This window comes from Cryptomeria japonica, chromosome 3, assembly GCF_030272615.1.
Source record: "Cryptomeria japonica chromosome 3, Sugi_1.0, whole genome shotgun sequence".
Classification (NCBI taxonomy): domain Eukaryota; kingdom Viridiplantae; phylum Streptophyta; class Pinopsida; order Cupressales; family Cupressaceae; genus Cryptomeria; species Cryptomeria japonica.
Genome location: NC_081407.1, coordinates 245036769 through 245325126, shown reverse-complemented (window position 1 = coordinate 245325126; position 288358 = coordinate 245036769). Strand labels below are relative to the sequence as shown.

At 37.3% G+C, this 288358-nt stretch overlaps 1 protein-coding gene across 3 annotated transcripts; it reads left to right on the top strand.

Annotated features, from left to right (window-relative positions):
• The first annotated feature begins 50811 nt into the window (after positions 1-50811).
• On the top strand, positions 50812-184632 carry LOC131074369 (uncharacterized). Of its 3 annotated transcripts, none has more exons than XM_058010972.2 (11): positions 50812-51045; positions 51230-51905; positions 54859-54965; positions 55083-55202; positions 68204-68291; positions 81605-81696; positions 81793-81897; positions 133952-134061; positions 183853-183940; positions 184032-184067; positions 184192-184632. In XM_058010972.2, the coding sequence occupies exons 2-11, from the start codon at positions 51338-51340 to the stop codon at positions 184273-184275; spliced, it is 1398 nt and encodes a 465-aa protein (XP_057866955.2). In that variant the 5' UTR covers positions 50812-51045; positions 51230-51337; the 3' UTR covers positions 184276-184632. The 3 variants fall into 3 exon arrangements, with proteins under 3 accessions (XP_057866955.2, XP_057866956.2, XP_057866957.2); XM_058010973.2 differs by having other exon boundaries at positions 51214-51905; XM_058010974.2 differs by having other exon boundaries at positions 50813-51045; positions 54862-54965.
• Positions 184633-288358: the final 103726 nt, after the last annotated feature.

Genomic DNA, 288358 nt, shown 5'->3' with positions numbered 1-288358 from the left:
AGCATGAAAAAGATGAAAATATTTACAAAAAGGTCCTCCTTATATAGGAAAAGAAGTTGAGAAAAAGGTGGGCATAGTTGACTTATTCAACCGCACAGTCCCATTTTACTACAACTACTACATAAGGAAAACGTGCAGCTACATAAAAATTTACAACATCTATTGGTGCAACTGCATGAAGGAAGAGTGCCAAAAGGGGGAACTTCATTCTTGATTCTCTTCTTCGTTGGATTTCTGAAAACCTTCGAACTTGGCAAGGATAGCTTTGACCTCTGCTTCATTTGGCATCAAGGTAGAACTTGTGATGATTTGAACGCGAGACATCACATCCTGGATCTTCACTTGCTTCTTCTTAACATCCTTTAGCATGGATGCGAGTACTTCAAAGCTGACTTGAATTTCTAACAATTTATCAAATGTATCAAGGGAGAAGTCTTGTCCCGTGCACTGGTCCATCAAGGAAAGAAATTCTTGGGTGACGACCTCAGCAGTGACGAGATTTTGATCACCATCATACAAATAGCAAGGGAGATCACCTACTTTAGCAAAAATAAGGTCAACCTCATCATCACCTTCTTTCTTTTTGCGATCCAGTTCTGCAATCATTAATTTCATTGTCTCTTGTTTATGAGACAATAATGACAAGATCTGAATATACTTCTCTCTTGTGGGAATTACCTTGTTCTCAACCAGGACATCTATCCTGAAATTCTCCATTTTGCTCCAAAGGGTAGTGCTTTTCACAACTTCCTCAATTTCCTGTGATAAAGAGGTTTTGAGTCCTTGCATCCGACTCTAGATCACTTCATAATCAGACAATAACTTCGCCGTTGAACTCAGGAGATGAGAGCCTTCTAACCTTAGCCGCGAGATCCATTTGTCCATTACTCGACCCTTAGCTCCTACTTGCTCAATCTTCTTGATAGCTTTAGTGTCTATTGATGATCCTATAGGTTCAACCTCTTGAGAAGATTGTGTTACCTTTAGGAGGACGTTGGTCAACTGCTCACACTTCTGCTTCAGAATATTTTTCTCATCCCTCTCCTAATCTAGTCTTCTTAACAAAGAATTAATGGTTGTCTGAGAATCTAATTTCACACTTTCATGTGTCTCCACTCTGAGCTCCACAACCTGCATGGTATAATCTTCTAATCGTATGCTGCCTTTGTCCTTATCTGACGATGGCACCATAACTTCAGCGTATTTTCTTTTGGAAGCTGGGTCTACTACCACCCGAGATACTATCTTTGGCTTCTTTGTTCCCTTAGGCTTTGGAGGAACCAAAAGTTCAAAGTCAAATTCATTAGGAGATATTACCTGTTTCTTCCTTTTAGGGGCCACTACTTCCATCCAAGGGGGTAGTTCTGGATTGGATGATGGAGTAGCGGCTCCTTGCTGACTTGGGGTCAAAGATTCTGGAGTAGGTTGACTGGAACTTGGAGCAGTTGCAAGTGTAACTGATGGTGTTGATATTGAAGCATCTAATGGAACATTTGTTGCTGGTACCTCTTCAATTATTGGTGGAAGAGTTGAGGGTGTCATCGGTGTAACTTCAGTGATTACCAATGAAGGGATGGTTGTGAAGGTGGTAGTAATGACTGGTAAATCTACCGAAACTTGTTCTGCAAGTGCATCTTGCAAAGTTTCATTAAAGTCCATCATGGTAGATTCAAAAGTAGATGAAGGGATATCATCTAAAGTAGAGAAGTTGGTTATTGTAAAAAATTGACCAGCAGTCTCTAATTGCGGCATGCCCATACTTAGATCTCCATCTTCATGAATATCTTCATCTTCTTGATCAGAATCAGAGTCAGAATCAATAGAGTGAATGACTACTTGTGAAGTAGTTCTTGTATCTACCTCAACTGAATGTGGTATTTCTTCTACCTGAACTTCCTCTTGTTGAGGAAATTCGCCTTCTTCGACCTCTTTACCCTTTCCAGCTTCACTGATAGGTGGTTTTTCTAGCTCTTTTGTTGCTGCCTCCTATAACACTGATGATGATTCGCCTTGTTTTGACCCTTTAACTATAAATTTGATTTTAGGCCCTTTACCTTTTAATTGTACCACTGGAGCTGAAGATAGTGCTTGTGAGTCTGCCCTGTTCTTGGTTCTAGTTTCAGCTGTCGCTATCTTGCCCAATGGACCATCACTGTTGTCATCATCTCCCGAACTAGTGGGAAACTGTTTCATCCTGAGATTCTTCTTTAGCAACCAAGAATTGGTGTTTTCTATGATAGGAGAGATCCTTTGAGTAATGGACTTGCTTTCCTTCCTCGACCATTGCACAAGTGGGAGTGGGGAGTCAACAATCTTCTTCTCATAGCAAACAAGATCCACTATGTCATTTGTGTCTTCCATAGTCATTGGGATCTTAGCTAGATCCAGATTCTCAATTTTTGTTCCAGAGTAAGGCGGCTGAAGTCCATCCTCCTTATATCCTCCTCATCCTGACAGTCCACCCAAACATCTTCAAACCTATAGACATGAGTGTATGTCCTTTTGAGCTTGCTCTTTATACCCCGAAAATTAAAATCAGTTGGGGCCTTGAATCTTCTCATGGTATTCCACTGCATCTCCTCCTCCATATTTTTGGCTTTGGGATTAGTTAGCATGGAATACCTGCCAATTGACTCTGGGAATTTCAGCCCCAGTCTTGTGTGCTTGTGATTGTTTCTCATGCACACTAATCAATTGTCTGCATAGCTCCATAAGGACAATTTTATCTGAAGGAAACTTTGGAAAGGGCTCACCTGAGAAGCATCCAATCCAGATATAGGTGAATGTGGGGAATTGAAGGAAGACACACCCAAAGTGGGACACCCTGCTATAAGCGGCCTCTGATATTCTTCTCTTATACAGGCCTTTATCAAAAATGCACTTCCAAACAACAAAGAAAGCATCATTAACCCTCCTGTAATGATTACCTTGATTTTTTATAGTGAGTTGATCATAGTACTCCCAAACAGGCACTATTCTTCTGTCACCCTTAGTTGACAAGCCTGGATATTGCCTCATAGAGGCAGCTGCGTAAACCAGGTATGAGGTCGTATAAAACTTCAGTGTTACCTTGACCTCTTTCAGTTGGGCACAAAGCGCATCATCGATTTGTTCTCCCCAATCAATTCTTGTAGCTCCCTTTCTGATTATATTCATATAGTAAATCATCCAGCTTTGGAAATAATGATAGTCTTTTAATCCTCTCACTCTAGATAACATGGTGACCATGTCATTATATTCTTCATTAAAATCACTCCTATGGAAAGACTTAGGCCATCGGGAGGTGAGGGAGGATATAGCAATTGAGAGATAAACAGTATTGATCACCTTTTTACATTTATCCTCGTGTTTCTCATAGTACTCTTGAGCACTCTCTTGAGAAATATCAGCCACTTCTTCTGCCAATGAGCCTTTGAAAATACTATTGAAGAATACGTTGTCTAGAGTCATTATGACCTTCTGATCATCATCCTTTACCTGTCTTGTGCTTGGATCAAAGTGATCAGCCACTGCTAGTACAAATTCAGGATCATGAGCCGCAACTGGGAAAGATGCATACTTATGCAGCTCAGATTTGATTAAACTGGTCAGGTGTGCAGGAGCCTTCTGAACCTGGTCAAGGAACTCTTGCATGTCAACGTGGCCAATTTTGGTGTCCTTGATCTCCTTAATGTTAGAATCCACTGAACTTTCAGGGTACATATTCAAGTACCTATCGTACTTGTATTTCATCTTTTTTTATGATGCCTTACTCGGAGAAGGTTGTCCTGAGGAAGACTCGGGCTTGTTGTGGGAGAGATTTGACATTCGTGCATAATGACTGCATTCAACACTGATGATTAGCCATTCATCATTATCAAAAATCATTTTTTTCTCAAACGGATCGAAAAACGGGACTCAAAACAGGCTAAGGAGTAAAAACTCCTAAAACAGCAGGTCGGAGAAAAAAGTCCGACCTGCTTCTTTACCAACAAAAATTTGCACATCGGACTTTAAAGTCTGAAGTGTTAATCTAGGGAAAGACATTATTTAGAGGCACATCGGACTTTAAAGTTTGATGTGCTTCTTAGGGGAAGGATAGTTGGTTGGCATGTTGGGTTTTGAAACCCGACATGCCACCCTATACCTCTACGCATATCGGACTTTAAAGTCCGATATGCGAAGGTTAATAGGTTGCATATCAGACTTTAAAGTCCGATATGCGGAGGATACGAATTTTCAGCTATATACCGAAGTTTAAACTTCGATATGGAGCCTAAGATAGGGGAGGTTTTGGAGGACGATCGGGTTTTGAAGTCTGATTGTTTCTCCAAAGCAAAGGAGGCAATCGGAATTCAAAACCCAATTGTCCTCCAAAAGGGAAAACCGAAAACAAGAAAATCAAACAAAAAAGGAAAAAAGAAAGTGAAAACACTTAATCAATAAAAACTCAAAAACAAGAAACCTACCTATTCCACTGTGGTGTTTGCAAAATCTGGATATTGAGCGATTCGATCGAGCAACGAAGAGGAGAGATCTGGGTTGCAACGAAGGAAAACGGAGGTGGAGGCGCGCGATAAAAACCAGGGATGAAGATTAAAATGCAAAGATTAACCTTTTAAAAAAAACTTTTAAGAAAAACCCTAATTAGCAATAAATGCTAATTAATATAACTCGCAGTTGCATGTCGGGTTTTAAAGTCCAACATGCAACCTAGGGGTACTTGCATGTCGAACTTTAAAACCCGACATGCAACTGACACAAAAACCATATGCAGTTCGGACTTTAAAGTCCGAACTGCAATCCAAAACAAATAGCAGTTCGGACTTTAAAGTCCAAACTGCAATCTTAAGCAAACAGCAATTCGGACTTTAAAGTCCAAACTGTAGTCAAAACCAAATGCAGTTCGGACTTTAAAGTCCGAACTGCAGTCAAAACCAAATGCAGTTCGGACTTTAAAGTCCAAACTGTAGACTACAACAAAACTCAAATACACTTTGGACTTTAAAGTCCGAAGTGTAATTCATTAACAAAGACCCCTGCAGTTCGGACTTTGCAATCTTAAGAAGCAAAGAAAATAATAAAAACGAAAAGCGAAGAACGAAACGAACTAACCGACCAAGTCGATTAAGCTCTCCCGGAGACCATAAGGTACGAAATGGACTAGTTTCATAGGGTTGCCTCATGATTTTGGCCAAACTAAAATTGAGGACAACAAAACCCCAACTACTAGACTAGTCGTCTAGGGTTAACCAAAATAGGCACTGAGTTGGCAACACCACGCCCTAAACCCTAACACAACATAACAAATCTAAAACTTATAGGCTTAGGGTTCCATATAGCATTAGGTCCTTCATCTATTACCTCTCATTCTTGATGATACTTTCCCTCCCTTCTCAAAGGGTGACAAATTCCTTGCATCCACTAGGTCAAAACCATGTATCTAGTCCAGAAACTCATCTTAACTCTAACATATTGAAACATGATAAAAATAGCTCATATAACATAATGATTTAAAATAAAATCAATTGCATGTGCATTGTGAATTACTATTCAATGATATGAAACAACATGTATCGATGCATTTATACATTATCAAAATATTAGGGCACAAGAGGGATGTAACATATCATTTCCCTTGTGAATCCTCATCCCTGATGATTTTAAGTATCATGAAAAAATATTAAATTCAACATTGTTTTTCCAAACATAATGTAATAGGTTCAACTTTTGTAAATATTAAACAAATGAGGAAATGTCTGGTGGATTTAATTTTAATCCTCCCAGGTGGTGCTATCATCAAAGTATTGGTCCTACTAAACCTTGCACTAATTAACTTCTCTATTATGTAAGCGAATTTGCTGTACCTCAAGTACCTTGATTGGCTTGATCATGACCACTCTTGGGTCTTATACCTACAAAGAGTTCCAATCGATCATATGTGCAAAATTAGATATGTACTTTTTAAGATATGAAACATGAAACACGTCATGCAACTGAGCAAGAGCTGGTGGTAGAGAAATTCTATATGCAACCAAGTTGATGATTTATAGAACCTCAAATTGTCCTATATATCGAGCTGCAAGTTGGGATGATTTCCCATATTTTATTGCACTTGTGTGGGGTTTAACTCGTAGAAACTTTTTCTCTCCCACTTCAAATTGTCTAGGAGTTCATTTTGCATTTGCATAGCTTTTCCATTGATCATTAGTTTTTACTAACCTTTTTTTGGTTAGCTTTACCTGCTCTTCAATTTCTGAGATTATTTTAAGACCAAGGGCTATCTTATCTTCCATCTTATCCCAACCGATAGGAGTTCTACACCTCCTTCCATACAATTCCTCAAATGGTGTCATCTTTATAGATGAATGGTAGGACTTGTTATAAGAAAACACAACTAAGGGGAGGTAGTCTTACCATGTGTATTGCTGGTCCATGCAATATATCCTCGGAAGATCTTCAAGTACTTGACTGAGCCTTTTTGTCTGGCCATCTATTTCTAGATGATAAGTAGAACTAATGTTCAATTGAGTACCTAGGGATACAAACAAGGTTTGATAGAATCTGGATGTCATTCTAGCGTCCCTATTTGATATTATATTTTCTTCTACTCCACATAATCTAAATATTTCGTGTACAAATTTATAGGCTATAGTGGGCACCCCATTTGTTGGGTTTCCTGGTATGAAATGGGATACCTTGGTAAGCCTATCAACCACTACCAATATGGCATTATGTTTACTTTTGGACATGGGCAATACTTAGACGAAGTCCATAATGACTATTTGCCATTTCCATTCTAGAACGACATTGGGCTGCAACAAACTTGCAGGATGTTGATGCTCTGCTTTAACCCTTAGGCATTCTAAACAACTAGCCACAAATCTTGTGGCATCCTTTATCATACCCTTCCAAAAGTATAGAGGTTTAATGTTGGCTAGGAGTTTAGTAATTCCTGGATGTCCGAAATATAGTGTTGAATGCACCTCTTTCGATACTAGATTTCTTAGTTCAAGGGATTTAGGCACATACATTATGCCTTGATACCCCAATAATCCATCAGTTTCAATTTGAAAACCCTCATATCTTTGATCTTGAGAATTAAATTGTAGGGATTCTCCTAGTTTTTGGATATATATGTCACCTTCTAATTGTTGAAGTACTCAGTTCTTGAAATCTAGGTATGCACTGCAATTACAACATTTATATGCCACATGATTTTCTTTTCCTTTGATATAACTTTAATATCAATGTCATAGTGAAAAATTAATTCCAACCATCTCCTCTATCGTTCATTGAGATTTGGTTGGGTGAAAATGTATTTCAGCCCTTGATGATTAGATTGAAGTTTGAAAGGTTTTCCTAATAGATAGTTGATGCAGTCAAGGTAGGGAGATCCAATGAAGGACATCCCATCTTTGCAACCTAACACAAAAACCATGCAAGATATATCGATAACCGGTAACACAACATCAGATAAAGCAGAAAGAACAACCGGTAACAACACAAAATACATAATCGGTAAATAGTATGAACAAATCTTATAACAACTTGAATAATTATATATGCCACATGCTGGATCACAGTCCAGGATACAAACAATGCTTACAACTCACATATAAGATCCGCAAATCATCTACACTTGAAATCAGCCTCTAGAAACAGTTTGTCGATTCAACCCTAATCCAGACCTCAGCCCTTCCGGCTTCAGTCCACTGGACTAGAATCTCGTCGGTTCTACATCTTAGCTCGATCTCGAAACTTTGTCTTCTATCTTCTATTTTTTGTCTTCTATCTTTTGTCTCTCAAATGATTTGTAAAACTTCTATTTATACCATCTGTAAATAATAACAACTCGATCAAGTCAGTCCAAAGACCAACCGGTTCATGAAACGTGTAAACAACAACATGTCGGCTCAAATCATTAAGAACAATTTCCAATGCACAAAACATCAGACAAGACATAAGAAACATAACTCAATTATTCTCTAGTCATGAAAATCAACCACAACCCGATTCAGCTTCACTCAACACACTGCAAGACTAACCAATAAGAACATATCAACTGAGCCAATACTGGAATCCATATCTCATCGGGATTAAATGCAAATGCCATGAAACTCGAACATGATAAAGACCATGAAATCAAGGGGATAAATCCAAATCCACAATGATAAACTCTCAAACATGAAGAAATGCCATGATCTCCAAGCAATTTTATAGCTAGCTGCTCCAACCAATAAGAACTACACCGATGCTCCTGCATCAGTAGTGGTGCCACATCTATAAAGCATGCATTATTGCCTCAAGCTCCAAATGATGTGGTGCACAATTGTGTTCATAATATTTGAGTTTCTGGGACTCATAAGCTATCACTTGCTTGTTGTGCATTAGGACTCCACATAGTCCTTCCGAAGATGGATCGGTTACCACCATAAAATGTCCCTTTGGATCTGGCACTTTTAATATAGGTTTCGTGGTCACTCTTTCTTTGAGGAGTTCAAACACTCTCTAGCACCTTTCAGTCCATTCATTTTTTTTTCCTTTTCTTTGAAGTGAGGCTATTGGATAAGCTATGTGTGATAAGTTCATTACAAACTTGCTATAGTAACCTACTAAACCCATAAAGCTTCTTACTTCTTGCATGTTTCTAGGGGTTAGCCTTTCTGAAACAACATTTATCTTAGCTGGATCTATAACTATATCCTTAGCTGAAATGATATGCCCTATATATTGCATGTTTTTTGAAAAAAGTGAATTTGGATAAATTTTCATATGATTTATTTTCACGTGGGTGTTGAATGATAGTTTTCAAATGTTGTCGACGCTCTTCCTCATTCTTAGAGTATATCAAAATATCATCTAAGAATACCAATAAAAACTTGTCAAGACAATCTTGTAATGCACTATTCATTAGGTTCATGAATGCAGTTGGGGCATTGGTAACCCCAAATGGTTGTTTTGTGGATATCTTCATCCTTAATCCTTAACTGATGATACCCTAAATGCAAATCTATTTTGATAAATATTGCGCCTCCACGTATTTGATCGAACTAATCATTAATGTGTGGCAAGGGGTACTTGTTTATAATGGTTAATTTGTTCAACATATTGTAATCGATGCAAAGAAGAAGAGTACCATCCTTCTTCTTGAAAAATATTACTAGCACCCCCCATGGTGATACACTAGGTATAATCAATCCCTTATTTAATAATTCTTGTAACTGTGCTTTCAACTCCATGAGTTTGACAATTGTCATATGGTATGGAGCTTTTGATACTGGCACTGCTCCTCATGCTAATTCAATTGAGAAATCAAATATTATCTTGGGTTGTAACCTAGGTAGTTCTTCAAGAAATGCATCTTGATAATTATGAAGATAAGGGTATCTATATTCAAATGATTTTTTGGGTCTTCCGCTCTCCCTAGAGATTTCTCCATGATAATAGTTGGCTTCATAAATCATCATATCAACATGGAATCTAATCTCATCGGATTCATTAATTTCTTCCATTTTAACTGCAAATATTTGGCAACACTTCTTTTTGTTTCCCTTTAATTAGATAGTGGAGAGTTTCTGCAGTTTGACCTTATGTTCGGTGCCTTGCAAGAACACCTTGTTTTGTAGGTCATCTAAGCACTCTATTGTCTTATCATAGCAATTAACCCTAGCTTTATGCTTTCCCAAACAATTCATACCTAGGATGATATCATAAGTGCCTAAGGGTCCTATGCATAAGTAAACTTCTATGTTGAAGCCAGGAAGTTCAACCTTAGCCTCAAATAGACACTTCTCTACTCAAGCTCTTGACTAATTAGTAGATTCTACAGTCCAAGACTTAGCCATGAAACCATCTCTTTTAGGAAATTTACTCAGTATTTTAGGAGAAATACATTTTTTGTTGGTTCTTGTATGTATAAGTATTAATATGGGGTTTCCATAAATAATACCTGGAGTGTCAACTAGAGTGAACTGATATTCAGCCTATTGATTATCTATTGTTGCATGTATCCTCTCCTAAAATGATTCTTGTTGTGGTGACATAGGTTCTTTGTGGTTTCCCTCCTTGTGTTTTTGTTTGGCACTGATTGGCATAATGTTCTCATCCACAAGTACCCCCAAGGGGCCCTCTCTTCTCCGTCCATATGTTATTCACCTCACCGTCCTTTCTGGAATTACTAAACCCTTTTTGATCTCCTCTGGATTCTTGTCGACCTCCCTTGAACCCTTTTCCACTTTTGTTGTTAGACCCATACCTATCTCCCTTCTTTTTAAAATTTTGGGAGGACTGTGACCAATTATTCTTTTTCTTGTTTCTACCCCTAATAGAGTCATCTTTTTTGAGATTTTTCTCTTATTTGATGATCTTCTCATAGGCTTCATCCATTGTTTTAGGGATTATGGTATTTACTGATCCTCTTATACAATTGTTGAGACCCATGATGAATTTTATAATTCAGTACTTTTCATCAGTCTAGAATTGGGGTACATATTTGAGTAATTGGGTAAACTTCTCCCAATATGCATTCATAGAGAGTTCCCCTTGTCTCAATTCTTGTAAATCTATCAATTCCTGCTCAAAAAAGAGTTGTGGCAGCCATCTTTTCCTACAGACCTCCACAAACCTATCCTAGGGTACATTAGTTGACCTTAGACCTAATTTCGTCTTCTTGTTTTCCCACCAACTAGCAACCTTCCATTGTCAATTGGTAGGCTCCCCAAACTGCTTTCATATTTTCAGTATAATCATGGATCTCAAAACATTTTTCCATTTCAATCAACCATGATTCAACGACATCACCGACCACTAACCCATCATATTTAGGCAGTTTGACCTTTTCATGTCATTTGAAATGACACTAGTTACATGTTTTTCCTTTCTATGTTGAGTATGGGATTGTTCTCCCCTATGTTCACTCTAATGAGTGTGTTCTTGTTTACAAAAATGTCTCTATATTGAGACTCGTGTTCCTCATTTATGTTTTCAATTTGATCATTTTCCCTCTACTCCATATTTTGGAGCCTGGTCTAGGTATCTTGCATCATGAGAAAAAGTCTATCTAACTTGGCCACTAGATTCTCCTCCGCTCTCTTACATTTTGGCCATCCTATTATTACTTTAGGTTCATGTTTATTAAACATTTGTTCAATCTCAAAATTCTATTTATATTTTATCTAATTGTTGATAATCAATACAAGAGATACAACACACCAAAATTGATATTACATAATTGTTGATAATCAATTGTAGGTTGCCCTAACTGCTTCTCTTCATGAAGTTGTCTAAGGTTATCTTTCTCTTTTAAGTCTCTTGAGCGCATCCACTAGAGTTTCTGTGTTGGAGGGTAGGGAGCAACATGAGTAGTCATGTTTCAGATTTTTTGCTCTTGAAAGATGAGTAAATTGGATCTTGAGCTCTCGTGTTTGCTGGTATGAATCCACATCCTGGCAAAACCAAAATGCTACATTTTAGTTTTTTCTATCCTAAATTTTTGTTGTTGTGGCTATTCCTAGGTGCGACGTCAAACCCGGTTGCTCTGATACCATATGTAACATGCTAAATTTAAGCAACTGATATAAAAAAAATTAATTTAAAAAAAAACTTTAAGAATTTAGCCTCAACTTTTTTTTTGAAACAAAAGGAAATGATTCTATCTAGAAAGTAATATCAACAATTATTCAAGAATGACTGCATAAGCTTAAACAACATAAGAAACTAATTGTTAACATCTACAAAATAAATTACTCAAGAGAAGTTTAGGGTTTATAGATTTTTGGTTTCCATTTTGAACCTCTAAGGAATCATTGCATTCAGATAAGAGAGAAAGTATCACCGGGGAAATTTTTCACCCAACCATAGACTTATTAGTCCATCGTGCCACTTGCAACTGAAAAGGCTCAACCCTTTGCAGGCAATAAATAAATGTTAGATCTAATGTCATATGAGACCAGTGTTTGACCCTACACATCCCTAGTCGATCACACAACATAGGTAGCTCTTAACTAGTATGACCTTTGTTTGGGTTGCATATCTAGACCAAATGAGCTAATTGACACATACTCAATCTAAAGTCACTTTGGCCAAAGGTTTTTGTAAGTTTGCAACATTTTAATGCGTGTAGTCACTATTCATCACCCTACTCGGATCGACCAAAACAAGTGATAGATTTCCATGCCATCAAGACTGCCTCCTATACTCACTGCATACTGACTCTATTTGAGGCTTACTAGGCTTACACATATGTTTTTGATTTAGAAGATTTTTTTTGTATAAGCACCACTTTCTATTAATCATTCTTTGTGAAATACTTTTCATTTATATTTATTTTCTTTGTCGATGATACCTACCAGTTCCATACTTGTGCTCATGAGCTATCTAACCTGCTCTCTCTTGTTTACAAGTATTGGAACTCAATTTACCATTTAGCTATATTTATCTTTTCAATTGTTAATTGTTCCAAGAATCTCACCAAGTCTTGAAGTTTGCTAATTTGCATAGTTCACATACCTTCTATGCCTATTCGTTCACGAAATTTCATATCAAAATTCTGATTTTTAATTTTTGGTTTAATGTTTCAATTCTTCTATCCAAAATTTAAGTGTGTTGTTGATTCAAACCATGGCTAAGTTAACAAGGTTATTCTTCCTTTGCCCTGCTCTAGCTCCCAAATGAGTCATAGCTTTCTAGTTTAGAGTTGTAAATGCATCAAATGATTCCTTCCTCAATGATTTCCAGGTTTATATTTGTATATGATAGTAGTTCTTAGTAAAGATAACATTCTTGGGAAAATTAACAATAACTAATTTTCAGGTAACTTATTGAAGTTATATCTGTGTACATTTGTCATGTTGCATGGTCTAGTTATCATTTTAAATATGCATGTATCTAGCTTCTCTTCAATAGTAAGCAACATTCATTGAGAAAGAGTACAAAAATATTATCAGCTAATAAATGAAGATTTTCTTAAAATTTCACTCAGTAAAAAAGATTAGTCTTTTCAAGGAAAACAAGCAAGCACTATGAAAGACACGTAACCTGACAATAGTTTGTTTTGCAAGAAAAATTGTGAGGACTCTGTATTCAATGTGGAAGCTTAGCTTCCTTCCCTTCTCTTCTATCAGCTGTGGTTTTCCACTTAAGTTGTAGTTCTTACTTTTCAAGATGAATTTTGAGTTTTATGATATTGTGAAAATGCCAAAAGCCGTGTCTACCAAATGATATGTTTTCCCGTATATATTCTACGGACTTAAAAATCACTCTATATTGATTGATAGAAAATGGTTATCAACGTTTCATTACATTTAGAGCCATATTCATTTCATTAAAATTAAATTCTAATTCTTACCTTGGATCCTTATTCCATGGATTATGCGATTAATTTTTTTCCCCTATCATTTGGAAGGCTGTGATTATCAAATTCAGTTTACGAGAATGTAGTTTATATCCAAACAAATTGGCTACTAGCCGATAGTTCTTTGTTATGTTTTCTCAAAACTTTATACAAAGTCTATGATGTTTAAAATCATTCAAAACTCATATATGTAAAGCAAGGTCCACTCAAGTCGTGGAACATGTTCAATTCTTAATACTTATATGACTATGTATATATAGAGTTGGAACTCTTATATGTGTGTACGCGTGCTAACTATCATGTATGTGTGTGTAAGTTTTAGATTTTTCATATTGAGTTAGGGTTTAGGGTGTGGTGTCACCAACTTAGTGTCTATTCTAGTTAACCCTAGATGGTGAATCTAGTAGTTAGGATTTGTTTCATCCGTGTCATAGACTATGGCATTCTTTAAGGCAAAACTCTAAAATTGAAATTACTCGATTAAGTAATTATGAATCCTTTTTTACTCTTAATGATTCATATGATAAAATAAGAAATATATATATGATTAGCAAATAAATCAAATTAGATTAGCTCCAAACCTCAACTACTATGTAGTGCTTTGAATGAGCTTTTTGTTGAGTATTGGAATTCCAAAATCCAACTTCATTTACTCAAGTTATGACCTCTCAAAGCCATAAAGGTACCTCTCTCTTCCAGCAAGTATTTCATTGTCCAAAGAACAAATTATGGAAAATTTGATCACACCATTGCATAGTTCTCTAAGTCACCTTTCCAATGACTATAAGAGATCAAAAATATGACACCATGCATCCAAGTTATGCTATGTGGGAAATTTTAGCCTATTAGGCTACATTTGCATATATGGACCCCAAAAATACCCAATATGCCATAAAAATCATTTTCAATTTATTTAAATATAAAATATAATAATTTGAGTCATTACCAAATACGTGCATAATATTAAATATGGCACATATATTAAAAAGATGAAATAATTTTCAAAGTTTTTTTAAAAAAAAGCTCTATAAAAGAAAACATTTAATATTTTTTATGTTGGCAGAAACAAAAAAATTTATATTTTGATTTAATATTTCAAGGGGGTCGGAGGGCTAAAAACTCGCTCAGGTTTTCCCCATGAGATGAGGGGCCCATGCCACCAACACAGTGGTCAGTGTCATTGGTCGACAATGGGTACTGACAGTAATACCACCACTGTCGGTGACACTGATGGCACAAGGGTTGTGGGCCATGGGGGTTCACAAACCCCTAACTCACTTGTCATATTTTTTTTTTTTTTCAATTCAGCCCCATATATATTGCAATTTTTTTTTTCACTGTGTATAATGTTGGGGCTAAAATGTTTTTTGCATTTTTTTTTTACTTCAGGAAAATAGGGCAAATTTTATATGAAAATTTGTCTCCCAACCAACCCGAATCCAACTTTGAGGTCCTTTTTATCTTATAAGATCATTTATAACACCACCTCACAAAACCCTCATGTGATTGCAAAACCAAGAAACCCACTTGACCCATCATTTTTATAACCATAAATCTGCAAACAACAAACCTAAAACACTCAAATCTGCAATAAAAAACTTGCAAAACCCTCATATGTTTCCATTTCTTTCATTCTTTCATGCAATCCATATATTTAACTCCTAGGGTTATAACACCATAACCATGGCTTTGATACCAAATGAAATAAAACTTGCAGCCATACAAACGATAATTTTCACATAATCCAATTGAGAAATGAAGAAAATAAGAACTTAGAAGCCATATGCAAGGAATAAATAACATACACATCAAAGATAACATAAAATATACCTGTTGTCACAAAATTTTGCACCCTTATTGACCAAACTTGATCACTAACCTTGTGAAACATGGAAGCAACCTCCCAAGTGTGGGACTTGTAAAAGTGAGGTTGAGTCTCTGGAGAAAGTCGACTTCCTATTCAATCTTGGTGCAGGTGTTGGACTAATCCAACATTGGTAAAAATAATCTATGCTTTGACAGGGAAAAGTTAGAGAGAAAGAGAAGGGTTGCATGAAAGAAGGGAAAAAAAGGTTTGCACCTAGAATGAAAGTTGATCTACCCCGACTTGTAACTGCACAAAACATAAATAAAGCTGCCCAAAAGATTCAATAATTCCTATCTAAGTCTTAACAATGGCAAAGGAAAAACAATGTTCTCAAATGCCACTCTAAGAGGAGTCAACACTATCACAGATGTTGAGAAAACAACAAAAAGATGCATTCACAGAAATGGGAAAGAGAAATACACAAATTTGCATAAACTGAAACATGGTAAGGCAAGCAAATTCTATTAATGCAGAGGCAAGGTATTTTTTACAGTTGCAACAGTCATAGGCTATTGTAAGAGAAAAAGAGGAGAAGATCCTTTGGAAAAAATATAAAATTTGCCTTTATAGTTGAGTCATAACTCATAACTAAACTATTGACTAAAATCCTAACCCCTCTAGGGTTAGGTTACAAAATATCTATAGAAGAGGAGGAGATCAAATCTGAGATCTGATGGCATGTTGGATCCTTCTACAAGATGTCCTCTACCTTGGAAAGAGCAAAACGACTTGTCGATGAAGCTATCCCTATCAACAAGAATAGTCGAGCACACTTGCAGGGACAAAAAGTCTCTGGTCTGTATTGAAGAGGGCATGGTGGCATCCCAAAGTAGTTGCAAAGGTCGCATCTGGAGTAAAGAAGGTGATCCTTGGTGGTTGGATAAGAATCTGATCAAGAATGAGGCACCGACTGAGATGGAAGAATGTCTCGACCATCGAACGACAACAAGTCTCTAGTAGAAGTTTAAATGCTAATGACTTAGAGGAAGTTCAAATGCTAGCTGTCTATTTGGAGATCTCGCACGCAGATGGACGCATAAGATCTCACCAAGAGAGCACTAGGGGGGGCAACAAAAGAATAAGTCATGGTCATTGGATTGGGCTTCAAGTGATCATCGACAGTCATGACTGCGCCACGAGCCAACTTCCCCCAGTCCAAAATTTTGGAGTAAGATAGCTTTTCAACCAAACAAAATTGTCCTTTTTTGCCAAGAGAAGTCTTGGCGAAAAGGCCCTTTATATGAAATTGGGCCCACCGGGCCCATAAAGTCATTTGTCATCATTGACGTGGTCGATGAGTCATCAGGCCCATCATCCACCCTTCAAACCTCTTATCCTGCATGGCCATCTTGGACCTCCACTTTTCCCTATGGGATAATAGGGAAAGTCCTGCCCACTGTCTTTTCTTATCCCACATTGACCATATCTTGTGCTTGTCTTTGGTGTAGGGTAAAGAGGGGGAGCATTATCTTTTCTTGCTCTCTTGTCTCCCACAACCCTTTTGATCTCTTCTTTTTCTCTGTAGGATAACAAAAGGACTTACCACCAATCGAATAACATGTTGCAGTAAATATCTTGATGTAGACAATAACACACGACGGTCAATAACACGCGATGTTGATACAAGACGGTGAATAACATGACGTGTTATTTGCATTTGATGTTGGTGTTACTGCAAGGCACGGGTCGATAACATATCATGTTATTGACACCCACATAACCTTCGTGTTATGTGCTCTGAAAAATATAATAAAGCAGCTAACTCTGCTAAGTGCGATAACACGACATGTTAGTTGCATCGACTAACATAACGTGTTTTATGACACTGAACTTTTTGAACTAATATTTGCAAAGGTTGGCACAAAAATTATCAACAATACCCTTGGAAAACCCTCATGACGGAAAAACCTAGCCTCCAAAAGCATCCATCCACCATATATTAATTAGCAATGCAATGTTACAATACATCCATGAAAGCCTTTGAACCCCAACCATCAACAAGTACTCCTTGTGAACAAGCATGCAACCACACATTACACATCCAATGCCATGCTTCCAACCTCCACAAATGGTAACCTTAAACAACTACCTTGTGGTTTCTTTTATCGAGTCAAGCTCCCACAAAACCACCAAGTAGTATTATATCAAAATCATGTGGTAAAACCATGGGCTACCTACCCATTGACCCCACAATTAATATTGGGTACTAATTTTTCTATTTTTAAATATCTTTCCCCAATAATAAATAGTTACAATATTACAATAAAACATCAAGTGGATTTAAGAATGTTCCAAAGAAATCTCTACACATTACACATCCATGTGCAACTTACATAATAAATAAAATATTACAATTATAAACATTACTATGAAAGTTGTACATCACCTATTTTCTCAACAACAATAAGTAACATAAAAAGAATCCACTTCTACTAAAGAGCAAAAGAAAAAGGAAGAAAAAGAAACTGAGAACATTAAGAATGAAAAAGTAACACAAAAGCAAATGAAGAACCATTCAAACAAGCAATTTTTTTATTTATTTTGAAGCAAGTCTAGAGATTACTAAGGTTCCCATCAATAAAATTTATATTAGTTGAGCACTATACACATAAATCCATATGCAAGCTACTTGTTGTATTAACAAAGTGGTTTGACTGGAAAACTCAAAGATTTATTCTTTTGAAAGGCAAATTTTGTATTTGCCAAGATGAGTTTATTTGTAAAGCTCTTACATATTAAGAATCAATGATAATCAACATGTATAATACAATCTTTTCAATTGTATAGAACTGAAAAGGAAACTAGATACTATCTTACACAAGTAAATGCCAAGTTACATGTATAAGTATAATTAATATCCAAAATTATATAATACATATTGAAGTAATTAGTTTGTTAAGAGTGTCGTAGGAAACTTGTGTGGAGGAGGAAAATCGAATTGCTACAAAAGATGATTAGACCATTTGAGGACTTGAGTTCTAACTCTCCACTCGCAACAAACCTTTGGGGTACTGCGACCTCTGAGTTTGTTCACTATGAAAGCAAAAGTATGACCTTTGAGTTCAAACTAAATGATAAAAATGTTTAGTTTACTAAAGGAGAAAGTGCACATCATGGAGACTCTCGAGACAACTTCGTTAGCTCTCTACCTAGGACATGCATGTGGGTTGAGGATGATAACGTGACACACAAATGTCTTGTATAGATAGAGTACAAAGGGGCCATAACAAGAAGTGCAAAATGATATGCATGGTGTTTTGTGCAATGAAAATAACAAAGTGCAAAACATAGAACATAAATGAAACTAAATAAATACTAGGAGGAAGCAAAAGAATAGTTATAGTGATCCACAAAATGAAGCTCCAGTTCAACGAACCTCCTTCATTGGAACCTACACATAGAATACCAATGACTAAATGTTAGGGCAGATGTGTTTGGAGTTTTGCCTTAGTCAAACCTCCAATTTGGTGTTTCCACCAACATAGACAACATATAGACACAATCATAGACAAATAGATAAGTAAAGTAGATACAAAGGAAATGAGATTAATATGCTATGACTCAAGAAGATGTAAGTGAAAAAAAATAAAGCAATGCCCTCCTTTGAAACTAGAAGTTGCAAATGTTGTTGGAGTGAAGAATAGCAACAAAATATGAGGTTGTGAAGCTTCAACAATGACGAGAGGCGAGGTGGTAGAGTGTTGTGTACAAAATCAAGCAATAACAGAGTGCTCGTATGTTGTGAATGCTCAAGATGTCTGAAGAATGAAAGAGAAAGCCAAAGAGATCAAATTATGTCAAAATAAGGTGAAATAAGAAAGTATAAGGGACTTTCAATTGTTCTTGAGGTTGGTGTGGTTGAACAAGAGTGTTACACTACTGAATTTAAGAAGTGTAACGTTCCAATGATGAACTTAGTCACAAATGTTCATGGACGAATGTGTGGTGCATGGATATCTCCGCAATTATGCACACATCCAAAACTAATCCAAACTTAACAATCAAGCTCAGTTAGACATGGAAGGTGGGAAAGATGGTCGGTGGGTTAGGATAAAAGTCTAGGGTTTGCAATTGTCTTGATTTATGACTAAAGGGAATACCTATGTAATGTGAATTGCATAGGATGCAATTCACGATATTACAACTTGATAAGGATGGATCGTGATAGTTATATATTTATAGCTCATTAGCATTAAAGAAGAAGGAATATTTGGCATCCAACTTCACAAATTGGCAAAATGTGTTTTGAACCAAAATTTGATAGATGTATCAAATGTATGACATTATTTTTATTTATTCTTTTGAGAATATATTCTTTAGTTTCTATAAGTTTATCCTATTCTCTCAAGTTTTGATGTATTTAGTGTTTAGAGGACATAACGCATAATTGTGTCAAGAGAAGTTTGACACCAATATTTAATAATTCATACACATGACACAAATAGTACCTAGCTATAAATAAAGAGTACATGACTATTTAAGTATCCATATGTATGATAAGAGACAATACTATATAAATGTGTTTAGGGATATGATGTATTATAGTATACATGCATCTGATAGCTTATTATTAATGATTCCACACTATCAATGAAGTTATGCACAATTCTATACGTAGGTTAAGTGACACTACGATGTATAAGCCTACATATACCCCATTTATAATCATACAAGAAGATAATTGATATAATTTATGCACATCAAATTCATATAGAGACTAATATAGAGGTGTTGTTTATTTTGGGAAAGTTTTGTATGGACCAGCTTCGAACTAACATGTAGATTGTGGTATGTACGTAAAAACAAAGGGTAAAGAACTTAGTGTGATTTGGGTGAGATAAAGAGATATGCTAGTGTGTACATAAGCTTAAGTGTTGAGTCATTGGTCATCAGATGCAAGTAGAAAATGACTAAAAAGGAGGGAAATATGACCATTCAAAGAATTATAAGAGGTAACTTTAAGACCAAAGAGTTAGAACTCCTATATACCAAATGGATTATTTATGAATAAGTCATGATGTTTATTGACCAAATGTGTAGGGCTATTAAATTTTGTAACTAAGCAAGTTCAAGAGTGAAATTATGTTGATTCAATTGTTCATCATGATTAATATCCCTCCCTCATGCTCATGTTCAATAGTTGTAGGGATGACAATAGTACCTATATTAACACCATTCTCACCAGACAGGGTCATTTGAGGATTTATATAAAGGTTTACCTTAATAGAAAGTGAAGATGTGGAGGATACATTGGCAAGTAAATAACTCAAACGATGTTAAATGGAAAATGATATATAAACGATATAAGATCTATTAAAAAATTAGCGATTAATTAGATCTATAAATAGACCAACCAATAAAATCTTCTAAAGGCCAAAATAAGGGTGGATATGATGGGTTGAAAACAAGATCCCATAATCAAAAGCAAAAAACCCTAGGCATAAGCAACAAGCAAGGGTTAATCTAAAATCTATTAGATTGAATTTCAAAATATGCAAGGGTAAAGTTGAGATCTCTGTCTTACTTTATAAAGGAAATGACCAACACAAATACAAATTTTAATTGAGATTGCCTAAAAGTGACGTTATATGCTAAATATTAAAAATGATAAAAAAAACTAATTAAATGCATAGCCCTTAATGTAATTTATGTTTATAATTTTTTAAATTTTATAAAAATTAGTTGGATATTTTTTTATTTTTTTAAATTTAATAAAATTAGTTTAATTGATAAAAAAATTAAGTTATAGAAAAAAAATTTATTTTTATTTAATTTTTTCCCACTTAGATAAGTTGAAAACCTAGTGCAGGGAGAAAAAAATATTTTTTAGTAAATATTTATTTATTTAATATTTTTAATGTCAAACTTGCTCAATATGTCATGGTTTTCATAGGATATCAACTTTTGTCTAAGGTTTTTTATAGTTGAATACTATCTTGGAGATGATTATTCACTCTGGTGCATTATATATTTTTAAATTTTAAAAAAAATATTTAATATTTAAAAAAAATCCAAGTAACCTCATGTGTGATTATAATATTCTACTTGCAAACAATAAAAATAATAGAAATGTCATTTTTTTAAGATTCTAAACTTTGAGCTCCTTAAAAGAGTATTTTCAATTTTTTTATGAAAGTAATTCTAGTTGGAGAAATTTAGAGTTGAAGTTCATTTTTTGTTATTTTTTTTATCAAAAGAGGGTTTAGGTTGCCTATAGGATGCCACATAAAAAAAATTGAGCAATAGCATTTTGACCTTAACACTTTAATCTAAAAACATTTTATTCAAAACATTGCATACAAATTCAACCTAGTTTGAGCTTTGAAATTAAATTATATCAATTTAATATTTTTAGGTGAAAAGGTTTTGCTTGATACTATATGTGCCATGTAGTGAAATTGTTTAGCCTGAAACTACTTTGTTGGTTGAAAGCGTGGCACAATTTTGAAGTTTTACGTGTAATTAGATAAGCATATCTAAAACCCTAATGAAGATGCAATAACTCTAAGACCAAAACCTTAGGTTGTATAAAAATATCTTATTCACCATAAATTATAAAAAAAGTTAAAATATTTTTTAGTAAATTAATTAAATCATAATGATAATGCCAAAAATTTTAGAGTTAGGCTTGAAACAATAAATATAAAATTAAATTCATAAAATTTAGATCCACAATTGTGGGAGTGAACCTAGTGCTTGAAAATGAATGTAACATATGAAATTAAACTAACAAAAAAAAGACTCTTGTAGATGTGCTTAGATTGTTGTACATGTGTCTAAAATAGAGTGGTGTCAGAATACATAGTTGATGAGTTTGTTAGGAAAGAAGTAATTCTCTTTTGATTGAACCTTTAGTTGAATTGATTTAATGATGATGAACAAATATTGAAGGAAGAATGCAAGCATGTAGTATGCCTAGGGATATGTAAGCTAATAATGCAATTAGGATTCTCAATATTTCCTTGATGATGCTTATGTGAATTTCCTCTCATTCATCCTATCTACTTTTGAATGGTTAAGGAATCTTCTTACATATGACAACACAACACATAAATTCACAAAAATGGGTGTTAGATTAATTCATAATAGCTTGTACTATAAAAGCAACAAGGTTCAAGTTTAAATATTGATTTTAAAAGTTTAAGGTTCAAATCCATGTGCATAGAAATGACTTTAGTCAATTCTACATCTATGAATTTGAATTAGAATGACAAATGAAATATTTAACAGTTATAACTAGCTCCTAAAGATACATGACAAATTAAGGTAAAATAATATGTTGAATTTAATGTAAATATATGTCACTTATAAACTTATTATTATATTAAAACTAGTTTAATTAAAATAAATAAATAAATCTAAAACAATGTATGAATATGAAATCTTCACCATTATAATTTCTAAAATTTATCTTTAACCTAAGAATTAAATAAAAAATTCTACTTAGCGTTTCGTTATTTTCAAAAGCCTCTAATCTTAGAGGAAACCTTTTCTTCTACACTTAGTAATTACAACTTGGTCAAGGGTCATGACACTTTAGTGAAGACCTATTTAGGGTTTTAGATATCAAGTCATCCCTTTTTGTCAACTGCACCTACTCTATAATAAAATCCAGTTTACACAATTTATTCAACATAATAGTTCACATTCCCTTTATACACATAGAGGTGAGCTTGGAGTGGATATAGTGGAGCGAATTGAAGAAACTTTCTAGACCCTTCTTTTTCTAATAAGACATCATCCATCTTCACCCACTCAAGATGCTCAATTTGACCTAAATACATAAGAAGAAAGTAATGTTGAAAACATTCGTTCGCATGCTCCCATTAATGTCATCGAGCCCTCCATTGAGTTCTAATTAGTTTTTTGTCTATCAAATTTTTCTAGTTTTTTAGTGGGGTTGTTTATTTTTACTATGATATTGATGTTTTTGGGCATGCTTTGCCCTTAAGTTGTTATTTGGTTTCCCTAAGCATGAAAAAATATTTTTTGGGTATTGTTGATATGTTTTTAATGACAACGCCTAACACAAAATAAAGTTGCTCAATGATCACTTTACTTTCTCTTGATCAAAGTACGATTGTATGCTAAGATTGTAGTAAGTTCAGACAATCAACTCCAAGGTTCCTATATGCAACAGACATGACTCGGTTGACTAATGTGAAATGCTGGTAATCCAAGGGGACTTACGTTTGAATCATTCTTTCACTTCTTTGCTATGGCTAGAACTTCATCATCAGATATAGAAATTTTGTGATGCTTCTGCATCGAATGAATTGAATTAGAATGGACTGAAATTAAAGGGGAAAGGGTTAGAAGGATCTCAATCTACTCTTAAGGGTGGTGATATCAACAGATAGTGCTCTAATGGATTAATTCCAAATAAACCAAATTCTGCATCGCCAAGATTAACTACAACTTCGCAAGAATCAATGCAATACATTGAGAAAGTACATTTGAATACCCAACACAACGCAATCCAAACGACTATTCACAATCAAACTTAGCAAAAATTTAGTGGCTCGGGATAAGTTTAAATTGCAACTTATAATCAACAAGATGCAAAAAGTATGAACCATGGAAATTCATTAAACACCATTACATTCTTCATTGAAATCAAAGCACTACTCTACTTCTACTCCGAGGAAGGTGAAACCATGCAAGTTTTGAAAAATAACTTAAGTGGACACCATCAAAGAACAATGTTTCACTGTTATTTTCTCAAAATCTTATCATAACAATTTCATACAAATCTCCACCTGCTTTAGAAATGAAGGGGTCACACCCTTTATATAGGCCTCAAGCCATGATTACATGCAAAACCCTAATTAGGGTTTTCCCTAAAAGATTCCACACATATGATGCAACAAGGTGGGAATATTCAATAAATTCCCATTATACCGACTAACAATTAATTCCTACATGCCCAAAATGTCATCCACTTGTGCATTACATGCACCACTTTCCATCAAATCTACACAATATGCACTAAATATTCCTCAATGCAAAAAATTGCCCCATTATGTCATAAATGCACCATCATCTCCATATGTGACAACAACATGCAAAAGAATCGGTCATGATGCCATAAATATGGTGGCTACATGCAAAAAGATGCTCCATTAATTCAACATGCATTGACCTGGCTGCCACTTGGCGAGAAACCCTTGGGGAGAAAATTCTTGGAGAGAAAATTTAATCCAAAAAGAATTTTTGCAATTTTTTGAATTTGCCTTGTCTTTGAGGAGATTTTTCATCAATTTTCAACATCTCCTATTTTTAAGGGATTTTTTCAAATTTGAGTTCCGGGGACCAGGAGAGAGAAAATTCTCTCACTTAACCAATTCTGATTTTTTTTTGAAATTCGAATGAATTTTCATGCTTGAAAGAGGATTTTTTTATTTTTTTCATGGGGGAAAATTTTCTTTTTCAATCTATCCTTGAATTCCATTTTCCTTGCCTTGGAATTTACTCTTCAAACCTAGGCGTGAAATTCATCATGAGGAAGGGTTTGACTGGTGGAGGGAAATTCCTTCTACTCCTTGGTTTGGCACTTCCTTCCAAGCATGGGCACTAATTCACCCTCATGGAGAAATCCTTCCTTTGTTAACCTTTTCCTTGCTACTTTTTTTTTGGCTACTAAGGACTTGATTGGGTGGAATGTGTTATTTGTGAGGAACTGATTATTACTGAGAGGGGGGGTGAATCAGTAATAACAATAAACTTTAAAATTTTAACAACCACCAAAAACTTCTATCAAAACAACTCATAAACAGTATTGGTAATAACTGAAATCATACTGCTAATCTGATTCATCAAATTGTTCATCAACATGCATGCAATATAAAGATATCAACTCAACACATGAACACGAGGATTTTCACGTGGAAACCCAAATGGGAAAAACCACGGTGGGAATTGGTACCCACAGGATTTTTGCACTCTTTCAGAATGCACCCTGTTAGGAGCCTAGCTCGGCCAAGAGCTTACAAATATGCCTGGTTAGGAGCAGAACCTAATAGTAGTCCCCTGGTTAAGGGATTTACCTCAGCCCTGTTAGGAGCTTTACTGTGTTAGGAGTAACCTTGCGAAAGGATTTAGAACCCAAGCTAATGAGTCACCCGGTGAAGGGATTTATACAATTAGGCCTGTCAGGACCTACCCAGTTAAGGGATTTTGAGTCTGTTGCAACTATTAGGGAACAACATATGTATGATTTGAAAATAGCACTCTCTACTTGCTTGTATAGATCGTTTTCTATTCCAATTTGCTTCTCTCTTGCAGACACACACATTGGTTCAGCCACACACTCTTCTTTTGATCACCGACACAGTAAATCATCACAAACTTACCCTAAATAGACTTTACAACTTAGTCGGTTACAAAACCCTAAGATTTACATCATAGATTGTCACAGATCTTTACAATTCATTACAGATCATCATATGAATCATTACAATCAATTACAAATCAATTATAGTCATTGAATGATCACCGCACATCGATCACATACACTTTCAAACCCTTAGCTCATTCTACTAAGCATTTCACTCATTCCCAATAAATTCGCTCTTTGAACGCGCCAAAACATCATTTAAACACTTCATACAGATTCAGCCATGTCATCACCATCTTACCAACATAATGTAATACATCGTCGAACTCAAAAACATTACCGATTATAAGATTTGAATACTGGTTCTTAAACCCTACTAAAACCCTACAAAAAATATATCAGTCAATCTCAAACATGACTTCCGGTAGCTAAAACATGATGCGGTTTCGATCATAACCTCATTACAATGTTACAAACACATATTCCAAACCACAACACCAAATCCTTCATCAATCTCAAGATCCAATTACTTAAGCATAACACAGTTTCACATTTACCGGTTAAAGTCATATTTGTCAGTTAACTATCAAATCCATTCCATAGCTTTCTGGTCAATCATAGATGACTTAGATAACACGATAAAACAATGTAACCATAGTTGCCATCAATGACAACACAAACTGATCATCAAGTCATTAAACAACATCTCAACTATATCATGACCAACAGTCCTTATACCGGTTCATCAGTGTCATCAAAAGTTATGCCAATATGCCAATAAAATGGAGGAATTTTTAAATCCTTCTCTTTTCCTTGACATCCTCCATTTGGCACCCCACAACCATCTTGGGCACTAGAAAACTACAGTGGAGGAATTCTTCTTTCTCTAACTTTTTCCATGATCCCCTCCACCTAGTGCTCCATATTTTCCTTGGGTGCTAAAACACCATAATGGAGGATGTAGTACCCCTCCCTTGATTAGACTTTTTCGATACTCTTTTTGACCATGGTTGACTTTTCAATGGTTTTGTGGATACACTATGTGGTGATGTTTTTATTCAAATATTATACTATTATGGACTATGCTTTGATGTGTGATTCAATGTATGTAGAATATGCATTAGTTCCTTATGGATGATTAGATGTTAACTTTATTTATGTGTTATTGACCATGGACTAACACATTTACCTTATGTATGAGTTGCATTATGTACCTATCTTCATGTATGTGTAGAGTCTGTATGGGGTGAGAGGAGATGGTTTTCCGTCACTCACTTCGGAGAGACACAAAACATCATGATTCTCCTTCACTGATGTTTCTACCGTGTTTGAATGTGTGTGTGTGTGTGTGTGGTTCGGTGATGTAATGCCCCGCCAAGAAACCCTGAAGGGATAAGCCAAAATACAAGATTAGAGAGCAATAATTTTTTTTTTAAAAGTTACACCACATTAAGATACAACAAGATATCAAAGATTCAGATTACATAGCAGAAGACATCAACTAACACCTAAAGAGTTTCCCGATGAGATTACTTAAATATCACAATTCACTTAACTCACACAATTAATCCAATAAGCTAATTATCTAATAACAAGATAATTCTTAATCAAGATGATCTCTTTCAGAAGATGGAAATATAAATCACAAGCAAAGATTCATCCATTAAGATCTATTCATAATCTTCATTCAAGCTTTTCATTAAAATACAAGCCATACATCTAAAAATCTAACACACTAGAATTTCATCAAAAACATATGAGATCTGTTCAAGCATACTTAATTTCCTTAACAACAACTGAATATGTTCCATTGCTCTAAGTTACATTATTTCATATTCCAATTTATTGCATTTTAAAAGGCGATTGCATACATGCATCTACGATAAATCTCATCTAAACCACTTATGCATTTGATCAAAATGGCATTCAAGAAAGGACTAAATATAAGCATTAAAAGTTAATTCCATTTATCCACTTATCCATTCTAACGTAAGCTAATCATACATGATAAAGCTGATTAAAAGGAAACATAAGAGAATAACATCACATAACACCATAATGATCTCGGAGTTCACCCCTAAAGGGCTACATCTCTAGGTCTGCTCAACTGCAAGACCCCTCTGATAAATAATAAAGTTAAGAATACATGAGGTTACACCTTTACAATCTGGCCATCAAGGCGAAATATAAACAATATACAAACGACCACATCGGTCAATTAATACATAAACTATCCCGGAAAAGAAAAGGATCCAGCTGAACATAATCGAAGCTAATACAAAGGTCCAGGAGAGCATCCACAAAACTGAGTCATCACCACCCAAGGTCTAACATGAAACCATGAACTCACAAGGGCAAAGACAATAGGACGACTGACAAAAGTACTCCTAACAGGACAAAACGACAACACACTAGCGAATGTAGGGACAAGTGTCATCACACAACCTGGTATGGTTACCATGGCAAGTCTTCATAGGTCCCGGCCCCATACACTGGTTACCCTGGCAACCTAATCCGAGCTTCCGGCCCATCCAAGCCTCATGTGGACCCACACATCCTCTCGTGAAGACAAGGATGATGGTTTGCCATTTCAGGCCTTCTCACAGCATGTCGGGTCTGTGTTAGCACTCGTCCCATGTGTGAGGCACATTATCTTATTTAGAGATTACATTCTAATCTACTGATAGGTTATCACTTATTAGACTCACTTTCGACGGGTTACCCAGTAGCCACTTTGGGCGCGGCCCCCAATCGAAAGCCACTTTCCCATACGACACTAGACTAAACTCAGACAATCTCAGAAACCAAGGAATAGACATGGTCAGACGAACGGAGTTCAAGATGGAGAAATCCACCATTTGGTCAAACATGACTTCATACGAGGTGCACTGACAGACGATACTCAAACTAGAGACCTGACCGACTAAGGTCAACCACGAATCAACATTCGACACCCACATAGAGGATATGACCAAATACGACACCACCACAAAACAACAGTCAACTCGGGACCGAGGACTGAAACAGGTACCCCAAGTCAATCCATACGACAGGGACCTATCAAACAAAGCACGACTTGCCATTACATAAGCAAAAGCGAATACAGAAATTAAACTCGCATAGGTAATATTCAACAGATACAATCTTTTCGAATTGGTCTAAACATTAAAAGTTGATCAAGTTTTCTACAAGATCTACATCAGATTACAGTTATCTACCTCATCTAGGAAATAGGTTGTTCTTGGTTTTCTAACTCTCTAAGGTTCAAAGCATCGAACAGACATATTAAGCCATAATGAGTTCTTAAACCAAGTTCATATTAATAAAACTCAGACAACCATTAATCAATTAAATAAGATATTTAATTTCCAATAAAAACATCATTGATACCCTCTTGAAATAAAGTCACTCAATCTCACTCCTTCGAATAAGTATATAGTTTTAAAAAAATGAAATATATCCTTAGAAGGGAACTAAAACAAAATAAGAGAACATTTTCCGAATTAACTTAATATTTTACTCCCACAAAAACCTATTAACATAGGGGTTAATTTCAAAGAATTAACAACCAATAAACATCTGGTTTTATCCTTCCTTTCAATCTGCAAATGCCTACATGAATCCTTGCAATTACATCAAAATGCAATTTAATCAATTAACATATATATTAATTACTCATTAATTTAATTATATACATTAATTAATAATTTAATGAATAACATTTAACATTAAAACATTATCATTAAATTAAATTAAATTGTCTTATTCATTAATATTAAAATATTATAATATATGCATTTTTTTTCAATAACAAAAAAAATACATAAAAAAAAAAACCACATTTTAAATACTAACCAAAAAAACATATTTTATGAGGCGGGGGCGGCGAAGGCTGGGCGCCTAAACCCTAGCCGCAGGAGATACCCGCGTGGCGGCGCCACTGTGGTGCCCACAGGTCCCGCAGCGCTTTGCGGCCACCGCGGCCCCTGCGGCCACCACAGTGAGCCCACGACCACTGTGAGTAGGGTAAGCGAAGGGGAGGGAAGGAGGAGGCGGGTGGAGCTCCGCTCCCCGCCCTCCAAACCCCAAACCCCCGAATTTAATTTGCTAAAAAAAATGATTTACATAAAAATTTCGAAATAAACAATTAACATTGCCCCACATTTTTTTTTTAAAAACCAAAACTTGATTTACCCAAAAACTCGATTTTCCAAAAGAAAACAAAATAGAGAAAGGGGTTTTTATAAATTTCATTCCAAACAGCAAAACCTCCATTTGAACAGTCTCAGAATGAGACTTAAAATATTATTTCCAGAATGATAAGGTTTTCTTTTTTTTTCTTTTTTTTAAACACAATGAATCAACTATTTTGCAAGAACACCAGGCATGCATAGTTTTTAAACCCACAAATCCAAAATTAAATCTCAAATCAATTTAAGAAGATTGGATTTTTAGCAACAAGCATTTTCATTCAACAACAGACTATTTCCATGGCAACAAGGAAGAATAGTTAAGGTAATTCCTACCTTCATACGCATTCCTGGAAGAGCTGAAGGAGAGCCCACCTGCCAAATCCAGAAGAAGAACTCCTTCCTCCCAAAACCCCCAAATTTCATCCAAAAAAACTTTCTCCAACAAAATATTTTCCAAAAATATCCCTCCTTCCAAATTTCCCAAAATTTAGGTTATAAGGAAGAGTTGACCAAAATTCCATTTTTGGAATTAAAATTTTTATTTAAAAATAATTCTCAAAATTATTTCTTTTCTAACTATATCAACAATTAAATTGTTTTTCAATTCCAAATCGATTTTCTCATTTAATTCAATTTAACCTTTCTAATTTAAAAGGCCAACAGAATACAATTAAATCTATTGCAATTAAATGCAAAACTTCTTTTTCAACAGCATATACAAAATGCATTTATTATTCAAAATCACCCATTTAATTGAACTTACTCCCAATTTAAAACGAGCAATCCAATATCAACGAAAATCGCATAAAGAAATCCCGATTAATCTAGTCCATTAATCTTCAATGCACAAACACATATATGATCAAAATAATTACTAAGGACTAATTAATCAATTTAACCACACACCAAGCACGCAAATCGAGAAGGTCAACCAAACAGACGACTCGCAAACCCAAACAAAAAGGGATTACCGACGACGATTGACGATGCTCACCTGAGCACAACTAGGGTCAACTAGGGTCTTACGACCACCTAATCCAACTCTAAGGATTAAAGAGGTACACTCAAACCTACAAATCCAGGTGAAGACGAACCTCGCACTCATGCGGCGTTGTACCTGAAATCTCCTGCAACCAAGAGTCATACATGCATACATATATAAACTTAATGAAAGCGTTAGCCCGATATTAATACCACGAAATAGGAACACTAAACAACTTGCATACAACTAGTGTGGGAACCACATCAACAGCTATGTGTTAAATCAAACATCTGACTATAACATTATATTAAGATAAACTAACCAAGATTAAAAATTGATTAGGGCAGGGGTACTACAGGTGATGCAGGAATTGTAGGTACAAGGTACTGACTCCACCTGGCTCCATAGGTCTGAGCATACCTAATTAACTCGATGGAAGTAAAGGAGATAGTCTTAAGGCCCTAAATATCATCCGTAGCCTTGCTCGATAGTGAGCATTGCCAGTCTTTTGTCAACCTTTCCTATGTTGGTATGCGAGTCAAGCCTTTATTTTATTAAGATGAGTTTGTGTGTTATACGTTTTGTGACTTTATTAAATTTCTTCTAGTGTTATTTTATGTGAAATTAATTATTAATACCTTATAGTTATTAATAATTAATGTGTAATGCCATTATAAATTAAATTAAGGATATATTAATATGGGCACCTTTTAAGGTTAAATAAATAAATCAAGCATACTAGGTTGATTAATTAAATTAATTGTTTAGTATATATGTTATAGTGGATTTATTATTGTGCCTCGTGTATTTGTAAAAAAAGTCATTTTAACTTTTAAAATAAAATATCTAAATGGCCTTTTGCGTGTGACGAAATGTAATTTTAAATTAAAATACAAGTGTTATTGTTTTGGGAGGAAAGAAATTCAAATATTAATTTTAAGGAAAATAATTTTTGCCCTAAAATATATTTAGGTAAAAATCCTTTATATGGGGGGTTTCTCACTGTTTTTTTATTTTTTTAAATGCCTGGTAAACTTTTTAACATGATCGATGACGTTGCTATGACACGCCCTCTGGCTCCACGTGAAAAGCTTTTGACCTGGAGCTATGAACCGCTGAGGCCACAATCGGGGGACCTCATCCCCACACTTCACTTGTTCAAACCCGCAAGAATAATGGCCCAGCGAAGGCACAAGGTCTGTGAGCACAATGGCCCAACAGGGGTTTGAACCTTGGTGGTCGCTTCACCAACAAAGTGTTTTAACCACGACACTACATGTCTGGAGATAAAATTTCCTCTCTGTTGTTGAATGGGGGTTAAGCTAGAGGTGTTGATAAAAATATGAAGGGTTTATTTTGTGGAAAGCTTTGGAAGGATTCTTCAATTGTTCATCCAGGAAAGCATTTAAGGTTGGATTTTAAAACCTTTGTTATTGAATTTTAGTGTTGTTGAAGAAATCTATGTGTTTTGGTTTAGTAGAGAAAATTTATTGAAATTTCTTGTAGGAAAGAGGAAGTGTTTGAAATTTAATTGTGGAATTGTAAAATTTTATGTTTAGTTTATTTTATTTCTCCATGTGAGTCTTGAAGAGCAAATGTCTGGGTTGGGGAATTTGAAGTTTCAAAATTTTAGTGCTTATGTTGTGCATGGAAAATGGGGAAACTTGTATATAACTGAAGAAATTATTTGATTTTGTTGTTCTTATACAACTATGTTTTATCTGGTTTTAGTTAATTTTATGTTTAAGTATTACAAAAGAAAGAAATATTTGTAATTGAATCAAATCTGGGTTGTCAGATTTTTATTTGATATTTTTTGTTTTAGAAATGTAGAGGAAAGAAAATAAAATTTTGTTTATTTATCAGACTGAAAGAGTTGTTTTTTATTTATATTTTTTTTGTTTGTCTTGTTTTGGGCATTTTTTTGAATGCCTTGTGGGAAGCCCACGGTGGGGAAACCCACGGTTGTGGGCATTCCCACAGCGTGGGAACCCACGACTGTGGGTATACCCACAACGTGGGCTTTCCACACACCCACGTCTCCCCTTCCTTGCCCTTTCATGGGTACATACATATATATACATACATATATACATACATAATGTATGTATATATATGTATGTATATATGTAAGTATATATATGCATGTATATATATGTATGTATATATATATGGGCATTTTTTTGAATGCCCTGTGGGAAGCCCACAGTGGGGAAACCCACAGCTATGGGCATTCCCACAACGTGGGAACCCACGACTGTGGGTATACCCACAACGTGGGCTCTCTACACACCCACGTCTCCCCTTCCTTGCCCTTTCGTGGGTATATATATATATATATATATATATATATATATATATATATATATATATATATATATATATATTTATATGCATGTATGTATGTATATGTATATATGGTATATATATGTATGTATGTATGTATGTGTATGTATACATATATACATACATATGTATACATATGTATGTACATATACATACATATGTATACATATGTATATATATGTATGTACATATGTATACATATGTATATATATGTATGTACATATGTATACATATGTATATATATATGTATGTATATATGTATGTATATATGTATACATACATACGTACATACGTACATATATACATCATACATACATGCATATATATACATCATACATACATGCATATATACATCCATATATACATACATATGTACATACATATAGATACATATGTATATGTATATATGTATATATATTTATGTATACATGTATGTATACATATATACATACATACGTACATATATACATCATACATACATGCATATATATATATCATACATACATGCATATATATATAATACATACATGCATATATACATACATATATACATATGTATATGCATATATGTATATATATGTATGTATACATATATACATACATATATATACATATATACATATACATATGTATATACATATATACATATACATATGTATATACATATATGTATATATATGTATGTATATATGTATACATACATATATACATACTTATATATGTATATATATCATATATATATATATATATATATGTATATATAACATATATATGTGTATGCATACATATATAAGTATACTTATATATGTACTTATATATGTATATATATGTATGCATACACATATATATGTTATATATACATATATATATATGATATATATACATATATAAGTATGTATACATATATACATACATATATATACATACATATACATACATATACATATATACATATATATGTATACATATATATGTATATGTATGTATATGTATGTATATATATGTATGTATATATGTATACATACATATATACATACTTATATATGTATATATATCATATATATATGTATATATAGCATATATATGTGTATGTATACATATATACATACATATATATACATATATGTATATACATATGTATATGTATATATGTATATATATGTATGTATATATGTATACATACATATATGTATGTATGTATGTATGTATGTATGTATATGTATCTATGTATGTATATATAAATATATATGTATGAATGTATATGTATGTATGTATGTATGTATACATATACATACATACATACATACATACATACATACATACATACATACATACATGCATACATACATACATATATGTATATGTATATGTATATGTATATATATACATGTATATATATACATATACATATACATATACATATACATCTACATATATGTATGTATGTATGTATGTATATATATACATGTATATATATACATATACATATATGTATGTATGTAGCATATACATATATACATATATATGTATGTATACATACATACATACATATATATGTATGTATGTATGTATGTATACATACATACATATACATACATACATACATACATATATGTATATATGTATATGTATACATACATACATATACATACATACATATATGTATATACATATATACATATATGTATGTATATGTATGTATGCAAGTATATGTATGTATGTATATTTGCATATTTATATGTTTGGTATATGAATGATGTGTTTTCTGAGTTGTATATTATCTGATTTAAATATATAGGTATGTTTGTGTGTGTGTGTGTGTGTGTGTTGGCAATATCCAAGAACTGATTATGTGTTGTCATTGATGTCAACACTACTCCGTTTGGTTGTTGACCTGCTTCAGTTGGACATGATTTTGACCAAGGTTATCAAAATTTCTACTCCGATATGATTAGATCGCTGGATTTAGTTTTAAAAGGATATTCATGGTGATAATATGTATGTTATATTTAGTTGGTTCACGATTTGCTGCTCCGGAAGCTATTGATTGTGTTCTAGACTGTTGGTTGATGTTCTCGGTCCCGGTTGGTGATATTTGATGAAATGGTTAAGTGGTTTTGATGCGGCTTCTAGAAATGATTCTTAATGTGCTAAAAGTGTTCTTGATCATATCCCAATTGTTTGGTGGCTTTGCATTGGCTAGCATGAAGATTTGGTGATCCTATTTGGGTCTGGTAGGATATTCTATGTTATTGACACTGAGGGTTTTTCCCGGTTGGTGTAACGTGTTGCAATTGATCTTGGTGGGATTTTCGGTGGATGTAATTGTTTGGGAATTTGAATTAGGTCCATGCTATGTAATGTAATTCATTATATTGGTCTGGTGATCGATCTTTGTATTGTGTAACGTAATCTTTGTAATTATGAGTTGAGGGTTGAGGGTTTAGATGACCTTGTTATCAAGGTTGATGATTTGTATATATAGAAGATATGCTTATGTAATTTTGCATAGGTATTTTGTCTACATTATCAAAGAGAGGTAAATGTGTGAACAAGGATATATCATTCAATGAAGTGTTGTGGAGAGTTTGGTGTTGTAGAGCAGACAACTGTGCTTAACTGGAACTGTAACTAAGCATTAGGAGATGCTATTTCCACAATTCATTTCCTCTGGATTGTAGTCTGATGATTACGTAAGTTAGTGAGACTTCACTTTTGTGTTGAGGAGTGTCCTTTAGGCAGTTGGTCTGATTGCAAGTGCAATCCCCATTGTAATATTTTCACATATTGCTGCAGAAGTATTATCTGATTGTGGGTAAGGTTTCCCACCATTGTTTTTCCCTTCAATGGGATTTCCACGTCAAAATATTGGTGTTGTGTGTTGTGTACTTTCATGCTTTATCTTTCACTATGTTGTTTTCATTTTGCTTCGGTAAAAGGTTTATAATCTGCAATAATTGTTTAACTTGTGGAAAACTAATTCACCCCCCCTCCCCCTCCCAGTTTTCCTCCAAAACATTCTAAGAATTGGTATCAGAGCATTCTAACAATTGGTATCAAAGCGAGGTCCTCTCTATAGAATCCTAACCGCTTGAGGAGATCCGATGGCATCAAGTTCATCATCTAATTTCTATCGGAAGGAGAGTCCCAGATTTGATGGTACAAATTACAAATTATGGAAGGAGCGAATGGAGATTCATCTGATATGTCTTGGAGCTGAGATATGGGAGATAACAGAAAAAGGTTATACACCTCATGATCGTAGTTCTAGAACTCTGACACCTAAGGATGAACAATAGAGTTTTGATAATGATGTTAGAGAAAAAAAAGCATTGTTAAGTGCCACATCAGATGAAAAATTGTTGAATGTCATAGAGCTGAAAAATGCAAAGCAAATCTGGTTTAAGCTTGAAAATTTATATGAAGGTGACCAAGTAGTAAAGATTGCAAAACTTGAAGGTTACCGGGTGAGATATGAAAATTGGAAGATGGAATAAGATGAAAATATAAGTTCTTTCATGGATAGAGTGAATGAGATTCTCATGGAAATGTTGTGGTAGAACAATTAATGAGGATGAGATCATTTCAAAAATTCTAAGTGTTTTACCTCCAACTTACAAAATGAAAGCTACTGCAGTAAATGAACTACAAACAATATCAAATACCACTATTACCAGAGATACATTACTTGGGAAATTGACTACTTTTGAACTTGAAGATCTTGGAGATCATAATGCTACTAAAACATAAATGCATTTAAAACATCTGCCTCCGGTAAGCAGAAGATAGATTGGAAAGAGTTATATGCTAAAGAGATGGAAGACATTGAAAGAGAGAACATAGAACTTAAAGAATTGGAAGCCCTAAATGCCAGAATAATCCCTAAAGGATCGGTTGGAAGTAAGTATGAAGGAAAAGTTCCATTTAAATGTTTTTCATGCAATAAGATTGGTCATTTTTCTTCTAGATGTCCTGAAAGAGTTGCAAGGAATCATGAAAGATTTTTGAGGAATTATAAATCTAATATGGAATATCAGATCAAACTTGAATATAAAAAGAATAAGGATAAATCATGTCACTATGTTGGTGATGATGATTTTGGTATTACTGATGATTCTGATGACGATGAACTTGTAAGTGGATTCGATAATGGAAGCTCAGGTAGTGGAAAAGATTGGGTCTTTATTGCTATCAAGGATGAATCTTTGGAACCTGTTAATGATACAACTCATACTGAGGAGAAATCCCTAGTTGCTAAAATTGAAGAGAAAGATGAATGGGTTATAGACAGTGGTTGCTTTCACCGCATGACCGGTGATAAGAGGAAATTCCTAAGTCTCCAAGAATTTGATATTGGACTAGTCAGATTTGGAGACAACAAGATATGCAAGATCAAAGGAAAAGGAACAATATCCTTACATGGTAAGAACAATACTGACAATGTTTATTATGTTGAAGGTTTGAAGCATAACCTCTTGAGTGTAGGACAAATGGTGGATAGAGGATTTCATTTACAATTCAAAGATGGAAAATGCAAGATCATCAATAGATCTGGATTGGAAATTGCATTCGGAACTCAGACCAAAGGAAATATCTTTCATTTGAACTTCGGTGAGAAGACTTGCTTGATTGCTCAAATTGATGAAAGTTGGATATGGCATAAAAGGATGTGTCATGTGAATTTTGATTGCATAGTAAAGATCAGTTCAACCAAGGTTGTCAAAGATTTTCCCAAGATCATCAAGCCTCGTAATCTGGTATGTAGAGAATGTCAAATGGGTAAGTAAGTCACAACTTCTTACAAAAGCATACATAATAGATCTAATGAAAATTGATTTTATTCATACTGATCTATGTGGTCTAGCAAGGACTAAAATCTTTCAAGGAGATAGATACTTTATGTTGCTTATTGATGATTACTCTAGAATGATGTGGGTTGCATTTTTGAAAGAAAAATCAGAAGCCCTTGACAAATTCAAAATATTCAAAGCTATAGTTGTGACAGAAACAGGATTGAAGATAAAATGCTTAAGAGCAGATCAAGGTGGTGAATTTGCATCCGGTGAATTCAACAATTTTTGTGAGAAATATGGAACATAAGACAATTATCTGCACCTATAACTCCATGGTAGAATGGAATAGTGGAAAGAAAGAACATAACTATCTTAGATGTTGCAAGGACAATGATGATGGAAGCCAAATTGACTGATATTTATTGGAGAGAAGCTGTCAATACTGCAATCTACACTTTCAATAGAATACACATAAAAGGTGATACCGATAAGACTCCTTATGAATTATGGTTCAGTCATACTCCTACTGTCAAGTATTTGAGAATTTTTGGAAGTAAATGCTATATCAGAAGAGATGATGGAATATGGAAATTTGATCCTAGATGTGATGAAGGAATATTCTTAGGTTATTCTACTAAGAGCAAAGCATATAGATGTTTTAAAAAAAGATTGCAAAGGATAGTGAAAAACATAAATGTCAAAGTGGATGAGCAAAGCAATAACCGGATCAGATCATATGACTATGGACCAGAAGATGAGATTTTCAGATCAAAAATAATAATGCAAGAATCATATCAGAGCATTGATCCAGTTGCTCCGGTAACATCAGTAAATTCCATAGTAACTGTTGAAGAGCATAAAGAGTCAGAAAATCAAGATAATCCAAAGACTCCCAAGTATGTAAAGTTGAATCATTATGAAGATCAGATCATTGGAGATAAGAGAAAAGGTGTGATGACAAGAAGAAGGTTAGCTAATGGAGAGGTATGTTTAATCTCTCAAATTGAACCAGAATCAATTATTGAAGCATGTAAAGATGAGAATTGGATGAAATCAATGGAAGAGGAGTTAAATCAGATAGAAAAGAATAACACGTGGGAATTGGTTCCTAGGCCTAAAGATAAAAATGTTATTGGAACTAAATGGGTATTCATAAACAAATTAAATGAAGAAGGACAGGTTGTAAGACACAAAGCTAGATTGGTTTGCAAAGGATACTCACAACAAGAAGGAATTGATTATCATGAAAGTTATGCTTTGGTTGCAAGAATTGAAGCAGTAAGACTATTTCTTGCCTATGTTGCACACAAGAACTACAAGGTATATCAAATGGATGTCAAATGAGCATTCCTAAATGGAGATCTTGAAGAAGAAGTCTACATTGAGAAACCTGATGGATTTTCACTATTAGAGGTCAAGGACATGGTTTGCAGATTGAGGAAAGCCTTATATGGATTGAAACAAGCCCCTAGAGCAGGGTATGCTAAATTGGATAAACATCTTTTGAAGCTTGGATTTAGAAAAGGTAATGTTGATAGCAACTTATATTTTAAGATTGAGCATGATGACATATTGATCATTGAAGTCTTTGTTGATGATATCATTTTTGGAGGAGAAGAAAATCTATGCATGACATTTGCTGATGACATGAAGAATGAATTTGAAATATCTATGATCGGTGAGATGAAATTTTTCTTAGGTTTGCAGATCACTCTGACTGATAAAGGTATTTTCATTTGTCAAACTAAATATGTGAAAGAATTGCTAAAGAAATTTGGACTTGAAAACTCAAAAATAGTTGGAACCCCTATGATAACCAATTGCAAATTGTCAAAGAAAGATGAATCTCCTAAAGTGAACTCAACTAGATACAAATAAATGATTGGTGGACTACTGTGCTTAACTCAAACTAGACTAAATATAATGAATGTTGTCTACATTGCTTCTAGATTTCAGTTTGATCCAAGAGAAAATCATGAAAATCTTGTTAAAAGGATATTCAGATGTTTGAAAGGAACAACATATTATGGGTTATGGTATCCAAAGGATGACGATTTCAAATTATGTGCCTATACAGATTCAGATTGGACAGGAGGTGTTGATTATCGAAAGAGCACTATAGGTGGTGCATTCTTTCTTGGGAAGAAATTGTACTAAGATCTTATGGATGAAGCAAATGTTGAAGTATATAGGGGTAAGTTATGATGAGCCTATTCTTATTCACTGTGATAATACAACTTCTATTGATATGTCAAAGAATCTGGTATTTCATTCCAAATCAAAACACATATCTATAAGATATAATATTTTGAAAGAAAGGTTGAAGCAAAGGAAGTCAGATTGGTATATGTGCCCACTCAGGAACAGATTGCATATATTCTAACAAAACCATTGCCTAAAGATACTTTTGAATATCTCAAAAATCATTTGGGGGTCACAACCCCTCTGGAAGAGACTTAGAGATGCAAAGATGCATCAATTCGGTGAGCTTATCAAAAATATTTTTGATCCTGGTTGATGAGATGGTGTTGCTACTCAGGGGGAGTAGTTAGCTGATTGGTTCAATACCTTGGCATCAACCCTTTGTCATTGATGTCAAAGGGGGAGAGATGTCCATGTGAAAAACAAAAAAACATATTCCTATATGAGGGAGAGAGTTTCTTGGAGATGTGGCATTCCTTGGCACTTGGATGTTTTTCACATTCAGTGTTGTCATCGATGCCAAAGGGGGAGATTGTTGGCAATATACATTAATTGATTGTGTTGTCATTTATGTCAACACTGCTCCAACTGGTTGCTGACCTTCTCTGGTTGGACATGGTTTTGGAAGAGGTTATCAAAGATTCTGCTCTGGTATGTTCAGATCATTTGATTTGGTTTTGGAAGGATGTTCATGATGATTATATGCATGTCATATTCAGTTGGTTCGCGATTTGGTGCTCCGGAAGCTATTGATTATGTTGTAGACTGTCGGTTGATGTTCTTGGTCCCAGTTGGTGATTTTTGATGAAATGGTTAAGTGGTTTTGATGCGGATTCTAGAAATGGATCTTAACATGCTAAAGGTGTTATTGTTCATGTCCCAATTGTTTGGTGGCTTCGTATTGGCTAGCATGAAGATTTGGTGATCCTATTTGGGTCCGGTAGGATATTCTGTGTTATTGACACTGAGGCTTTTTTCTAGTGGGTGTAACGTATTGCAGTTGATCTTGGTGGGATTTTTGGTGGATGTAATTGTTTGGGAATTTGAATTAGGTCCATGCTATATAATGTAAATCATAAGATTGGTTTGGTGATCGATCTTTGTATCGTGTAATGTGTTGGGTCTCAAATCAACAGATTGGATAGGTTCTAAGGAAATGCCAACTCCTATGATCAAACTCTCCAATTGACTTGGCCAACTTATAGAGTGAACCTATTTGGTTACCAACTCTCTCACTTTAGGCTCTGCAGGACCTAGGTGGGTATACCTACTCACTAGTTGTTCTTTCAACTAATGCTTTTTATAGCAAATTTAGTGTCTTAATCTGATATTTCCTAGTCTCAGAATGGCATAAGTTTCTTAAAAAGACTGATTTCAGATGTGTGTATTGATCTATGTATCTTACAAAAGTATATATGTTACACTTTGGCTAAATTACCTACTATACCTACTCTACTAATCCTAATGCTTAAAAGTAAAGGGTGATTAGTATGGTTAAAGGGTTTGTTTACAAATGATCAATGCCTTTCCTCTTATTTGGGCTACAAAGTCTTATATTTCTTTAGGACTTATTGTGTAAACTTATGAGACAGTTTTTAAACCCACCCCCTCTCGGTGAGTCTGTCAGTTACTGTTTCTTATGAGCTCTACTGTCAGTCAATGTCTATATTGTAAACCACTTGAATGAATTTAACCCTAACTTTAAGAGACCATCCAAGGAAGAAATACAGGGAATAATTACAATTCACAAGTAAATATTTTTTGATCCAAATCTACAATATGAAACACAAAATTTCATTGGAAGAACACAAATAACCTTATCTCTTTTAGACAATATCACAAGCAACTACCTTTTGAAAATATGTTAACTCTCAACACATATGAGAATGAAAATGCAACTGGTTATTTTTTATAAAAAGTTTAAAAGTACAAAATTGCCTCCACCTCTTGTATCTCTATTCTCCTTATCTTCGGTTTTGATTTCTCCTTTTATAATATTCAAGGAGTTTTTTCAAACCGTTACAATGCTTAATAACAAAGTCATGTTGCCCTAAAATATATTAATTACCACCTTTGTTAATTTACACTACAATTTTAGGGTTATAACCCTTCACTTTGAGTGATGCAATCTTTCATTTGATTAACCATCTTCAATAGGTTAAAAATATTTTAATTTTAGTCCCTTTGTATTTCTTGAAGATAGTTATGATAACTCTCCTTCGCTGGCAACTTCTCGTAATAATTTTCACTTGAAAAATAATCCTTCCTTGCACAAACTGTGGGTATTAAAAATGAGAAAATACCATAATGCATTTCATATGGAAAAAAATATATTTAAAAGTGTCCACTGTGAATTATCATACTCTTCTTGGTCATTGATAAAATATTTCCTTGATTGAACACTTCACCCACTTCTCATAAATCAAGTAAAAATATTTTACTTATTTTTCACCTCATAGTGAAATAATCTTTTCTGACCTGATTTTATGTGGATGCTAACAAAGTATCATAATACACTTTATAACATTCACCATGTAAAACTCTTTGAAATGATTTTATTTTTCTCAAAATAATTCTTCCCTTTCATAATCAAGTGAAAATACTTCACCCATCTTTTCACCACTTAAGTTATTATTCCCACTCCATTCATTCTTTCATATGATTCATTATCATTTCCCTTCAAGTCTTGTAAAATGTTGAAGTAAATACTTTGGGTAGAATAATTCTATCCTTCTAAAATCTTTGAAAACTATTACCTCTTCCATCTTTAATAATTTTGTCCAACTGCAATTGAGAGGTTTTATCAATTTATTTGATAATATATTTTTGCTGAAAACTAGTTTTGATAGAATCTCCATAATTTTTTCATTTCTTAATGAAATTAAGAATTTCAAAATGTTCTGGAAAGCTGGTGCCGAGGAGCAACTAACCAAGAAAACCATTTTGAAAAATTCATCTTAATTAATGAGAAGATTTGATCACAATATGACGGGCTCCTATGAGGCTATAGCTTGTCATACTGTGTCTGTTTTACCTTTTAATGAAACAATTCATAAAAGATACATCTAACTGCATTTTTGCCTTTGTAAAATTAATTACTCTATTGGTGTAATAATACTTCAAATTAGCATATATCAATTCCTCTTCAATATGCAAATGGATAAACAATTACCTTTTAAATGTGAAAACGTTTTCTGGAAGGTTTTGATTAATTACCTTTGGTTGATTGTTCTCTCATATAATGTTATTTGTAACTTCACACCCACTTAATCTTCACACTTTTATCTTCTTTAAATGAAACACTTTTACTTGGCTGCTATGTTTTTTTCACTTATCAAAATCTCTTTATGAAAGTATATTCATCTTTCACTAATATATCTTCTTCATGAAATTTGGTCTTTGTTAGTTGAATATTTTGTACACTTGGAGAAATATACAAAATTGTGGCTTCAACCATAGTGTGTGAGTAAAACTCCCCTAATTAAGGGAAGGCTCCCCCTATCTACAAACTAAACTAATCTAATATGGGTGGGACAACAATCTTTCTTCTTCTTTCAAGAAAAACTATACTCTTTTCTCTTCTTAGAAAAGTAATAGCAATTGGAAATAAATAACAACAAATACAGAAACGAGACTTCTTTGTAGGATTTTTGGAACATAAAGGGAAGCAAAGTTTCCATGAAGGCACAAAGACCTCCGTCACTTCCCCGAGATGGGAAAATAGAAAGAAAGCTCAAAGTCTTCAACTATCTATTCTCCTATCAACCTTTTTAGATGATTTTCTGCTAACTAAGCACAATATGTAGCAGCTCAAAGTCTAACTACATGATGCAATTCAACTCACATGCACAAGTCTTAAAAATAGAAGCAGCACAAAGTCTACAAGCTATCTTCCCACTTTAGCTTTCTACACTAGTTTCAGGTATGATAAGCAGCTCAAAGTCTACAAGACCAAATCTGAAAACCAAACATATAACTCTAAATATAATTAGCAGCTCAAAGTCTGCAAGATTGAATTTAAATCCCTCTTTCACAATAGAACAAAACTCACAATCAACTCTAGAAAATGTCGTCACATAACAACTTGAATTGGCACAAAGTCTCAACACAACTTGCCTCTTTTATTGAAAACAATCTGATTTACATCTAAACTCAAAGTCTTAGAGTGCACATACAAATTGGCAGAATTTTGTTGCATTGCCAAAAAGATCCCTATTTACAAATGAGGGTCCTCCTTATATAGGAAAATGTTGGAGAAAAATGTGGGCATAGTTGACTAATTCAACTGCACAGTCCCACTTGACTACAACTTCAGCAGAAAGAAAATATGCATCTGCGAAAAAACTTGCAGCATCTAACAATGCAACTACATGAAAAGAAAGTGTCAAAAAGAGGACACTTTATTCATCTTTCTCCTCCTCATTGGATTTCTAAAATTCTTCAAACCGAGCTAAAGCAACTTGCATCTTAGCTTTGTCTAGCGCCATATCATCAATCTCATCAGCGCATCTTCTTTTATCTGTCGATTTCCTGGGAGAGGGCTCGGACATTTCAACATGGATCATTAGTGTTTTGAAAATGATCACCATTGGACTAGCAAATTTCATCAATCAGAACAAGAAATAGGAGTCAGAAATGACTTAGGAGACAAAAAGGGAAAAAACTTGCAGGTCGGACTTTAAAGTCTGAACTGCAAGTTCAAACAACATCATATGCAGGTCGAACTTTAAAGTCCGATCTGAAAGGGAAAAACTTGACAAGCAACTGCATGTCGGACTTTAAAGTCCGATTTGCAACCTGGGAAGAAAACTCAAAATTCACACATCGGACTTTAAAGTCCGATGTGCAAGGAAAATCAATCAAAGATTACATATCAGACTTTAAAGTCCGATATGTGAGAAGGGCAAAACTTAACTTGCAGGTCGGGAAAAATTCTCCGACCTGCACATGGATTGGCAGGTCGGGAAAATTCCCCGACCTGCATATGAATCGACAGGTCGAGAAAAATTCTCCGACCTGCATATGAATTAGTAGGTTGAGGATAACTCTCCGACCTGCATATGAATTAGCAGGTCGGGGATAATTCCCCGACCTGCATATGGATCGGCAGGTCGGGAAAAATTCTCCGACCTGCACATAAAGGCAGACTTGCAAGTCGGGAAAAATTCCCCAACCTCCATTACTTGGCAGACCAAAATTGCACTTCGGGTTTTAAAACCCGACATGCAGGAAAACACAAGAAACACTGCATTTCGGGTTTTAAAACCCGAAGTGTAGACAAAAGATAAAATAAAAGATGAAGGCAAAACCATGAAAATAACAAAAACGAAGATGCAAACTGACACGACTTACGAGGGAATTCGACCGACCTTGGAGGACGTAGGCTATGAAATGGACACATTTTGTAGGGGTTGTACCACGATTTTAGCTGTGCTGAAATCGAGGACAACAGTCTTACACTTGCTAATTGTATTCACTTGGGGGCCCACCAATATTTTTGATTGTGTTAATCAAAATATGCAACACTATTTCGTTGTAACATACCATTTCGGAGAAGCTATTTTTTGTTATGCAGATTACCCTTGTTTTGTCGATAACACAATTGAGCAAACTCTTCTCTTTGCGGGGTTCACCACTTTGGCTCATATTAACCAACTTAATGGTTTTCGTTTTACTATCACATATATAGTTTATATATAAGATCATTTCTTATAATGCTCCATAATGATTAATTTAAATCATTTTTTATTGATTTAAATTTTGATTTCTCTTGAGTGTTATTCCTCTTCAAACATATAATGTGGCCATTTCAAATATTATTATTGGAGTTCGAATAACAAGCCATTGTGGGTTTGCATAGATGAAAGTCGAGCCCATTTTAAAACTATATGCTGGGCTCTACCCTTATGGGAGCTGCATTTATCCCCACATATAGTAAACATTTGGTTTCAATAATTCAAATATATTGAATTATCAAATTTCATAAAGAAGATGTCTTTCATTAATGAACTTGTAATAGTACTAACCTTATCTGATGATCAAATAAACCATTCTTCTTGAATTAACACTCCATACCTTTCTCTGACTTATTTTTCCAAATAATTCATTTGAACAGGTGATAGGAACAATTTAGAGTAAATTTGTGGTCATGAACTGATTAAACATAATCAAATTGTGCAATCTAATATTTTGTTAAAAGTGTCCAACCATGATTTTTGCATCCAGAATCAATGTTGAAAACCATCCAAATCATACCATGAGGTCACGAAAGTTGGCAATCATGTAGACATTTAACCAGAGATTACAATGCAAGTGACAACTCTGATAAATTCCGTCTGAGGTGAAATATATTAATTTCCAAAGTAGGCTCCACAATCAATTTTACCCTTATGCAAGTTCCAGATATGCATAAATTGTATTTGGTTTAAACTCAACAAAATTATCAAATGGATTGGTAGGGTTCTAGAACCTTGCACTGTGGTCTATTGTGATACAAACAATTATGTGGATCAATTGGTTCAATCTAATTGTAATCCAAGTGTGAAATAATAATTTCAACAGAAAGCCACTTTGGTAGATTTTGCAATGTGTAAGGAATAAAATGAATAAATCACAAATGGAATTGACCTGGGAAAAATAGCAAATGAGGTCATAGGTCTCTAAAAACTGACACGGGAGTTCATTTTCATATAGAAAATTGAGTGGAACAATTGGATTAGAATGAGTGCTTACAGGGACCAAGTTATCAACTCTCAAAAGTGGCTACTTGGAATGGTTTTGTGACTCAGACTAGTATGCACCTAAATTTCGCTATTTGACAGAGGTACCAAATTTGATTCTGGGAAGCTCAATATGGATGATCATACTTATTTATGGGTGGTAAAAATAATTGCAAGGTCAAATTGCCCATCGGGATCAGGATTCATGGGTGTATTTTTTGGGGTGTTCACTAAATTATCTCATTTAGGTGACCCTAAAGTTTTGCTAAAATTTAGGGTTCCAACATAATGTAATCTTTGTAATTATGAGTTGAGGGTTGAGGGTTTAGCCGACCTTGTTATCAAGGTTGATGATTTGTATATATAGGAGATATGCTTATGTAAGTTTGCATAGGTATTTTGTCTGCATTATTAGAGAGAGGTAAATATGCGAACAAGGATATATCATTCAACTAAGTGTTGTGGAGAGTTTGGTGTTGCAGAGCAGACAACTGGGCTTAACCAAAACTGTAACCAAGCTTTAGGAGATACTATTTCCATAGTTCATTTCCTCCAGATTGTAGTATGATGATTATGTAAGTCAGTGAAACTTACCTTTTGTGTTGAGGAGTGTCCTCTAGGTGGTTGGCCTGATTGCAAGTGCAATACCCATTGTAATATTTTCACATACTGCTGCAGAAGTATTATCTGATTGTGGGCAAGGTTTCCCACTGTGTTTTTTCCCTTCGCCAAGTTTTCCACGTCAAAATATCGGTGTTGTGTGTTGTGTACTTTCATGCTTTATCTTTCACTGTGTTGTTTTCATTTTGCTCCAATAAAAGGTTTATAATCTGCAATAATTGTTTAACTTGTGGAAAACTGATTCATCCCCCCTCTCTCAGTTTTCCTCCGGAACATTCTAACAAGTGGTATCAAAGCATTCTAACAATATATATAATCGTATTTATAAAGTTCCGATTTGATGTATTTATGGGTTTGGAGAATTGTTATACTAGATTAGGGAATTAAATATGTTATTTTTATCTTGGTGGGATTTTCTTATCTTAGAGGATTTAATTAATTGAAAAGTTACAATTGGAAAATAATAGTATTTAATTATAATCTTGAATTGTCTTTATAATTCCTTAAAATGGTTATATGTTTTAGTGCGCAAGTGAAACCTTTTTGGATATTTACTATGTTGGAGGATTTTGGTGTTTAATTTTCAAAAGAGTAATTCTCGAGTTTATATTGAAATGTTGTTGAACGCAAGTTAATCATGCAAGTTAAGTGTACGTGTTGATTATGGATTTACTTGCTTTGTTCCTTCATGGGGTCACGTCATATGAATTGACCAAGTTGTGTTATATTACCTCTAGTTGGTTAAACCTAGGTGGAAGGGTTTGTGTCCAAGTGCATTTCTCCAATTGTGTTTGAACTCCCTATGTATGGTTGGATTTTATGTTTTGCCTTGGAGATTTTTTGGGTTCATGTAGTGACATAAGGTCGAAGAGTGGCTTCCGAGTGGGGGCCGGGCCCAAAGTGGCTGATAGGATAATCCCCTCAGAAGTTGGATAATTAAGTGATAACCTAATAATTTATTAGGGGGTTTGTGTAGCTTAAATACTAAACAAGATTAATTGTACCCCGTTCATGGTTGAGTGCTCGTACAGACTCAGGATGCAACGAGAAGGCCTGGAATGGCAAAACCAACAACAATGTCCTCACGAAAGGTTTGTTGGGTCCGCATTAGACTTGGATGGGGCTGGGGGTTCGAGAGAGGCTACAAGGATAACCTAGGATGGGGGCGAGGGCCTATGAAGGCCTACCAGGATAACCATTCCAAGCTATGCGATGACACTCTTCCCTTATGTTCACTGATGTGTAGTCTTGTTGATGTCACCTGGAGTATTATTATGGAGTCATCTTTGTGTGTGTTTGTTTTATGTGGTTACCTGATGTCATGTTTAGACCATGTGTGCATTCTTTGTGGTTTGCTAGAGGGTCTTATTACTGTCTCCTAGCATGGTGGGGTGGTTTCTTTATGGGCCACATGGTCAAGTGGTAGTGCCACTTTCCATCGGGTGTTCGTTCCTTTCTTGCGAGGGTTGGCTTCGCGGTAGTTCCAGTTGTTGTCGTGGATTTGATCATCTCATGTACCAGTTGGATCCTCTTTGTTCTTCTTGGAGCATTTTTGTATTTCTTGGACCTTATGTGGTTGGATGTATCATTTGTTTATGTATGCCTTCATGGCAAGATGTAATGTTGATGTAATCATTATGTACTCTTATGAGACTTGGTGTTTTAAATGCAATGTAATTATGATGTAACCTAGGTGATAGATCTTTTTTTTGTATGAATGGAGTTTTGGATTAAATTCAATGTAATAAACTTTGATGAATGTAGCTTTCAAAGTGTAATGTAAATAAATACAGTTGTATGTGTTCAAACATGCTTATTGTAATCTCCTAATGAAATGTTAATGCTATGTTCATGCTGTAACCATTCTACCTTGATTTAGATCAATCAACCTTATTCTTAATTAGTTTAATTGAGTAATCTTCATTGGAACTCTTTAGGAGTTTAAGTTAAGTCTTCTGCTTGTGCTAGTTAAATGCGATGTTTATCTTAATGCATCTTTTATTTTAGCATTGTTTAAAAAAAAAATGTTTTGCACTCTTTTCAAGTGTTTTTAGTTTTATCCTTCAGGGTTTCTTAGCGGGGCCTTACAATTTTCACTTGGCTTGACTTTTCCATGGCACCTTGGTTTTGGCTCCCATCCTTGTGCTTAGGTGAAAATTTGACATGGTGGAGGAATTTGACCTTGGAGCACTTTTTCCATGACCCCTTCTCCAACGCCCGCACCTGACCTTGGGCACTATTTTGGTAGTGTGAAGGAAAGATGGGGGCGAAGGCTCTTTAGCGCCCATGCTCTCTCTTGGGCACTAAGATCACCTAGTGTTGGAAAATTTGCCCCATGGTGTCATTTTGGCACCTACTTCTCTTTAGCATGATTTCACTAGCTTAGGAATTCTTGCTTCGATTTTCATCCAAACTTAGCCATTTTTGCCCACTTACAGATTATGATGCCATATTAGGAATTGAAGTGGATTTTCTTGCCTTAGGAAATTTTTTGATGCTTTCCACTTCTGGAATGGGAATCCACACAACCCTTTTTTGATCAATTAGCCTTCTTTTTCGACTTTTCGGATTTAGAAATATTTAGGAATGCTCAATCTTTAGTGTCGGCCTACGAAGAACCTGCCGAAAACAAACTTTCCCAAAATAGTAAGCATTTCAAAATGTTAGGATCAAGGCAAAACAAGAGATAGAGACACTTACTAAAAATAAAAAAATTGCTAAAAATAAGAAGTTTGATTTTCAGTGAAATGAAGATAATCCAGGAGGAAGAGAAATCCCTAAAAAATAGGAACTTTCTAAAAATAGAAAGTTGCTCAGAATTCACTCAAATTTCATTGGTAGGTTTCTTGGAGGGCTTAGATTTCAATACAACGCTAAATTTTTCAAAAACCCTAAAGGAAAGACCTCAAATCCAAGTATGAAGGGTAAAACCCTAAAATAGACAAAACAGACTCTAGACTTGGCCAAAATTACTCAAACGACTTGCAAACTTGATCAAATTGACCCCCAAACACTTCCAAATCGAGGAGATTAATGAGAATGTCGGGGAAAGACCCAACAAACCAAAGCCAAAAGACCAAGAAGACCTAAAAAGTAAGAGGTCCCCATTTACAATGGAGCGATGTGTGAAAACGCCACAACATATCTCTTTTTCTAATAGACTTTGATGAATCAATATTTGAATTACAAGCTATACCTCCTATAACAATCTATTGTATGAATTTTACAACTCTTTATTTGACCATGATACCACCGACACCTCTTTTATATTTTCTATGTTTTATATTATTATTAATATATAATATGCTTAACACCTCACTTAGAAAAAATAAAGAGAGAAAAAAAGCACACGATACCACAAAAATTTATCCATATAAGGCTTAAATAAAAGTTTCCTATTTGTTTGTTCGTTTCTAGTGAAAACGACTTATGAAAGTTGAGACCCTCTACAGACGGATTAGAAAGCTTCCCCGTCCTTCAGACAAAAGGCGTAGGCTAGCCGCTAAACCCTTCTAAAACCCCATTATAAGGTAGGGCTGAAGCAGGGCCTCCAATACTAAATAAAAGACCCACATAATAAAGCCGTGAATATTCTCCAGCGAAAAAAAACTAAGCTTAGGCAAGCAGAAATGGAGCCGCTTCGCTCTAGAGAGGTAACTTATCAAACTATGCTGTTTCCTTTACAACTGAAACTTTTGATGGCTTCTACAATTGCTTTTCAAATTTCCAAACTTGGGAATTGAGCATGGACTTGTTTATACTTTTGCTGAGTGTGTTTCTGTTACCTAATTGTGACTGTTTTTGAATCCTTACTATCGAAGGATGTTTATTTTGCAGGATAGCTGTATGAGAGCTCCTTATTGTTAATTAATGTTTTCAAGTGATGAGAAATGTGTAGTAAGTTGGTATTTACTGCTTTGATCTTATCCGGAGGAAAATATTAAAATGGCCAGGATATCAGGATTCCGGTTGACACAACAGCAAAATGATGAGAGGAAACTGGTTGATGAAGGTCGGAATACAAAAAGTAAAGCTCTATTTAATGAAAATCAAAGGAAAAATGCTAAAGTGGTTCATAATGGTAAATCTAGCATAGTAAGTCATGATACTGGGAGAACACAGAGAAGCATTAGGGTTGTAAAACTAGGTGGAGATGGGAAGAAGCTGGATAAGACAGGAGCAGTAAAGGACCATAAAGAAAAGAGAAATGTGAAAAGCAAGAATCAAGAAAGTGACATGCGAAAAATTGTTAAGGGAAAATCTACTTTAGTAAATCCTAATACTGGGAGAGCACAGGGAAACTTTAAGATCACTAAACTAAACACAGATGGGAAGAAGTTGGATAAGATAGAAGAAATAAAAGACTACACAAAATTGCAATTCAAGAATCAAGAAAGTGACATGCCCCTGGTACTAGAAAATAAAAAGAGGATCAGGAGGAGGTGCATGAAACCAGATCCACATGACATTACAAACAAGCGGCTTGATGACGATAGTCCCAAGCTTGAACAGGGTATGTCTAAAAGCAATCTGCTTCTTAGGTATTACAAATTAATTGGTAATTTGTGACTACAATTCTATTATGGTTCCATTTTTAGTTACAAGACAACCACAGACGAGAGCTTATAAGCTATGTGCATTCTTTTAATGTGCAACCGTAAATGATTAATGTTGGGGTTTGTTAACATGCATAAAATGACTGGATTTTCCAAGTTTAACTTCAAAATATGTATATTTAACTTAACCTTTGAGTCCAAGGTCATTTTCTTAGTAAATTATTTGGGTTTAGGAAGTGATATTCCTGTCAGTAACGGCATAAAATTTAAAGAGAAGGGACATCTTTGCAGTGCCAAATGTAATTTGCAGGGGCATTGATGACATCTTTGAAACATTTCAAGAGGTCTTAGGTGTGGGACACAAACAGTGAGAGTACCTTATGTTTCTGGCTCCAAACTATGAATCAATAATTTTTTTTCAAGCTTCCTTTTCCATTTTGGGTTGTGTTTTTTTCACAAAAAACATAAAAATCATAAATATATACATATTTGCAGCTTAAAAATATGAATTTAGTTTAGAATACCACATAGCATAATATAATATAAAAAACATTACCTTAATGGCAGTTAGTCAAATATGAATGTCATGATAGATATTCATTGTCTAGTATTAAAAATAATATTCAAAAAATGATACCATGAAAAAAAAATTATGGATCCATTATATCTAACAAACATGATTAAAAAGTGTTCCATTTTCATTTCATTTAATTATGTACAACAATTAAAAAGGAACACGCTAAAGAGGTAGTCATGGAAAAGTTGTACAGTGAATTGTTCAATTAATAATTGATGTCTCTGTAATTCTATACAGACTTAAAAAAATGGAAAACAAAGTTGTTTAGAGGAGTCTTACAAATCTTGCAAAGCAATAAAGAATGTGTAATGGAGCATGCCATCACCAAACACACATTGACATGCACTCTCTGACAACTTGTCAGATTACCTTCATCTTTTTGAAACTGTTGAGCACATAGTCGGGTGCCTTCAAAATTCAGTGGAGGTATCATGCCCATTAAGTTGTATTTCTGTCCCAATGACAGTGTCGACACCCATGCCTTCCACAACAAAAGGCCTTACAACACTTGACAGAGCCGACACAAATACATTCTTACCAAAGCAAGAGAAAACTTTCTAAACAGGGGCATTAACGTCTTCCACAAAAAACTTGTGCAGAACAACCCTTGCCACCTGTTCAATAACTGAATTTTTGATGCCCTACATGGAGATAAAAACCATGAGCTTCATCTCAAAGGTAGCTGGAACACAGTTGTATAAAAACTGTTGCCTGGAAAGAGTAACCCTGGAGGATTTAAAATTTTAAAGAGCCACGACCTGAGTATTACAAGTTTTGACATAAGTTGAAGCTTGGAAAAGGGAGAGATCTTTCAATGCTTTCTGTAAACAATCAAATTGGTGAGCAAGAATGATATTATCAACGATAAAGCAAGTTTAGCAATCAGAACATACTGTCATATACAACAATCAGCATGGGTGTGATGACAGATAAATTTTTCATTCCCATTTATGTAAATTCCTGAAAAAATTGATTAAAGAGCGCACCCCTACTTGGTTCTAAAGGCATCCTTTTAATGGTTAGAGTCAGAGAGACCTTGGATAGTTTGCATTTGGCCAACAACCATCTCATAGGGACTTACAATGGCAATAATGAAGAACAAAAAACATGAACATTGCATTTCTTAAAAAAATGATGTCTTGGAACAGATTTAAATGACTTCACTAAGTCCTCAAAGCAGGAAAACACTTTAGACAATTGTTGAAGAGTCTCTTCCGTAACATCCCAGGGTGTAAAAATATGATAAATATTATGAAAACGTCTTGTGATTCCTGCCTTCTCTTTTGGTTGGTGTTTACCTTCTTCTGAATACTCTGAAAATGTTATGCTCAGTACTGTGGGATGTTTTGCAACTGTATTCCCAACCAATAGTGGTGCACTTATTTGGACTTTGAATAAATCTCTGATATGTGAATGGGCTGGATGGTGTGTTGTGACCAAGAGGGTGGAAGCTCTGGCCATACAACCTTATTAAATAACTCTATTTTAGGGAAAGTGATTCAATTCATATGAGATAATTCTGTAGAATCTATATGGGTCAAGCTACCTATGTTTAATGAAATCCTTTGAAGATGGGGCCCATCGATAAGCTATTCCATAGGAAGGTATATCAAACAAGACTTTTCAGGCTCAATAAAGGAGGATTGATTCACTTAGTAATTGTTGGATCAGAAATGGTTCATCTTCAAACCAAAGTAAATATAGAGATTCCTCAAGACAGGTGGATGGATGCAAATTTAGTGATAGATTTAATAATAACACCAATTTTCATAGAAAATAATGATTTCATCAGACCATTTTACACTTATCTTCTTCTCAAATTTCATGAAGCGCAAATTTGGTTTGCTCCAACCAGTATATCCACACATTTGTTTCCAAAGTAATGATGAGCCACAGCATCTGGATGCCTGTTCTATGCCAGTGAAGTGCTGAGGCCTCTTTAGTATAAAATGTGTGAAGTTTGAAACTAACTATGAACACCACTATGAATTTTTAAAGAACAAGTGTCTATTATTAGAAGAGTATGCTGAAACCTTTTTCTTTAGTCTTTGCAATTTTCCATACTCTCTACATCGATTTGAAGAAAAGAGATTTGTGATTGAACTTTGAATGGACAATAAAGTAAACCAAAAATAGAGATGCCTTTTCTCATAATTTTATTTTTTTGAAAAATAGAAGCAATATAATTCCAAAATAGAGCTTTCCATGATTGTTATTTTAAAAATAAATTAAGGTTTAAATTGAATTTTTATGTGTAGTAGGCACAATTGCTTTATGCCATGTCTAGTGACAATCTTTGGAGGAACTAATAGGCATTTTTTGTGTTTATCTAGCAGTACCTGCAAAGAAAGAGAAAGAAGAAGAGATTCAAGTTTCAAAGAATGCTCAGTTTCGTGCAATAAAGCCTAGTCCTGACATAATTTCATACATCAGCAACTATGTATGTTTTGGCTTGTCATCAGTATTTGTTCTTATTTGTTTTCAATTTTATGTGCAACATAATTGTGTCTTTGGTTGTATTTAGTGTGATGATAATCTCTTTTTGTTATCTTTGTAGCTTGTTGGTCGGAGGCGTTTAAAAGAATTGAGGAATGCTGGTTACAATATTGACATTTCTGCTCCGCTTGATAATGTTCCTCATTCAACGAGTAGAGAGCGGGAGCGAATTGAGGAAAATGTATGTTTCTCTTCTTGAATTCTTCCATATGCACGTATAATCTCTGGATTTCAAATGCTTACACACTCTCACATTTGCTTATATAGAGATGGAATTAGAGGAATAATGCAAACCGATGAGTGGTCAATATTGGGAAAAATAGATTAAGGTGATTTTTGAAAGCTCTGGTCTTCATCATGTCATTCCCCAGCCCATGTTGAATGTGATAAAGGAAATAGCTTGAAATGTGGCTGAGATTGTTGGATATTGTTCAGTTAGTATAACCATCAGATATTGTTCTAGAATTTATATGCTTTACATACATGTTCCAAAGGGACACAAGATTGGCCCTTGTTCATCTTATATATAACATGACCAGTAATTTAGGAAAAACAAATTACAAAGTCGAAAACTCTTATGTGAAGGAATATGTCATGACCCCGCCAATCTGAAAGGAGTTGCAGCTTTACAAATACAAATTGCAGACCTCATAAATGAGCCCAGGCAAGGTAATTGCTAGCAAAGGGCCAACTCAGAATAAAGATAGTAAAATTTAATTGGTCGATTGAAGGAATAAGGCCGACCTAGAATTATAGAGGTTAAAAGATATTAATTACAATAGTAAAATAATTAATGGGCCGCCAAGGAGTATTACATCTGTTTTCTTTGAAAAGTCATATCCCTTCCAAGTGAAAGGGTGTAAACCTCACCTTCCCATGAATATTGTGATGTCCCCATCCTAGTCAGGGCTTGAGAGTTGATGAGTTAGCTTATTTCCTGGACCCTCGTAGGCTAATAGGGTATGGACAGAGGGTCATGGAGACAGTGGATGGAGGATGGTGTTCTTCAGTTCAGTGTTGGGTTCAGTTTAGGCTTCGTTTGAGCAGTTTCTGACTCCATTTGAGGGATTTTCTATTTATAGATGGGAAGTTGGCTATTTTTAGAAGGAACTTTGGAACCTCGGGGTTCCGGAGTTTTGGGAAACTAGAGAGAAAAGGAAGCAAAGGAAGGAACTTCAGAACCTCGGGGTTCTGGAGTTCCGGGGAAGAGAAAAAAGGCTAAGGAAGGAACTTCCTCCAGACAGGACAACACTTCACACTTCATAATTCCATTGCTTTTCTCTTTGATCAACTGGGGCAGCGCTTGTCCATGGAACATATCTCTAATCGGTTTTCACCGATGGACCAAGGGTGTTATAAAATGACAACAGTTACTTTTGTCAAATTTGTCCTAGTCTTTGGCCGCCATTGTGGGCCAAGTATACGTACCAAGAACAATCTGATCGAGACACTAGTACTCAAAAATTGAGAGCATCCTCTGCTTCCAGGTATTGTAGTTCCCATGTTGAACTGTTGATTGCCCTCCAACATGATGTTGGTCAATGACGCCATCCCTCCCGTTTTCTTATGCACAAAAAACAAATCAAACACAAGCTTCAAAAGAGTCTGATTTTTCTATTAAAAATCAAGCAAAAGCCTTCAACAATAGCTGGCACAAATTTCGAAAAATCTGATTTTCAAGTCAAAATGAGTCAAACTAGTTTGGCATGAATCCCAAGACAAAACTGCTTAGAATACAAAACTTATATTTTTTTTGAGGAAAAACAGTAAAACCCTTTTACAAAAAAATTACAGTTTTTGGGAGAAAACTGCACAAAACCCAGATTGCGAAACAAATCCTTATCGCGGAAGGAATAGCACTGATGGTAGACATCCAAGGTTGGGGTGAAAACCTTGGGTCAAAAAACACAACCACCCTCGATTGTGAGAAAAATCAGAAAACCCTAGCAGTGCAACTTAGAAAAGTCTTTTGATTTTGCAAAAACGTGGCCGAAAAAACAATGCCCAGATCGTGCTAGAAGTTGTCCCAAAATCTTAGAGAGTTGATAAGAGCATGAAAAACTAGAGACCCGTCAAATAGAAAAAACCACAACTAGGGGCACAAAAGGAAACAGTCACAATCTTTGAGAAACCCTTATCACGTGGAAAATGATTAGAAACTCTCGTCGTAGGCACACGATATGTAGGAGAAAAAATCCACCAAAAAAAATACCGCGTGATTTTCGATGACTTGGCCTGCAAAAATCTTCTGCAATTTTTCGAGATCACAAACCTTCACGAAAACTCACATCTTGTGATTCCATTGTGGAAAACAATAGGCACACATGACCTTGCAGAGAGAGTCTCGACGAAATAAAAAACCGCCATGAAGTTCAAAAATTCAACCCATGAAAACTCCTGAGAAAATCACGATTTCCCACGAATAGGCTCGCAAAACTTCTACAAACCCTTGAAAAACAGAGGAGAAAACCCCTTAGAGACCACCAACAATTTTTTCATAAAAAAATGATGGAAAAAATTCCGGGTAGTAGCCCGAATTTTTTAAAAATTAGCCAAAGGATCGTTTTTCTTTGATACGATGAAATGATATTTCATCATAGATTAATTGAGTGATTACAAATGGAGACGTAGTCTCCTTATACCGAGAAATAAAATAGAAACATTCTAAAAGAACTAAAACAACTAACTGAGAAATTAAAAGCTACCTAATAGACTAAATATTCCTAAATGACCATTAATATAGCATCAATTACTTTATTATTCTGATCGTCAACATCACTAGCCCAATCCGAGTTAGTGAAGCCCACAATTTGAGTGGCTCTTGATGTGTAGTGAATGTCAAATTGGGTAGTGCCCGAAATGTACCGCAAGATACATTTGGCTGCCTTCCAATGACTGTCATGAGGATCTTGAGAGAAATAGGAGACAAGACCAACTGTGAAGGAAATATCAAGATGACTATGTGTCAAGTACAATAAGCTGCCAACCAATTGCTGATACAAAGTAGCATCAATTGACAGAGTGGAGCAATTGGTAGACAACATAAGATTGAATTGGAGTAGGGGTTGGCTTGCAATCAGCCATCTCAAATCTTTGAAGCAAATCAAGAGCATACTTTTGTTGAAAGATAAAAGTACGTACAAAAGACTGATATCAGAACTTGAAGACCAAGGAAGTAATGCATCAGACCAAGCTTGATCATATCAAAACACTCCATCAAAGCTCTTTGAGTACCACAATCATGGTAGGGGAACTCCCTGTGAGAATCAAATTATTCACATAAAGAACAAGAATGCGAAGATGCCCTCCATGCGTCTGAATATAAACTGTAGGATTGGAGTGAAATCTAGTGATTTTAAAAAAAAGCAAAAAACTATCCATCTACTCATACCAAGCCCTAGGGGCTTATTTGAGACCATACAATGAACACCAAAGCCCACAAACAAGTGAAGGGTCTTGCACAAAGCTAGGTGGCTGCTCTATATAGATCTCCTCCTACAGATTACCATGTAGGAAAGCACTCTTCACGTTCATCTGATACACTAACCAAACTCGAGGTGCAACAATAGAAAGTACAAGTTAAATGGAATCCATCTTGGCCACAGGAGCAAAGGTCTCAGAATGGTCAATGCCCTCAACTTGAGAAAACCCCTTGGCAAGAAGACAAGCCTTTTACTCGTCAATAGAACCATCACCTGCAAACTTGGTACAATACATCCACTTACATTGAACCGACGATCCCAAGTATTATTCTTCATCAAAGAATACTCCTCAGCCATAGCACTATCCCACTTGGAAACACTGGAAGCATATGAAAACGTCTGAGGATCAATAGAAATCGCATGACTCGAAAGACTGATACTTGAAGTTTGGGAATGAGTGCATTGAGTAGCTGTGGTATTAGCAGCAAGAGAACCAACCTCCTCAAGAAGTGTACGAGCCCAAAGAGGCTGAGTGGTCAACATGAACATGACAAACACCATTTTGCCCCATATCATAAATGACTTCTTCTCTAAAAGGCTTGATTGCAGATTAGGTAATAAATGTAAAGTGCCACATAATTATTCTCCACTGACTCAAGTGTCCAATGCTGTATGACAGAGGGTGAAGCAGCAGTTGTATTTTGAGCCTCTTGACAACATTTGGAAATATTATATTCTTCAGGCTATTTAAATCCATATTAAAATGCAAATGGTGTCTTTGATCCACATTAGAGAGTGGAAAAGATGTTCCTTCTTCTTCAGAAGTTTGAAATGTGCATTGAGATTTGCATCCATAAACTACATATCCCTGTTTTGGGAGGTTGTTATAGGTATTTGCATTGGGTCCACTGATGTTTTTGAAATGACATTGTTTTTCCAAGTGATTTACCTTCTTGTGGATGTTGCACCATTTAGAAGGGTTGGCCTGCTGCTTTCTTTCAAGTGATCTTTTTCTATTGCAGCTTTGCGAGCTGTTAGAGATTTGCACTGAGGAATTCTGCTCTGGTGCTTACGGATAAAGTAAGAGCCAATTTTATTTTCTTGAATGCAGATGTTAATAGATCGTCATCGTACAGCTGATAACTGTGATCAATCATCCGATTCCTATTTCTTGTATGGTCTTGCAGGTGATGAAAGTAGCAAACACTCAACAGTTCCAACTTATCCACATTCCAATTATGACTAGGGGCAGGTGGTTACAAATATTATATTCTCTTGATTGCATTTGAAATGTGTCTAACATGTGGTAATGGGAAATATTACTTGTTAGAATTTTGCAACTTTATTTGAAGACTACTATAAATAATTTTATACATAACTAACTTAACCAATGAAAGTTTCAAAGTACATAAGAACCAATCCGCTATTTTTTATTCTATGCTAGTTCCTGGAGTTCACATTCATTAAGAGTCTACTTTCTTGATCCATGTCAAATAGACCACTGAGGCATCATTCAAATTATCATGGGCAGCTATACTGTATCAGTTGTGCTTGCTTTGCAATAATCATCTCAAATAATGGAAAAGACATACTCCAATTATTTGTTCCACCTTCTCTCTTGTTATGTTATATGACTGATTTTTGGAATTTTGAAGACAATTGTAATTAATTAATTTCTTCACAAATGGAACCTTTTGTTGTCTATCCCAAATCTTGCAAGAGAATTTATGTATTATTAGCAAGGAGAACAACATACATGCCGAAACACAGCCCCATTATTTATAAATGATTACTATATTAGGCATTGCCAACCTGTACACACATTTTGTTCGCCCTGTTTCTTCTACCGGTCGATGTGCCAATCAATGACACATGTAATAACACCTAGATTTATTTTTTTCACAGTTTCTGTTGCTAAATTTAAAATTTGATTACATCAAGCATCAGAGTATAACTGGAGTTCCTAGACCTTATGATACTTTGATTATGATTTTTGGGTAATTATTACCGATTTTGGCCATTGTTTATCTTGAATGTAAGAAGCATATATTCGATAATGCCTCTGGAAATTTAAATTTTTGATCTCATATTACTTTGTTACAACAGCATGGAAAATTAAATTACCTATCAAGTTGGTGGTTTGCAATAAGTTACTGACATAAATTGTGAAAAAATGGTAAAAATGGGTATGAAGCTGTTTTCAAGATAGATTGATGATTAGAAGGGGAACCCTTATGGAATTTTTTTTTTGTGTTAAAATAAAATAAGTTATATAATCTTTAAGGAATTCCAGTTCTGGAGAATCATCAGCCATGGATGTCAGGAGAGTTCCCCAAATATGTTTATTTCTTCCTCACAGGAATGCTCAACTAGGCCCACTTAATCCGTGCCTTTTTGATGCTGCTCAAAACAAGGTGCACTAGATTAATCTGCTGCAATCAAAACAAATAACCTAGATCAGAAATGACTAGAGCAAAATTAGATGTTGGAATCCTTGAACAAAGTAAATCTAATATTATTATTTCCTTGAACCATTAACAAAAAAATACAGCAGAAAAATGATAGGAAAACATCTCCAGAACTTCCCAGTCTGTAATGTCCCCACTTTGAAATAGAATTTAATGGTAAATAATAATATTAAAATTACAATTCAAAAGAATAAAATAAAAATATAATTAAAACTTAATTAAGTTAATGAATGGCCAAAAGACATGGAATGAAAAGTTGTGTCTCCCTCAAACATGAGATACAAAAGGGAGAAGAGAACCTCATTTGAGAGGGGGATAATCTGGGATTCAGAAGTCCAGATCTGATTGTGAAAGGTTGTGTCCCTTTCAAAGGGCAGAAATAATGAAGAGTTGCACTCTTTCAAATGGTGCTAATGGTGAAAAGGTGCGTCTCTTGCAAAAGGACATACATGATGAAGAGGTGTGACCTCTCCCTCACATTGAGAGATATAAAAGAAATAAATCAAAAGCATCCAGTGACATCACCATCGATCAGATCAGATCAGAACTGCTATTAAGTTACAGGCAGTAACATCCTTGTTCTTGGTGGTATGCATGGGGATGTGCTTAATATGTATGCTTAATATATGAAGTTTGATAATGTCCTTATGCAGAATTTAATAGTAATATTAATATAGACTGCAATATGTATGGCAGTCATACTTAATTTCATATACATTCATAGTACATGACAGACCAATATATTAAACAGTCTAGTCCTTGATCTCCTGCTAATGCCTATGGAGGATGGGAATGATTTGTGCAAAGGGAAAGGCAGTCTGATTCCACACCAATCAGGTGGTCGCAAGATGGGGTAAGGATTTGTGATCCGGAAACCTTGAGGGAGCATGCTTGTAGTTTGGTTTCTCAGCACCCTAGCACCATAATTACCCCTTCCTCCATTAGGGTTAGGTTGTAATGTCCCCTTTCTAGGTGACAGGAGAAGAGTAGTGGGATGGTCTATTATTTGGATCTCGTAGGCTGGTAGTGGTGGATAGAGACTCACACAGGGTATTCAATATCCGGAGTTGGTGTTTCAGGCAGTTTGTGGGCCGTTGGGAGCAGTTCCTTGATTTTAGGGAGATTCCCTACTTTTTAGGAGGTTGTGGCAGTTTCCATATTTGAGGTTCCACGGGACCATACCATGGTTTCAGTTTCAGGAAGATTGGGTGTGTTTCTTAGTTTCTAGGAGCATCCCTAGATTTTAGGGATGGGACTACCAGTTGGCCCATCTTGTCTGGCATCAGTCACAAACAGGTGACAAAGTCAGATTCATGTTTGGTTGGTTATTTTGGGCTATTATTGGATCTATGGAAATATTTTAATATATTTAAATGTTTCCTAAGTTAGCGATTAAATAAATTAAAATAAGGCTATGTATATAGCCATTTCGGAGTAATAAGGGGTTTTTGACTTCATCTGGTTTGATATGCCTATGTGTTATAGCTCGTTGGAAAGGTCTTGAACTTTGCTACATGATTCTCACCTCCCAGAGTCTTTTTGGATGCTTGAAGCTATTTATTCGCAATAAAGTGATATTTTTCTATAGTTTGATGCCATAATTGGGTAAGTGTCACTTTAATTATAAAGCGCAAGCTTTATTATTCTTTAGGGTTCGATTTACAAAGGGAAAGGAGTTATAAGGAGATGAAAACCTAATTGATAGCATCTTTGATGATTTTGAAACTTGTGAATTTGGGAATTGCTTTGGAAGAGTGATTTTGGTCTGGGACGCAAACCCCAGGTCTGAGCTTGCTCGGACGTAGCCCTCAGTAGGAGTTGACAGTGGATTTATCTAGGATTGCACAGAGATTGTCAGAGGTAGAAGACACATCTTCTTGTCCTGAAGATTCAACGTGCATATTGGGGGTTTCAACAAGGCGGCTAGTCTATTTCAGCTGGCACGTGATTTGTAGCAGCTTCCACGCCTCCTTTGCAACCACGCCTTGTTTGTATGTTGGCTTGAAGGGTTGTATTTAGCTTATTTGGTCTTCCTTGTTCGTTGCCAGAAATATTCCTCCATCTGGCATCAATCCAGATTGAGAACAACTCCAAATAAATGTATGGATTCTTGCTGAATACAAAACTAGGTTATTTGCCTGGTATGAGTTGCAGTATTTTCATATTGCTTAAGTGTTCTTACATATGAACATTGTTTACTGTTTTATTTGTTAATGCATTAGTAGCCTCTGCAAGATAAGAATCTTTTAACTCAGTAATCTCCTATATTCTGTTTACTCATTTCATGCTTTATGTTTTGATCACAATCATGATATTAATATTGGATTAGATTGACGACCTGCTTAACTATGTTAAGCGTCAATCTATAATGCTATCGGGCTATTAACCCGATAGCATATTAATGTCGATCCATATCGGCATTAATATGCTATCGGGGTATTAACCCGATAGCATACATTGTTATTGTTTATAATTCATATGCCTTGATACCAATTCATAATTGGGTATGTTTTATCTGTAACAATTAACAATTAACATAACATACCGATCGGATATGATTAAGCACTATTATCATCAGCAATGATACCGATTCATTATCGGGCATGATATAAACGATGTTATGATTAATGATGCCGATTCATTATCGGGCATAGTATAAATGCAGTTATTATTAAAGATACCGATTCATTATCGGGTATGTATGAAGCACCGATTAGTTATGAATCGGCTGTCATTAGCAGGGGTCACGACCAAGTGACATCTTGGTCGGACATGTCTAAAAAGACATGTCCGATCAAGGTGCCACTTGATCGTGGCCACCCTAATACTTATACATCATTCCGATCAAAGGAGATGACATCGAAATCAATAAATGTTCATTCTCCTTACCTGCAGCAAATTTGAAAGATTACAATATTAGTATCATTGACATAATATTAAATTAAAATACAACAGTTTGCATATAACCTGTCCATTAAATTGGAAATTTAGAATACATTTACATTATTTCACAGTTGTTGCTATTTATCAATTACTTTACTTATAACATCAAAACCCAAAAAGAAACAATCCCTTTCTGCAACTTCTCTCTATTCTATTAGATCACCGGAAAATTACAAAAATATAGTATGTTTAATTAAGAATTTACAGCAGCAACAGCAAAAGGATCCATTTGGGATCTTTCATAGGTAGTAACCGGGTTAGACCATTATATAGAGGGTTATGATTTATAATATGAGGGAATAGTACTAATAAGCATAATAACATTTGGTAATGCATTCAATGATGTATGACAATTGTTGATAACATGACAGCTTCCAAGTAGGGGACGTTACATAGTCTCAATCTCTATTTTCATGCCTCCAATCTTATCACCACCTCCCCTCTTTAAAATAAAAAACTTATCCTAAAAATAGCTTGCCAGTCATGTTGGCTATTAGAATATTTAATTGTTTAATTGTTATTTTTAGCTGTGTGTTTATTAATGGTCATTCAGTTATATTTTTAGAGAGTTCTTTATTTGGTTGTTATATTTTCGTGATACAACTGGGAGTTTCTATTTTTAGAGTTAGTTTAACGATTAGTTCCAATTTGGACAATTGCCTTTGTAATTGCCTATAAAAGGTTTGTTATTCGTTCAATAAAGTACGCTGTTTTTTTGGTTTAATGGTATCAGAGCGGGTTGATGGGATTTTTTTTAGTTTGGTAAATTTTTTAATAAAAATTTGTGGAGGTGCTACATGGAATTCTTTCTAGAAATATTTTTCGTTTTTTTATGAAAAAAATTGTTGGTGCAATTTTTCTAAGAATCGTGGTTTTATTGTGAAGCTTTTGCAAATTCACATTTTTTTTTGAACAACGTGGGTTTCATTTTGCGAAAATTCGTGGGCTTGTCTAGAGGGTTAATAGTTGGTGCGATTTTTTCACACGGTGCGCTTTTTTAAATTGCGAGTTCTCTATTTGCGATTTATAGGGCATCTGATTTTTTTTTTTTGGGCGGCGGCACGATTGTTGTTTTTTTTTCTGGCCGTGTTGTGTGTGTGTTTTTGGCCTGGGGCCTAACTTTCTTCCCGCACATTTGTGTTTTGTGGCCACAATTTTCTTTTGTTGTGTGCGTTTGTTATGCCCTTTGCACAACCTCCTCTCGCATTGTGTTTTCCATACAATTTTTTGTTTGGGCCGCATGTTTGAAGTCGTGAATTCTACAAAAATTGAATGACCTATGACCTGCTACTTGCCACGGATTTGGTGACTTCTTTTTTGGGCGTTTTTTTTTTGCGACTGCCACGATGACTTTTGTGATTGCGATTTTCTGGGAAGACAAGCAACTTTGTGGCCATGGTTTTTATAGTTTTTCGATAAAACAATGTTTTTTTTTCATTTCAACATCATGGAGGGTTTTTATAATTTTTTCTCCCAAAAAAAATTATTTGTTGGGTTTTCATAATTTTTCCTCAAAAATTACCTAATGGGTTTTTATAATTTTTGTCCTTAAAATTATTTGTGGCTTTTTTATAAGTTTTTGTCTTTACAAAGTTATTTGTGAGGTTTATAATTTTTTGTCCTAAAAAAATTATTTGTGGGGTTTGTTGTAGTTTATTTTGGATTGCACTTGGAGTTGCTGGGGTAAACATTTGCAACCGTGATATCTTGCAGTTTGTTTTGGAGTGCTGGGGTGAACATCTGCAATCGTGATATCTTGCAGTTTGTTTTGGAGTTGCTCGAGTGAACAATGCTCAGTGCTAGTCTGCAAAAGTTTTTGCGGTTTTTGCTAAAATCGTGTTTGTTGCTCTTTGGAGGGTTTGTTGATTTTTTCTCAAGATCGTGGTTTTAGATTTTTTTCGGCCCAGGTAATTCATGTGTGACAGTTCTCTAATTTGCGTGTGAGGGTTACATCAAGTTGGACGAATTTTGGTACTCTTGGTAACATTTTGCAGATCTTGGGAGGGTCTCCGCAACAGCAAAGTGTTCTGAAGAGAAGGGGAAAAGCCTTATTTGCATTTTTGATCAAAAGACTTGGAGTGTATTTTGTAGGGTAGTTGATAGAATGACCGCTAAGGGAGGGTATTAGAATATTTAATTGTTTAATTGTTATTTTTAGCTGTGTGTGTTTATTAATGGTCATTTGGTTATATTTTTTAGAGTTAGTTATATTTTTAGAGAGTTCTTTATTTGGTTGTTATATTTTCGTGATACAACTAGGAGATTCTATTTTTAGAGCCAGTTTAACGGTTAGTCCCAATTTGGACAACCGCCTTTGTAACTGCCTATAAAAGGCTTGTTATTCGTTCAATAAAGTACGCAATTTTTTTGGTTTCATTGGCAACTACCCGCCAAACCACTACACAAAACCAAAATGGACAAAAGCAATGTTATGAAATCATAAGTAGCCGAGGAAAATGGAAACAACAACCACAAAAGGAAAGCCAAAACGAGCTAATCCTATCTCCATGGTCAGAACCAAAAATAGCAAGGGAAATTATGGATGCTCTGTGTCATCCTCCCCATCTTTGAAAGATTTTGAACCTCCCGGTTCAAAAGTGTCTGAATTGGAGAACTTAAATAGACTACTATTACAAAAAAACTATCCTTTGGACTTGAAGAATCAATCCATAGTGTTTCCTTTCACCAAATTAGATACTTTTGTAAATTATCACATTTTTTCTTCTTTGGCTTCCAACATCTTGTTAGAACAAATATCCTCCTCTTCTGTCAATTTGTTCCTTTTCTCTTTCCTAGCCCCTTGAAGGTTTAGTAGTCCTCCTTCACTGAAATCATCATTGCTTTTTGCATCACTCCTACCAGCTCCTAGTACACCTGCACACAAATCATTTAAAACAGAAATAAAGTTAAGGGAATAAATATTTCCCATAATTATTTTTTCCTTATCTGCATTATGCCATTTAGGCATGCTTTCCATTTCATATTTTGTGGGGTGGACTATTTCTTAGCTCAGTGTGATGTGGTTCGCAAGTCAAATCCTTTTGGACATTGTCCTTTATGCCATAACTGAACATATCTCTTCTCTCTCCCTCAATCATCCTTGTTCCCTCCTCTTATAGAAGTGCTGATCTTTTATTCCTTTTTCATCGCTAATTGGATTCTCTAAATATTCTTCTAGTTGTTTTTGACAACTTGTGTTCTCTAAAAACATTAAATCTTCATCACATATGGAGCTGCCGAAGACCTTTGTCTTTGTTGCAGCTTCCTCTCCAACATTTTGGGTCTCCTCTTGTGATTGGCTGCATTCATTTCCATTGTAGTCTTCCAACTCTTCTCTTTTTGCATTGTAATCTTCAATGCCTTCCCCTTCTCTAGGGCAACACAACTCAAATAACCCAGAACAGAAATGACTAGAGCAAAATCAGATGTTGGAATCCTTGAACAAAGTAGATATAATATTTATCATTTCCTTGAACCATTGACAAAAAAATACAGATAAAAAGTGAGAGAAAAACATCTCCAGAACTGTCCCAGTCTCAGTTACCGTTTTCACGCCTCTAATCTTATTACCACCTCCCCCTATTCCCAGACCCCTCTTTAAACAAAAAATATTCTCCTAAAAATAGCTCACCAGTCATGCCGGCAACTACCCGCCAGACCACTACACAAAACCAAAACAGCGGTTACAAAATCATAAGTAGCTTAGCAAATTGGAAACAGCAACCACAAAAGGAAAGCTAAAAATAGCTAATCCTCATCTCCATGGTCAGAACCAAAAACAGCAAGGGAAATTATGGATGTTCCACATCATAGACATCATTAGATCTTGTATTGACTTGTTCCTTGTAGTTGATGAGGTGCTGATCCTTCTTTTTTGCATACCTTTTGATGCAAATTAATGCTAGCTTTTGCTGCAAGCTAAATTCTGCATCAGCTTTATCCTCTTTGGCTTTGGGTCTGATTTTATTTTGTTTTTCGTAATATTTTTAATACATGAAGTTGACTTCTCTCTCATGTTTAGAGAATTTCCGCTTTAGCTTGACCTTCCTTTCCTTGCCCCCATAATTATAATCTTTTTGATGTTCTTCTTTTAGCCTGAAGCCACTTTTTTCTTTTAGGGAAGTAGATGTTTGATTTTGTCTTGCTATTGTAATTGGCTGTACTGGTGAATCCCATTCACCTACTTTGGTCATCTGTGAACATCAATATGATTTCTTTCTTTCTTTATTGCAAGTCTCTTATATAATATTTTGGTTTTTAGGCCATTTCAATGTATTTTTAAAAGCATTTATCACCTATAATATTCTGTTTGTATTTTAAAGTATTTTCTTTTTCTGTTTTTCTTGCAGGTCTTTAGAAATAAACTAGAATTTTTTGCTGCTGCAAAGGTTGCTTCTTCTTTCCCACAAGTTGATATGCCAGAAATAGCCTTTGCAGGTAAACCTCTGATAGAGAAGTAGTTTATTTCACATTCTCGCTACAATTTGTGTGTAAATAACCAGCCTTTTCCAACCATTGGATTAGATTGTTCTAAATACTTCACATCTGTAAGCATCTCTACCTTTATTAAAATAAAATAGAAATTTGTGCTTGTTAAAAACAGGCACTTTGGAGCCATTGTTAAAAACAGGCACAGATTTATGCTTAATTTTAGAATGAGGTTAATGTATGCCATCAGGACTTTTTATTATTTTAGGACCTTTTTTAAAGGCCTAGTAATAACAAACATCAAAATCAAATTCTTTATTCTGAATAGTGCAAATTGTGTATTGAAATTGTCTAGGATTTATACATCAAAAGCATGTGCATTCAACAACGTTAGTCTGAGCTGTGGAAACATCTTTTCGTTTCCTCTGTTTTGTCTTGTGCTACTTACATTCATTAAGTTTGACTGCTTTTAAGTTAGTTGAATTAGTTTGCGTAAGGTTATCAGTTTCTTGTTCTAGTTTGTAATGTTTTTAGATCTACCTAATACAAAAGATGTTTTGAAAAGATGGTAATTTTGATAAGTTTTATAAGAGAAGAATCTAATCAGCACGATGTAAATGGTTGAATTGCTGAGAAAGGATATGCGAGGCTAAGATAACAATCTTGGAAGAGTCACAAAGGTTCAATGCAAAATTATAGAAAATTGACAAAAACCGTTTTAGCTATGTCTAAGTTTAATTCCAAGTGTATGTCACATGTAACAGAATTCATAGTGATCTAGGAAGTGTTGTTGTACGTTTTATCATTCACCAAACATTAGAATAAAATATCCAAGGATACTCTATCCTCTCCTGAACAAAATCACTACTTATGCCAAGATTGCGAGAAAGACCACAAGGTGACTCCAAGGTCTATATGTGCGAACGGGCGACTTTATGTGGGATAGCTTCCTTCGTTATGTTGAGACATGGACCAGCTAGGACTCTAACCTAGGACCTTCCATACACTGCTGGAGTGCTCTACCACTGAGCTACTGGCCCCCCTTGGACCAGTCCATCGTTGGTCCGAGTGTGGCTTATTTCCAACACCAACACCCCCCTTAAGTCACACCTCTCGTGTGCTTGGGGCTTCTAGCTAAGACCTGGCTCTGATACCATGTTGAGACATGGACCAGCTAGGACTCGAACCTAGGACCTTCCATACGCTGCTGGAGTGCTTTACCACTGAGCTATTGGCCCCTCTTGGACCAGTCCATTGTTGGTTCGGGTGTGGCTTATTTCAAACACCAACAGGTTATGTATGCTGAAATACAAGGGGGACTTACGCTTGGCTTGTTCAATTCACAATGAAGGTCTAGACAATGAAGCTCTATCGTTTGAGTCTTGGATCATGGACTTCAAGAAAACTTAAAAGGAGATAAGGGTTTAGAAGCTCTAATCTATTCCTAAGAATTCAAGAGACGGTATTGACTAGGTGAAACCAATAACCACGCTTTGTTTTGCCACGCCAGGACAACTACACAATGAGGGTGCAATCTTCAAGGGACATGCTTATGATTTTCACGTCATGAATAACTACCATCAAATCGAACAATATTTATCTAGACATAAGTTAAGCATCCACAAAGTAAGCTTAGACTAACTTTACACAATGAACACAAATCATTTGTTCATCAATAGTATGAGCGGAAGATTCACCATAAATCAATACTTATCAAATCTTGCATTCGTCTAACACACATGAAATAAAATCTAAACTATGATGAGGGATAAGAACCATGCAAACTCCAAAATAAGAGAAGTAATCACCATCAATTTGAACAATGCATTACTTATTACTTTGGCAGTCGCAAACAACAGTTTACTTATCTCAACATGTTTTGCAACATGCTCCCATGTTTTCCAAATGAGGTGCGAGCTCAATTTATAGGCTCCTCAATTACAATTCAATGGCCAAGATTGATTTCGAATCAATGACCGAGATTACAAAATAAAACCCTAAATAGGGTTTGTTACATCTAACTACTTCTCGACCAATGAGAAAATTACATCTGGGGACACTTGTCCTTTTTGCTAAATATAAATCAATAATAAAATAGAAGGTTGTTGCATCGTGGAGTGTGCCTTCTAGAAGCTTATGTGGATAAGTCAGGGTCATTGAACTTGGAACAATCTGGTTGGTTGGAAGATGACAAAGCGCCACCTCAGCATGTTGGATATCCTCCTGTTTGAACTGTATTGATGTTATCCCTTTGGATTTCCTCTTTGAATTCTCCAATTTGTGTCAAGAAATTGTCTAAGTATGAAAATTTGTTTGGAATATTCTTCTTGTCACAATTTGATTCTGATTGAGAGCTTGTCTTTAATTCTTCACGAGATGAAATCCTTCAAGAAGTTGCCCTGATTGCTTCAATAGGTTTGGGATTTTAGATGAAATCCCCCAAGAAGTCCGGAATTTTTTCTATATTTTCACCATGTTTGAGGACTTTTCTTTCCTGATTCCTTGAAATTCCTCTTGGCAAAAACTTCATTTGTGTTTTCCTTGACGAGCCCGCCCCCGTTGTCATCCACAACCTGCAAAAAATAAAGAAAATAAGTTAGAATCCTCATTTTGAACATGAATTTTGAGGTTTTGATGGCTAAGTGAACTTTGATTTCAAAATTCTCCAACACTTAAAGTTTTTGATAGGTTGCCAACACTTGGGAATCTAGAAAATTTAAGAAAAATTTCAAAATTTTGACTGATTTGAAGACTTTTGGGACTGAATTTGATCAAAATCAGACTTGAAAATAAATAACCAAGTCTCAAATTCTGCTAAATAGACACCAAAATCAGACTTAAATGACAGAACACGATGGAGAAATGGAAGAAGTTGTGATAATTAAATTCATTCTCCTTGACAATTCCACCAAAACTTGAAAAACCAGGTTGAAAACTTGAAGAATCTGCCTTGGAAAACCTTGTCACCTTCAATAGTTTAGTTTGAAAATCTTCACTTCTTCCTGCAAGTGCCTTAGAAAATTCTTGAATCTGCTCTAAAAGACCTGAAATATTCTTCTCCTTAATTGCTTTGCTCTCCAAGTTCGAACTTTGAAATGAATGAAATGAATGAACAATTCATTAAGTATAAACTCTTAAAGGAAGTTCGAATTCTGCATTTAGAAACACAGTTCATCCATCGTAGATCGAACTTGATTTGTTTCCAATTTGATCCCATACATCGAACTTGGACACACAGTGAATGATGTTGATTTGATTCTCTTGAGAAAGTTTCCAATTTTATTTTAAGTCGAACTCAGTCCTCCAAAAATAACTTCTAACTTCATTTTAAGTTCAATTTAGTCCAGTGTTCCACAGGCGTTGGGGACGGGGGGACGCGTCTTCGAGACGAGGGGACCAAGGGTCTAAATTTGGGGACGACGGGGGGACGGCGGTGGGGTGGTGGTGCTCATATACTTATACATATACATATAGTACTTGAAAAACTAGTTTTGAAAAGATGTATAACAGTATAACAGTATAAGAATTAGATTTCAAATTTTCAAATGAAACTATAGGAAATACCAAGATTACTTAGATTAGTAATACGTAACTAATTGCTAAAAGTAAATAAAATTTGACAAATGAAATTGTCAAATTGGAGATTTCTCATTTCTATCATATGAATATCGAAAAAGGAAAACGAAAATATGAATATCTGATGCCATTGCAAAGTCTATAATAATAAAGATGATTACATGATTCATCATTACAATGAGTAGCCAAATACAAATACGTGTAGCAATAGCATTACAAAAGAGACTAGAGTCAAATACAAAATGACAAAACTGAAAACTCAAAATGTAGCTAATGGAGGCCTCTAATCATCTGCGAACTCCTCCTCACTGGAACTACTGGACTCTTGAGGATCAAGGTCCCTCAAGCTCACACCAACTAGCCTTGCATCTGAAGTGGTAGGATCATCCTCATCAATCTGTGAAGGCTCCTCTGGCTCTACATCCCATCGTGCTGTTGGACTCTCCTTGTACACAAGTGTCTTGCGGTCCATGAGATGCAAAGCACTGTGTACAGCCACGAGCTTCTCTGCTCTCTTAGAGGTAAGTCTGTTCCTCTTAAGAGAGTGGATGAAGCTATATGTAGACCAGTTCCTCTCAGCAGCTGAAGAGCTGGAAACCTGGGATAGCAGACGGATGGCTAGAGTGGTGGTCAAAGATTTCGGGCCATGACAATTCCACCATAAAAGTGGGTCCTCCTGTGCCATGCTGTCTATATCCATCTTTGCCGCATCTGAATAACCTCTAAGAGTGGCAAATCTTCCCCGCTCAGTGCGCATTGTGCCGACATCTCTGGAATCAAACATCTTCTCTATGCACCTAAAGAAACCCGTCTTCCTCATCATCCTGAATTGGTGTCACTCTACCCGGTCTAGCCTTGTACCACTTAGGATTCGAGGCAAAGGCAGCCATATGCAAAGGAGTGTTCAACTTGTCCCATCTACACTGAATGATAGGCTGGATTTGCTCATTGTAGAATGCTAAAGAGGGGTCCTTCACTTGCACAACAACCCTCATTTGGTCAAGCATAGAGTCAATGCACTCATACACCTCTTCAAGGTTAGGTGCATCCCCATCCCCATATCTGATCACCTGGAATACTGGAGAAATGATAGAGATAATGTATTTCGCATCAGTCCAAAACACATCACTCTTCACTATCTCCTTCACCCTTCTCCCCTGCTCTGTCTTGGCCTCAGCCCACCTATTCCACTCATTAGTCATAACCATGAGTTGCAATGCCTCTTGCAACTCAATCATTCTCTCCAAGAGAATGAAATAGGATGCATATCTAGTCTCAACTGGTTTCAAGAACTCCTTCGCGAAGGTCCTGAAGAGTGCATGTGAAGTGTGGTGGTTGCAGATAAACATCTGCACATCTCTTGCATCGGTGACCACTCCTCTAATCTAGTCTATCTTCCCCATGTCCTTGAGTGCATTGTTCATGGCATGCACACAACATGGGGTTCACCAAATGTGTCTATAGGCTGCCTCAATGAGTCTCCCTGCTGCTCTACACACATGGGCTGCATCTGTCACTACTTGGACCACATTTTGTGGCCCAACCTCCTCAATAGCCTCCCTGAGGACCTGAAACTGGAAATCAGCATCTTTACGATGCCCTGTACAATCAACTGCTCTAAGGAAGTATGGGCCCTCTGCACATGTGACCATGACGTTGATGAGTGGACGATGGCTAATGTCCGTCCACCCATCCATAACTATGCTACACCCCGATGCCACCCAACATGCCTTCATCTTCTCCATCAAAATATTGATCTTGGAATAGCATTTATTCAAGATCGAGGTCCTCATTTTCATCTCCCCTCGTGGCACATAAGATGGTCCTCCCTTGGCCACCATAGCTATCATCTCCCTATAATAAGGAGACCGTGTAACATGAAATGGAATGCCATTGGCAAAGAAGAACTTGCCAATGGATTCATCTATCTCATCTCTCAACTGCACATTAAACATATCAGCAATGGGTTTGCTCTGTGGTGTCTGCAACTTACGTTTCCCAGCCCTGGCGGTAGTAGAAGTGGAAGTGGATGGAGATCCAAACATCATTCCTCCTGTCTGCGAAGCATGAGAAGTATGTGGCACATTCTGGTTGCCTTGAAGTGCTGCCCTAGCAGACAAAGTAGTAGGCATTGAAATATTTGTGTCATCTGGAACCCCCCAAAGCCTGTTAAACTCAATTCTGTACTGTATATTTTTGGCTTCCTCCAAAAACTTACAATGTTTCACGCCTTTTCCTCTCCAAAACAGAAAGTGTGCATTCACCCTACTAATGCTACCGAACCATTCTGTGTCACAAATATTGCACTTCCACTTCCTTGTTCCCCCACTTGAATGTGATGTGCCTTGTACTGATATTCGTGAAGCAAACTGTTTTAGAGGAGACTTAGGATCAAAATGACCCCTAGCATATGGTGCCAACAACTTTGAAGGGCAACCTGTACTAGCTGGTGCACTTGCCATAGAACTAGATTGGTCTCCAGGATCAGCCCCATGGTCACCCCCCTCATTTTCAGGTTCATATTCTGAATCATTCTCACTATGAGAATGGATTTCCATGTCATCTTCACTCATGCCTTGGGAGCTCATTGTGAAATTGACACTGCATTTCACAAAATAAAAATAAAAATAAAAATAAAATCAGCCTAGTTTAACAATATATTTTTAAATTTTTTTCCTATTCATCTCAAAATGAGATTTGATGTTGAATAGGGAAAAAAAATCCAAAAATGACATAGAACAATGAAAATCAGAAAATAAAACAAAAAAAAAACAACAAAAAGTTGAAAAACCCTACCTTGTGCTTGAAAAATCTCTCCAAAATGTAGAAGAATCTTCTTCTTCCTCTTCTTCTTGCTTCTTCTAGCTCCTATCACGCTTGCAATCAGCTTTTCTCACCCCTTCAATCAGTCTTCTTCAAGTTTTTCCTCCTCTTCAACTTGCTGGAAAAAAAATCAGTTTTCCAAAATGAGAGTTAAATCTAAAAGAAACATGCTTTTGTGCTGTTTTGGGGGGTTGGGTGGGGCCCACGTCCAATTAGGGTTACCCCTTAACCCCCCCAAAAGGCACATGTTTTTTAAAAAATGGTTTTTTTGGTTTGTTTAGGCGTGGGAAAGTGGGAGATGCCCAGGCGTCTCCCGTCCCTCGCCCAAACGTCTCCACATCTCCACGTCTCCCTGGGAGACGTGGAGACGCGGGGATGTCTCCATGTCCCAGCGTCGATTGGGTGGCAATGGCGGGACGGTGGGGGACGTCGTGTCCCTGTCCCCCCGTCCCCGAGACGTCCTTGACGGGGGGACGTGCCCAAAAAGGGGGGGGACGCGTCCCCGTGGAACACTGATTTAGTCTTTGAGAAAGTTTCTATTTTGATTTTGAGTTGAGTTTAATCACTTGAGAAAGTTCTGATTTTGGTTTCGTGTTCAATCTCAATTCTTGGAGAAAGTGTCTATTTTTGTTTTGAGTTCATGAATCAAACTCATTCCTTCTTTCTCTTCCAAATTTTTGAAACTTTCTAAAATCAATTTCTTTTGTCTTCCAAATCTCAAAGCTTTCTATCTTGATAGCTGGGCGGACATCATTTATCTTCCTCACTGCTGGTGGACTTCATAAAAAGCATTCTCAATGCTAAATCAGATTTCCTTATTTCTTTTCCTTAGCTGTTGATCAGGTTTGTAAGGCAAGGTGGACTTTAGGAGATCTTTTCTCAAGGCAAGGCGGACTTTGACCAAATCATGATGGCGGACTTGCGGAAATATTCCCCTTTGCAACTTAAACTCCACGACTCCTTATCTTTGCCAAGGCGGACTTGGAGAGTTTTCTTCCTTTGTCAAGTCGGACTTCAAGACTTATTTTCCTAGTTGAAGGGCGGACTTCATCAAAACTTTTACCTTCATCACTTCCTTTCACCCATCCAAGGCGTACTTCACAGAAATTTTCCTTTCTAAGGCGGACTTGGACATTTCTTTTCCTCAATGCTGACTTGGCTCCTTCAAGGTTGGGCAAACTTCATAAATTTCTTTCCTCCATCCAAGGCGGACTTCAACAAAACTTCTTCCTTCTCCAAGGCGGACTTGAAGAGATATATTCCTATTTGCAGATTGAATTCCCCTTAGTTGGGCGGAGTTCATCAAAACCTTTCCTTACTCACAGCGGACTTGGAGAAAACTATTCCTCGATGCAAATCAAAGCTTTTCCCAGCCAAGGCGGACTTAGAAGATTCTTTTCTTCATGCCAAAATCAGAAACCACTATTCATTATGATCTCTTCATGAAAATTTTGCCTTTGGTGATTTTAAAATCTGAAAATTTCTCTTCATCATGCCATTGAATCCATTCTTATCTCCACAATTTTAGGAAGTTGATGCCCTTTCGAGTGAATTTTAATTTTGAACAAGAATTTCAATCATTTTTACAAAAATTTCAAGTTATAAGTGCAAACCCTAGACCCCCTTTCCAAAAATAGAAAAAACCAAGATTCCCTAAAAAATAGGAAAAACTTTCTAAAAATAGCCATTCTAGGGATCGTGCTCAAAGTGGCAAAAACAAAACTTCCTAAAAAATAGGAAAAAGCAAAAAGAAAAACTTTCCAAAAATAGAAAGTTGTCCAAAATGATCCAAATCAATTGCATTCTTCGCCCTTCGGGCCCTTTATTCGCAATGGGGCAATGTGTGAAAAGGTCACAATAGGGAGCAGTTTGGATCATCTTGGTGTCAAATCTGAGATTTTTGATTTAAAAAAAAGAAGATATTTTCTTCATTTGTTTGAATTTGTATTTTTAGGGTCCTCTACTACACAATTTACTTTGAGGAGTTTGCTGGGATGACTTAAATGATGGCAGACTTACTTTTGAGGTCAGCAGAACTAGTTCATAATTCAAGCTTGCCTTAACATCAAATATAGTTTCAAAGATTTCAAAGGTAGCCTAGTCATGTCTCTTTTTCAAGCATAAGTCGTTAGGAGCCCCTTGGCCTATTATTTTATTTCTTGTAGGCTATTGGTGTGATGTTAGGGAAATAATTTAACAATTTAACTTAAGTTGTTCTAAAGTAGTTTTATGTTATATTCATAAAAAGTCAATTTATGTTTGATTATTAAAAAATTTATCTCAAAATGAGGGATCATAAAGTGTCACTGGGACTACAGTCCAAAGTAATGTTTATTAAAAATACTTTCTACACACTTTAAAGATGTCCAAATGTGAATTTGGCAAAATATCTTTAGTTTATTTAGGCTATATTGTAGGGGGTGGTGAATTGAGAATTGATCCCTCTAAAGTTGAAGCCATCAAAAAATGGCCTAAGCTTAATAATGTTGCTGAAGTTAGGAGCTTCCTAGGAGCAGTTCAGTATTGGAGGAAGTTCATTGCTAACTTTTCATTTATTGCATCTCCTTTACATGCTTTGACAAGTACTAAGTAGGTCTTTCAGTGGGGAGGCAAACAACAAAAAGCCTTTGAATCTTTGAAAGAGAAAATCAGTACAACCCTAGTTCTGGCATTGCTAGATTTCCAACAACCATTGGAGATTGAAACTGATGCAAGTGATTACGCCATGGGGTCAATGTTAATACAAAGAAGAAAACCAATTTGTTATCATTCTGAGACCTTTAGTGATGCATTAAGAAATTGTCCTACTTATGACAAAGAATTGTATGCTTTGGTTTAGAGTGTGAAGAAGTGGAAACACAATCTGATGGGCAAAGAGACAATCATTCATATTGATCATCAGCCTTTGCAATATCTTCAATCACAATTCAAGCTATAGCAATCACGACATTTTTGGTGGATGGGATTCTCGCAACAATTCCATTTGGTCGTTAGGTGTAAGAAAGGTATACAAAACAAAGTTGCTGATATGTTATCAAGACCTTCTATTAATGCATCAATTATTCTATAGCATAGTTCTTTAGCTCATGAAAGTTATATCGAACAATATGCTAGAGATGAAGATTTCAAGAATTTATATGGAAAACTAATCCATGGTACTCGTGTAGAAGAATTAGACTATCATGTTCATGACAAGCTGCTATATTATCTTGGTAAGTTGTGTATTCCAAGGGATGAAAGAGCATATGTAATTAGAGAAGCACATACTTCTCTCATTTCTGGTCATTTTGGTGTAGGCAAAACAATAGCTCAATTGCAATGTTATTGTTATTGGCCTTAGATGAAATGGAATTGTGTCCAAATATGTAAAGGGATCTGTCATGTGTGCTACAAGCAAACCCAGTAATAGAAAATTAGGTTTGTACATGCCCCTTCCAATACCTTCTCATCCATGGGAAAGTGTATCTATGGATTTTGTAGGAGGTCTACCTATGTGTAGAAAGGGACATGATTACTTGTATGTGGTAGTGGATAGATTTAGGAAAATGTGTCTTGATGCCTTGTACGAAGTAGATCATAGGAGAGAAGACTACACATATATTCTTTCAGAATGTTTGGGTTCATTTTGGTTTGCTCACATCCATTGTATCTGATCAAGTCTTTTGCTTCCTTGGGGAGTTTTGGTCAACTTTGTGGAGATTAATAAACACCAAGCTTCAAAAAAGCACTTCTTTTCATCCACAGGCTGATGGACATACATATCTACTCTGAGGATATTGTAGCAAGCATCCTAAGCTTTGGGATGAACGATTGCATTATGTACATCATGCCTACAACTGTTCTATACATTCTTCTACACAGAGGTCTCCCTTTGAGACACGTTTTGGTTATTTGCCTAAGTCTTCTTCAGATTTCATTTTTGGGCCAGATTCAGTGGCAAATGGACATAGTGATGCAGACAAAGCCATAAAGTTCATCCAGAAGATCCAATTGGTTCATGAAGTTGTGTAGGAACAATTGAAGAAGAGCCAAGCCAAGATTGGTGAGAATACCTTCCAGTTAAATTTACATCCATATATGCAAATGTATTTAGTTGTAAATGTTGAAAACTTGAAACTCTATGAACCTACTATGATTATGGATCTATGAGAGAATGTTTCAGTTCCTTAAGTCAATGATTTTGCTCTTGAGCATCTTGATGAGTTGCAGGAAGATGTTATTCTTGACAGAAGAATTAGGACCTCGCAAAGAGGTGATGTGGAATATCTTCGTGTGGGTCTCAAAGGAATGCATCCAAGTAAAACACAATGGATGGAAACTGAAAGAGTGAGGGAGTTGTACCCTCGATTGCTGAATAAAGTAAAACGTTTCGTTGTCCAAAAGCTTCTTAGTGCGGAGGATTGATCCAGGAAGATTCCCCACAACTGATCCAAATTGATGGTGTCAAAAATAATGGTTTCAAAAGTTTATAAAAGTCAATTATGTTGTAGGGCTTGTCAAGAGCTTTTTGACGCATTTTGAACAGACTCGTACGGATGTCGTATGCAAGAGTTATGGCCTTAGGAAGTTTAAGGCAAGACAAGGGTACATTGATATGTGGCTCATTCACAGGTTGACACGTGGCATGATGAGGATGACATGTGGCATGGGCAAAAATTACACATGGCATAGTTGAGGTTGACAAACGACACGATGTAATGTTGACACGTGGTAGTACATGGACCAATTAGAAGCTACCACATGGACTAATCAGAAGTCACCACATGGACCAATCAAGAGCTACCAAATAGACGAATCAGCAAGTTAGTTTGCAGCGGATTTAGTAGAATTCGAACACAGAATCTCTACAAAATGAACTATTTATCTTATTAATCTAGATAGAAATAAATTTTATTTACCTAAGATAGAAATTCATCTATTTTTAAACAAAGAGGAATTCATGGGATTTGATCCCATGACCTGCGCTGTACAATTCAAGTGCTTTGAACAAAACACCACGTGCTTCAATGTAAATGCTTTGTGGATAACGTCTTATATAAAGGCAATCTTACCCAGCGGAGTGAGTGGGATTTGAACTCTGATCTCCCATGCAAAATATCAACACCTTAACCAATGTGCCACATGCCTTAATGATGTTTCAAAATGATTGCATTGTATCTAAACTAATGCTATCTGAATAGATTGCAGGGGTTTTGAACCCTGATCCTTTGGGGCAAAATGTTATCCTCTTCACAAACACGCCACATACCTTGGAAACATTATAAAAGGCAGGGAATTGTATTCAAAGAGGACATGACCCAATATTGGGAAAAGGGACAAGAAAACTATGTTCATTGTTGCGGGAAGATATTTTTATAGATCATGAGATCACTATTGCCTTCCTAGAAGAACATCATAGATACTTTTTGCAGATTGAAGTCATTTTGATGTAATTACTAATTATCATCATTTTTTATGGATTGGTTCCTCATTTGAAGTGGACTTAGAGACATAGCCCAAGAAGGGGTGAACTCTGTTAACATCTGCTATGTAATTGTCTATATTTTATTGCTGTTCTTTTCTCAAATTTGGTCATTTAAATTTCTTATTGAATTTTATTAATTCAATAAAGTAGTTATAAAAATTGAAAAACAATATTTAAATTGTTGGAATTCAATTAAGTGTAATATAGTATTTATTTTTTCACTAATTTTGGATCACTTGTTGAAGATGGATTTGTGATGTTGCAGTATGTCCCAACTAAGGATCTGACTGCAAGTGCAGACATTCTAACCAATTCTCTGAGCCCGGACAAGTTTGTAAAATTTAGGGGGCAACTTGGTGTAGCAAGTAGAATGACCATCAAGGGAGGGTGTGAAAGTAATATTGTTATATTTAGCTGTTTCCTTTGTTTGTTTCAGTTATCGATTGTTTCTGTTATGGAAAGATGTTGTAACAATCTCTATTTAAGGAGTTTCCTCTCCTTGTAAATTAATTAATTACCATTTCGAAATTATGATGTTAGATGGGTATGTATGCTATAACTTATTTGGTATATGTCATTGAGGAATGCAAATCGCCTATGCATCTTTTTCTATGTCTCTTACGCATTAGTTCTGAGCTAATATAATTTCTACTTAGCAAAATGCAAAATCTATTTTTAGAATTTCATAACTACGTGAAACACTTTTCAGATAGATTTGCTGATCATCTGGTGAAATTGTACATCATGAAAATTCATAGATTCTGGCTTGATTGTTTTTGTCATTATGACATTAGCTACCTTTGCTTGACAATTCTGACACTTAGCCTTTTGATGATAAGTTGACAACACTAATTATTTTAATGTGATGAAAGAAATTCAACGCCATAAATTTCAACATGCAAATCTAGTTTTGAAAATCTTCTACTTTTGCAAGGATTGATTGCTCTTAACACATTTTTAGAGTGGTTGGAGCTGTTATTTTTAGATGCAGAGAATGTCAATTTTCTTTTTTGTATTTGATCTGTTGGGTTGACCTTTGTTGATTGTATTTTTCATAAAAGTGACGCTTTTGACACTAAAGGATGATGATTTATGTAATCCTTTATAATCACATGGGTTGTGCCTAATTATGTTATAGTTATTGAAACAAGCATTGGTTTAATTACGTCTATTTTATTCTGGCTTCAATTATTGTATAGCTGGGTGGTAGAGCAGGTACAAAAGAATATGATTTGTTTTACTCTAATGTGACAAATATATCCTGAACTGTACTTTTGAGACCTTGCCTTTGTATTAAGATTAATTTGAATTTTGTCTTATTGCTTCATTGTTTATTTTCTTAAAGATATTAATATTTTTAACAATTTTATTGTGGCTTTGAATGCCACCGAGAAATTTTAACAAGTTAATTTATGATAGAAACACAAAGAGAATAAGTTCTTTCTTTTGGTTTGTTTAGGAAGGTCAAATGTGGGTAAATCCTCCTTGCTGAATGCTCTAACCAGGCAATGGGGTGTTGTGAGAACATCAGATAAACCTGGTCTGACTCAGGTACATGGAGCCTTTTACTATGGTTAATGCACTACTGAATACTGAGTTTGCTTTTAGTTGATATCATTTGTTCATTTAAGGTACTGGTTATTACAGACTATCAATTTTTTTAATCTTGGATCCAAGCTGTGCTTGGTTGATTTACCTGGATATGGATTTGCATATGCAAAAGAAGAAGTCAAAGAATCTTGGGAGGAGCTGGTAAGTATTCGTATTGGACTGCTATGTATTTGTAGAAGAGAACCATTTTGCATCATTTGTATAAAATTCCTACATCATATTGGGCTGCAGTGTATTTGTAGAAGAGAACCATTTTGCATCATTTATAGAAACTTCCTACATCTCTATTTATTGAAAAGTTGATCAGAATTGGAACATACATATATATGTGTCTCTTGTAGTGATAAACTGGTACAAACCAGGTTAATATAAATGATGAACTTAAAATATTTAGGTGGTGTATCCTGAGATATGTAACTCAGTTTCTTGGTCTATATGATTGCAAATAATTAGAGTAGCAATATATGATTTACAGTTAGGTGAATGTTTGCCCATCTATCCACTTTATTTGTAATTGAAGGACAGTGGATGGAAAAAGACAAGAGGTTTATGTTGTAATGTTACATTACTAACTCAAGATACTCTCAATACACTCCAGTGATCCAGCCAAACACATTTTCATGGTTTGCAGTTTTTATTAGATATAATATAATATTAGGCTATACTTTGTACACAAGCATTTTTTTTTTTTTTTTTTGAGATTAAAAAGTTGAGGCTATCTATTGGGGCCCCACCATTCAAATAAAGAACATTATAGTATACTTATAACAAAAAGTCCCTAAAAAAACCATAACCGATCAAGATTATACAAACATCCACCACCCAAAAAAAGAGCCAAGATCAAACAATGCAGCTTACAACTATTGCTGCACCTAGTCGTGACACTAATACCACCAGTGTCAGGAAACACCCCAAGGACCTACACTTGAATTTACTGTATGACCTGACACTAGAACTTCCTCCACTAGTATTGCATTGGGGAATTGAGTGGCATCATCACCCTTTGATGCCCCTTGTCCGAAGTATGAGTATGTTTGAGTCACTTCCCTACCTTGGCTAGAATATTTGACTTTTTCATACTATCTTACCCTTCTTTTGTTCCCTAGTTCCTTGTTAGTATTGAAAATCTTGATTCCTAGTTTCTCACTCCCATGTTGTTTATGGACACAAACTTTTTCTTCCTTGTATGTTTGGGATTGTCAACCCTTGATCCCCACTCCCTTCAACCATTCATTCTTCTAGCTTTCTCTTTTGCAAATGCTTGCTGTTCAAACCGAGGAATTCCCCAATCATTAGGGCTGATTAGGGTGCCATTCATGGGCCCAATTCGAATGTAAAATGGCAGGAAACTTTCAAATGACTCTTACCATGAGTGGGCCCACTCCAGGCCTCCAACCTATGTATAAGGCGAGCAATTTAATCAATTTGGATTACCTTTCAACATCCTCTCAACAAACCTAAAATTGTAGAGTCAAGCACTCGTGTTCACTTGCTGGGGATCAAATAGCCTTAGATCTAGAGATAGGTGGACAGGACCCCACTCATTTCTTGAAGTTTGAAGGATCAAATCCCTTTGGATTCTAGAGGATATCTTCATATCTTCACATGGAGGCTGCATTTACGCGTCAAGCTTAGTGGATTTCATTTTTTTTTTGGAATTTTAGTATTCAAAATGTTTTTCTAAATATGTTTTGATATTTGTGATATTTGTTATAAGCAAACAACAAAAGTTGTGTATCTTGTAATCATTGAATTAACTATTTTAATGAAATATTTGGTTCTATCTAAGTATTTTGTATGAATTTTCTGGTTGATTGTTATCGCATTATTCTAGATCTAAGCAATTTATATAAATATTTTAGTGAGGGTCATTACAGTGATATCAAAGCATTGGTCTATTAGCTTCTTGGGAAGACTAAATCATTGATGCTTCCTAGTGAAAGAGAGTAGAAGAAGTTGTAAGTGCGAAATGCAAATAAAGAAGATATGGCAAAAGGGGAAAGAAGAAGAGACAACCCCTCCCATGAGGAGGACATGTTACAAATGTTGCATGCTATAAAAGACTTAAAAAATCTAGTGCCTACTAAAGCATCTCTAGGAGAAGGGACTACATCAGCAACTAATATATTCATGGCTAACTCCATGTCAAAACCATCAAAACCTATGTTTTTTGTTGAAAGAGGCAAAGGAAGAACACGTGCCTGAAGATTCTCCTATAGAGGGGTTTGTCAGACCAAGGTCAATTTCAAGCCTTAAAAAATGCAGTATGTTTTGATAGTTACATAGCCATAATTGATAAGTGATCTTCTAAGAAGAACTCTAGACGACAGTAAAAGCAATGGAAAGATAATGCTGCAACAAAATGTAGGTAAGTTGAATGCTTCCACCTTTGATGGTGCAACAAGATTTTGCTAGGGCTTGGTTGTAGAAATTGCAAACTTATTTTACTCTTAGTCTAATGGAGCTAGACAATGACATTCATTTGCTATATTGCACTTAGAAGGTGTTGGTTATGATTGGTGGCACCATGGTTTGCTCACCCAAAATCATAGCCTTATGAGAACATTTGATGGTTTTGACCATAGGATTTTGGACTGTTTTGAGTCAAAGGATGAGGATGAGTAATTCAGAGAAGTTGTAGGTATCAAACAACACTCAATGGAATGTTATGTTACTGAATTTTAAGGGGCTGCAATGAAAAACATGTCATTTCTGAAAGGAGAACCACTTTTCTATTTGGTCAAGGCTTGCTTGAACCCCTCAAAGGTCTTGTTAAGGCCTTGGCACCCACTTTCCTACAAGTAGCAAACAGAAGAGCTTTAACACTTAAGCTATCTATGCTTAAGAGAAATTTTTTATTTCAATCTAAGGCTCCTCTCCTTTCTGCAACATAAAGGAAACTTTCAGGAAAGGGGATCTTACATCCTTAAAAGATCACATCTCGACCACCTATGACCAAGAGGATAGATGACTACAACCATATGTTGTAGCATGTGATGTTTTAAGCAATGGGATTGGAGCTATCTTGGTATAGAAAGGACGTCCCATAGCATTTGAAAGTAGGAAATTGAAGGAATTAGAAAAATGACCTATGACAAAGAGGTGTTGGCTATCGTGCATGCTTTGACCAAGTTTAGGACAATATTTGATTTAAGAACCATTAAATTTCTGTAGTCCATAGTTTTTTTAAATAGAAAACTATTGTCTTAATTTATGTTGTATGGTCTTTCAATTTGTGTATTCCTTTTAGCGCCGTTTCTTTTGTTTTTGAATTCTTTGTTCTTCCTTGATCAATTTTTTCGCTCTTTTATTCTTTTTTTTTTTGATTGTGAAAAGGCCGTAGCCAAAGAATTTTATTGATATTTAAAACCTAGTACAACCCGGCTCACTAGGGGCACCGATAGGAAAGAGTCAGGCGGAGAAAACCTCCGGTCTTGCCCCATATAAGTACATTTGATACAAGTTTGAGGAGATTTCAGACTCCTCATTCCAAGCCCAATTATTGGCTTATTTGAAGCAATTTAGTACATACAAGTGTGCTCAAAGCACTATCTACATTAACGTTTATCCACAGAGATTGATGTTGCTCTATCCACAACTAAATCTAGATCCGCTAGGCTTCCAATCCTGTTCCCTTTCTCCATCGACCGGGAACCCTTGTACAATTGTGGTCTCCATCAACTCCATTAAGATTTCTAGATTTTGCCCAGTTTTGCCAATTTGATTGCTTCTATGCTTGCGTTAACTGGCATGTTTGTCGCCTGCAGAACACAATGACAAGCAATCTAAACCTTCTCCAATTCCCTTTTAAAGGTTAGCCCACATATATATAATTCCAATACCATAATTCAGACATATAGCATAGATACTGCAAATATCAAACTTAAATCTTTATTTTCGACATAATTCAGTATTAGGTTACCAACAGTACCAACATAATTTGATATCCTCCCAATTTGTAATTAGTAAAGCAATAGACAAAAGACAATAGATTCCATCAAGTTAAAACAAGTAGGCAAATATATTTCAAATCAAAGCTAAGCGAATTGGATTTCTATCGCACCTTAGTAACAAAGGAGAAGCATGTATATCAAGATATTAATATAACTATCCAGCTTAGTTTTTAAATAACTATAGAGAAATCCAAAGATTTCATCATGCCAAGAGCATTATATTGAACATATATCACAGAAAGCTCAAAAACAACATCTATCATCTAAGTACAAAAAACCCAAAACGCTCCCATAACTAACTAGAGCCATAAGTATGATTGTTAGAATATAGTATATACTAAATGTCCATCCTTTGAAAAACCTTTAAGTTCCGAAGCAGTAACCTACTATATCGGCTAAATTAAAATGTCCAAGTTTTCTTAAAGACATAAGCCTTAAAAAATACAAGCTTACTTAAACAAACAAAATGCCTACTATACGACAAATGTGCTTGGGTTAATCCTGCAATAGGCTACGATCCACATAATCACAGTCCGTAGCTTGTGTCTCGACCACGAACGGACTTGCCTCTCCATAATTCTGCGGTCGAGAGCTGCCAGAGGCCCTTCCTCCATCTTTAGGATTACTTTTAATTTTTGCCGCTTTGAGAATAACAGGCGGTAGGACTTGAATCCTCTCTATCGAAATTTCAGGTAAATCCTCCGGGGCACTATAGCCCTCCTTCACCGGGTATTCTACCCACCAGTTGTTATTTGGTGCTTCCTTCAGATGTAGCCATTTGAAGAGAAAGTCCAGGTTTCTTTCGATGCTTTCCCGAAGCAGATTGAAAGCTCCTCTATCCCTAATGACAAGCAAGGGTTGTTTGATAATAATCCTTCCCTCATTCTGGAGCCTTCTTGACCCAGCATTGATGCCATAATCCTCTGGGAAGGGAATTCTCAACTTATCATCCACACTATTTATTGCCCGCTCCAGATTCCCCAGAAATTCATCTTTGAAGACTGCCTTGCTTAACAATACCACCTCCCCTTTACCTACCCCCATCGTAAGAAGGATAGCAACAAATGTGGCCGAAATATCACAATTAACCCTATACCTAAATTCATTATTGATCATCCCCCAGGATAATTTGAACCCCTCTACGGAAGAAATCATCCATGTCTTTCAAGATAACTCCCCATCTCTCAGATTTAATTGCTCCTCTAAAAGCCATCATTCTGTTGTCACTGGCTGAGACCAAACTCAAATTAGATTCCATTTTGCCCTATGTCTCTACCTAGCCCTCACGCCTTAAGGAATGAATTATACTAATTTGGAAAGTTCTAAACAATTAAAAGTTGTTAAGAGCGCTAAACCGCATTACATTGCAAGATGTGGGGCCAACAAGCTACTCTAGCTGACGCAAGCATTAATAAATAACCCATAAATTACCTAGCATTCTACAACTCACCTAGCAAGGTGGGGATAATGTGACTATTATCATTATCATTAATGATGATCTTGTGCTAAGCATGTTTTTCTTATAATGACTACTCATGCAAACATCATTCTTCACAAGTGGCCGGTGAAAAAACATGCTCCAAATAAGATTATATGTATATAAAACTATATATATAAAATGAGAATATATATATATGTAAGAATAAAATATACATAATAAATATATGTATAAAGTATATATACATATAAAACAATAGATTAATCTATAAGATTATATATATATGTATGTATATATATATATATTGTCATTTTATAGACATATATATTGTCATTATATATATATATATATAATGACAATATATATGTATATAAAATGACAATATATATATATATACATATACATATATATAAAATGACATATATATATGTATATAAAATGACAATATATATATATATACATATAAATAATAAGTAAATGTTTATATATGTATATGTATATATATAAAAGTGAAAGAATATATATTTATGTATATCTATCTATCTATCTATCTATCTATCTATATATATAAGGAGTTTATGAATATTGTATATATATAAAATATACATATACCTATTCATATATATATATATATATATGCATGAATATGTAATATTTACCTACAAATATGAAAATATCTATAAGTGCATCTATATCTATAAAGCTCAAAAACTGGAACTTAAGACTGCAGTGATGAAGGGAGGGGAGAGTTTAAATCTCTGACCACCCTACAAATCATAGGTTTGGTCAAGAGGTCTACCTAGCTGTTATCCCCCTGTAGATCAAAGGAACATGGGAGAGTGAATTCCATATTTGTACTATGAGGCTACTATCCATGAGACCCCTGCTATACTATGGAGACACCATTTGCTCCCATGTTTGCTAATTCATCGACTCTAGAGTTGCCCTCCATGAAGATGTGATTGAATATAATCTTCTTGAAGGACTGACCCAAGTATAAAGCTCTACTAAGTAACGTATCCAACCTCCAATTTGGTATGGATCCTTTTCTCAGAGCATTGATCACAATGGCCGAGTCCCCTTCAACAGCTAATTTCTCCACCCCTGACTCTTTACACATTTCTAGTCTTTCCACAAGAGCCATAAGTTTTGCCTTGTTGTTGGTTTTAGTGCCTACTGGTTTTGCCCTTTGAGTCACCTCGATCTCTTCAGAGTTGTGAAGACAACAACCAATGCCCGCCTGTCTTGGGTTACCTCTAGAAGCCCCATCAAAGTTAAGCTTGAACCATCCACCCATGGGTGGTTGCCAAACACAAGTATCTCGACTGCATTTACCTTTCTTAGCCCCTGGCCCAATATGAGGAGGGATTTTCAGCCCAGTCCAACTACCCCTCATCTTATCATCCCAGAAGGACATATTTGTCTCCCCATGCTGCCGCTTCATGACCCTGTTGTTCATAATTTCAATAATGACAGCTTCCATCTTATTAGTTAGTTGTTCCCATCCCAACCTTTTTTCTTTAAAGATTTGCCTATTCTTTTCTTTCCACAATTCCCAAATAACAATAGATGGAGCAATGAACCAAAGACCTCCATACAAGCAATTCAAGTTTCTTACAGACCAAGCTTGGAACATGCTCATAATAGAACTTGGAATTCCCGAACTCCATCCAAGTTTATTATGTAGCCAGTTCCAACATTGATGTGAGAATTCACAGGATATTAATAAGTGGTCCACATTTTCCTCATCCTTTTCACAAATAGGGCACCTACTTGGACCCTCATATCCCTTCTTTCTAAACATGTCAGCAATAAGGATCCTATTTTGTAGTGCTAGCCAAGAGAACAATCCAGCCTTAGGAAGACAATTTTTATCCCAACACAGTTTCAATGGAATATCACATTTTGGTCTCAACTGTTTTCCCATAAGAAGTTTATACCCCTCCTTAGTGTTATAGATCCCCATTTTAGAGCCATCCCACACCAGTTTATCCTGGCCAGGCTGAAAAGTGATAACTCTTGACCCTAGGATTCTGATCAGCTCCTCCTTTTCACTGACCGGGATATCAATGTTATCAAAGGATTTCCACCTCCAACTTTTAGCTATGCCACCCTCCACCTCTTCAATGTAGTTTCTGACATATTTTCCCCACCTTTCTTCCAAGAGGGTTTGGGAATGCTTGAGGTTGGCCATCTTGTTGATTATTGGATATCCACCCCAAGAGTCTGACCAAAACAGGGTATGGTCTCCATTTCGCAGATTCCATGTCAGTTTTTCTGTAATAATGCTTCTACAATCTAACATGAAGTTCCAAATGCGTGATCCTCTTGGGGGGTTAGCAGTTCTGAAGATGCTCATAGAGTTGTTGCTATTCAAGTATTTATGGCAAAGGTTTCTGGCCCATTTAAGGTGGGGGAATTTGTGCATTCTCCATATTAATTTTGCTCCTAAAGCCTTACTCTGTTCTCTAATATTCTTGATTCCAGCCCCACCATCCTCCTTAGGTCTACATACTTTATCCCAAGCCAATAATGCCAATTTCTTTTTATCCCCTGTTCCTTGGCAGAAGAAATTTCTAAGGTGTTTATTTAGCTCCTCCTTTTTAACTACCGGGAGATCAATACATGAGAGTTGGTAAATTGGCATAGCAAAGAGGACTGATTTAATGATGGTAGCCCTACCAGCCGAGGAGAGCCATTTACCCTTCCAAGATTCCGTTTTGTTTTTTATTTTGGTAACTATATGATCCCAAAGTTTTGAAGATTTGCAGCCCTTAGCTAAGGATAATTCCAAAGTTTTTATTCTTATTCCACTTTCCTTCAGTTTTATATTTTCTTTAATGTTCACCTCCAATTCTTTTTATTTATTTATTCAGTCTATATAAACTTTTTGTTTATTGTATATTTAATTTTTAAATTTTCTTTCATTTTGTTTGTTTTTATTTTTTCTCCTTTTTATTTCCTTTGGTTATTTTGGTCAGCTCTCCCTTCTCTCTTTCTTTGTTCCCCATATATACTTGTCTTTCCACAATTTTCTAATCATTTGATTTTTTCTTGAGTTCTGCATTTCCTGATGATGTATTATAGTGTGAAGCAAAATATCGAAGAAATAAATTATTACATGTAGTTTATCCCAAAACCTTTCTACATAAAATAAATTTATTTTGTGGAGGATTTGAATGACAAGCAACAAAAATGGATAAGTTCTAAGCTTATGATTTGAGATGGAATACATGAAAGGAAAAAAGAATGTAGTTATTGGTGGTCTTTCTAGAAAGCCTACTCTATGCTTTTGCAATTTTTGCTAATTGGAAAGTCATTGTTATTGCAAAATATGTTAAAATGCATTTTCTATTGATCTACTTGATGGGAATGTGAGTGAAGATGGATTTGTAGTAGCAAATGATCTCATTCTATATAAAAACAAAATCTTTCTAGTTCTTGAATCTTGAATGAAGGTGAGAATTGTATCGACTTTTCATTATGCACCACCTCAGTCACCAGGTTCGAATTCGAATTCGAAGTTCGACAACTTTGAAATTCGAATCAAGTTCAATGAGGAAAAAATTCGAAATGTATAAAATTTGAATTAAATTCAAATTAAATTCGCCATATGTAAATTTTTTAACTTTTTAATAAATATATGTAATATATTTATAAAATTGCCTAAATATTTTAACATTGATGAATAGATTTGAAATCATTACAAAAAGATGCCACATTTATAAAATATAAACCATAGGAAACATATGCTTTCATGATTGCAAAGATGTTCTTTTGTCAAAAAGGTACAATAACAGTTAAAGACTTTAGAACTTTAAAAGAACTCTAAGTCATCAAGAGCACTTGGCTGGGATGCCAAATCATCGTCATTTGTATCACTACTCAGTTCATCATTTGCAAAGTCAGGCTCATTTGCATTTGGCATTGCTATGCCTTCAAGAGTTTGTTCAAAAGAAGTGTTCTTTGCTGATTTGTTCATCAACAATTTCAAATTGCTGCGAACATAGACAAGATCTCCCAACTTTCTAGTCAACAATTTGTTCCTCTTTTTGGAATGGATGTGGTCAAAGCAACTCCAGTTCCTCTCACATGCTGATGAACTTGCTTCTTGACTCAAAATTCGAATAGCAAACTCTTGCAGTTCAGGAGCTGATGATCCATAAGCGATCCACCATCTATTTCTAGGCATACATGGCGAGTCATATTTGGCTTCTGCCCCTCCAAACATCCCTTCTCCTCTCTTATATTGCCAACTTTGATCTTTGATTAGTGCTGCAATTTCTGGATTTGGTACATACTTGCTAATGGGTTGGTAAAGCCCTGCCATGATTTCATTATCACCCCTTCTATCAATAGCAAACAACTTAGGCTCCAAAAAGCAAGCTGCTGCATGTAAAGGTGTGTGCATCATTTTCCATCTGCAATCAACTGTCTCCCATATCTGCATATATTCGGCTTCTTCAATATTTAGTGCTTTTTGAATAGATTCCTTACACCGGTCCATGCTTTCATAAAGCATGCCAAGGCAAGGAGTGTCACCATCAACCATACGAAGCACATCAACAATTAGCTCACATACAAGCAAAAATTTTGCTGCACTTTCCCAGAAATTGCTGTTTAGGATGATTTGCTCTATGTTCTTTCCCTTAGGGCCTTTAGAAAGCACTGAACTTTCCCACTGATTGGAACAAATAACAGATCTCAAAGCTACTTTTTCTTCAACCACTCTTTTCAAAGTGATATAATATGAAACAATAATATGAAGCAATAATATGAAGCAAATCTTGTTTCACAAGGCCTCAACAATTCCTTTGATGCATGTTGCCTATAAATACTCAATGTGAGACGATGATTCCGTATGAAATTTGCAATTGCCCTCCCTCTATGAATAGATTCATTTACCCATGGGAATTTAGCCAAGTCATGAAGCAACAAATCGAGACAATGGGCTGCACATGGGCTCCAATATATCTGTGGGTACTTCTCTATAATCAGCCTCCCGACTCCCACACAATTTGCTGCACTATCAGTTACCACTTGAACGACATTTTCCACCCATACTTCAAGAATGGCTTCCTCTAATATTTGAAAAATATACTCTAAAGTTTTCTTGTGGTTCATGGTGTCAATGACTTTCAAAAACACAACACCTTTAGGACAAGACACCAAAACATTAATCAATGGCCTTTGACACATATCTGACCATCCATCACTCAATATAGTGCAACCTGTTTCCTTCCAAGTGGCTTTGACATCAGCTAATTTTTCAGTTACTCTATCTTTTGACCTCTGCAAAAGAGTTGTCTTGATAGCCTCTGAACCTGGTGGTGTGTACCCTTTGCCAAACTTTGCAATTTTGTGAACTGCATTACGAAAGTGTGGATTTCTTGCAACATTGAATGGAATAGCACTTGTGTAAAACAAATCAGCAACTGCATCATCCATCTGCTGTTTCTCTACTGGTTTCCAAAAGTTGTTCAATGTTCCACTCTGTTTTGATACGCTCACCGGTTTGGATTGCATAGAAGAGGAAGACATGATAGATGTGAATCTAGATATATCTCCTTCAATTCTCTATTTCTTTTGTGCCTTCTTCATTTTGCCTACCATTGAAGCATCCAACTCTTTCTCTAGAATAGCTTTAAGTTCTGGAGTCGCACCTATACATGCTTGAACACCTCCACCTGGACCCCCTGTATTAGCAAGGAAGTGGTCCCTAAGCCTTGTTAAAGTTCCAATTATAGTTCCCTCACATAGGTTACATTTGATGTGAGTTCCATTTCGGGTCACATGCTTCCATGCCTCAGAAGTTGATTTAGGAGCCATTAAATGAAAATCCGCATTTTGGAAAGAAAAATTAAAAAATAAAATAAACACTACATTTATTTCAACCTTTCAAAATAGAAATACTAAATTTTAATAAAATATTTATTAATATATTCTATAAACAAAATAAAATAATAATACACTACATTTTTCAAACAACACTATAATAATATATTTTAACTTTATAAAATAAATAAAAATTAAAAATCAAATGATATAAATAATAAACAACATATGTCAAAACAATTAATAATTTAATACAATAATATTAAACTATATATCATGTCTTAATAAAAACTAAACATTAAAGTATTAAACAATATAATATAATATTATAAACAATAAACAATACACAAAATATTTTGTTTGAATAACCTAAAAATATTGGTTTTAAAATCCAACCTAAAAATTTCAGCGAAGCCTACCTGAGCAAGGAGATTGCAGGGCATCGAACACGGCAGAGGCAGGGCGTCGAACACGGCAGAGGCAAGGCGTCGAACACGGTGGCAGAGGCTCGAGGCGAACTCACTACGTCGCCTCCTTCGGCTTCTCCCGCAACTTCCTTCGGCTTAAACACTTCTCTTGCGGCTTCCTTCGGCTTAAACACTTCGCTTAAACACTTCTCCCGCGGCTTCCTTCGGCTTAAACACTTCTCCCGCGACTTCCTTCAGCTTCCACTCTTTGGGCGCTCTTTAGTAGAAAAAAACCGAAAAAACCCTAAAATCGTGATTAAATTTTTTTTTACTTTTTTCAATATACGAATTTGAACGAATTTTATACTCCGTTTTAAAGTTTGGCGAATTTCAAACTTCAAGGAAGAAATTCTGCCGAACTTGGTGACTTAGTGCACCACTATTGAGTCAACCTAGATTTTACAAGACCTATAGACAAATTAGGGAAAGGTTTTCATGGAAGGACCTCAAGAAGGATGTCTTCAAACACATTAGAGAATATGAATTGTTAGTAAAACAAAGTAGAACATTTTTTTTTTCAATAGGCCTATTTCAGCCACTACGTATCCCAAATTAGAAGTGGGAAAGCATATCCATAGATTTCATCTAAAATATCACTCAAGGTACAATGCAAAGATTGCATTAATGTTGTGGTAGGCTGATTAATGAAGCATGCACAATTCTTTGCTATTTCTTCAAAACTCAAAGCATGTCAAGTTGCTAATTTATCTTTTAGAGAAGTATTTAGGCTAAATGAGTTGCGCAAAAATATTTTCAATGAGAGAGATAGTAGATTCCCCAATTCTTTTTGGTTGGAGCTATTTTATTGCAGTAGTACATAACTCACTCCCAACACAAGTTATCATTCCCAAATAGATGGACAAATAGAGATAGTGAACATGTGGGTTGAAGGACACATGAGAAACTATGCTCCAAATGAGCAATCAACTTGGGGTAAGTGGTTACATTTGAGAGAGAGTATTGCTACAATACTTTCCACCATATGTCCTTTGGTATGTCTCCATTCATTATATGCTTATGATGCATTAACCTTTGTTGATTTAGTGTTCATAAATAGTAGAATACTAGCAGGTGTGTTGGTGGAGCATAGCCATAACATGTTGAAGTCACTCAAAGGTCACCTTTAGCAAGCCCAAAATCAACATATATTCTATGCAGATCAGAACTACACAAAGAGGTCATTTGTAGTGGGAGAGACAATCTTTTTGACATGGTAGCCTTACAGGCGAACTCTATCAAAAGTAGCAGGGTTGAATAGCTCCAACCACACTTAAATGTGCTTTATGTGATCTTACAGAGAGTTGGTGAAATTGAATTTGGAATTACAAGAAAATATAGGATTCATAATGTGTTTCATATGTCTTGCTTCAAGAGGGCCCTTGAATAACATATCACACCATCATTGAATTGCCACTCTTGGATTATGAGAATTTTTTTTATATTGGAACATGATGTTATTATTGATACTAGGGTGAAGAAGTTGAGGAATAGAAGCATTACAGAGTATCTAGTTTGTTGGAAGAATCTATCTATTGAAGATACGACTTGGGAAGAACAAAAGATCTTGGAGTATCTTAATTTGCATTGCTTGAGGAAAAGCATTTCTGGGAAGGGTTTTCTTGTAATGTCCCTTATCCTAAGATTGAGGATGCCTATGCCACTTCATAGCCTTGGGTAGAATTTTAGACTTTTTCATACTTCACAGCCTTCATTGTTTGTATTGAATGTCCCAAATCCTTGATCTGTAGCCTCTTGCTCCCTTGCTATTTATGAACTTGCAAACTTTCACTTCTGCACTCAATCACATTAATCCCCAATCTCTACATGCTACAACCATTTTATCCTTTAATACGTGTTTCCTTAGAATCTTGCCTTCTAGCATTCTCTTTCATAGAACCCTGCCATCAACGAAGGAATTCCTTGATTATTGTGGCTGACTAGGGATTCTTTTAATAGGCCCAAATTTGAATTTAAAATGGCAAAAGACTTTCAAATGACTCTCAGCATGAGTGGGCGTATGCTAGGCTTCTAACCTCTATATAAAGTGGGCCATTTTATCAATTTGGATCATCTTTGGAATGCATATTAACAAAACCAAAATTCGAGAGTTGAGGACTTGTGTTCACATGTTGGATTTGATGATGAAAATCCTACGATTATGGAGATCAATAGATGAAAATCCATTTCCTAGAGTTTAGAGGACTAATCTTCTTTGTATTTTTAAAGGCAACTTCACATGAATGTTGCATCTATGCTTCAAGCTTAGTGGATTTCAGCATTTGAAATATTTTTCTTAATATGTTTATGATTATTATAATCTTTGTAATTAGCAAACAATTGAGGCAATACATCTTGTAATCATTGAATGAAATAATTTGTTCCAACTAGGTTACATGTGCAGATCTGTTTATTTTATGTGGGCATTTTAGATCTAAGTATTTCATATAATTTTTTTGGTTGATTTTTATTGCATTATTCTAGATTTGTGTAAATTATACAAATATTTTAACTAGGGGTCATTTCACTCGACAATAGGATCTAGTGATAGGAGTCAAACATCATGAGAACCTCCATCCTTAACTTTGACATATACACTTTTTTACCATAGAATATTGCGTTGGTGTGGTCATTGGTAATCTCAAGGTGACCTTTATTGCGAGTCACCATGAGACCACCAACACCTTTTCTATATCTATGCTCTCAAAAATTGCAACTCTATTTTTATAATCTTCATTTACATTTTCAACCACTATACCAATAACATTGCCTTTGGGAGGGACTTGAGAGCTCTCCCCAAAGGTTGTGTCTTCACCCTCCATTTCCATCTTTGGTGTTGAGGGCAGAACATTCTTTCAAAATGATCTGGAATTAGAAAGTAGAGAAGTCATATCCTTTGAGATAACTTGGGGTCAAACATAACTAGTTTGGAGATGGAGTCTCTTGTATTGAAACTTTGGACCTCAATGGACCCTTTAGACTCATGCCTCATTAATAACTAACTTAATAATCTACATTATGATAGGATCATTGCAAGGATAGATGATTATTTAAGACTATGCTTTTTCTATATTGGTCTTGAGTTCATAGGGAATCCATTCATTAAACCATTTCACCCACTATCTTGAGTTTCACCCAAAGACTACATGTACACAACACATTGAGCAACTATCCAACAAAAAGTCATCTCCTCCAATGCAACATTATCAATCAAAGCCATCTCAACGATAGATTAAAAAATAGCTCTCAGACCTCTTAAAGAATAGAACTATGTCACATGCTAGAGCTTAAAGCCACTGCAATAATAATTAAGCCCCACTGCAAAAATATGACCCATAAGTCGATAATCAAAGGCAGATTAAGTCAAATGAAGATAGAAAGGAACCTCTTCCATCCCATGAAGATGGAAAATATCTCCTTAGCTGCCAACTATGACATAAATCCTTTCTAAAAGCATTGATAACCACCATGGGATCACCTTTTACAACCAAATTATGCATCTGTATAGACAATGCTGCAACCATATTGGATATTACACCTTATCATTCTGCTTCTTTGTTGTTCATAACTCCCTCCGAAATGAGACTCTTCACAAATAAAGCTGTTGTCATCTTTTCTAATAATGAAACCAGGAACTGCATCACTTGTATTTCCATGGTAGGCACCATCAAAATTCAGTTTGATAAAAAAATTGGGGGAAGTTTTCCACACCTTACTCTCGTCTTCTTGAGAAGAGTAATATTCAGATTTATTTCTTGCAATTTTTACCTCTTAACATTTTAATGGGGGACCATTTATTGTTTATGTTTAATGATGTAATAACACCACGTTAGTTATGTCCAAAAAGTAACTTACAATTAACTTAGAACTACCATGTAACTTCCTCATACAATAATAAGAACAAGCATAGATTCATTGAATTTAATGCCATCCAATTCTCTCAAACACTATGCTTTGGTATTGGAGTGAGGATGCCCTAGGAAGGGTACAGTAAACAAGAGTGAGGAAGACCTAGGAGGGTATGCTAGACCATTTTGATGGAGAAGAAGATTGAAGGGATAAAGGTGAATTGTTGTCAAAGGAAATTTGCCAAATCGCTATCAAATACTAATAGGGGAATTATTATCAAAGGAGGTCTATAATTTTTTTTAAAATTGTTTTCTGTGTTACAACTACCATGTAACTTCCTCATACAATAACAAAGAGAGGCATAGATTCATTGGAGTTTGTGCCATCCAATTCTCTCAAACAGTATGCTTGGCATTGGAGTGAGGATGCCCTAGGAAGGGTACACTAAACAAGAGTGAGGAAGACCTAGGAGGGTATGCTAGACCATTTTGATGGAGAAGAAGATTGAAGGGATAAAGGAGAATTGTGTCAAAGGAAGTTTGCCAAATCACTATCAAATAGGAGAATTACTATAAAGAAGGTCTATCAAAAGACTTCTAAAAATGATTTTTTTTTTTCAAATTTTTTGTTGTTTTCCACAGTGTTGGTTGAGGGTGGGTCATTACCGCAACATTCACTGAGGATTAAACACCTAAGGCACAACTCTCCACTGTCAACAAACTAGTGGATGAAGATGATATGTTTGCTTTGATCATTAATAGCTTGCCATCGATGTTTGAAAAAGGCATACTAGTCTTTATGGTAGGTGAAATTTCAAATTGTACAAAAAACAAGAGCCAACTATTGTTTACAACTTTACATCACTATTATCTCAGAGAGGTGCCATTAAGGCAGTCTTCCTTACCAAAGTCTTACTCTAACTCAAGCACCACATCAGCCTAAGCCTTTGGCTTTTAATGGGATTAGTTCATATCATCATTTTTGGCATTCTTTTTTGATATGCCCAAATTCATGACAATGATAACACTTGACATTGTGCTTAGATTGTGAAGTACAACTCTATGTTTTGTTTGCTTTGAACTTATAATGTGCAACAAATGCAATCTTTGATTGTCCAAAACAAGGCTTTACAATCCACATGCATCTGGGGCAAAACATAGGCATTTAGTACTTTTCATTTAGGCAACCTCCATCAAATCTTGTATGGTGTGCATTCTTGCAAATTTTGTCTATAATTTTAGTTGAGGGTTAGTTTTAGGTTTAGTTAGGTCTCAGAGAGCTTATTCTACTATACACATTGTTTTATCTTGTGTTCTTTCTTGAATATTTATTGCTGGTTATCATTTGTTTTCACTATGCTGAAACTGTGTAATCAAGGATATTGTCCAAAACAAGGCTTAACAATCCACACACATCTGGGGCAAAACATAGGCATTTAGTACTTTTCATTTAGGCAACCTCCATCAAATCTTGTATGGTGTGCATACTTGCAAATTTTGTCTATAATTTTAGTCGAGGGTTAGTTTTAGGTTTAGTTAGGTCTCAAAGAGCTTATTCTGCTATACACATTGTTTTATCGTGTTCTTTCTTGAATATTTATTGCTGGTTATCATTTGTTTTCACTATGCTGAAACCGTGTAATCAAGGATATCTATCACTTTCATTTCGTGAATTTTTGTAAATATCTCTGATTATTAATACCTGATTTGAGCATATGCTATTTCTGTATTCTTCTAATCAGTAATTACATGATGATAAGAATTTATAACATCACATTTGGGAAAATACTGTTTGTAAGGAATTGATAGGAGTTAGTTTCTTCTTTGTTGATGAATTGTCTTGTTTATGTTGTTGAAGATATGAAGTCAATCCATTTAAAACTTTCACAGGATCATGTAGAGAACTGAACTTTTGTTATTTCTATTGGCAAAACTATTTTATTCACATTTTTCTCGAATATTAATGATTTGTCTCTTTGTCTATCTGCTATCTACTATCCACCATTATCCACTTTGATGATATTGTACCCTGGAGTATTCTTTCCACCTCTCCCTTCTTTTTCCTAAGTTCTATTATCACTCTCTTCCCACTTCCAATTCCATGTACAAGTCCATCAAGTCATTTGGGATGTTGCCCTTGATTCTTGCCTCCACACCATACATTACCCATACCTCTTCACCTCCATGGATCTTGTCCTATGTATTGGTGGTTTAATGATAAATGTAAATCTCTTTATCAAAGGCTTTGATTTTCTCTAAAGCATGATTTGGGTTATTTAAAATTTATGTACCAGCAAAGCAATAGATTGCAAAGCTCTAGAAGCTAAATTTACTAAATTTTGTTGGGGTCTTGTTGTGACCTTTTCACACACCACCCCATTCCAAATGGGGACCCCCTACATTTTTGTCTGCTTGGTCTTTTGGTTGTGAGTTTTCAAATAGTCAGGCAATGATTTGCTCAAATTCCTAAGTGTCTAGATGAGTTTTGATAATTCATTCTAAGTCTAGAAGCAAGCATTGTCTATTTTAGGGTTTCTGTCCTACAGACTTAGAAAGGTAGTTGGTAATCTTGGGCATAGTGTAGAAAAGGAAATCTTTCAAAGGGCCTTCTAGTGAAATTTGATTGTTTTTCATGAACTTACTATTTTTAATTTCACTATGGCCCCAATTGGCCTAATTTTGAATTTGAACAAACTTACTATTTTTAGCAGTGTCTATTTTTCGTAAGTTTCATTGTGTCCCCATTTGCCCTAAATTTGTGTTTGGAAGCTCTTACTATTTTCAGTAAGTCTATTTTTAGAAGGTCTATCCTTGGCAACAGGTGAGCATTGACTGCAAAAAGAACCAAGGCATCCAGTTCCAAATCCGAAAAGATCAATGAAGGAAATAGTTGATTGAATTTTAGCTAGGTCTGGAAATCTTCCTTCAAGGGTTGAGCACATCAAGGAATTATCCTTGGGCAAATCCCAAGAGGGGGAGGAATCATCCTCAACTCAAAATTCCTCCTTCCCCCAACAAATGCACCAAGAAGGCCTCCTTGGGTGCAAAACCCAAGGCAAGGAGGATTCATCCTTCGGAGCAAATTCTTCCTCTATGCCCAAAATGTGCCCAGGTATGCGTGAGGTCATGGAAATTCAAAATTATACTAACTGTAATGTCCCCTTCTCCTTAGTTCATAGATATTCACGAGGTTGGCCTATCATTTGACCCTCGTAGGCCAAAGAGATTGATTAGGGGGTCGATTTGGCATACATTAGTGGCTTCACATTTTATGTCTACATGATTCTATGGTGAGATAAGGAGATTACACGTATGATGTCACATATGCACTTTAATTATACTTTAATAATATTTTAAAAAGTACAATTAAATTAATTAAAGTGTAATATAAGAATATGAGTTGTTAGAGAAGAATCTTCTAGAAGGAACCAATCAATTGGAGGTGTAATATCCTAGTTATTTTTTTTTTTGATTTTTAAGGCCAACAATAACATCAACAAGAAATTAACCTGTTAAGGTTAGAAATCATAAACTTAAACCATGCTGGGAAAGTAACCCTTCCACTTTCTGATCACCAAGTGCCCAATGTGGGAAGGTGAGAGCATACGGTGTTGAGGGGATCATTAGCTTAAGAAACTGAAATACAATGCAAAGCTTGTGCGGCAAGCCAGCCCCTTCTGCTTATCCAACGGGAAAACAAGGAAACTTGGCGGTGAATCAGCTAAGTGAGATAGACAAAATAAGAATCACTCAACCGCAATATTTCAGCGGGAGGACTGCAATTACATAACAACCTCAACTTGACCGCTTATGCAGCGGGAGGACCATTACACAACTATCACTCGAACATTTATGCAGTGGTGTTGACGTGTCTGGAATCGCATTGCTGCAAACTCCATACAGTCAACGCAGAATAGAATAAACTTGCTGAGTATCCTATCCTCTCTTGAGATAAGGAAATCCCTAGTGCTATTTTCTACGTTTGATCAAAGGGGACAACCTCAAGGTTTCGTTTGTCAGGTCTTGACTGCGGGAGTACTCAGTGGTTTGATGTGTTTATGCTGGAAACACAAGGGGACTTACGGTAGGATAGGTAATTGATGGATGAGTTCCCTGGAATTTTAATGGTCTTTCTTATCAAATGATTTCAGTCGGGTCGATACTGTTTTCAATAGGACTGCAGATTTTCTCGGTAAAAAAAGGGGGAAAAAGGAGGGATAGAGAGAGAGAGATACAGAAAAAAATAAATTATTTAACTAGAATAGCAGATTCAGTAAACAGACAGACACCTCCAAATAACTAGACTAAGCATTACCAGCTATTTAAGCACAATACTTGCATCAATCTAGTGCGATCTTCAAAGGAAAATAGGGTTTTCATGCTATCAAATACAACATTAGAACTTTTACATTCATTCAGTGACCATTCAATAACCGAACTAAGCATATGAAAGGTTCAGATTAACCATGCAGAAGGAAAGGCAATCAGCCATTCCCTAATGGTGTGAACAAGGAGGATTCTATCGGATATTTATTTGAAAATGCTATATAAAGGAAAGAAACATGACTGAAAAATTTCTAAACTAATGAAGAAGGAGACCATGCACTCACAAGGAAACTTGGAAACAGTCTTAACTTTGCATTAAATCCTGTAAATTTCGCCAGGGCTTTTGCAACAATCCAAAAACTTCTTGTAAAATGAGGTAAAACCAGTCCCTTAAATAGGCTTCAAAAATGGATGAATGGCCAAGATCTAATCTAAACAAGTGGCCCAGATTCATCCATAAAACATGGCTGCCCATACCCATAAATGGGAGGCAAATATCAACAACCATCCCAAAGGGAGCAATAACTACCTGTTGTGACCATTTCACACATCGCCCCATTAAAATGGGGACCCCCTCTTTTTTGCTTTTGTTTTGCCTGTTCTTTTCTCTGCTTTTAGGGTTTTGAGTAAGTGAGTGAGTCGTCTGGACTAGGGTTAAGCCTTAGGAGTTGCCTTTTGATATTTTCAAGCCGAGTCCAGTCTAATTTTGAAAGATTATTAAGCATCCTCACGGAGATTGCAATTTTGAAATAGCTTGAGTCTGTCAGGAAGTTGAGTATGTCTCAGGATGGGTCCAGTTAAGATTTTGAGGGCAAATTCAAGTTAGGTCTAGGGGTTAGCATTTTAATGATGGAATTATTCATTTTGTCTGGGCAAACTTTAACCAAATTTTGGAAGCAAGGTAACCGATTCCTGGACTTGAAGACGACCTAACCCTGCATGATGAAGTGATCTGAAGACCTAAATTTTTGATATTTTGGCTTATAAGGGCAAAATCGCTCCTGTCCCTCTCTCAGGGACTAGGGCGAAAGTGATATTTTATGCATCTTGGTTATTGACTTGTTTTAATTGTTTTATGCAGGGTCGCCAGGGGATACAATTGGACGTAAATTGAAGATTTTGAAGATTTTGAAGACTCAAAAATGACAAGTTTTTAAAGTTTAAGACCAAATCGCTCCTGTCCTTCACTGAAGGACTAGGGCGAAATGGCTTACTTAGATCGTTTTGGGCCTCATTTGATCAAACTGAAGCATCAAGGATGCAATGAAGGATGAAATGAGCATGAAGGAGTATCCAGAGTTAGTCGTTGGCAATGAAAGATTGAACTTTTGGCCCAGCAAGGACAAATCGCTCCTGTCCCTCACCCAGGGACCAGAGCGATTTTCTTCAAACACACCTTCTTGGACATTTTTTGGATTTGGACTTTTGTTCATAACTTGCGAAATGATGGTATCTTCCCCAACAAAGGAAATTTGAGATGAAAATTATAAAGATTTGACCTTGAGGACCAAAATCGCTCCTGTCCCTTGCTGAAGGTCCAAAGCGATTTTCTAAAAAGTGCAATTTTCTTACAAGGACGAAGTAGTTTTGTGATTGAAACGAATGAAAGAAGGTATTTTTAGCCCGTTGAAGATAGTTTGGAAGCCTAACAAAGGACGAATAAGCTTGGATTTGCAAAATCGCTCCTGTCCCTCACTGAAGGACCGGAGCTTGAATTCCAAGTTTGCCTTATCCTTGCAAGATTTAAATGATTTCGCGATTTGAGAAGGACAAGGAAAGTGTGTTTTGCTCATTGAATATAACTTGAATGGACCACAATGGAGAAAATCGATCCAAATTGGCTAAGGCGCTTCTGTCCCTCTCTCAGGGACCAAGGCGAATTTCAAAGGTAGCTCCTGTCCCTCTCCCAGGGACCAGAGCGATTTTCTCAAGAGACAAGTTTTTGGCAAAGGGGAAGCAAGTTTTACGTTTGGGATGAGTAAAGGAAGGCATAATCGATCCATTGAAGATAATTTTGAAAGTTTGCAAAACACAAGTGGAGCCTATAATGGCCAAGGCGCTCCTGTCCCTCTCCCAGGGACCAGGGCGAAAAATGCATTATCAAGTCTTCCCTTCCAAATTTGGTCGAATCCAGGCCAAGGCACAAGATGGCGATGATATTTGAAAAGCTTCAAGGGAAAACAAAGTTGCAAAGACCGCAAAACTGGACGAATAATGGCCAAGGTGCTCCTGTCCCTCACCAAGGGACCAGAGCGAAATCTTCAAATTTGCCTTATTGCCTAACATTTTGGAGTGTTACTTTCGTTTGCAAGACTCAAGATGGATTAAGGAACAATGTTTTACGCCTTGAAGGCAATTGAAAGTTGACACGATCAAGGGTTTGTACCAAGAACTAAATGGCGCTCTTGTCCTTCACTCAAGGACCAAGGCGATTTTCATAAAAACAATCATTCCCTTCCAAAGCCACGCCAAAGCAAGGTTGTGCAAAGTCAAAAATGTCTTTCGAAGGGCGATGAACAAGGAACCAACCCTAAAAAATTGACTAACTTAAGCACAAATGCAAAATCGCTCCTGTCCTTCACTGAAGGACCAGGGCGAATATCCTTGGAAGAACTCATTTGGTATTGGAGAAACGAGTTAGGCATGCATAGAACGAACAAGGAAGATCATTGATTGCCCTGCAACATGAATTGGCGATTGGAAAAGGCAAGGACCAAGGGCAAAAGGTGGATCGCTCCTATCCCTCACCAAGGGACTAGGGCGAAAATGTTTTAAGATACACTCCTTCCATAGATGGAATAAATCAAACTCAAGATTCCAAGCGAAAAGGCCATTTTGGACGTCCAGGATAAGACTTTGAACGTGAAAAGCGAGAAATACAAGGCTAAAATGCATGGGCGCTCCTGTCCCTCTCCCAGGGACCAGAGCGATGTTGTTGATGTCCCAAATATCTCCCATGCTTAGACGCCAAATTTTTTGAATTGCATTAAATGCTAAATCCGCTAAAACTTTGGAATATATTTTAATTAAAATGGGCATTTAATGAGTTCGCATAAGGCATTTAATAATTAATTTAGCATTTTAAAAAATCGAAATTTTAATTGCAAAGGCATTTAAATTAATTATTATTAAATTAAATAAAAAAAGAGAGTGCTTGGGATGTTATTTTAATAAAGGTCGGCCTCCTCTTTTATTTATTTTTTATTTATTTTAGGCTTATTTTTCAAGTCGGCCTATGGGCAATTGCAATGCATGAGCGCCTATATAAGGGAGGTATTTTGAAACATTTTGATCCATCATTCAATCATTGTTTAAATGCGATTTGGAGAAGCATAGAAGGAGCGAAATCTCATCCAAGGAGAAGTGCAAATTTTGAACCAAGAAGGAGTGCGAATTTTGTTAGAGGTGGGGCGAGTTTTCCTCAAGGCGTTGAAGACCCACAAGGTGGTGAAGTTGATGAAGGAGGCACATTTGCTAAAGGGCTTCGATCTTCATTTTGCCTAGTGAATTTCTTAATTTTTGCATCTTTTTTTAGAGCTAGTTCTCAAAGAGAGGTATGGTGAAGATCTTCCTAGCCCAATTTTGAAATTTTGAAATTTTGAATTTCCAATTGCATCGTCATATTTAGGAAATGATAATTCAAAGATTTATCATGAAGTTTCCTAAATTTAAAACTTAAACTTAATCTATATTTCTACATTCCAAGGTATATTGCTCATTATGAAATGTTGTGTAGGTGTCAAGATGGCGACCCCAAAGGCAGGAGCATCCACCAGTCGTCCAGCCCTCATGAAGGAATATCAAAGGAATGAAGAAATGGAGACCAAGATCGTGTCAAAATGGAGTAACATTGGAGATACCAGCTTGGGAAACTTCAGTGTGAAGAAGTTTCGAGAGGTCCCTTATATTGGAAAGCCATCACCTGTCGCAAGGAGAATAATTGAAAGTGGCATTATCAAGGCGGCCGGCTTCCCTCCAGCAATCCAGTGCCATGAGCTGATGATCGAGTGTGCCCGCCATTACGACCCACAGTCAAGATCGATCGTGTCCAAGGAAGGAAACACTTTGGCTTATCTTTCAGATGAGGCTATCAGTGAAGCTCTTCATCTACCGGAACATAAAGATATGATTTACAAAAGCTTGGAAGGAGCTAGATCCATGTACGAAGATGATCCAGACACTTGCTTGAGCATCATCAACAAGAATTGGTTACTCAAAAGTCGTCCTCGCCTGAGCAAGATTCCCAACACACCACATAGGATCGACTTCCAGGAGGAGTACAGAGATTTGATAACCTTACTCAATCGAGTTACAGGGGCTCCTCAAGCCTTCTATTTTGAGAAGTGGATGTTCTTCTTCATCCAAGTGATAGTTCAAGGAAAAGGAACAATTCATTGGGCTAGAATTATTAGCCATTGCTTGGACGTGCAGTTGAGAAGACTAAAGGCTACTAAATCCTTCCACATGAGCTCGTACATCATGTATGCCTTGATCAGGAGTTTTGAATATGCAAGACTACCTCACAGAGGAGTGATTGGAAGAGGACCTGGAGAAGTCAGAGTTTGTGACTCTTATGTTCATTTGCATCATCCACTAGGAAGTAACTACAAGTTAATCAATGATACCTTCACAATGAACATCACCAGGACACTGCAAGGCGGGATTCATAATCGGTTATCTCAGGAGGCACAAGAACTTGTAAAGAGGTATGGTGCCTGGTTTATCCAATTCCAGAAGTTTACATATATTAGAGTTCATGGGTGTCCTTCACCTCCATATATGTTGCCAAGATATCCGACAGACAGGATAGTACTACTTGAGGTGACTAGGTAGTTGGCAGCTTATGCGAAGGCATTCAGACACAGGCATGGAAATGGGATTCCTGTACCTATCATACTAGGGAATTCAGTTGAGGTATGTCCTAATGCTCCAGCTTTAGATGATGCAGAAAGAGAGTTGGCCTTATATTCATTTTCATTCTTTTCATTGAGGGAAAATTTTGATCCTTATGGGTATATAGAAGAGACAATTGGTAGAAAATACAAGCATGAATGTCAGGTAGAAGACTTTTGGATGAATCTCTCAAATGATTTAGAAGTGAAAAGAAAGATGCATTCCAGATTGCCTTTAGATTTTATCAGGAAATGCAAAGTTTACAGGGTGGCCGATCAAGCTCAGGACAGTGGCAGGCACCTCCAGTCCTCTTATGATAGAGAGGACAAGGCAGTCAAGATAGATTGGAATGAACCTGAGGTTGTGGACTTAAAGGCTTTGATGGCCCCAGTTTTGTCCTGTACTCGCAGATGGGTTGATGTGCAACATCAAAAGTTGAGAGAGCAGAACATACCTATGACTTTTACTTTGGAGGAAAGGTCGGCAGAAGGAGCAAGCGCGAGTGAAGGCAATCCTCATCCTAGAAGCACAAGCGAAGGCAATCCCCACCCCAGAAGCGTAAGTGAAGGCAATCCTCATCCTAGAGGTGCGAAGAGGAAGGAAAGACCTGAGAAAAGAGAATCTTCCAAGAAGAAGCAAGAGGCCAATCGAGATCGCTCATCCGGCACATCTTCTCGACAAGAGAAGAGGACACTTGAAGTGGAGGAATCTATGGAATCAATGGTTCAGAATGATAAACATGAAGAAGGACAGGCATCTCAACGTTCATCAAGTCCATCTCCCCAGGTCAATGAGCTACATGAAGACAAGAATGATGATGAAGCGATGTCTCCTCTCCGGAAAGAAGAGCCACTACCTAAAGAAATACAAGTTAGAGAGACAAGGTCCGCCATTCCAGATTGGTTGAAGGAGAGACTAACAAGGGTGATTGTGATCGAAGACGAAGATAATGTGCTTGATTTAGATAGCCTTGTCGGAAATTCTCAGGGAGTAACAGAAAAGAAGAAGGCCACCAAAATGTCCAAGATGATCAGAGATGAGACAGGGGCTAGGAAGTTGCAGATAGCTACACCGGCAGTGGACAAGTACGAGGGTGAAATCCTTGCAGAAGAATATGATGTAGAAACCGTTGAGCTTGGTCCACTCACCACCGAGCAGGCATTGGATGAGGCAACTGATTCATTTGAGGCGCTTAAAGATAAACTTAAGGAAGAAATGGAAAAGAATAAAAAACTTGAGAGAGAGGTCGGTGCTTGGAGAGGCTACTTTAGCCACCTCAGTCAGCCTTTGGGACGTCAGGATCCAACAGTATCTCCTGTGCAAGCACTTCCCCTTGAATCAGTTGGTGAAGCAGAGAAAGTTAAGAGCTTGGTCCAGCTTATGAGCTCTGGGATTGACAAATCCCATACAGTTGCCATTGAGTTTGCAACAAGAATGATGCAGACCATTCATCGGGCTATCCAGGTCCTTGAGATCATCCACAACCTAATGATAACAGTAGCCGCCTTTGCTCATACTAAAGATGTTATCATTCCTGTTCTTCAAGTAATCAGGCAAACACCAAGGAAGACCTTAGCACAAGAAAAGATAATGGATGGAGGAGCTCATAATTTACTCCAGTGGTCAACCTTACTCCAGATGAAGGAAGTTCTTTTTGAGGACACCAGCGCCAAATGCAATCAAGTGGAAGAGGTCATCCATCCAATCCAGGACAAGGTGTTTGGGGTTTTATGTACTATTCTTGGCAGAAGGATCGAAGTTGAGACAGATGTTGATCTTCAAGAGTTGGAAGAAAGGGTCAAGGTCATCTTTTGCAAAGATGAGAATGTTATCACAGATGAACAAAGAGATCAAATGTTTGCTACTATGCTCCTGATTGAGAAAATCAAGGAACTCGAACCTGAATGGGACGCAGCTCTTCTCAAGGCCTTTGATCAGATTATTCACTTGGAGGAACGAATGAGGAATCTTCCCGAGATTCCTATTGCTGAGATTGAGGGAATCGTGTCCAGATTCATTGCATATGCTAAAAAGGAGCATTGGAAAGGGAATAAGGTTCTAGAAGAGAGGTTGTTATAGATGACATGGCACCTTAATTGTCATTGGTCTATGTTTCCTAGATTTTTTTGCCAAATTAAATATTTGGCTATGCATTTAATATTGTTCAATAAAAAGGGAACTTTTGTAATAAAACCCTAATTAGGGTTTAGGTGTCAGAATCTCAGCCGTTGATCTTCTTTTGATCTGGGCCGTTCATTGTAATTGAGGATGCTATATATACCCTCATTCATTTTCATTTTGTAATGAGAGATAGGAGCAATAAGAAATAGTTAGAAGATTAGAGTTTTTGGAGAGAAGAAAGTTATTTTGTAGCAAGATTGAGTTTGAAGAAAGAATTTCAAACAATTGTTGTCTATTTTGGCTTTGAGATCAATAAAATATTGAAGTTATGGTGTTTTATTGCAATTCTTGTGGCTTCTTGTGGCTATCTTCATGGTTGTTTGTTTTCTTGAATCATTCTCAGTCGAAGTAGTATTTAAGTTTGAAGGACTAAGTGTTGGGCTTGATTTTGGTGAGATTCACGTTCCAAACCACTAGCTTCTTACTGATTGTAGGAACGCCTTGTGTGGTCAACTGGAGAGACTTGAATTGCTTAAACCTTCAATCGTCATTGAGCTTTGGATATGTGCCTTTGTGGTAGTGTCCATGATCCTTGATGAATTGAAAAATCATTTGTTACCTTAGAAGATCGCATCAATTTCAGTTAGGTTGTTATTTCATGGCAATATTGAAATTGGTAGAATCTTGCCAAGTCTAGCCTACATTAGGTCATTCTTAGGATTAGATTAGAATTTATCCTTTGCAAACCCTACCTTTGATCTTTTTTGAGAAACTTATTAGTTTAGGGAAATCTTGTTCCTACAGCTCAGAGGACGTAAGGCCCCTTGATGAAACAACATTCATAACGACCACTGGTGCTTATCCACACGTAGAGACCCTACATAAAAGAACATTGGAGTCACCCTGATTGATCCTTTTTTGCAACATCTTCAGCAATCAGAGGCTTTATTCAAGAGAGGATAAGGTACCCTTGGGTATTTTATTCTGTGTATGATTGTGTACAAAATACACATCAACACTACCCAAAAAGGTAATTAGAACACATTCAGAAATAATCCAAAAGGTGCATACATAAAGCTTTACATTTTAGTTGACTTGGAAGTCAAACATGACTTTTTGGTCCAAAAGTGTATTTTCAAGTTTTAAAGGGAAAGAAGCACTTTCTAGGAAAGTACTTTTTCTTTTCCAGTTTCATACGTTTTCACCAAGAATTGATCCCCTCAATGCAAATATTCTTGCCAAAGGTCTCGACCTGCTGCACGTTCCTCGCGAACATACCCCTGGAACCTGATGCATAATTGAAATAGCAGACTGAATGGAGGCATAGGGGGATGACGAATTTTGTACTGCATGCTCTCCAGATAATGATCTATGTGCTTCAAACCATCCTGCCAGCTGGACCGATTAGCCTCAAAACTCAAGATATCAGAGTGTAATTTACTAGCAAAATCTAGGTCCTTTGTAGAGTAGGCGACCTTGTCTATTTTTAATCTATCCTCCTAGTCTAGATGGATTACGGGATCGGACAAATTGTTTTGCCAACCCAAAACCATGGATCAGAGGATTACTCCACCAAGGTCCCTTGTGTTTCTCAGAATTTCTTCGCATGTCTCTTGCTCTTTGTTAATGGTGGCCTTTGTGTCATTCTTCATGCTGATAGCCCAGTACCATTCTTTAAAAATGTTGACGTCGTGGGGGCCCAAGATGTCAGACAATGTAGGAATTTGCGGATGGGTCCAGAAGAGCCGTCATGAGGGGAAGAGTTGTAGTAACGGCTTCATAAATTGTGAGGCATTCCCGCTTCATCTCGTATAATTTGACCAAAACAGTTTCCCGGTGGTGGGCCATTTCCTTTACATCCTTAATGATTAGCTCCCCCTTCTCCTTGAGACTTTGAATCCATTCTCTGACGGCCCTTGCGGTGTCCCGTACTCCTTCAAATTCTGTTGTGGTTTTCTGTGCTAATGCTGTCGGGGGAATATGGGATTCAGAAGCATTGTGTAAAGGTCTCAGGAGTTGATTAATGTATCCCTCGGTCTGCTCAACACGAGCCCGATACATGTCTTTTTCAGCTGTTATCTCTTCAAGCTGCCTGAGTATGTTCTGTATTGAATCCTTGAATTCCTCTTTTTCTTTCTCCTTAGTGGCTCGCTCGATGGGAACAGTCATGATGCTATAATCTGCCAGTGTAATCTGATCTGTTGGCTTGTCTATCGGCGGGGTGGCAACGTGAAGAGTGCGGTTCCTTTGCTCATCTTTGGTCATTCTAGAATATGCCTTGGACTTTTTCTTCCCCTTAGCTTTAGCTTGGTCTATGCGTGAGAAGATGTCTTCCAAATCAATAGGTGGTTTGGTGGCGGCCTTGAGCTGGGCTCTAGCAATCAACCATTCTTGAGGTACTGTCTGGGCTGATGATATGGTTAAGTTTGCATTCTGTTCTTAAATGTTTTCAGCCGACTCATCGCAAATTCGCAGCTGTTCTCTTACTGGAGGGGTGGAGGAGGTGCCAAGTTCTTTGCTTGCAGCTGAATTTTCTCCCACTTCACTGAACAATTGTCTAGTGCCTTCGTGTGACGGTTGCTCTTCCATCCTTTCGAGCTCGCGGGTCTCCTCTGTCTTTTTCTCTCCTTCAACAGTAGAGTCATCTTTGGTTGTATTATGGAGCAGCAGTTCATGGCGGCTCTGTTGGGTGGGTTCATGCACTTCAATCCCCTGAATGGATGGAATCTCTCCTTCCTCAACTTGGTTATCTGGTTCGGCTGATTCAATGGCTCTTAGCTCAGTATCTAGCGTGTCGGGTGCAGGAGGATCATCAACTCCAAATGCATTGATGTCACTCTGAGAAGGAGGAGCAGGTATATAATCCAATTCTACTACATCGTCGGACGAACTGGGGTCCTTTGACGATGAAGTGACCTCTGGCCTCCTAATGGGAATCTTTTCCCTTCTTGTTCTCTTGGACGTCCGAGTCCCTCTGCAAGCCTTAGCCTTCTTTCTCTTCTCAGGTTTCTCAATTTCTTCTCTGGGTGCACTAGAAGTTCCCTCATCTTTGGAAGACTGAGAATCGAGGCTATCCATTAGGTGGTAGGTGAACTGGACTCCTTCGTGAATTAGTCGCTCAATTTGTTGATGCAACCATTGGTCTGTATATCTTGCTGGGGCTGCCATGACTGCCTCAAAATCAGTGATCGGGTCTTGCGACCAATCAACGCCTGGCAAAAGATGCCTTACCGCCTCAAATTCCTGGACCTGCAGACAATTCCCTGAATCTGCGAGTTGATTTGGGGCCCGACGGTATTCAAGGAGTCCCATTCGCTGCACACTCACCCTAGAATATTCACGCCTTCGGACCTCATGGTCATCAGAGCAGTTTTTCCAATAATCTTCAATTGATTCCTTTGCTCTGTACCGCCTGCCATAGGCTCTCTGCCAAATTATCATGATCAAAGCATTTCCTTGGGAAATGCTCTTGCAGGCCATAGGAAGCCAGCTCTGCGAAGGATTCATCTGCTAGGGTGGGGGTCTTCAGATGGACATCATGGTTGCCTATCATCATGGGGAACGCGAATCCAACTTGCATGCTGTCTCTGAGTAAGATGCCGGCCGGACGTGACTGCCTTGCGACCTCCATAAGAACTATCTTGTCGGTTGGGTACCGTGGAAGTCGGAGAGGGGCACCGTCAAAGCCAGCTATCCGGATATAGGAGAACCTTGGGAATTGGATGAACTGGGCTCCATATCTCTGTACTAGAATAGTAGCTTGCTCCGTGAGCCTTATGTGTAATCCTCCCTGCATTAGCCAGACCAAGCGCATTGTGAAGGCGTCATTGACGCGCTCATACTGGCCAACTGCATAAGCCGGGTTGTTCTTTTCTCTCTGCGCTATATCTTGATAGTGAAGTTGTGGGTAACAATCATATACCTTTACCTGACCAGGCCCATTCCCGATTTCTCCTTTCATTATTAAACTTGGCAGTGGTTGGTTCTTGGCGAACATGTAGACCAAATAAGAGGTCATAGTGAAGTACCTTTTGCTCTCGAGTTCAATTAGTTGAGTGTGGATGTTGTTGCTTATAATCCGGGCCCAGTCAAACTTGGACTTCCTAGCGAAGACTTGCTCTGTGAAATAAAACATCCACTCTTCAAAGTAGTTGGATTTAGGAAGTCCCATAACCCTGCTGAGCAATGTGACCATGTCCCCATGCTCATTGTGAAAGTCACTTCTTGGGGTCTTTTTCCCAATTCTGACGCTTGGAGGTCTTCTCTCCTTGTACCACTCTTCGTTGATCAGGGTTCTGCATCTGGCCGGATTCATATCATACGCCCCCTGTGGTTCATCTATAGTCATGGCCGTGGGATTGTTTGGGAAGGGAATGTCGAATGTGTCGCCAATGGCCTCAGGAGTGAAGTTGGCGAGGGTCATATTCTCGAGGAGCACCAATCTGGAACCTGGTTGGTAATGCCGGGTAGCCTCTACCACTAACTCATAGTTTTGCACTGCTGGAGGAAATCCCGCAGCTTGGGCGATGCCACTTTCCATCATCTGCCTAGGTCTGCCGTAGGCATTAGGGGAGAAGACTCGGCTCCTGAAATCTTGGATATCGATATGGCCTAGGTCGGTATCACTGACATTGTCCCAGACACTCTGAACCTTTGATTCCATCAATCCCCCTCTTTGATACTGGTACGTCATCCTTTCGACTTTGCGTGGGATATTTGATTTGGATGCTCACGATGTCTCGGCTGTAGCGGGCGTCTTTGATGATTCTACCGCCGATCTAGGCATTTATTCTGCACAGCCAGACGTGGATTACGAGGCAATATAAAAGAAGTAAGGCAGGTTAGATAGAGAATATGCCAGCATTCAAGGATTACTTCAAAAATTAGAATGGAAACATAGTGATATTGCTAGCTAAAGCTTGATTGATTTAAACCAAAGTATTCATGAAGCTTTTGATCGTGAATTTATACTTAACATTTTCTGGATTAATTTTCAAAAGGGACAAAGCTCGAAAAACTCTCTCAAGTTTGAAAATGCAATTCCTAGTTGATCCTTAGGAGCAAATTCTAATTTCGATTGCTTTGCATGACGTTTTAATAATCGGAAAAAAGATGCGAATTTTGAAGATTTAAGCACTTTAATCAATTTTGCACAGACATGCATCCAATTTGTAAATATTTCAGATGATCAAGAGAGACAAAGCGTACTTACCTAATAAAAATGGACGGCGAGCAATTGCTTGACTTGCTGTGCAAAAACGAATGGATAGTTCTTAGACGAAATGGCAATCTGAACTTGAATGTTTGGAATGGTTTATGTCAGCGTTTTTGCCTTGGATGCAAATTATGCTTTCTGGCTCCACCTTTCAAACCCTACGCGATCCTCTCTCACGCGAACTTCAGTGGTATGGGGGTTTTTGCAGACTTTTAAACTTCACATCTCCATCTCCTAAATCGCACGTGTTTTCACGTTTTATCGCCTATTGCACTTTCTGTGCTGTGATTTTCAGAGAAATGGGAGACTTTGCCAATTTCGAATTCCTTATTTTGCCCCATGCGTTGCGATTTTGCCCTAGATGGCGAATTTCGGACCTTGGAGAGGTTTTGAAAACTAATGAACTCTTCGCACCTTTTGGCTTGTTGCCTAAGTTCGGCGTTTTGACGATTTTGCAAACTTTAAAACTTTCTAACTTTACTCTCTCGCAATACCCCTCTCTTTCGCGATTTTCGGCACTCACGAGGCTTTTGCAAACTTCGGACCCTTTGCTGTTTTCGCCAACCTTCTTCTCCTTGCATTTCGGGCTTAAGGTCTGAATTTCGGCGCTTCTAGGAGTTTCGTCAATTTTTACTTTTCGGACCTTAAGCCAGTTTTGCGAATTTTCGAACTTTTCGGACCTTAAGGAGTTTTTGTCAACTTTAAGTGATTTCGGACCTCTGGCACTTTTTGCCAACTTTAACAAATTTCGGACCTCTGGCACTTTTTGCGAACTTTTAGTGATTTCGGACCTCTGGCACTTTTTGCCAACTTTAAGTGATTTCGGACCTCTGGCACTTTTTGCCAACTTTAACAAATTTCGGACCTTTGGCACTTATTGCGAACTTTTAGTGATTTTGGACCTTTGGCACTTTTTGCCAACTTTAACAAATTTCGGACCTCTGACACTTTTTGCGAATTTTCGAACTTTTGAAATCTCGGCCCCAGGGTCCGAAATTTGGCCCATTAGGCGATTTTGCCAATTTTTAACCTTTTGAAATTTCAACCCCAGGGTCCGAAATTCGGCCCTCTGGGCGATTTTGGCAACTTTTAGCATTTTCGGACCTTAGGCCAATTTTGTCAACTTTTAGCTTTTCTCTCATTTTGGCCTGAAATTTCGAAATTCGCCCCTCCTGGGCATTTGGGCGATTTTGTCGACCTTGGTATTTTGCAAAGAAATTTGCTCCTCCTTTCATAGCTGGTGAAAATAGTCCTTCATTCAAATCTTGTAAACTTCGTGAAAAACAAAACCTCATGTAATCTATCTCATCGTTCTTACGCGAAAAATGGCAATTTTGGGTCGTCATGTGACCTTCGGACGCGCTGTTCTTTGCTTGGCGGCCTTCACCAACCTCTATCTTCTTATGCCTATTCAAGGCGATTTCACAATTTTGAAAAATCTCTTGGAATTCACGCCCGAGGGCTAGACTAGCCTAATGGAATCACTGGCTTCTCTTCTTTCAACATCATCACTGCCTCAACTTGAATGCGGGCTCGCTCGAAAGGACGCGAGACACTCAAAAAGGGGAAAGGGGACCTTGTCGGCAACAGGGAGTGTGTGCAACGCACAACAAGTGGGAGGACTGAAAATTACAAAGTTGCTTGATAGTAGGTGGCAAGCCAGCCTCTTTCACTTTTTCAGTGGGATGAGAGTTACAAAGCAGAACTGGTTAGTAGTACTACTACTTAACCTTACAAAAATAGAGATAAGAGAAGGAGAGTAATGCAGATTTTCACAATAAGAACATAAATTTCTGTTACAACCAATCTGCAGGTTGAAATTACAAATCAGCAGCCTAAGGAAATGTAAAAATGCTCATAACTCCCTCAATATACCTTCAAATCACTTCAAACCAGTCCCAAACCCACAATATATCCCGTGCAACAACAACCGACTAAGACCACAACCCAAACAACCCCATATTAATTTTTGCATGCATCCCAATGCAAACAGAAAACCACGCTATACCTGAGAATTTTGATTTAACATAGAAAATTCTACACTCAAACAAACAAGCTATAAACTCACAAATTATATCGCCAGTGCTGGGAATGAAGAAAGAGATTGTTGGTTGAAAATTTTGTACACTTGGGGAAATATACAAAATTGTGGTTTCAACCACAGCACACGAGTAAAAACTCTCCTAATTAAGGGAAGGCTACCCCTATCTAGAAGATATCAATTACAATAGAACCCCTCAAGTATTTATAGAAGAGGAGCTTTGACAAAAAGGAGGATCCTAACTAACTTGAGAGATTCTCTCAACCACCAAGACTTATTCAATAACTAACTAAGACTTCAATAACTAACTAAGACTTATTCCAACTACAGTCCTAATTGGACACAACTTGTAGTTGCCTTGCATGTAATTACAAAAGTGCAAGTAATGTGTAATGTGTAACTTGCATTTTACAAAAAATACTTTTACATGTAACTTGTCAAAACAAAATTACGACTAAAGATTACAGAAGTGGAAAAATACAACTAAGTGTTGAAAAACACTTGAGTTGCATTACGTTAAGACACAAATCCTTTAAACTTCTGGATGCTCATTTGTAGTTCCTCAGAATTAGGTTCATGGGTGTTCTTGGCAACAACCATGGTCTTCACAATAGTGTCATGACACCAGAGGAGCGCAAAATTGTTTTTATCTAGGATAGACTGGATTTCATGCAGAAAGGTTTGGTGTTTCAACAATGTCTGAATTGAAGCGGCCGAGAATTGTTTGCTCCTCCATTCATTATGAATCCTCATTTGTAAATCAGCAAGAACTTCTTCTTCTGGAATCAGCTCTCCATCCTGACTTACTATGTTACAAGAGGCCCTTTCACAATGTGAGACAATATCTCGGAAAACTTCACCCCGGAATCTCTTTGCATCACCGATCTCCTCAATGAGGCATTTAAGAACAAGGGCCTTGTTTTCCATGAGCTCTTCAAATTCCAAGTACATGACCCTAGAAGAGATGATGGCGTGCTCCTGTAGAACACTCAGCTGTTGTTGGGGCATGGTACGCCAGATTGTCAAACTTTCTTCAGCACTTTCCAAATTCTTTTTGAAAGTATTAAAAGCCTGATCCAGTTTCTCCTCAACAATCTCTAACTTAGACATTATCTGAAAAATGTCTTTCATTACCTGTGCACATAGATCGTGAAGCTGATCAACCCAGGAATCTAGTGCTTGTACCCTCTGAGCAGCCCTTTCCACTCCACGAATTGATTCTTGGGAACCAGAAGAACCTATGGAGTTACTCCCTTCAACAACAGGTTTTGTAATTTTATGAACGGCTGCCATAAGTTGTTGGTTTTCCTCTTCTAGCTTGTCTTTCTTTGCTAGAAGCTCATCACACCTTTGCACCAGCGAAGCAACAGAAAACTGAGCATCATGTTTAATGACCTCATGCGTCTGTTTTCCCAACTCTATTCTTGTAACCTTATAATCGACAGCTGACATTTCTTCAAGTGGCTTATCTGCAATAGGTTACACAATTTCAGCTACCTTCATCTTGTTGCTGTCAACAGTTACTCTGGAGATAGTCTTGGCCTTCTTAGCAACTTTGGATCTGGACTGTTTCAGTTGCTGGTAATCAAAGGCATCAGGTGAGATTTCTTGCTTCTTCCTTTTCGGGGTAAAAGAACTAAGCCATGGAGGCAAAGTCATCAATTCCACTCCAGTAGCAGCCATAGGCAAAGGAGAAACAGTTTCTGTTTGAATCACCGTGGTCATCCTGGGAGGAATATCTATTTGGACAACGACCACGATTTGCTCAGTTACCAATGGGCATGAAGATTGCCTCATGAATTCTTCAAAACTAGAAGTGGAAGTATCAATTTCTTATAACTGGATGCAAGTAGGAATATCCTCAGGAACTTTCAACACACTCTCTTGTTGATGATCAGGAGATGGCTCGTATGCTGAAATGGGAATAGCATTCTGAGGAGACTCATCCACAAGCAAATTAGGAGGAGAAAGAGGCGTCTCAATGGAAACTAGAGGAATGATCTCATGAGGCGAGTCTGAAACTGGAGACTTAGGAGCATCATCAAATTGCTGCCCCTCTTCTAGATTATCCAGATCGATCACCTGAACATGGAATCGTGATTTTTCCTTCCCATGAACTGTCGTCTCCTCAGGAGGAAGCACTACTGCACGACTGACTCGCAACTTGATCCTTGTGCCTGAAGATGATGCAACCTCCTTGTTGTCAACCTGAATCTCAGACTTACATCCAAGAGGCCTCGTAGAATCATCTTCTTTACCAACCTTGATTTTTATAAGTCTAACAACATTACTTTTCAGCCATGCGTTGGTGTTGACCAAGATAGGCTGAAATCACTCAAGGATGGATATGCACTCTTTGTGCGACCATTGGATCAAAGGAAGTGGTGCTTCCTCAACCCTCCGAGAAATGTATTCAGGATCAAGTATGTGCCCATCATCAATCATCCCTTGTGGGATATTCACCAAGTTCAAATCAACAATTTGCTCAACAGTGAGCCTGTAGTAATCCATCTTCAGAACTTCGGCTTTTGTGCGGAGATCTACCCAGACGTCCTCAATGCGATTCACATGCACAAAGGATTTCTTGATCTTCTCCTTCATACCCCTGTAATCAAAATCAGCTCTAGGTTTAAACCTTTTGAGCTTGATTTCCTGCAATTCAGTCTCCATGGCCTTAGCCTTCACAGACGTGACAAGGGAATACCGGCCAATTTTCAATGGGTTTGTGGTAGAGATCCCCATTCCAACCTTGTGTCTAGCAGACTGAAAAGTGTGGACAGCCATGATCTGTCTTCCCAACTCCATAAGAATGATCTTATCAGTCGGGTATTTAGGAAGCATATATGGCTGACCACCATAGCATCCAATTCTCATATAGGTGAAGGTGGGAAACTGTAGAAACAAACATCCATACTCGCACACCTTGTCCTATGCCTCATCTAATACTCTCTTGTTCCTGAGATTTCTATGAATCTGACACATGAAATATCCGAAGAATGCATCTTGGACTCTTCTAAAATGCAGTCTGCTGGGTCTCAACAGCAACTGGTCATAATACTCCCAAACTGGTATAAGTGAGCAATCACCCTTGGTAGAAAGACCTGGAAAGTGTCTAAGTGATGCTGCCAAGTATACCAAATATGAATTCATGAAGAAAGTCATGGTGGTAGGAACTGCTGCAAGTTGTTCGCACAAGGCATCGCTGATGACTTCTCCCCATGAAATGTGATGAGACTGCCTTATGAACATGATGAACTGGTACATCCATGGCTCAAAGACATTGGAATGCTCAAGACCCATCATCCTGCTGAGAAGAGTGATGGTGTCTCCTATCTCCCATTTGAAATCACAGCGGTACAACTTCGCCCACCTTGAGAAGGAGGCTCGTGGCTCTTGGATCCACCTATTGATGTGTCGCTTGCAATCTTTTTCCCTCTTCACATAATATTCCGCTGCACTTTCTTTGGAGATTTCCATATAAACAGGTGCAGGAGGTATTCTGAAGACCTTCTCGATCGTATCTGCATCAAGACGGATTATCGCCTCACCAACATCATTTTTGATGACCCTTGTCTCTTTGTCAAAATGAGGGGCGCAGGCGAGAACGAACTCAGGTTCTAGGGCAGCCACCGGGAAAGATGATGCATGGTGGATATGGCTGTCCAACAGCTGCTGCAAGTTATTATCCTGTGGATCTTCTACCCTCTTGACGAATTTTGACATATCAACGTGCCCTATTTCCGTGTCTCTGATGCGATCCAAAGGAGAAGAAACCTGGGAAGGTGCTAACTCATTCTGATATTTGTCATATTTGTATTTCATCTTCATTGTAGTTGGGGATGCCGACAAATCTGACATTGATTGTGAACCTGGAATACTGTGATGAAGACTTAAAAGAGTTAAGGCAACATCATAGTCAGCTGCAAATATCATTCTTCCTTCTCCAAATGGGAAAAACTTCAATTCTTGAACTTCACAATTTTGTGAGAGGAAAAGGGGAAATATATGGAAATGGGAAAATCTTGACTTTGACCAATTTCGGATCTTGGGGAAATTTTCGCAAGTATACAAGTTGGAAAGAACATACATGGAATCGGGGTTTTAAAAGCCGAATGCAAGTACACTTGTAAATTTGTAAATGGAGAAATGGATGGAAAATGAGAATTTGACTTGTGGAAAATGACGGAAATGGAAAGTACGGATATGGGAAATATGAATGAATAGAAATGGGAAAATCCGGGAATGTCATTTTCATGAAAATGGGAAGAACTTTTCAGCATGTAATCCGGTTTTTAAAACCCGAATTTGAAAGGGAGGGGTATTTCACACTTTTCAACTTGGAATTTTAACAAAAAATGGTTAAATTCCTTAACCGTAAGGGAAGAACAAGAATTTCCAGCGAACTTGTAATCAGGATTAAAAATCCCGAATACAAGTAAAGAGGGAAATATGGGAAGAACCATGCAATTCAAAAATTGCATACCAAGGGGAAGATTTCTCTCACAAAAACCAATTTTTGGGGAAAGAACAACATATTTCCAAAAATGCAACTAAGAAAGAAAACTAAGAAAACAAGAAAATAATAAAATGAAGGAAAGAAAGGAAAGAGAACATACCTTTCTTCAAACTGAAAATGCTTCTCCAAAAATGCAACAAACTTGGAATGGAGAAGAATATCCAATAAATAGAGACAAACCGAGATGCCAAACCCTTGCCACATTTTGTAAAAAACGTTTTATGTGAAAAAACGTGGCAGCCAATGAGAATAGAATGGCTTGGAAAATGCTTGAAACCTCCTTAACCCTCAACGCCTTAGCATGAAAGGCAAAAACGAACTAGGAGACAGCAACTTTGTAGAGATTTAGTCTCCCAAAATGTGGCGTTTTGGAAAAACGTGGTTGCTGATTTGAAGCAAAAAATCAGTAAATGCAACCTCCATATGGCGTGACAAGTGGTTTCAAATGCATAAGAATAGGGCAGAAACCGAAACGCCTCTCCTTCCTAGAAACTCTCCTAAAAAATCGATTGAAATCTTCAACAATTTTGCTTCCAACTGAAAATCGGGTTTTTGGGAGAGAAGAACAAGTTCGAATTTGCACTTGCATGTGAAAATCGGGTTTTTGGGAGACAAATACAAGTTTTATTTTCACTTTTTCACTTACTAAGCAAAAATCGGGTTTTGTTTAACCAAATAGCAAGTTTTATTTTTGACTTTTTCACTTACAAAGTAAATTCGGGGTTTTTGGAACAAACTGCAAGTTTAAAAATGTCAAAAATGCACTTTATGTGTAAAATCGGGTTTTTTTGGAGAGAAATGCAAGTTTTACTTACTTGTAAAAGGGAAATAAAATCTCTACAACAAGTTATACTTGCTTGCACATATGTAATGGGGATTTAAAATCCCTATTACATGTAAAAATCATTAAAATAGGGGTTTTTGGAGAGAACTACAAGTTTACTTGTAATTTAGCCAAAAAATCCCTATTTTAACTAAAAAAAAACCAAAAAACAATAAAAATAATAAAAACAATAAAAGGGAAATTTAAAACAAGTTACAAGTAACATTTTTTAATAAAAATGCACATGTAATAAGCTGAAAATTCCCCTACAAAGACCAAAACAATGAATATCATTAAAACTTACAGTTTGAAGAAAATTCTCCACCTGCAGTTGGGGTTTCAAAACCCGAAATTGAAGGAAAGACATAGCAAACGAACCTAGAATTTGACGAAATTCGAAACATAGTTCGAGGATGGACTAAGGATTAAGCCAGTCCAAGGATTAGTCAAAATTCTGCCTCAGGAAGCATGCCATAGAGCAAAAATTTTCATTTTTTCACAAAATTTTTATGTAGTGGTCCTTCATTTTTGGAAACAAAAATGAGGACAATAGAGATGATACCCATAACCGTCAGTCGCTTCAACAGAGAGGTATGATCGAAAAGGTACTTCAGCCACAGGCAAACCAACAAGTCTCCAGAATCACTTCAACACCAAAATGTCTAAGGCAAGCTCTGAGAATGTAGTAGAATACAACACGCAACTAGGTACTATGTTTCAAGTACGAAACTGGGAAGCACTAGGGAGACGCACTCCAAAGCCTCAAGTTCTGTTGCCAAACCGACAGCATAACATTACAATTTTCTAAGATGATGCAAATGGGAGCCCAAGGCTCTTATTTATAATTTCTCACCATCAAATCCAAATGCAAATTCCTTCAAATTCATTTGCATTACATTTCACCTCACCTGGACCCAAGTGTAGCGCCACTCTCACAAGTCAAACCTCACGCCAAAAAGGCATGGACCCACGTTAATCACTTGGCAAATATTAGAGATGCAATATAAAATAATATTCCTTTGAATAATTTCGATATCCCTTATTTCACATGAATTTCGCCAAAAAACTTAGGATATAATAGGCATTAATCCCAAATTCAATAAATCAGTAGCAATTAATCAGATTAATTAAATATTAAACCTTAGGATAAGGAAATAATATTTAATTGTGTCACATATGACTCCCGTATTGATTACTGTTAGAACCAGGATGAAACTGAGCTAGGAAGACCACTGAACTGCTGTAGGATCATGACCCTGTCCACTGCCAGAAATAGAAATATGCCACACTGCCACTGCCACTGCCAGAAATAGACTAAAAATAGTAAGTCAAGAACTAATGCTCCGAAAAGCATGATCTTCGCGCCCAGTGACAGGGCATGGAGAGCTCAGTAGGACAGTATCACCAAAATAGCCATTCCATGACTTACTAAAAATAGTAAGTCCTCGCTTCATCAATGCTGGACCCTCATTCTTTATTCCGCCTAGCCTACGGGTCTCAGGAATAGGTTAATGGACCACTGGAAGGTCGTCAGTGAGAAGGGGACATTACAGGAGGAGAAAAGAATAAATAGAGGGGGTTGGTTCATTGTTGATCATTGGTTATTGGATATCTTCTCTTGTGTAGACTTATGGAGCCAAGGTTTCTGCAGACTTAATCATTGGGAACAAAACCTCCCTATGATTTGCATAACTGAGGTGGTGAGAGATCCTCCAAGGGGCTGTAGTTGAGAGTGGAGGATAATTTCAGTCCTTCACATTGTGCTCATTGAGTTTCTTGTGCATCTCATGGTAGACGATTTGTGGTATTTTCAGTTCATCCATATCCATCATATATGTGCATCAATTTTATTGGGAAGGATAGGTGATTTTCCTAGAAGACCAATTGAAGGAGAAATTGGAAGGTTGTTGGTTGTGTAGCAGGATTGAATCAAATTGAGCTCTATCCTCGATTCCTACAATTTTGCTATTATCTGTTGGCATTGTGTTGTCACTGATGTCAATTGGTATTGGGTGGCAACCAGTATGGGAAGATTGATGAGTAGTGTTGTCATTGATGCATACCGGAAATGGTGTCATTGATGTCGGTGCATGGCAGGTCATCGGTAAGGAAGAGAATGTCATCTAGCATAGTGGTCATTGGAGTCACCAGTACAGAAGTTAGTGTTGGCTTGTGTTGAAGACATAAGGACTGGAGACCAGTATGGTATAACAACTAGTAAGTGATATGTTGGCAGTGCATTGTTGCCAACCAACAAGAGAGCAAGATGTTGGGCTGTTGATTGTGATGAAGAGGCGGAATGTTACAAAAATCACATCAACACCGGAGGTGAAGTATGTGCAAACCATCGGTATGTTGTTGGATGTCAATCTGCAGGACTCCTACCGGATTAAGAGAAGTCTAACAGAGAGTGTGCTCAATCGGATCACAAGTGCCTGTTTGAAGATATGCATGCTCAAACAGGGAAGCCATATTGGTGCAATACCAGGTGCAGATGACAAGGATCCACTCCCATCGGTAAGTGGAGCTTATCTCCTATTATGCATGGAATGCATCATAGTTCTCCAAGATAAGACAAAAGAATTAAAGGCAGGTGTTTGAAGGCTCACACTGGATCTACTAGTGAAACACTAAATTGCCTTAGGTGCATGAGATCATAGATATGCACCGGATCAACCGGGTAGACATGATGAGTTGCCAGTACAGAGAAGGAAGGATATGTTTGTCACTTTGACAAACTAACTGATAGGAGAACCGGTCTATTGATGAAGAAGGCAAAGTTGGAACAGCTGCAGACAAAGAATGTTGCCGAAATGGAGATGAAGTCTGGTGCCACCGGTTACCAGTATTCATGCAGAAGATACTACCGGTAGATGTCAACCGGTAAGCTGACAAAGTGCAGAAGTAGAAGGCTCCCATCTGTTGATGATGTGCATGAGATGGGTTGGCAAGTGTGTTGACCGGTTTGAGTGCTCCACCGGAAGAGAAGCAAAGTGCAAGGTTGAAGGCAGACCAGTTAGGGTATAACCGGCAGGGTTTGTGAACCGGTAGATGAACTTGGTTGTGTGGTTGGTCGATGATCTAGTCTGGACCGACACAAAAGACCTAGCAAAGGTGGATGCCGACAAAGGGGCCACGTGGAGTTGAAGTGGCATGCATGCACAGGTCAGTGTGATGTGTCATTGAGGTCGTTAGTGGTTGGTCCAACTTTTAAAGACGACTACAAAGATCGAGGAAGGAAGGAAGAGGATTGCGGCTTGAGATCAAGGAAACAACAGAGATCCAATATAGATTGATCTTGTAGATTGAAGTGGGTAAAGGAAACCGCATCACGCACGTGATTGACTAGACACAAGGCTGAAAATCATGCGACAAATGGCTAAAGATAGAAGACGTGCGTTGAAAGGTAAAGAATATGGCGATGCTGATTGATGAGTTGTAAGTCATCAATCAAGGACATGAGATCTGATCGGATATGATGTGCCACGATGATCAGAGATTAGATTGGATGCAGATTCAGTGCATGGTGGAAACCCTAGCACACAAATGTTTGAAATCACGTTTAGGTGGGAAAGTATGGCTATAAGAGTGCGAATTAAAGATGTAGATGATGCTGCTGCATGAGAGAGAGAAGCTAGTGAAGAGAGCTGATCAGTCAAGTGCTCAATGTCAATCAGAGAAGAGACTGAGTGTGTGAGGGTGAACCGGTCAGAAGAGTCCAATTGGTGAGAGTGAGACAACCAGTAGTTTGCCATTGAGTCTGTCAGTGGAGTGCACCGACAGTGATTGAACCGACTGAGAAGAGCCATAGAAGATTGAAGTGAGAATCATAAGAGAACCGGTAAGCTGAGAACCGACAGTAATCAGATAGCAGACAACTGACTGTGTAAAAAAAATTGGTGGTGACTAGCAGCAGTGGGACAGAGAGGAAGGAGAACTAAAAGAAGAAGAAGATGACGAACTGGTATGGTTGCAATAGAGAGTGAGTTGCAGCAGGAGATAAGGTTGCAGCAGTGAGAAGGTGAGAAGAGACAAAATTTTGCTAAGGATGGAAAAATTCTTCCTATCCCTCTTGAATGTGCCCAACTTCAGGATGACATGGAATGAACAAATTTGACTAATTGTTTAGAAAATCCTCTTCTAGGCCTAATATGCGGTCAGGCATTCCTCAGGTGTGGAAACTCAAGAATTTGATTAAGTATTGGAAAAATCCTCCACCATGGTGAATGTGTGCCCAAGAAAGAAGAATCTTCCACCACAAAGAGTTGGCACCCAAGCATTTAGGAATCCACCTCCCTACCTAGAATGCGCCCAAGTAACATGAAAAACAAGTTTGAATGCCCAAAATTGAATATTCCTCATTAATGAGGTGTGACACAAGGTATAATGGAAATTGCTATTTTGAAACAAGATATGATGAGCAGGGTCCACTAGGATGACGAGCCATCTCCCTCTCAACAATGGAAACACGAAATGTGTTTGGGAAGGAATTAATGAAGTTACTAAAATTATCCTAGTGCCAACTTGGCAACATAGTGGGTGAATTTTTTATATAATGAAGACATGAGAGTCTCATTTCTCACATCATATTTTGGAGAGCTCAATCAAGAGAAAGGCATGCTAAGTAGTTGAAGCGTGGTCTTTTCTCATCTAGGAATTCTTGTAATGACAAGTCATCTCCCTCTCAACAATAAAAACACGAAATGTGTTTTGGAAGGAATTAATGAAGTTACTAAAATTATCCCAATGCCAACTTGGCAGCATAGTGGGTGAAATTTTTATATAAAGAAGACATGAGAGTCTCATTTCTCACATCATATTTTGGAGAGCTCAAGCAAGAGAAACGCATGCTAAGTAGTTGAAGTGTGGCCTTTTCTCATCCAGGAACTATTGTCCTTGGAGGTTTTAATTTATTCCAAGTTTGGAATATGCAACTTGGAATTCTTTCCATGGCGAATTTTAATTTCCTTAGCATGATTTAATGTTAGTCAGTTTGTTTTGCAGGAAGTTAGATGGTGGAATCAAGTAAGTTGGCAAGCACGCCTAGGTAGACTCAGATAAAAAATGAACAAAAGGGGTTTCTCCTAGAGTCACAGATCATTTCAAAATGGAAGGAAGTTAGTGACACTAACTTAGGAACGTTCAACTTGGAGGAATTTAGGAAGATAATGTCTGGTCACGATGGACATCCTCCATCAGCTGTAGCCAAGAAGATTGTTTGAAGTGGAATTGTGGCCACAACTGGTTTCCCTCTTGCCATCCATTGCTCGGAGCTGATCATTGAATGTGCAAAATATTACAACACCGAACGAAGAGCAATTGTAGCTCCTGATGGCAGACTCGTGGCAAATCTTACAACAGAGGCAACTACCGAAGCATTTGGAATTCCAACTTATTATTCCATGGTGTACAAGACAAAGGAAAGGGCGACAAAACTCTATGATTCTAGAGTGGATGGATGTGTGGGTATCATCAACCGTAAATGGATGCAAAAGCCAAAGCCTCATCATTCCAAAATGCCTAAGCAACTTATCAGGATGGACTTCAAGCAAGAGTATAGTGACCTCGTGTTGTTGATTAGTCAAGTCATGGGATGTTCGCAAGCATTCATGTTTGAGCCATGGATGTTTTACTTCACCGAGGAAGTGATGGATGCAATAAAGATGGTAGATTGGGCAATGATAATCAGTGATAGCCTAGACGAACAACTGAAATATTTGATGCATTTCCGATCCTTTTACATGGGCTAATACATTGTTTATATGCTGGCAAGGATGGCCAAAATCTAGAGATTATTAAGCAAAGAACCCATGGGATGTGGTCTAGGACAATTCAAAGTGTATGAATGCTATCCTTAGTTACACGTGCATAGCACCTCTTATTTCAAAAGAGCCAACAAGGCCTTCACCATGCATATTGTTTGGTCCCTTCAGGGAGGCATTCACATGAGATTGTCATAGGAAGCAAGGAAACTGATTAAAAATTTTGGAGCATGGTTAATCTAGTTTCCAATATTTACCTACATCTAGCTTCAAGGATTCTCCTCCTATCCCCACAGGCTCCCAAGGTACCCAACTGACAAGATGTTATTGCTCGAGGTAATGAGGCAATTAATAGCTTATGACAAGATTCAGAAAAAGAAGAAAGGTGGCATGGAGTTCTCGATCATCATGGGAGATTCTGATGAAGTGTGCCCATTGCTAGCGGCCGCGGAGAAGTTGGTGGAGGAACTGCAATTCTATCACCTCACATGCCACACCGCGAGATCAGATTTTGATCCATATGACAAGATAAGAATGGTGGCTGGTGTGAGGCATAGGCATAAGATACAACTTGAAGATTATTGGGGTAACGCCAATGATGATTATGAAGTCGGGAAGAGAATGTTTTCCAGGTTACCCCTAAGGATGATAAGGATATGTGAAATCCTTCTAGGGCCAGATCAGGTGGAGGAGGATGTAAATAATGTTCGTCTGGATTTTGAGAAAGGGAAAGACAAGCCAATGTAAGCACCTAATTGGTGAGAACCAGAGATTGTTGATCTTGACACACCAAGTAGGCCTGTTACAAAATTTACGAGACATTGGGTTGAGTATCACATCAACAAGTTGAAAGAAAAGAACATCTTCTTGACGTATGATTTAATGGGAGACTTGGAATCACAAGATGAGGCTACCGAGAAATCATCAAGAGTTATAGCCAAAGAAGGATGAATTCCACAAGGAAAGGCAAGGGGAAAAGAGAAGATCATTGCCCAGGATTTGCAGTCCAAGAAAAGGTAGGAGGTCCAAAGAGAAGAACCATAGTAGAAGAAACAAAGATTAGAAGAGGTGTAGTCACTTGGAAACTCTTGAAGCGTGCAAGAATTTGGCATCTTCACAGGAGAAATAGTAGGAACCAACACAAGAAATCAGTCACAAGAAGAGGGCCAAGTCACTTCAAAGGCACAAGATACACTAAGTGTCAATGCTTTTGGGAGGTTTTCTCAACAAAGGGATAAAGAACAAGAACTTCCTCCGGATATGGAGCAGCATATCCAAGATTGTTTCAAAGTAACATTAATTGAAGACTTGGGGTTCCTTGAGGAAGTAACGCAAGAGCAAGAACAACTAGGAGTGCATGATCAGCAGCTGGCCTCTCCAGAATGGTTGAGGGAAAGAATGAGAAAGGATCTAGAAGAGGAAATTGATCTCGCCATAGAGTTGGAGAATTTCTAAGCTGAATAAATAAGCTAGTAGAGAAGAAGGTGGCAAAGAAATTCTCCAAGGAGGAATGAATAAGGATCTAGAACTCTACATGTGGCAGTGCCAAGGATTGACAAGGCTAGGGATGAAATCACTCGAGAGGAGTATGATGTAATGACAGTTGATCTGGGACGTGCTACTAGGGCACAGGTGATCGAGGATTTTCATGATTCCTCTAAGGCACTCGAACAAATGAAGAAAATGGAAGAGAAATACAAGAAATTGAAAAGTGAGAACAAAGCTCTATGTGGGTATGTACAATGCTTAATGCATCCATTTAGGCAAGAAGACCGGGCTTTCGTTCCTCCTACAACTCTTCCAAAGGAATCAGTTGATGGCCTTGAAGAAATGAGGAAAATTACCCAAGGCACTAAGAAATGGGTGAAGAACATTTTCACTGCAGCATGTAAGTTCATTGAGGACTTGGCTCAGATATATGAGTCTTGGCTATCCTTGGTAGAATTGAGAATATTGACCAAGCATGGGAAGACACGCACATCTACAAGGACATGACGATTCCATTCCACGCCTAGAAGCATTAATTGAAATCCCCAGGCAAGCTTTGATAGATGGTGAAGTCATAAGAGAAAATGAAGCATTTGACTTCCCTCAGTGGTATTGTGCAGTGACTACCAAGAAAAAATTCTTTGAAAAATCAAATGAGGAGGCAGCTCAATTGAGGACTTCAGTCAAGAACATTAGGAAGGAATCCTCAATATTGTCGAGGTATCATTTGCAAAGAGACTAACTGACGAGGCGCTAATAGTGGATAATTTGAGAAGTGGGATGGAGGAATTATTTTTTCTGGAATACTTATCAGAGGATCATCTGGAGAATGTTTCCTTGTTCTCAAGCATCATTCCCAAGACTCAGGAGGCAATGACAAGATGGGAGAAGATTTTCTGCAAGTGTGAAAAGGACATAGCTATTTTGGAGTACAAGCTCGAGACTGTACTGTCTCTGTGGGCGAACTTGACACCGTCATGGCTCAATTCATTGATCTACCGTCATAGAGAGGGATACTGGGCACCCTATTTTGGGCGATGAGCTATTAAATGCATAATGGAGTGATGGGCTACTAAATGCATAGTGGGTTCCCTATTTGGAGTAATGGGTTATTAAATACATAGTGGGCGTGATGCCTTGTTAATTGCCAGGCCCACTGCTTGGTGCCACATTGCTAATTTTTGGTCAAACCCTAATTAGGGTTTGCATGGAGAAATCTCGGCCCTTGATGTCTAATATCTTGGCTGTCCGTTTCATTTTTTGGGGCCTATAGAAGGGATTCACCCCTTTATTTGTAATAGAGGGAGAATTTGTATGAAATTGTTGCTATAAACTATCAAGATGATAAGAGTAACTCATTGAATTTTGGTGATTACTTGTGTTGTTTTGAAGTTTGCATGGTTTCCCTTCCTCAAGTAGATTAGATTTGTTTTCAAGCAATTAGATGAACGAAATGGATAATATTGTTTTGTGGTGAAATCATTTGGTCATACCTTTTGCAAATAGATGATTTCTACTTGTAGTGTAAGGTTGGACCGAGCTTTTGATGTGTATGTTTAACTTCGATCATCAAATGTGCATTGTTCTTTTTGATGGTGTGAAATTTCTTAGCACAACCCTTGAAGATTGCACCTCCTTTGCGTAGTTGTCTAGGTTGGCAAAACAAAGTATGCTTGACTTCACCTAAACAGTCATTATCTCTTGAGTTCTTTAGATTTAGAATAGAATCTCTCAAACCCTTACTCTTGCTTACTTTTTGCATATTTCCATTGAATCTTTTTCAAAAAATACTTGTCATTGCTAAATCATTCGCCATATTTCCTTGAAATCCAAATTTGCTTAAGTCTCCTTTGAAGATTGTTTCACTTCACGTAAGATTACTAGCATACATCAAGCCAAACGAGCTAATATCCATCACAAAGTCGCACGTTCGCAGTAGGAACCTTGGAATTGCTTCTACGATCTTTCACAATCTTAGCATACATGGGATTTTGCTCAAGAGAGGATAGAGTGTCCTTTGAAAAGTTTATTCTATGTTGGTGTGGTCATAGAACACCCATCAACAGGTCCCTTGACCCTGCCTTTGACAAAACATTTTAACAAAGTGGTTTGTTTAGGCTTTCCTTAGTCCTTGTATCATCACAAAATTCATCCTATTTATAACTTTGGAGATCCAACCTTGAGAACTATAGAACCATTGTGATTGGGACATTTGCGAAACTTTATGCTAAAATAATAGACATGGAATTTTCTTAGTACTTGAAGAGAGGTAATTTTAGAGCTCAAGGTCATTCTAGTTTAGGAGAGACTATTAGACCATGAAGGACATCTTTACCTTTGAGCTATAATTGAGAAGTATCTTAACTAGACTTCCATGGTCTTCTATTGTTTCATAGCCTTTAAAGAGGCCTATAACCTAGTTTCAACTTGATTTTCCAAAGAATGCGAGATGCCGGCTTTCCTAATTCTCTCCTTACCACATTGTGGAGGCTTTATGAGGTAGTTGCTCGGCAGCCTCATCTTTTCATGGTCGTTTCGACTATGTGAGGAGTACTAGTGGGGTTAAATAAGAGTGCCTTCTCTCACTACTCTTTAACATTTACATTGATGAGCTGGAGGAGTTTCTTTGAAAAAATCACTTGTATGGATAATAGTTGTATTTTAGATATGGTGGTTATAGCCACTACTTTTTGCAGATGTTGCCATTATCCTTTCTTAATTAAAGGAAGACTTACAATGACAACTTGATGCCCTTGCTTGCTTTTCTGAACTTTGTTAGCTTGTGGTCAACCTTGGTAAAACGAAGGTCATGATTTTCAACATTTCCAAATGTTTTCTATTCAGATTTGAATTTTTCTACAGGAGGCAGCTTTGGAGATCACATTGGTTTACACATATTTGGGGGTCCAATTTTCTAGTCCCTCTTTCAACATGAAGTTTTCCTCTTGTGTTTTTGCAAGGTTGTGCCTCTCATTTGTGTTTTTGGCGGCTCTCTTTTTCTTGAAGCCTAAGCTATGATGTGGGGCTTGTAGGTATGGGTCCCACTTTCATCTTGGGTGCACCTAGGGTATGCCCTAGGCACACTAAGTGTGTTGTGGGTATGCGCCTACCCAACATGAACCCGAGGCAAACACATAGAAAAATGATTAACCTTTTTTTGGTTGCCAAACCGTAATCCGACTCCTAAATCATCATTTCAGTCTCTCTTTTTCTTATTTTGTGACTTCATTCTCTCTTTTTCTCCTTTTGGCATTTTGGAGGGCAGCTGGTTATTTTCAAAGGAGATCAATTGTGGAGTACCTGAGGAAGCACAATAGCTTGCACAAAGGAGATTCAATCATCTAAGGCAAACATTTAACACCCTTTTCTCTAGTCGTTTAACGATTTTTTTCAAGAGTTTGATGAATTTTTTCAAGGTTTTGATTAGTTTTTCAAATTTTTTTTAGAAACAGAGAAACAAGTTTTAATATTTATTATAATGTATTTCTATCTTCGTTTTGAACTTTCATTAGCTTGTAAATAGTGTAAGTTTGCATTTTTTTTTTCTAATTTAAAATTGTGTAATTTCTTATAATTTTATCTTCGTTTTGAACTTCCGTTAGCTTGTACATAGTGTAAGTTTGCATTTTTTTTTTCTAATTTAAAATTATTTAATTTCTTATAATAGCAAAATTAGATTGCAAGAATGGTAACTAGTTTGAGTTCAATGGGTGGGTTTCAAACCAAAAATTTGAAAATTGATAAAGGATCTCCTTTATGGAGACATACTACAATGCTTGAATAACTTCCTGGAGGTGGGGATATATTTGGAATTGTAATTATTTCAAAACTAATTATAGGAGCTCATATTATTGAGTGAAACTTCACTTTTGTGGCCCCCTGGGAAAGGGATTAAAATGTGCGAAGGGCCATATAAGAAGGGGTTGTCTGCCACACAAATAGCAGCACTCATAGAGAACAAGAAGAAGCTGATGGTATGGCAGAAAGAGCAAAACTAAGATCTCATCCTTTGGCAAAGAAAAAAGCAATGACTTTAGCCATAGATTGTCAGCCAGTAATGGCCTCCCAACATCCTTTCTTGAAGAATCCTCTATGCTAGCTGAAGTAGAAAATCCCAATCTTTCCTGCAAAAAAGGCCCATTGGACAAGGCATTTAAAATGGAAGCAAGAGATATTGCGGAGTGAAAAATTGCATTGCATTTATGCCAATGGTCTTCCTTTCAACTTGGTGAGATCACCATACTGGCGGGAAATGGTGGCAGCAATCAATAGTGCATCTCCTGGTTTCACTAGCCTTGGGTATGAAAAGGTGTGCACCACCTTATTAGGAAGAGAGAAGAATTTTGTAGGGACATCACTTAAACCGATTAGAGATTCTTAGGTTGAATTGGGAGTTTCTATGTTTCTGATGGATGGAAAGATTGCAAAAACCATCCATTAATAAATGTTACTTCAGCATCCCTTAAAGGGGCAATATTTTTGATGGAGTAATGTGTGGATGTTGATAATTCGTTAGTTCATACTATTTGTAGTTGGATGACTTTCAATTGCAGTGCATAGCTAGCTTGAACATTGAAATGTGCTAAGTTCAATTGTGTATGTGTTTATTCAAGTTGCGCCAGTGTATTGGGTATTTGGATGAATGATTCATGATATGAAAACCTTTTGTTTCCCTCAGAAGATTGCATTGGCCTTTTGTAGCTGTTGGTAACATGGTGAAGCAAAGCTCAGTTGAAGGAATGTGTCCATCCAAGCATGATCCATTATTGTCATTGATTTTAGGAATAGATTAGACTTCTCTAAACCCTTAATCTCTTTTGTCTTTTTTCAAGCAAGAGTTCATGTACAATGTAAGTCCCCCTTGTGATTCCAGCAATATCACATCAAACCATTGAGACTATCCACATGTCATGGCTGGACATTGAGAACCTTGGAGTCACCTCAAGTGATCACTTAGTTCAGCATGTGATGAGATTTTGTTCAAGAGAGGATAAGATACTTTGATATTTTATTCTGTCTATGAAGTGCATAAAAAAGACATCAACAAATTGTATACTTATACTTAAAATTTTGAATTCTTTATGCATTCAATGTCTTATTAAAGTTTATATATTGTATACTAATATTTGAATTGTTTGAACTTTAAAGTTTATAGATTTTATTTTTATTTTGGCATTTTCAGTACTCCCTTCTCCCCTTTAGATACACATGGTTTTTAAAAATGTCATTTGGGTCTCCCTAGTAACTATGATTATCAACAATATTAGTTAGCTTACAATTGGTTCTCTCTCCCATCCGTGTGAACAGCACATATTCAGGTTCATGCACATGAAAGTTTGATTTTATATAAGAGTATATTTGGGTGTCTTTTATCTTGGATATGACATTTTTTTGTTTTTCATTCACTGTTACTCCTTGTCATGTGATGATTCATGTATAAGCAATTCTGGTAATATTTTTTTCATGGCTTAGGTAAAGGAGTATGTTAGAACAAGAATAGGCTTGGACAGAGTTTGCCTTCTTATTGATGCAAAATGGGGTATGAAGCCTGGAGACCATGAGTTGATAAATCTGATGGAGAGGTGCGTCTACAGTCCATTTTAATAGGCGTTACATGCATTAAGTTATTTTGTTCACATTGGAACATGTTCTTTGAACATAAAAGAGCAAAATGTAAAATGTTATTGTTCATATTGCACCATTATTGGAAGAAGATAATTTTGAGCATGTCAGACTCGTGTTGCTGTAGTCTTTGGTTAAATCTCTAACTTCATGTAAGAACATGTAAATGTAACTGTAAAATGTAAATGACATGTAAAGCTTAAGAAGATGGGGTCAAATGCCAGTAAGGATCAAAAAATTGTATTCATTAATGCGGAAGAAATCCCATGTGATGGATCAGCCCTACAGATAACAAATCAACCCAATGTAAGATGGAAATCAAAAGCTAGTATATGTATACAAGGTCCGGAAAGGTGTAGGTCCTAACTAAGAAAAAATATACTATCAATGCAAATGACAATAATGAATATAAAAGCATTTGATAATTACACAGATAGCAATAAACACTAAATATCAAACAAACTGGCAGATATTCTCTTTGTCATTTCTTGACAGTACATGAGCAGGTCAGATAATTTGATTTTTCAGATTTGTTGAGCTTCAAATGAGCATTCAAGTGGATGAAATCTACAAAAAGAAACCCTTAATGTAATCTTGTATGTGACCTCAACCAATGATTAAAAAAGCTCCAGTAGAGCAAGCAACATCATGATATAAAAAATCTACAATTTGCTAAATGTGAAAAACACTAAAACTAGTCCCAGTGGGATATACTAGTACTGCCTACCAAAATCCTGGAGCCTGAAGGTGAATGACTATATTGCATTGGAAGGCAGTGATGAACTTGTGGTAAGATGATTGGTAGCTCCTTGACCAAACCTTAATTAGTGTGTTGAGAAATTAAACCAGGGCAGTGAAGAAAGAGTGATTGAGAGAGAAGCAGGATAGGAAGATGCAGATTTTAAGTGAGATAGTTGAAAGTGATCAAAGCCTTGCTAGTGTAATTGAGTAGACTTGTAGCTGATATGCTCAAGTTAGCTCGTGAGATTGAGCTGTCAAATGTATTAAATCATGTAAAATTTGATAATAGGGTGCAGTAAATAAATTCATCATGTGGATATAAGTAGAAGAGCCCAGGTCCAAAAAATGCAGAAAATAGCCATTAGATGTTTCGCCCTCGACTCCCCCTTGTTCCTCATAAGTGAAGGTGCACTACTGCAGTGGTGTTGTGGCTTCTTAAAGTCAATTACCATATAGTGATAAGCCGTACATCAATGTCTCAAGAAGTTGCAATGACACTACAAGAGTGCCCGAATCAGTCACTGGGTGGGCCAATGTGGGAGTGGGAGACCTAATATGGTCAAGGTGCCTCCTTTAGTAGACTACCATGAGCCAATGAACTTGGTGTATGACAAATGGATTAGTCAAGAGCCATAATAGATGCATGCAAAGGCAATGATTAGTGGGGACTCTAGGATACAAGTGGTACATATAAAGCATAATGGTACTATAATAGGTTTACAATATACAAATGCATGGAATATATTTTAAAGAAATGAAATCCACATTTAGGTTATAGACACTTATTCGTCTATATAGAATCATAGATGCTCATATATATTTTGCTAAGTTACCTACCTGGGTACTTGTTTATGGGTTTGATTTGTGGGTTTGGTCAAATTTTTCTGGGGGTTTAGTTGGTTTTGGGTTCGTCCATACAAAAGCATATAGAAGTCCGAAATATGTACATATTTGCAGGAGTAATTAAGTTCAAAATACACTACACATAGCATCTTATATTATATAATAAACAAAACCACCATATTAATAGTCAATTATTAATCAAACTCGAATGCCATGATATATATGAAAGTTAAAAAATAATAATTTGAAGTGTCAACAATCAGCCATCATTGACCAAAACCCATATGTGTGTTCAAAAATATCATCATCACCATCCATATTGGATGATGTAGGTAGTGGTTAATTAGAAGAACCACAATAGTGCCGTTGGTATTGACATTGGCACCAGAGCACCAAGACTGGCACTAGCACTGGCACTAGCACTCCCATGCTCAATAGTTGAATCATAGTCATTGTCAACATGTGTAGAAAAGTGGGCACTGTAAGCATCCACGTCAATATGATCTGGCTTGATATCCCACTTCCTTGTGTCTCTTTCTTTGCAACCATTTTGTGTGTAAGGAGCTGCAAGTTTGAATACACATACACCAAGTCCTCTGCCTTTTTTTGGTGTAGTCAATTGTGCTTTCCTGAGTGGATGAAGGATTATGTACTCCAATTTCTCCCAAATGCAGATGAACTAGCAAATTATCAAGAAAAAAAATGGAGTTAAGAGTTGCAAATTAAAAAATTTAAACTATAAAACTAAAAGATTAAAGATTTTTTTATAGAACTTGCATTAAAATTTTGATTGCAAGAGTTTTTAGGTGTGTGAATGGTTGGCCATGGAAGTACCACCAACTATGAGCATTAACCATATACTTGTCTCGAAGAGCATCAGTACCACGATTGCTGGAGCATGCAAAATCCATGAACTCAATACTCATTGCATCCCATATGTCACAATCAATGAAGATTCTACAAAGTTTTGCCTTGTACACTCGATTGACTTCAACATCTCTATATGGGGCAACTCTTGTAGCCACAAAAAGGAGCTCAACACTATAATATTTGGGACTCAATGCAAAGGTAAGAAGATTTAGTAGAGTGGTCTTTTTGTTCCATATTTTTTCTTTAGGATCTTGTTCTTTTGCATTTATCATGACTTTCATCTTATCAATCGTAGTTGATGCCATCATATACTTCACTTAAACAAGGCCTATCCATGTCGGTATAGCAGATCATGGTCTATATGCGTTCAGTGAAACTAAGAAGATACTTGTTGGTGTACGTTTTATCATCTACCAAACATTAGAATAAGATACCCAAAGGTATTCTATCCTCTCCTGAAAAATCACTGCTGATTCCATGGTCCATATGTGCGAACAAGCGACTTTAGTGGGATAGCTACTTGGGTAGTGTATGCTGAAAATCTCAAGGGGGACTTACGTTTATGAATGTCTTTTAAGTTTCTGGACTTAGATGGATTTGTCAATTTTAGGTTCTCTTTCTCTCTTTTTTGGGATTTTCCGGGATTTAGACTTTCAAAAAAAGGGGAAAAAAAGGGGATAGGGTTAAGAAAGCTCATCTAAACCTACGAATTCTGGAGACGGTATTAACTAGGTGTTCTCGAGAAACTGCACTTTGCTTCGCCACACTGAGGACAACTACACAAAGCGGGTGCAATCTTCAACGGGTTGTGCTTATGATCGAAATGTTGGCATACACGGGGGATAGGCTCAGACTAACTTTGCATAGTGAAATGGAAATCATCCATTCACCAAAAGTATGAGCAAAGATACACCGTTAAGTAATACTTATCAGATCCTTCATTCAATTCTAACAACTTGAAAGCAAATCTAAATTAGCTTTTAACTACTGTGTTGAGGAAATTGAAACCATGCTAATCACTTAAACAACAGAGATTGCAAAGCCTTAAGAGAAAGCGCACATGCAATGTATTATTTGAAAAAATGACCTTCATGCAACAATATATCAAAAACCTCACACTCTCCAAATGAGAGGAGGTAGCCTTATATAGTATTAAAAAATTAATGAATGGTCGAGATCAAACAGTGATCAAGGTCCTAGATTGAAAGTTATAAAACCTAATTAGTGTTTCTCAAAACTCTATCAATCAGAACAGACAAAAGAGTGGCATGTGGCATAACTGCTATTGTGACTAAGGTGAGTGTTCAGTTTCCCTTTTTGCAGATTCAATGTATCTAGACACGATGAGCCTGAACAAACAAAGGGAAAGCTTGTGAAATGCAGAAAAATGCTCAAAGATGGGATTCATGATGCTAGAACTTGCAACTGGAAATGATAAGCCACACAACCTGCGAATGTTGTCAGGCGCCCATAGCATATATATATATATATATATATATATAAAGATTAAGCTGCACCATGAATACAAATTGAGCCATCTTTCACCAGTCTAAGCCTGACAACAATGAATACCAATGAGGAGAAAGATACAATACAACAGCCATAAAAAAACAAAATTGGCACGAATCCCAATGAGGAGAAAGATACAATACATTTTCTGCCACAGATTCCCATGAGGAAAAAAACAAAAAGTTGCAACTTCAATCTTAAAATTAGCTAAGCACTTAGATTACATCAAATTATCCTCAAGCGCAACATGCCCAACATTCTTCTCCTTTGTGCAACATATCCTAGGAATCTTGAAATAGTATCTTTGAGATCTTCCTTATTAGAATAATATCTTCATTTTATTTGTTTCTATTTTGTTTAATGGTCAATATTGTGCATATCTTGTATAATTCGATTCTTTCTAATTCTGACGAGTTTCTTATTAGAAACTTCGTTCTTTGTAATTCTATTTAATGATCTGTTTGATCATTAGTAAATACATCTAATTTTAGCAATTATCTGTGTTACAGTAATATGGTCTACAGAGCTATTAAAGTTGGATGTTAAGTGACAATGACTTCTGATTTATGAAAGTGGCAAATAAGGGCTTGTAAAGGAGGGGTAAAATAGAAACACCCCTCTTGATTACCCTGGCCCGGGGTTTTGCTGGTTTTGTTGTAGTAAAATTTGGAATTATTGTCTATTATGTAAGTTATGTTGGACTATGGTCCCGGGCAAGGCCAGAGTTTTTCTCGCCTCCACTCTTTCCTACCGGTGCCCGCACGAGTGGAGTAATGTACTGTAACTTTAAAATAATTAATAAAATTCTTGGCCTCGGCCTCTTACCGATCAAAAAAAAAAACAAAAAAAAAAAATGGTATCAGAGCTTCGGGCATAAAATTTTTCGAAATTTTCTAGAACCTAGCTAGGGATTTTCGGTGCTTGTTTTGAGTGACGATTTTTGAAGACCACATTACCTGGTCTTCCTGTCACGTTTGCTTAGATTGCAAATTCTTCTTTCGCGATTTGTTTGCTTCCGTGCTGCGTGTATTTCTTCGCATTTGTTCTATGTCTTCTGTGTATTTTTGGGGACCTGTGCAAGATATTGTTCGCGCGACTAGGGTTTTTCTGCATGCACGTCGCACGTTTTCGCACCTCTGTTCGTGCATTTTGTGATTTTATTTTTCACGATTTGCGGTTTTTGTCTGCTTGCGCGACTTCCTTCACTGTTTTTGCGCGATTTTGTGTTCTTTTGCACCTGAGTGTTGTGTGCTGCTTAAACTCGATGCAATTTTTCGCCTTTTTGCGACCCGTGTTTTCTGTGGCGGTTCTCTGCAACTATTGTCGTATTTTTGGCATCATAGGGTTTATTTAGACCCTCCATATTTTGGCGGCTAGTCTTCACATTTTTTCTGGGTCTGAAATAATTTCCGCGATTTGGGTCCTTTTTTTTCGGCTACAACTTTTTTCCATTTTCAAGTTTTTGGGTTTGCCACCTAGGGTTTTTAACAACCCTCCGTACTTTTATTAGCAGTCAGGGTTTTTCAGAAAATAATTCTCAAGAATCAGTGACTTGGGTTTTTTTTGGTTTTTTGAAAACTCATTTGGGTACCTATTAGATTTTTCTGGGTCCTCCAGAAACACGTACATTGGGATCCATGCTGGAAAATTTCTTTATTTCACCTTGAAATCAGTGCCAGTCTTTTGCCTTCGTTTTCTTGCACGCGTTGCGTTTACGCGATTTCACGCATCTTCTACCTTGATATTCGTGCCATCATTCGGTCAACCAACTTTGACCTCAGTTTTCAGCAATGGCATCTTTGACAAATATTCTGCTCGAGGGAAATCAGAAATTCAATGGCAAAAATTATAACACCTGGAAACAGCGGATGCTCACAATTTTTGAGTATCGTGTTATTGATTAGTTGGTTTTTAGAAAGGCCACCTATCCCATTGCAACCAGTCCTGAACAGACAGTTTGATGAACGAAATCGTGAAGTTGTCATGCTCATCGAGCTCTCAATGACCGATGATCAGCTTCCTCAGATACCTTCCGACAAAATAGCTGCCAAGATATGAGAGCATCGCAAGATGCTGCATGAGAAGTTTGATAAGAGCAGAACCTTCTTTTTGAAAAATATGCTCCTTTATTGTCATGGATGAGCACAAATCCCTTCAAGATCATCTCAATCGGATCAAGGAAATCCGTGACCAGTTGGAAGCCATTGGCCGGAAAATGGAGGACATGGTCGTGATTACTCTAAAGAGCTTACCAAAGTCCTACGAGCATTTTGTCGAAAAACTCAACATCGCCTCAACTAGTGTTGATTTGAAGTTCGCTGATCTCTGCACTAAACTTCTGCAGCAGGATCAGTAGAAGCAGCAGTTTGGCAGCGGTAATAGCTCATCCTCTTCAGAACAAGCATTCATAGCCAAATCCTTTCAGAAGGATAAAAGCAAATCACAATCTTCTCAGTCTTCTCAGCAGAAACCCTCTGCTCCATCATCAGAAGGCTCGAAGAAGAAAAATGTTCAGTGCAATTAGAGCCATAAGTTTGGTCATATGAAGCTGGAGTGCCATAAACGCTTGGCTGCATAAGCTAAGCAAAGTGGTTCACAACTGAAAGAAAATGTAGTAGAGCACATTGAGCAGAGTGAGTCTGCCTTTTATACCTTCATGGCTAAGAGACCTGCAGATCATGTCAAATCCTTTGCTTGGTATATAGATTCATGTGCTTCAGGCCACTTCACTCATCGCCGGGATTACTTCACTGATTTTCAGCCTTACTTAGATTTAGTTATTTTTGGAGGGGAAGAGTACACCGTTGTCGGAAAGGGCAATGTGCGGATTCAGTCTAGAGGGAGGAAATTAATTTTCCTCGATGTGTACTATGTTCCAGGAATGGAACTCAACCTTCTCTCAGTTAGTCAAATTCTGAGACATTCTCCTCGGCTAGACGTGACCTTTAGTTCACATCAGTGCAGTATCATTGATCGAGAGACTCAGACAACTGTTGCTGTGGGTCTTGAGGATCATGGTCTATTCAGACTAGTTGATTCTGGTGATTCTCAGGAGTTTGCCATGGCATCCAAGTGCTCCTCTGTTAGTACACTCTGGCATCAACGGTATGGGCACTTGAATGTGCACTATCTTTCTTAGCTTGTTCAAGAAGATCTTGTCATTGGATTGCCAAAAATTCGGACCCAAAACATTGGAGTATGCGGAGCATGTCAGGATGGCAAACATCATCGGACTCCCTTTTTAGATGGTGACTCTTGGAGAGTTTCTAAGGTACTTCAATTGGTCCATGCTGATATTTGTGGACCTATGGCTACTCCTTCTATTATTGGGTCCAGGTATTTTCTACTTTTTGTTGATGATTTTAGTAGAAAAATGTGGGTGTATTTTCTTCATTAGAAATCAGAGGTGTTTGTTGATTTTCAAAATTCAAAGCATTAGTAGAAAAAGAGTTTGGTAATCATATTGTAACTCTTTGGTTTGATAATGGGGGAGAATTATGTTATTATGCTTTCTCCCATTTCTGTGAACAACGTGGCATCAAGCTCCAACTCACTACACCATACACCCCTCACGAAAACGGTGTCGTTGAGCGGAGAAACCTAACAATTACCGAAATGGCTCGCTCTATGCTTGAACACAAGAGTGTTCCGATGTTTTTTTGGGCTGAAGCAATTAATACTGCAGCCTATCTTTTGAATCGGTCTCCTACTGTGGGCATGAAGAAGAAGATTCTGGAAGAGGCCTGGTCAGGCCACAAGCCCAAAATTAGTCACCTGAAGGTTTTTGCCTCCACTGCCTTTGTTTGGATCCCTGATGCGAAACACACCAAGTTGGATGCCAAGAGTTAGAAACTCATGCACACCGGCTATGGTGATAATCATAAAGCCTACCGATTGGTTGACATCAAGACCGATCGTCTCATTTACAGTCATGATGTGGTTTTTGATGAGGATTGAGGGCCATTTCAGCTCTCTCCGCCCGTTGTAGATTCCGCAGATCAGCCTTTGAGGGCTTCAGACTTGGGTGTTCGTCTTCCATTAGTTCCCCCTGATGGGAGGGCTCCATCTTTTCCAACTCCTGCACCTTCACCAATTCCTTCTCTTGCAGGATCACCTAGACATGTAGCTGCACCACCTGTTTTTCCACAAGATTCATCCGATCTTCAGTTAGATGAACCTAATCCTGTTGTACCTCTTGCATCTAATGTTGGCACTTCTACTCTCCGGCCTAAATGGTGGGCTAAGACACTTGTTGATCTTCATGATGATGAGCTCATCGAGGGTAGAATTGCCTGGAAAAAGAGCAAGCAACATGATTATGTCAATTTTGCTCTCATGGCCAACATTCACAGTGTGTATGAACCTCAAACATACACAGAGGCGAAAGGGATACCTGAGTGGGAACAAGCTATGGCGACTGAGCACTAGAGCTTGCTGAAAAATAACACTTGGGTTCTATCAGATCTTTCTCCAGGGAAGAAACCCATTGGGTGCAAATGGGTCTATAAGGTAAAATACAAGGCTGATGATACTTTAGATAAGTTCAAGGCTCGTCTTGTTGCCAAAGGCTTCTCTCAGTGTGAAGGCATTGATTACGAGGAAAGCTTTGCTCCGACTGCAAAGATGAACACCATCAGATTAGTGCTAGCCATGGCTGTAAGGTCCATCAGATGGACGTCAAGAGTGCCTTACTGAATGGTGAGTTATAGGAAGAGGTCTACATGACACAATCTCCTGGATTTAAGGTTGCCAGAAAAGAACACCAGGTACTCAAATTGGTGAAAGCACTCTATGGCCTGAAATAGGCTCCTCGGGCATGGTACATGAAAATTGATAAGTACCACACAGATCATGCTTTTCAGAGGAGTCCTTTTGACTCAAATTTGTATGTCAAGACTACTAGCAGTGATATCATTCTGGTTATTTATGTTGATGATCTAATCCTCACTGGCAGCTCGACATCTTTGGTTCAGGGAATCAAACAGAATTTATGCTAGTCTTTTGACATGACCGACCTTGGGCTTCTGCACTACTACCTAGGTGTTGAGGTTTGGCAGCAATCTCATAGCATCTTTATTTCTCAGTCCAAATATGCTAGGGCTCTGTTAGACAAGTTTCGTATGCAGGACTGCAAACCAGCATCTACACTTATGGAGAGAGGCCTGAAGTTGTCGGCCAAATCTGGTTTTCCAGTTGAGAATGAATCCGATTTCAGGCAACTAGTGGGTAGCTTAATATATCTCACTTCCACTAGACCTGATCTGAGCTATCCAGTGAGTTACATATCTCGCTTCATGACAGCTCGTACATCAAAAAATTGGGCTGTAGCAAGGCGGATCCTACGCTATGTCAAGGGCACTTCAAACTTTGGTATCCTTTATGGATGAACCAAAGATCCCAGACTCATCAGTTACACAGATTCGGATTGGGTAGGCTCTGTTGATGACAAAAAGTCTACATCCGGATATGTCTTCAGTTTGGGCACAGGTGCTATCACTTGGACCAGTAAGAAAGAAGCAACAGGCAGTAGCTCTTTCCTCGACAGAAGCAAAATATTGAGGAACAGTCAAAGCAGTGTGTGAGGCAGTTTGGCTTCGAAGGATACTTTCCGACCTTCAGCTATCTCAAGCAGGTCCTACACCCCTCTTCTGTGACAATCAAGGGGTGCTGAAACTCGCAAAAAATCCAGTCTTCCATGAGAGAACCAAGCATGTTGAGCTTCACAGTCACTTCATCTGCAAGCTGGTTGAAGATGGATCCGTGGATTTGCAGTATATTCCTATAGAGCATCAAACTGCAGGTATCCTGACCAAGTCCCTACTTCCGGATAAATTTGTTAAGTTCAGGGGGGCTGCTTGGTATAGTAGACAGATTGACCATTAAGGGAGGGTATTAGAATAGTATCTTCATCTTATTTGTTTCTATTTTGTTTAATGGTCAATATTCTGCATATCTTGTACAATTAGATTCTTTCTAATTTTGACAAGTTTCTTATTAGAAATTTCGTTCTTTGTAATTCTATTTAATGACCGGTTTGATCATTAGTAAATACATCTAATTTTACCAATTACCTGTGTTACAGTAATATTCCTTGGGTGTAACTCTCATCTTATATTCTATGGATGCCAACTCAGCAGTAGACTCCTTAAAAGTTTTACCCCATTCTAGCTTGGACTCCTTGAAAGCATGCATCGTTATCAAAAAAGTGGAGGCATGTTCCAAATTGTTTTCTGAGAAGGAAGAGTCTGATTGTTGGAAAAATTATTTTTCATTTGATTTTGAATTTATCAATATCAACTTTCTCTTTCTCATCAACTGTTTTTCCAACTTTTGCCTCAAGGAAAACAAGACATCCCTCCTGAATACCATTAACTGCCTCCTTTGTTCTGGTGTGATCATTTTTAACCTTCTCCATAATGTCTTTTTTAAGCTTAGCCTGAAACCAGTCATTTGGATTATACACGTTATCTGCATCCAGTATCTTTTCATTTATCAAAATCTGATCAGGAATGCCGAGCAATAGATTCAGACAAGGAAGGGTCTTGTCTTGGAAAGTATTAAAGTCTTCATACTCAGCTGTTATAACTTTCACTCTTTGAAGGCATGCTTGGGCCATATTCTGTGTTTGTACCGTTATTTCAGAGTTTGATTTCCCTTAACAAGTACATTATGGATTCATTTCTCGATGGTTTTGGTGATGGATTTCATCTTTCATAGTTCATAAACTGATTGCTTGGAATGACTACTGGAGGCACAAAGGATCCCTCAGCTTGCTGGATGGGATTGACTAAATGTTTGTTGTAGTCTTGCTGTTCTTGCAGCAGAGCTTTTAGTTGAGCATTGGCCTCTTCTTCCTTTACCAATCTTTTCACAATTGTCTCCACTGAATCCTGCAATTCTTGAACTTCTTGCTCTTTGAAGTAGGGCCTAGGTTGACAGAAGTAGCATGGTATTTTTCAGGAGTGATATCTTCTCTATATTTGTCAACCAGTAATATATGCAGTTTGGGATCCAGAACTATTCCTGGTGATCCTGGAATACATTTTAGCTTTCTTCTCTTTTGGTTTGTTTATTCTAGTCAATAAGTCTTCCAAATTAATGAAGATGGATTCAATCATAGGCTTCTATTTGAGTTGCTCTTGTAGCCAAGTAGGGTTTGTTGATTGCTCCAAATGTAAATCAGATTGTTCCTGTTTTTGAGCTTCTTGAGATATTGATTCTTGCTGGCCCCTTTGCTTTCCTTCCTGCATCTTATGCTCTTGTAGTTGCTTGGGTTTCTGCTCTTCCTTATTTGTATCGTCCTTATGAGGTTATGAGGCTCAGGTTGCTCTCTTTCATTAGTCCCCACCCTAGGAAGCTTATAGTCTTGGATTTCAACTACTCTGCAACATATGGAACTTCTTCTTCTTCTTTCTTCTTTACTTAATCTGCTTCATTGCCCTATTCTGGAGCAGGAATTATTGCACCTTGAGAAGAAGCCTTCTCCTGTTCTTCCATATTCGTGAAGATTTTCTCAATATTATCCAGTTTGGGGAAGGGTACAACCCCTTGAGAAATTGATTTTCTTTGATAAACTACTTGCTTCCTCTGTTCAGGAGGGTTTGCTCATCTTGCTCACTAGGATCATTTGAGATAGTTACTACATCAACCTTAATGTTGTGTTGAGAAACAGTCGTTGTTGGCAAAGGAACTGTGGTAGCCACTTGTGGCTGAGAGGAAAATGGCAGACGAGGCACTCAAGAAGAGGTAGTAGGAGGCTGAGTTTCTCTTCCCTTTGCTTCTTTGGGCTTGGTCCTTTTGTAGAAGTAGCTACCCTTCTTCCAAGCTTTTCTGTAGGCTTCCTTTCTGCTTCTTCTTTTCCCTTCTTTCTTTTCTTGATTTCTTCTTCATTTTCTTCTTCTATAGGCTGAGCTTCTTATTCTTCTTCATCAGACGACTAAGAGTCTGAGTCTCCCATTAAGTCGTAACTCAGAGCCACATCCCTATCCATTAGGATGGTAATCTGATAAGCAATCCATTTCTTGGTATACTTAAGCACTTGCCTCATTAATTCATTTAAGTCCACCACTTCCTCCCTAGACTAGTCAAATGGAGATGTTGGCCTATCTTTGATTGGATCATAATCATGATACTGGAAGTAATCTCCATCATCTTCAGCTTGATTAGAGACTGAGAGTGGCTTATAAACTCTTATCACCTCCATAACATTCTAGAAAACAATCTCTTTTGGACTTCAAATTCATCAAGGCAGTTCGCCCAATAATCTTGAATGTGTTGCTTATGCCTATAGTCCTTCCCAAGAGCTCTTCTAACAAAATCATAAGCATCAAAATTCCTCCTTATGTATGTGTCCGAAGAGTAAAAACTGCAATTCTATTACTCAAGTAATTGGTAAAAAATTGAATGTATATTAACAATGAGGAAACACTCAATAAATAGGATTACAAAGAATTACAAGAGGGCAAGTTTCTAAAAAGAAACTGCCAATAAGATCGAGCAAGATCTTATTAAGATATTTACACTAAGTTTACAATATTGAGCATTAATAATAAAATAACTTCAATTTTGTGTACCATGCTCAGGGAGCCTGTTTAAGTCAATAGAGTGCTTTCCGAAGTCTACACACTTGCAGTTCTGAACTGGCAACCTTGAAACCAAGTGGCTGTGTCATGTAGACTTCTTCCTGCAATTCACCATTGAGGAAGGCACTGTTCACGTCCATCTGATGGACTTTCCAACTATACTGAGCTGCAATGGCGAGAAGAAGACGAATAGTACTCATCTTGGTAGTAGGAGCAAAAGTCTCCTCATAGTCAATGCCTTCTCGCTGTGTGAATCCTCGAGCAACTAATCTGGTCTTATATTTATCTAAGGTACCATCTGCATGATACTTGACCTCATATACCCATTTACAACTAATGGGTTTTTTCCCTAGAGGAAGATCTAAAAGAACCCAGGTGTGATTCTTTTGAAGACTTTGGAACTCAGCATCCATTGCCTGTTCCCACTTTGGAATCCCTTTAGCCTCTACATATGTTTGAGGCTCATAGATACTGTGGATGTTAGCCATAAGAGCAAAATTAACTGTGTTTTGATGTTTGCCCTTATTTCTGGAAGCTCTACCCTCAATGAGCTCAGCAGGATGAAGAGCACTGATGGTCTTAGCCCACCATTTAGGCCGAAGAGTAGATGTGCCAACATCAGGAGCAGGAGGAATAACTGGAAGAGGAAGCGGCTCGGGATCAGGAGTAGGAGGAAGATTAGCATCTTCCAGAGGAAACTCAGGTAGTGCATCATCAAATACAGAATCTGCATCATCCCTCCCATCAGGGGAACCGAATGGCAGACAGATACCTAAGCCAAAAGCCTTCAAAGGCTGATCCTCAGAATGCTGCTGAGACGAGGAAAGTTGAAATGGTCCTTGTTCTTCATCAAAGACAACATCATGACTGAAGATAAGACGATCAAAGTCTACATCAATCAGTCGGTAAGCCTTATGGTTGTCACCGTACCCTGTAAACATGAGCTTTTGACTCGTGGAATCCAACTTAGTGCGCTTGGCATAAGGAATCCACACATAAGCTAAAGAGCCAAAAACTTTCAAATGGTTGATCGTTTGCGACCAGACTATGCTTCCTCAGGAGTCTTATTTTTAACAACATGAGTGGGTGACCTATTAAGAAGATAGACTGCTGTGAACACTGCTTCTGCCCAATATTTCTTAGGAACGTTTCTATGTTCCATCATAGACCTAGCCATTTCTGTAATGGTGCGGTTAAGGCGTTCTACAACACTGTTTTGCTGAGGGGTGTATGGTGTGGCTAACTGACGTTTTATGCCATGTGTATGATAGAAAGTAGAGAAAGTAGAAGAACAAAACTCTCCCCCATTATGAGACCTAAGAGTAATAATAGAAGAACTAGACTCTTTTTCTACTAAGGCCTTAAATTTCTGAAATAAAGTAAACACATCTGATTTTTGCTTAAGGAAATACACCCACATTTTACGACTGAAATCATCAACAAAAAGCAAGAAATACCTGGACCCAGTAACAAAAGTAGTATTCATAGGACCACATATATCACCGTGGACCAACTACAGTACCTTAGAAGCTCGCCATGAGTCACCATCCTTGAACGGTGTCCGGTGCTGCTTCCGAGCCTGGCAAGCTTCACAAATGAGATGATTCTGAGTCTGAATATCAGGTAGACCATGTACTAAGTCTTCTTGAACAAGCTGTGCAAGATAATGAATGTTCAGGTGACCATATTGCGGATGCCAGAGACTGCTGATAGATAAAGATTTAGCTGCGAAGGCATGTTCAAGAGAATCGCCTGTATCCACAAGTCTATATAGACCATGATCCTCAATGCCCACAACTACAGTAGTGCTAGAAGCACGATCAACAATCGAGCACTTATGTGTACTGGAAACGACATCCAGCTGAGGAGAATGCCGCATAATCTGAATGACAGAAAGGAGGTTAAGTTCTATACTAGGAACATAGTACACATTGAGGAATATGAGATTCCTCCCTCCAGACTGTATCTGAACGCTGCCCTTGCCGACAACAGTGTACTCTTCACCACCTCCAAAAATAACTAAATCAGTGTAGGGGGAGAACTCAACAAACCAGTCACGCCTGTGAGTGAAATGACGAGAAGCACTAGAATCAATGTACTAGGCAGAAGACTTCACATGATTTGCAGGTCTTTTAGCCATGAAGGCATAAAAGGCAGACTCTTTCTGCTCTGTGTGCTCAGCAACATTGGCTTTAGGCTGAGACCCTCCCTGCTTCCGCTGCTCGGAAGCCAATCAGGTACGACAACTTTGATCATATGACCAAATTTGTGACAGTAATTGCATTGCACCTTCTTTTTCTTGAAACCATCCTAAGACTAAGAAGAGCCATTCTGCTGAAAGGACTGGGATGACTGGGATTTGCCTTTATCCTTGTGAAAGGATTTGGCAGCAAATGCATGTTCTGAGGAGGCTGAAGTAGCACCGCTACCAAACTGTTGTTTCCAACGATCCTACTGCAGAAGTTTGGTGCATAACTCTGGAAATTTCAGATCAACATGAGTAGAAGTAATGTTGAGAGTCTCTATAAAGTGCTCATACGGTTTTGGTAGACTTTTAAGAGTAATGACTACCATATCCTCTTCCTCCATTTGATGACCAATAGCTTCGAGCTGATCTTGAATGTCCTTAATCTTTGTAAGATGCTCCTGTAAGGACATGCGTTCATCCATCATAATGGAGAACAATTGATTCTTCAGAAAAAAGGCTCGACTCTTGTCGGATGTCTCATGCAACTCCTTTAGATGCTTCCAGATTTCTACAACTGACTTGCCAGAAGGAATCTGAGGTAGCTGGTCATCTGTAACAGAGAGCTTGAGAAGCATAACAACTTCTCGATTGCGGTCATCAAACTTGTCCTGGTCAGCTCCAAGTGTTTGAGGATGGTACTCCATGCCCAAAACAAGATTATCCAGGCAGTGATATTCAAAAATAGTCAGCATGCACTGCTTCCAGGTGTTATAATTTTTCCCATTAAATCATTGACTGCCTTCCAACATCAAGTTGGTCAATGATGCCATCTTGCACGTTTCCCAATGCATGGAAAACGAAAAAACTGAGAAGAGGTGCTAGCACAAAATTCAAAAAATTTGAATCCCAATGCAGAAACAGAGGTAGATGTAGGTACAGACTTCAAAAATGAAGTACAACGGGCACAAATTTCAAGAAAAAAATTCCGGCTGACCTTGAAAAATCCAAAGACAACCCAGAAATCCTTGCGAAAAACCCAAAAAGAATCTGCTATCAGAATCTGGATCCACTGGCTCGAAAATTGAGGCACCCATAAAATTTTGACGACGACCCAATTGAGATCTCGAAAAACCCACCAAGAATCTGCAATCGGAAAAAAATTCGACTTGATTTAAAGGGAAAAAACCGTAGTAAAAAATGTAGATATTCGTCCAAAAAATGGCAGAAAAAAATTTGCAGGTGGGAAAAAAAACGCATCGCGTGGTCGCGCGAAATGCAGGAGAGACGGGTCGCGGGAGGCAAAAGTCCTAGAAAAAAAAACAGCGTGTGAACACCGGTCGCGATATTTAGACAAATTCTGCCCAAAAAAAATCGCGTGAAAAAAAAAACCTTCACGTTTTGCAGGCACAACCACGGCGAAAATAAATCGCACAAATGCAAACATGGGAGGTTGTAGACGATGCAGAAGGAGCTAGGGTTTATCTCGGGTTAGCCGTTTAAAAAAAACAACTCCCTGAAAACTTTCGAGAAACCTTCAAATTTTCAAAAAACAGAAAAATTTTCCCTCGAAATTGATCCCAGGCTCTGATACCATATTACGCAAGTAATTGGTAAAAAATTGAATGTATATTAACAATGAGCAAACGCTCATTAAATAGGATTACAAAGAATTACAAGAGGGCAAGTTTCTAAAAAGAAACTGCCAATAAGATCGAGCAAGATCTTATTAAGATATTTACACTAAGTTTACAATATCGAGCATTAATAATAAAATAATAAATTATTATTCTAATAAATTCTTCATCTAACTTCTGTGCACTTGGCCCTAAGGGACACTTCAATGGAATTCCCCAATATGATAGGGTAACCAACTCCAACCTTGTGTGTATCCTTTTGAATCTTATCATATACATAGAGTTGCTTTGTTACTTCCAATATTATGATCTTGTCAGTTGGATATCTTTGAAGTCCCAATGGTCTGTTGGAGTATCCTTGAATTTTGAGGTATGTGAACTTGGGGAATTGGATGTACCATGAACCCTATTTCGTTATCAATTCCATTGCCTATAAAGATAATCTTCAATTGGTTTCTCCTTGGAGAGTTCTTGCAGAGTTCTTGCTATTTACCCTCTTGAAATGAGCAGTGTTGTGAAAGTGCAGTTGAGGATAATACTCATAAAGTTTATATTGCCCTTCCTGATTGCCAAATGCTCCAAGGCATGTTACTCTATATCTGAAACTCCTTGCTAGGATATACACAACGTATGAGGTCATGGTGAATATGCGAGTTTTCTCCAAACTTTTCAATTGTTCATCTAAGTTGTTGCTGATTATCCTTGCCCAATGAATCATCCTTCTCTTTGTAGAGATCTCCTCTATAGAATAGAACATCCAATCTTCAAAAGTAGAGGCTTGAGGACAAATCATTATCCTACTCAGTAAGGTGACAAGGTCACCATATTCATTGTGAAAATCAGATCTGTAAATGGTTTTAGGCATTTTGGAATAATGTGCTCTTGGTTTGTCCAACCAATGAGTATTAATGACCTCTAAAGTCTAAACACTTGTTAGGTTCCTGATGATATATCTTCTTGGCCTGATCCTTCTGAACATAAGACATGACAGGGTGAGCTGGTATGTTGAAGGCTTCTCTAATAGCCTCCTCGGTGAAGTTTGCTAAAATTCTTCCATTTGGAGGAAATTTCTTCTTTGATAAGGTAGGCAGTGCTTAGCACATTCCACCATTAATTCATAGCATTGGATGGATGGAGGGAAGTCTGCTGCTTGTGCAGTCCCATTTTTGACCATTTTCTTTGCTAACTGAGAGGGATTACGTCCATACATCCTTTCTTTGAATCCTCCATATCAACATGCCCAAGGTTGGTGTCCCCAACCATCCTCCAACGTGATGAAATCTTTGATTCTGGAAGAATGCCCGTGAAGTCATATTTCGTCTTGGCAACCCTCGACAAATATTCGGCTTTGATAGGCTGCATTTAGTCTGAAAAGTAAAATAGCCTAAGTCATTTCAACAACAGCTAATGAAGGGAGCAAACAAATTCTTTTAGAATCAATAATATAATAGTTCAATTCCACAATTCTGAATTGTAATAATTTTAGGTTCTACATTATGAACAAGGTCATCATTTGAATCATGTACTAAAATTCTCTTTGGATTGATTAAATTCAAGTCTTTCATGTATTTTTGGAAGTTTGACTGTTCTTTAGATTTTTGGAAAATTAAGTTGATCAAGGAATTTTGAAACTTTTGCTTATCCTTGGATTTTTTGGAGATTTGGTAAGTTTTAGAATTTCGGAGATTTGGTGAGTTTCATAATTTTGGAGATTTGGCAAGTTTCAAAATTTAAAAAGTTTCATAGAATGTCTCAAAGTTTTGCAAACCTCCTATTTTTGGACATTGAAGCTACTCTTGGATTTTTCATGATTAATTGTTTTCTCCAATTCTCCTTTTAGTCCTTTGGTCATGTTATCGGGAATCCTAAGAAGTCAAGGAATTCCAAAATTCATTTCACTCTAGATTGAGAATTTGATGTTTACTCATAGTTAGTTAGACGTTTCATGCAAATAGGGATTTGTCAGAGATTCTAAGGCGACAAGGAATCTTCAAATCTTCACAAACCTTCGAATTTTTGTGAAAGGTGGGATTTAGGCTTTGTCGTGGATTTTTCAGATTGTGGATTGTTTCCATAGGAGACTCAATTTCTTGAGAAGATGAAAGTTCTGAAAAAGTTTTGAACTTAGAAATTTTTGTAATGATTGAAATTTGCCAGGATTTTTCATTTTCGGGAGTTTCATTGAATAGTTGAAAGTTTTGATCATGATCTTGTTTCGGGGTTTCAACCTAGCTTTGGATTTCAAAAGAAAAATGCTAAGTTTGATCAAATTACTCACAAATGTAATGGTTTTGGACGAGGGTTTTGTCAAAAGTTCTTTGTGCAAGCACAAACCAAAATGGCATAAAATTTCAACCATTTAGGAAATCTTTTGGAAATCCTAAGTTACAGGGATAGAGATTTTGTATGATATGAACCCAAAATTTGCAATGAAATGCTAATATCTCGCCAACGATTAATCTTCCAGTCGTAAAAATCCCATATAAACTTGCGTTTTTGACTTGGATTTTCAAGAAACCAATGCAAACAAAATCGAAGGCAGGAAGTAACTAACCAACAAAGTCTTGAGCACCGGAAATGGAGGTTGAGATCAATTGTAAAACTCGCAAATGCCAAATAGTTCGCTTTTTGGGAAGTCATGGTCATGCTAGCGCTCTAATGCCTAGTACAAAATGAAAATAATGAGGTGGAACAATGCTTTATACCTCCCAAACCAATGCCCTTTTTTTAATTTCAACACATTAGAAGGCCTTTTGGAAATTTGATCTTGTTGAGGATTTTCAAGGTTTTAGGGAGGTCATGGAATGTTGGGGATTCCATGAAGACAAGGAATCCCAAAAATTGAAAATCGCTTTTGACTTAAGTCTCCTTCATACAATTTGTTGATTTTGGGACCTCTTCACTTGGACACTGACTTAACCACCTAGGTAAACAAGACCCTAAAGGTCAACACTCTCTCAAACAACCCCCCAAAGGGGTAGAATCGAAAATGACAAGCAATTGGAAATGCAACACACCAAAAAGAAAAAGTCAAGGGGAGAAAGGGGTCCCTGTTTCAAATGAGGCATGTGTGTGCAAGGTACAACACCAATAAGGTGCTACACACTTTCTCAAACCAAAGCTCTTGTACCCTTTTGGAGCCTCAATAATTGCTTTCTCCATTTGTTGTCAATATGATGAGTGAACAACATTGAATTTCAATCCATCTACATAGATGCATCTTGCTATGTGTTGATCAACAATCTCTTGAGACTCGTTATGAAATGCCATTTCCAACAGCCCCTTATGTGTATAGGTTATAGGTTGTTCTTCAAACATGGAAAAAAATGGATGGCTCTCTGTAGGTTGAAAATGAGAAGGCGGTGGAGGGGCTTCATCCCTCAAAATCCTTTCTTTAACAAAAGATGATTTGACTTATGGCTTGCTGCTTTATCTACTTTTTTTTTGTTCAATGTATGCCAAGACATGTCATTTTGGAATGCTATTACCATCTTTGCATAGACAAAATTTGATGCCTTGTGCAAGTATCTTTCGCAAATGTCTTTTCACTCGATTGGTTGAGTTCGAATATCCAACTTTACATTCACCACAAATTCAAACACAACCCCCACCACCTAAAAGTTGTACCATTTCAACATATATCCAAGGGGAGAGTTTGGGTCCGTTTTGAAGTAGGGTCCAGCTCATGGAGCTAGAACCACTTGCCATTATAATCTCTAAGACAACAAATTCAATAAACAACACATTTGAAGAATTAAAACAAATGAAATTTGAAAACAAAAACATATAAATACAACTTAGTATTTGTTTCATTTAAAAATTAAGCATGTGTTATAGATAGCTAGAAGAATGAAAACAAACAAAAAATTTCAAAACAAAGCAAGAAAGTTCATTTGTAAAAGAAAAAATGTAGGAAAAAAAACCAAAAACCTTAAAATACCTACCCCCTTTGAAGAAATCTTCATCGACAATCTCCTTGACAACAAACAAATTCTTGCAAATGCATAGGAATAGAACAACAACCAACTTGAATTGTTCAACAATCAATCTTCAATTCTATTCATGCAATGGCAAACAAGAAAATAGGTTCAACAATGGAGGATAATATTTTTGTTTTATTCACAATATGAAAAATGAGTTTGATTTTGCCTTTTGGATGTTTTCTATACCATTTTTTAGGGTTTATTGGCAAATTGCACTTTTTAGTGTAAAAAAAGGTGAAATTTGTTTATTTGGCATGCAAACCTACCAAATTCATCTTGGATTTACTCGGGATGGACTTGTAGGCATTTGATGGGACCGTGCTTGGACTCACAAGGAATCTAATCCAAACCTCGAACCTTGCTTTTGCCTTCTAGATGTTTTCTATACTATATTTTAGGGTTTGTTGGCAAATTGCACTTTTTTAGTGTAAAAAAAGGTGAATTTTGTTTATTTGGCATGTGAACCCGCCAAATTCACCCCAAATTTACTTGGGACGAACCTGTAGGTGTTTGATGACTATGCTCAGATCCGCAAGGAATCGGATCCAAACCGAATAAGGACTTGAGCTTTGTAGGGGCCAAACCAGTAACATAGGTATTAGAACAAAATTATACATAATAATTATATAACTACACTATAATTATTGAAATGTATTAAAAAATAGCCTACTACAATCTGCATGTTCCTTTTTGTAATGTCCCCTACCTGATCTATTTCAATATATTAAATTGATTGATAATTCTTCAATTAGTTATTAACAAGTGCTTATCTATTTTCCTCATTAGATGATTAATTTCATTATTCATAGTTCTTAATATAGATATCAGACCCTGCTACTACTTCAGTTTTAAGGGAGAAGGGTTTATGTATGTTACCAAAGTGCTTAGAGACCAACTACATAGGTTCCCTCAAAGTTTATAGATCCAAGCCCTTACCTATCTTGGGTCTATACCCTCCAGGCTTATGGGTCGCTGATCCCAACCCTATCTTGGGACTTAACCTATTGCTTGGATTTAGACTGCCCCTCTTTGGAACATCTCATTACCATCTTCTTAAATACTGACAGTAATAACATGATTTAGACTATTAAGTATACTAATTTCTTATGTATTATGAATATATATATGAAATTAAGTATGACTGTCATACATATTGTAGTTCATGTTAACAGTACTATCAAATTATGCGTAAGAACATTATTAGGCTTTATATATTAAGCATACATATTAAACACTTCCCCATGCATACCACCAAGAACAAGGGTGTTACTGCCTGTAACTTAATAACAGTTTTGATCTGATCTGATCCATGGTAATATCCCTGGATGCTTTGATTCCTTTCCTATATATCTCTCAATGTGAGGGAGAGGTCACACCTCTTCATCATGTATGTCCTTTGGCAAGGGACACACCCTTTCATCATTAGCACATTTTGAAAGAGTGCAACTCTTCATTATTTCTGCCCTTTGAAAGGGACACAACCTTTCACAATTAGATCTGCACTTCTGATTCCCAAATTATCTCCTCTTCAAATGAGTTCTCTCCTCCCTTTTATACCTTATATTTTGGGAGAGTCGCAACTTATCATTTCATGCCTTTTGACCATTCATTAACTTTAATCAATTTTTAATTATATTCTTTTATATTTTAATTTTATTTTTAATTTTTATTTTTTATTATTTTGTATTTTATTTTTATTATTCTCATTTATTATTAAATTATATTTCAAAGTGGGGACATTACACTGTTCCCCTCCTAGTATAAGTTAATATCAGTATGATGATTGATTGTTTCCTCAAATGTTTCTTTGTTTTTGTCCAATGCATCCAACTAATGTTGCTTCTATTGCTGTACTCTCTAATTTAGCAAGATCTTTGTCAATAAATATGACACTCTTCTTTGAGAGTCCACTCAACAAAATGATCAATGCCATCCAAGTCAATGGCATCATGAGGATCCTCCACCTTTTTTATTTGACAAGGCCATTGAGGTGCTCTTGGGTCAACGTGTTTCTTTTTTTGGTGTGAGTGCTCTCATATAGACTCGTTGTTTTCAGATCTAGAAGCTAAACAAGGTTGGGACAAAACATCAATAGCTAATCTTTGAAAATTTAGCGTGCTAGCACTATGATTCTCTTACCACAAATCTATAAATAAAGTATTTAAAAAAATATAAGAACTGAGTGAAAAATTTAGAGCTTGTTCAAACTTTCTAGTTTCTACTTCTAGTATTAATTCAACAATTGAAGGATTCTTTTTCAGCTTGGCTGTTGTTTTTTGCTGTTATGAATTGCTTGAGCTGAAGAAAAGAGGCTCCCCTCCTCACCTTTGTAGACCTCGAACTCATCAAGAGCGTTGTCTATAATACCATTATCTACTACCATCTTATCCATGTGTGAAATGATTCTTGCCATGACCTCCTTATTAGCCCAAAACGTCTTAGAGAATTAGACCCCTAGGTTGAGGTAATGAAGCAAGGCATGTATTGGTTCATTCATATGTGATCGATTATGTGCCAAATGACTTTATATTTTCTTTTGTCTCTTCTATATTAGTGCAAGATGGCATCTTTGGTCCTATCTATGGCCTCATAGAGGTAACCCATTGGCATGCTTGTAATGTCCCCTACTTGATTAACATAATTAATCTATTTCAATATACTAAAATTGATTGAGAGACTAATCATGAAGCCAGCCATTGATATTCAATTTATTACTTATTAACAAGTGCTTATTTATTTTCCTCATTAGATGATTAATTTCATTATTTGTAGTTCTTAATATAGATATTAGACCCTGCTACTACTTCAGTTTTAAGGGAGAAGGGTTTACGTATGTTACCAAAGGGCTTAGAGACCAACTACAATAGGTTCCCTCAAAGTTTACAGATCCAAGCTCTTACCTATCTTGGGTCTATACCCTCAAGGCTTATGGGTTGCTGATCCCCACCCTATCTTGGGACTTAACCTATTGCTTGGATTTAGACTGCCCCTCTTTGGAACATCTCATTACCATCTTCTTAAATACTGACAGTAATAACATGATTTTAGACTATAAATATACTAATTTCTTATGTATTATGAATGTATATATGAACTTAAGTATGACTGTCATACATATTGCAGTCTGCATAAGAACATTATCAGGCTTTATTTATTAAGTATACATATTAAACACATCCCCATGCATACCACCAAGAACAAGGATGTTAGTGCCTTGTTGTGCATTGCACACGCTCCCTGTCGCCGACAGGGTCCCCCTTCCCTTTTTTGAGCCTTTCGTCTTCGCCCTGTTGAGTTTCGCGCAGAGTGTCTCGCGTCCTTTCGAGCGAGCCCGCGATTGGTCCGTGAAGTGATGATGTTGAAAGAAAAGAGCCGATGATTCCATTAGGCTAGTCTAGCCCTCGGGCACGAATACCAAGAGATTGTTCAAAATTGTGAAATCGCCTAGAGGTTGGCGAAGTCTGCCAAGCAAAGAACAGCGCGTCTGAAGGTTGCATGACGACCCAAAATTGTCTTTTTTCGCGTAAGAGCGATGAGATAGATTACATGAGGTTTGTTTTTATAGAGTTTACGAGATTTGAACGAATGACGATTTTCGCTAGCCGGAGAAGGAGGAGCGAATTTCGTTTCAAAATGCCAAAGTTGACAAACTCGCCCAAGTGCCCAAGCTCGCACTTCTTGAGGAAAAGTTTAAAATTGCCAAAATGCCCAAGAAGGACGGATTTCGGACTTTCTGGCCAAAATGAGAGAAATTCACAAAGTTGCCGAAATGGGCCTAAGGTCCGAAATTCACAAAGTTTGCAAAATCGCCCAGGGGGCCAAATTTCGGACCTTGGGGTTAAAATGAGAGAAAATGCAAAAAATTGGCAAAATCGCCCAAGGGGCCTAATTTCGGACCTTGGGGCCGAAATTTCAAAAAGTTCAAAAGCTGACAAAATGGGCCAAAGGTCCGAAAAATGCTTTAAGTTGCCAAAAAACCTCCTTGGTCCGAATTTCACTTTAAGTTGCCTAATTTCGGACCCTGGGCCGAAATTTTAAAAATGCCTTGAGTTTGCAAAAAACGTGAAAGGTTCGAAATACTTTAAGTTTGCAAAAAACGTGGAAGGTCCGAATTTATCTTTAAAATTCGCAAAATCGCCCAGAGGGCCGAATTTCGGACCCTAAGGGCAAAATGAGAAATTTAATAAAGTCGCGAAAGCTTCCAGGGGTCTGAAGTTTGTTTAAAATAGACAAAGTGTCTAAATAGTCCAAAAATGCAGGCATCCGAAGTTCGCCTTGCTCGCGAAAGCTTCCAAAGGTCCGAGATTCACCATCTAGGGCGAAAATCGCAACGCATAAGGCAAGCATAGGGGATTCGAAATCGGTAAAATCCCCCATTCCTCCAAAGAACACAGCGCAGAAAGTGTATCAAACAGCAAAACGTGAAAAATGCGAAGTTCATAATTTAGAGAAGGGGAGACGTGAGGTTTAAAAGCCTGGAAAACCCCTCCATACCACCGAAGTTCGCATGAGAGAGGATCGCGTTGGGTTTTGAAAGGGAAGCCAGAAAGTATAATTTGCATTCGAGGTAAAACGCTGACATAAACCCTTCCAAGCGTCCAGGTTCAAATTTATAAATCGCACAAGGTAAAAAAATCGCCTAGTTTAAAACTCGACATTGCAAATTCTTTTCCAACCACAACCGCGAAAATTTGAATCAGAGAAATAACCGTTGGAATTCAAAATTTGCAAAACTATCCGTCTGTTCTTGCGCAGCAAGTCGGGCAATTTCTCGCCATCCATTTTCATCAGGTAAGTACGCTTTGTCTCTCTTGATCGTTTGAAATATTTATAAATTGGATGCATGCCTGTGCAAAAGTGATTAAAATGCTTAAATCTTCAAATTCGCATCTTTTTTCCGATTATTAAAGCGTCATGCAAAGCAATCGAAATTAGAATTTGCTCCTAAGGATCAGCTAGAAGTTGCATTTTCAAACTTAGGAGAATTTTTCGAGCTTTATCCCTTTTGAAAATTAATCCAGAAAATGCTTAAGTAAATTCGCGATCAAAAGCTTCATGAATAAATGTTTTGCTCAATCAAGCTTTCAGCTAGCAATATCACGCCGTTTCCAATTCAATTTTTTTTGAATTAATCCTTGAATGCTGGCATATTCTCTATCTACCCCGCCTTACTTCTTTTATATTGCCTCGTAATCTGCGTTTGACTGTGCAGGATAAATGCCTAAATCGGCTGTGGAATCATCAAAAATGCCCGCTACAGCCGAGACATCGCGAGCATCCAAATCAGATATCCCACACAAAGTCGAAAGGATGAAGTACCAGTATCAAAGAGGGGGATTGAGGGAGTCAAAAGTTCAGAGTGTCTGGGACAACGTCGGTGATACCGACCTAGGCCATATTGATATCCAAGACTTTAGGAATCGGGTCTTCTCTCCTAACACATATGGCAAGCCCAGACAGATGGTGGAAAGTGGCATCACCCAAGCGGCAGGATTTCCTCCAGCAGTACAAAACTATGTGTTAGTGGTAGAGGCTGCCCGGCATTATCAGCCAGGTTCCAGATTGGTGCTCCTCGAGAATATGACTCTCGCCAACTTCACTCTTGAGGCCATTGGTGACGCATTCGACATTCCCTTCCCAAACAATCCCACGGCCACAACTATAGACGAAGCATAGGGGGTGTACGATATGAATCCGGCCAGATGCAGAACACCGATCAATGAAGAGTGGTACAAGGAGAGAAGATCTCCAAGTGCCAAAATTGGGAAAAAGACCCCAAGAAGTGACTTTCACAATGACCATGGGGATATGGTCACGTTACTCAGTAGGGTTATGGGACTTCCTAAATCCAACTACTTTGAAGAGTGGATGTTTTATTTCATAGAGCAAGTCTTCGTTGGGAAGTCTAAGTTTGACTGGGCTCGGATTATAAGCGACAACATCCACGCTCAGCTAATTGAACTCGAGAGCAAAAGGTACTTCACTATGACCTCTTATTTGGTCTACATGTTCGCCAAGAACCAGCCACTGCCAGGTTTGATAATGAAAGGTGAAATTGGGAATGGGCCTAGTCAGGTAAAGGTCTATGATTGTTACCCACAGCTTCACTATCAGGATATAGCTCAGAGAGAAAAGAACAACCCAGCTTATGCAGTTGGCCAATATGAGCACGTCAATGACGCCTTCACAATGCGCTTGGTTAGGCTAATGCAGGGAGGATTACACATAAGGCTATCGGAGCAAGCTACTATTCTAGTACAGACTTCCGTGGTACCCAACCGACAAGATAGTTCTTATGGAGGTCACAAGGCAGTCACGTCCGGCCGACATCTTACTCAGAGATAGCAAGCAGGCTGGATTCGCATTCCCCATGATTATAGGCAACCAGGATGTCCATCTGAAAACCCCCACCCTAGTAGAGGAATCCTTCGCAGAGCTGGCCTCCTATGGCCTACAAGAGCACTTTCCAAGGAAATATTTCGATCACGATAATCTGGCAAAGAGAGCCTATGGCAGGCGGTACAGAGCAAAGGAATCAGTTGAAGATTATTGGAAAAACTGCTCTGATGACTATGAAGTCCGAAGGCGTGAATATTCCAGGCTGAGTGTGCAACAGATGCGACTCTATGAATATCGCCGGGTCCTAGATCAACTCACAGATTCAGGAAATTGCCTCCAGGTCCGAGAATTTGAGGCAGTAAGGCATCTTTTGCCAGGCGTTGATTGGTCACAAGACCCTATCACTGATTTTGAGGCAGCCATGGCAGCCCTAGCAAGATATACAGACCAATGGTTGCATCAGCAAATTGAGCGACTAATTCACGAAGGAGTCCAGTTCACCTACCACCTAATGGGGTAGCCTCGATTCTCAGTCTTCCGAAGATGAGAGAACTTCCAGTGCACCTAGAGAAGAAATTGAGAAACCTGAGAAGAGAAAGAAGGCTAAGGCTTGCAGAGGGATTTGGACGTCCAAGAGAACAAGAAGGGAGAAGATTCCTATAAGGAGACCAGAGGTCACTTCATCGTCAAAGGACCCCAGTTCGTCCGACGATGTAGTAGAATTAGATTATATACCTGCTCCGCCTTCCCAGAGTGACATTGATGCATTTGGAGCTGATGATCCGCCCGCACCTGACATGCTAGTAGCTGAGCTAAGAGCCATTGAATCAACCGAACCGGGTAACCCAATAGAGGAAGGAGAGATTCCATCCATTCAAGGGATCGAAGTGATGGAAATATTGTCATTGATGTCAAAGATGCAAGAAGACAAATTAGTCATGTCAAAGGTGATGATTCATATGAATTGGATAGCTGTGATTTATATGAAGAAGACATCCACATGAAACCATTGAAGGATCAGAATTGAAGACATCTCCATGATCAAATTAATGATCAGAATTGAAGGCATCTCCATAATCAGATTAATGATAAGAATTGAAGATGAACTTCATATACAAGATGTGGGTATGCGGTGATCATATGGAGCAATGACATATAATAGAGAAGAAAGAATAAAGAACTATGACAGCAGCTACATGAAATGGCAGTGATCATGATTGGAAACTACACAACAATTAGCTTGATTACCAATTTATCAGAATCAGTGATCAAATCAGTTTAATAAAAGATTGAGTTGAGTGGCAGGAATACCAATTGATTCATATAATATTGAAGACATCTCTGAACATATTGTCAGTCCTACTGCAGATACTGAGGACTTTTAATATAACTTGAACAGTGAACATCCAAGTTCAAGAGTACCTTCATTATGAGCAATGCCATGGTTTATACGCTTTGAACAGCTGATTTCATGAACAGAGAATTCATGCCAACTACTGTCATAGATATGCTTGATCAAAAGTGATCAAGAAGGACACCAGGTATTGAATGATTGGTTTACGAACAACATAGTATGCAGTGATTATAAAGATCAAGACAGCAATACGAACGATAACCAGCAAACCAAGTTGTCTACAACAATATGGAAATCTTTTTAGCAACTTAAAGAAGAGTCTATGTGGTCAATAATAATATCAATCAGAAAAGCATATGGTGGAAGTATAATACAAATCATTGATGGAAGACAAACTGGTAATCAGCATGTTAATCAGTTGTATGATATTAACATATACTAAGGCAGTAATTATTGTAAACAAAAGGCAACAACTAAAAGTCTAAAACCATTAAAAAGAAAGTCAAGCATATAAAACATAATTTGAATAAGACAAAAGTAGAATAACAACAAAAATTGAATAAGACAAAAATGTCTTATACAAATCGTAGCATATGGAAAAGATAATCAGCAATTAAGAGAACAGCAATTCAAGGAAAGACTCAAAAGCTGCAAATCTCTTTGTTTTTGTGAATTAAAGACAAAGTATATAAGACAAATTTTGTCTTATTAACACTTCATCAAAGTGGACAAGTTAAATAATTGGTGTTTTCACCGTAGTTATAAAACAGTCAAAGGCAACGATTAACCTTGAAGAATTTCGATGAATAAGAAGGGGGCATAAAAGGCAATTTATTTTGTCTTATTCAAAGAAAAGACAAATCTAATTTTTTCAGTGCAAAACAAGAAGATGCGACCTTTAATGATTACATAGCATATGCTAATCGGTAAAAATATAACCGATAGCTATAAGCCACGGTAATTACAAATAGTTGTTAACCAATGTTAATATAACATAACTATTCATCGGTTAAGGAAAGAGCATGATTACTAATCATAACCATTGGATACGAAAGGATGCAACCCTCCAGAAAGTTATGTGAGAAGTATATAAAGGAATTAAAATCATTTTGTGAGTGAGTGTATATAAAAGATCATCTTTGCGTAAAAGTGGTGTATGTGTAGTTGAATAAAAGAGTGTGTGAGAGAATAATTCTGAGATTACAACTCAAAAAATAAAGTTGTTCTTAGATGTGTGCAGTGTGAAGAATAAAATAAAAAATATATATTATGGAGTGGAGATACGTGAAATACATTTAAAGTGTGTAGAAAAAGAAAATATCAATCAGACATGCACAGATCTGAAAATGAAGGCATAGAAGAGAGTTCACTACAGATTTTATCAAAGAAAATCATTCCAGATTTGTAGGTGTGTTGTGTGTTAAAGACATATCATATATACCAGCAGATATATGGACATGAATGTGCAGGTTTGAAAGAGGGTTCAAGGGACAGAAAATATAAGAAGATCACGTGAAGAAAGAAGACTGATTGAAGAACACTATAGAGTAAACTGTAAAGTAATCTTTGGAGCAGATTTATTAAAGAAGATAGAGGATATACTGTGTATTGGTATATCTGCATAATAACATAAATAAATCAGACAAAAGAGATTCTTAAGAAAGATTTTAATGCAGATTTTGAAGCAGAATTATGAAAAGATCATAACAGATTTGTGGAAGATAATATAACAGTTTTATGAAGAAGAATATATGCTTGTGAGGAAAGAATATATGCAAAAGATTAAACTGTCCATCATCAGTTGAGATAGCAACATTGTCAAGATGGAAATTCAGATTTATATGAAGTGGGTTGGTGCTCACTAATTCTGGATTGGGGAGTTGGTGCTTTGAGTGGGTTGGTGCTCACAAATTCAGAAGTGGGAGTTGGTGCTTCCAATGGGTTGGTGCTCACGAAATCAGATTTGGGAGTTGGTGCTTCCAGTGGGTTGGTGCTCACAAACAGAGTTAGGGGTTGGTGCCTCTAGTAGGTTGGTGCCTACAAATATTGTAATAGAAGAATTATATAAAAGCATTATTTTGCCGTGGTTTTCTCCCGTAAGGGTTTCCATGTATATATCTTGTGTTCTATTTTGTTATATTACATGTGAATGTTGATCATCAATGAATATGTTTATAAGATAAGTTATATACATGTAATGGAAGTTGAAAAAGTTTAAGTTGGTGAAATTTGTTGTTATACTGATTCACCCCCCCCCTCTCAGTATAACTGTGTGCTCTTCATGAAGTGCATGAACCCATGCAATAGAGCCGCTATGAATTGCTGCTCCACAATACAACTAAAGATGACTCTACCGTCGAAGGAGAGCAAAGGACAGAGGAGACTCGCGAGCTCGAAAGGACTGAAAAGCAACCATCACGCGAAGGCACCAGGCAATTGTTCAGTGAAGTGGGAGAGAATTCAGTTGCAAGCAAGGAACTTGGCACCTCCTCCACCCCTCCAGTAACAGAATAGTTGCGAATTTGCGATGAGTCGGCTGAAAACATCAAAGAACAAAATGCAAACTTAACCATATCATCAACCTAGACAGTACCTCAAGAATGGTTGATTGCCAGAGCCCAGCGCAAGGCCGCCACCAAACCACCTATTGATTTGGAGGACATCTTCTCACGCATAGACCAAGCTAAAGCTAAGGGGAAGAAAAAGCCCAAGGCATATTCTAGGATGACTAAAGATGATCAAAGGAACCACACTCTTCACATTGCCACCCCGCCTGTAGACAAGCCAGCAGATCAGATTACACTGGTAGATTATAGCATCACGACTGTCCCCATTGGACGAGCCACTAAGGAGCAAGAAAAAGAGGAATTCAAGGATTTAGTGTAGAACATACTTAGGCAGCTTGAAGAAATAACAACTGAAAAGAACATGTATCGGGCTCATGCTGAGCAGGCCGAGGGATACATCAATCAGCTCCTGAGACCATTACACAATGCTTCCGAATCCCATATTCCCCCCGACGGCATTAGCACAGAGGACCACAATAGAATTTGAAGGAGTATGGGACACCGCAAGGGCCATCAGGGAATGGATACAAGGCATTAAAGGGAGAGGGGAGCGAATCTTCAAGGATTTGCGCGAAATGGCCCTCCATGGGGAAGCTATTGTTATCAAAATGTGTAAACTAAAGAAAGAATGCTATAATATTCATGAGGCGATGGCAAAGACTTTGCCCCTCGTTCGGGCTTTATTTTGGACTTGTTCTTAGATCCTTGCTGCTGATGCTATTCTAAATCCTTATAGTATCAGTACCTTCAAAGATTGGTATTGGACCCTCAGCATGAAGGACGACATGAGGGATAGTATCGATAAAAAGCATGATAAGTGCGATGACACTTTATCAAACGTGAAGGACTTTGGTGAAAGGATCCTCAAGTCCATGGTTCCTGGTTGGAAGAACAATATGGAGGATAGTGAGGTACAACCGCAGTGGGAGGACCGACTCATTTCCAAAATCACGTACTCCATAGGGGATCTAGATTTTGCTTCTGAGCTTCAAGCAGACATATCATATTTTGAAAATCACAAGTCATACTGGAGAGAGGAACTGGAGAATTTAGATGGCCTCCTACAAGGTATCAGTTACAAAATGTTTAATCCACCTATGCCGCCAACAACCGAATTATTCAAGTTATGCTTGAGATTTCAGGACTACGTTTGGGTAGAACGTGTAGCTGATCGGGATATCTGGGGAGAATATTTGCACGACGAAGTCAAGTTCATCACCAAAGAATCTAGAGCTGGAAAAGAGAAAGTGATTTCCTAAAAAGTGTTTTTTACTTAAAAATCTTAAAAATACACTTTTAGACCAAAAGGTCATGTTTGACTTCCAAGTCAACTAAAATGTAAAACTTTATGTATGCACCTTTTTGGATTATTTCTGGATATGTTCTAATTACCTTTTTGGGTAGTTATTGCTTCCTTTGGGGTGGTTGTTGATATTTGCCTCCCATTTATGGGTATGGGCAGCCATGTTTTATGGATGAATCTGGGCCGCTTGTTTAGATTAGATCTTGGCCATTCATCCATTTTTGAAGCCTATTTAAGGGACTAATTTTCCCTCATTTTGTAAGAAGTTCTTGGATTGTTGCAAAAGCTCTGGCGAAATTTACAGGATTTAATGCAAAGTTAAGACTGTTTTCAAGTTTCCTTGTGAGTGCATGGTCTCCTTCTTCATTAATTTAGAAATTTTTCAGTTATGTTTCTTTCCTTTATATAGCATTTTCAAATAAACATCCGATAGAATCCTCGCAGTTCACACCATTAGGGAATGGCTGATTGCCTTTCCTTCTGCATGGTTAATCTGAACCTTTCATATGCCCAGTTCGGTTATTAAATGCTCACTATGAATGTAAAAGTTCCAATGTTGTATTTGATAGCATGAAAATCCTATTTTCCTTTGAAGATCGCACTAGATTGATGCAAGTATTGTGCTTAAATAGCTGGTGATGCTTAGTCTAGTTATTTGGAGGTGTCCGTCTGTTTACTGAATCTGCTATCTTAGTTAAAATTTATATTTTTATGTTTCTCTCTCTCTCCCTATCCTTCGCTTTTTCCCCTTTTTTATCAAGAGAATCCGCAGTCCTTTTGAAGACAGTATCAACCCAACTCGAACCATTTGATAAGCAAGACCATTAAAGTTTTGGGAAACTCATCCAACAATCGCCTATCTCACCGTAAGTCCCCCTTGTGTTTCCAGCATAAACACATCAAACCACTGAGCAATCCCGTAGTCAAGACCTGACAAACGAAACCTTGAGGTTGTCCCCTTTGATCAAACGTAGAAAATAGCACTAGGGATTTCCTTATCTCAAGAGAGGATAGGGTACTCAGCAAGTTTATTCTATTTTGCGTTGGCCGTATGGAGTTTGCAGCAATGCAATTTCAGACACATCAACATGCCTGTAACTTAATAACAGTTTTGATCTGATCTGATCCATGGTGATGTCACTGGATGCTTTTGATTCCTTTCCTTTATATCTCTCAATGTGAAGGAGAGGTCACACCTCTTCATCATGTATGCCCTTTGGCAAGAGACACCCTTTGAAAGAGTACAACTCCTCATTATTTCTGCCCTTTGAAAGGGACACAACCTTTCACAATCAGATCTGCACTTCTCATTCCCAAATTATGCCCTTTTCAAATGAGTTCTCTCCTCCCATTTATACCTTATATTTTGGGAGAGTCGCAACTTATCATTTCATGCCTTTTGACCATTCATTAACTTTAATCAATTTTTAATTATATTCTTTTATATTTTTATTTATTTTTTGTTCTTTTGTCTTTAATTTTATTATTCTCATTTATTATTAAATTATATTTCAAAGTGGGGACATTACAATGCTATCCCATCCACCAAATGGAGAACCTTGACCAAAGGTTTTGTCACCTAAAATATTGAAAATAGATTATAAATTATTTCAAAATTAACTAGAAAAACTAAATTACCTATTCAGGTATGGATACGGATACAAGTTTGGGCTCGGATACGCGGGTATGACAATTTTGTTTTTTCCTTGGGTATGACTACGGGTACAATTATTACTATCTATAATATATCTATAATATTATTATATATAATACAATAGATGTATTATAGATGTATTATGAATTTAAAAAATCTTTCAAATTAACAAATAAATAAATAAACATATTTTATTGAACATTATTAAATATATAAAAATAAATTTAAATAAACTTTATGATTACTGTTAAAGTTAAAAAAAATGCAATGTTCTCTATCGTGTGATGAATTCGAAGGGTCCAAACTGCAAATAAATGCGATAATCGCGAAAGTTCAAGAAGACCTAACTGGTAATTTCCGTTGATTCCGGCAATTTCCATTGATTCCTTGGGATTTCTTTTTGTTTCAAACTTGGTACAAACCTAGGGCTGAACTAGGACCGGATCTTGACCCGTCTCGAACCCGGCCCCCCACCCAGACCCTAGGTGACAATTCTAGTAATTCAGAAAAAAAAAAAGATAATTCCATTGAAAATTTATATTTGTATTTGTTAGTTAGCCTAAGTAATTCCTCTACATTTTTGATGACCAGCTCATTAAAAACTGTTCTTGTGACCTTCTCCCGTTCATTATTTTGGCATATGGAGACTCTATCCAAGTATTAAACACAAAAACTTTCTTGAGAAAATGAATTGCAGCAACAATGCTCTACAAAGTGAGGAAGCAGGTAGAAAATTGTGTCACTTCTAGTCACGAAAGCTCCTTTCCATTCATGAGACTCTCAACAAAGAAAAGACTCAAATATGGTTGTAGATAAATTTTGTTACTTGTTTAACATCTTCAACCAACCTTTTAACCCATCCAATCTTCCCAATGTCCTCTAGGTTCAACTCCAACCATTGCTTTATCTACAAAACAAAATTCTGATACACTAAAGAAAAAAATGAGGTGAATGAATTTTCACCTTCCATCTCATGCGCACACAAAAACAAATAAATTTTTGTTATGTTGAAAACAAATGCATTGTAGTTTAGATCAGTAATAATAACATACCTCCTTGTGATTTGTTGCACCCTTTCAAAGTTTTCAAGGAAAAGAACAATTTTTAGGTTCAAAGATGACCTTTTTTTTCACCCTAATTCTTGGCCGACCTATTTTGGTCTATTTCTTTTTTGGTAGAAATTGTTAGGTATTTATATCATGAAATCGTGTCTCTTTTTTCTCATTCAGTTTGCAATAGATTTTTCAAATTAGAAGATAAAGACAACAGAAGAGTAGGAAATAATCGAGCAGATTGCAGCATTTGAGGATTAGTTTTGAAGAGCAGAAACGTGAGATAAAAGGGCAGAATACAATAGACTTGCATGGCATGCACCTGCATTGGTTGGTACACTCCAAGCTTCCACTTTTGATCTCAAAGGTGGTAAGAATTGAATATTTGTTGAGACTAAGAAATATTTCCAAGGAGAAGGGTGTGGGCACCTAGCATGGCATAACTATATTAGATCTCTGCCCAAGTTAAGAAAAAGGTGGATAACTTGAGAAATGTGCATGGTAGAGGGGTATTCACCCATTTAAGTTTTTGGTAATTGATAGAAAAATGGCAAACTTATCATATGCACATGCCAAAAACGAGTTCACAATGTTTTAAGTTATTTTTGACAAGTGAAAAGTGGTACAAGTGTATATAGCACATGCTTAGATAGACAACATTCCTTTTTTTTTAATTTTGTATTTTTTTCTTTTTTAAAATGGCATATTAAATACATTGGGCTTTAGCTGTTCCTAGGACGATTAGGGGATGTTTGGATGTCCCTGGGCTGGCCTCTCATTTCTTTTTTAAAGTAGTCGAAATATTTCCAATTATTTTTGAAATTTAGTATAGGGTGGGGATGTTTCCTACTCTACATCCTTCAAACGTCCCCTATAGGGGACATGGTCAAATTATATAGGGGATGTGTCCCTGGGGTACATAGTATAAATTTCATCTTCAGAGTTGAGTTGTGAATGATCCTTATTCAGGTGACATGATGAGGGTCAAATGCAGGAGAACCTTGGTGGATGTTGTAGATGTGCAAATCTTGATTTTTAGGGGGAACTGGCAACCTAGCCACTGATATAAGTCTATTAAAATTGAGTTGAAAGATGGCTTTTCACAGCTTGGATGTGGGGAATATCTCTTACTCTTAAATGCAAGCTTCAAGATTATTCTACTAAGCATTTCTGCTCTTAATGTGGTGCATGATTTTCAAACGTTGGATGCTAAAACCCTGTTGGACAGACACTTAGGTCAATGGCTTAGAGTAGTCACTTTGGATCAGAAGATGACATTTGTCTATGATCATCCAGCTGTAAATGCTTTCTATGTACGGATTTGTGGTACTATTGAGCACTGTGGTGGTCATTTTTTTCAGTTTGTCATAGACCATGGAGAGGTAAGGACATTCAATGTTTAGCTATGTTGGGGCATGTTGAAACTGACTTTGCTTGTGTAGATGCCAGGAGACTGGGAATGCAACATTTGGTCTTTGCTCCGGAAATATGTTTCACAATTTGAAAGGTATTGAAAGTGCTAGCTGCATACAGGTGATCATAGGTGGACATTGAATGCATGCAATATGAAGAGGTGTCCAGTCCAGAAAAAATGTGTTTGCATGTGCGATTTGGACCTGAAGGGATGATTTTGGTAGTCAATAGAGGGTTGCGTATGTTTTTGGTGATAGCATGGCAAAACTTGTCATTTTTTTGGTGCAGCTCAATGTGGAACAGATTCTTACATTGTCATTTCCTCTTTTGTCTTGTAGTTTTGAGTCAGCGTTGGTTGTCTTTTAGCATGATTGGAGTTGTAATTGGGTGTGAATTGGCAATGAAGTGGATAGGGCTGATGAGCCTTTCAACGATGCTTGAGTCAGACTCAAAGTCAAATCGCATTAGGGTCTGATACAAGTGTTGCAAGGGTGATACTAATAGGTGTGGGCTTGGCATCATCCAGATTGAATTTATTTCCATCTTATTGCATATTGGATCTTGGAGAGACATATCAAGAGTCCAATTCCTTTTCTAGATTCTAGATCTTGTCTTGATATTCTTCCTCCAAAGGGCTTGAAACATGGGTAATCCATATCTGGTGTTTGAAGTCCTAACCAAGCATGTAGTTTCGGACATCAAGGAGACCCAAATATCGTTAGATTCATTTGAGCAGTTGGTATTCATCAATATCTAGTGCTGTATATATGTTCCAACTGTTCCTTCTACAACCTCATCGCCCGTTGCCCAATTGTCATGTAATCCGTTGCTGCATATTCAAAAGTCTTTGCTTGATATTCTTGGCTATTGTTAACTGTGATTGCATATAGTGTCCCCACTTTGAAAATAGAATTTAATGGTAAATAATAATAATAAAATTAAAATAAAAATATAAAAGAATATAATTAAATTTTAATTAAGTTAATGAATGGTCAAAAGACATGAACTGAAAAGTTGTGACTCCCTCAAAAATGAGATATAAAAGGGAGAAGAGAACCTCATTTGAGAGGCATAATCTGGGGAATCAGATGTGCAGATCTGATTTAAATAAAAGTACAGATCTGGTTGTGGAAAGTTGTGTCTCTTTTAAAGGGCAGTAATAATTAAGAGTTGTACTCTTTCAAAGGGTGCTAATGATGAAAGGGTGTGTCTTTTGCCAAAGGGCATACATGATGAAGAGAGGCGACCCCTCCCTCTCATGGAGAGATATAAAGGAAAGGCATCGAACAATGCTGGAAGAGGTAAACATAATAAAGACATCGAATCTGCAACTATTGTTAAGATAAGACAATATTCTGGTATGAATTTCTGTGCATATTTCTGATAATATTCTCTGCATACTATTATTGATAGCAGATTGTTGTTATGATCATTCACTGCATGTATTCTCCAATCTGCTCGTTTCTGACTCATACTGTGTGATCAATTATGATCAATATGATGGTATAATAATGTTAAACTAAGGGAACTTGTAACCCCTACAAGACTTATAATTTTCAAACACATTGCTTAATGTATGTGGGACCCTCTCTTAGGTATGCCACTCCATAGTGGATGCTTAACCCCTGCCACATGGAGCCAAGAGGGATGAAGCATTTGCTCTTGGTCTTAAGAGAGGAGGTGGTTGTGATGAGGGGGAACAGCGATAGGACACCTCACTGGGTACGCCACTCCATGATGGATGCTTAACACCTGCCACATGGAGCCAAGAGGGATGTAGCATCTTTTTTTGGGCCTAGGGTCTCTTGGACACCCTATCGAGCTAGCCTACCCTAGCGGTGTAGGAGCACCTTGTCACCAGTTATGTCATGATTAATTTCATAAGGTTTTGAGTCTATGATTGTCTTTAAGGTCATTTGGATGTAATTCAAGGCATGACGAGTCATTTTGTAAGGTAATGTCACTCATTTGTAACAAGTTGCTCAAGTTGAGTATTTGGGTCCAAATATGGTCAAGGAGGTCAATCTTGTGTAAAAGAGCCATGAAAGGGTAACAAAGATGTAAAAGGTTGTTTTGAGTCCATTACAAGGTGTTCAAAGTGTCTAAGTGAAGTTTAGAGGTCATTTTTTCTAAAATGTGAAAGTTGTCAATGATGTAAAGTGTTGTCAAGCAACCAACCATATTCTAAAAGTTGCAAACCAAGGATGTAATTGGTCTTGGGCAGTTGTAACTGCCATATGAATGTGTGGAGGTTATAAAATCCATCATTTGGTCGAATCCAATGGGGGGTGTGTATGATTCGAGGAAGGAAATGAATAACATTTGAAGTTTTTACACACTCCACATTGTTTTCTGGGTATTGCAGTCAAATCATTCGTGTTTTTCTTTATGAAAAATCATTTGTCTCCATTGGAAATACATTGGATATGATAATGACATGAGTTAACTTTGTTTTCCCTTTGGTTTCATTTAATTTCAATCACTTTGAAGCAAGCTATGCAAGTTTTGGTGAAAACTGTAAAAAACCCTCCAAATTGGGGTTTGTGGAGAGTTTCACTAAAATCTTTTGATTGCACCATTGGAAATTGTTGTAAATTTGGTGTTTGTAGAGGGTTGAATTATTTTTCAAATGAATTCAGTTTCAATGTGATTGGTTAAGTATTTTATGAGTCTGGGAATGCAAGTTTCTTGTTTTTTTTGTAATAGTCAAAACGGTCTCGCTGTAGAGACCATAACTCTTAACTCCACCATTGGATTGTTCTCAATTTTGGATATGGTTTTAGAACCCTAGTTTCCCACAACCTCACCAAAGCGACCTGCAAAATATTGTCAAGTTTGAAAGTTATTAATAACAGAGTACGGGTCTATCAGATTGTCATTAACTGGGACAGCATAATGCATTGTTTGGGTCTTGAATAATGTTTAAAGGGTTATAAATGATATGAAAGATTTGATATTGGATTGGTTGGTTGATAGTAATCTTGTTAGATGCCTCAAACATATCAAGGTTGCAGATTGATGACTATTTTGGGTCATTGAGCACCCTAGGATTGGGACTCCATGGTTGATTTGGGGTTCTTGGTTGTTTTTTAAAGATGCTCTGCATCACCTAGTGCACTAAGAATTGGATAATAAAGAATGGCAACTAACCTACAATCTGATTTTATTTAACAAATATAATACTAATGGTAATTAATACATTAAAAAACTGTATCACTCAATCTAATTCATTTGTATTTGAAGAAGTTGAGAAATACAACTTCAGAAATCCCAAGAACACCTGCAAGCAAAATAACTGTCACAAGAGAAGAATGGAGGCAAAAAACAATAATGGCTCTGAAGAAGAAGATTATCATTCAGAGAGGGAATCAATTAAATGAAAAAGTACAATACAATCCTTATAAAAGGATATTAGCAACCCTAAAGGTGTGCAACCCTAAAGAAACCCTAAAGGGATAATGTGTATTTAATAATTAGAATACCTACAATATTATTAAATGCCTAGTTTTAGCTTAAGCGTAGAGTATAATAGACTAATAATTAAACAAATAGTTATTAGCTAATACAAGATAACTCTAACACCCCCCCTTAAGATGAACTTAGGGAGTAGCTAAAAAACTAAATGCATGAAGCAAAAAAAAATGCAACTACATGAGAAGGCAAAAAAATTGAGTCCCGGCAACAAGGCCTGATGAGGTACCCAATCACAACGAAATCTCTATGAACCAGAGAAATAGAGAAAACCACATGGGAAAAAAACTCTACTCCAAAAAGAGATGGAAAAAGCAAGTGAAGGACTGAAGAAGCCTCCAAACAAGAATATTCCAAAAGATAGGAACAAAAGAAGAGCAGAAGAATCACTGAAGCATGAAGAACCTACAAACACTGTTGAAGAATAACTGTCGATCTGAACAACCTCCACGGAAATAGAAGATGATCAGGTAGAGAAGATTGTAATCTGCATGAGTGCCCTCAAATAACACTACTTGAATTAGATGGCAAACAAAGGCAAACAACTAAACTCGAAGATACAGATGACATAAAACACCAAAGCCTGAAAAGCTGATCCAACGAACCAAGGAAGCATTAGAACAATAGGAGAAACCCCCCCATAATGCGGACAAGGGTGAGGGACATGTTCACTGAACAGGACGGCCAACAAGAATTGCATGGCGAAAAACCAGGAACATCGAAGGTGCAGAGAAAGTACATAGTGTCGTGGAAAAAACACTCACTTGACACACATTATGAGGCTAATGTCGTGGAAGGAACACTCACGTAACAAAAGTAGATGACAAACAAGGCAAACATCAAGCCCCCCATGGCACTTTATAATGTAGTGCATGTACAATAAGGCACAAGATGTGCAAGATCCTAAGTATACAATGCATAGTGGCACTTTATCTCAGTGCGTTTGCATAAAGAAAATGCTTACAAAAAAAAATAGTCTACAATGATCAGAAGAGACATAAGGCTGAAAATACAGAAAGAACAGCCAAAGACGAGACATCCTACTGAAAGAAAGAGATCCCGGGATATAATGTCCCTTGCTAGTTATGTAGGTATAAATATGCTTGCCTAGAATACAGATAGAAAAAATAAATCAGAAATAAAATCATTGTTCATATTCAAAAGAAAATCATATTAAAGCATACAAAAAATTACTTTTTTTAAACAAATTATACATAGGCAACGGAAACCAGATTTATTCAATCATAACTTATATGGTCTATAATATTTTCCTTAAATAACCATAATTGGTAGCACAGGGAATGATCCGGTTAGCCCATCCATCCCACTCTAGATCCAAAGGCAGTCATCATGCCCCTTTGGCTTACTATCAGTGGTGTGGGTCTTACCCCCGCAATTCATACCTTGTCCCACCCCTAAGGTTATTGAACCGAGGAAGTATCAGATCGTAGAGGGGCTTATTAATTGCCAGTCCCAGGCCTAGTAGCAGTCATGTGCCGTACTGGCGTACTGATCATACATGGATCAGTAGGTAAACAACTGAGACAGACATTATCCTCCTCTCCCAATCTCTCCGTCTTCTTGAATTTTTAAGTGCATTTCTTGTAAATATAGATTTACAGTTTTACTGTTAATACATAAGTGTGGACAGTCTGCTTTAATTCAGTTTTGTATTAATATTGGATCAGTATTTCAACAATTCGTATATGTCATTCTTTTATTGTTTTAAATCAGATGAAACAGGAAACAAAACTCATTTGGGAGTTTGTAAATGCCGTACTATGGAAAATTGGCTATTTCATGGCATAACCTCATTCCGATTTTAAACTGCTTATACATATCAGATGGTAACTGATTGTAAAAAAAACACATGACATTAAGTTTGATTTAAGCAATCCCCCGTCTATCAACATATCAATGGAAGACGATTCATTCTGTATATTAATTTAATTCCCTAAATTATTATGTTCATTCTGTGAATTACCATTAAAACTTAATTTAGTTTCTTAACGTGCTAGGTACCAATCACATAATGAGGAAGTACTCACTGGGTCATAGCAAGCGTTCTGTATCAGTCATATTCTTTAATAATTTTATGGTTAATGCATGTACAGGGAGAAAATCCTTGTTCACAGAGTTATTGTATGTTATTGCTTGAATTGCGATTCATATTTTAATATCAATTTAATGGAATGCAGTTCACATCATTAAAATCATATGAATTTGGTAATTTTTTGCAGTTATGGTATTATCGTATTAAATGTATGCATTGTACAGACTTAGTGATTAACTTAGGAACCGATCCTTCTTGTATTGTTCTGAGTATTCGGACATACCTAGAATGGTTGCCTTGTCATCGGTTGAATCAAAATGGTGAATGGCTTCACTCCCGCAATATACGATTCCCTTCTTTTCCTTCCTTTTTTTCCTCAATCTCCCAAAACCTGATATATGTATGATCCTGCATGAGTCGTGCCGTTGGGTCACGACTCTTCAGAAAGATGCGTGGCTTTCTTCAGTCACATCTTTTCCTAATACGCCTTTGTTAGTAAACGATGCATTTTTACCTTTGTTATTAATCATCTTTTATAATAGACATTAATAATTATTTAGTAAGAATAACAATTAATCAAATTAACTACGTCATCATTAAATTAGTTCAATAATGGATTAATTAAAAATTTGTAATCTGAACAGAGATTATATTAAAAAATTGTTTGTATTTTGTACATTTGTTATGGGACATGACATAGGACTTGAAACATCCAAGATATTCATCAGAGTGCTGAAAAACAAAAAAACCGAATAAAATGTACTTGGAGCAGAATTTGGAAATAAAACTCATATTACTGGAAAGAAACAGAACAAACTTTCCAACGATATAAAGTTTTTGAAAAACAAGTTCAGATGCTCAAGTTATGTCTCCTGGAGTGCAAAAAGGAACTTCTGGCTTTGACAGCAAAAAACACCATCAAAAAAGAAAAATCAGAAGATCAAACTTCCAGATCTGAAAAGAGCTCGAAAAAAACTTTCCGACGATATAAAGTTTTTGAAAAAGCGCCTCTGTATGACCAAGTTACGGCCAAAAGAATAAAATCCCCCTCTTTTAGGGCATAAAGAGGGTTAAAAAAATAACGAATTTTTTCTGACGCATTTGAAGTTACAGCCCTACGGATTTTTGTGCCTCGTAAAGCGTGCCAATGGAAAATCATGGCCCTGATGCCCTTGTCACTGAAATAGGTCGAATTATATATCAAAATGATTGGAAATGCCCTTCAAAAGACAATGGTGAGGTCTTTTTTTGGCCCAAACTGCTCTAAATATCTTTTTAATGATTTTTTTGACGAATCTCTCAAAATTCGTGCCAAAAAAGGCAAAACCCCCAAAAAAGTCCAGAACTCAAATTTGTCGAAATTTGACAAATTTAATATCAAAATGGGGTGTTTTTGGGTGTTCTGAGCTCAACGATGAGGTCAATTTGATCCCAAAATGCCCAAAACAAAAAAGCTCCCCAGATGCAAATAAAAAACCTTGAAAAACTCGAAACCCTAGCCTCCAAAAAGTCTTTTGAAAAATCAGGAGCAAGTAGTAGTAGATGTAGGCTCTGATACCATGAAGAAGATGATAAATACAACTTCAGAGATCCCAAGAACACCTGCAAGCAAAACAACTGTCACAAGAGAAGAATGGAGGCAAAAAACAATAATGGCTCTGAAGAAGAAGATTATCATTCAGAGAGGGAATCAATTAAATGAAAAAGTACAATACATTCCTTATAAAAGGATATTAGCAACCCTAAATATGTGCAACCCTAAAGGGATAATGTGTACAATATTATTAAATGCCTAAGTTTAGCTTAAGCGTAGAGTATAATAGACTAATAATTAAATAAATAATTATTAGTCTATTATAAGTATTTGTTTCAATTATAAGTATTAATTCATATGTGTTCTCTAATTTTGTGTTGTAGGAAAACAGTATAGAAAGGTTCTCCCATTAACTTAATTACCTATTTTAGTTTTGGGCAAATTTAGGTTAATTTAAAGTATAACTAATTAGGGGACATTACATTGCTATCATTGTATATTTGATGGTAGAACAGTTTTAGAAATATGATATTTGCATTTATATAGTTAAGACCATGGAGATTGGGGTGTGTTTATAATCACAAAGCAAATCTCATTGAGAAGCTTGATTGAAGCTTTCCATATTTTGATGTTCAATCCCCCTTGTACCTTAGCCCCTGTTATGGTTTCTAAGTCACCAAGGGGTGCTTGAATGTAGGATCCATACCTCTCCATATAAAGTTCCTTTGTGCTCTTTTGATTTCTGTGGCGCAACTTGGTATAGGGAGGTGATGCATTAAATATATTGTGATTGAGTCAAGGACAACTTGGGTAAGCCGAGCATGTCCAGCCAATGGCGACTCTGTATTTGCCTATTTATTTAAAGTATTCATAATCATTCTTTTTGCACTTTCCCATAGGAGCCTGGTAGTTGTAATGAATGGGGAACCTAAATACTTGTAATGAAACCAATCAGCCTTTGGATTTCCACACATTTCTGATAGCAACTATTACAAAATATGAATGGATTGTCCTTTTTTATTTGTTGCAAATATGTCATTCAATATAGCAAGAGAAGTTGCTTCAGATTTTTGATCTTGTCCATTATGGGTGACGAGCACATTTCAATGCCATCTCAAACTAGAATTCAATGTATCTCAGTCCTCCATTTCTTGTTAAAAGGCCATGTAGTTTCCCTTATCTGGTGGTTCCCTCCAAGATTTCCAACAAAATTTAACTCATTATGATAAGAAGGTGGGGGCTTAATGAATCACTTGACAATACCTGTAGGAGTGGTGTATCCAGTTCCCTCTGTAGCCATTGTTACTTGAAAGGGAGTGGTGATGAAACTCTATATCCAGGTTAAAACTTTGTCATTAAAGCCAGATGATTTCATGGAGCTGATTATTAAGGTCCACTTGCATCTGTCAAATTTTTTTTGACATCTCCAGCTTTGTGATCATCCCTGGCCTTTTTTGATTTACAGTGTAATGAATCAATTGCAAAACAAAATGATATTATCTATGATTTACCTTCTTGGGACAAAGGTTGATTGATATAAAGAGATCATCTTGATAAATGGTTCTTAACATGAAATTATTAGTATAACATTGATTTTATAGATCATGCTACCTTAGTATGTAGAGAAATAGGCTGGTGCTGATCTAAGGATGAAGCCTTTGTTGTTTTATGGATTTGGACCAGCTTATTTACTTTAATTTATGTTAGCATTTTATTGTTGCATTTGTTGTGCGTTCTGCACACACACCCCTCTTTGCAGGGGGCCCCCATGTTTTTTTTGCAATTTGCTAGATAGAGAAGGGAAAATCAAACCCAAGCCTAAAAACCATGGCCACTACAATCGCTGGACTTGCTTCAGCCAAACTAAGTCTTCATAGCCCAAGTCTTGATAAAACAAATGGAAGGCTTTGGAATGCCTAAGGAAAACAAAATCGCTGAGGGGACCTTTTCAACTCAAAGCACAAAACCAAAATCTCTCATTTTCATCTAAATGGCCTGAAATTCGACTAAGATTAAAGTGTTCATGAAATTCTCACGTCTCAACTGTTTCACTCGAAAATCTTAAGTGAGGGCATTTTAGACAAGCCAAAATCGCACAAACAACTTAGAAACGCAAACCGCGAGTAGAAATTTGCAAGCATCTAGAATCGCGCGTTTTCATGGTGGAGCCCAAAGTTTCACCCAAACTAGGGTAGCGCCTAAAGAAGATGTAAAAATCGAACATTCTGAGCCAAGGACCCGAAGTTTGTAAGCAAGAAAGCCTAAGAAAAGTCGCGCCAATAAGTTAAAATACTCGAAGTTTTTGGAGACGGGTTTTAAATAATTTCCCAGTCAAAATCACACAAAGAGGCTGAGGCGCTTGAAATTCACTTGCAGAGTGAAGGCGTTCAAGGACGAAATCGTGCCGAATGTTGAGTTGGTTCGAAAATTGTAAAATTAAGATCTAAATCATACATTCACATCAAAACTCCTAAATTTGTGCGGAGTAAAAAGACAATTGAGCCAAGAGAAATAAAATCGAATGTTGATCTTGAAGGTCCGACTTTCATTTTGTCTAAGGGTTCGAACTCAAAGGAGATAAGCATAGTCAAGAATAAAAATCGCACCTTTTGGCTAAATTTTCCCGAAGTTACTTAGGCAAAAAGAGTGTGAAATATTAGAAGTTAAAATCGAAGTTTGAAGGGAAAAGTGCGAGATTCATAAAGCCAGTATTCAAAACAAAATCTCACCAAAAGCTCAAATCGCCCAAAATGACAAAAGGCGAGTACAACTTAAAAGTTTAAAATCTCTCAAAACTCACAAATTGCCTGAAATTTTAAGTGAAGAGCATTTTATCACTTAAAGAAATATCTCGCAAAAGGGTGAAATTGGTCGAAATTTAGTAAGAGGCGTCCAAAAAGATAAACCAAAAAATCTCGCATTCCTCATGTTTGACCCAAAATTCTAAATGGAGGTCACTTAAAGCTTAAGACACCAAAATCGCATCTCGCCAAAGGAAAATTAAAGTTGCCATTCAGACCTTAAAACCCAGCATCGCCTAAAATTAAATATGATTGTTAAATTAATTTATTTAATTTTTTCAAAATGATTATTAAAAGTGGAATTCATTGTTTGCAAGATGACATCGGGAAGAGCTAAAGTGAAAACCTAAACGCAAATTGAATGGAATGCAGTTCACAACCTGAACCACAAAGTTGAGATCCACCCTTAAGACTGAAGATAAAAGAACACTCAAAATGTGCAAAGTCAGAAACACACAGCTAGAATTAATTCCAAAAAACTCAGTTTAAAAACTGAAATGCTTTATTGTACATGACTGCTTGTGGGCCCCATTCAAGATATTTTAAAACAAAGGAACACAAGTTAGTTATTTCCTAGCTACTTGATTGACCAAATTGATGTCAAATAGTGGTCGGTAGCTGAGGAGAGTGGTTGGGAGGACAACTGGAGAATAACCAGGCATAGGTTAAGGCTGCTAGGCTTCTGGAAGGCAGATCAGAGCCCTTGGATGCAGTCAATCTTGGCCATCTATTCAAACTGTAAAATCTATAAAAGGCAAGAGCCTTTCTCTTGTAAAGGGTTAGATTTTTAGAGTTAGACAATTAGATAGAGTTTTTTTGTAGAAAGTTAGATTCTAGTTAGATGGTTTAAAGGTTAAAATTTAACAGTTAGGAATAGAGTAGAACCATTGCAGAAATTGTTGTAATGACAGCCAAAATCAATATATGAACATTGAAGTATGGTGTTTGTTATCTTGGTTTTCTTTTGTTTGCATGGTTTCCTTCAGCAGGTTTAGATAGATCCTTTCTGGTGTGCAAGTATTTGATGAATTTGGGTTCATGCCATTGGGGATATGCTGATTGTGTATCCCTGTGTATGGTTAGTCTGATTCTTTAAAATCGTGCTTAGTTCAATTGTAGGTGTCCATCTGAGCTGTGCCAGAATTGGGTGCTTAGGCATGCACTTGCAGTCTGAAAATCTTCTAAGTCTCCCTTGAAGATTGCACCGTTCTTGTGAGGTTGTGAGTTATTTTGGCCAAGCAGGGATTGGTTATGTCGAATCCGTCTACTCACACATTAGTCTTGTTAATTTTAGGTCTCTTAACCCTATCCTTTTGCATTTATTTTTCCCACAACATCTTAGGATGCAGACCAACTTGTTGCAAACGTAAGGCCCCTTGTGTTCCCAGCAAAACACATCAAACCGTTGAGTTATCCCACAGTCAAGAACTGACATTTGGAACCTTGAGATTGTCCCCATTGATCAATTAGAACAGCATTAGGGATTCCTTATACAAAAGAGGATAGGATACTCAGCAAAATAATCATTCTATTCTGCGTTGGCCGGATAGAGTTGTAGCAATACGATTTTAGCCACGTCAACAACATCCAGACTCTTTAATCACTTTGAGCAGTTACCCTTTAAGATTTCCACAATGTTTGTTAAAAGATGTGTAGAAGCCATTAGATGTTTGGGATTTGTCCTTGTTGAATGTGATCTAAAAAAGATCTAGTTTCTCTCATGATAAGGACAAATTTCTGTCGCAGTTAACAGAACAGGTCCTTGTAGGTATCAAAAGTTAAATTTGAATACATATTTGGATTCCTCTTGAAAAGTAATGTGATTTAAAAGAAATTCGGCTCCTTGTTTTGAGTCTGTATGCTGAAGTTGTGGCTTTTGGAAGGATGGAAAGCAAAAATTGCCAACAAGGGTATTTGCAAGTTATAGTGGTGGTTTTGCAACCAGCTCACTGCTGAAACCAGCATTTTTGCTTAAACTCTCACAAAAACTGGCCCGTGACTTAATAGTTTTGATTGTGTCTTCAATCTTTTTGTTCCTATGGACTTCGAGGAGTTTCGTAAGACTTAGAAACTCTATATATATGCATAGTAAGCTTGAATTGAACATCGCTGGAGTAAATTGAGTCTTGTACCTGATGTATAAGGAGCTGTAGGTAGTGTTTTGTTCTTATATTCATGACTTCTGTAGCAGAGCGCTGGGAAATAGCAGTGGAGAGTTGGAATTGGTCTTGGGAGAGTGTTAGCAACTGGAGATTGACTGTAACTGCCATTTGGAGTACTTAAGTGAGTAGGACTCACAATTTTTTGAGTTTTTACCTACAAGGGGTTTCTCAAGAGTATTTTTTCAATTAATTGACTGAATTCTGCAACAAGAATTAAAATATAGCAAGAATTAAGTGACAAAGATGTCTAGGAGTATGAGAAGGTGCTGGGAGTGAGCCAATGCCCAATCCTTGAGGTCTTCAAGAAATTTGAATCTTGTATTTCCTCAAATAGGTATATAATTCTTTGATATAAGGAATTCTATGTTCCATGCAAATGAATGCAGGAAGGGGAAAACTCCCCAAGATTTAATGAATTTGTAAATGGGAGCATGACTTTGTGGATTACACTAAATTATGAGTTTTATTTCAGCACAAAGGTGTACCTTGTCTTTGAGTTGCTTCTAGACAGTTGGTTCTTGAAGGAGGACTAAATCTATTTGATGATCCTTTTCTTTTCTTGTGAAGGTGTTATTTGTTGGGGATACCATTCCCCTTATGTTCCATGAAAGGATATGCATCAAGAAGATGGAATCAGGTCAGATGTCTTGAAGTCGTCGTCCTCACCATTTGATCAAGTTCTAAAAGCTTGATAGCTCATCTTTTAAAACAATACTCCAAGATGGATGTCAAGTTTTGAAATAAATTTTTCAAGTATTGTTTAATGACTTAATTTAACATTTCAGTTAAGTATAACTTGAGTGGGCTTAATAATGAGGATGTATTTGATGTTGGGGGTCTCGTTTTTTATTCTAGAGAGGGGTAGAGTTGTACATTTTAACAAACAACATATGAGTTAAATGGAAAAAAATATCCTCTTGTAATGCTTGCATAAGGAGGAAGGAGGGTCCCATACACTGATTTGGTGTATTGCTTGGCAGTGGCCTTAGAAGTCACCTTGACCTTATCCTCTTCTTTAGTTAAGTTATAGACCCTATAGATTTGTTGTTTTTAAGGTGTCTTTAGGTGGGTTCACCACTTCACGGTATAGTTTGTGTGAGTTTGTTCTTAGTTTTTTAATCATGATTTTATAGATCTGTTCTTAGTTGGTACTTGGTGATGCAGGGTAGTAATTTCGTCTCTTTGACAAAGGTAAATGGAGACACCAATCAACTTGTAATGCTTGTTTAAGGAGGGAGGAGGGTCTCATAGACCAATTTGGTGTATTGCTTGGTGGTCTCCTTAAAAACCACATTGACCTTTCTCTTTTACCTATATAATGAGCAGTTTAAGATGAATTGTGTTTTACACTCTACTTTATTTTAAGTTACAGACTTTAATGTTTTGTCGTTTTTAACGTGTCTTTGGGTGGATTCACTATGTAGTTTGTGTGAGTTGGTTTTTGGTTTTTCATTCGTGATTTCTAGATCAGTTTTTAGTTGGTATTTGGTGTTGCAGAGTAGTAATTTCATCTATCTAAGTTTTAAAGACTAAACAATAGCTTCTCAAAAATGCCTGATTAATTCACAAATTACTGCTTTTTCTGGTATTTTATTTTTCTAAATTATTTCAGCTCTGTACCTTACTAACATATTGATTAATATTCAATGCTTCGTACTTTCCATCTATGCTTCTAATTCTGTTTGTTTCAAATGTCAGATCTAAAACAAAATACCAAATTGTCTTGACAAAAACTGATTTAGTATTCCCAATAGATGTGGCTCGTCGTGCTATGCAAATACAAGAAGTAAGCTATTTATAATAGTTTTTGCTTCATTATTTATATTTCATAAATTTCAGTTTGTGAAGGTTTGAAGTTTGTGATCTGCTCTTTACAGGATCTGAAAATGAACAAATTGATGGCTAAACCTATGGTATGCATCGATTCAAGCTTGTTTGAACCATTTTTTTATTCTGTTATTCTTACTTCTCCATAAGAGAAATTGTTCCCTTTCATTTTCTCACACTGAGTAAAATCCTGCAATGAATTTGCTGTAGATGATGGTAAGCGCAAAGTCTGGAGCTGGTATTCGGTGTCTACGAACTGCCCTTGCCAATCTAACCCGCTTTGTAAGATTGTAGAGGCAGTTGCAATTTCCCTGTAGATTATTCTCTACTCATACTCATGATGGGTCAGAGGGTGATCCGAAATGTTTGCCAAAAGTCCTACACAGTTAACAGCAAGAAGCACTAACTTGAATTATTATGGACTCTAGAGATATTATATATCCAATTGTATTCTTATCTGATAAGTTGTAATTGATATAGATCATTGGCGAGCAGGAATCGAAGTCTGGACAATTTGTCTAGAAGAACTCTGTTTTTGTCATAGGAAATAAAAAATACTCATTAATTATACTGACAAAGCAAAATGTTGAATCTAAATGTGTTATTTCAAAATTTTGATCATGCTGAAATAGAATTTTTTTTTAGTCTTGATGTCAAAGTTAGATTGTGTATATACTGATGGACCCAAAAGATTGATTGACAATGTTGGAACTGATAGATTAGGATTGATGATGATGGATATGAACATCTGTACGGGTATGCATTAACAGTTTCCAGAGTCTTTTTAAGTTGACCTAGAGTCTTGCCCCTATCAGCCGAGTGCTAGTGCTCATCTCTTCCAATGGCGATTACTTCAGTCTCTATGGCTAACCTATGGACCCAAGCAATCCTAATCGTATACCAGCATCTCTTTTGGTTATATGACCATTCGAATGTCTATATTCTGATTTCTCCTCAATTTGGCACAATACAAAATTACTTTTGTTATCTAGGGCTAAAAATGATGGAAACTTGAGGTATAATTTTCTTCCAAGCACTGGACAAGGAGCATATTTATACCAATCAATGGGGAGAAATATCCAAGGGAAGAGGTCACGGTAGATTTTCTTTGTATTTCACCCCAGTGTTGCTGCATTTGCTGCAGGTGCATGGAGGAACAAAAGATAGTCATCGCTTAGGTTGTTTATCTAAGCTATAAAAGAAAAAAATTCTAAATAATTTCTTAGCATATACTTCTTTTTAGTGAAACTGAAAGACGGGTAAATATTTGTTCAATCACAAAAAGAGATACAAAGTAAGAAGGGCCAACCACCCAACAGAGAAAGAGCATTACTGATGCAATACAAGGGGGTTCAAATCTTCAATCTTGAAGACACCTCAATACCAATATGGCATATTTCACAACAATGGGCTCAAAAAGACCCTATCATGCCTCTTCCTCCATAAACTAGTCCTCTTGTCTATTAGCCCTACTAGTCACAAAGTGGGCATAACTTCTCTCAACCAATACTCTGCTCACACACTCTCTACATGGCTCAAATGGCCTAATCCAGCCATCTCTAAGGTTTGAAACCATCACCTATTCATCAATTTATGAAACCCTCATTTCTAGCCTATCAACAAGGCCAAACACAGAGCAACCCGTTTAGGGCATCATTTTTCTCCCTCCAAACTTGAGTTTCTTCTCTGAAACCAACTGGAACATTGAAAGGACTTGGAAAACTAATATTTCACCAAGATTTAGAATTTTCTCACAGTGGAATGGGAATTTATCACCATTTTTGTGTCAAAACCCTTGTTTGCTGGAATTTCAGACCCACTTTCAGTAATTTGCTCATATCTCCCTTGATACTTGATGAATTGACCTCAAAACAATGCCAAAAGAAAGATAACTCATTCCCCTATCCATCCATATAAGTTTCAGATCACATGCCATCTGTACCGAACCATACAAAACGCTGCTATGTGACTTAACTGAAAAATCTGGAAAGTTGCAGTCAATAAGACAACCATAACTCTCAAAATACTTAATGAAAATGCATGAGACCAACGCCAAATTGAAGTAGATTCATAACATCACTCATCCCAATTGATCACACATCATTACACAGCCGTACAGAGACGCACAGGTCCTTAGAGAAGCAAAAATACAGTAAAACATCAAAAACCAATGAGTTTTTCATTCATTTCATCTCTCCATCCTTCCAACCCCCAATAGGTTGATGCATTACAAGTATTTGAAGGATTTTTTTAACTGCCACACACCTATAACCAACCCATAAACTTCCTTACTCAAAATGACTCTTCATCTCCCTAATTGCAACTTTACAACTTTGACAACTTTGTAATGACAACTTTTTACTTTTTTGACAATTTGTGCAATATTTGCAATGTAACCCTTAAATGACCTTACACGCCTTCTAAATGGTTCATAACAACCTTATTACACACCAAATGACTCAAAGCACCTAAATTCTACCACTAGACCTCCTAGTTATGCTTTTGCAACATTGCATTGACAACATGACAACAATTTACAACTTTTTTCATCTTTGGCCAAAATGAATCCCAATGGCCTAAAACATCATAAATGGTCTCTTATGGCCTTATTACATCAATTTGACATGAGAACACCTATAGATTACCCCTTTGACCACCATTCGCCAATAGTGACCTTGGTGCTTCTGCATCAATTACACAATCCTGTCATTTTCCACCAAGTGATCCAACACAAAAGACAATTCCAGAGGTAATTGTCCCCTATCCACAATATTCCAACTCTACATTTGATCATAAGCCCATTTTGCCAAACAATTTGCAACGCCAATCCACTCCCTAGGAATGTGACTAAAAGTAATAGATTCCAAAGAGCCACACAATTGAAAAATCTGTCTAATAATCAAAGCCAAGTGCCATCTAACATCATCTAGCCGCTGCCCTTTCAATAAAGTCATCACCACCTAAGAATCAAATTCACAAATAATCCTTTGCCAACAATGAAACTTCTTTTTATTTAAAGGAAAACCAAGATTCAAGGAATTTCTTAACGTATGCTTTTCGAGGAAAAAATGATATTTCAATGAGAGGAAACCTAAGGACATGAATACATTTATGAACACAATTAAAACTATCCTTTAAAAATCAATTGGAATGACAAAGTAAGGTAACTATTATTAATTGAGTTGACATAAAATTTTACATTATTAACTAAGCATTCCAAGTAAATTGAAATTGTCCTATTACTTTTAAAAGTTACAACAATTAAACTTTGTATTATACTAAATAATAATAAAAAATAAAAAATAAACATCTAATTTGCATATTTAGTTTTAAGCATTGCAATTGAAAATTCTTGTAACTACATTAAAAGCTTTATAAGAGCATTATCAATGAAACTAATATTAGGTAATTTAATTGACTACAAAGAATTGGAATGAAAATTTTGACCTCTCAAGTAAACATTTGAAAAAAGTCCAGTTAACAAAAAATAGACACTTTATAATAGTTCTATTGATCAATTTGCATTGCTCAATAGATAAAATGAATATTTTCTTGTCAAGGTATCGAACTATTCACGATACTTTATTTTCTAATCTTAAATGAGAATTTTAAGCTATTAACTCATCTTGTTGAACAAAAGAACTTGCTTCTTTGGATAATTTCTTATTGTTTGGTTGATTGAAAATGTTGTAGATAAGTTCTTATTGTTTTTACCACTATCACTCATGATATAAAATATATCGTTAATACCATTCAACGTATTTACGAATTAGGAGATATCTGTAATTGAATCATATTGATTCCATAGATTTTTTGAAGTTTCTAACAAGAATTCTATTATTTTACTTGTTCTTGGATTTTCTTTTTAATTACCAACCTTTGAAATAATTTTACACTTAGAAAATTAATCTATAACGATCTCCTCACTTTTAAATAATTTGTAAGTATGATTAAAATGTGTTATTATTGAGATCAAATCATTTAAATAAAACTAATAATGTCTCTAGTTTTCTCTATTCTTTGTTTTGAAAGGGGAGTTCACCTTCTCTATCCATTAGCTTGAAACTAAATCCATATAACACAAGTTGTCTAATGGATTTATGCTAAATGTAATATCTATTCAAACAATTTCTTTCTTTCTTTTTTCCTTTTAAATTTTTTTTTTCCCTATAAATCTCAAAGACACTAGAAAATAGTAACATTATGAATTTTTTCAATGAATCTCGTAGATTTTTGTTAGAACTATGGATAAATTTCTATTGACACATAAATAAATAATCTAACCAAATTTCAAATAATGTTTGAGTAAATTATTTTATGAGTACTCCCAATGTCTTCTTAGTGTCATTTGATTTAGTATTCCATTTCCCATTTTCTTAAAAGTCATTCCATCTATTTATCTTATATATGAACCTTCTTTCACAACCATATTATATAATGTTATACATATTCCACTATACAACAAAAGAACACATGTACAACAAAAGAAGAAAAGAAAGCTCAAATAAGTATATTGTAAGAAATTTGGTTTTTATGAACTTTGATGCACAAGTGAATAAATAGATCACGTGATAAATATATTATAGAAGAATAATATTAGTCCTCTAGATTCCTTCTTGAAGGTTCATCTAATTGCAATACTTCTAAATCAAATTCTAATGGGAAAAGAAATTTTAAGGTCCTTATTGTAGTTTTCTCTCCATCTTTTATAAAATTGATCTTTGACTTCCAATTGAGTTATCGTGCCATTGGTCTAGGGTTTTCTCTTTTAACTATAGGTATACTTTCCGGGGTAGTATGAGCCAACGAAGCATGGGGATCTTATTGGAGCTGAGATCCAAAAGAGACTTGGGCACTAATAACTTGGATTATATTTGCAATTTATCTACATACTAGAATAAACGGGGGTTGGAAAGGAGAAAAACCAACAGTTGTTGCTTCTCTAGGATTTATTCTAGTTTGGCAGTGCTTCATACCACATAGATTTACCGCATGATGAGTTCTCAAATTTGAAGCCTTATTCCATTTCTTACACTTTGTTGGGTAATAACTCTTCTATGAGCGTATGCCAAGGAAAGTTTATTGAGATGAATGAAGGATATTTTAGTGTCCTTAATGTAATCTAATTGTTAACTAGTCTCCTATCTACTTATCAAGCTACTCATAGTGAGATAAATAAGAATGTTTAGCCTTAGTTTTGTGGTGATTCAAAAATTATAGAGCAATGATATTGTTGCATTAAAAAAGGTGGATCTCTATTTTGAACTATATGCATTCTCATATTTTGTTTGTGATCTATATACTCACATCAGTGATGTGAGCATATTTTGGTTGAACATTATAATTATTTAAACTGAGTTAAAAACAAAGTTAAAAAAATGTCCTAAGATCCAATCATCATATCTTGTTGCTCTATATATTTTAACATTTCTTATTTCAAGGATTTTATCGATTCCATTCAATAGTGCCATCCATATGTTTCAAATATAGTTCATTGGAATTATTATTTGGAAAATTTATTGTGTCTATTTTATTGAGTCATATCTTTTAGATTTGGAAGACACTATTGAGGAGATAGATTTATTCTTATGCTTACCCCTTTGAAACACTTAAATGTTGCTTCATTGGGGGTTTGTAGTGTTTTTTTGCAACAAAATCATTCATTAAAGACATGAAATTTTTATATACATGATATTAGCTTAAAATTTGTTTGGATTTAATTATGCAATATTTTTCCTCAATATTTTAGATCACATTCCACGATCCTCATTAGGATAGATGTTTGAGAAATGTGGTAGTCACTAGTAGACCAATCTAGCTAAATAGAGGATAATATGTTGTGTAGGAACTAAGAAGGTAGAAGAGAAGAAGAGCAATCAACCAATAATTTGACCCAAAATTAAAAGATGTGAATAAAAAAGAACAATATAGAATACCAAAGCCCAATATATTAGAAATTCATATAATAACATACAACATAACAATAAGTGTAAGAGTTCTTACTCTGCAACTTTCCCTCTTCTAGCAAGTTTGAATACTCCAGGCACATGGTGCCTACTTGTAGGGGTGGGTGGGTTGCTCTGCTGCCTCATGCATCTCCTAATCACCCCTCGATCTCACATGATTCTTCTTCATGTGTCTTTTCTACTTTAGAGGAGAATGTTGTACCTATAGTCTCTACAATTATCCTCCCTTGGGATGAACCCAAAGTCTTGTAGGATAGGAATGAGTCCACAAATTTTGCTAATAAAGCTTCTGAGGAGCCTGTGCTCCCCATTGATCCTTCAAAAATATTGATTTTGAAGGAGTGGAAAAATGTCCTCATCTTCAAAACTTTTGGTCTTCTTGATCCTAAGGCTACCCCTTAGTTCTTAGACTTTGATGAAGGGACATATGTAAAGCTTTCTAACTTCACTATGGACAAAATACTCTCTTTGATGAATAACTCTCTTGTTGGGAAGTCCTCTCTTTTTATCCCACCATTGAGATGGTTCGACATTGGATCTTAGCAAAATAGAACTTGAAAGGAAGCATGACTATAAGTGCTATGGCATGTGGCCTCTTTCTTTTTAGATTTACTTCTGAAGATGATCGTATTGTCATCCTCACCACTGGATGTTGGATCTATGAAAAACACAAATCCCTTTGTCGGTGGAAGCTAGGATTTGATCCCATTGCAAATCTAAACAAGATGACTCTTATTTGGGTTAGATTGCTAAATTTACCCCTCGATTTTTGGATAATGAAATCTTCAAATGGATGGAAAACTCTTTTGGGCACTTTGCCTCCATCAACATAGTCACAAAGGTTAAATCTAGGTTAGTATTTGCAAAATTCTATGTTAATATTAATATTCACAAAACTCTTCCTAATTTTATCATTCTCCAGTCGAAATTAGGAAAGTGGACCCAACTTATTTTGTATGAAAATGCTACCATTTTTTGCCAAAACTGCTAAAAAAAGAGGGCCATTTAATCTCTGATTGTAAAGCCCTTAAAAAAAACTCAAAAAATTAAAGGGCCTCGTGTTCCACAAGTGGACGAGGCGAAATACTACCCCTTCAAAGAAGGCCTCCTAAACATCATGAACTCTCCTCCCAAATAGACCCTCTAGTCCACTATGGATGGACCACCCCTAGTTCTGTAGTCAAATCAAGAGCTTATTCCCCCTCTTATTGCTAGATGAAAAACCCTCTAATTCCCAGAATTTGATTCCTTTTGTAGCCCCTCAATCTGTTACCATTCCAATTGTATCCTCCCTCCCTATCCTAGAGGATAAGGAAGAAGGTTAAATTACTAGTGTCACCTCTAAGCCTCCTATTACCCCAATTTTAGATGGTTCTACACCAAAGAATAAGGGATCATTAATTTTAGATGTTCAAAACCCAAACAAGGAACTCTTGTTCTTCCCTAGAGCTAGCTCAAGCATCACCCCTAATGATGAGGGGGGGACAACACCCCCCCCCCCCCCCACTACACACAAAAAAGAGGAAACAAGAAAATATATGTGACAGTTGACTCCAAAGTAGGAAGATCCTCTCAACAATAGACATGAAAGAAGGAGATAGCCAAATAAATTTCTGATGAAAGACATAAGACCTTGGAGTCCTTCTCTATAAAGAACCATAAATGAGATTCCTATCTTGAAATATGAGAGGTTTGAACAACCCTCATAAACAATTATCTCAATAATTGCACCCTTGAGAATAAGGTTGATGACCTCCTCCTTCAAGAAGTTAAAATGACTCAAACTACTTTCCAAACTATTGCAAAGCACATTTGGACCTCAACCAAATTCTACATAAGTGATGCCCAAGAAGCATTTGGTGGCATTCGTACTATTTGGAACTTGGATCTTATTTTGGGAACCCTCCTTACTCTCTCCATCAATAGTCTAATGGTCAAGTTTACCAATCATCATTGCACTTGGATCCTTGTTAATATCTATGCCCCTAATGTTCATAATGCTAGAAAAGCTTTTTGGGATATGTAGATGGAGAAAATCGAATTTGAGATCTTATGGAACAAGATCCAAATGATTCAACATCTTATCAATGGAGTACATGCAATGAACAAACATGCAAACTAAATATTTAAAACTAAAACACACATGCATGCAACATAAACTCACTCCATTGTTCTCCTACCAATCAAGATCTTGTGTTCAAAATATTGGGTGCTCTCAGAAGAACATGCACAATAAGTTATGATGAATGGATATGAGGATTATCAAATGCAATGAAATGAAATAGATATAAGAAATCAATGAGATGAACATAATGATTAAATATATAAACTAGAATGCAAGAGAAAAGATTCAAAGTGCAAGTATGCCAATGATATTAAGATTTGTCACACTTAGAAATGAGGAGGAGCAAGGTATGTATAGATGTTCTCAAGGTGGAATCCAAGTTTGAAGATGAATGTGGGATAAAAGAATAGTGTAGAAATGTAAATGTTTATCCCACATTCATTAGGTGGATGAAATGGCCAATAGTGGGAGATGATAAATTGAGGATGTAGTGGATGTGTAGGAGATATAGGAAAACAAATTAATAAAATATATTAATGAATTAAATGAACAATAATGAATGAACATTATAAGATAATGAAGATGAATATATAATGGAGAATATATAATGTGATGAAGAATGGATTAATGAGAAGCAAATATTATGAATATTATAATGGAAAATTGAATAATGGATACACTTGATGATATAGGAAAAATTAAGTTTAAGAGGACATTTTGATGGAATTTTTTTTGTGTCTACAAGATGAAATATCCTCACACATGTTGGCTGATATGGACTCTTTTTGGATGATTGTTGGCGACTTTAACATGCCTCTCTTCCCCTCTGAAAAGCTCAAGGTCTTAATTGATTACATTGACAATATGGTTGATATAAGGGACTTCATCAACATGTATAATGGATATCAATCTTTAGGGACAACCTTTTACCCGAACTAACCATAGAAAAGATAACAACCTAATTCAAGTGAACCTAGACTATTTTATGGCTTCCCTTAGTTGGAACATCCGGTGTAATTCCCATCTAGTCACTTTGCTTAAAACTGTTTTGGATCACAATCCTCTGCTTCTTTCTTAGTTGGATAGGCCCCATAGGGAGCCTTTCCCTTTTTTGGTATGAAATCATGTGGTCTACCCAGCCCAATTTTAGAGACTACATTTCAAAATGGTGGAGCACCCCTATTCAAGGTACGACTATGTATAGAGTTGCTAAAAACAAAACTTGATTAAGTATAAAGTGAACGGATAGAATAAATTCAGCTTTGGCAATATTATGGAAAAAAAAGAATTGGCCTCTAAGATAACCAACATCCAACTCAAAATGGATCTGGGTTACTCCTCCAAGTAAACCCATCTTTTTGAGGAGTCTCTAAGGTTGCATTGGAATTATATTTAAAATAAATAAATATTTTGAAGATAGAAATCAAGAATCTAATGACTGAAAGAGGGAGATATAAACTTTGCTTTTTTCTGCAAGTCTATTGTTAAACATGGGAAAAGAAACACTATCTTTTGTCTTAGGAATAAAAAATGGCCCATGGGCTTCATAGGATGATCATATAGGGTAGAAAAACTCTAAGTAATTTCTTAGGGCTTACACTTTACAAACATTTGACAACTTTTCTTTGGAAGAGAAACTAATAAAAAACATCCCCTCTTCCCTTTCTATTGTGGACAATTCTTGTCTCCACTCTCCAATCTCTAATGAGGAAGTCTGAAGTGCTACCTTCTTTCTCTATTGGTGCCTAAGCCTAATGGATTCCCCCCACCTTCTTCCAAAAATTCTAGGACACTGTAGGATATGATATCACTATGGTTGCCAAAGATTTTTATGAACTAGTAAACTACCCAAAAAAATCAACAACACTTTCATTGCTCTATTGATCAAAACCTTAGACTCCATAAGAATGTTAGAATTTAGACCAATCAACTTATGTAATAATGTTTTCAAGATGTTTTCCAAAATCTTGGTGATAGGATCAAACCCTTTCTTGAAAAAATGATCAATGTAAATTAAAAAAATCTTCATCCATAGGCTACAAATCCTAGATGTTGCAGTATCTACCCATGATGTTATGCACTCGATGGACATGTGCCTCATCCTCAATATGATTCTTAAATAGATATTTCAAAGGCCTATAGGGTTACCTAGGACTTCTTGTTTAAATTTTTAAGAAAATTGGGCTTCTACGAAGGAAAGCCTTTGTAGCGTCCTAAAATTGCGACACTTGCAATTTCGACAGCATTTGGGTCTTCACGATGGCGATGCAACACTAAACCTGAATGGAGACCCCGAAACTTGCTCACGACACCAAAAACTGCATTTTACAAGCACCCTGGCCTGAACCTCCTTTGCACCCTACTGTCCCGGGAGGTGGGACCAGAGCGCCCAGCGCCCTGGTCCTTCAGGACGCTTCCTGGTCGGCCTAAGGTCGGGAAAATCAGTCTTTTAACCCTAATTGGCAAGTATATAAACTACATTTTCCTCTCTCATTTGGATAGATGGAAAATAGATGGAAAAAGCGTGGAAATGATACTCAAACATTCAAGCATCCAAGCATTCAAGCATTCCTTCAAGCATTCCTTCTAAGTCTCCATTCAAGGCTAAGTGTTGCATTCAAGGCAAGGATTCAACCATTGAAGAGGAGATCACTTACTACATGCTACATACAACATACAACATACAACAAACAACAACATCTATACCTTTGCACATAAGGATACAAACATCCTTACAACAAGGTATTAGTACTTGTTTTACATTACATTTACAACATTTCTCATTTCTTGGTTAATTCCAAAACCGGGGTTTGACCTAAGGGCAAACCCCTAATCCCTAACCCCCCAATCGTCTTCACTTTTCTGTGTGTAGGTTGCAGGTACGCGGCTGAAATTGAAGATCTGGAATCCTTGTGCAGAGACGAACAGATCCCCCTTCGTTTCGCGGATTTTTCGGAGGACCGTGTGCACGTCGGGCGCCATCGTCCCGTCAACTTTTGCTCAAATTTGCAGGACAGCGCCGTCTTGACATTTTACTGCTAATTCCAGGTCCGCAGCTTCATATCATATCCCTATCTCAGTTTATAAGCGAATCTTTCTCACTTTCTATGTATTCCTAGTGCAATCTTTCCATCTACATTCTTTACAAAAGAGGGTATCCTTGCTATCACAACCCTTGAAACTCATATAGAATCCAATCTTGCATTGCGTGGGATTGGATCTTGTGGGTTTCAACCCCTCTTTTGAATGTAAAGTCCCTCCTAAGTGAAAACCATCAACCCTAGTGACTCTCCCTTCTCCCTCCTCGGAGTTGGGGAGGGGAGAACGACTAGAGTTCGATTTTTCCGCTTTACAGCCTTATAAAAGAATGTGTGACCATTGAGAAATACTATGTTCTTGTTAATGAGGTCCCTAAGGTGTTGAATATTCAGGCAACTGAGAGGGGGGGGGGGTGAATTAGTTGACAACAATTTAACCTTTTCAACCTTAATGCACAGATCCAGAATATTAAGCAGAATTAAAAAAATTAAGAAATGCATGCAAAATTCAAATTAGACACAAGAAGCACCATAATTTACATGGAAAACCCAAGAAGGGAAAAACCACAGAGAATGCTAATTCTCAATATATAATTACCAGTTAAGGTGACATCGGTTAAGGTGTTTTTACAATGGGTGGCTCACTGATGGTGGTCTCACTTCCCTGAAAGGATCACTGCCAAAGAAGAAAGAAAGACAAAGAGAATCCACCACAAGAAAAACACAGTCTATATCGTCGGAAAAACTTCTCGTAAATATCTCACATAGTCATTGGATTCCTTCAATCTCTTATGTCTTCAACACAAAAAAACCATATATAGAATCATCAAATCAAGCTCCTATATATACTATCTCAATAAATCATAATTTTCAATGTTGGCTAAGATAGGGATCTAAAATAGGTCTCCACTAAACATTCTGGTGGTGGCAAGGAATGAAAAGTGAACCATATCACACTGTACCTCCTCGAACACATCAAAATGCTACATACATCACCAAGGCTAAACCTAAAACACATCCACACACTATGCAGTCTCAATATCTAGTCTAAGGATTCGAGCTCCGGATCATGCCAGATCCAAAAATAATACAGAAAAAAAACATCTTCCGAGATACCAAATGCATCTGGTGAAACCAGGAAACCTTCAAACGCACAATATGCCTAAATTGAACACTCCTTCTCATCATACCACATCCAGACTTAATCTGGACCAAAGGATTTGACATTAGTGCCAACACATAATGGAATGCTAACAATCTCCCCCTTTGTCATTGATGGCAACATCCATCAACAATAATATGTGATGTAGGAGCATCCCCGGTTGTTGAGCAATCTTGCATCAACCAAAAATATATTTGTTTTTCAATTGTTCTTATTCTGTGTTGCAGTTCTATGTTACTTTCAGAATTCTACGGTAGTTGTTCATTTTACATTGCATACCATATTCTTGGCTTTTAGACGTGTTCTTATTCCTTGTTCCATATTTCTAGTTCATTTGGACTCTTTTCCAGCAATTTATTGCTTCCGAATTGGTTGTTTCTTGGTTCCGAAGCAGTTTTTGAGCTAACGGCTAGTTGGAGATTTCTTCTCTTGCGAAGCGATTTCTCATCTTTTGGATCTAATTGGCACCATGCACGATGTTCCTAGGACCTTGGCTAACCTTTGGTGGTTTGCACTTCATTATTGTCTTTGGTGGAGGTGATCTTCATGCTTTGGGTCCGACCTATCTTGCACATTTCATTTTCCTATCTTGGAGAATGTGATCTCTTATGGCCGACAGCTTGGATGTGTTTCAGATGCTATTTATATTGTTTTAATTGATCCTTAGTGGGTAGAGAAATATTGTATGAGAATGATTTCATATTATGTAATTTGGATACCTCCTAGAGGTTTGGGTAGATTGAAATCTTGAATGTAAGTAGTTCTAGGCCTGTAAGCCTGCATGTATATCAGATGTTGTCGGATGGTTTTATGACAAATCTATGATGTGACAGATGTTTGAATCAACATTTACTCTATGTTTTGTAGTTGCTTCTGTATGCTAAAAAGCTTGGAATCTGCAAAAGAGAATCAAACATCATCAAACACACACATGAAACATTATGCTAGAGTTGAAAATCAAAATAGAAACTAAAGCTAGATTCAAAATCAAGAACCCCAAGCACGTCTCATGCTCCTCTATCTCCAATTATCTTCAAGATTCAAGGTGGATCTCACTTGGAAGAGCACTTGATCTTTTAGATGTCAACCTAAAGAATGAGATTGAAGGATATGCCAAGATCAAAATGAATGCAACTAAGATCCTAGCTAGATGATCAAATGATATGAAAAGATGAAATGCAAGATGGAATGCAAGATATGAGACTAAGATTGATTCTAAATTAAAAGCTTAGGTGTGCTAATTAACTAACATGGAGATTGCTATGAAATTGATATACAATGGATATGAATTAAGCTAGCATGAAAATGGGATTAGCATGATACTATCAACATGATGAAAGCTAAATTAGAATGCAAGTAAGATGATCTAAGTGCTTGAAGATGACAAATTGAGCTCCTTGATAACTTGCAAAATGACTATAAGTTTGATGCACAAGATGATGGATATCCAAGAGTGAAGGAAGGGGCTCTATTTATGGGAATAGTAGAGAAATAAATGGTTGAGAATGAGAAATCTCAACAAGGGCTAGGATGAAAAGTTATCAATCCATGAGGGGAATTCAATCCAATCCCAAGTTGACAAATGTCACCTCGAGATGGCTTGAGAGGATTCTTAGAAAGCATTAGATGCTAAATAAGCATTAGGGATAACCTCAAGGGATGACATCATTGGATAATGCTATTATCCAAGGTAGCATGCTATTGTCCAAGAGGTAAACTCTTGTGCAAAGTTGAAGGATGGTCAAAGGGACAACCATCATGGGCTAGGATGATGTCTTGTAAGATGCATTAAATGTCTTTTGAAGACTTTGGAGGTTAACTTGTTGAAAGTTAGATAACCTTTAAGTCTCATGTAAGATCCTTACAAACTTTGGAAGACGCAACAAGTTAACTTGTTGAAGAAAATAAAGTCTTAAATGCATTTAGAAGACTTTCTTCCAAATTTGGAGAAGGGACTCCCCCAAATTTAGGGATGTGACATAATTAGAAGAATTAGGCTAATTAATGAGGGATTAGAGGGGTTATAGAAGAATATTAGCATGCTAATGGAAAACGTAGGAGAATGCAAGTGGAGGGAAATAGGCATTTTTAGATAAAATAAAAGATTTATTTTAGCCAAAAGGGGTGCAACTTGCATTTGTAGGATTTTGCATGTGGGGGGACTATTCACAAATAAATAACGATTTATTTAAATGCAAAGAGATTTTTTAATCAAAAGTAAATTCAATTAAAAGGGGAAAATGGGGTTTTAATTAAATAAATAAGATTTATTCAATAAAATGGCTAAAGGGTACTTAATCTGACCTAATTAGTTTAATTAATAGGTTAGGATAGAAGAAAAGGATTTTAATTAAATCTTTAATTTGATTAATAGGCTAATTGGAAGAATATGGATATTAATTAAACCTTAGTCTAATTAATAGGCCAATAAATGATGATTACAAATTCATTTAATTAGTTGTGCAAGTTTTAGGTGTCTATGGCTTCCGTTGTGTTACTCTTGCTGCAAGATTTGGACTGTTCTCTTTGAGGACCCTCCAGATAATGACTGCATCAAGTATGCAGGAGTATCCAGGAGAATCCCTGGTCATTGAGAAATCTTGCATCAACCAAAAATATATTTGCTTTTCAGTTGTTCTTATTCTATGTTGTATTTTTTGTGTTACTTCCATAATTATCTGGTAGTTCATTTTCTATTGCAGACCAGATTCTTGGCTTCCAGATGTGTTCTTATTCCTTGTTCTGGATTTCCAATTTATTTGGACTCTTTTCTGGCAATTTGTTGCTTCCGGATCTATTGTTTCTTGGTTCCAGAGCAGTTTTTGAGCTTAATGGCTATTTGGAGATTTCTTCCCTTATGGAGCGATTTATTGACGTGTGGATCTAGTTGGCACCATGCATGATGTTCCTAGGCCCTTGGTCGACCTGGTTTGGTGGTTTTCACTTTGTTATTGTCTTTGGCAGAGGTGATCTTTATGCTTTGGGTTCGATCTATCTTGGATGTTTCATTTTCCTGTTTTGGAGAATGCAATCTCTTGTGGCCAACTCGAATGTGTTGTGGATGCTATTTATATTGTTGTAGTTGATCCTTAGTGGGTAGAAAAATATTGTATGAGAATGATTTCATATTATGTAATTTGGATACCTCCTGGTGGTGTGAGTAGATTAAAATCTGGAATGTAAGCTATTCTAGGCCTATAAGCCTGCATGTATGTCAGATGTTGCCAGATGGTTTTATGACGAATCTATGATGTGGTAGATGTTTGAATAAAAAAAATTCTCTATGTTTTGTAGTTTCTTCCATTGTGTTACTCTTGCTGCATGATTTGGACTGTTCTCTTTGAGGACCCTCCAGATTATGACTGCATCAAGTGGTATTAGAGTTGGTTGTGAATCTTGAGGCATTCCTTTGGGTGAACAGATCGTTTATTTGAGGTAGGTTGCAATTGTGTTCAATAGATCGCTAACAATGAGGCAAATGAAACTTGTAGTTAGATCAATGAGGTAAGCCATTCACACTGAAGCAAAGGAGGAGATGCTGCCAATAAGGATGAAATATTGAAGGGTAGAGAAAATGATGGAGGATTTCATAGGTGATATGAGGAATGATATCTGGAATGCATTGGCTGGTTTGCGGAGGAATCCAAAATCGAATGATGAGTATGAAGAGGCTAGAGAGGAACTAGAGGTCGAAGAGGCTGAAGGACCAAAAGATGAAAGAGAAGAAAGATTCCTTAGAGCAATGGCACAAGTGAGTAAATTTCATAAGGTGGAGTTTCCTAACTTTTTGGGTACGTTGAATTTGGAAGACCTAATAGACTAGATCAGAGAATTGGAGGACTACTTTGAGTTTGCGTATATCAGAGATTCTTAGAGGGTTAGGTTAGCATAAAATAAATTGAAAGGGCATGCTGCTTTATGGTGGAAAGAGTTACAGGAGATAGAGTGGATAATGGTGAGATGAAAATCACCTGGTGGAGACATATGGTTGCAAGATTGAAGGCTAAATTCATTCTGGGAGACTATGAGTTGGAATTGTTTAAGAAGTTGCAAAACTTGAAGCAAATGAACATGAGTGTGAAAGAGTATACTGAGGAATTGTTAGCAGCAACCAAGAAGGAAGACTAAGAGGGGGAGGGGGGTGAATCGGTCTTCATCAGAACAAAATTCTCCACTTCTATTAGATCTCAGAAATTTTACCTTCAATCTAGATTCAGTTTCCACCTTAGCTTTGAATATCTTGGATTTGTCAAATGATTCTAATTTCTGTTTCAAAAAGACAACCCACATCATCTGAGAATAATCATCAATTAACAACATAAAATATCTATCACCCTGCACACTTCTAACATTTGTAGGTCCACATAGGTCAGTATTCACAAGATCTTGCAATCCATCAGATGTATACTATTTTCTCTTGAAATAAATTATTGTTTGCTGACCCAACTGACATTCCTTACATTCTGGAATAACAGGCTTAAAAATATTAGGCAGATCTCTAACAACTTGTGTAGAATAGATCTTAATAATTGAATCAAAGCTTACATGACACATTCTTCTATGCCACAACCAACTCTCATCTATCTTAGTAATCAAACAAATTTTCTAACCAACATTCAAATAAAAAATGTTACCTTCAGTATTAGTCCCAGATGCAATCTCTATATCAAAGGAATTCAAGATCTTGCATTTACCATCCTTGAATTGTAGATCATAACCCTTATCAACCATCTATCCAACACTCAAAAGATTATGCTTTAAACCTTCAACATACAAGACATCATCAACATTATGCTTACCATCAAAAGAAATAAAACCTCTCCCACGGATTACACAGGCTTTGTCATCTCCAAATCTAACTATTTCACCATCATACCTTTCCATGCTCACAAATTTGCTTTTATCACCGGTCATATGATGTGAACAACTGTTGTCAATCACCCATTCATCCTTTTCTTCAACCTTAGTAGACAAACCTTTCTCCTCAACATAATAACTAGTGGACTCAATAGGTATAGGTCTATCCTCTTGAATAGAAATAAACACAACTTCATCTCCTTCTGATTCATCATCTGTAACACCTTCATCTGCAACTTAATAACAGTTCTTCTAGTTCCTAAACTTCTAGTTATACTTATAAGGCTTATCATACTTCTCATGCTTCTCATATCTATCATTCTTACCATGCTTATCAAACTTATCATGTCTATCATACTTAGCTATTCTCTTTGGGCATCTAGAAGCAAAATATCCTATCTTATTACAAGAAAAACATTTCAAAGGCAACTTTCCATCATACTTACTAGCACCTTTAGGCAATCTCCGGGCAATCAGTGCTTCAAACTCATAAAGCTCTCTTTCTTGCTCTTCAATCTCTTTTCTCTCTCACTCTCTCTCTCTCTCTCTCATATTTGAATATTCTGCATTCATCAAGATCATACTGCTACTTACCAGATACAGATGCAAATTCTCTAAATGATGTCTCAGACTTTCCATGTGATTCTCCAAACTAACTCAGCTCAAATGCAACAAGCTTTCCAACCAAAACATCTCTTGTCACTGTAGTCACACTCCGGATCTCACCAATAGCAACAACCTTATTCTTATAAGCAGGAGGAAAAGATCGCAGAACCTTGGAAACAATTTCATCTTCCTCAATGTTTCCACCGACACATCTGATAGCTAGGACAAGATCATTCACCTTAGCCATAAAATAATGCATGTTATCATCATCTCCCATCTTCAATGTCTCATATTTTCCTTTCAAACTCTGCAACTTAGAAACTTTCACCTGTTTTTCACCTTCATACACGATTTCAAGCTTCTCCCAGATCTCATGTGTGGTCTGAAGTCCCATAACATTTGTCATTTCTAAATCAGTCAAGGCATTAAGAAATGCTTCCTTCGCTCTAATATTGTATTCTTCTTCCTTAAAATCATCAGGAATAGATGGTCCAATCTGACGAACAACATAGGGATTCTTTGTAATCTTCCAGTAATCTTCTCCAAGACATTTCAAATGCACCTCCATCCGGTTCTTCCATATAGTATAGTTTCTTCCATCAAACCTCATAATGTCGTTCTTAAAGAGAATACTTTGAGCTGCCATCCAAGATCTCCTTAAGAAATTAAGCTTCTACCAGAGGATCTAGCTCTGATACCAATTGTTAGTAGCAGCCAAGAGGGAATACTAAGAGGGGTGGGGGAATCAATCTTCCTTCTTGGTTGCTGCTAACTGGAATTATACAAGATGATGATTAGATCTGGATATAGGGAGATGGATAGAGAGAAGGTAGCTAGATACATAAATGGACCTGGATTTAACATTCAAGATGAGATGAATATTCTGAAGATTTCTACAGTTGAGGAGGCTTACCAATATACTTTTAAAGCTGAAGATAAAGTGAAAAGAAGACATGAAAATAACCCTAAGGGAAGAGAGAGATATGTAGTGAATAGAGGGAAGATGAGTGGCAATATGGAGAAACAAGAAGATGAATCAAGATATAAATGAAGTAAAGGACTAGATCAGAAGACACCAATAAAAGGGATTAACAATAGTAGTAGATAATTCATGGGCAAATGTTTCAAGTGTGGGGAAACCATACACAGATCTTATGAGTGTTCCTCGAGGACTGATAAAGGGATGACAAGGAATTTCCTAGCACGTGAGGAACAAGATACTGGAGCTATAGATGAGAACATGATAGATCCAGATTAGGGAGAATCCCTTATGTTTAGAAGAGTCTTAGTGGAGAAAAGCAAAGAAGAAACCAGACCTACATAAAGGAAGGATCTTTTTTGGACTGTATGCAAATAAGGAGGTAAGTGCTGTAAGGTTATTGTGGATACTAGAAGTACTAAACATTTGGTATTAGAGGAAATGGTAGAGAAGCTTGGTTTGAAGAGGCTTGAACATTCTTGTCCTTACAAATTGAGCTAGTTAAAAGATGATCATGTGGTAGAGGTGAGAGAGTAGTGCTTGGTGAATTTTAATATTGGACACTTCAAAGATGAAGTCTTGTGTGATGTTGTGTCTATGAGTGCTTGCCATGTTTTGTTGGGTAGACCTTGGAAATATGATAGAGGAGCTATCTATGATTGTAGAAGAAACCCGATCACTATTGAGAAGGATGGAAAAAAGTTTACTTTGGCTTCTTTGAAGGAGAAAAAGAAGGAAGTGAAGAACTTGAGTCTTGTGGAGAGTTGTAGTGCTGAGAAGCAGGATGCAGAAGTTATACTAGATGATGGCATGGGTTTGAAGAAGGACCTTGTGGATGGGTCTATTAGCAAGATGGTACCAGATGGTAGTGAAGTTAGATTTGTGGTGGTAGATAAGATGAGTTCCGGTAGATTAGATTTGCTGAAGAAAGAGGGTGGTAATTGTAGATGTCCAAAATTAATTAAATTAAATATTTAATTAATTTCATCCTTTCTACATAATAAATTTATTCAATTATGTTAGTCCTTATTCTTCTCAACATTAATTAAATTAAATGTAATCATGTCATTATAGTCTAGATAATTGATTTATTTAATAAATTAGTTACTCCCTATTCTTCTAAAGTTATCTAATTATTTTTTTCTTCTACAATCCCTTTGGTTAATTAATCTAACTTAATTAACTAAATTAAAGTGATTCCTACAAATCACTTTCTCTAAACTCTCATTAGCCTAATTAATTCTTCTGAAATCCCTCATAATCATGCTTCACATTATTCTTCAATTTTAAATTCCCCCACCCATTCTCTCTCCTCTTGTCATATCCTCCTACAAATCCCACTTGTCTTCTAATCCCTCATTATATCACCTAATCCTCCTTCTTAATCATTTTCTAGTGGCTAATCCCCATGATTAGCCACCATGTCAACTCATAGCCATAAATGGCTAAATCCACTTGTCCCCTTCTCACCTTCCACCTTAAATGCACCCAATTGGGTCATTTCAAGGATTTCAAAATATCACATTATCCTATGTCTTTCACCTTTCTAAGGAATTTTAAATTTCTTTTCTTGTCTCATCCCCCCATGCATCCAATATTTTAGGAATTTTTAATTCCTTTTTGTCTTCCCTATGTACTTGGGGATCTCTTCCCCATGTATATTGTGGAGTGTGGAGACAAGAAATGCCTTTATGAAAAATCTCTTGGTCTCCATACTTGTCACCTCATGTCATCTCAATCCATGTGCTCCCCTTTCCTTCAATCTCCACCCTTGATTCATCTTCAATCTCAATCGTCCATTCATCCTCCCCTTCATTATCCATCTCCAATCCTAGTAATCTCATGCTATTATTTTGAGCTTAGAAATCATCCAAAGCATCACCATTATAGTCAAATTTGCATCTACAATCACTTAGCCATCTCATCCATCACTTGAGAATCCACTCATCCCCCCATATCCATTAGTGTTATGCAACATTGGATACCAATCCACATACTATCAAAGAGTCAATCCAATCAAGTGGAGAAGGGGCACATTCTTCACTTCACCGAAGGCTTAATTAGAGGAGCAAGAGATCACATTATGAAGGTATAAAGATTTTTTGTGCATTTGATTGAGTTTCATGGTTTATTTTGGTTTAATCTAACCTTTTTATCATCACATTGTTTTCCCTTGGTTCATTTTGGAATGCTCGGTGGGACCCATGTCTCATTTTCCTAACCTTTTTTTATGGATTTAAGTATTTTTAGCTCACAAGTTTTTGCATCAGTGCGTTCGCCTGCACTTTAGTGCATCCGCCCCACTGCTTCAATGCAATTGATGTGGATCAACGCCTCCGTTTAAAATTTGAATTTTTTTTAACCGCTATTTTTGCAGGTTCTGTGGATCAGCGCGACCGCCCCTTGCATCAGTGTGTGCACCATAGTGTCTTTTGACACTCATTTCTAGAGCTAGGTTTTTAATTTTTGCTTTCTACTAACTAGAAAATCACAAAAACATTTAAATATACTTAAAAAAGACTCAAAAATAATAATAGAATAGGCTTTTTCATTTTGTTATCATCAATTTAAGCAATTAGTTATAATTTTCGAGCTTATAGGCAATTCAATGCTTGTGTAGGTAGATCAGAGCCTACGTTGAACCTGAAAGTCCACTAGTTTTTAAATTTCAAAATTTGGCTAATTATTAGTGTTAGGTTTCTATCTTTCGGCGCTTGCGCACATGCATCAATGCCTCCATTATAGCTTCAGTGCATCCACTTAGGTATAAATTATTCAAGTTCTCAATTTTTTTTTTAAATTTCATTTTTTCACACCCTCCACTGTTCTAAGGTTGCAGACCTACTTCGACGCGTCTACTTGTGGATCAACGACTACACTATATCCTTAAAATTTTTGGTTACTAATCAATTTTTTCAGTTTTGCAAGTACTTTTATCATTTGTCCAAGGTCAAAATCAAACTACTAATCTTGTTTTCTTGCAGCACGCTTGCCAAAGAATCATTCTTCCACTAGTTTAGTCTCATTTTATGCTTTCTAGAATAGAAAATCTTATTCACGTGGGACTAAAATAAACCATTTTCTTTTGTGTCTTGTGCGCTTGCACACTTTATGTTGAGTGGACCCACTATTGCACTCTAGTATCCTCTCCCCTCGCCTTTGCGGATCTTGGGTGTAAGAGAACAAGTGATCAACAACACTCTTTTTTTATTTTAGTAGTGAGGGCTATTTTTTGATTGGGGATTTCATCACCCCACAAGAAAATCTCTAATTGTGACACATCAGGGATATCGACTCTCCCGACGTGATCTCAAGCGGGTTTTCTGAGCCGCTATATAAATAAGCTAGTCAAGCGGCTAGATTACTGAGTGAATTTGACGTATGTGGGGTCCTTTCCTACACCTATAAGCTCAATTAGAGCCTTAAGTGACTTGCTTTGAGAATTTGTCGTCAGATTGAAAGTCCCTCAAAAATTTCATTAGACACCGGTTTTAGTAGCCAAAATCCTACATTTGATAGTGCAGGGGATGCAGATCGTACCCCAGAGTTACTCCTCATGTATCCACTCAGGATGAGACATAAATTCCCCATATAATAGATCCTTGGATCTTTGGGGTAAGAGAATCTGGTATGCCTGAGAAGTGAGTTCTGTGGAGGGGAGCTAGTGCTACTAGAATCTCTATTTGTCCGCCTGAGTGAGGTATTGATTATGCGATGGGCCTATCAAGTGGTTTCTACTTTCTAGCCTAAGTTGTGTTGTCTTCAAGTGCCTTCATTTGTGCTATACCCGTAAAATCAATTTAGGCTAATCTAGGCCCCACATCACTTGCACACTCGACATTGAGTGTTACACTTGGCCAATGTGTTTGCTATGCTTAATGTTTTCTTGCCAATACTAGATTGACAAACAACCTCCCCACCTTCCACATTTGATAAACATTCCAAATCCCAATTCCGCACTTGCATAAACAAGGTCTAAATATAGTCCACCTCATTTCCACCTCATGTTCCATAAACCTAAGTTGTACAAGCATCCCAAGAAGTCTATCCATCATCTAATCAAGAGCAAGAAGCTTACCCAAGCCCAACTCATTAGATGTCAAAAGTTTTTGTATACCAACCACAAACTCTTGCTCAAACATAGGACCTTTTTGCACTGATATCATGATTATACTCATGGTCATAGCAACGAGTTTGATGCTAGTGATAAACTAAGAGCCTATGCCCTACACCAAGGATCAGGCCTATCTTTCAATACCAACTATTGTCGAAATCAGAATGTTTGCATCCTTTTGTACAATTTGTTGTTCGAACCTATCACTTATTGAGTCATTTCCATCCTAAGGATAATCTATTCATCAATTTTTTCTAGTCATCACTATCATCCTTCTTTGATCTTTCATCATCAACATTTTCCAAGGACTTAGCACATCAATCAACCGCATAATCAAAACTTAATTAAATCAATCCTCAATCAATCAAATCAACCTCACTCTAAGGTTTTATACCTTGTGAAGTTTTATTTAGACCTCATCTTAAAACAATTAATCATTTGACTTTTGTTCTTGGGAAAGAACTCCCTCAAGTACCTTTTCCTCATCTTTTGGGTTGATCAAGACCAACAATCCGTGTCTTTTTTTTTCTTGGGATCATTAGTTAATCCTTAGTAGAAAGAGACTTTGATCATTATCCTATGGTCTAAATTTCACCCAATTTGGTTGTCACCTTATTTGTGGTTTTCATCAATGTCCCCCACCTTAAATCCTCATCCAAGGACTAAGGTGCAATATTAATCAAAATTTGTCCTAATCTAAGGACCTAATCAATCATTCTATCCAACTTAAAAAAAGACAAATCAAAATCCAAAAATTTTCGTTGTCCTTTTATCAAGCTTTTCTTCCAATTAATCTTCCCTAAGATTATTCTTGTATGGTCACAACTTGATCTCAAAAGAAGAAGATGGCCGAACAAAAATATGGTATGCCAGAAATTAGTGTCCTATATCAAGATCTTACACAAGATCCCACACAAGGACAAAATGTACAACTTGACATTCAAGATCCACAACCACAAGTGGACCCTAACATGGTTGATCAAGATGAACTCTCCCCACAAGTGTGAACATTTCTAGAGGATTCATACAATCAAGAAATGATGGAGAAATTCATCTGACACAATCCTAGTGGTGTCCGAAAGACCCTCATTGAAAATGAAGCTCGCCTTCCCCTTGATTTCGACAGATCCATTCTTGATCAACAATCACAAGGAGAATTTGCTCCTACTCACATTGTCGCTCCTATTATTCATCCTCAATCTATAGCACCTGCGGTATCCATCCTCATGGTTTCCATTCAACCTTCTTCCCTTTTGGCATCTATACCATTATCCAACCTGATCACGTCTATTCTCCAACATGCTTCTTGTAAAGTGGAAAATTGGACCCTAGTTACTCTCCACCTAGAAGTCACTAGAATGATTTTCGCTTGGAGGAGCTTTACATTCAAAAGAGGGGCTTGAATCCACTAGATCCAAATCCAAGGGAAACAAGGATGTGAATTCCAAGTGGATTGCAAGGGTTGAAGTGTGATTTTCCCTCTTTTGTAAATGAGAAAGTTGACTTGTTGACTATGTAGGGAAGAGAGATAAAATGGGTGAAATGAGAAGCTACCAGTTTTGGATCGTGATGTAACTTTGGATCTAAGATATTTAGACTGATACGGATCTACCCTGCAAATTTTGAGAAAATTCACCAGGACCGTGTTGAAAGTGCACACGGTCCTCCGAAAAATACGGTAAATGAAAAGGGTTTTTCTGCCTCTGTAAATGGAGTCCAAATATGAAAATACAACTGCACACATACAACCTACACTTAGAAAAGAAGGGAAGAAGGGTTGTGGATATGGGTTTGCCTTAGTCAAACCCCGGTTGAGGAATCAACCTTGAAAGAAAGTAATTGCAAATGCTTGAATGTAAACAATGGAAATGTATACCTTGTAGATCTGCAATTTGTTGATGATGATTGCTTTTCTTCTTGAATGAAATCACAAGTGTTTCATGAAATGCCATGTAACATGACAAAACCCTAACACACACATATGCTTGCAAATGAATGTTGTAATGTTGCTCCAAGGGATGAATGAAGAAGACTTGAATTCTTGATGATAATAATGAAGACCTTCTACTTGAATACCTGTATTGTGTTCCAATATCCCCCTTGTTGTTGTCGAATGAGGGAATTGGATCTCCTTTTATACATGCCTAGAGGATTAATTTTCATCCATTGAAGACCGACAAAGAAAAATCCAAGCCCTAAAGAAAAAAAAATGCAAAAGGGACTGGGAAGACCCATCTTAGGGCCACCTTGAGAGGTGGGGACAGGGGCACCATGCCCTTGTCCTACCCTATCTTGGGGCTCAGACAGGGTCTTGAGACTATCTCAGGGCTCAAACAAGAAGGGTTCAGGGGGCAAGATGCAGAGAGAGATCTTAGTTTGGGAAATAATATGCTGTCGCCAAGGTGAGGGCCTCAAATGTGGTTAAAATTGTAGGGGCCATAATTTTATGACACTACACTTCTATTCCATCCTATTATAATTTCCCACATGTCTCTATTCCCCAATCTTGTATCCCTCTCAACAATACCACTAATTTCATCAATACTTCTCTTTCTCACGCTACGACAATACTTGGGTTGTGACCAATTGTCACCTCTCAAGTCCCCGTCACATCGGTTATCACGTTCCACATTCCCACTTCTTCATCCTATCAATATATTAGTGGTGGTGGTATACCTTCCATGACTCACCAAATATCTAGGGCAAACGTGGTCCATCATGTCGAAGACCCACAACATGATATAATCAAGGAAATTTAGGACGTGAAAAACATCATGAAAAACATGAAGGAAGGGACTAACAAAAGAAAACCTTATTCGTTTGGGGAATTATGTCCTTTTCCTTATGATTCTTCAATATCGATTTCACCTTACCTGCCAGGGTTTTAGATGCCTAAGTTCACGAAGTATGAGGGTCAGGGGGACCCCCGAGATCATGTCCATGAGTTTCACATCTTATGCCAAGATGTCTCCTATAGTGATTCATATCTTTGTAGACTCTTCCCTAAGAATCTCATGGGAGACACTCTTGCATGGTTCTTGTCTCTACCCAGAGGTTCTATCACCTCCTTTCCAGGAGTTAGCAAAAAAGATCGTGGCCCACTATGCTTACAACATTGTCAATGATGTTTCCATGATGGACCTTTGTAACAAAAAATAGAACCCTGGAGAAAATTCGCCAACTTCTTACAAAGGTGGTGAAACCTTATCAAGAAGTTCCAGTGGGATATGCCAGAGGAACACCAAATTGAATTATTTTATAAAAATCTGATATACGAACTATCAAAACCTTTGATAGCTCAGTGTATAAAATCCTTCCAAAAGTTGACTAATAAAGGCTTAGCTCTTGAATGTGTATTGTTAGAGGATGGAACTCTAAAGAATTATTATCAGAAATCAAATTAAAATACTTCCTCTTATCACAATGATAAACCAAAATTTTGGTCTAAGAACAAGAATGTAGTCAACGATGGTGTCACTGATGCAAAGTGGGTCCAAACTGTGGTTGATTCTCCAAAACCCACCACCAACAATCAATCCAACAATCGCCAAAACAATCAAAATCAATCTCAAAGGATCCCCAACAATGTATCAATCTAGGGGCGACCACCCAGATCTTACAATTAGGCTCCAAGGGAGTATACCCCTCTTGCGGAGCCCATTGACATTGTGTTTCAAAAGCTTGTCCAGGCTGGTGCAGTTGTCTTTCTGATAACGTGCCCGTTTGATCCTAACCAACCCAAACCTAGGTGGTATAATGAGAACGAGTACTGTGACTTTCATCCTATCAATGGGCATGATACACGGAAGTGTATGAAATTGAAAAACTATATTCAAGAGCTCATTGATAAGGGTGATATTGAGGTAGAAACAATAAAACCTGGTAACAATAATGATAAACTCAAGATGTACCATGAACCCTTCCCGAAGCATGACAAAGGAAAGGCCTCATCATCTAATGCTATGAACTATGATTACACCAATTATATATCCGACTTTGACTCATCGGTGGGTCGTATAGAGCCTGCAGAAAACCATGTCAACGCCATCACTATCCAAGGAGCTAACCCTCTGTCTTCTCACAACAGACCTAGGGTCACTGTTCAAGGTGGTCCTGCCCCTCCACAACCGTAAATTAGACCTAAACCTACTAAAACAGTTATTCAAGGTACCACACCTTCCTCCTCCCATTCTCAAAATGATTGCAATGTAACCACCTGCTGCAGAAGAGTAATTGTCCAAGGAGCTCCTCCTTCACCGAATCCTCCCCCCATGTTATCCACCCACCAATATGATCACCTTGATCATCTTGGGAATACGCTTGCATAGATTTCCACCCTAGAGATCCTTAAGACCTCCCCCGTCCACAAGGATATTTTGGAACAAGCCCTCCTCGAATCATGTGTCCCAGACAACATCAATGCTGCCCAGTTCCAAGCCCTCATTTGAAATCTTGCTGCCCAACATCACCTTGTTTTCACCTCCAATGATGCTCCCTCTGATGAGGATCATAATAAAACATTGCACATTGAAGCTCTTATCCAGAAACACAAGGTTAAACGCATCTTGATAGATGATGGATCTGGACTCAATCTCTGTACAAACAAGTTAATAAATAAATTGGGAGTTTATGAGGACCTGGTTGATACGTTAGGACAAATCACAATTAAAGCCTATGATGATACATAAAGGGTTTCCAAAGGCATGATCACTTTACCTCTTCAAGTGGGCTCTGTTACAGTTGAGACCTTTTGCCAAGTCTTAGATCTTGATCTCCCTTATAACATTCTACTTGGTCGTCCATGGATTTTGATGGTATGATGAAAGAATAAGTATCTGGTAGAATACTGAGAGGGTAGGGGGGTGAATCAGTATATTGAAAAAATGATACAAAGTTCCCAATCTCAAACTTAGTCACACAAAGTAAACATATCTCAGTCAAGATCAATATTCATAAGAATACTTGACATCAACCGGTTTAACTGTTATGACAACTTAACAATAAACAACTTCAATCTTGTAAACATCAACAATGCTTAATCATAACTCAACATATTCATCTTTCAATGCTTCTACTTATCATGCTTTATCAGAAGTTAACCAAATCAACAAATAAGATCATAACCATAAAAGCATTCACCACTTGATACAAATTTTTATACGTGGAAAACCCAAATAGGTAAAAACCACAGTGAGATGAGACTCACAAGGATGGCTATCTAAACTCTTTTGAAGTTCGCCCTGTTAGGAGCCAAGCCTGTTAGAGATTTACAATAAGTCCTGTTAAGAACTAATTCTCGTTAGGAATCACCCGGTTAAGGGATTTACAAATATGCCTTGATGAAAAGCACAATACCCTATTATGAGTAACCTCGTTGGAGGATTTAAGAATCCAAGCTAATGGACCACCTTGTTAGAGGATTTAATGAGTAACCAAGCTTGTTAGAGCTTACCCGGTTAAGGGATTTCACTTCTGTTGTAATTGTTAGAAAACAATAGGTTTTCTTGATCTGTCTGAGTAGCACTACATTTTCTTGATCAGATCCTTCTAAGCTTCAATCTGCCTTCACTCAAAAGTGCAGATCCATTCACTGATTAGGCAACTACACACTCAACAGGTTTCCATCAATCTTGCCAACAACCTTTACAAACAACTTCATTGACCTTAAATACAAATCATTTAGGTTGGTAACACAATAAAAACCTAATTCTCATCATCAAGATTACAAACAAGTCGGTACAATCTTGACTGTTAGAAATCATGACAATCTCTTCACATTCTTCAAGAAAATTCCAACTGCTCCATGATCACCGCTTCATCGGACTTTGTAACTTATCACGTGTTGTGCATTAGATGCAATCCACTTTTCTCCTTCCCTAGACAATAAAAAAATGCACCAAAACAATTTGAACTTATCCTCATACAATGATCACTCATGTCTCTATCATTATCACTTTTCAGATAATAAACCAACAAACTTGATCAGTTAGGGTTTAACAACTGATATAGTTTACCCGTTACATTTCTTAGAAAGGTTTTAACCCTTTACACTAGCTCACTGGTTCAACTCACAAACTTTACATACCGGTTTATAACATCTTCCACAAATCTCTTCTTACCAGTTACTAGCCAATATAAAAAACAACAAATATCAACAATAACATGAATACCATTACTGATTTAAGTGACATCAACGACAACATATCATTAATGCAATCTTTATGCAAAATTCCAACAAACTCAAAATGCCAACAATCGCCCCCTTTGGTATTGATGGCAATACATAAGAATACTAGTTTACATTACCAAGTATTCACCTTGTTGCTGTCTGTCTTCAGCCTGCCGCTGGTTCACCTAACTAGATACATAATTCTTCTCCTCAATTACATAATTCTTGTCCCCCTTTGACAACAATGCCAAAGTGAAAGTAAAAAGAAAATGTGATTCTACTCTCACTGTGAATCAACATCATTCTGCAACTTGATGCTCCCCCTGTGGAATACATCCACTTGTTCATCAATCCATGTAAAATTCTGCAAGTGGTTTAGGGACTAATGCAATCAACATCATGCTCAACTAACTTCATGAAGAGGGACAAACCCCATTTGACTTCTAAGATACTCAAAAGTGGTCTTAAGGAGAGGTTTGGTAAATATATCTGTAAGCTGCTCCTTGGTAGAAACATGCTCCAAGATAACATATTTACTTTTAACTTTTTCTCTGAAGAAGTGATATTTGAATTCAATGTGCTTAGTCCTTGCATGTAAAACAAGATTTTTAGAAATGTTTATTGCACTTGTATTATCACACAAAATCTTTATTGGTTTAGAGATTTCCATCTTCAAACCTTCCAAAATGTGTCTCATCCACATAGCTTGTGTGCAATTCATATAAGCTGCTACATACTCAGCTTCAATAGTAGATTGTGAAGTACAACTCTGCTTTTTACTACTCCATGAAACTAGCCTTCCTCTTAGAAAGAATGCTCCACCGGTAGTTCTTTTCTGGTCATCAATATTTCCTACCCAATCAACATCTGTGTATGCTTTCAAATCAAAATTTACACCATATGGATACCATAACCCATAGTCAATAGTACCTTCAAGATGTGCCTCCTTTGGATTCTTTTGAAATCTAGCAACAATACCAGCTGCATGGGCAATGTTCGGTTGACTATGAAAAACATAGTGTAATTTGCCAATCATTGATCTGTATTCCTTTTCATCTATAGACTTAGATTCATCTTCCTTGGACAATTTACAACCTGTAACCATTGGGGTTCCAACTAGTTTACAATCACTCATACCGAAAGTCTTAAAAACCTCTTTCACATACTTGGATTGAGTAATGAAAATACCATTCTTCATCTGTTGTATTTGTAATCCTATGAATTTTTTTATTTCCCCTACTAATGACATCTCAAATTTATTCTTCATTTCATCTACAAAACAATTACTCATGTCATCATTACCTCCAAATACAATGTCATCAACAAATACTTTACTGATTAGTATTTCATCTCATTCAGACTTGAGATAAATGTTGTTGTCATCACTGGTTCTAGCAAAGCCTATCTTCATTTGAATGAGTATGAAGCCGTTCATACCATGCTCTAGGTGCCTGCTTTAATCCATACAAAGCTTTATGCAATTTGCATACCATGTCTTCCTTTTCTGTCAATGCATAACCATCAGGTTGCTCTATATAAATCCCTTCTTCCAGTATCCCATTCAAGAATGCAGACTTAACATCCATCTAGTATACCTTGAACTTCTTATGATCTGCAAATGCAAGCAATGTTCTGACACCTTCTAGTCTTGCTACTGGTGCAAAAGTTTCTCCATAATCCTCTCCTTCTTCTTGTGCATAACCTTTGCATACTAATCTTTCCTTGTTGCGAACTACAACACCATCTTCATTTAAATTGTTTCTGAACACCCATTTAGTACCTATAATATTCTTGTTTACCGGTCAGGGTACTAGGGTCCAAGTGTTATTTTTCTCAATTTGATCCAACTCCTCCTCCACAGCTTTCACCCAATGATCATCACCAAATGCCTCCTTAGCACTTCTAGGTTCAAAGGTGGAGATCATGCAAGAGTTCTCTCTTATTCTCCTTCTAGTTAGTACACCAACATCCTTATCTCCAATTATCTATTCAGAACTATGATTCAGTCTCACATACCTAGGAATAACATGATCATTCTCCTTACCTCTTTTCAGTCTCACTACTCTTCCCATTAAGAGAAATAATTCTCTTACCTTTAAACATACATGGTGAGTCATTGCCAAATCTGACAACACCACCATCAAATTCCTTCAAGGAAAGAAATTTGCTTCGATCACCGGTCATGTGATGTGAACGACCACTATCATGATCCAATCATCAGAGTTATCCATTCTGGATACTAGTGCCTTCTAATCTGATATTTCTTCCTTAATAGCTACAAACACAATATCTTCACTAGCATCATCATCAGATTCTTCATCAGTAATACCACTGTCAATAGCTACAAGACAATCTCTCTTGCCTTTACCCTTATACTTCTTAAATTTGTCTCTCTTGTATTCATTTTCACCATTAGGTCAATTAGGTTCTATATGACCAATCTTGTTGCATGCAAAATATTTTGTAGGTAGCTTACCTCTATATTTACTAGTGCCTCTAGGGAGTCATTTTGCCAAAAATGCTTCAAGTTCCACTAAGCTGTCTTCATCATCAACATCTCTGCTGGATCTAGATTCATATCTATGGCAGATATCTCTACTTCTTCTCATAGATGAGTTAGAGATAGAAGATCTGAATGCAGATTCTGATTTCTATACACTACCATCATAGCCGTTTAGTTCAAAAATAGTAAGTTTGCCAATAATAAAGTCAAGAGTTACCTTTGTCTTGTCAATAGATTTCAGCTCTTGAATAGTTGCAACTCAGATAGCATAGACCGGTAGCAGGGTTCTCAATACCTTATTGATTACTATGGCATCTTCCACTTTCCCTCCCGCACTCTTTATCTCTCCAACTATCTCTTTAATCCTTTGACCATACTGTTGGATATTCTCACCTTCAGACATTCTCATGCCATCAAACTTTCCTCTTAAACTCTCCTCTTTGGCAATCTTAACATGTTCGTCACCCTTATAAATCTCTTTAAGTTTTTGCCACACTTCATGTGCAGTCTCAAGACCATGAACATCTACATATTCAACATCAGACAGAGAACTGATAATAGCCTCTAATGCTTGGTGATTTTCTTGTTGTTCTTTCTTCTGATCATCAGTTAGGATTCTAGTAGGTGTAATATACTTAGTTTGTATATGATCCCAATACTGACTGCCAAGACTCTTAATGTAAATCTTTATTTTGTCACTCCATATTCTATAGTTATCTTTGTTGAACTTCAAACCTTCTTTCTTCATCATGATCTACAAGATCTTTTCCTCAAGCTGTTAGGATTTTAGATTAAGAGGACCTGAGATGCTCTGATACCAATTGATGATTTGATGAAAGAATAAGTATCCGTTAGAATACTAAAAGGGGGGGGGTGAATTAGTATATTGAAAAACTGATACAAAGTTCCCAACCTCAAACTCAGTCACACAAAGTAAACATATCTCAGTCAAGATCAATATTCATAAGAATACTTGACATCAACTAGTTTAATTGTTATGACAACTTAACAGTAAACAACTTCAATCTTGTAAACATCAACAATGATTAATCATAACTCAACATATTTATCTTTCAATGCTTCTACTTATCATGCCTTAACAGAAGTTAACCAAATCAACAAATAAGATCATAACCACAAAAGCATTCACCACTTGACACAAATGTTTATACATGGAAAACCCAAAAAGGTAAAAACCACGGTGAGATGAGACTCACAAGGATAGCTATCCGAACTCTTCCAAAGTTCACCCTGTTAGGAGCCAAGCCTGTTAGAGCTTTACAATAAATCCTGTTAAGAACTAATTCCAGTTAGGAATCACCTGGTTAAGGGATTTACAAATATGCCTTGATGAAAAGAACAATACCTTATTAGGAGTAACCTCACTGGAGGATTTAAGAATCCAAGCTAATGGACCACCTTGCTAGAGGATTTAATGAGTAACCAAGCTTGTTAGAGCTTACCCGATTAAAGGATTTCACTTCTGCTGTAATTGTTAGAAAACAATAGGTTTTCTTGATCTGTTTGAGTAGCACTAAATTTTCTTGATTAGATCCTTCTAAGCTTCAATCTGCCTTCACTCAAAAGTGTAGATCCATTAACTAGTTAGGCAACTACACACTCAACATGTTTCTATCAATCTTGCCAACAACATTTACAAACAACTTCATCGACCTTAAATACAAATCAATTAGGTTGGTAACACAATAAAAACCTAATTCTCATCATCAAGATTACAAACAAGTCGGTACAATCTTGACTGTTAGAAATCATGACATTCTCTTCACATTCTTCAAGAAAATTCCACCTGCTCCATGATCACCGCTTCATTGGACTATGTAACTTATCACATGTTTTTTATACGTGGAAAACCCAAATAGGTAAAAACCATAGTGAGATGAGACTCACAAGGATGGCTATCTGAACTCTTCCGAAGTTCACCCTATTAGGAGCCAAGCCTGTTAGAGATTTACAATAAGTCCTGTTAAGAACTAATTCTGGTTAGGAATCACTTGGTTAAGGGATTTACAAATATGCCTTGATGAAAAGCACAATATCCTATTAGGAGTAACCTCGCTGGAGGATTTAAGAATCCAAGCTAATGGACCACCTTGTTAGAGGATTTAATGAGTAACCAAGCTTGTTAGAGCTTACCTGGTTAAGGGATTTCACTTCTGCTGTAATTGTTAGAAAACAATAGGTTTTCTTGATTTGTCTGAGTAGCACTACATTTGCTTGATCAGATCCTTCTAAGCTTCAATCTGCCTTCACTCAAAAGTGCAGATCCTTTCATTGGTTAGACAACTACACACTCAACAATTTTCTATCAATCTTGCCAACAACCTTTACAAACAACTTCATCGACCTTAAATACAAATCAATTAGGTCGGTAACACAATAAAAACCTAATTCTCACCATCGAGATTACAAACAAGTCAGTACAATCTTGACCTTTAGAAATCATGATAATCTCTTCACATTCTTCAAGAAAATTCCAACTGCTCCATGATCACCGCTTCATCGGACTTTGTAACTCATCACGTGTTGTGCATTAGATGCAATCCACTTTGCTCCTTCCCTAGATAATAAACAAACACACCAAAATAATTTGAACTTATCCTCATACAATGATCACTCGTGTCTCTATCATTATCGCTTATCAAATAATAAACCAACAAACTTGATCGGTTAGGGTTTAACAGTTGATAGGGTTTACCAGTTACATTGCTTAGAAAGGTTTTAACCCTTTACATCAGTTCACCGATTCAACTCACAAACTTTACATACCGGTGTAGCATCCTAAAATTGTGACACTTGCAATTTCGACTGCATTTGGATCTTCACGATGGTGGCGCAATGTTGAACCTGAATGGAGACCCCAAAACCTGCTTACGACATCAAAAACTGCATCTTTTTGCACCTTGGCCTGATCCTTCCTTGCACCCTGCTATCCCGGGAGGTGGGACCATGGTGCCCAGCGCCCTGGTCCTTTAGGACCCTGGCACCTAGCACCCTGGTCCCCTAGGACCATGGCACCCAGCAACCTGGTCCCTGGCCCTATTTTGGGCCCGGTCTCTTGTTGGGCATCGGGTCTTTAAGTTTGCAATTCGGAAAACAATGCTTCTAGGTCAGCCTAAGGTCAGAAAAATCAGTCTCCTAACCCTAATTGATAAGTATATAAACTACTTTTCCTCTCCTAGAAAGGGAGGAAGGAAGTAAGCAAGAGCAAGACGTGGAAGCGATATTCAAACATTCAAACATTCAAGCATTCAAGCATTCCTTCAAGCAATTAAGCATTCTAAGTCTCCATTCAAGGCTAGGTGTTTCATTCAAGACAAGGATTCAACCATTGAAGAGGAGATCACCTACAACATACAACATACAACATCATTACACCTTCGCATGTAAGAATACAAACATTCTTACAACAAGGTTGCAGGTACGCGGCTGTAATTGAAGATCTGTAATCCTTGTGCAGAGACGAACAGATCCCCCTTCGTTTTGTGGATTTTTTGGAGGACCGTGTGCACTCCGAGTGCCATCGTCCCATCAACTTTTTCTCAAATTTGCAGAACAGCATTGTCTCGACATTTTACTGCTAATTTCAGGTCCGTAGCTTCATCCCGTGTCCCTATCTCTGTCTACAAGCGAATCTTTCTTACTTTTACATGCATTCCTAGTTCAATCATTCTATCTACATTCTTTACAAAAGAGGGTATCCTTGATGTCTTAACCCTTGAAACTCATTTAGAATCTAGTCTTGCATTGTGTGGGATTGGATCTTGTGAGTTTCAACCCCTCTTTTGAATGTAAAGTCTCTCCTAAGTGAAAACCGTCAACCCTAGTGACCCTCCTTTCTCTCTCCTTGAAGTGGGGGGGGGGAACACCTAGGGTTCGATTTTTCCGCTTTACATTTTGGTGAACCCGACGCGAACATCCTAATTCTGATTATTCATGGTTAGATCTGAAAAATTAGCTTCCTTAATTACATTTCCATGTTTGATCTTTTGCAAATTTTAGAGGTTAATTGCATAAAAACCCTAATTTTTCTTTTTAGCAATTGAGCTTATGAAATGTTTGATTGTTAATGCTTGTTTCAGATCTACCCTTCTATTGCAAATTGTCAATTCATATTTGTGCTTTAATTCTGAAAATTAAGTGGTTAAGTGTCAAAACCCTAATTTTTAAAACCTTCTTGATTCAACCTTTAACCAATGATTTCACTGATCAAAACACCTCCAAATCGGTTGTAACTTTGGATTCCGTAACAAAATCACAATATCTCTCATCCTTGAAAATTTTGAAAAAAGTTGCAAGGACTGTGTGCACCCCGAGCGCCATCGTCCCCAACATTTTTTTTTGAAATTTCGGGAGCTAGATCTTACTGTATTTTTCTACTAGAATCCAGAATCTTGGCCGATTTCATCAATCTTAACACTTTCAAAATTAAAGTCAAAGTTGGTCTAGTGATTGCTTGGATTAAGGCTTATAATCATTCAAAAATTGTTGAAATTGAAATTTTGCGTTAAAATTGTGTTTCTTACTGTCCTAAATCTGAAAAGTGTGTTGGCATTCATTCGAAATTTCAGTGCTTTATTCAAATTTTTTGCAATTTGTGACTTTTGAAATTAAGTGTTTAATTGCAACAACTTTGATTTCTGCTTTTAAATTTGAATTTTGCATGAAATTGAGTCAACTTTTAAATTTCAAAGCCTGCATTGCTTTCAGTATCCCCTCTAAAATTATAAAATTCAAAATTTCAGTTTCCCTCTCTTTTTCAAAATTCAAATTTTGCATTTTTCAACAATCTTGGTAGGGTTCAATTTTAAGATTGCAACTTTAATTTGGCCTCCTTACAGATCGTAAAATCACTCAATTTTTTCAGATTAGCTTTAAAATCATCATAGCTTTCATCCTTGAAAATTTCAAAAAAAGTTGCGAGGACCATGTGCACTCCGTTCGCCACGGTCCCTGACATTTTTTCCGAAATTTTGGGAGATTGTCCTGATTGTATTTAACAGCTTAAATCTAGGAGATTGGCTGATTTTATTGAAATTTTCTACCTCTAAAATTCAAAATCTTCTCTCTCTCTTTAGTGCATGAGTTTTACAACAATAAGCCCTACTTACACTATTCCCGTTAGACGAAGCCTTAGAATTAAGTCTTTCCAAGGTTTAATTACTGAGGAGATGGAACTTAATTTGAATGGCCTTTTTAACGAGGACATGGGTAATTCCTCTAATCCTCTTAATGATGAAGAAGCTCTCCATGAGGTTCCTGTAGAACAACTTTCAAAATTGGATAACCAATTTGATGATTTTCAGCGATGGATGTCTCAAGAATACCCCGATAGTCAAGCTCTTTCATTAATTGAGGGTCTAAAATGTATGGTTCAAAGTGATAAGAATGGAATTGATATTTTACGTAGTATTGCACACATTGTGGATTCGAATGTGATGCCTATGAAGAGTTGTGCCGAAACTTTAGGTTATACACAACCTCCTACTCAAGTCAATCATTCTATTCCTTTGACAACTTCTATTGCTAGTATACCTACTTTTACATCAAACATAATGACTACTTCAATAAAAAACATTCCACCTATGATCACCAGTCATGGGGGCAATCCCTCTTCTTCCATCAACCCTCTCCCTTCATTCAATCCTACTTCCTCATTCATTCCTTCAATGAGTGTTCCTATTTCATCTCCACAAATGAACATGACACAGGGGGGCAATTCATTTAACCATTCCATTCCTCCTTGTAGTGTTCTCTCTTTCCAATCATCTCCTATGACTAACTATCATAGTGTCCCACCACCTTACTCTCAATCAATACCTTCTTTCAATAACATAATACCTCCATCACAATCTAACACGTCTAATATGAACTCTTCGACTGAAGCAACCATTAACAATCTTGCACAAACTGTCTCTTCTTTACAGCAACAAATTGCCTCTATGAATCAATCTAAGTTTAGTGTGCCCACATTTGATGTTGCGAGCCCACTTTCTCTTAAAATTGTTCGAGCTATCGCCCCTAAGCATGTTGAAATCCCACAATTGGAGCTTTATAATGGTAAGGGTGATCCTCTAACACATGTTAAGACCTTTCAAACAATATGTACTGATTTTGCTCATGACCAAAGGTTGCTTGCAAAACTGTTTACTGGAACATTAAGAGATAAAGCTCTACAATGGTATTGCTCGTTGCCTTCTTATTCTATTACTTCTTTCGAACAACTTGCAAATGCTTTTAATCAACAATTTCAAAACAATATAAGTCCTAAAGTTACTTTGATTGATTTAATGCATTGTAAACAAGGTGTTAAAGAAAAAGTGACTGATTTCATTGGTAGATATAAGCATTTGTATGCTCAAATTTCTTTTCCAGTACCTGACAATGATATTCAAAGAATCTTTATTTCTAATTTACAAAAAGATATTAGAGAAAAACTTCTGGTTTCTGAGTTTACTTCTTTCCAATAGTTGTGCGCAACTCTTCACATTTATCAACTGACTGTGAGTCAAATGGAACAAGAAAATCCTATGGCTCTGAGTGATAAGGGTGATAGTAGTCAACAACCATTTGGAAAATTTAAACCGAACAGAGAGGTCATTAAGTTCAATGAAAACATCATCAACAACAATGTGAATGCAGCATCAGGTGTGCCTCCTATTTCTAAGTTTTTCAAGAAAGAAAGAAAGTTTACTCCTTTGAATGAATCATTGCATAGTATTATGAATAAGTTATTGGAACAAAATGTGCTTACTCTTCCTCCTATAAAGCAAATAGATCCTACAAAGATTAATTCACCCTATTTTGATAACAAATCTTTTTGTCAATTTCATCGTCAACTTGGGCATGATACTGAAAAATGTTTTGCTTTAAAGGGTAAAATTCAAGATTTGATTGATAATAATACTATCTCTGTTTCTGGTGTGAATGATAAAGGCAACACATCTGTAGCTCCTCCTAACCAAAATCTTAAGATTTTTATTGATCCATTACCTTCTCATAACTCTACTGTGATTGAGACTAATGATTCCTCTTTCTCACCTGATAGTCTTGTGTCTATGACTCCGAATGTGATTAACTTTGTAGAGCAGCAGAAAATCCCTAAAGAAACTTCCATCACATTTGATTCCAGTGAAACTATCAGGGCACCTGATGGTCCTTTATATATAGTTGCAAAAGTCAAGAATACACCTTGTCGTGGAGTGCTTATTGATCCTTCTTGCATGGTTAATGTCATTACTGAAGAATTTCTTTTTACTTTGCAATTGAATCAAGTGATCTATGACGAAACAAATGTGGTTGTGAAATTATTTGATGCATTTTCTTCTCTTGCAATTCATTCTATTACATTACCTATTGAGGTCCATAACAAACCCCTTGATGTGGACTTTGCTATTATTCCATCATCCGAACAATTTCGTGTGAAGCTAGGCTATCCTTGGCTATCTTCCATGAAATCTATTGCTTCTCCTATTCACAAGTGTTTGAAATTTCCCCATAATGGTGAAGTTGTTATTGTCAATCATAGTCTCTTTAAACCAGCTGAAAGAACTTCTAGCGTTCCTATTGATTATTTTTGGCCTAAACAATTCCAATCTCTTCCACCGCGAAGTGATCATCTTTTCAAATCTTATCAAAAGTGGAAAAAAGATATGATCCTATCTCCAAGTGAACCTAGAACACCCAATTATGATATTCCTATCATTCTTGAGAAGGAAGTTCTTCCTTTGAAAGATAAAACTAATGTCTTTCCTCAAGAAGATTCCCAACCCATCCCTATGAATGTGACTATGCCTATATCTAATAAACTTCCTAAAAGTAGACTTATACCTCCTCATCATGATGGACTTGGTCTCCTTCCTAAACCAAATATTCCTCCTTTATATGGAGCAGTTCCTCCTCCTTCCTCTTATGGAGAGAAGAGACCTTCCTCTTCTCCTATTGTTCAACCTAAGAGACCACAACCTAAACACCCAAGTGATAAGGATGAGAACATTCCTCCTCCTCAATCTTCTCAACTTCCTACTAAGACTAGACGAAATCGTTCTGCACATGAACGCCGACGAAAGCGTCGTCTTAGAGCTCAGGCAGCTGCTTCTCAAACTTTGCAATCCCCAAAAACACCTTTAGCTAGTATTATTCCATTTTCTCCTCAGCCGAAAATTGAGCCAAGATCTCCTAAACATAAGATGCATGATGGTCTTGATCCTGTGCAAGTTAAAGATCCTATTTTTATAAATCTTGATGATGATATAGATGAAAATGTTATTCATGATGAAAATGTTACTCCTCTTTCTTCTGATAGTGAATATGAATATGTTGATGTTGATAACTATTTATCTAACGAATTTTCTAAAGCACTTATCCTAGCTCCTAGACAAGAACAACGTGGCTTGGAACATGAACATAGCCCTTGTTTGGATCTTGTGATAGCTCCATCTGTTGTGTTGGATGTTCCTCCTCTAGCGTGTTTCCTACCTTCTCAAAATATTGATCATCAAGATCGGGGGGTGGATGACGTGCTAGACTAGTTTCATTAACATAGCAGACTCTCTCCTCCTCTCTTGATCTCTTTTGTTACTTCTTCTATGTGTTATTCTCATTCTTCTATTTGTTATCCTTAGTGTGGTCTACTTGAGGACGATGCAAAGCATTGAGATCTCTTTTGGTCTCTCTCATGTTGACTCAAAAGACACGTGTTCCCTTCTTCTAGGTGACCTTCCTTGATTGGGGAATGAAGAACAACTATGCATACATACATATGATATACATGAATTATCATATAGCATACTGACCCCAAGGAAAGCGAAGTCACCTTGTGCTTTGTGTTTTGTGTCTATTATCCTTGGGCTTATCTCACACTTGGGGGCTAAATCCTTGTGATAACGTGCTCCTTTCCCTTCTCATTTCCTATATGTATCACTACCTTAAAGAAATCACCCCCGATGAGGCATGTGCGATCGCTTTAACGTAGGGGGGCATACACCCCGTTCATATCTCTTCAAGATACTTGAAAGTTTCTTGGCGAACATAGCTTGGCCTTGAAAATTTTTGGTATTTTTCTTGCATGACTCATAGTGAAGGAACCTTACTACTGACAGTCATGGTTCTCCCTCGTAATCTTCCCTTTTACTTTGTCAATCGAAGTCGTAAGATCCTTAGTCCACTGGGGGCTTGGTGTATCTTGCCTCCTTGACGTGGTGAAAGTCTTTCAATGTTGTTTCCTTGTACTTTACCGGAAGTATGGGCGTACGCTTATACTCCCGCTAAAGTGGGGGCTAAATGTAGCGTCCTAAAATTGTGACACTTGCAATTTCGACTACATTTGGGTCTTCACGATGGTGGCGCAATGTTGAACCTGAATGGAGACCCTGAAACCTGCTTGCGACATCAAAAACTACATCTTTTTGCACCTTGGCCTGATCCTTCCTTGCACCTTGCTGTCCTGGGAGGTGGGACCATGGCGCCCAGCGCCCTGGTCCTTCAGGACCATGGTGCCTAGCGCCCTGGTCCCCCAGGACCATGGTGCCCAGCACCCTGGTCCCTGGCCCTATTTAGGGCCCGGTCTCTTGTTGGGCATCGGGTCTTTAAGTTTGCAATTCGGAAAACAATGCTTCTAGGTCGGCCTAAGGTCAGAAAAATCAGTCTCCTAACCCTAATTGACAAGTATATAAAGTACTTTTCCTCTCCTAGAAAGGGAGGAAGGAAGTAAGCAAGAGCAAGACGTGGAAGTGATATTCAAACATTCAAACATTCAAGCATTCAAGCATTCCTTCAAGCAATTGAGCATTCTAAGTCTCCATTCAAGGCTAGGTGTTTCATTCAAGACAAGGATTCAACCATTGAAGAGGAGATCACCTACAACATACAACATACAACATCATTACACCTTCGTATGTAAGAATACAAAAATTCTCACAACAAGGTTGCAGGTACGCGGCTGTAATTGAAGATCTGGAATCCTTGTGCAGAGACGACAGATCCCCCTTCATTTCGCGGATTTTTTGGAGGACCGTGTGCACTCCGGGCGCCATCGTCCCATCAAATTTTGCTCAAATTTGCAGAACAGCATCGTCTCGACATTTTACTGCTAATTTCAGGTCCATAGCTTCATCCCGTGTCCCTATCTCTATCTACAAGCGAATCTTTCTTACTTTTACATGCATTCCTAGTTCAATCATTCTATCTACATTCTTTACAAAAGAGGGTATCCTTGATTTCTTAACCCTTGAAACTCATTTAGAATCTAGTCTTGCATTGTGTGGGATTGGATCTTGTGAGTTTCAACCCCTCTTTTGAATGTAAAGTCTCTCCTAAGTGAAAACTGTCAACCCTAGTGACCCTCCTTTCTCTCTCCTTGAAGTGGGGGGGGGGGGGGAACACCTAGGGTTCGATTTTTCTGCTTTACAACCGGTTTATAACATCTTCCACAAATCTCTTCTTAACAGTTACTAAGCAATATCAAAAACAACAATATCAACAATAACATGAATACCATTACCGATTCAATTGACATCAATGACAACATATCATTAATGCAATCTCTATGCAAAATACCAACAAAATCAAAATACCAACAAATTCATTCCCTTCAAGTTGTTCCCTCCAATTACCAACAATGCCTTAAATTTCCCTTCAATGGTAGACATATCACTATCAAAGGTGATTCACAACCTTTTTAGTATTGCAAACTCTTAGAGGGGAAACATCCATACCACTGCCTGTTAAATAGACCCGCTCCACCTGCTCCATCTGACGTATCTAAAGTTGCCTCCATCTCATCTCAAATAGAACCTAAGGTCAATATCGTAGATGATGGATGTGGAGAATACAAACTTGTGGTTGTCCTACTAATAGGCAATCTCCCCTTATCTCCTAAGTCATTTGGCAAGCCTAAAGAAATAAAAAAAGACTAGAAAACCCTTATACAATTCAAAGACACCACCTTTAAGAAATGGGGCCCACTTGATGAAGAGAGTCTCGAGGAAAATGTTTCCTCTTGGTTGTATTGTGAAGAGGATGAAGAACCAGCAAAGATCCCCAAGATGATGTATCCAAAAGCATCAACCATAATGGATAGGATGGGTTATAAGGGACATGGCCTAGGGCTAGAAGAAAAAGGAATCAAGGCACCAATAAATCCCATCTCATACAAGTATAACATGAGCTTGGGTTACACTCCAATACCTAAGATCATGGTCGTTGGTATCCCTTCAAGTCCCTCATTGGATGTTGATGACTCTGATGAAGAGGAATTTCATGAAATGCCTTTTGAATACGAAGATGATATCTTCTTTGACATCCATATCAACACTATCACCCCCGTAATCCCTTCCACTCCACATGAGATGCAACTTGTTCACCCTGAGCTTATAGAGTGAGACCAATGAGACAAATATTGTTTGGACATATGTGTCGATGATAATGATCAAATGACTCTCCTAACTATACACAATTTAGAAGACTGCAACAGAGTTCATGGGATCCAACTACTTGAGAATAGATACTTTGGTAGTCAAGTCAATGCCCTTAGTCACAAAAAGGATAATAAAATAAAAAATCATGATTTCTTAGGTGAAAACCCCCTTGAGGTACCTTTGGATGAGGAAAAAGTAAAAATAAAGGGCGTATCTGCAAGTGAAAACTTGGATTAGACACTTGAGGATGAGGGACTTGACCTCCCTACCATGGTTCCCCCTCAACAAGACATGTCAAATCTACTTATAGAAGAAAAAAATACTATCAGCGTGGGCACTAAAGACACCCCAAAGAACGTTCTCATTGCTAAGTCCCTGTCGGATCAGGAAAAACAAAACTTCATCAATTTTCTCACAGAAGTAAAGATCAACTTTGCTTGGTCATATGATGACATGCTAGGCCTTGATCCCGACTTGGTAGTCCACAATCTTGTTGTCTGTCTAGATGCCAAACCTGTAAAACAAAAATTATGCAAGATGCATCCATACATTACACTCCTTGCCAAAGCAAAGATTCAAAAGATGATGGATGCTAGATTCATAAAATCAATAGATTATCCTGAATGGGTGTCCAACATTGTTCCTATTGGCAAAGCTACTGGGGGCATCCATGTTTGCATAGATTTCCAAGATTTGAATAAAGTATGCCCTAAAGATGACTTCCCGCTCCCCAACATAGACATGATCGTAGATCTCATAGCATGACATGAAATGTCATCACTTACGGATGGATTTTATTAGTATTATCAGATCAGGATCACAGAAGAGGACCAATACAAAAAAAAATTGACAACACCATGGGGTACCTTCTATTATCAATTCATGCCTTTGTCTCAAGAACGCTGGAGAAACATATCAACGAGCAATGACAACAATCTTCCATGAACTTTTGCATAAAATCATGGAGAATTACGTGGATGATCTCCTAGGAAAGTCCAAGACAAGCCATGAACAAATCCTTATCCTAAGGCATATCTTTCAGAGATTAGAAAAGTATAAGCTGTGCCTAAATCCCAAGAAATGTGTCTTTGGTGTTACATCTGAGAAATTGTTAAGTTTAATTGTTTCCCACAGAGACATAGAGGTTGATCTTGCAAAGGTGAAAGCTATCATGGAAATGCCTCCCCCAAAGGCCCTTAGATAACTGCCCAGCCTCCAAGGATAGCTCCAATCCACCATACACTTCATTTCACAACTCGTAGATAAATATCACCCATTTGTACACTTACTATGCAAGGATACCAACTTCAAATGGGACTATTGTTGTCAAAAGGCTTTTGAGAAAATCAAAGAATACCTCGCATCACCTCCCATACTTATGCCTCCTATTCTAGGACAACTGCTCATTTTGTACATATCAACAACCATAGTGGCACTAGGGGCATTGTTAGCACAAACAAACAATCAAGGAAAAGATCATGCTATTTACTACATCATCCACACTTTAGTAGGGTATGAGATCAATTATACCCTTATTGAAAGAGCATGTTTAGCACTTATCTTAAGCACACAAAAACTTCAGCATTAAATTCTTAACAATAAAAAAAAATTTATTGCTAAGATTGACCCTCTCAAGTATCTCTTATCAAAAGCTGCTCTCACAGGGAGAACTGATAAATGGGTCATGTTACTAAGTGAGTTCGACATTGAGTATGCAGATAGAAAAGCAATCAAAGGACAAGTGATAGAAGATTAATAGACAGATGCTCCGCTTCAAGGTGATCACCCTATCCTCACAGAATTTTCAGATGAATCCATAATGACTGTCACTATGTCTTCCACATGGAAGTTGTATTTTGATGGTTCTTGCACATAGAACGGATCAGGGGCATGTAGGCATATTGTTGGTCACACCTCAAGGAGATTGTATCCCTAAATCATACAAGATAGCCTTTGCATGCACCAACAACATTGCAGAATATGAAGCACTAATCACTGGACTCTATTTATCTATCCAATGGAAGATATTGGAATTACACGTCTATGGTGATTCCCAACTTGTCATTAAACAAGTCAATTATGAGTACCAAACAAAATATGACAAGATTCTTCCTTATCATAGTATGGTTGAGGACCTTAAGCAACATTTTACATCAATCAAGTTTGATCAAATTCCATGCACAAACAATAGAGTTGCAGATGCAATAGACACTAATGGTTCCCTCCTTTAGATGTTGACATAGTCAGAAATGTGATTTTTTGGTCGAGAAACTCCTAATACCAACATATGGGTAAGTGCAAGGTAATGGGTCACAAATTGGCGGAAGTCCGCGCGTTGGAAAACACGCTCTTAGAAACGGGGGCCCATTTTTTCTTCAGGCCCTCGAGGTAAAAAGAAATGGGGGCCCGAGGAAAAACTAAACAAGCCCCCATTTTATTCTCAAATGGAGGCCCGCTTGATAATGAAACGGGGTCCCATTTTTAAATTTGATTTTACCCATTTTTTTGGGCATATTTTGTCATTTTTGGATAATAATGGTAATTTTAGGAATGGGAAATAGGGGTCCGTTTTGTGGAAGTTGATTCCACAACCCACGAGTTGCCTCAGGATTAGGTCCAGGATAGGCCTGGGATGGCCATAGCCGAGACATGGACCTACAAATTCAAATCTCCATGAGCGAAAGCACAAATATGAACTTTTGAAATAGTTTACGTGCCTCTAATTAGAGAATTTTTATACAAAATTAAAACCCATTTCAGATTATATTGTCTAAATTCTAAATATGTAAAAAAATTTAAAAATTGATTATTTTAACTATTTTTCATTTAATTTATACTAAATCAGGTCCATAAACTTGAAATATTAACTAATTTTGTTAATTTAATAATTTTCTTATTTTAATGAATTTTGAAAAAAAATTTATATGTTATCAATCTACACAAAATTATTTTTTATTTAAAAACTAAAAATAAAAAAATGTTAAGTTTACGTCAAATTATGTGGGTCGTACACGTCAAATTTTTAAAAAGATAATTACGGTCATTAAAAAATTAATTAAAAAAAAATATTTTTTTAAAAATATGCTCATCAATCTTCAGTGTGTTACAAATCATTTCCCAAAACGGTTTGAGAAAATAATTTTAATTGTGTCAAAAAGTGTGGGTCATACACATGCATGGTATGGTCCCGAAACAACCATTTTAAAACATAGTTTTTAGAACTCCATTCAAAACGCTATTTTTTATTATGTGGGTATTAAAATAAATTACACATTTGGAAAGTAGACTTAGAGGGCTATCTTTTATATTACTGACTTTTTCCAAGATTCAATCTCCAAGTGTTTCATAATTTAAGCTCAAATGAGACAAAACCTGAAAATCATGGAAAACACTTCCACTTTTTGGCCAAAAAGTGGACTCATCTTCTTGCACTGACCCATATGACCTACCTAAGTCTGAAATGGTGTGTGTACTCATTGGTGCCAAATCCCCTTGGTATCAAGAGACCTTCACCTACCTAAGAGACAACACCATCCCTCCCCACCTCACTAAAACCCAACAACAAACCTTTATCCGTCACTATGCCCGTTACACTATCCTTGGAAACACCTTATTCAGAAGGCATTTCGATGGTTCCCTCCTAAGGTGTCTAGAAAAATGAGAGGCTGAATGGGCACTACGCAAAGTGCACAAAGGTATATGTGGGGCACACTTAAGTGGTCTCACTTTGGCTAAAAATATCTTGTGAACGGGATACTACTGGCCTACAATGGAAGAAGATGCGTATAATTATGTGAAGAAATGTATCCCTTGTTAGAAGCATGGCGACAAGATTCATGCTCCACCACAAGATCTACAACCTTTTATAACACCTTGGCCCTTCTCACAGTGGGGGCTTGATCTCATTGGGAGAATCCACCCTGCATCCTCTAATGGTCATAAATTTATCATCACTACCTCTGAATACTTCACCAAGGGGCTGGAGGCCATCCCTCTTACCTTCACCATTGGGAAGATCTCTAAATTCATTCTAAACTATTTAATCTATCGATATGGAATCCCCAAAGTTATCATCACTGATAAATGGCAAATCCTTCAAGAATCAGGATGCTAAAGAGCTCTGTCAGAAGTTTGATATCCAACACCACTTCTCCACCCCTATTACCCACAAGGCAACGGTCAAGCTGGGGCTTCTAATAAGACATTAATCAAAATCCTTAAAAAGACAGTCAATGAAGCTGACCGTGGTTTGCACCTCCAACTCCATCCTTCTCTATGGGCTTACCGCACCTCCATCCTCACACTCACAGGTGCTACTCCATATTCCCTTGTCTTTGGCTTTGAAGCTGTCCTCCCTCTTGAGATCGAGATCCCTTCCCTAAGGGTATCCCTATAGAATATCCTCCTCGATGAGGAATACAAAGTTGTGAGGCTGCAAGAACTAGAATTGCTGGATGAAAGGTGCATCAAGGCCTTAAACCATCTCCGGGTATATCAAAATTGTGTACATTTGAGCTACAACAAGAAGGTCAAAACCCGAGAATTTGAAGTTGGCAATCTTGTCCTTATGAAAAATCAAAAAAATATTCAAGAAAGAGAAAAGAAAGGCAAGTTTGAGCCTAATTGGCTTGGACCTTATGTAGTCACAAGAAAATATGGATCAGGGGCATATCAGTTTGCTACTCCCAAAGGATATCCCTTGGATGAGCCTATGAACATCATGCACCTAAAGAGATTTTATGCCTAGTCCTTAGAAGGTCGCCAATTGTCTAAAAATCAAGAAAAATACCAAAAAAATAAAATAAAATAAAAAATCAATACGTCCATCAATGAAAACCACTTTGTGGCGTTATGGGAAAGTACCTTGGTGAAAACCTGTTTACAGGCGTCAAGGTAAATAATCTAGATCCATCATCTATTAGGTCAAGAATCTATCTTCCTCACCCACCCACCCGATGCCCATATTCTTTAATCCATGCCACTGTATAAACCTTCTACCATGACATCCATCACCTTGTTTGTTGTTGGTTGTTTCCTTCATTCTAACAAGAAAATAATCTACTCATCCATTAAATTACCCTCAACATACCGATTATCCATATGATGAAGAGTCTTTTCTTGAATCATGAATAAGGATCAACCCATCAAACTAAGCTTTCATCCCAGTAAACTAAGCTTAATTCCCAGTTCTGAGCTTAGGCTTCTTCTTGACTTGCATATTATCCAAACATTCATCAAGTCTCAATAGTCAAGTATCCCATCTACACTCATGTGTCCATGCCATCTTATGTATTGCATGTTCAGACCCGCCAGTCACTCCTGCCCATCGGGATGCATCCTTCCTCTATCTGGCAGTATATCCACAAATCCTAAGTTCTACTCTTGGCAAGAGATGTCAGTTGGCCTTGCGGATTTTTGTTTGCATGATTTGGTCTGTTTGCTTCGATTTGCATCACTTTGTCCTATGACTGTTCCTACCCATGACTGCCAAGATCAATCTATATCTTGGCATGTTATGGAAAGGGGCATACTAGGGCATATTTTTGTGGTATGGTGTGTTTGAAGGTTTTCCTTGTATGAACCGACAACCCTGCATTAGTGTTTATCAACACTTGCATGATTGTGTACAAGGCATACCTATTTGTCTGAGAGTCAGTCCATGCCTTGGGTTTTTCATGACATCCTAGTTCCTATAATCAGTGGTGTAGACTATCCTTGGCAAAATCAAAAGTAGGTTTTCTCTCCATATTTTGCACAACAAACCCCTTCCATCCACTCATCTACATTTCATCCTATCACTCTACATTTTGGAGACCTCAATTTATTCATTTTCCTAATTTCTTCTAATCCTATGTTGTGGTACTATGATTGACATATTCCAAAAATTCACTTCATTAATTTCATTGTCCATTTAAGTTGCATAATCATTAGTTGCATTATAATTTTTATCATCATAATCATTTTGTTCATTTAGCATTATTCATTCCAAACATGTAAACTTGTACATACAATCTTAACTATCTATCGAAATGTATCTGTCGCACATATTCACAACCACACATCTCGAGGTCATGATAATGTAAGGTTAATTAAATCCCATTCAAATATTAACATCTCATATAGCATTAATGATCATATCATTTTATCCAACACATCATTCATTTTGGGACACTTTACAAATGACAAGAAATTTAAGAGCCTAAAAAAGTAAAGTTCACAATGGTAGTAATAGGTCACATCCGCTATCAAATCCCTGGTCTATGAGTAAAACAAATCATATATAATGGAAAAATCAACTAGTCCAGATCAAATCGTTAAGAAAATATTTGATCAGTGTGTCAAAATAAATGCAGAAAGTACTGTTATTCTATATTAATTTGCAACGAGATGATTAGACATCTTGGGTCAGGATTTGTTTTCCCATTACAGATTATGAATTTGGTCTCAAAGGCATAACCTCAGGGATATCTTCTTTAGATTCAACAAATAAAAATCCAAAAACATGCACAACCACATGCATCCTTCATCCACAAACATGTTAGATAACATATACAGAGATGTAAAATCATCCACATGCATCCTGCATCCATAAACATGACAACAACATTATATATCATATAATATATGCATATATGCATCCATCCTGCATCACAAAAAGTCAGACAATATCCATCACATGCATCAATAATCATAGCATCATCATCCAATAATAAATTAATAATCAAAGTACATGAAAGTCCATCAAATTCCATCAAAGTCCATAATAAAGTCCATACATGCATATATGCCGCCAAAATCATATCTCATATTGATGTAGGAGCACCGATCTAGTTCTTACCGGTTGGGCATTTTTCAGTGGAATTGCTTGAGAGCTTGGCATTTATTCATGTTGGAGTGTTTAGAATTGTGGTTTTGGGTTTATTCCCTTGTGTTCATGGTCTTTACCATGTTTAAGCTTCATAGCTTTTGGCTTTGTTTCCGGTAGTATGCGGATTCCGGTATTGTCCCAATTAGTGTGTTCTTACCGGTTAGCTTGGCTGTATGTTGAGCGAAGATGATTTTGGGTTGTGGTTGATTTTCGTGACTTGCAGATTGTTTAAGGTGTTGCTTTGGGCCTTGGCCAGTATTACCGGAGGTCTATGCATCATTTTTTGTTTAGAGATTGTTCTTAGTGATTCGAGCCGACATGTTACTGTTGCACGTTTCATGAACCAATTGGTCTTTGGGCCAACTTGATTAAGTTGTAATTATTTGTGGGTGGTATAAATATGGAAGATTTTGAATCATTTGAGATAGAAGTCACATCAGAGAAGTTAGAAAATTGAAGACAGAGCATTGAGATTAATGAAGATGTAGAACCGACAGAATTCTGATCCGATTGGACTGAGGCCAGAAGGCTAAGGTCTGGGTTAGGATAGAATCGACAGGCTGTTACCAGAAGCCAATTTGATATGAGGATTATGTGCTGATCTTGTAATTGCATTGTAAGCATTGTTTGTATCTTGGACTGCAATCCAGCATGTGGCATATATAATTTTCCAAATTGTAATAAGATTCATTCACATTGTTTACCGGTTATGTCTTTTGTGTTGTTACTGATTGTTCTTTCTATTATTTTTGGCACCTTGCTACTGGTTGTTGGTGTGATTTGCATGATTTATGTGTTTAGCTGCAAGGTTGGGTTGTCCTTCATTGGATCTCCCTGCCTTGACTATGTCAAATGGTATCTATGATGGTTTGTGAACCTATTGTTGGACATAGTGTTGTTTGTGCACCGGTTGGTTGGAGAGAAGATTTAGGAAAATTGTGGACTTGTTCAGATCATCGAACGTGAGACATAGCAAGGTTTACAGGTAGACCGCTGATCCTAGAGCTTGAGCTTGAGGCAGTTAGTGGGTGGAGACTTGAACAGATCGCTGATTGAGGCAGGGTGTAGTTTGTACTGGTAGATTGCCGTGGAGAGGCAATCGAAAGCTATGGTTAATCACCGAATCTCTAAGGTAGTTGAAAGTACCTACTGACCAATTGCCAAACCAGAGAAAGTGATGGGACTCACTTTTCAATTAACCCCGAGAGTCTAATGTAGAAGCACTAGTCTAGTTCTTATCGATTGGGCAGGTTTCAGTGAAATTGCTTGAGAGCTTGGCATTTCTTCATGTTAGAGTGTTTAGCATTGTGGTTTTGGGTTTAATCCCTTGTGTTCATGTTCTTTACCGTGTTTAAGTTTCATATCTTTTGGCTTTGTTTCCGGTAGTATGCAGATTCTGGTATTGTCCCGGTTGGTGTGTTCTTACTGGTTAGCCTGACTATATGTTGATCAAAGATGATTTCAGGTTGCGGTTGATCTCCGTGACTTACAGATCATTTGTTGCTTTGGGCCTTGTCCAGTATTCCCAGAGGTCTGTGCATCATTTTGTGTTTGGAGATTGTTCTTAGTGATTGGAGCCGACATGTTACCATTGCATGTTTTATGAACCGGTTGGTCTTTGGGCCAACTTGATTAAGTTGTAATTATTTGTGGCCAATATATATATGGAAGTTTGTGAATCATTTGAGATAGAAGTCGCATCAGAGAAGTTAGAAAATTAAAGACAGAGCATTGAGATTGAGGAAGATGTAGAACTGGCAGAATTATGATTTGGTAGGACTAAGGTAGGAAGGCTGAGGTCCAGATTAGGACAGAACCAATAGGCAATTACCGGAAGTCAATTTGATATGAGGATGATCTACGGATCTTGTAATTGCATTGTAAGAATTGTTTGTATTCTGGACTGCGATCCAACATGCACGACATATATAATTTTCCAGACTGTAATAAGATTCATTCACATTGTTTACCAGTTATGTCTTCTGTGTTGTTACTGGTTGTTCTTTCTGCTATTTTTGGCACCTTGCTACTAGTTACCAGTATGCTTTGCATGGTTTATATGTTTAGCTGCAAGGTTGGGCTGTCCTTCATTGGATCTCCCTGCCTTGACTACGTCACATATATATCTCAAAAATCAGTGAATGTGTCAATCATAGTATAATGATATAAATCCCCAAAGGGTCAAAATACAATGCCACATATAATAGAGCTAGCCCACACTCCCTATCTCCTTATCTCCACCCCCTCTCTCACCAGTGACTCCAGATGGTCCTGCATCCCCTCTCATTGGCCTCATGTCCACTGACCCTCCTGTCTGCTAGCTCTGGGTCGGATGATGACTCTGAGTCCTCTGAGATTTCCCCCTATCAGTATAGGATGCAACTCTCTGGTCCGCTAGCCCCACCCCATGGTACAAGCCTCTACATTAGGATGGCTCTCCCGCTGATCTCTCTGCCCTACTCCTATACTCATTGTACTCGCTGAATACCTGTAAAAATCCAGTGGGCTCTAATAATCAGCGAGTTACATCCTACTCTGATCGCAACCTACCAACATCTGTCTCTGCTCTGCTAAGTCATGCCTGAAGTGCATCCATCTCCCCATCAACTCTCTTAAGATTTTTCATCAGCTACCTAATGGCTCCCCTACTCTTGGCCTCCTCTAGCATTTGGTCTATATAATCTCTCTCCTCCCTCAAGGCTAATACCTTTTCCCGAGCTTCCTCCAAACTCCCCACTAGGTCATCTACCTCCCACCTCAACCGTGTGACCTCTGACTGTAGGCTATCTACCCTCACCCTCTCCACCTCTATATCCTCCTTTGCCATCCTGTACCTCTCCCTAGTAGCATCTAGTTCCTATAACTCATCCTCCAAGCTCCTAGCCCTTTCTCGAGCACCATCCCTCTCTCATACAACTCTATCCTACTCATCCCTCACCACCCTATCCTCTATTGCACCTGATACCTATACCTGTACTGGTACTCCCTCACCTTGTACCTGCATGTCTAGCATGTCCATCAAATTTCCTCCATCCCTTACCTCTCCCTCTCCCCCAATCAGACCAACATGTGCATCTAGTAGCTGGACCTCTTCCCATTGTCTCCCTCCCCTCCTCTGCTGACCCCCTCCTCTCCTACCCCCTCCTCTCCTCTGATCCCATCTTCCATCCCTGCCCCTTGCTACTACTACCTTGTCTCCAAGAGCCTCATCCTCCCCTACAACCTCATCAATGATTCAATAGATGGTCATACCTCATCCTCCTCTAGAACTCCAAGAATAGTGAGTCGGACTGGAAAGTGAGCCCCCCACCAGCCCCTATATGCATCGGTCATACCCATGTCATGTCTCGCCTCCACCTGCTCATCCCATACCGTTTTGGCTGCACCCTCCCAACTCACTTGAACCTCCAAAGGGCTAATATCCTACCCCCATGTCCCGGTCTCACGAGTGATCCTTAGATATAACTGCTCCCCCTCCACTATATCTTGGATATCCCCAAACTATTGGGCCACCCGATGTGGCACATAGTGCTCAATGACATGTACCGAATGACCAAATAACCACATATCATACTGAGCACAGTGTAGTTTCCAGACCCCTCTCCATCTCTCGCAACCTAAAAAGGGCCTCTAGGTGAAGAACACTAGCTCATCGAAGACCCCATTGCAAAACCATATCGCCCCAAGCTTGGTATAGTGGAGTAGTCCCCTGTATCGGTCCACATAGGGGAACCATCTCCATCTGTCCTGAACCCCCACTAGCCATGTCACTGTGATATGCTCCCATACCCATATATGCAAAAGAGTCACTCCCGTAGAAAGAATCCAATACTCTTGATATAAAACTAAATGCATATCATGGTAAAACTGCCCCAACATAGCCGCTCCCCACACATACTCCATGCAATCATGTACCAGGTAGTACACACACCTACTCCACCCTATCGAGAAACCATGTCCACCAAGATTTGACATCACTCATCCACTGATCAATCCACAAATCATGATCACTAGGTGTGAAATGTGCCTGATCCGCATCGCCTGCCCAAGATGTAATCGTGTCCCATCTATCATCAATATATCAAACTCACATACCTGATGAAGGTAATACTGTGCCACATCTAGCTAGTACTCAGGAATAATATTGTGAATGGGGATCTTCAAGATCCTCTAGACGTCTAATAGTGTGATAGTAGCCTCTCTTGTGGGCAGGTGAAAGGTACAAGTTCTTCTATCCCATCGCTCCACTAATGCAGTCATCATAGCCCAATGTACCCTGACCCTTGACCATCGACTGATGAAACCCAAGCCAATTGCACTATCTCCCGCTCATCCACTCGCAACTGCTTGTATAGCCTCATAGTCGCCGACTAGTGCTCATGCAATGGGAGTGGTCCTAGATCCTCCTGCACCCAGTTAATCCACTTTATTAACCTAATCCTCTTTTATTCTAGCCAATTCTAGCCTATAATCTACCCCTAGGGAATCCCAGTTCCCTGTTGAGCCTTTATAATCCCTATTCCACCTTTCATTCTCTCATTCGTACTTACCAAGTGCATGTGCTAAATCAGTCATGTGCTAAAACCATGGTGCACGCGTTGTGCCACAGATAGAGGCACTGATATACAGACCTTTGCCCCTTTCATCCTATTGACCCCTCCTTTGTGAAGACCAATGTGAGCGCACATGCTAACCACGTGCGCTTGCCCCCCTTTCTTTACCCCTACCCCACGTGCGCTCGCATTGCGCACAAGTGCACATGCTAACCTAGGGCAGTGGCACTGAAATGGTGATCAAAACCTCCATCGTGCTACCCTTCAAAACCTATTTCTAGCCCTAAAAATTTGCCCTAATCTACCAAAACACTAAGTTGGTCTAGTGTACATATTGGTGGGCCATAGTGAGAAGATCTCTCGTATCATCTGACCCTTTACATGCGGTTCTTGTGAACGAAAACGTGTGCCATCTCTCTCTGCAAGGGTTCTATGCTCTCTATTCTCCAATAGGTGTATGTGACAATGACCCTTCCTTGTGCCTTGTGGGCCTTATATGGGGCCCCTTATGGCCCCCTTCCTCACGTTTTCTCATCTTTCTGCCACTTTCTTCACTTCATCTTTTTCATTTCTCTTCTCTCATCTATCAATCTTTCTTCTTTTTGAAAATTTTCTCAAAAATTTTAAAAAATTCCTGGTTAAATTATCGAGGGGGCATATACTACCCACGTTTTCACACTGGGGCATCCTTTTTCTTTTGTCTTTTACTCACCGCCAATTTTTTTGCTGTGTAAAAGAGGGACAAATGTAGATGTCCAAAATTAATTAAATTAAATATTTAATTAATTTTATCCTTTCTATATAATTAATTTATTCAATTATGTTATTCCTTATTCTTCTCAACATTAATTAAATTAAATTTAATCCTGTCACTATAGTCTAGATAATTGATTTATTTAATAAATCAATTATTCCCTATTCTTCTAAAGTTCTCTAATTATTTATTTCTTCTAAAATCCCTTTGGTTAATTAATCTAAATTAATTAACTAAATTAAGTGATTCCTACAAATCACTTTCTCTAAACTCTCATTATCCTAATTAATTCTTCTAAAATCCCTCATAATTATGCTTAACATTATTCTTCAATTTTAAACTCCCCCACTCATTCTCTCTCCTCTTGTAAAATCCTCCTACAAATCCCACTTATCTTCTAATCCCTCATTATCTCACCTAATCCTCATTCTTAATCATTTACTAGTGGCTAATCCCCATGATTAGCCACCAAGTCAACTCATAGCCAAAAATGGCTAAATCCACTTGTCCCCTCCTCACCTTCCACCTTAAATGCACCCAATTGGGCCATTTCAAGGATTTGAAAATCTCACATTCTCCTATGTCTTTCACCTTCCCAAGGAATTTTAAATTCCTTTTCTTGTCTCATCCCCCCATGCATCCAATATTTTAGGAATCTTTAGTTCCCTCTTCATCCCCCAAGGAATTTTTAATTCTTTTTTGTCTTCCCTATGTACTTAGGGATCTCATCCCCATGTACATTGTGGAGTATGGAGACAAGAAATGCCTTTATGGAAAATGTCTTGGTCTCCACACTTGTCACCTCATGTCATGTCAATCCATGTGCCCCCCTTTCCTTCAATCTCCACCCTTGATTCATCTTCAATCTCAACTGTCCATTCATCCTCCCTCAAATCTATAAATTGGGGTCTCTTCCCCTTCATTATCCATCTCCAATCTTAGTAATCTCATGGTGTTACTATTTTTCCATCTCATCCATCACTTGAGAATCCATTCATCCCCACATATCTATTATTATTTTGCAACATTGGAAAACAATCCACATCCTATCAAAGAGACAATCTAATCATGTAGAGAAGGGGCACATTCTTCACTTCATCGAAGGCTCAATCAGAGGAGCAAGAGATCACATTGTGAAGGTATAAATATTTTTTATGCATTTGATTGAGTTTCATGTTTTATTATGGTTTAATCTAACCTTTTTATCATCACAATGTTTTCCCTTGGTTCAGTAATAAGAGACAGTGTATAGGTATGAAGAAAGGAAAAAGGAGAGAATAGGAAAATAAGTTGGGGAGTTCAACTAAGTTACCGAAAGGGGTAAAGAGGAATAACTTTGCAGACAAAGAAGACATTTGGATTAGAAATGAGCATGGGGTCTATATTTTGAATCATTCTTAATGTTCATGAGTTACCTCTCATGGAACGCTTTTTTCCACATAGGGTGTCTGCTGCAGGAGCATCCCCGGTCGTTGAGAAATCTTGCATCAACCAAAAATATATTTTCTTTTTAGTTGTTCTTATTTTGTGTTGTAGTTTCTGTGTTACTTCCGAAATTCTCTGATAGTTGTTTATTTTTTTTGCGACCTATTTTTGGCTTCTAGACATGTCCTTATTCCTTGTTCTAGATTTCTAGTTCATTTAGACTTCTTTCCAGCAAGTTATTGTTTCCAGATTGGCTATTTCTTGGTTCTGGAGTAGTTTTTGATCTTAACGGCTAGTTGGAGATTTCTTCTCTTGTAGAGCGATTTCTTGACTTGTGTGGATCTAATTAGCACCATGCATGATGTTCCTAGGCCCTTGGCTGACCTTCTTTGGTGGTCCGCACTTTTTTATTGTCTTTGGCGGAGGTGATATTCACGCTTTGGGTCTAACCTATCTTGCATGTTTCATTTTCTTGTCTTAGAGAATGCGATCTCTTGTGGCTGACCCGTATGTGTTCTAGATACTATTTATATTGTTGTAATTGATCCTTAGTGGGAAGAAACATATTGTATGAGAATTATTTCATATTATGTAAATTTGGATACCTCCTAGAGGTTCGGGTAGATTGAAATCTATAACGTAAGCTATTCTAGGCTTGTAAGCCTGCATGTAAATCAAATGTTTCTGGATGGTTTTATGACGAATCTACGATGTAGCAGATTTTTGAATCAACACTTTCTCTATGTTTTTTAGTTGCTTCCGTTGTGTTACTCTTGATGCATGATTTGGACTATTCTCTTTGAGGACCCTCTGGATTATGACTGCAACAATATGGGAAACCAAAGACCATTATTGAGTGCACAACCATCTATCTCCCCCTTTGACAACAATGACAAAGGTGGTCAAAAATCCCCCTAAGAAACTCACTCCTTCTCCCCTTGAGAGGAAGCCATTACAAGTGTGGTTGTTGTTACACCAAAAGATCAACCTGTTAATGCCTGATACAACCACTATACTTATAGAATCAACATGAGGTGGTTAAGCCATGTTACAAACCCAAGTGCTACACTGCACAATACAAGGAGTTGAAGGGTGTACACCTTGCAACAATTCCCCCCAGTGAAAGCGAGGGGTTTGAACATGTGACGAAGCTTTGATACCACTTGTTACAAGTGCGGTTGTCATTGCACCAAAAGATTCACTTGTTAATGCTTGATACAACCACTAGACTTATAGAATCCACAGGAGGCAGTTAAACCATGTTACAAACTTGAGTGCTATGCTGTACAATAGAAGGAGAACAAGGGTGCACACCTTGCAACAAAATCACATCAACATTAGTCCATAAAAGAATGTACATGCTTCTCACTAGACCAATGCACACTTGAAATGCAAATTTAGTTGAAACTGGTGGAGAGTAATACCCCTAACTTCTACTAGAGATACTCAAAGGTATCTTTTCACAATGCCTTTGTGAAAATGTCTGAAATCTATTCTTTTGTGGGCACATACTCAAGTCTAACCTCATTATCTAGAACTTTCTCCCTCAAGAAGTGATACCTGATAGATACATGCTTTGTTTTGGAATGCTGTATTGGATTCTTGGAAATGTTTATTACACTAGTATTATCACACATGATTAGAATGGGGTCATCAAATTTCACACCAATGTCCTTCAAAGTCTACTTCATCCATAAAATTTGAGTGCAACAAGAAGATGATGTAATTTACTCTGCCTCTACTGTAGATAAGGACACAAAATCTTTCTTCTTGCTTGACCACACAACTAACCGGGAGCCAAGAAAGAATGTTCCTCCACTTGTTCTTTTTTGTCATAAATACTTCCAACCCAGTATACATTTGTGTAAGCTATGAGGTTAAAATAGGAAATTTTGGGATACCATAGACCAAACTCTTTTGTACCTATAAGATATCTAAAAATCCTTTTTATTGCCACAACATGTGATTCTTTCGGTTCTTGCTGAAACATTGCTGACAAGCATACTGCATACATGATATCCGATCTAGTAGAAGTCCAATATAATAGTCCTCTAATCATTGACCTATATCAACTTGCATCTGCCTTAGGTGATTTATCATCCTTAGTTAACTTGCATCTGATATTCATAGGTGTACATACTGGTTTGGAATTATCCAACCCAAACTTCTTGAACAATTCTTTGACATAGTTAGACTGACAAATGAAAATTCCTTTATCATTTTGATTAACTTGCAATCCAAGGGAAAAATTAAACTCACTGATCATGGACATCTCAAATTATTTCTAAATCTCAACAACAAATTTTATGCACATATCTTCATTTCCTCCAAAGATTATATCATCAACATACACTACCACAACCATAATTTTACCTGATTCTATCTTGAAGTATAAGTTACTATCCACTGAACCCTTATGAAATCCTTGATCAATTAGATGTTTTTGGCAATATGCTAGATTTAGCTAAGTGTTTTCATTGATGTCAATACTGTATCCTGGTTGGAGGCTATCCCAGTTGGACCTATCCCGGTTAGTCTTGGTGATCATCTTGGTTTTGGCTATGATTTTGATCTTGTATGATCAGATCTCTAGAATCAGTTTTGGATGCTTACTCTGGATGGTTATTTGTTTTCCATATTCTATTGGTTCATGTTTTGGTGCTCAGGTAACTATCGCTTATGTTCCCTGTTGATATTTCCTAGTATCGATTAACTTTACCGGTAAGTGATATTTGATGTTTTGGTCAGACGATTTTGGTCTAGCTTATGGAATCGGTTTCTATCATGCTAAAGGTTCTTCTTGATCATATTTTGAGTGTTTGGTGACTTTACATTGGATGGCGTGCTATTATGGTGGTCCTATTTGGATTCGGTTATAATTTCTATGTTACTTCACTAAGGGTTTCTATCGGTTGGTTAAGTGTATTGGATTTTGGTCTTAGCGGAATTTCCGACAAATGGAATTATTTGGTTACTTGATTTAGGTTCATGCTATGTAATGTAAATCATAATATTGGCCTGGTGATACCGTGTAATCTAATTTTTGTTATTATGGGTTTATGGGTTTAGGGTTTAGCCAACCTTTTCAATAGGGTTGATGATCTGTATTAATAGGTGAATTATTCATGTAATTTGGATATCAATGGGATCAATGGTTATGTCTACATTATCAGAGGAAGGTTTATCTACGAACAAGTGATACATCATTCGGTGAAGGTTTTTGTATTGAAGGGCAGACATTTGTGCTTAATTGGAACTGTATCAAGCATTAGGAGATGCTACTTTCACAGTTCATTCTTTTCAGATTGTAGTTCGATGTTTTGTAAGTCAGTGAGACTTATTTTTGTGATGAGTAGTGAGTTCTAGGAGGTTGGCCTGATTGCAAGTGCAAACCCCATTGTAATTTGACATACTGCTATAGAAGTATTATATGATTATGGGTAGGGTTTCCCACCATGGTTTTTCCCTTTACTAGGTTTTCAGCATCAAAATATTGGTGTTGTGCAGAAAGTTTTTTAGTGGTGAATCTTCGCCAATTGGCGAATTCCGTGCGAATAGTCTGGGGCAACATCATGGTCAAATCGCCCAGAATTTTGGGGTTAATGGTACACTGTAGAATCTGGCTTTGCCTTTGACCACACACCGTCAATGTGCATGCCTGTAATATTCGCCTGGAATCACTCGGATGTGGGTATTAGATCACCTCTGTTATTTGCCAACAATATTAAAATGACCACGTACCCAAGACCTAATTCGCCAATGGTAAATTAAATGTTCATTGCATGCATCGGCCAAATTCGCTAATATCAAATAAAACATTATAAGCATTTGAGGACCCATTTCGCCCCGCTTAAATTAAATGTTCATTGCACACCCACATAATTCGCCAAAAATGCAATTAAATTAAATGTTTATTGGCAATTGCGACGCCCGGGCCCCGTGCAATTCGCCAAAAATGCAATCATGGATTGCTATAAATACACTATTTCTTACACTCTTTCTTACAATTTGTTCGTGTCTGATTAGTAAATTGGGAGCTCTCGGAGTCTCGAGTCTCAATTTGCATTCTGTAAATTAAGTTGGAAAGTCGAAGGTCATTGTAGGGCGGAGGGCCAGAGTTACAATCCTGCAACACAGGCCCAGACATTCATTCCTGATTCCTGATTTAGAGAATTGAGAAGGCATAAAGGTGAGTAATCATTTCTTCATACTTGATAGTATTAGTTTTAACTTTTAATTCGTAGTGAGAGGTCAAGACTCAAGATGTCACAGTCAGACATGGGTGAGACTCCTCAAGGTGGTGAAGGGATTGGGATGTTAGATGAGGGTAAGAATCCTCAGGGCAATGAAACTGAAGGGATTGGGAGGCCATCAAAATGCCCAAAACTCAAACTTAAAGATAGTACCATAAAGTCTTTTTTTGGAATTGGCAAAGTTTTTGCTCCATCAACCTCTACAGTTGTAGAACCCATTCATAGTAGCTCACCACCACCACAAGGTGGGATTGTCATTGAGTTAAATGCATCAAATGAGGATGACAAAACTGACATGACAAAAGATGTTCTAAGGGATACACACAATGAGATACCATTGGTGAATGCAAATGCTAGTATTGAAGATGATGTTGGTAGGAAGAAAAGAAAAAGGAAAGTAAAACTGGGGCGAGAGTGGGAGATGACAAGGAGTTTTAAGATTGATTGGGTAGAAAAGTACCCATTCATTGAACCGGTCCCAAACAATGATGAACAACCAATAGAATGCAGGTGTAAGATTTGTAGCTGGAAAACTAAAAGAGAGAAGAAGATGCAGCTAAAGCTTGACACCATAGAAAAGCATTTTGGTAAGGTTTATGAAAAACAGATCATAGACGGAAAGGAAACACGAGTGGTAAGTTGGAAATAAAAGGAAGAATGCCTTCATGTTAAGTATGCCATAGAATATGAAGAGCATAACCACAAAATGACACTAATTCATAATAGTGGATTAGGAAATACAATCAAGGCTGGACTTGAACATGCAGCGAAAGATGCAAACCTAGCAAACACTATTCAGATGAGTGTTGTTTTTCATATTATGTCGAGAAGGCATCCTATGAAAGATTTTCCAGAATTTAGTAATTTATTATCTTTTTTGAATGTTCCTCACTATCTTATGTCACATTGGTCAATAAACGCTGGATGGGAAATGACAAACTGTCTCGCTGAGGTGGAAAAGGAAAATTTACAAGAGAGTATAAAAGAGTCAAATTTCATTTCATTATCCATAGATGAAGTTACTGTAGTAGATAACACTGCTTGGGTTTGTATGCATGTGTATACCATAAAAGAACATGTCCGCCGAGCTCATCTACTCTGTGTTCATAAAATGAGGGGCAATTCAACAACATAAAATTTATATTTGGAAGTTAAGAAAGCTTTGAATGAAATTGCTAGTATGGATGACTTGACAATTGCTAAGAAGTTGGTGTGTGTTGGAGCTGATGGAGCTGCAGTAATGCAAGGTCAAAGGACTAGTCTTTGCACAAGATTACAAACTAGTATTGCACCATACATGGTTGGCATTCATTGCATGGCCCATCGAATGAATTTAGCATATAGAATTGTAAGCAATTTCCCTACAGTGTCAAAAGTTGAAGATCTGGTCCACGAGCTCCACTCATACTTCTACCGAAGTCCTAAACATTTTGCAGAATTTTAGATTTTTGCTAAGGGAGCAACAGGAGGAAACAAGCTTCTTAGGGATATTGCGACCAGATGGATCTACTTGCATGGACCAGAGGAATGAGTTCTAACAGAATATCAATCCTTGATCAGACTAATGTATGAGCAACGCCTCATAGTAAACAAAGCTCTCGATCTCTTACATAAGTTAAGTGATATAGAGACTCTGTTAACTTTAGCTAGTCTTCTCCCCATGCTGGATTCAATGAACAAACTTGTTAAGAAAGCCAAAGACATAAATATGTATATCAATGAGTATAGCACTCTACGTAAAATGACATGCTTGAGCTTGGATGGTTTATATTCAGATCTAACAGGGCGAAGCCCAAATTTTTTTAGGTGGCAGATAATTACAGATTTGAATCATGCTGAATTTTTTTTACATTTCAATACAAAAATGAGTTATGTGTCTTTGTAAAAGGATTTTAGATACCAATGCACCAATCTAAGATGGGAAAGCGAGGCAAAGCACTACCAGTTAAAACGGAAGATTTTGACAAGATTATTAAATCTGTTAGTGATAATTTGAAGTCTATTGCATATGAACTTTCAACTGAGATTCGTGAAAGATTCCCTCGAGAAGAAATACTTGAAGCTATGGGTTGTGTGTATCCTCAATTTTGGCATTCAATTGGAGATAATCCAAATGACGCAAAGATGTATCATAAAAAACTAGAGGAATTGATATTGACATTTTCAAAAGATGCATATTGCAATGGACAACCAATAGAAGGAATTTTAAATTCAGATCATCTTAGAAAATAATGTAAACAGTTTGCATTGGTTATGAAACAACAATTGGTTAACTTGGAGAATCCATTTGAACCTGGATCAATCACAAGGCTTTGGAAGAGCATAGATCAAAGTGAAGCATTGCGTATTGCAATACTAAAATATTTGAAACTTGCTGATTTATGTCAAACAATGATATTGGGGTCGGTGGAAGATGAGAGAGTTTTCAGTGCACTAGGGCTTTTGAAATCAAAGATTAGAAACAAATTAGACAAGAATTTGGAAACTTTCTTGAGGTTGTTTGTAACCTAGTATAATGTTAGAGATTTTCCATATGATAGGGCACTGGCAATCTGGAATTCCATGCGTGATAGACGAGGGGTGTGCAACACTTTAAAAGTTGGTGGTGCTACTGCTAGTGCTAGTGCTAAGACAAATGAATACGATGGATCACAGACTCAGAGTCAGCATGAAGATGAAGATATTTTTGAATACCCGACTCAAAATGAAGATGAACCTGTTAGTACTAGTCAGTTTCTGGATCTTGAGTCCATTTGGGATATAGAAGCCTCAGACAGTCGAACTGAATCACTGAAGTGAATTAGCAGTCAGTTTATAGGTATTTATAATTATACTACAATTCTTGAGTCATATTACAATTTCAATTTGCAAAATTGCAATACTATAGTTGTCATTGATGATTTTTGATATTGTATTCCTTGAATTTGTCAATCAGAAGTAGAATGGATACTTATTTCCTATTTTTAATTGTGAATTTGAATTATTACTAAACAATTGAATTATTAGTAAATTAGTATTTGGTTCCACATTATGTAACATGTTGAACATGAAATGTAACAATTTGTGTTACAAGATCCATAAAATTATTCATATTGCATAACTGTTACTGCTAGAACCTTTCTATTGTTCTACATTAAATGCTTAAAATGATGTTCATGGCGATTAGGGTTTTGTGTTTGTTTTTTTGTCTTAGTTGGCTAGTAAACCGAAGTTGTCGTGTGTTGAAAATCTGAGTTGTCCTCTATTTATTTGTCCATGTCAATGTCAAGTGTGGTCAAACGGTTGGTCAGACATGTTTAATGGTTATCGCTAGCTCGCAGGTACTTTATCATCAAGTCAGTTTCAGTCGCAAGCTTGCGAGTACTGGGAGATTTTAGTTGTCGCTACCTCGCAAGATGTTTTTCACTTGACCATTTTATGTTGCGAGGTTACGACTGGGTGTGATTTTATGTTGTCGCATGGTTGCGAGGTGTTCATGGTTAAGTCATTTTAATTTGTGATCATGCGATGTAGTTGGTATCGCAACTTAGTTGGTTTTGTCGCTTGCTCGCAGCTTTTTGAAGTTGTTTAGCATTTTGTTGTGATCTGGCGACAGGTAAGTTTTGGTCTGATTTTGTGGTCACCGCATGCTCACGGGTTTGTAAGTCTTAAGTCAAAAAGTGTTGCGAGCATGCGATGGCAGTTAAGTGGCTTGTTATCGTGGGATCGCAAGGGTTTAAGTCAAGTTAAGTTTCGAGTTGCGAGCTTGCGATGAAATAAGTTATTTTGTTAGATCAACGGCTGTCGCTCACTCGTGAGATTCTATGAGGATTCATAAAAGGGGTTGCAAGCTTGCGATTAAGAGGATTTGGTAGCATTGTTGCTAACTCGCTAGTTCCTTTCCTAATTGTTATAACCAGTTGAGAGTATGCGATTAAAGATGGGGATTGACACATGGACTTGTTTGTCGGGTTCTGTAAAAGTTTTGACATGATCGAGCCAAGATTTTGACATTTGTACAATTGCATTAATGCATTCTATTAGTTTAATTGAATTAATGCCACACTAGCTAGTTTATGCAAGTGTGGCAGTTAATGAGACTTGAGAGAAGTGACGGTGCCCAAATACCATTTTATGTTGCGAGGTTGCGACTAGGTGTGATTTTATGTTATCGCAAGGTTGCAAGGTGTTTGTGGTTAAGTCATTTTAATTTGCGATCATGCGATGTGGTTAAGTCGCTTGCTCACAAGTTTTGAAGTTGTTTAGCATTTTAAGTTGCGATCTGGTGACAGGTAAGTTTTGGTCTGATTTTGTGGTCATCGTATGCTCGTGGGTTTGTAAGTATTAAGTCAAAAAGTGTTGCGAGCATGCGATGATGGTTAAGTGTCTTGTTGTCGCGGGATCGCAAGGCTTTAAGTCAAGTTAAGTTTCTAGTTGCGAGCTTGCGATGAAATAAGTTGTTTTGTTAGATCAACGACTGTCGCTCACTCGCAAGATTCTTTGAGGATTCATAAAAGGGGTTGTGAGCTTATGATTAAGAGGATTTGGTAGCATTGTCGTTAACTCGCTAACACGTGGACTTGTTTGCCGGGTTCTGTAAAAGTTTTGAATGCCAATCGCCAATCAAATAGAAGGGCATGAATTCAAATTTCGCTCAAGTACTTCAGTTTGAAGTTTGAATTAATGTCATTATGCCAGAGTAGCTAGTTCATGCAAGTGTGGCAATTAATGAGACTTGGGACTTGAGAGAAGTGACGATGCCCAAAACTCAAATAGTAAATACCATAAATTGCATGATCAAGCTGAGGTTTTGTATAATTATATTAATGCATTCTATCTTCAAGGTAATCCACTGAATTGAGCTATGCAACAATGTTGGAGAATTCGGAGTGTTGGGTGTGAGAAAATTGGTTAAGTTTTTCTCTTGTAGCTAAAATGAGCCAGGCGATGAGTGGTACTGGAGGTTCCAAGCCCAAGCCCAAGCCCAAGCCCAAGGCCATGACAAGTGGAGCAGGAGGACCTGGAGGTTCCAAGGCCAGTGCCACTGAGGAAACAATGGTTAAGAAATACAAAGATGAATTTGTAGATTTGATGCCAGGGACTTCCGTTGCTTTGAATACAAATCATTTGGCATGAAGAGATTTATGGAGCCAATGCAGAAACCCTACCATGCTTAATATGACTGGTTCTGCTCTGTTTCATTATTTCTGGAAAAATAGGGTTAAGGGTGTCCCGATGTCAAACCCTTGGGATTTAAATATGGCAAAGTTAATTGTGCCCGATGTGTATGTTGATGTGGATTTGAACAAAGAGTTGTCCAAACGCTATTGCCCAGTATCTAGGGTAATCAGAAGAAAGAACTAGTCTGCCCTAGTTTCAATTAACAGAGCTAGCTTTGTTGAAGCTTTCCAGATTACTGGTGCTGCATGTACATATATAGATTTGGAGTAGATTGCAGAGGATTATGACAAATACAAAGGTACTATCAAGAAGCATGCAATGCCCAGATACATGCCTAGGGTGAATAAGAAGCCGGTTATAATTCTAGAGAGTATTGAACCACCATTTGACATCACACCTTTCCACCATTATATGCGTTGTACAATCTATGGATTATGTGCAGAGTGTTGGGTTTTGATGGAGATTCAACAGTGTCAGCTAAATTACTGATGATGGCTATGGACATTCAACACCTAGATGTTAACAAATATTATGATTATGTGGGCTATGTGGTTGAACACATTCATAATGCTCTAGTTGAAATTCAGAGTGGTGCATCCAACCCTACATTCAAGCATTATTCATTGCTGATGCATTTAATCTTGTTCTATAATGTTGAGTTCGTGGATAAATAATTGGACCTTTTCAAAGAAGAATTGGGTGTCTTAATACCAATACAAAGATGGACCCAAGTTTGGGACAGTAGTTCTCCCCATTCTTCTTTCCTTTTCTTTGAAAATTGGATTGTTTCGCCAATTATGGAAATGCTAGGAATAAATAGGGAACGATTGTCAATTAATGTTAGGAGAGTTTTGAGACCTTACTTGTATGTTCCAAACTAACCTATTTCACATATCTGGGGCGACTTTTATTTTTTTGATAACTTTACTATGATGAGAGTCTATGGGTTTCCTCAGCCTCCCCATATTTTACCAAAATTTGTTCCAATTAGGATTGCTTTTATGGAGTTTATTTGACAATTGACCCTAGTTGAAAAAGAATACCTTGATAAACAGAAGAAGGGTTCTCTTCTTCCTAGGCTTTGGGTTGCGTCTCATTTTACCATTGGTAGGAGTTCCTTTGATGAAGTAAACAATTTCCTTAAACAATATAGGTTGGTTAATGTTGTGTCTAGTTTCTGTGATCCGGAACAATTTATTAAAGTTGCAATGCCAAAAATGACACCTTGGGCCACAATAAAGGACCATGAACCATTGGATGATGAAGATGTGGTTAGAAATTTGCTGAGAAAAGATGAAGTACAAGAAAGGAGAAGAAAATGGAAAAAATTGATGAGAGTTGAAGCAGAATTGTTGGCTACTGACCCTAGTTTCTCAGGATTTTGCCCTGATAGCCCATAACTGGAGAGGATTAACAAAATGCTTAGTTTATATGAAACTCTGATGGAACAAATGCTTCAAATTCTAGAAGTGGTTTCTCAGCAACAAGACCCCCAAGATGGACATTCTTCACATGGCAAGAGGCCACTTAGTGTGTATGCTGATGATGTAGAGAGTGGGGATGAAGTTCAATCTACCCGAGTGCCAGCTGCAAAGAAACAAAAAACCACTGAGGTCAGTACAATTGTGAGGAGAGACCCTGCTATAGAAATTTTTACAGAACAAGGACACTACTTTCATCAAATAAGGACACATCTCAGAGAAGCAGGGCATAATGAAGAACAGGGAGAAACAAACGAAGCCCTTGCTCAAGGCTGTGATGAGTGTGTGATGTTGTCGAATGAGTTCATGAAAGATGATGACTTTATTAAGTCAAATGAATTTAAAAGTTTTTTGACAAGGTTGAAACAAAATCAATTAAAACAAAATCTGATCATAGAGGAAGCAAATGAAGAAAATAAAGAGGAGATCATCAAGGCACCGCAGGAATATGATCCTGACAGGGAGGAAATATTTGTGGAATAGGCAAGATAATTGATAAAGAGTACTGGTATGATTATGATGCCTGACTGAGATATCTAGTCTATTTTTATTATTGATTAGATTAGGAAGCAAGAGGACCCAATGTTTAGAATTGAATTTGAAATTGGAGATGTAATAAGAGGACCAGGATTTAATCCTAAGTCAAGGACACTTGCTGCTTGGTCTTTGGCCCCTTCCACTCAAAAGCCCCACCTTCTAAATATCCAAGTAGAAAAGAAAGCTGATAGAATGATCTGGAACTTGCAGAACACAACTGACACGGAGATTGCCTCATTTTTTACTCAAGTTTCTTTCATGAATTTATCAAAAATAGAAAATTTGTCAAGAAGATACACAAAAACATATACCCAATTGATTACATTGTCTAAAAAATATGAAGAGACATTGATGAAGAAGGGCGTTCTGGAGGAAGAGTTAGTGGAGTTGAAAGAAAAAATTGCAAATGAGCCCCCTCCAATACAGATTACAGAACAAGTACAAGACATACCAGTTGATGTGACAACAAAAATGGAGGAATACACAAGGAAAATTGAAAAGATTGAAAAGGAATAAAATGTCAAGGCTATCTCTATTGTGTTAGGAATTCTGAAACACAGGATTAGTGTATTGAAAGACAAATTGATGGTTGTGCATGATTTGCACATTTCTTTGAAAGAGGCAAGCAAAACATCCTCTGAGGCTGTCACTTTTCTTGGACCTTTGTTCAATGTTTGGTCAGGAAGAAGTAGATTAATGGACAAGCTAGATACTACAATGATGTATAGTGACGAGTTCCCTCCCAAGATCAGTGACACTAAAGACATGGTGGAGGTAATGAATGAAGCTTATGCATTTTTCACAGGGAAGGATGTGCTTATAAATGAAAAATTGCAGACATTTGGGGAAGGTTATAATAAATTGGTGCCTTCAATTTATGGTAGTAATGGAGATTTGAAATCAGTTTCTGATTGGACTAGCGAATTTGATTTGATTCTGGAGCAAGAAGAAATAATCAAGCATGTAAATGAACAGGTTGATGCTAATTTCCTTAACGGTTTGCTTGATTCACCGTTCAAGGTTGAGGTTGACCATGCAAAGTTTATTGTTGAGTCCAGGGCAGTTACAGATGCTAGATGGATAGATTCAGTTGCAAAGTTGGAAGAGTTAAAGGCATTCAGTTGGCCAACAGACAAAGAGGTGGACAGGTGGCAAGCCATGCTAAAGCCAAAGAAGAAATCTCAGGTTGAGGTTGCTACCCAAGATTCCTCACAGTAATCCTAAGCTTGTTGAATCCTTAGGTTGAGGTTGCCACTTTTATTGATCAATGATGTTGAACTTGAAAACTCTTATATAGTTATAATAGCTCAATTGTTCAAGAATTTGATAAGTGCATAGTTGAATCGCATTGTGAATTTACTTTCTGATATCATTATGAATATAATATCAATATCATTTGTAGTTTGAGCAATGCGATCTTCACATAATTGTCTTTGTGTTGAATTTATGTTTTCACTGTGAATTGAATGGTCAAGGGTTTTTCAGTTTACATATGAATCTGGGTTGTGTAACTGTATGTAATGGCATTATTCATAATTTTATTCCTATTTATCTGAAAATGAATCTTATTGAAGTTTATTATCAGGTTGTCTTGATTTGTAAGTGACTCTATGCCCTAGGATAAGGCACTGGTTTGTTGTCTTGATGTTTTACTAATTATGTTGTATAATTGTATTCCTATCTAATAATCTATTATGGTGTTTAATACTTTCATTCTTAATACTCTTATGATTTTATATGCTATTGATGTTTATATAATATATATGGAGGTGTTCTATGACTGTCTATAATCCGCCCACCAATTACAATGAGGTGAATCCTTAATTATTTAATATGATTCCAGACTAACATAAATTTTGCATTCCTGGGCATAATAGGATTAGGAAGCATTAAATGAAAAATTACATACACCATAACAATGCAACAAATGAAAAAAGTTAAATCTCATGATTCTGATCATTTGAAAGAGATAGAATTATACACAAAATAAATTTATATATAACTCCTTCAAGAACCTGCACAAAGCTTGACACTAAATGCTTTTCATTTGCTCTATAAATGACTATACAGTATAAAACTTGCTCCCTTCACGTAGAGTCTAGAATCACTACTGGAACCTGAAAAGGAACCCCAATGACTATACAACTTGCAAAACTGCTTGAGCCATGCCATTATCACCCTGATGCCTTCATTTTGGATGGAATGTGAGATGTTACGTTCTTTCCAAGTCCAATAGATCATTTCCAAATAGAGGAGGTAGCCTTCATGCCTAGGAATAGAGAAAATGGAAAGAGGAACTTGAGCCTTCATGCCCACAATCAAGGAAAGTGGAAATAGGAGCTTTAGGGTAAATGTAATCTTTTGGGGGGGGGGTTGTAGCTTCCATGTCATCACAAAGATGACTGGCTACCACTCCCCACCCAAACAAATCCTTCTTTCATTCCTCTGCCGGCTCCTTCTTCAAACCCCTTGCCATCCTATGGTAGAGTAGAAGCAGAGGATGTGCCATGCTTGGCCCTGCTTGACAAAAAGGCTTTCACACCCCCTCTGGAAATCCTTCTCACTTTCACAACCCCTCTGGCAATAAACAAACTCACACAGAAGAAAACAAAAAAACACCCATCCGGTATCACAGAGCACACAACAAGTACAACTCCATGCACGATCCTGCTCAAACATCATCTTCCTTTCTGAGGAAAAAAACCACTCTCAAAAAATGAAAAAGGTTTATTTTCTCTTCTACCAATTAAGTCACCACTCCATTATATTTATAACATTTTCACACTTCATTTGGTGATGCTCATTCTGCATTCACATGAACAATTATCATTTTGGTGGTTTTCAACATGACTGTAGACTCTAGATTCCTAGAAGTCATCATCATGCCTATCAAATCCACTGCATCCTGCTAAGGCTCATCTATTGTGAATGATTTTGTTCTGATTTTATTCCTCCTTGATTGGACAAATTCTTCTTCAAAATCCCTGACAACAAGCAACCTGAGCTCTTATTTCTCAGAGAAATCCGTGATCTCCCATCTCTAACTCAGAAGCTATCAAATCCTTTTATGCCTCTGAAACCATCATCCTCGCTTGTCTAATCAACCTCGACTCAAGAGAAACCTTCAAACTAGTCCCTTAGGAACGAGTCAACATCCAAGCCTTAAAAATTTTAGGTTGCAAGCTAGTGACCAGATAGTTTGTGGTTAAGTTTTATGGTTATCGCCAGCTCGTGAGGTAAAATGTCTGAAGACGTGATCAAGCCGCGAGTTGGCGACAAGTTGGTTTGGGTTTACATCGTGAGGTCTCTAGGTTTTTGGGTGTTAGCATTTTATGTTACCGAGCTGGAGATTGTTAGTGAAATTGCTTTGGTCGTGAGGTCTCGAGTTGGTCTGAGATAAATAGTTTTATGTTGGCGAGTACACAACACACTACCTCCAAGTCGCTGCGGTGACAAGGACTTAACATTTGTGGTTGAGAATTGGTGAGTGCCAGTTCAGTTTCCCTCAATCGCTAGATCTCGAGGTTAAGAAGGCTTAGCATTTTCAGCTTGCGAGTTGGAGATAGAGAGAGTCGTAAGGGCTTGTCGCTAGGTCGTGATATTTTCTAATGGGCAGTCTTCCAGGCAGAGAGTTGACGACTGTGTGTCACGTGTTTTAATTACTTAAAGTTAATATCTTAAAATCGCCAATATTTTTTTTTATGGTTTGAAAATAACTTGAAATCGCCAATATTTTATTTTTATGGTTAAAAAATTGCTTGAAATCGCCAATATTTTATTTTTATGGTTTGAAAATAGCAAGAAATCGCCAATATTTTATTTTTATGGTTTGAAAATAGGTTGAAATCGCCAATGCAAATATTTTTCTGGTTTTAAAAACATTACCATTCGCCCATGCAATTATTTTTTGGGTTTTAAAAATAGTACAATTCGCCAGGATTTTTCACAAACTTTGAGCGATCACAACTAATTTGCCAATGGAGATTATTATTTTTCTTCGTAAACCACAAAAATACACCAGTAAAATTAAAATTTTCCTCAGAATTATACAACTTTCGCCAGGTTTTTATACCTTGTCCAAGGGGGGGTTTCTTAAAGTTTTCCCTGGTGTTGTGTGTACTATGCTTTCATGTTGTATCCTTCATTGTGTTGGTTTCTTTGTGCTCTAATTCATTGGTTTTGATATGCATTAGTTTTGATTTCTGATGGTAAACTGATTCACCTGCCCCTCTCAGTTTACTCCCGGTATCAGATCTATCTAACAATTAGTATCAGAGCGAGGTCCTCTCCGTAGAAGCTTAATCGCTTGAGGAGATCTGATGGCAATTGCATCTAGTTCTACATTCAATCCCCATCCGAAGGAGAGTCCCATATTTGATAGTATAAATTACAAAATATGGAAGGAGCAAATTAAGATTCATCTCAAATGTCTTGGAGCTGAAGTTTGGGAGATAGTGGAGAAAGGGTATATACCTCATGATCTTAATTCTGGAACACCGACACTTGTTGATGAATAGAAGAAAGAAGAGAATGATGTTAGAGAAAAAGAAGCATTGTTAAGTGCCCTATCTAATGAAAAGCTATTGAATTTCATAGAGTTAGAGAATGCAAAGCTGATCTGGACAAAGCTTGAAACTCTTTATGAAGATGACTAGGCTGTGTAAATTGAAAAACTTGAAGGTTTTTGGGTAAGGTATGAAACTTTGAAGATAGAAGAAGATGAGAAGATAAGTTCTTTCATGGATAGAGTAAATGAGATTGTTATGGGAATCAAATGCTATGGCGGATCAGTTAGTGAGGATGAGAATGTGTCAAAGGTTTTGAGAGTTCTACGCCTAGCTTATAAGATGAAGGCTACTACAATCAATGAACTCCGAACAATGTCAAGTACCCCTGTTACCAGAGATACATTGCTTGGAAAATTAACTAATTTTTATCTTGAGGAAATTGGAGATCAGAGTGCTGCTAAAACTGAAACTGCACTTGAAGCATCTGCCTCCGGTAATAAAACCATAGATTGGAAGGAGATGCATGATAAAGATTTGGAAGAAATTGAAAGAGAAGAAAGAGAACTTGAAGAGATGGAAGCCCTGATTGCTAGAAGAATTCCTAAAGGACTAGCTGGAAGTAAGTATGAATGAGAAGTCCCTTTTAAATATTTTTCATGCAATAAGAATTGTCATTTTGCTTCTAGATGCTTTGAAAGAGCTGCTAGGAACCATGAAAGATTTGTGAAGAGTTATAAGCCTAATCCGAAATATCAGAACATATCTAGATTAAGAAGGAATAAGGATAAATATTGCTATTATGTTGGTGGTGATGATTTTGGTATTACTGATGATGATGATGATGAAGCAGTGAGTGGATCCAGCAATGGAAGCTTTGGTAAGGACTTCTTTTTTATTGCTATCAAGGATGATTCTTTGGAACCTATCATTGAAGCAACTCATACTGAGGAGAAGGCTTTAGCTACTAAAATTGAAGAAAAGGGTGAATGGGTTATATACAATGGATTCTCACATCACATGACTGGTGACAAGAGATAATTTCTATCACTACAATAATTTAATGGTGGATTAGTCAGATTTGGATACAACAAGACATGTAGGATCAAAGGTAAGGGAAAAATATCATTGGATGGTAAGACTAATACTGATAATGTTTATTATGTTGAAGGCTTAAAGCATATTCTTTAAGTGTAGGTTAGATGGTGGATAGAGAATTTCATTTACAATTCAAGGATGGATTGGATTGGAAATTACTTCTGGAACCCAGACCAATGGAAATATATTTCATTTGAACTCCAGTGAGAAAGATTGCTTGATTGCTCAGATTGATGATAGTTGGTCATAGAATAAGAGGATGTGTCATGTAAATTTTGATTGCATAGTGAAGATCAGTTCAACACAGGTTGTCAGAGATTTTCCCAAGATCGTCAAACCTCATAATCCGGTATGTAGAGAATGTCAAATGGGTAAGAAAGTCATAAATTCTTTTAGAAGCATAGATGATAAATCTATTGAATTTCTTTATCTTATTCATACTTATCTGTGTGGACTGGCAAGGACTAAAAGTTTTCAAGGTGATAGATACTTTATGTTACTTATTGATGATTATTCTAGAATGACGTGGGCAACATTTTTGAAAGAATTAGATCAGAAAGAAAAGATTAAGACATCGGAACTAGTTCCTAGACCTAAAGACAAGAATATTATTGGAACTAAATGGGTTTTCAGGAATAAATTGAATGAGGAAGGTAAAATTGTGAGGAAAAAGGCTAGATTAGTTTGTAAAGGTTATTCATAGGAAGGAGTTGATTATGGTGAGACTTATGCCCCGGTTGCAAGAATTGAAGTGGTAAGACTATTTTTTGCCTATGCTACACACAAGAAATACAAAATATATCATATGGATGTCAAATGCACATTTATAAATGGAGATCTTGAGGAGGAAGTATACATTGAGCAACTTGATGGATTTTCTTTATCAGAAGATAAATACGTGGTTTGTAGATTGAAGAAAGTTTTATATGGACTAAAACAAGCCCCTAGGGCAGAGTATGCTAGATTAGACAAATATCTTTCTAAGATTGGTTTTAGAAAAAAGAATTCTAATAGTAACCTATATTACAAGATTGATCATTATGACATATTGATCATTGAAGTCTTTGTGGATGATATCATTTTTGGAGGAGAAGATGGTCTATGCATGAAATTTGCTAATGATACAAAGAATGAATTTGAAATGTCTATGATTGGTGAGATGAAATTTTTCTTAGGTTTGTAGATTACTCAGACTGATAAAGGTATTTTCATTTGTCAAACTAAGTATGTGAAGGATTTACTTAAGAAATTTGGATTTTTGAATTCCAAACCCATCGGTACTCCTGTGGTAACTGGCTGCAAATTGTCAAAGGATGATGCATCCCCTAAAGTGAATCCAAGTAGATACAAATAAATGATTGGTGGATTGTTGTACTTAAATTAGACTAGACCTGATATTATGAATTCTATTTGTATTGCTTCTAGATTTTAGTTAGATCCTAGAGAAACTCATGATATTGCTGTCAAGAGGATATTTAGGTATTTGGAAAGTACAACAGACCTTGGGTTACGGTAACCAAAGAATGATGACTTCAGATTATGTGCCTATACATATTCTAATTGGGCAGGAGATGTGGATGACATGAAGAGAACTATTGGCAGTGCATTCTTTCTTGGGAAGAATTTGGTTTCATGGCTTAGCAAGAAACAATCATCTACTTCATTATCTACTGCTGAAGCGAAATATGTAGTTGTTGCTACTAATTGTACTCAGATTTTATGGATGAAACAAATGTTAAAAGATATAAGGGTAAGTTATAATGAGCCTACTATTATTCATTGTGATAATACTATTGTTATTGATATGTCAAAGAATTCAGTATTGTTAGGCCCAATATGGAAAGCTAATGTATTGAGAGGGGAGGGGTGAATCAATACTTCAAATCCTTTCTTTAACAATATCTTTACTGTTATGCATAAACCAAAAACTATTGTAACATAACATAAAGCTAAAACAAATAAATAACAATCATACATGATTCACTCCATAACACATATATTTTGGTTACGTAGAAACTCTTGGTTAGAGAGAAAAACTGCGGTGGGGATGGCACCCACAACTTCACTACTGCAATAACAAAGGTTGCTCGGTTAGAGCTACATGTTCAGCTATTTCTGATAGCTTACCCTGTTAGGAGTATCAAGATCGTTAGATCTACCTTGCTAAAGGATTTTACAACACTTATTCTAAATGCTGCACTTGGTTAAAGGATTTACAATTTATAGACTTTGTTAGAGGTTTTTACCCTGTTAAAGGTTTCTCTTACAACTTCAAAATATTACAACCAAATCTTTACAAATATCTACAACTTTACATCTAGAATGTTATAGCAGATTCTATGTGCTCAAAATGAGATTACCTTGCTTATAGCATACCTCGGTAACCCATAAAGTAACTCGGTAAACCCTTCTGTTTACTCTGTACCTTAAATGTTCTTTGAAATGCTTCTCGGTGACCTTTGTGTCTCTGACAGTTGCATTACTCAGTGCTTCCTTATCTATCACATGTGTCTTGCTTCACACACATTCATCTCTTCCTTTTTTTATTTATTGCTCTGATCCTCAATTCATGCTGTATAAATAGATATCTTATGTCGGTGATCAGGTTCATTGCTTCGATCTTACAAACATGATTTATTGAATGAATAACTATGCAAAATATTTCATTGGATAGATGACCTCGAAATCATACAAAATCTTTAAGTGCAATTTACAATGTAATAACGGTTCTTTGTTCCTCGATCTTGTAACACGTTTTCCCATGTGTGTCTAGATTCAATGAATCTGGTAACATGTTTTACTCGGTGTATCATTATTTCTGCTCAGTAGACATGGAATGTTACTCGGTAGACAACTCAGTGAATACTAGGCTCGGTGACTACTTTCTTCTATAACTGACTGCACCGTGCTTATTGACTTAATATTTCGATAGTAGTAACCGACTAGAGTATATAGAGTGACTTTGGATATAAAACTAATGGCAACTTGATAAAAAGTAACAATCTCCCCTTTTGACATTAGTTGAGATGTTTGACAAAACTACTTTCAAAGTCCTAACTCAAAAATCTATATACTTACAAAATTTTGACAAAACTAACAACATATACTTTTGTCAATGAAATAGTATATTCAAATATACTCCCCTTATCAATATAGTATACAAAACTCTGATTTTGCATGCTCAGTGATCAATATTCAGTACTTGGTTCTGTTTGTTGATCACTTCTTGGTTTACTGTCAAAATTACTCTGTGCATGTGGATACTCTATACTGCTCGGTATGTATACTCCCCATGTATACAACAATTCCCTCTTTGATACTTTGATGCTATACTCACTCCCCCTTTTTGACAAACATCAAAACTTAGTTACCATTCGGTGGTGGCAACTGGTCAAAAATGGATTTGTACTTTGTTCTGGCATCGGTGAGAGTGGCAAAGAGGGCATCCATAACACTGCGCATAAGTGAATTCTGAGCTGTAATGTCAGCTAATAGTGAAATTAGTCCATCTAAGGTGCTTCCCTCTTGCTGAGTGGATAGGGAGGTAGCTTTGTTGATCTGTTCTTGGACGGATGAAAGATGAGGAATGAATAATGTTTGAAGTGTCATTGTGTCCATCCTTATCTTGTGCTCTTCATTCCTAAGTTCCAATTGTTGAGCCATGAGCTTTTGTAGCTTCGTATAGAAATTCTGAATAGAATTAGGCTCAGTGGTCAACTTATTTGAGAGATTGGTGATCTCTTTCTCAATTACTTCTGGTTTATTTTTGATGTCCTTAATGAATAGAGAGAATGTACAGAGTTTCTAAAATAAATAAAGAATGTGCTTGAGTTGAGGGGTCAACTCAACAATAAATTTGAAAAGTTTAACTTTGCCAATAGCAATAGCTTTCTGTACCTCTTCAATCATTTTAGCAGTGAGCTCCTTGTCCTTTAACTTGCTCAAATATTTAGATGCATCTACTCCAGATGTCTCTATCTTGGTTAGGAGTTCATCTAGTTGAATGTGGATGGCGGCATCTTTTGTCACTGTTGCTTCAAGTAGCATATCGGTTAAGAGTGCTTTCACCTTCTGAAGTACTTTATTTTTCTTTTGAATAGCCATTTGCTTCTCCTGTTCGGATTTGGCTTTGCATAGTTCACCGAATTCAATGAGTTCTTTCCCTTTTAATTTGGATATATCAACATTGGGCAACACTATTGGTTTTGAAAAATCTAATTGGAAACTATTCTTTTTCATTTTCTTTTCTTTACCTTTCACTGGTTGAACTAAGACAATGGCTTGAGAGGCTTGTTGACCCTTGGTAGGTTGCTCGATAGAGGCAACACTTTGGTCAGTTTCTTTAGCCTCTATAGTGTCCTTTGGTGTCTCTAAGCTTGGTGTCTCGGTTGTAACATTTTCAGTGCTAGATGGAGCTTGAGAGGTCTATTCTTGAGAAGTAGCTTCTCTTGCTATTGACTTGTGACCTTCTGTGCCTTGTTCCGTATCCTGAGGGGCCTCCATTGAAGCAGGCTGATTGACTGGAGGATAGGGCTGAACTTGTTCCAAAACTGATTCACTAGATACAAGTTGGGCATAAGCATTCCCTTCTATCATTTCTTGTTATGGTGCCTCGGTGTCCATGATATCCTCATCAACTTGTATAGTGTCAGCAAGGTCTTGCTCAGTGATATGAGGATCTTGCTCGGTGACATCAACTATTTCAACTTCAGCTTGTTCACCAACATTCTTGATTTGAAAGATTTCCTGCCATTTTTCTTGGTTTCATTTTCTACATCCAAATAAAGTCCATTCATCAATTTTAAAGCTCTTTGCTTGACCAAAAAGTTTTTGTGGCAATTTTTCAGATTTTCTTTGATTTCATCTACCAACATGTCTAGAAAGAGATGTACCAGACTTCTTTCTCTTATCTACTTTTTTGAGTCCATGGCATATATCTACCTATTATCAATATGCACATACAATTCTTTTGGAAGAGAATTAGTTACTTCCAATGGGACCAATCTGAATTTTAAAAGAGTGTAGATTACTGCTTCTTCAATTTGTCTCTTTTCTGCATCATTTCTGGATTCATATTTTACATATCTAAATGATCCAAATCCACCATATTGCTTCAGGTTAGCACAAAAATTTTCAACACTATGTACATTTTCCTTTGTACTCTTGACAATCTAAAATTTGTTTTTGTCTTCAGATTTAGTGTCACTAGACTCTTTAGCCAAAATGAGTCGCAGAGTAGATTTCTTGTAAGTTTTTGTTACCTTTGGTGCAGTAACATTCTTTGGTTTCTTACTCGGTGATGCTGCAGATGCTCTTGTGTTAGGTCACTTGCTGGAGGAGTCAGTGATACTTTTGATATACTTGTGACTGGAGGATAGGGCTGAACTTGTTCCAAAACTGATTCACTAGATACAAGTTGGGCATAAGCATTCCCTTCTATCATTTCTTGTTATGGTGCCTCGGTGTCTATGATATCCTCATCAACTTGTATAGTGTCAGCAAGGTCTTGCTCAGTGATATGAGGATCTTGCTCGGTGACATCAACTATTTCAACTTCAGCTTGTTCACCAACATTCTTGATTTGAAAGATTTCCTGCCATTTTTCCTTGGTTTCATTTTCTACATCCAAATAAAGTCCATTCATCAATTTTAAAGCTCTTTGCTTGACCAAAAAGTTTTTGTGGCAATTTTTTAGATTTTCTTTGATTTCATCTACCAACATGTCTAGAAAGAGATGTACCAGACTTCTTTCTCTTATCTACTTTTTTGAGTCCATGGCATATATCTACCTATTATCAATATGCACATACAATTCTTTTGGAAGAGAATTAGTTACTTCCAATGGGACCAATCTGAATTTTAAAAGAGTGTAGATTACTGCTTCTTCAATTTGTCTCTTTTCTGCATCATTTCTGGATTCATATTTTACATATCTAAATGATCCAAATCCACCATATTGCTTCAGGTTAGCACAAAAATTTTCAACACTATGTACATTTTCCTTTGTACTCTTGACAATCTAAAATTTGTTTTTGTCTTCAGATTTAGTGTCACTAGACTCTTTAGCCAAAATGAGTCGCAGAGTAGATTTCTTGTAAGTTTTTGTTACCTTTGGTGCAGTAACATTCTTTGGTTTCTTACTCGGTGATGCTGCAGATGCTCTTGTGTTAGGTCACTTGCTGGAGGAGTCAGTGATACTTTTGATATATCCTATTTCTTTCTTTTCAAAACTTTCCCTTTAGGCAATTCGGTGCTCAGTGTAATAACTGCCTCCTGGGCTTCGGATTCCTCTTCGGTGATGGCTAGAGTGCCCTTGCCAGGTGTGGAGGAAGAACCTTCTCCAAATTTCTCCGTTAATACCTTGATCATTTTTGTTGTCTTCCTTGTAGCCTTGGGCACTACAATGCTCATCTTAACTTTTTCTTTTACTTCTTCATATGTACTGTATCTTAGTTCAGTAGCATGCTTTGGTAATGTAAGAAAGGCATCTATCTGCTGTTGTGTGATGTCAAAATCAATCTCATAACCCATAGGTGGCAAAGATTGAGTTCTCGGTTCCACAACATTAACATAGCAGTAGTCAGTGTCTACTTCAAAACATATGTCATCTTTATATCTCTCCACTAACTTGGGTGGAATTCTATATCTATTATGCATCTTCTCTTGAAAATTGCTGAAATAATCATCCATAATATCATTAAAATTATCACCTAGCTTCTTGATGAAGTCATTGATTTGATGGGTGATTGGTCGGTGTAGCTCCCAAACAACTTTACCGACTGATGGAAAGAATTTCTCAAAATAGAAAAACATGCATACCAGAAGTGATCCAAATTTTAGTGTATTAGCCGAATTGTTCTTCTTTGGCTTCCTTATGGTATTGAGATTCTCAAACAGGTTTTTCAACAATACCTCACATAAATCAATTTTCATGCCTTTCATCACAATTTTATATGCTAAGTCGACTGCTACACAGGGTACATTATTTTCCCTTGCCGATTGGAAGAAATAATAACCTATTACTCTAATGGCAAACTTTAGCTCTGCATCTGTGACATTGTTCAATTTCAGTCCCCTGCAATTAGATTCTACTCCGGTTAAACTGATCAATTCCTTCTGTGATATCATTGTCTGAGCTCAGACATGATCATCAATAGGGTAACCATTGATCAAATGAAGGATTTCCTTGGTGATCTTAAATGGTTGCTCTTCTAGCCACATGAAGTCATCATGAACTTTGCTCAAAACAAACTTGACCCACTGGGGTTTGAAGACTCGTGGGTAGGTTAGGGCTTTAGTCAATCCCTTGATTTTGATGTGTTCATATTTGCTATCCATTTTACCATTAGTACACAATTCATCATATGTGTCTTTGATCTCAACATGACCTAGTTCCTCAACTCGACACTTAGTGAAGAATCTCACATCCTCGACTAATAAAACTCTATTCGGAATGAGTGAAAATGCAATTTTGTCATCCGGTTCAGATGCAATTTTCGAAGTTAAAGAGTATTTCAGTGAGGGCTTTTCAATGTTCTCAACAACAATGGGCTTCTGGATCTTAGGTGCCATTGTAGATTTCAGATAAATACTAACAAAAGATCCTTAGGGTTTGAAGACTTTCAAATGACATACACTTTCTACTTAGCAAATAATAACAACTTGATATGATCGGTAAACTATCTTGATAATGCGTTGTGATTGATGTAAATACCTTTGAATTTGCTTCGGAGGAGGTTTGATCGCCTTTGATTCGCTTTGCTCTACTTTCTTGAAAACTTGGTGAGTGAAAAATGACCACGCAATAGCTTTAAGTATTCATTATACCTCATCGGGCTTCGTGCAGTTAGGTCAGAAAACATTAAATGCACTTGATACCACTACTTCTTTTTATGCTTTTACCGAGTAGCTAGACTTCCTACATTTACCGACTTGACAGGCTTCCAAAAGACTTTGATAAAATTTCAAATTTTCTAATGCATCTTTAATTATGCAGATTTTGAATTAAGTACAAGATGAAATAGGAACTGTTAAGATTTGACCTTTGAGAGAATGCAGTCCCTTCACACCTTTACCGATTAATTTGGAATAAGTGCACCTAGCTCGGTAGATAAGGTGCTTTCTTCATTTGACACAATTTCCTTCTTTTTCTAAATCATCTGTAATTTGCCTTTTATTTCCTCAGTGTCTCCTCTAGGTTGATCTCTGCAATCTCTAGCCAAGTGTCCAACTTTGTGACAATGAAAACATGCCATACCAGGATTTCTCCATGATCTTCGGTTATTCATTCTAAACCTTATAAATCAGTTGACAGTTATATGTCCATATCTTCCACAACATTCACACCATATCCTTGTATTGTAATCCCATGGCACTCCAGAATACTATTGGTAAGGATCTGTGTGAGTTTAGTAGCCTCTAGTATTTTCTCGGTTTGTAGACCACATATAGTTCTTCTGCTTAAACCAACACTCCTCGGTACTATGTCCATATCTATTGTAGTTGTTACAAAACCCTTTGAATTTTGCCTTCTTATAATTGCTAGTAGACTATGTCCTACATTGGTTAGATGTGTGACCATATTTGTTGCAATTATGACAATAACCATTAGACCTAGTGACATTCAGTTGCTTACCTTTTCTGATTTGGCACATGTTAGTAGTGTGACCTTGTTTTCCACAGTGGTTGCAAACATACTTCTTTCCTTTGATATTCTTCTTATTTCCAGCTTGCTTTGATGATTCTCCTCTCTCGGTTGTATGAATTCCCTTCTCGATAGAGTCTTTTCCTTTGTAACCGAGTCCTACAACTTTGTTGAGTCTCTTTGTATTAAGTTGCTCATCCAACATCTTTGATGCTTCATAACTCTTTTTCGATGTTTCCTTGGATTTCTTTTCTGTTTCAAGTTCATTGGTCAACCTTGATACTTCAAGTTTCAATGCTTGATTCTCATCATCTTTCAGATTTGCTTCATGATGTGCATAGCCCAATTGATCTGACAGATTTTATTGAATTCTAGTCAACCTTGTGATTTCATCATTCTTTTCAGATACTAATACTTTAAGCTGTTGATTTTCTCTTTCTAGATCTCTTACTTTATCTTCAGCTGTCCTCAATGCATAAAGATTTTCAGTCATCTTTGTGCTGAAATGTTCATGTCCTCTTTTCATTACTTTTAGCTGTCCAGTTAGTGCTTTGTTCTTCTCCTTCAGTTCTCCAATAATTTCTTCAGTCTCTTCAGATATATTGTTCTAAGACGATGTTTCAATTTATTCCACTAACTCTTGAGAGTCCTGCAAATCATCAGATAATCTCCTTCTAACTTTCAATGATTTTTGCATTTGTCTTTGCATGTCTGCAATCACTTGATTAGCATGATCCAACTCTTCTTGCAGATACAAAATTCTCCAAGATTGTTTATAGCCTTCTATTGATAAGATATTTCTCTTTAGGCTGTTAAACCTTTTTCCAAGATTCAAGCTTTGATACCAATTGTTAGGCCCAATATGGAAAGATAATGTACTGAGAGGGGAGGGGTGAATCAATACTTCAAATCCTTTCTTTAACAATATCTTTACTGTTATGCATAAACCAAAAACTGTTGTAACATAACATAAAGCTAAAACAAATAAATAACAATCATACATGATTCACTCCATAACACATATATTTTGGTTACGCCGAAACTCTTGGTTAGAGAGAAAAACTGCGATGGGGATGGCATCCACAACTTCACTACTGCAATAACAAAGGTTGCTCGGTTAGAGCTACATGTTCATCTATTTCTGATAGCTTACCTTGTTCGGAGTATCAAGATCGTTAGATCTACCTTTCTAAAGGATTTTACAACACTTATTCTAAATGTTGCACCTGGTTAAAGGCTTTACAATTTATAGACTTTGTTAGAGTCTTTTACCCTATTAAAGGTTTCTCTTACAACTTTAAAATATTACAATAAAATCTTTACAAATATCTGCAATTTTACATCTGGAATGTTATAGCAGATTCTATGTACTCAAAATGAGATTACCTTTCTTATAGCATACCTTGGTAACCTATAAAGTAACTCGGTAAACCCTTCTGTTTACTCTGTACCTTGATTGTTCTCTGAAATGCTTCTCAGTGACCTTTGTGTCTCTAATAGTCGCATTACTCAGTGCTTCCTTATCTGTCACATGTGTCTTGCTTCACACACATTCATCTCTTCCCTTTTTTATTTATTGCTCTGATCCTCAATTCATGTTGTATAAATAGATATCTTATGTCAGTGATCAGGTTCATTGCTTCGATCTTACAAACATGATTTATTGAATGAATAACTATGCAAAATATTTCATTGGATAGATGACCTCGAAATCATACAAAATCTTTAAGTGCAATTTCCAATGTAATAACGGTTATTTGTTCCTCAATCTTGTAACACGTTTTCCCATGTGTGTCTAGATTCAATGAATCTGGTAACACATTTCACTCGGTCTATATCAACTTGGTGTATCATTATTTCTGCTCGGTAGACATGGAATGTTACTCGGTAGATAGCTCGGTGAATACTAGGCTCTGTGACTACTTTCTTCTATAATCGACTGCACTGTGCTTACCGACTAAATATTTCAGTAGTAGTAACCAACTAGAGTATATAGGGGTATATACATGAAGTTGTGGTACCAAAAAGGTGCCACACTTCAAAAAAAAATTAAAAAGCCCATAAGGCACACGCACTATAGGGCGCGTGCCCTATAGTGCACATGCCTTATAAGGTGTATGTGCATTATAAACAGCAAAAAAACCTTGCTCCGCATTTTTGCATTCCAAACCTGCGTTTTGGCATTTTTGGGTGCTATTTTCTTGCGCTCGCCCTTTGTAAAAGCTTGAAATTGGGCACTAAGTTGTCCATCTCTCATCAAAATGCCGCCACGCCATTGAAGAGCTCGAAGAGCTCGAAGAGGTATGTATTTTTATTTTCTTATTGTCATTTTTTTTATTAATTTGAAGATTAAACTAGGTTTATTGATTTAAATTTATTTTCATTATCAGAAAATGAGATTAGACAAGAAAATATTGAAAACACTCAATCACCTCCTCATGAAGACCATATTGAAGAAGAAGCACATCAATCAGCTCCTCATGAAGACCATATTGAAGAAGAAGCACATCAAGAACCTCCTACAATCCCTAAACACCCCATAGGTACACAAGAAAACCTATTAGGTCAAATAGAAAATAGCCAAAAAGAGCTTGAAGGTTTAATCACAAGGCTAAAAGATCCCACTGGAACAAACTCCCATAGGACAAACCTTGCCAGTTCTTTGCAATCTATTGTATCTCACATACAATCTATGAGTGGGCAAATAAATTTTTGGTCCCGTAAGAAGGAAGAACAAAAGCAATTTTATGCTGACAAATTATCATATGCGGCAGTGAAGAAAAATAAAATTAATAAATTTGACTTGTGTGCTCTTTTTACAGACCCCCAAACGAATCAACCTTTACACCCTAGATGTAGGAGATTCCCTATTCATTGGTGTCATCATGAAGGGATTAAGAACAATTTCTGGGATAGGTGGTGGATGGTATTTGATCAGCCCCCATGCAATAATCATGATGTACCCCAATACTTTTTGGGAAAACTGTACTATGAGTTTGTCCTTAATGAGATCCCAAACTATTTTGATTTTCTAGATTTCCAAGGTAGAGGTGGGGGTTCCTCGCATGATAGAGAGGGTGCACAACGTGATCCAAATCTCCCACCAAGACCCTTGGCCAGACCTATGGTGGAGCATGTTATTATTCCTTCCATTGTGAAAGAGAGTATTGAGGTCGAAACTCTAGACTCGATTAGCTCACTCACTCAGACCCTTATACAGTATGCTAGTCCTCTAGTAGAGGGTGATGCAAGTGATGATGTTGATTCTTCTAGGCATCTAGTTCTAGCTCATTTTTGTCAATCTTGTGGTTCTCTTTGCACTTATGATCCTAATAGTTCTGAGAATGCATGTGCACGAGTGGAGTTTGCTACAGAGAACATTGTCATGATAGAATCCTTGCTGAATGAAACATTTGGCATTGATAACCAAGTGAATTTCATTACAAGTTAATTTCATTCTTTTTATTAAATCTTATATGTAAATTTGAGAATATATCTAAATTAGTAAATTATTATGATAAAAAATTAGGGTCAAAGTGTTCACAATACTAGCAACATTCCTGCAACACCCTTTTTCACTACTTCGTCGACTCCACAGGTATACAATGAGTGAAAAAATATAATTATTATATTTAGATAGTTGAACCTTATGTGAATGATTTTCTAATTACTCATTTTTGATGTCAAATAGTTTGATGCTAGAGCTTCAACATCAACACCTTGTAGTGTATTTCATCGACAATCTTTCACCCAGGTAAACAATTTATCTTTAATGTTGTTATTAAATAATATAGATAGTTTTGGCGATTAATCAATATACTTTGTTTAATTTTCAGATGTTGAATTTAGAGACTCCTCCTTTTGTCCACGCGTCAATGGAGCGCGGTGTTGCTGCAGCAGTAGCAAGTTCAACTGCTTTAACAGAAGTATGAGACATATTTGTAAATTTAGTAAATTTAGCATTACATTTGTTATCTTACTAATATGTTATTGAAAATTTTAACGACACTTGTATTTAGTTTAATTTATATTGTGATGCTTACAGGAGGGGCTTGTCACTCTAGATCATGAATGTGCACCTGTTGTAGATGAACATCATGATTATTTGTATGCAGTAAGTGACTATTCTATTATATGTCATTCTAAAATTCAATTTTTGTATATGCTAACATCATTCTTTTCATTGTATTAGGTGGAGTTACAAAAAAGTCTAGAGAGGAGGTCGAGTGGATGTACTCGAAAGACACCTGCATCATATACATTTCCATCCCCTCGACAGGCAAAGATATCTCGTGATCTGTTTCCTTCCCCTAGAGGGAAATGAATAGAATAGGGTCCTATGTTGTATGCCTATATGGCAATTTTGAACAAATGTTTTGTATTACGAATATGTGACATTCTATCGCCATATGGCTTTTGGCAAGCTCCTATTTGACTTTATTGGATACCATGTTGTATGCCTATATGGAAAATTTGAGTATATGTTTTGTATTACGAATATGTGACATTCTATGTCCATATGGCTTTTGGCAAGCCCCTATTTGACTTTATTGGATATCATGTTGTATGCCTTTATAGCAATTTTGAACATATGTTTTATTTTATGAATATGTGAAATTCTAAGTCCATATGGCTTTTGGCAAGCCTATTTGTTTGTATTGGATATATTTGATAGTTTTAATGGTATACAATGTTGCATGGATTTGTAGCTTTTTGGTTAATGCAAATCATTTATCATGGTTATCCATAATTGCAGTACAAATGATTAGATGAATAATTGCACAAAGTTTATTATTACTTAAGCTTTGAACCTAAATATGTGTTTGTAATCCAAGACATAAGCCATCCCGACGCGTACAAGATGACGATTTGGTGTCGCAACATGACAACATAGGATCAGATGGATTGTTCTTATGATTAATGGGCACAGAGAAACGTGATGCCGAATATTGACAACTTTGAGCAATTTGAGCACTTGGGCGATTTGGCTGCTAGGGTGTGGCCCGCAATGATCAGGCGAGTTGGAGAGCAAAAAGAAGGCATTCCTAGCTAGTGCAAGAGCACCTAGCTTCATTTCATCATAGGTTTGATAGCAGGCTTGATTTTTATTAGTCTTGAGTTGGAAAGTTTGTCTAAGATGTTTTTGAGTTGTTCTAAGTTGTTTGGATGAGTTTTGAACTCATTGTGTGGTCATGTTTCCTGTTTTCATCTTTTTGCTCAAAGTTGCCAGTTTGGAGTTGCCTGGCAAAATGTTGGGAAAAGTGAGTTTTCAATGTGGTTTTGTTTTAAAAAGTTTTTAGACATGCTTTTTGTTTGGTTTTTAGGTGTGAGTAGTGTTCTTAGGTGATTGGTGGTCTTTGAGGTCAACCTTGCATCATCTAGGCATTAAAAGTTGTCATTTTAGACATGAAAATGTCAAATTTGAGTGTTCTTGGACATGTACCTGTCTATACAGGAGGATAACTGACTTGTAGAGGTATTTATTCTCCTTCTTTAACCATTGTAAGGGTTGATTTCATGGAGATATCAAGCAATTTTTAGTTTGCACTAGTTTTTACTTTGTTTTTCTCTAAGTTTTAACTCCATGTGAGAAACAGTCCATACACCTGTTGTACTTGGCTGTACTGTTTTTACATTTTCAAGTTCTCTTATGTTTCTTGAAACTTTTCCCTTTGGTGGCATCAAATTTCATTAAGTTTTGAGTTCTTAGCAAAATTAATTGGTTTTGACAGTTTCACTGCCTTGTCTAGAAATTTGGCAAGGATGCTTGACCAACTTGGCTTCTTGAAGCCCTAAATGTTCATGGCTTCCCCAGAACCAGTTGGTCAACTTGTAAGATATGTAAATACATATTTTTATTTCAAAAATGCAGGTGCAAGAAGTTTTGTGGCCATGGAGCCCTAGGCAAGTGTGCCATTTGGCTAGGGTCTTTGAAGAAGTTTGATGCTTTGCTCTTCTATAGAAAATGCATTCATTAGGTGGACAGACCTATCTTGATGTTCAAGTTTTATGTGAAAGCAAAGAGGCTTTCTAATCCATGATAAAGATGGTTGCATTTTTTAGTTTGTGAAAATTGTGTAAAAAACAGTGAGTCACTATTTTGGTGTTGGTTTCCACTCATTTTCTTACTCTCCACCATATATTGGTGTTTGTAAAACTTTGTATCTCCTCCTATTTGTTTGCAAACAAGAAAAAGGAGTGGTCTTTGACCTTTCCCATGGGTTTTTGATTTTTCCAAGATCAATTAATGATCCTTTAGGCAAAGTTGAAATGCCCAGCTGGCTGAAACAGTCAATTATGACTGATTTTTGCATTTTAAGTTGAGTTGTTTATGCAATATTCCTCTTCCAAATAGCAGGTATGAAGGTCAACAAACATTAAAAGGTAGAGCATTGATCAAAGGCATCAGCTAGACCTTTGAAAAAGAGTTTTGACAGTGGTAATGCAGGTTGAAGTGAAAATGCAGTGAAAGAGGCAAAATGCAGTGATAACAAGTTTTGACAGTGAATGAGTCATTGATTTGTAATTGCCTAATGCCTTTTTGTGCAGGGATAATGTGGTTCTCCTTTGTCACTAATTTTAGACATGTTTACATGTTTTGAATGTAATTGGTACTTATGCAATGATGTGTTTGTGGAAAGCAAGAAAGGAAAAAGTTATAAATGTTGCACACTCCTTATGAGCATCTTTTGTAAAACCTTGTTCTCTAACCTTTGAAGGTGTAAAACTGCTCTATTTTGGCCTAATTAGTATGTGGAATGGTAGAACTAAGGTTTCATGGTTCACATTGAAGGTTTCTAGCTTGTAAGTTGTTTCTTGCCATCAATACCCTAGCAAACCCTTCTTTTTGCACCCATTTTTGGGACAATCATGGAGGAGGCCTAATGGACCCTAAGACTTAGAAAATCTTCAATAACTCCCAAAAGGGTATCAAAATATAAGGTTATTTTTGTTTGGAAGTCCATCGTTGGTGCAGGGTGAGCACAAAACCCCAAAAAGAGGGCTAATTCCTTGTAGCCCGTTTTAGGCCTAAAATATGGTTTTTTGTCAAATCGGGTACACAAAGGAAGGTTGTAAAGCATAAAACCCATCAATTCAAGTTGAAACAAGTTAATCTTGCATGCATTTAACACATTTGGTGAGTTAGACTCCATAAGTTGGTTTGTAGCACTTGTGAAGGATTACTACACTCCAAACCATAGAAGACCAAAGACACTCATGGGGGGTAGAACTTGACACAAACTTATAATTCATCAAGAGGAGACCTTGTGCAGTCAGAGAATAGGTCAGGGACAGAGGAAATGAATTCCAATTAAGAGAGTAAGGTGTTAGAATACAAAGCCTAAAATAATGGAGTTGAAGCCCTTGAGCAACCAGAGAGTGTTTGACTTAGGGAGGTGGATCAAGGAGAGTTGGTAGGTTGCCTATAAGCTCTTTGCACTCTAATTTTGGTGACTACACCTTGAAACTAGCTAAGGACCTATCTCTTGGTAAAAAAATACAAGCCTAATTTGGCAACCCCCTTGCCCTACCTCCCTATCACTAGCGTAAACCCAACCACCCCGACGCGTACGAGCTGACGGTTCGGTCTCGCGACGAGCAGATTGAAGGATGGGGCATTGTGCAACTTTTCATTGAACTCATCTATCGCTTTTTGTCGCGACCAAGAAAGAGTCACCATGAGAAACTGGATCCGAGTCTACCCAAACCGAGAGAGGCTTTTTTAGAGTGCCATAACACGACCCCGAAGGATTAGACGGATCATTCTTATGATTAATGGGCACAGAGAAACGTGATGCCGAATATTGACAACTTTGAGCAATTTGAGCACTTGGGCGATTTGGCTGCTAGGGTGTGGCCCGCAACGATCGGGTGAGTTGGAGAGAAAAAAGAAGGCATTCCAAGTATAAACCTGGCCACCCCGACACGTACGATCTGACGGTTCGGTGCCGCAATGAGCGGATTGAAATATGGGGCATTGTGCAACTTTTCATTGAACTCATCTGTCGGTTTTTGTCGCGACCGAGAAAGAGTCGCCATGAGCAACTGGATCTAAGTCTACCCAAACTGAGAGAGGCTTTTTTAGAGTGCCATAACGCGACCCTATAGGATCAGATGGATTATTCTTATGATTAATGAGCATGAAGAAACATGATGCCAAATATTGACAACTTTGAGCATTTTGAGCACTTGGGCGATTTGGCTGCTAGGGTGTGGCCCACAACGATCGAGCGAGTTGGAGAGAAAAAAGAAGGCATTCCTAGCGTAAATCTATCCACCTCGATGCGTACAAGCTGACGGTTTAGTGCCGCGATGAGCAGATTGAAAGATGGGGCATTGTGCAACTTTTCATTGAACTCATTTGACGCTTTTTGTCGCGACCGAGAAAGAGTTGCCACGAGCAACTGGATCCGAGTCTACCCAAACTGAGAGAGGCTTTTTTATAGTGCCATAACACAACCCTGTAGGATCAAATGGATCATTCTTATGGTTAACAAGCACGGAGAAACACGATGCTGAATATTGACAACTTTGAGCAATTTGAGCACTTGGGTGATTTGGCTGCTAGGGTGTGGCCCGCAATGATCGGGCGAGTTGGAGAGAAAAAAGAAGGCATTCCTAGCATAAACCTGACCACCTCGACGCATACGAGCTAACGGTCCGGTGCCATGATGAGCAGATTGAAATATGGGTATTGTGCAACTTTTCAATGAACTCATCTGTCACTTTTTGTCGCGACCGAGAAAGAGTCGCCACGAACAACTGGATCTGAGTCTACCAAAATTGAGAGAGGCTTTTTTAGAGTGCCATAACACAACCCCGTAGGCTTAGATGGATTGTTCTTATGATTAACGGGCACGGAGAAACGTGATGCCGAATATTGACAACTTTGAGCATTTTGAGCACTTGGGTGATTTGGCTGCTAGGGTGTGGCCCGCAATGATCGAGCGAGTTGGAGAGAAAAAACAAGGCATTCCTAGTGTAAACCTAGCCACCCTGATGTGTATGAGCAGATTGAAAGATGGGGCATTGTGCAACTTTTCATTGAACTCATCTGTCGCTTTTTATCGCGACCGAGAAAGAGTCACCACGAGCAACTGGATCTGAGTCTACCCAAACCGAGAGAGGCTTTTTTAGAGTGCCATAACACAACCCCGTAGGTTTAGATGGATCATTCTTATGATTAATGGGCACGGAGAAACGCGATGCCGAATACTGACAACTTTGAGCATTTTGAGCACTTGGGCGATTTGGCTGCTAGGGTGTGGCCCGCAACGATTGGGCGAGTTGGAGAGAAAAAAGAAGTCATTCCTAGCGTAAACCTGGCCACCCTGACACGTACGAGCTAATGGTTCAGTGCCGCGATGAGCGGATTGAAAGATAGGGCATTGTGCAACTTTTCATTGAACTCATCTGTCGCTTTTTGTCGCGACCGAGAAAGAGTCACCACGAGCAACTGGATCCGAGTCTACCCAAACCGAGAGAGGCTTTTTTAGAGTGCCATAACATGACCCCGCAGGATCAAACAGATCATTCTTACATGTCACTAACATCAAGAAAAACCATGCCGAATTTTGACAATTTTTCACACTTTGAGTGATTGACAACAAATGAGCATTATTTACATCTTTGACCATATTAACAGGGTATACTTCATGAAATGATCCCATGTGATCTCTAATGGTCCAAAATGACATTATTTACATAAAATCACACAAAACAAGACAAAAACATAATTTTTTATATTACAATGCCTCAAGTAGTTAAAAATACAAGTCATGTACATATATCCAAATAAGATTGATATTAAATTTTTTTACATTTACATTTAATCCAATGAACCATCTGGATCTGATCTACTCTTTATCGTGTCTAGTATGGCATGGTCAGACTCATGAACCTTCCATAGGTTCTTGTTTAGTGGTCTACCCCCATATCTGGTCAAATGAACATTTGAAGCTACAACAATGTTAGAATAATGAAGAATCTTCCTATGTGTCTCGAAGTCCTCGAACAACCACAAGTTAGACTTCTTCACTGGGTACCTTCTAAGCCATGTACCAGTAACAACTACTGATCCTGTGGGGTACTCAATATTTTCTCCATCTACCATAGGGTGATCCAATTTCTTTTTTGCGTCCACACAATGACACAGGTAATAATCTATTCCTTCTTCATTGTCTACAGCTGCAATTACTACATAAACATGCCCTGCAATGATAAAGTGAGAAGAATTTAGCAAACAACTAAGGTAAAATATTAAAGTACAAAAATTGCATGTGGATAATTTACATGGTTGGACTAAATCTGACACATGGTCAAAGTCAATTGATGCTTCCATCTATGTGAGTTGTAGTGCACTCGGAGGTCGGTATGTCTCAAGTGGGATTAGAGGTCTCATACACCATTCGTCCACCCACTCCTTTGACTCACAGTCATTATAGGCACCATCTCTTCATGAAGAACACTAACATGCCATCCGCCGAGTATGGATAGTCCATGAACCCGCATTAGAGCTTTTGAAAGAGTGTAGCTCACTTGATCCTGTCAATGTACAACAATCTTCTAATTTTGCAATAGTATCATCTACCAACCAAAAAAATCTGCGAACTAAAGACTTACCTTGATTACCTAGACCAATTGTACCATTGCACCATTGAACAATTGATTTTAATACATGCTCAAGCTAAAGCTCTTTTAATACATTCTCTTGCACCATCATGCTCCCCTTTTCCATACCCAACCTTAGAGAAATTCCACATATGTTGAATAGTAGTCAACTTATGCATCCTACTCAACCAATAAAACATCTGAGAGTTCTTAAATTGCGATGCACAATTATCTAACCATATGATATGTTGATGAAATGATATGCCTCGGCTAGCCAAATCATCGTAGAATATCTGAAAACAACCTTGGACAAACTCATTATTATATGGATCCTCCACTCTTTGTCGCCTTCTCAAAGCTCTCATTAGAGTTTGTCTACTTATCTTCAATTGTTTACTTGTCTTTCTAAGGAGGTGAGCTTTCTTAGTTTGAGTGCTTACAATTGTTGATGTAATGACACGTCGTGTGGCATTACTATCTTTTGTGTGTGAGTTAGAACCAATAGTATCATATGCATTCATCAGATTCTTCACAATAGATTTGTCGCTTGATTCAATCAATGTTCTTAGCCCAAGAATCTTCATTATAGGCCTAAATTTCAGATTTCTCATCATTTCAACAAATAGTTGACATCTTCCTGTCTCATTTAAAGGCTCAAAAAATATTTTCCATATCCGGTTAGCATGTCTTTGACAAGTATGCTTCGGAAACTTGTCAACCATTGGTTTCAAAATATTAGCATCAATATCAATAAAATACTTAGGCTTTCTATGCAAAACTCTAGGAGGTGTTCTCAAACTTTGAGTTATCTCAAGATTAGGAATGTCAACAACATTAGGGATAGGTGGCATACCTTCAAGCGGAGATGAAAATGATGACATACCTTGAAATTGAGGTGTACAAGATGGTGTAGCTCCAATACTTGATGTCAGTCATGAAGTACTTGCAACGTCAAATGTCATAGAGGGAGTGCATTCAATATGAGATGTTGTAGACACCAACGGTGTGCCAATAAGAGATGGCGTGCCTTCAACTTGAGATGTAAGAGATGGGGTGCCTTCAACTTGAATTGTTGTAGACATGCTCTCAACCTTGGGATTCAATTGTCTCATTGCACGAAGGTTTTACATCCGTTGCCTTTGTGTGGCCAATTTTGTCTCTCTCTTAGATTGGATGGATATTTCATGTTCCTCTTCAATTGGCACCTCTTCTTCTATGGTATTCAATTTCCTTTGTTCACAAAGTTGCTTCATTCCTTCTCTTTTTTTTGCATTCTTAGCTTAATGCTCTTCCGATTTTACATTTTTTGGTCCTTTCCTTGGCATGATGATGATGTTGCTTATGTTAAAATGGATACATGAAATTGAAATTATTTCATATATTCCTATTCTAAATTATTTCATAAGATCTTAAAAAGGATGTATGAAATTGCAAATTTTGTTTTAAACCACTAAACAATTAATTTTCTTATGTAACTTCCTTCAAATGCATTGTTAAATCTAATGTAAATCTAATAGGATTATAATCAATTTCGACTCACGATTTTATTCTAACATTTAACCAAAATAACACTTAATAAGTATTTGAATTCTAAAAACAAGAAAATATTACCTCAATTATTCAAATTTGATAAAAAAACTATGTTCTTCCTCTTTGACGTTGCCAAATGAAAGAAAAGGTGGTGGAGAGCTAATGGAATGTATAAAATAACCTTGCATAAAATGTCAACACCATGCAAAAAGAATTTTTTTGTCTGATCATGTGCAGAAAGAACACAAAAAGAGAGAATGTGGGCTTGGATCACGGGTCAAGGGTCCCATATAATCGTTTTTTAGTGCAGCTCATTTGGCTAGCACCAAATGACTTCCATTGAAATTTTTTACCTTTGATAAATTTCTACTCTAGACCCTATAACCTTTTTTTTGTGCAGCTCATTTGGCTAGCACCAAATGACTTCCATTGAAATTTTTTAACCTTTGATAAATTTCTACTCTATACCCTATAGTTTGATAGCCACAACCATAAAAATTAAACCATATGACTCTTTAGGACATAATATGGTGTCTTAGGACACCATATGACCCCTTAGGACATAATATGGTGTTGTTATGGGTCGTATGAACACCTAAGGGGTCATATGATGTCCTATGGGCCCATAGGACACCATATGACCCCTTAGGTGTTGTTATGGGTTGTATGGTGTCGTAAGGGGTCATATGGTGTCCTATGATCCCTTAGGACACCATATGACCTCCTAGGACACAATAGGGTGTCGTTATGGGTCATATGGTGTCCTAAGGGGTCATATGGTGTCTTATGACCCCTTAGGACACCATATGACCCCTTAGAACACAATACAGTGTCATTATGGGTCATATGGTGTCCTAAGGGGTCATATGGTGTCCTATGACCCCTTAGGACACAATATGGTGTCGTTATGGGTCGTATGGACACCTAAGGGGTCATATGGTGTCCTATGGGGCCATAGGACACTATATGACCCCTTAGGTGTCGTTATGGGTTGTATGGTGTCGTAAGGGGTCATATGCTGTCTTATGACCCCTTAGGACACCATATGACCCCTAGGATACAATAGGGTGTCGTTATGGGTTGTATGGTGTCCTAAGGGGTCATAAGATCCCCTAGGACACAATAGGGTGTCGTTATGGGTCGTATGGTGTCCCAAGGGGTCATATGGTGTCTTATGACCCCTTAGGACACCATATGACCCCTTAGGACACAATATCGCGTATGGTGTCCTAAGGGGTCATATGGTGCCTTATGACCCCTTACGACACCATATGACCCCTTAGGACACAATAGGGTGTCGTTATGGGTCGTATGGTGTCCTAAGGGGTCATATAGTGTCTTATGACCCCTTAGGACACCATATGACCCCTTAGGACACAATACGGTGTCGTTATGGGTCGTATGGTGTCCTAAGGGATCTTATGGTGTCTTATGACCCCTTAGGACACCATATGACCCCTTAAGACACAATATGGTGTTGTTATGGGTCATATGGACACCTAAGGGGTCATATGGTGTCCTATAGGGCCATAGGACACCATATGACCCCTTAGGTGTCGTTATGTGTCGTATGGTGTTGTAAGGGGTCATATGGTGTCCTATGACCCCTTAGGACACCATATGACCCCCTAGGACACAATAGGGTGTCGTTATGGGTCGTATTGTGTCCTAAGGGGTCATATGGTGTCTTATGACACCTTAGGACACCATATGACCCCTTAGGACACAATATGGTGTCGTTATGGGTCGTATGGTGTCCTAAGAGGTCATATGGTGTCCTATGACCCCTTAGGACACCATATGACCCCTTAGGACACAACATGGTGTCGTTATGGGTCATATGGACACCTAAGGGGTCATATGGTGTCCTATGGGGCCATAGGACACCATATGACCCCTTAGGTGTCATTATGGGTTGTATGGTGTCGTAGGGGGTCATATGGTGTCCTATGACCCCTTAGAACACCATATGAACCCCTAGGACAAAATAGGGTGTCCTTATGGGTCGTATGGTTTCTTAAGGGGTCATATGGTGTCTTATGACCCCTTAGGACACAATATAGTGTCGTTATGAGTCATATGGACACCTAAGGGGTCATATGGTGTCCTATGGGGCCATAGGACACCATATTATCCCTTAGGTGTTGTTATGGGTCGTATGGTGTCGTAAGGGGTCATATGGTGTCCTATGACACCTTAGGACACCATATGACCCCCTAGGACACAATAGGGTGTCATTATGGGCTGTATGGTGTCCTAAGGGGTCATATGGTGTCTTATGACCCCTTAGGATACCATATGACCCCCTAGAACACAATAGGGTGTGGTTATGGGTCGTATGGTGTCCTAAGGGGTCATATGGTGTCTTATGACCCCTTAGGACACTATATGACCTGTTAGGACATAATACGGTGTCGTTATGGGTCCTATGGTGTCTTAAGGGATCATATGGTGTCTTATGACCCCTTAGGACACAATATGGTGTCGTTATGGGTCGTATTGACACCATATGACCCCTTAGGTGTCGTTATGGGTCGTATGGTGTCGTAAGGGGTCATATGGTGTCCTATGACACCTTAGGACACCATATGTCCCCTAGGACACAATAGGGTGTCATTATGGGTTGTATGATGTCCTAAGGGGTCATATGGTGTCTTATGACCCCTTACGACACCATATAAACCCTTAGGACACAATATGGTGTCGTTATGGGTCATATGGTGTCCTAAGGGGTCATATGGTGTCCTATGACCCCTTAGAACACCATATGACCCATTAGGATAGAATACGGTGTCGTTATGGGTTGTATGGTGTCCTAAGGGATCATATGGTGTCTTATGACCCCTTAGGACACAATATGGTGTCATTATGGGTCGTATGGCCACCATATGACCCCTTAGATGTCATTATGGGTCGTATGGTGTCGTACGGGGTGATATGGTGTCCTATGACCCCTTAGGACTCTATATGACCCCCTAGGACACAATAGGGTGTCGTTATGGGTCATATGATGTCCTAAGGGGTCATATGGTGTCTTATGACCCCTTAGGACACCATATGACCCCTTAGGACACAATATGGTGTCGTTATGGGTCGTATGGTGTCCTAAGGGGTCATATAGTGTCCTATGAGCCCTTAGGACACCATATGACCCCTTAGGACACAATATGGTGTTGTTATATGTCGTATGGACACCTAAGGGGTCATATGGTTTCCTATGGGGCCATAAGACAACATATGACCCCTCAGGTGTCGTTATGGGTCGTATGGTGTCGTAAGGGGTCATATGGTATCCTATGACCCCTTAGGACACCATATGATCCCCTAGGAGACAATAGGCTGTCGTTATGGGTCGTATGGTGTGGTAAGGGGTCATATGGTGTCTTATGACCCCTTCGGACACCATATGACCCCATAGGAGACAATAGATTGTCGTTATGGGACGTATGGTGTTGTAAGGGGTCATATGGTGTCCTATGACCCCTCAGGACACCATACGACCCCCTAGGACACAATAGCGTGTCGTTATGGGTCGTATGGTGTCCTAAGGGGTCATATGGTGTCTTATGACTCCTTAGGACACCATATGACCCCTTAGGACACAATATGGTGTCATTATGGGTCGTATGGTGTCCTAAGGGGTCATATGGTGTCCTACCCCTTAGGACACCATATGGCCCGTTAGGAAAAAACATGGTGTCGTTATGGGTCATATGGACCCCTAAGGGGTCATATGGTGTCCTATTGGGCCATAGGACACCATATGACCCCTTTGGTGTCATTATGGGTCGTATGGTGTCGTAAGGGGTCATATGGTGTACTATGACCGCTTAGAACACCATATGATGCCCTAGGACACAATAGGGTGTTGTTATGGGTCGTATGGTGTCCTAAGGGGTCATATGGTGTCTTATGACCTCTTAGGACACCATATGACCCCTTAGGACACAATATGGTGCCGTTATGGGTCATATGGACACCTAAGGGGCCATATGGTGTCGTATGGGGCCATAGGACACCATATGACCCCTTAGGTGTCGTTATGGGTCGTGTGGTGTCGTAAGGGGTCATATGGTGTCGTATGACACCTTAGGACACCATATGACCCCCTGCGACACAATAAGGTATCGTTATGGGTCGTATGGTGTCCTCAGGGGTCATATGGTGTCTTATGACCCCTTAGGACACCATATGACCCCCTAGGACACAATAGGGTGTGGTTATGGGTCGTTTGGTGTCCTAAGGGGTTATATGGTGTCTTATGACCCCTTAGGACACTATATGACCTATTAGGACACAATACAGTTTCATTATGGGTCGTATGGTGTCCTAAGGGATCATATGGTGTCTTAATACCCTTTAGGACACCATATGACCCTTTAGGACACAATATGGTGTCGTTATGGGTCGTGTGGACACCATATGACCCCTTAGGTGTCGTTATGGGTCTTATGATGTCATAAGGGTTCATATGGTGTCCTATGACACCTTAGGACACCATATGTCCCCCTAGGACACAATAGGGTGTCGTTATGGGTCGTATGATGTCCTAAGGGGTCATATGGTGTCTTATGACCCCTTACGACACCATATAACCCCTTAGGACACAATACGGTGTCGTTATGGGTTGTATGGTGTCCTAAGGGGTCATATGGTGTCCTATGACCCCTTAGGACACCATATGACCCGTTAGGACACAATACGGTGTCGTTATGGGTCATATGGTGTCCTAAGGGATCATATGGTGTCTTATGGCCCCTTAGGAAACCATATGACCCCTTAGGACACAATATGGTGTCATTATGGGTCGTATAGACACCATATGACCCCTTAGGTGTCATTATGGGCTGTATGGTGTCGTAAGGGGTCATATGGTGTCGTATGACCTCTTAGGACACATTATGACTCCCTAGGACACAATAGGGTGTCGTTATGGGTCGTATGGTGTCCTAAGGGGTCATATGGTGTCTTATGACCCCTTAGGACACCATATTACCCCTTAGGACACAATACAGTGTCGTTATGGGTTGTATGGTGTCCTAAGGGATCTTATGGGGTCTTATGACCCCTTAGGACACAATATGGTGTCGTTATGGGTTGTATGGACACCTAAGGGTTCATATGGTGTCCTATGGGCCCATAGGACACCATATGACCTGTTAGGTGTTGTTATGTGTCGTATGGTGTCGTCAGGGGTCATATGGTGTCCTATGACCCTTTAGAACACCATATGACCCCCTAGGACACAATAGGGTGTCATTATGGGTCGTATGGTGTCCTAAGGGGTCATATGGTGTCTTATGACCCCTTAGGACACCATATGACTCCTTAGGACACAATATGGAGTCGTTATGGGTCTTATTGACACCTAAGGTGTCATATGGTGTCCTATGGGGCCATTGGACACCATATGATCCCTTAGGTGTCGTTATGGGTCGTATGGTGTCGTAAGGGGTCATATGGTGTCCTATGACACCTTTAGAGACCATATGACCCCCTAGGACATAATAGGGTGTGGTTTGTTGGTATTTTGGTATGGTTTTGTCATTGATGTCAACACCTACAAAATACACCTACTTTGGAAATCCAACAACATTCACCGACAAATAGTAAATTGTGCAACAGTTACCGGTATATGATTAACCGACAGGATATAATGTTCACTGGTACCTGGAATGACATGGAAGACACTTGGTAATGTCGAAGACATCATGTGGACACTTTATTTTGAAGTAATAATCATTGGTATATTCTTATTTGCATATTTGCTTTTACCAGCAAACAGGTCCAAGTTATCTAGGGTTACACCAGCAGGTTTATCTATTCCAGATCAACATGGCACGCTATGGAGATGATTTATTATTGTTGTAAATGCATTAAGCTGACATGTTCAATTGGTTATTGCATCGGATATTGTATTGTTTGTAAAATGTTTTTATTGTAATATCTTGTAGAGCTGACCTACTAAAATTGGTCTTAGGGTATGGTATAAATGTAAGATCTTATTTTTAAGATCAAGTGTGGAATGCAAAAAAGATTCAAGTGAAAGTATATGCGAGATAAAGCAGAGGCATACATGAAGACAACATTTGAAGGTGAAGTTAGGTTTTTGTAGAAGCATATCAACATTACACCGGTACTGAATTCAGCATATGAATATGCAATTTTGTGTAGTACATTGTTATTGGATTTAACCATCCAACTGTAGTCAATGTGACTCCCATTTGTGATTGAGCAGTGAGCTCTAGGCTGTTGGCCTTTCTGCATGTGCAGACCCCTCTTGTACACTTACTATCTGCAGTAGTATCATCTGATTGTGGGTAAATTTTCCCACCTTGGTTTTTCCCTTACAGGGTTTCCACGTACAAATATTGGTGTCATGTGTTGTGGATGACTTTGTGCTTATGTTTCATGCATTAATTCTTACCGGTATAACAATTTACTGTTAACACTGTCTACCGGCATACTTAGTTGATTTACCGGTATTAAGCATTAAGTTGGTAAATAAGTTTTGGTTTGAATTTATTAGATAACTGATTCACCCCCCCCCTCTCAATTGTCTCCAGGACCTACATGGTTATGGGTCGTATAGTGTCCTAAGGGGTCATATGGTGTCTTATGACCCCTTAGGACACCATATGACCCCCTAGGACACAATAGGGTGTGGTTGTGGGTCGTATGGTGTCCTAAGGGGTCATATGGTGTCTTATGACCCCTTAGGACACTGTATGACCCGTTAGGACACAATACGATGTCATTATGGGTCGTATGGTGTCCTAATGGATCATATGGTGTCTTATGACCCTTTAGGACACCATATGACCCCTTAGGACACAATATGGTGTTGTTATGGGTCGCATGGACACCATATGACCCCTTAGGTGTTGTTATGGGTTGTATGGTGTTGTAAGGGGTCATATGGTGTCCTATGACACCTTAGGACACCATATGTCCCCCTAGGACACAATAGGGTGTCTTTATGGGTCGTATGATGTCCTAAGGGGTCATATGGTGTCTTATGACCCCTTACGACACCATATAACCCCTTAGGACACCATATGACCCGTTAGGACATAATACAGTGTTGTTATGGGTCGTATGGTGTCCTAAGGGATCATATGGTGTCTTATGACCCCTTAGGACACCATATGACCCCTTAGGACACAATATGGTGTCGTTATGGGTCGTATGAACACCATATGACCCCTTAGGTGTCGTTATGGGTCGTATGGTGTCGTAAGGGGTCATATGGTGTCGTATGACCCCTTAGGACACCATATGACCCCCTAGGACACAATAGAGTGTCGTTATGGGTTGTATGGTGTCCTAAAGGGTCATATGGTGTCTTATGACCCCTTAAGACACCATATGACCCCTTAGGATACAATATGGTGTCATTATGGGTCGTATGGTGTCCTAAGGGGTCATATGGTGTCCTATGACCCCTTAGGACACCATATAACCCCTTAGGACACAATATGGTGTCGTTATGGGTCGTATGGTGTCGTAAGGGGTCATATTGTGTCCTATGACCCCGTAGGACACCATATGACCCCCTAGGACACAATAGGGTGTCGTTATGGGTCGTATGGTGTCCTAAGGGGTCATATGGTGTCTTATGATCCCTTAGGACACCATATGACCCCCTAGGACACAATAGGGTGTCGTTATGGGTCGTATGGTGTCGTAAGGGGTCATATAGTGTCCTATGACCCCTTAGGACACCATATGACCCCTTAGGACACAATAGGGTGTCGTTTTGGGTTGTATGGTGTCATAAGGGGTCATATGGTTTTGTATGACCCTTTAAGACACCATATGACCCTTTAGGACACAATATTGTGTTGTTATGGGTCGTATGGTGTCCTAAGGGGTCATATGGTGTCCTAAGGCATCATAGGACACCATATAACCGCTTAGGACACAATATGACCGTTAACGACACCTAAGGGGTCATATGGTATCCTATGACCCATTAAGACAGCATATGGTGCTGTTATGTGTCCTATGGTATCCTAAGGGGTCATATGGTGTCCTATGACCACTTAGGACAAAATATGGTGTCGTTATCGGTCCTATGGTAACCTAAGAGGTCATATGGTATCCTATGACCCCATAGGACACCATATGACCCCTTAGGTGTCATTAGGGGTCATTTTGTGTCCTAAGGGGTCATATGGTGTCCTATGACCCCTTAGGACCTAGAGAGAGGAGGGAGTGAGGAAAAAACTGAGGGAAAAAGGTGAGAGAGGGAATTAGATGGGTGTAAGGATGAAGAGGGAGATAGCTCGAGGGATGGGAGAATAAGGGAATTGTGAGAGCTAGAGAGGGGAGGGACAAAGAAGAGTTTGTATCTATTCCATATTTGGCGTGCGCCAAATAGGGAGAGTGCCAAATGTGTACATAGAAACCCCCATCTCACCTCTCCCTTCTTTATCTCCCTTCCCTCGTAGTTCCATCTCTTTCTATGAACTAGATCTCATATTCTCTCTCTCCCCTTACCTCTTCTCAGGCTCTTCATTCTTATAGATACATACTCTTATTTGTCCCTCCCCTTTCTAGCTCTCACAATTCCCTTATTCTGCTATCCCTTGAGCTATCTCCCTCTTCATCCACATTTGGCGTGCACCAAATGGAATATCCATTCATCACATTTGGCACACGCCAAATAGGGTGCTCTCCATATTTGGCGAGCGCCAAATGTCCCTCTTTGGGAAACACCAAACCTATGGTTTGGATTTGCCTTGGGCATCCAACCCAAAGGTTTGGACGACCATTTCAGGCTAGAGATGTGTTTTTGTCAGAACATTGAAAATTTTGACATATTTTTGGTCGTGCTATCCGTCAAGTTTGCATGTGTTTCAATGAAGTTAAAAAAAAATACTGTGGTAAACTTGAGCTCCCTCTTAGCTATCCAAAAATGTAATTTATTTCAAATTTTGATTTCGTTAAGTCTTTCATCTATAATTTCTTTTGTTAGTGTGTCCGTTTTTTGTCAAAAACCAACATGCACTATTTTGGGTCTAGATTTTTACACGTTCATTAGATTTTGAAAAAAATTACATTTTTAGAAACTAGACTCCATTCTACACAATTTAAAAAAAAGGTTTTGATTTTTGATTTGTTTTCAATGATTTTAGGGTGGAGCACACTCAAATTTCTATTTTTCAAGATATGTCCACTTCGAAAATTAGTAAAAAATCATATACTCATTAAAAAATTAGCTGAAAATTATGGTGTAAACTTCAAGGTGTTAGCTAATTTCTCACTGAAGCGATTTTAAAAATTCAAAAAAAAGTTAACATTTTAGGGGGGCCACAATAGACGCTATGTTATGTTTTTTGCATAAAAACAGGACCACTTTTTGTGGCCCCCCTTTTTGAAGCCCTTAATCTCCACCATTTTCAAAAAAAATTAGTAGTTTAGAAAGTAGACTCGAAGCACTCTGACTTTTGTTCTTGTTGCATCTTCAAATTTGGAGTCTAACTATCTTCAATTTGTCATTGAAGTTCAGACTTTGCTGATTTCACAAAAAAAGTGGCATCTTAAGACCCACTTTTGGTACCACAACTTGGTGCACATACCCATAGAGTGACTTTGGATATAAAACTAATGGCAACTTCATAAATAGTAACAGGTATTTCATTCCAAATCAAAACAATTTTTTATAAGGTGCAATTTCTTGAAGGAAAAGGTTGAAGCAAAGGAAGTCAGATTGGTTTATGTGCCTACTAAGGAGAAAATTGCAGATATTCTAACTAAACTATTGCCTAAAGATACTTTTGAATATCTCAGAGATTAGTTGGCGGTTACCAACCCTCCGAAAGAGACTTAGAGATGCAAAAATGTATCAATCCGGTAAGCTTATCAGATATTTTCTTTGATCTGGGTTGATGAGATGATGCTACTACTCAGGGGGAGTAGTCAGCTATTTGCTTTAGTATTTTTGGTTTGGTATCTATCCTTTGTCATTGATGTTAAAGGGGGAAAGGTGGTATTCATGTGAAAATCAGTCATATCTTTGAGGGAGATTGTTGGCATTCCTTGGCACTTGGATGTTTTTA

What these genes read in the sequence shown, in the direction of transcription:
- LOC131074369 (XM_058010972.2), top strand. Translation starts at nt 51,338, where the DNA reads ATGGCCAGGATATCAGGATTCCGGTTGACACAACAGCAAAATGATGAG. An exon ending in TAGTCCCAAGCTTGAACAGG is followed by an intron (nt 51,906 to 54,858) that starts GTATGTCTAAAA and finishes GTGTTTATCTAG; the next exon opens with CAGTACCTGCAAAGAAAGAG. An exon ending in TTTCATACATCAGCAACTAT is followed by an intron (nt 54,966 to 55,082) that starts GTATGTTTTGGC and finishes TTATCTTTGTAG; the next exon opens with CTTGTTGGTCGGAGGCGTTT.